At 37.4% G+C, this 269,919-nt stretch overlaps 14 protein-coding genes, 2 long non-coding RNA genes, 2 other non-coding genes and 1 pseudogene across 31 annotated transcripts; 8 read left to right on the top strand and 11 right to left on the bottom strand.

Moving 5' to 3' along the window:
- Positions 1 to 14,443: 14,443 nt before the first annotated feature.
- On the top strand, positions 14,444 to 21,146 carry LOC113116165 (metalloreductase STEAP4-like). Its single transcript, XM_026284117.1, has 5 exons — positions 14,444 to 14,740; positions 15,208 to 15,662; positions 17,364 to 17,891; positions 18,828 to 18,992; positions 19,302 to 21,146. The coding sequence occupies exons 2-5, from the start codon at positions 15,210 to 15,212 to the stop codon at positions 19,575 to 19,577; spliced, it is 1,422 nt and encodes a 473-aa protein (XP_026139902.1). The 5' UTR covers positions 14,444 to 14,740; positions 15,208 to 15,209; the 3' UTR covers positions 19,578 to 21,146.
- Positions 21,147 to 42,764: 21,618 nt separating this feature from the next.
- Positions 42,765 to 53,016, top strand: LOC113116164 (FAST kinase domain-containing protein 4-like). 4 transcript variants are annotated; one of them, XM_026284114.1, is made up of 12 exons: positions 42,765 to 42,844; positions 43,386 to 43,807; positions 43,890 to 44,071; positions 44,999 to 45,143; positions 45,283 to 45,457; positions 45,554 to 45,711; positions 45,818 to 45,928; positions 46,019 to 46,163; positions 47,419 to 47,661; positions 47,809 to 47,920; positions 48,004 to 48,118; positions 51,731 to 53,016. In XM_026284114.1, the coding sequence occupies exons 2-12, from the start codon at positions 43,403 to 43,405 to the stop codon at positions 51,830 to 51,832; spliced, it is 1,893 nt and encodes a 630-aa protein (XP_026139899.1). In that variant the 5' UTR covers positions 42,765 to 42,844; positions 43,386 to 43,402; the 3' UTR covers positions 51,833 to 53,016. The 4 variants fall into 4 exon arrangements, with proteins under 4 accessions (XP_026139899.1, XP_026139897.1, XP_026139901.1 ...); XM_026284112.1 differs by having other exon boundaries at positions 43,335 to 43,807; XM_026284116.1 differs by lacking the exon at positions 51,731 to 53,016 and adding an exon at positions 48,241 to 49,814 and having other exon boundaries at positions 43,335 to 43,807.
- An 892-nt stretch (positions 53,017 to 53,908) lies between these two features.
- Positions 53,909 to 69,530, top strand: LOC113116159 (uncharacterized). Of its 4 annotated transcripts, none has more exons than XM_026284102.1 (10): positions 53,909 to 54,149; positions 57,207 to 57,321; positions 61,545 to 66,293; positions 66,397 to 66,642; positions 66,743 to 66,831; positions 67,286 to 67,357; positions 67,452 to 67,598; positions 67,760 to 67,891; positions 68,124 to 68,246; positions 69,254 to 69,530. In XM_026284102.1, the coding sequence occupies exons 2-10, from the start codon at positions 57,237 to 57,239 to the stop codon at positions 69,266 to 69,268; spliced, it is 5,658 nt and encodes a 1,885-aa protein (XP_026139887.1). In that variant the 5' UTR covers positions 53,909 to 54,149; positions 57,207 to 57,236; the 3' UTR covers positions 69,269 to 69,530. The 4 variants fall into 4 exon arrangements, with proteins under 4 accessions (XP_026139887.1, XP_026139888.1, XP_026139889.1 ...); XM_026284103.1 differs by lacking the exon at positions 53,909 to 54,149 and adding an exon at positions 54,703 to 54,838; XM_026284104.1 differs by lacking the exon at positions 53,909 to 54,149 and having other exon boundaries at positions 56,921 to 57,321; positions 66,746 to 66,831.
- Positions 69,531 to 69,683: 153 nt separating this feature from the next.
- On the bottom strand, positions 69,684 to 88,150 carry LOC113116162 (Golgi-associated plant pathogenesis-related protein 1-like). 2 transcript variants are annotated; one of them, XM_026284111.1, is made up of 6 exons: positions 88,012 to 88,150; positions 74,962 to 75,232; positions 74,048 to 74,156; positions 73,808 to 73,911; positions 73,314 to 73,391; positions 69,684 to 70,410 (listed from the first exon to the last, which is right to left on the bottom strand). In XM_026284111.1, exons 2-6 carry the CDS (start codon positions 74,972 to 74,974, stop codon positions 70,250 to 70,252), a joined length of 465 nt encoding a protein of 154 aa, XP_026139896.1. In that variant the 5' UTR covers positions 74,975 to 75,232; positions 88,012 to 88,150; the 3' UTR covers positions 69,684 to 70,249. The 2 variants fall into 2 exon arrangements, with proteins under 2 accessions (XP_026139896.1, XP_026139895.1); XM_026284110.1 differs by lacking the exon at positions 88,012 to 88,150 and having other exon boundaries at positions 74,962 to 75,310.
- On the bottom strand, positions 75,781 to 84,032 carry LOC113116160 (uncharacterized). 3 transcript variants are annotated; one of them, XM_026284108.1, is made up of 3 exons: positions 84,014 to 84,032; positions 83,034 to 83,168; positions 75,781 to 77,769 (listed from the first exon to the last, which is right to left on the bottom strand). In XM_026284108.1, exon 3 carries the CDS (start codon positions 77,765 to 77,767, stop codon positions 76,826 to 76,828), a length of 942 nt encoding a protein of 313 aa, XP_026139893.1. In that variant the 5' UTR covers positions 77,768 to 77,769; positions 83,034 to 83,168; positions 84,014 to 84,032; the 3' UTR covers positions 75,781 to 76,825. The 3 variants fall into 3 exon arrangements, with proteins under 3 accessions (XP_026139893.1, XP_026139891.1, XP_026139892.1); XM_026284106.1 differs by lacking the exon at positions 84,014 to 84,032 and having other exon boundaries at positions 83,034 to 84,007; XM_026284107.1 differs by lacking the exons at positions 83,034 to 83,168; positions 84,014 to 84,032 and adding an exon at positions 78,258 to 80,730.
- LOC113116161 (Golgi-associated plant pathogenesis-related protein 1-like) lies at positions 84,952 to 88,030 on the bottom strand. Its single transcript, XM_026284109.1, has 5 exons — positions 87,784 to 88,030; positions 86,888 to 86,996; positions 86,663 to 86,766; positions 86,177 to 86,254; positions 84,952 to 85,272 (listed from the first exon to the last, which is right to left on the bottom strand). Exons 1-5 carry the CDS (start codon positions 87,794 to 87,796, stop codon positions 85,112 to 85,114), a joined length of 465 nt encoding a protein of 154 aa, XP_026139894.1. The 5' UTR covers positions 87,797 to 88,030; the 3' UTR covers positions 84,952 to 85,111.
- A 436-nt stretch (positions 88,151 to 88,586) lies between the features above and the next one.
- Positions 88,587 to 93,368, bottom strand: LOC113116158 (uncharacterized). The gene is made up of 2 exons (XM_026284099.1): positions 93,114 to 93,368; positions 88,587 to 91,339 (listed from the first exon to the last, which is right to left on the bottom strand). The coding sequence occupies exon 2, from the start codon at positions 91,330 to 91,332 to the stop codon at positions 90,397 to 90,399; it is 936 nt and encodes a 311-aa protein (XP_026139884.1). The 5' UTR covers positions 91,333 to 91,339; positions 93,114 to 93,368; the 3' UTR covers positions 88,587 to 90,396.
- A 7,502-nt stretch (positions 93,369 to 100,870) lies between these two features.
- trnat-ugu (transfer RNA threonine (anticodon UGU)) lies at positions 100,871 to 100,943 on the top strand. The gene has a single exon. It is a non-coding gene; the product is annotated as a tRNA-Thr (tRNA).
- A 1,621-nt stretch (positions 100,944 to 102,564) lies between these two features.
- On the top strand, positions 102,565 to 102,637 carry trnat-ugu (transfer RNA threonine (anticodon UGU)). Its single transcript has one exon. It is a non-coding gene; the product is annotated as a tRNA-Thr (tRNA).
- A 654-nt stretch (positions 102,638 to 103,291) lies between these two features.
- tmem67 (transmembrane protein 67) lies at positions 103,292 to 111,237 on the bottom strand. The gene is made up of 28 exons (XM_026284093.1): positions 111,015 to 111,237; positions 110,629 to 110,717; positions 110,438 to 110,528; positions 110,215 to 110,314; positions 110,052 to 110,121; positions 109,861 to 109,932; positions 109,701 to 109,763; positions 109,436 to 109,590; positions 108,636 to 108,744; positions 108,470 to 108,556; positions 107,897 to 107,962; positions 107,651 to 107,807; positions 107,440 to 107,563; positions 107,250 to 107,355; positions 107,028 to 107,084; positions 106,856 to 106,954; positions 106,683 to 106,781; positions 106,135 to 106,221; positions 105,926 to 106,025; positions 105,659 to 105,798; positions 105,066 to 105,206; positions 104,890 to 104,970; positions 104,620 to 104,736; positions 104,393 to 104,509; positions 103,966 to 104,070; positions 103,770 to 103,872; positions 103,543 to 103,685; positions 103,292 to 103,452 (listed from the first exon to the last, which is right to left on the bottom strand). Exons 1-28 carry the CDS (start codon positions 111,205 to 111,207, stop codon positions 103,372 to 103,374), a joined length of 2,952 nt encoding a protein of 983 aa, XP_026139878.1. The 5' UTR covers positions 111,208 to 111,237; the 3' UTR covers positions 103,292 to 103,371.
- An 87-nt stretch (positions 111,238 to 111,324) lies between these two features.
- On the top strand, positions 111,325 to 114,015 carry LOC113116155 (RNA-binding protein 12B-like). Of its 2 annotated transcripts, none has more exons than XM_026284096.1 (2): positions 111,325 to 111,440; positions 111,623 to 114,015. In XM_026284096.1, the coding sequence occupies exon 2, from the start codon at positions 111,653 to 111,655 to the stop codon at positions 113,207 to 113,209; it is 1,557 nt and encodes a 518-aa protein (XP_026139881.1). In that variant the 5' UTR covers positions 111,325 to 111,440; positions 111,623 to 111,652; the 3' UTR covers positions 113,210 to 114,015. The 2 variants fall into 2 exon arrangements, with proteins under 2 accessions (XP_026139881.1, XP_026139882.1); XM_026284097.1 differs by having other exon boundaries at positions 111,348 to 111,440; positions 111,681 to 114,015.
- A 531-nt stretch (positions 114,016 to 114,546) lies between these two features.
- si:ch211-197h24.6 (uncharacterized) lies at positions 114,547 to 124,266 on the bottom strand. The gene is made up of 12 exons (XM_026284098.1): positions 124,112 to 124,266; positions 123,771 to 123,819; positions 120,428 to 120,458; positions 119,535 to 119,615; positions 118,965 to 119,104; positions 118,727 to 118,852; positions 118,592 to 118,637; positions 116,943 to 117,017; positions 116,432 to 116,826; positions 116,221 to 116,325; positions 115,479 to 115,563; positions 114,547 to 114,885 (listed from the first exon to the last, which is right to left on the bottom strand). Exons 2-12 carry the CDS (start codon positions 123,816 to 123,818, stop codon positions 114,863 to 114,865), a joined length of 1,155 nt encoding a protein of 384 aa, XP_026139883.1. The 5' UTR covers position 123,819; positions 124,112 to 124,266; the 3' UTR covers positions 114,547 to 114,862.
- A 182-nt stretch (positions 124,267 to 124,448) lies between these two features.
- tex10 (testis expressed 10) lies at positions 124,449 to 144,423 on the top strand. 2 transcript variants are annotated; one of them, XM_026284094.1, is made up of 16 exons: positions 124,449 to 124,675; positions 125,010 to 125,219; positions 125,442 to 125,950; positions 126,039 to 126,248; positions 126,688 to 126,934; positions 127,020 to 127,132; positions 128,379 to 128,638; positions 128,733 to 128,871; positions 129,382 to 129,551; positions 130,736 to 130,913; positions 137,259 to 137,347; positions 137,450 to 137,583; positions 142,210 to 142,290; positions 142,390 to 142,559; positions 143,831 to 144,041; positions 144,204 to 144,423. In XM_026284094.1, the coding sequence occupies exons 2-16, from the start codon at positions 125,037 to 125,039 to the stop codon at positions 144,312 to 144,314; spliced, it is 2,805 nt and encodes a 934-aa protein (XP_026139879.1). In that variant the 5' UTR covers positions 124,449 to 124,675; positions 125,010 to 125,036; the 3' UTR covers positions 144,315 to 144,423. The 2 variants fall into 2 exon arrangements, with proteins under 2 accessions (XP_026139879.1, XP_026139880.1); XM_026284095.1 differs by lacking the exon at positions 124,449 to 124,675 and adding an exon at positions 124,737 to 124,835.
- Positions 144,424 to 147,159: 2,736 nt separating this feature from the next.
- LOC113116152 (uncharacterized) lies at positions 147,160 to 149,822 on the bottom strand. The gene is made up of 3 exons (XR_003293982.1): positions 149,109 to 149,822; positions 148,257 to 148,336; positions 147,160 to 148,129 (listed from the first exon to the last, which is right to left on the bottom strand). It is a non-coding gene; the product is annotated as an uncharacterized LOC113116152 (long non-coding RNA).
- A 1,023-nt stretch (positions 149,823 to 150,845) lies between these two features.
- Positions 150,846 to 157,503, bottom strand: LOC113116773 (inversin-like; annotated as a pseudogene).
- Positions 157,504 to 160,278: 2,775 nt separating this feature from the next.
- LOC113116151 (uncharacterized) lies at positions 160,279 to 170,044 on the bottom strand. The gene is made up of 4 exons (XR_003293981.1): positions 169,911 to 170,044; positions 168,734 to 168,842; positions 160,894 to 161,065; positions 160,279 to 160,703 (listed from the first exon to the last, which is right to left on the bottom strand). It is a non-coding gene; the product is annotated as an uncharacterized LOC113116151 (long non-coding RNA).
- A 186-nt stretch (positions 170,045 to 170,230) lies between these two features.
- On the top strand, positions 170,231 to 184,479 carry LOC113116150 (endoplasmic reticulum resident protein 44-like). The gene is made up of 11 exons (XM_026284092.1): positions 170,231 to 170,385; positions 174,946 to 175,018; positions 175,176 to 175,215; positions 175,857 to 175,972; positions 177,669 to 177,853; positions 177,989 to 178,104; positions 178,721 to 178,895; positions 179,432 to 179,543; positions 181,667 to 181,808; positions 182,424 to 182,526; positions 184,218 to 184,479. Exons 1-11 carry the CDS (start codon positions 170,329 to 170,331, stop codon positions 184,314 to 184,316), a joined length of 1,218 nt encoding a protein of 405 aa, XP_026139877.1. The 5' UTR covers positions 170,231 to 170,328; the 3' UTR covers positions 184,317 to 184,479.
- Positions 184,480 to 190,745: 6,266 nt separating this feature from the next.
- Positions 190,746 to 201,557, bottom strand: stx17 (syntaxin 17). The gene is made up of 8 exons (XM_026284091.1): positions 201,426 to 201,557; positions 199,400 to 199,590; positions 199,012 to 199,077; positions 197,109 to 197,325; positions 196,891 to 197,000; positions 196,752 to 196,802; positions 192,920 to 193,006; positions 190,746 to 191,444 (listed from the first exon to the last, which is right to left on the bottom strand). The coding sequence occupies exons 2-8, from the start codon at positions 199,523 to 199,525 to the stop codon at positions 191,208 to 191,210; spliced, it is 894 nt and encodes a 297-aa protein (XP_026139876.1). The 5' UTR covers positions 199,526 to 199,590; positions 201,426 to 201,557; the 3' UTR covers positions 190,746 to 191,207.
- Positions 201,558 to 206,003: 4,446 nt separating this feature from the next.
- Positions 206,004 to 229,305, bottom strand: LOC113116148 (probable nuclear hormone receptor HR38). 3 transcript variants are annotated; one of them, XM_026284087.1, is made up of 9 exons: positions 228,908 to 229,304; positions 226,018 to 226,170; positions 225,036 to 225,117; positions 221,413 to 222,254; positions 216,008 to 216,137; positions 215,033 to 215,196; positions 214,648 to 214,844; positions 210,547 to 210,725; positions 206,004 to 207,830 (listed from the first exon to the last, which is right to left on the bottom strand). In XM_026284087.1, the coding sequence occupies exons 3-9, from the start codon at positions 225,097 to 225,099 to the stop codon at positions 207,559 to 207,561; spliced, it is 1,848 nt and encodes a 615-aa protein (XP_026139872.1). In that variant the 5' UTR covers positions 225,100 to 225,117; positions 226,018 to 226,170; positions 228,908 to 229,304; the 3' UTR covers positions 206,004 to 207,558. The 3 variants fall into 3 exon arrangements, with proteins under 3 accessions (XP_026139872.1, XP_026139874.1, XP_026139873.1); XM_026284089.1 differs by lacking the exon at positions 228,908 to 229,304 and adding an exon at positions 227,006 to 227,027; XM_026284088.1 differs by lacking the exon at positions 225,036 to 225,117 and having other exon boundaries at positions 228,908 to 229,305.
- Between the last annotated feature and the right edge of the window lie 40,614 nt (positions 229,306 to 269,919).

The raw sequence follows: 269,919 nt of genomic DNA, 5'->3' as shown, positions 1-269,919 counted from the left end.
ATGGCCCTCAGTATTCCAGGGGCGCTGTAGGCCCCTGTGCCACGCCCGTGTATTCAGTCTCTGCCCGGCCCTAATGGCCGCAGGTTCCAATGTGTGTGCCTTTTCAAGACTTTTTAAGCATGTTTAAGGCCCAAAAGCCCCCGATAACCTTGAAAAAGAATAATAATAATAAAATATAGCTGCAAGCAGCGATGTCGGGCTCAAGCCATCAGTGCAACGCCACCCTGGTGGCATCGGGAAAACTGTGCCCAGCGGGCATAAGCATTTACAGTAACCCTCTGACAATCAAGTTTTAAGGGATGTGGCAGTTAAAGGGTTAATCCGACCAATCTAGACTTTGAAATCACATACACAGAACAATATATATAACTTTAGTAACACTTTATTTTAAAATGTATAAAAAATGTATAAGGTGTGCATTGTAGCTGACACCTATATGAACACATTACAATTGTTTTGTGACTACAAGTCTTTCTCCTCAAATGCTATTGAGTGGTCGCGAACGCGGATGGGAGAATGGCGCATATTTGTTTTGTTTTTTTTTGAGCAACTGGTGCCCCCTCTGGGAGTTGGGTTGCTCTACGAAGACTGCATACTCTGCATATAGGGAGCGGCGGTACTATCTGGAAGATATATTCCTCAAACCATCGTACAAGTGAAGGTGATGTAGTCCTTCCAAGAATCGCTCAAAACCTTTTCAAGTGTACAGTTTCCTTTTATTGCATCTTGAAATAAATATTTTCTGAATTCTGAATCAAACTGGGTTGTGTTTATTGATTTATTTTATAAGACAACTGAAACTTTAATCTCCTTTGTAATATATGTGCTTTTAAACCAAGAACAATGTAATTAGAGATGTATTCCTGCTTAATAATGACTATTATTAAGGGAAAAGGCTTTATAATCATGAACTATTTACTAATGCTTAGCTAATGAGTGCAGTTATTATAAAGTGTTACCAATGCATTTACTAATGTTAACAAATTAGACATTATTATACAGTGTTACCAAACCCTTTAATAATTATTAGTGTTTTGTAATGATTTTAATGACCTATAAGCATTTGTGAAATAGTTTTGCTTGCATTGCAGCTTAATCTGTCAGTTGAAGAGTTTTACTGTTACATCCATGAGATTAATAAATGTCATGTCATGTCACAGGTTGTCATAGGTCAGTATCAAATGAGTTTGAAATTATAATTTGCAGCACAAATAAGGCTTCTTAGGATGTTTTTAAATCCCAAAAACTGTCAGAAAAGGATAAGGCCTAAGAGATTTCTTAACCTGTAATGAAAGGAAAAAAACACCACCATTAGCAACAACAAAAACAATAACAATTTAAAATATAGATTTTTTTCCTGATTATTAAAGGAATGATTAGGTCTCTCTCTCTCTCTCTCTCTCTCTCTCTCTCTGCCAGACAGCCCCTCCCTACAATCCACACACACTGTCAGTCACCAAAGATTCACAGTCACCAACCCCCTCACACTCACACTCCCCCTCCCTCTCCCCCTCCCTTTCCTCACACAGACGGAGTGGCCAGAGTGAGATCATGTCAGTTGAGAAGTCTGACAGTTTTTTCTTTTCTTTTATCCATACAGTGTTGTAAAGTCATGAAACTATGCATATTTCCTCATAATGATTTGATCTCTGTATGAAAACATGCCTTGAAGTGTTTGGAAGCTGCAATTTAGACATACAATACAATTAATGTTTCCCTTCTTACTGTCATTTCAAAAAATCACCACGTCAAAACCGTTCAAGCTAACCAAAATCCGTTCGCAATTTAAGTTCCTCGATGTTGTTTCTTCATGTAGTCAAAGTTTGGTGTGTATAGTGTACTTCCCATGTGAGGAGTATGCATTAATTCACAACTGTAAAATCTCAAAAATACACATTCAAATCAAAATAGCTGACTTCCTGTTGATCGTAGCTTATGACTGTGAATTAGAAAGTTGTCCGTCTTGATAAGAACAATTTAAGTACCGAGTTTGGTGTCTGTAGCTAAAACTAAATAAAATGCATTATTATTATTATTAGCTGTACACTTGCTAAACATTTTTAAATATAAACTTATGCAATTGTGTGTGTGTATATATATATATATATATATATATATATATATATATATATATATATATAAATTCAAGTGTACAGTTTTCTTTTATTGCATCTTGAAATAAATATTTATGAGTTCTGTGTTTGTTTATTTTATTTATTTTATTTTTTATTTTACATTTTTTTAGGGAGATTACAGCCTTTAATCTCCTCAAAATAAATGTGCATATAAACCATGAACAATTTAATTATAGCTGTATTTATAAAATGCTTACTAAAATATTAATTTTGGGAGAAGGCTATATAAAGCATGAACTGACTATTTACTAATGCTTAGCTAAGAATTGCAGCTATTATGAAGTGTTACCAATGCATTTACTAATGTTAACAATTGAGACATTATTTTAAAGTGTTACCAAATCCTTAAATAATTTAAAAGTGTTTTGTTATGATTTCATTAACCTATAAGCATTTGTGAAATAGTTCTGCTTGCATTAAAGCTTAGTCTTCATCTTTGAGCTGAACAGTTTTACTGTTACATCCTTGAGATTATGTAAATTCAAATAAATGTCATGTCACAGGGTGACAGAGGTCAGTATCAAATGAGTTTGAAATTATTATTTGCAGCACAAATAAGGTTTTTTAGGATTTTTTTTAATCCCTGAAACTGTCAGAAAAGGATAAGGCCTAAGATATTTCTTAAGATGTAATGATAACAGCACAATTAGCAACAACAACAAAAAAATAACTATTTAAAATACAGTTTTTTTTCTGGTGATTAAAGAGATGTTTAAGTCTCTCTCTCTCTCTCTCTCTCTCTCTCTGTCTGTCTGCCACTCAGCTCACACCCCTCCCCCACTCACACTCACACACACACACAGAGTCAGCACACAGAGTGACAGAGTGAGATCAGATGTCTGACAGTTTTTTAATTTTCTTTTAATCATACAGTGCTGTAAAGTCATGAAACTATGCATATTTCCTCAGAATCACTGGTTTTCTAAATTAAAAATGTTTTTTAAAGGTTTGGAAGCTGCAATTTAAAAATACAAGACGATTAATGTTTCACTTTTTACTTTCATTTCAAAAAATCACCACGACAAAACCGTTCAAGCTAACCAAAATCTGTTCGCAATTTAAGTTCCTCGATGTTTTTTCTTCATGTAGACAACGTTTGGTGTGTATAGTGTACTTCCCCTGTGAGGAGTATTCATTAATTCACAACTGTAAAATCTCAAAAATACACATTCAAATCAAAATAGCCGACTTCCTGTTGATCGTAGCTGATGACTGTGAATTAGAAAGTTGTCCGTCTTGAAAAGAACAATTTATGTACCAAGTTTGGTGTCTGTAGCTAAAACTAACCCCCCCACTTTTGACAAAAGGTGGCGCTATAGAGTGCCTCCTTCACGCCCTTTTAAAAGCTTTTGCCATTGTCTAGCTATCACTAATACTGATATGTGTTTTGAGTTTCATGTAAATCTGAGCTTGTTGTCTGCCTCAAACTCACCATAACAGAACATTCAAGTTTGACACGTTGCCATGGCAACACTATATCAGATATCAATATCCCCACAACAGATTTACATCGGCCGTGTTTTGTCATTATTCTGATGAAGTTTTAAGTAAATAGAGTAAAATTAAGATGCTGAATTCAAAGCATTTGGAAAATGACACACTTCCTGCTGCCAGTTGGTGGCGCTATAACGTTGACTCTTAATAGCCACATATATACAATCGGTATCATACAACGAACAAACCCATGAAGTTTGATCAAATTCAGGAAATGTATGTGGATGTTATTAGACATTTCCTGTTTCTCATTTCTCGCCATAAGTTCCATGCCTCGCCACGGGCAAACCGTTCGAGATATCAAAAATCCCCTCGCAATTTTTCATCCTCAATGTCTTGAGATCATGTTCACCGAGTTTCGTGGCGAACGGGTTGAAAACCTCAGAGGAGTATTTCAAATTCCAGAGCATGCTTTTTTTAAACAGCCCTGAATAGCTGACTTCCTGTTGGGCGGAGCCTATGACATAAAGTGTGAAAGTTGTTCGGCTCAAGGAGATCTATAAGTGTACCGAGTTTGATATAAATACATGCAAGTGTGTGTGAGCTATGGTTCAAGAATTCTGACTGTCTTCCAGGGGGCGCTGTAGAGCCCCTGTGCCACGCCCGGGTCCCAGCCTCTGCGGCGTCCTGATGGCCGCAGATTCCAATGTGTGTGCCAATTTTCAAGAGTTTTTGAGCATGTTAAGGCCCCCAAAACACCCCGGAAGGTTTAATAAAAAATAAAAATAATAATAACAAGAATAATCCTTAGAAGAACAATAGGGCTCTTCGCCCCTTCGGGCTTGAGCCCTAAATATAGCTGCAAGCAGCGATGTCGGGCTCAAGCCACCAATGCCATCGCCACCCCGGTGGCATCAGGTAAACTGTGCCCAGCGGGCACATGCATTCACAATATCCCTCTGGCAGTGAGGTTTTAAAGGATATGGCAGTTAAAGGGTTAATCCGAATAATCTAGAGTTTAAAATCACATTCACAGAACAATATATATGTATAACTTTAGTAACACTTTACAATAAGATTCCATTCATAAACATTATGTTAACATGAACAATATTTATATAGCATTCATTCACGTCAGTTAATATTCCAAACTTAAACATTAAAACATTGTTTTATTGTGATTTTTTTCCAAGCACATTTTACCAATTCCTAACCATATCAATCTTAATAACTACCATTATTTTTTTATTTAATCATTTATGAGTGCTATACAATAGTCCAGGAAAGCTGGAAGAGAAAAACAGGTCAAGAAGAACTGACAAAAAGAATTGCAAAATAATTAGGAAATAATGTGAAGATTAATTTTTAGTCAATTCTGCAAGACAGACTTTCAGGAAAGGAGGTGGAATAAAAATGAGCTCTTAAATCTTAATCCTGGATTCTGGAAGATATACTCCTCAAACCATCGAACAAGAGGAGGTGGTGCTGTTCCTTCACGAGTCACTCTAATCTGTTCAGAAAGCCTATATATAAAGTCTTAATATATAGTATTTCACAATACTTCATGGTATTCTAATTAAATCATTTTTTGTAATCTTAGATCTCTCATAACCTGACACATTGTAATTCTGAGACTCCAGGAAAGTGGCAGTTCTGTAAAATGTTGGCGCTGGAGACTAAATGCTCCCTGATAGTTTCACACCTAATTCACTTAACACACACACACACACACACATTACCCACAGTGACAGTGGGACTGAGTGACATCAGATGTATGATAGTTTTTTAATTTTCTATCATCCATATAGTGTTGTATAGTCATGAAACTATTGTCATGAGACCAGTCATTCTGAGGAAATATGCCTCAGAATGACTTGTCTTTTATGTGTACATTTTTTTTTAAGTGTTTAGAAGCTGCACTTTAAAAAAATAAAAATACATTTACTGGTTCCTTTTTTACTATTATTTAAAAAAATCACCACGACAAAACCCTTCAAGCTATCCAAAATTCATTCACACCTGTTCTGTAAGATTAATTCTTTAAACAGTGGTAAAAGAGGATGTGGGGCTGAACCTTCAAGAGTCACTCAAAACGTATCTGTCCATAAAGCCTATAAAGAATTATTCTTAATATACAGTTCACAATACTTCAGCTTGTTATTCTAATTAAGTGAGGGTCATTTTATCAGTAAAATACATAAAATACATATTATTTTATTTGAAAGATTTCTATAAATTATTTAAATCATACTCGTTTCTCCAATAATTATTTAAAAGTAATCCTATAGCTCCCTCAGGTGGCCATTATAGGTACTAAGAATTGCAAGCTTGATTTATAAGTTATGATAGTTTAAATTTTATGCTGGCTCTTGAAAATGATAAAGCTATGAAACTTACTGTGCTTCCTTCAAATGAGGACTTCTACTTATATAAAAAATTATGAAGAGTTAGAATGAAAAATTGTAAAGATATAGTAAAATAACTATTGTATTTTTTTTATGTTACTTTAATAAATCTCTGTGGCAACACCATTTAAGCTATCCTAAACCCATTCACAATTTAACATCTCAGTATTTTGGCATAATGTTGAAAAAGGAGTATGGAGTAGTATGAGGAGGAGTATGAATTCATTTACAGGCTGATTTTATCATAAATCCACAATAAAATTTCTGAGTTCTGTATCAATCTGTGTTGTTGTTTGTTTATTTTTATCTTTTATTTTTCATAGGAAGATAACTTACTCTCCTTTTTAATAAATGTGCTTATAAACCAAGGACAAGCTATTTATAGCTGTATTTATAAACTGCTTACTACTGACTATTGATATTGGGACAAGGCTTTATAAAGCATGAACTGACTATTTACTAATGAGTGCAGTTATTATAAAGTGTTATCAATGCATTTGCTAATGTTAACAAATTAGACATTATTTTACAGTGTTATCAAATCCTTAAATGACTCATAAGCATTTGTGAAAGTTCTGCTTGCATTACAGCTTAGTATTGATCTGTGAGCTGAACAGATTTACTGTTACATCTATGAGATTATGTAAATTCAAATAAATATAATGTCACAGGATGTCATAGGTCAGTATCAAATGAGTTTGAAATTATTATTTGCAGCACAAATAAGGTTTTTTTAGGATTTTTAAAAATCCCTAAAACTGTCAGAAAAAGGTTAAGGCCTAAGCTATTTCTATGTGAGTGGCTAAATTTATTTTTGTTTTTATAATTGTAATACACAAACTATGAAATTATACAAAATGTATAAAAAGGTAAATAAATAAATACGCACACATTAAAAAAGCAGCCAAGTCGAATGAGTTTCCTTTTTTATATAGATTAAAATTGAAGACAGAAGCAAGTGGTAAATGTGGTCACTTTAATATTCAAATCCAGTAGATCCAGTTTATGTTCACGTGGCTGTTTTCGTTTATAGTCGCCAAGCTATTATGTGTTTTGAAATAATCTTGTCCGTGATGTGTTCGTTCTTACGACGAAAGGCAGAATCCTGCAGCTCGAGAGATATATGTTATTCTGCCAGTCGCGCTTTCAAATAGTCTTGCACACTTAAACTGGTCACAAACACCTGCATTTACCTCTTGTTGTGTTACAGTGGGTTTATTGTGTGCATTTGTGGTAATATTTTATTTAAAAAAGCTCTTAAACAAGAATAAATTCGTTTGTTTTGAGCTCGACACTGTACGCGCTGATCGGAGGCGGTGATTTCAGATAGGCAGCCACAAATATTTCATTTTCACACAAACAGTTCAAAAACATCTTAATTTAGCTCTTGGTGTGTTCTAATTGGTTGATAGTGTGATATCGCTGTAATAATTTATTTTTAAAAGCTTTAAAACAGGAATAAATTCGTTTTCTCTGAGCTCTTTACTCCAGACGCTTGTGATCACAGCGGTGATTCATCTCTCCTATTTCTCACGTATCTCTGGCCAGAAATAATTTATCCATGAGCCCTGAACCGGTAATAATCAGATATGTTGGTTTAGCTTGTCAGTGTGAATTAAATCTAAGTATTTATTTGTATTTTTAACGGATTTAAAAGTGAAAGTAAAAGTTCGGGAATTGAACCTGTAGGGGCGCTATTTCTCTCAGACAATGGAAGTCTAAGCACACACACTCAAACAGAGGGACAGAGTGAGATGAGATGTCTGACAGTTTTTTAATTTTCTGTTATCCATACAGTGTTGTAAAGTCGTGAAACTATGCATATTTCCTCAGAATGACTTTTTCATCTGTATGAAAAAATTCTTTGACGTGTTTGGAAGCTGCAATTTAAAAATACAATAATGATTCCCTTTGTAAGGTCATTTAAAAAAATCACCACGGCAAAACCATTCAAGCTATCCAAAATCCATTCACAATTTAAGTTCCTATCAGAAATGTATACTGATGTGTGTTCAGAGTTTTGTGAAATTCTAAGTATGTTATTTGCCTCAAAATCACCTGAGAAGTATTCCAGTTTGACATGTTGCCACGCCAACAATTTTTTAGATATCAATATCCCCCTTGCAGATTTATATCGGCTGTGTTTTAACATTATTCTGATGAAGTTTGAAGCAAATCGAGTAATAATAAGATGCTGAATTCAAATCATTTTGAAAATGACACACTTCCTTCTGCCAGTTGGTGGCGCTATAACTTTGACTCCTAATAGTCACATATATGCGATCGACATCATACAACGAATAATCTGATGAAGTTTGATTAAAATCAGGAAATGTATGTGGACGGTATTAGACACTTCCTGTTTCTCATTTCTCGCCATAATTTCAACGCCTCGCCACGAGCAAACCGTTCGAGATATCAAAAATCCCCTGGCAATTTTTCATCCCCAGTGTCTTGAGATCATGTTGACCAAGTTTGGCGGCAATCGAGAAAAAAACCTATGACAAGTATTTCAAATTCCAGAGCATGCGCTTTTTACATAACTCTAAATAGCTGACTTCCTGTTGGGTGGAGCCTATGACATGCAATACGAAAGTTGTTCGGCACGATGAGATCTATATGGTGTACTGAGTTTCATATGAATATGTGCAAGTATGTGTGAGCTATACATCAACATTTCTGACTGTGTTCCAGGGGGCGCCGTAGAGCCCCTGTGCCACGCCCGGGTCCCAGCCTCTGCGGGCTCCTAAAGGCCACAGATTCCAAAGTGTGCGCAAATTTTCAAGAGTTTTTGAGTATGTTAAGGACCCCAAAAGCCCCCACAACTTTGACGAAAAATTTGAATACTAAACCCTAAATAGCCAACTTCCTGTTGGGCGGAGCCTATGATATGCAATACAAAAGTTGTTTGGATTGATGAGATTTATATGTGTACCGAGTTTCATTCGTCTACGAGCAAGAATGTATGATATATGGCCCTCCATATTCCAGGGGGCGCTGTAGAGCCCCTGTGCCACGCCCGTGTATCAGTCTCTGCCCGGCCCTAATGGCCGCAGGTTCCAATCTGTGTGCCAATTTTCAAGACTTTTTAAGCACGTTAAGGGCCCCAAAAGCCCCCGAGACGTTGGAAAATAATAATAATAATAATAATAATAATAAAAAATAATCCTAAGGAAAACAATAGGCCTCTCGCCCTTTGGGCTTGAGCCCTAATAAATAATAATAATAATAATAACAAATAATCCTAAGGAAAACAATAGGGCTCTCGCCCTCCAGGCTTGAGCCCTAAATAATAATAATAATAAATTAAAGCTGCAAGCAGCGATGATCGGGCCCTCGCACCCGGGCTCACCGCCAGCAAGCGGCTTTAGTAAAAAAAGCGAACGGCGAGAAATATGCATTTAAAGTCGTAAATATAAGTGGAATATGTCAAAGTCATTTATATGTGCCAATCTTCTTTTTCCCAGCAGGTGGCGCTATCATTATAATGGAATATTTTCCTTCAGATGTGTTCAGGCCAAGACTCTTATCAAACATTTGAAGTTTGGGGAAGATCGAATATTTTATGCCTGAGTTACAACAACTTCTCTTCCTATGGCGAGACATCAATTTTGTCATGGCGCCATGGACACGACCCTTAACAAAAACTCAAGATAGACTGACCACGAAAAAGACATTAATGTCAAAAAATTTCTAGGAGTAGTTTGTCGCAGTGTAAAATATGACACTTCCTGTTGCCAATAGGGGGCACTATATATCTTTGTTGTTCTGTCCTTTCATCTGCTCACTGCATTTGTTAACTATGTCTTACAAGTGGTTTTTAAAAGTAAAAATTACTTCAATTTCAGTCTCTTTCAATATAAGTGTTTATATAAATGTTAATTAAAGCTTAGTTAAAATATTTTAATACATTATTAATAATATTTTTTTTATTACATTTTTATTTTAAAATTAGTTTATGTACTGTGAAAAAACATAAATAATAATATTTTTAATGATAGGAATAACTAACATAAAAAAGATTAATAAATTATCTGAAAAATAGATTGTTCATTGTTAGTTCATGTTAGTTAATGCATTAACTAATGTAAACCAAAGAGAGCTTATTCGCACTTTTCATGATCTATAACCATTTTTAAAAATACTTTTATTGATCTATAAACATTTCTGAAATTATTATATAAAACTATATTACCAGTAAAATTCATTAGCTTTTAAAAAAACATATTGTTTTACTTTGAAAGATTTTTATAAATGATTTAAATGCTTTATAGACGTTTCTAAAACAATTATTTAAAAGTAATCCTATAGCTCCATCTGGTGGTGGCCATGATAGGTATTACACACTGCAAGTTTGGTGTTGCTATCTGAACCAGTCCGAATGAAGCGTTCCTAAATGGAGCAGGAGAACAGGACAGACTGTGCATATACCTATGCAAGGCCAGGTTCACAAGCTCTATCTGTAATGCATATTTTTTTCAGAGCCCATGTTAATGGATCAGAGCATTCACACTGCACATGGTAAAAGATGTGAACAGAAAAGGTTAGAAGTAGAAAGGTGTGAAAAGAATGAATATCTAGCGCATGAGCATAGAGAGAGTTGTGAGTGCACAGGACACAGTTTGAGCAGAGGAAACGAGTTTTAAGTGCGCGCACGCTCTCCGAGCAAAAGCAGCATGTATCAGAGGACGCGTTTTTTGTCAAAGTAAAGGAAATGTGCATGCAAGCGGAGAGATTCATGCTCGCACATTATTTTAATGTGTTTTTGCGTAACAATAACATGCTCTCGCTACTGCGTCTGCACCACATACACATACTGTATACACTCTTCAAACAGTGAACCTGTATAATCTATAACAAATCTATTTCAACACCTGAAGCATCGCTACAATGAGCTCAATGACCAATGCATGACAAGAAGACATGCCTAAAAATTCAGCACTCCTGAATATGAGTATTTCACTTCCAGCCTTCGAGGACAATTATATATATCATTCATAAATCATGAAATACCAGATCTATAGTATTTATTAAGATTGATGTGATTTGAAATTGGTAAAATGTACTTGGAAAAAAATGTCATCAGAATATCAACGTGTCTTATTATTATGTACTTTGTGAAAAAGCATTTTTAACAATTTTATTGATCTATAAGCATTTGTAAAATATGTTTGCCTGCATTACAGCTTAGTCTTTATCTGTGAGCTGAACTGTTTTACTGTTAAATCAGCAAGATTACAAATTGTACTAGGTTTTTTTCGTCCCTAAAAATGATAGAAAATGATAGAGAGATTTCTTAAGCTGTAATGATGAAAAAAATCAACAACACACAATTACAGTTTTTTTTCTGGTGATTAAAGAGATGTTAACTCTCTCTCTCTCTCCCTATCTCTCTCTCTCTCTGTCAGGCAGGTCCTCAAGCACCCCCCCCCCCCTTTCCCTCACACAGAGACAATGCCAGAGAGTGAGATCAGATGTCTGACAGTTTTATAATTTTATTTTAATCTTACAGTGTTGTAAAGTTGTGAAACTATGCATATTTCCTCAGAATCGCATGTTCTCTAAATGAAAAATGGTTTTGAAATGTTTGGAAGCTGCAATTTAAAAATACCAGACAATTAATGTTTCCCTTTTTACTGTTATTTCAAAAAATCACCACGGCAAAACCGTTCAAGCTATCCAAAATCCATTCGCAATTTAAGTTCCTCAATGTTTTTTCAACATGTAGACAAAGTTTGGTGTGTATAGTGCACTTCCCCTGTGAGGAGTATGCATTAATTCACAGCCGAATTTGCCAAAAATACATATTCAAATCAAAATAGCTGACTTCCTGTTGGTCGTAGCTTATGACTGTGAATTAGAAAATTGTCCGTCTTGATAAGAACAATTTATGTACCAAGTTTGGTGTCTGTAGCTAAAACTAACCCCCCCACTTTTGACAAAAGGTGGCGCTATAGAGTGCCTCTATCACGTCCTTTTAAAAGCTTATGCCATTGTCTAGATATCATTAATACGGATATGTGTTCTGAGTTTAATGTAAATCTGAGCTTGTTGTCTGCCTCAAAATCACCATAACAGAATATTCAAGTTTGACACGTTGCCATGGCAACACTATATTAGATATCAGTATACCCACAACAGATTTACATCAGCTGTATTTTGTCATTATTCTGATGAAGTTTGAAGCAAATCGAGTAAAAATAAGACGCTGAATTAAAAGAATTTTGAAAATGACACACTTCCTGCTGCCAGTTGGTGGCGCTGTAACTTTGACACCTTATAGTTACATATATGCGAGTAACATATTACAATAAACAAACCGATGAAGTTTGATGAAACTCAGGAAATGTACGCAGATGTTATTAGGCACTTCCTGTTTCAAATTTTGTGCCCTAATTTCAACGCCTCACCACGGGCGAACCGTTCGAGATATCAAAAATCCCCTCGCAATTTTTCATCCTCAATGTCTTGAGATCATGTTCACCAAGTTTTGTGGCGAACGGGTGGAAAACCTCAGAGGAGTATTTCAAATTCCAGAGCATGCTTTTTTTAAACAGCCTTGAATAGCTGACTTCCTGTTGGGCGGAGCCTATGACATAGAGTGTGAAAGTTGTTCGGCTCAGTGAGATCTATAAGTGTACTGAATTTCATATAAATACATGTAAGTATGTGTGAGCTATGGTTCAGGATTTTCTAACGGTGTTCCAGGGGGCGCTGTAGAGCTCCTATGCCACGCCCGGGTTCCAGTCTCTGCGGCGACCTGATGGCCGCAGGTTCCAATGTGTATGCCAATTTTCAAGAGTTTTTGAGTATGTTAAGGCCCCCAAAAACCCCCGGAAGGTTAAAAAAAAATAAAAATAATAAGAATAATCCTTAGGGGAACAATAGGGCCCTGCGCCCATTGGCTCGGGCCCTAAAAATAATCCTAAGGAAAACAATAGGCCTCTCGCCCTTTGGGCTTGAGCCCTAATAATCCTTAGAAGAACAATAGGGCTCTTCGCCCCTTCGGGCTTGAGCCCTAATAAAAAACAAAGCAGATACAAGAGGGTCCTCGCACCTCGGTGCTCGGGCCCTAATAATTTAAAAATACGTAATTAAATAAGCCATCAATGGAAGCAAATAGGGGCCAATTTCTGGAAGACTTAACAGCAGAAATGTGAACCTGAATGAAAAGCACTCACCTTAATTCTTCTATTAAAACCTGTAAGGTAAGTTGCAAATCATTCTTTTTAAATGTACAATGATTTTTGGGTTCTAGGTGTTCCTAAAGGCAGTAAAATTGCATATGGCTTCATACAGAAAAGCAGAGAAGTTATTTTCCCCAGTTTAACATAAAATACTTTGAGTGAGTATTTTACTTTTTATAGACTAGCCTTATTTATTTGTAAATATTTTTTTTACTTTTTAAAGGAAAAACAAATAGTGGTTATCAACATTATTCCACTACCATTTTAGATTGCACTTGTACTGAATGTGGAATTTTCCTTTAAAACCACAACCGTTCCGTGCCATCCATTCATAAATATCTGTACATCTGTGACATTTTAAGACACCAATCCCACGCATACCTGTACCATGTGTGCTTCTTTAGATCTGGGTCAGCGTTTCATTCAAAACAACCTTTAGAAAACAATCATCTGGATTACATTTCTGATGCTTGCGTAGCATACCACACACACTCCTATTCAGGAGAGGCAAGCTGAAGGTGGCCCAGACTGCAGGTAAGCACATGCAGTTATAATTATAAATTACAAAGAAGTCTCTCAGCTCTAAGCCAGTACAGGAGTAATGATGAGATACAGTATGTGATGTATTGCTGGAGTCATGCTGTGACTGTGCCCCTTAAGTCTTAACCCTGGTAAGGTAGTCTTAATGTGGATACACATGAGGAACCTGCTGATCTATTAACGTCATCATAAATAATCTTCATGTGATTATTGCTGCTAGATGACACATCTGTGGGTTTCGCAGATGGGTGGAGGTGTGCAGCAGATCACGCATGCTGTGATAACTGTATTCAATGTATTTTTCACAATTCTGGGAGGAATAAATGTCACACAAACAAGTTTTTTTATGAAGTGTATGAAGTAAAAAAGCTCACTCTGTTTATGGAAAGTCTTCCGGATGAATTTACAAACAACAAACAAAATGTATTTTTCCTTTTTGATTTATAGCAGAACATGGTTTGTCAGACCGTTGCAGTTATTCCACTATTGCGCAACTTACTTCCAGGCAGGCCTTGGCCTCAAAACACACAGGAGGTAAATCCAAGCAAACATTATGTGCCTTTCAACAGACACACAAACAGAGAGAGTTACAGTTACTCTGGAATTTCCACACTGGACTTTATCCATTACAAAAACAACCTCTCTCTCTTTTCCCAAATCTAAACCCCCACTGAGCTGCGGGCAGGTCACATGCTCATAAAAAAAAAAAAATTGCCTCTCTGTCACACACGTGCTTATAAACAGACCCTTACAGGCAAGAAACAGCCTCAGTCTCACAAAGAAACGCCAGTGGGTAAAAGGGAAATTGCAGAAGAACTAAAGAAGAAGAGCAAAAGCTGGTTTTGATGATACACCACACTGCCAAACAGCTTTTGGGGATATGACGATAGTTATTGGCACAGGCGATTCAGAACTGATGTAGTAAAATCACACTCTTAGACAGTGATTTCAACAGTCAGGATCTGACTCTACAAGAGGTCGGTGGATTTTTCAGAGACTTGCACAAATTCCTGAATATTTATTTCTCGCATCTGTATTGGTGAGTATTTGTTGATTCATTCTGAGCTCATTTCATTTCATTTCATTTAAAATCATTTAATAGAATTTGCTAATCCTTTTCTTCAAGGTGTTTTGGGATTATTTAGGTTTTAGTTTTTTTACTTTAGGTTATGATGTATGATGTATATTTTTCATTATATCAGCCTATGTACTTTTGAAGTAGAAAAATAAACCATAAATTAAACGGTGCACCCAAATGTGCTATGTGCAGACCATAATTACATTTAATTACATCGCCTGTGGTGGCCAAGAAAAAAAAAAAACAGAAAACAAGCATTTAAATCACTCAAGCAGAAATATAATCATCTACAGCCACAGCACTTGTACCAAATCTGAAATTAAAAATCTAAATGGTGTTCTTTTAGTACACTATGTAATAGCAATTACTTGTGTTTTTAACTGAACTTTTAGTTTCTTTATATTGTGTGGTGTCTCTTATTTTTTTAGAAATGAATTCAGACTCGGTTGCAATGACAGATCTCAGTGGAAAGATGTATAAACCGGAGACAGTGTGCATCTTTGGAACAGGTGATTTTGGACGCTCACTGGGGCTCCGTTTGCTCCAGTCAGGTTACAGTGTTGTATATGGATCCCGGGATCCTAAAAACTCTCTGTTGCTGCCTAAGGGGTCAAAGGTCATGACTCATGCAGTAGCGGCATGTGATGCACATGTGGTATTCGTGGCTGTGCAGAGGGAGCACTATGGATTTTTGAGCTCCCTGGCTTCAGATCTTGAAGGAAAGGTGCTGGTAGATGTCAGCAATAATCTCAAGAGGGGTCTTTACCCAGAATCCAATGCAGAATACCTGAGCAGGCTGGTTCCAAGGGCGATGGTAGTTAAAGCCTTCAACACTATCTCTGCCTGGGCACTGCAGTCTGGAGGACTAGATGCCAACAGACAGGTAAAACACACACATACACATAAACACAATTCAGTCAGGTGGACAGAATAAAACATAAAAATAAATGTAAACAAGCTAATAAATGTAATCTTTTTTTATGATTCCACAAATTCACAAAGATAAAGATTTTGTTCAGACGAAGCAATCAAAGAACTGTAAAATGAGTGAGCGAAAATAATTAAGACCAAATTTCTCATGCATCAGTCTCCAAATTTTATACAATGCTGTTAATAATTTAAGCAACGAGGTACAAAGCACAGAGAAGCTGTTTGAACAGAGTTGTTTCAAATTTTAAACAAACTATCACACAAAACAGCCTTGAATGGAGGTGTTTGTATGAGTGTGTCATTATAGTATGAACAAAAAGACAAATCAGACATGAGAAATGGCATACCGCTGCACTTCATATTGTACTTCAGTTCTACTGCGAGGCAGCTGGATGACATATATCAATCAACAAAAAAATTACAGCTTCTCTCCAAAGTACAAACGTGCCATTAATGCATGTATAACGCATGTCTGTGTCCATGTCATAATGTTCATTGTTCGTGAAATGAGTCTCCCTCTTAGCGATAGAGTCTTTTTGTAGGAAAGCCATATTTACATCAGCAGGTGGTGGTTGAGAAACTGGCCAGATGGAATCTGAGCTCTGGCAAACTATTATTATCGCTGTGTTAGTGCGTTTGTTCTCTGACACCTGTTTGTGTGTTTCTCAATAAAAATGAATAGTCACGCCCGGCCAAGCAGTCTATTTGTTATTATTTCTCATTTTGATTATAATTTTTTTTGTTCTTTTTTCCAAAGGCCAACTGTGACAACATATTGTATTGTTCAGGCTCACGCTGCACATTGCTGTGAACTAAATTTAATTCCCAGAGGATATTTCACTGCTGTCTGATACTATTAAAGAAGCATTATGTTTCAAAAGGTTGTATAGGTCAACAGAATGGCAACTACAAAAACAATCAAACCACTTGAAAATAATTTGCTGCCTGAGTTGTTTTTGTGGTAACACTTTACAATAAGGTTCTCTTTGTTAACATTACTTAATGCATTAGGTTTAATGAACTATCAATGAACATTTTGAACCACATTTATAACTATTTAGAATGTGTATAAATACTATTGTTCATTGTTAATTCACAATACATCAATGTCAGTTTAATTAAATGAATCCTAGAAATTAATTAATATTTGTCGCAATTAGCATTATCCTAGATTAAATATGCACTACATACAAGAGTTTCTGACTATGACGTAACAAAGTTCCATTACAAAAAAAAAATTTAAAAAAATCGATGATCGAAACTGCTCCTACCCCATTATCTGTGACAAGCCTACAATAATGTTTTTGTGCAGTCGGGTCAGATTTGCAGACCAAAGTTCTGTAGCAGTGCACCTAGTTGTGACTTTAATGTTGATTTCTAAATATAGTCTACTACTACTTATTCTTAATTCATACTCGATAACAATAAATTATCTAATATTAATGTATGCAACTGCTAACTAAAATAATTGATACTTTAACTTTAAATAACAACTTTTCATGCTGTAGAAGTAATGTTCATCATTATTTCATGTTAATGCCATTACATTAACTACCATCAACATTTTTGTAAATAGCAGATTTAAAATGTAGGCCTACACAAAATATGACACAGTTTTCGATGACACTGTTTTTTTTTTTCTTCATTTGTTTAGGTGCTTCTCTGTGGAGACCATGCCGATGCTAAACAGCAAGTGGTGGACATTGCTCAAAGTCTTGGTTTCACTGCACTGGACAGAGGCTCCCTCCGAGCCGCGGCTGAGTTAGAAGATCTGCCCTTGCAGCTCTTCCCTCTCTGGAGACTTCCTCTCAACATCGCCATTTGTTTAACAGCTTTCATATTCTTCTATGTACTCACAAGGGATGTTATCTATGAGCGTGTTACCAACGGTAAAGACAACGCTTTTCGCATTATGATCTCGCTGGCCAACAAGGTCTTTCCCATCGTCTCTCTGGTGATGCTGTCCCTCTGTTACCTGCCGGGTACATTGGCTGGATTTCTGCAACTTTATAACGGCACTAAATACCGTCGCTTCCCTGATTGGTTGGATCGCTGGATGCTGTGTAGGAAGCAGCTGGGTCTGTTAGCACTGGCCTTCGGTTTTCTACATGTTCTCTACACTTTAGTTATACCTATCAGGTATTATGTACGCTACAGGACAAATGCCTACGTTATTTCACTGGTAAGTAGAATATTTTAAGAACACTATTTTAAGATGGGCAGCTTTTTAAAATCAATATGAAGTCAAAATTAACTTTCCAGAAATCAAAACAAACATCTTTCCCTATTTATGTTATAGGCCTACACAGGGTATTATTGGTATTCCTGTGAAAATTGCTTTATTCTTTCCTTTTTTGGGGGGCGATCATGATGGGGTAGCTTACAAATCTTTTAGGTAGGAGAGTGTTTTTTTTTTTCAACAGTGTTTCTTAGAAATCCCTTACTGCACCTTGATTCCCCAAATTTCTAAAAATATAATGCTCTTAATCCAATCCTGGCTGACCTCAAGACGTATATGGAACGCCCACTTTTTAAGATCCAACAAATTCACAAGTTCATCAAAATAAGTCCCCGTCTTAATTTATTTCTTGTTTAAGATCCTGTTTCACTAATAAATAATGTGATATTACTAAAGTAAATTGAGTTGCAAATGTTATTTGATGACTTTACAAATTCTAGTAAACTACAGGTAACAGCTATAAAAAAAAAAAAAACTGTGACACACACACAAAGTAACAAAGTCATTTATGTGTGTCATGGGGAAGTTGTGGCCTAGTGGTTAGAAAGTTTGACTCCTAACCCTAGGAGGGTTCGAATCTCGGGCTGGCAATATCACGACTTAGGTGCCCTTGAGTAAGACATCGAACCCCCTACTACTCCCTGGGTGCCGCAGCATAAATGGCTGCCCACTGCTCTGGGTGTGTGTTCACTGTGTGTGTGTGTGTGTGTGTGTATGTTTTCACTGCTGTGTGTGTGCACTTTGGATGGGTTAAATTCAGTTTAATTCATGGGTTATGGGTCACCATACTTGGCTGAATGTCACTTGACATCACAAAACTTGGACACTGACCTAGAGATAAATCTGAGGAACTAACTCATGTTTTGTTTTGTTTTTCAGGTAAAAGATAATAAAACCTATGAGTTTGACAACACGATGTCCTGGCGTTGTGACTCTTACTATTCCATGGGAATTCTTGGGTTTGGGCTGTTTGTCCTGCTAGGAATTACATCCCTTCCATCTGTGAGCAACTCCCTAAACTGGAGGGAGTTCCGTTTTGTACAGGTATTACATTGTCAGTCTGTGGAAATGCATAAATTTGAGTGTCACTGAAGATTATTTTACTAATAAGTTTAGAAAGCGTAACACAATATAAACAATGCTGTTGGTTTTTTTGTCTAGACTGAGAGCTGAAGTCATGTCACCTTTATTTATATAGCGCTTACAGTATCAAAATAGGAAAATAGTATGTCAATAGTGGGCACTGAAAACACAGTATTGATCAGAACAAATGTATCCAGAATGTTTTTAAAATGACAATGTTGAATTCTTCACACATTGACAATGATTGATAAAATAATTTTTCTTTCACAGTCCAAACTGGGCTACATCACCCTGCTGCTGTGTACCGCTCACACATTTCTGTATGGCTGGAACAAATTTCTGAGACCTGCGTCATATAGGTGGTGGATGCCTCCAGCATACATGTTGTCTCTGGTGGTCCCTTGTGTGGTTCTGATTCTAAAGCTAATCCTGATCACTCCATGCATAGACCGCAGTGTCACCCGTATCCGTCAAGGCTGGGAGAGGCAGGGCAAAACTTCAGCAAATGGCAGAGACACAAAGACAAACTATCCACTCATAGCGTAGCCATCTTTTAACGGTATGAAAACGGTGTGTTGGACTTGCCCTGAACTCTTCTGCTGAAAATTAGTTTAAAATGTTACAAGGAAAAAGTGCAGAGAACTACCACTTAATTGAGCAACTGACTTGAGACTCGATTTCTATACTTATATTTTGACTGTCCCATACTGTTCAGTGACTTTTTTTCTACAGGTTACAGTGTTACACCAGTAGGTGATGACATAGCAGTTGAACCAGTCTCATTAAATCAACAATCTGTTAAAACACTTCTTCATTTTGGAACAAAAAAAGTAATCCTCTTTATGAACAAGTCATTGCAGTCACTAAACTGATTCATTCAAAACACATTTACTGAACAACGCACAATTCTGCTTTGGTTTTGTCTGGATTTGATCTTGCTGGCAGAGACTTAGACTTTAGTCTTGACCTGGACTTGTGACAGAGACTTGAGAACATCTCTGCTCAAGTGTATGGAAGCCCTGTTGAGAGTTAGAGAGAGTTTGATTTCTCAGTACTCCTCACAACTGCTGAGCGGCAGTTTCAAATTACAGTAAACCAACCGTGGGAAATTCTTTGGAGCTTATCCTCAAACTCACACTGGTCATTACATCTCACATGATCTCACATTACTCTATAACCTACCAATTGCATTTAAGGCCTCTTTACACTTGGGGCATACTCACAAATGCATATATATGTCTTGACCATATATATATTAATAGTGGATCAAAACATAGCCGATCCTTATCATCTGTGTTCATGTTGGAATTCGTCTATACCCTTTAAAGAATACAAAGGCAGAAATGGTGGGGCTTTTATTAGAGGACACTTTTCTGTATTGTATAAAGCACTTGTCTTTTTTATTACCTGCTTCCTCTGGGCTATTTCCTCTCAAGAGCCTCCCAGCGGTCTTTTCCCTTTAGATATTATCGATCCAAAACTGAGCAGCAACTTACTTCTTGATCTGTCTCTAGATCTAGGCTTTCCTGTCTGCGGGAAAGCTCATCTTTCTCTCTCTTGTGAAGTATAAAGGAGCTGTCAATCACATCAGCATTCACCTTCACTGGTGGATGGCCCTTTCTGTACAGTGCTTTTATGAAGAATTGCAAGCTGCAAAGAGTGTAGCTTAGACCAAAATAGCCTGGCTCATTTTGTGACAAATATAACTGAAAATCTGTAGGCGCACCTTTGAAGAAAAGTAATAACTTCACTTATTCTGAGCACAACAGCACAACCAACTCTGAATCTGTTTATCAATGAATATTGGATATTCACTGATTTTGATTTTATTTTTGTATTATGTATATCAAATAAAAACGTAAATGCATAGCATTTCTTACATTTACACTTGCATTAATAAAAAAAAAAAATGATTTATATGCATGGATGTTTGAAAGGATGGTTTCTGATTTTATTTTTGTATTATGTATATCAAATAAAAACTTAAATGCATAGCATTCTGACATTTACACTTGCATTAATAAAAAAAATAATTATGATTTATATGCATGGATGTTTGAAAGGACCATCACCGGCATGAAAAATCATTCTGAAAATAAATTTCAAGTAAGATTTGATTGTATCTGTTTAGACAAATTGAGGAATACTTTATTGGTTTTGTTGATTGCTAGTACAATTTTTTACATTTTATATGTTAGATTTAATAAATACGATTAAATCTATTCTCTCTCTCTTTCTTTCTCTCTATAAACACACACACACACACACACACACACACACACACACACATATATATATATGTATATATATATATATATATATATATATATATATATATATATATATATATATATATATATATATATATATATATATATATATATAATAAACAAAGCTGAACATTATTATTCATAAATAATTCATGCAAATGTAAATATATAAACTTAGTAAAAAAATGAATGTGTGTGGGTGTGTCTGTGTACACACACACACACACACACACACACATATATACATATTCACTTAAATGACACTGAATATCTGTATCTATACTCTGACATTTTAAACAGATTAAGAGTTGAATTATTAATGAAATTCTATTATCCATCTTAAATCTCAGTTTAATAATTTAAGCTAAATCATTAACCCGCCGTTAAGGACTTTATCAGATACCTTGGTTATTGACCTTGAAGGATAACCATAAACAATTAAGACCAATGACAATTTTGGAGCAATTTAAATAAATGATATTTCCTGTATGTGGTCCACACAAGTTACAGTTATCTTGTGTTGTAATACTGTGTTTTGCATCATAGACAAAATTATTATGACTCACATACATGACAGCATTACTAATGAGATGGCAGGACAGACTTTTAATAAGAGAGATCATAATGTGATATGAGATATAATTTCTGTTTTTAGCATGAATGACATCAAAGATGAGCAGGTAAAAGAAGAGAGAAGTCAAGCCTATGGCAATGTCGAGATGACGTCTCCAGAGTGTGAAAAGTTACACAGGCACGTCTGCCATAAGTGGTCATAAGAAGCTTGCCTTAACCAAAACACAATATTCATCACCAGTTTGGTCTCCACAGATCAACCTCCATGATGAAACTTTAAAACATTATAATTTAGCATAAAGCACAGTTTGAGCTCACTTAAACTCTGTGCTTTCACAGGAAACAATAGCCTTTTTGAATTATTTAGGCTTGAGGAAAAAAGCAAACGAGTGTCTCTGAATGAAACTGTGTGCCTTTTGGGACTGCGATCAAACAATCAGTGACACACACCAAGCACAGTTGTTGTGGCCTAACCACAGACATCTCTCAGGTGAAACAAAGTCTCGTCATAGAGGGGAATGATGAAAGGCTGTTTGGGTTACAACTCAAAAGCGTGTGTCAAAAATTCTGTGAGCGTCTGTGTTTGTCTCTATAGCCTGTGTATATTTCCTCCAACAAAAATTCAGCTCTACTCTTGCGGAATGAAGCTGGCCCCATTTCATAGACACTTTAAAAGCAACTAGAAAACAGCATCCTTCCTCCTCTTCCCCCACACACACACATCTCACTATATTGCACACACACATGCCCATGTAACTCCATCACAGTGTAATCTATTCTGGATTCCATACAGACCTGCCTCTGTTTCAAGAGATGGTTTTCAAAAATTCTACCTCCCAAATTCTCTTCCTCTCAAGCTCTCTACAGACCCGCTGCAAGTCAAAATATTGCCTCTCTATGTTGCTGAAAATATGGTAGTTTGCTTTGACAATCATGTAAAACCAGATTGTAATGTAAATCTAAAGTTAGATTTTCCTCCATCTCTATTTCAAAAAGATGTAAAAGGAAATTCACAGAACAAAGGCATTATTAGACAATATAGCCTCTCAGCAAATTGAATTAAACTGGCAGAAACAGAAAACCATTTTCTTGGCTAAATGATCACAGAACTGGCAGCAAAGATCAGAAGTATCTGTAGCACATCAGGTGGGATGACATGACTCTTTCTTCAGCTGCTTTTAATATCACCAGTGTCTCCTGAAGAGTGAATAATGGCATGCTGCTGATTATGTAATCGACCCGATCTGGTCCAAAAATATCTTAAAGAAATAGTTCACTTAAAAATGAAAATAAGCTGAAAATATATTCATCCTCAGGCCATCCAAAATGTAAATGAGCCTGTTTCTTCATTGGAACTGATTTGGAGAAATTTAGCATTACATGCCTGCTCACCAGCAGATCCTCCATAATGGGTACCGTTAGAATGAAAGTTCAAACAGCTGATAAAAACAGCGCAATAACGCACAAGTAATCCACACGACTCCAGTCCATCAGTTAAAGTCTTGTGCAGAAAAAAGCTGTGTGTTTGTAAGAAAGAAGTCCATAACGTATTTTAACTTTAACCATTGCTTTCGAAAAAATACCAGTTAAATACCCCCCCCCCCAAACAAAATACCATATTCATTAACAATACTAAATTATAAAATTATACTAAATACTAAAAATACTATAGTACTAAAAATAATAATAAAATTCCATCCCTGTTGTCCTCTAATTTTAACATCCACTAACATCCTTGCTTTGAACAGTTTAGCTGTTGTTCGCATGTATATTGTGCTTGATCTGTGCATATTTCTCTTCTGATTCAGATAAGATGACTTTTACTGAAAGCAATCTTATGAACAGAGGACTTGTGTTTTAGCTGGAACCAGTTGTAACCTAAAATCGAGCATTGTGTTAGTTCAGTCAGGCCACGGACTAGACCACGACCAGCTGAAGCGGTCAGCTGTCAAATAGCTCCAATCACTACCATTCTCTTATTAGACACGGGACAAATATACGTGGCACTACTGCTTGGTAAGTATGCTCAAATGGCTCGCAACCCTCCCTCCCCATTATAAGCATGAGCATAAAACTGTGCATCTTCTGGTTGTCATCTCTTCGTTTTAGATCACTAAGGCTTTCAAGCCCCGGTTGGCATGGACCTCACTGCTGAAAGACACTCATCCTCCTAACCAAGCTACAGGATAGACGTCCCACTGCCACATCCACATGATTACCACTGTTTGCTTTAAAAGACATTATTAAGTGTCTTAATTGTCATTTATTTCCAAGCTGATGGTTCTGGAGGGTTGATGTTTAAGCTCCTGTATGTCCAATTAATTTGGGAGCAAGAACCCCCATAAGGAACCATACCGCCAAAGAAAAATTGTGTTCAATAAACTCAAATAACTTACCAAAGTGGTCCTGTCTTTAATGACCTTAAAACAATTGTTCTGACAAAACTGAAAATTCTGAAATCATCAACCATGTTGTTCTAAACCTGTATGACTTTCTTTGGATTGTGGAACATATATTATTTGAACATCTCAGTATTATTTTTATATTATTAATTTTTTAGTCCAAACAGTCAGTCAGCATTATCACGGCTGCAGGCTGTTCAAAATGCTGCAGCCAGGATGCTGACTGGCACGCAAACGGGAGCACATTACTCCAATTCTTTTCTCTCTTAGTTGGCTGCCGGTACACTTCCAAATTGAGTACAAAATTTTAGTGATGGTTTTTAAATCTCTAAATGGGTTGGCACCCATTTACCTCAGAGACCTTTTAAAGTTTCATACTTCTACGAGATCCCTTAGGTCCTCAAACCAGCTGCTCCTACTTGTACCTAGGTCCCGATTAAAGCTTAGAGGGGACCGGGCTTTTTCGGTTATTGGTCCCAAACTTTGGAATGCATTACCTCAAAAGATTAGGGTGGTAAATTCTTTGTCCGTTTTTAAAAAGGAGTCAAAATCTTATCTGTTGTCAAAAGCTTTTTCTACTACTTGATGACTGTATTAATCATATATCTAAATTTTTTAAATTGTATTTGATTTATTTTGGAATTGTTTTGTACAGCACCTTGGGCAGCAGTGTTGCTTTAATTTGTGTGCTTTATAAATAAATAAACATAACAAATAAACATAACAGTGGAACTCCAAGACGAAGTCACCAGAACAGTTTGGTTTAAGATATCTTCTATTATGTTCCAAGGAAGAAAGTCATACAGATTTGGAATGGCATGGGGGTGAGTAAATTTTCACTAATCACTTAAGCTGTTGACTGATTTTTTTATTTTATTTTTTTTCATCTTAAATTGCCATAAACTAGCTAAGACCAGCAAACCATCTAAGAAGTGTCTGTTGTGTTCAGGAGAGTTATATAAAAAATTGCTTTGGTAGCGTTAAGCGGTGCCTGATTATATACCTATTATTAACTATGGCTTATAATATCACAGTACATGCTTGGAAAATGCAATGAGGCGTGAGTCATTGTGCATTTGTCCACTGACTTGTGTTTACTGTGTTACTGTGTTGATATATGTTGATGTAATTTTACCTCTATGCCTGTTCCAAGTTGCAGGTCACTCCCACTCAGGTATGAATCAACCCACTAAATAAGTCTCAGATTTCTCCATTCATATTCATATTCATATTCATAATCAAATACCTCATTCTGTGTAGCCACTAACATTTTTTGCATTATTCTCACTTCTTCCCTTAAGTAAACAGAGTACATAAAGTGTGATATTAATAAGGCCCACCACTGACCTAAGAAAAATTTGTGTCCACTGCAGTTCTGACTAGCTTTTACATGTGCACTCTAGACTCTGTCTACAGGGGCATTACATCCTGGCATAGCAGCTGCTCTGCAGAGGGTGTTGAAACTGCTCAAAGGATCATGGGCACACGGCTCTCAGCAATCCAAGACATCCATTCTAAATGCTGTCTCAGGAAAGCTGAATGCATTAAGAAGGACTTCAGTCAGCCAGCACCAACACTTTTCTGCTTTCTCCTTTCTGCCTTCTGGAAAGCGAGTCAGGTCCATCAGCAGATGCACATCAAAATAAAAGAACAGCTTACATCCCAATCCCATGCTGCACGCTCTTGCACGGGACACATGCACTATGGACCCATCACATGTTCACACTGCAATAGGACTTAATTACTGTCAGTCACTGTACTCATTTTACCTCTTGTTTTATACTCTTCCTCATACTGTCTATTACTATACTGCTGCAAATCAGTCTTGGCAGATCTCTTTAGAAAAATAAGCGACCATCATCATAATGGCAAAGCAGACATATTTTATTTTGCTACAAGGGCCAAGCAAGCTCAAATGGATGACTGTATTTTAGAAATTAGCCCAAAACAAAATCCATTTTGGCCTAGATTTCTATGCCTATAATTTATGCAAGAGAAGAGAAAAGGCAGAAGTACCTGTATTTATTTCAGTAATGGAAAGGCTGAATTTTAACAGCCATTACTCCAGTCTTTAATGTCACGTCCATCAGAAAACATTCTGATTTAGATCCCTTTACTGCATTTATTTGAAAAAAAAATTAGTAGCTAAAAAAAATGTTTTTCTATGTGTTTTCTCTCTCTCTCTCTCTCTGTGTGTGTGTGTGTGTGAACTCCTTTATTCAAAAGGAATATTGCTCAAACTTGTGCATTTAATGCGATTTGGGTGTCAATAAAGCAATAAAGCAACACTTTTTTGCAAATTTCTAAATTTTAAAGTCAGCTAAGGTTTATGTAGATAATATGTAATGAAAAAATCTAAACAGAAGCATTTTCTTCAGGACTGTACTTCCACTGTAGAATATAAGTGCATTATATAGATTGCCCTTTTATGCGCCTCTAGATGGTTTCCTAAAAGGGGCATAATTCACTGATCTCGAGAGTCAGACATCCTTTATTATTTGAGGAACAAGCTGGATCCTGCTGTTGTGTAGAATGTCATAAATATACAAAAAGGCAAAGAAAATGTATAATACAATATGTTCTGTATTATTTCACATTTAATTTGCAGATATCTCTGATTTGTGTATAGAACCTAAAGATTGACAGCCTTTGAATGTAAGGCATAACATCAAGTTTGATAGCCTTGCGGAATGCTATAATGCATGTAGTTTCTACAGTAACACTTTGTATCATTAGTTCATGATCTCCCATCAGTTCTGACATTAGACTGATTATACAAACCTGCCCTTTCCATCATTAAAAAGCTTCAGAGGTCAACGACCAAACAAGACACTTCTGAAAGAACAGAAAGCAAAGAAAACATGATTATTATGTTTTGTTTTGGCAAGAAGCACATGTAATTCACTTAATGGAAATATCAAAGATAAAGACAACAGAATGTAAACACTGGAACTAATGGCCAAAATCTTGGATTTTTTTCCTGACAACATGTTTCATTGAGCTAAAAAAGAGTGGCAAAGCGGGGAAAACTGTATCTATAGCACTTCTTAATTTCTTGATTCTTAAAACCTTAATGTTTCATCTATCACAAATGCTAGAATAAAGTTCTTATCATGGCCTTGATCAGCATTCAAGTAAATTATTATATGATGTATGATGTGTGTGATGTTAGCTTTTGAAGAAAAACTTGAATAAGCCTAGTTAGATAGCAGTCAGTTTTGAACAATTGAAATTAAATTGACTGATTTTAAAGAAAACAAGCTTTCATACTTTGGCACTGTGTTAATGATATCGGCTATTTCCTATTTGACTGACATCAGAATGAGCAGTAACACCTTAGACTACAATTATATTGTTAAATGAATACCTACACAAGAACAAATGACTATTCTAACAACATCCTTCTGAAGAAATTACTAATTATTTTCATCAGTATCTTACAGTGAATTCACGGTAACCCACTAGTAATGGTTTAAGTGTTACCAAATCTAGCCAAATTCATTAGTAGCCAGAACATTACAATACCTCAGAAGATTACAATGATTTCAGTTACTATATGAATTTCACTTTAGAATACTGATCCAAAAATTGAGTACTTCATGAAGAAGTATGTAGAACCACCACCTGAATAATTACTATCCAATACTTCACAAAACCCTCAAAAGTTTACAATGGTTTTAGTCAGTAGGCTACTAGTAGAGAAATATAATTTTATTGAATTTCTGATCCAAATAATTAGTAATTCCTTCAAGAATTTGGTCATTCTTGAGTCAGTACTAGTGGGCTACAACGACATTCACATTAGAATTAATTATACATTATGCATTACTCATATTAATATATAGTTCTTAGTAGTTCTTGTGGAAGTATGTAAAAAAAAGTAGTTACTGATTAGCTAACAGGCTAAGCACTATTGCTTACTAATTCATTAATCAGAGTTTCTTCTTAGTTACTAGAAATTACTAAAGTGCTAATGTTGCGTTACTCGTGTTCTTGTTAATTCACAGTATTCAAAAGTGTTGCCAAATGAGAGCAAAAAAATAAAAATTATAGCAAAAAAAAAAAAAAAAAAAAAAAGCCTACAGCAAAGGATTTAACTGAATTTGACTCTATAGTCACATAGCTGTGCTAAACCAAAGAGGAAAAAAGGGAGTTCTCCACCATTTTCTTGTCCTGATCTAGTTGATTAGATCGCAGCCAGAGTGGAGACGGGAGTATTTCCTGTGGCCGGGTCAAGAGCTGCACGCCTCCGCGCGCACTCGCCAGAGCGCGCGCCCGACAACATCACAGAGATTCTATCCCCAGCGATCCCGTGTTACCACGGCAACACGACACCTAACCCTCATTACCGTATCTTCATATTTAATAGAGCCTCTTTTCCGCCTTTTCGCTCGGAAACAAAACTCCCGATGAATTATTAAGCATTAATTTATAATATATAGGAGCAAGTGCGCGAGTCGCTATATGACAGTTTTTCATAGGAGACATGCGGTGGCTTCACCCTATCATCACTCTGATCGCTCTAATGGTCCAGAGCCCATCGCAGTTACTGGAGTGGCCCTTTACAAAATCTAACTGAAGGTGAAGTTATTGGTTTTGTGCCAAGACAAGTGTGTTAGACAATGTGAAAGAGAGGTTATGAAAGGACAAGTGTGTGTGCTTTATCTATCCATCTATCTATGGTTGTATTGTTCTCTTGTTCTTTCCTCTATAGACAGAATGATGGCTAGAATGATAACAATATATAGAACAACAGATAAAACGATAGATAGATAGCAGGTATCAAAGCTTTTACCAGCTGTTATGTGGCCGCACGGCTACACACCATCATGTAAATCGAGTTAGCCGGAAAGAGGAAACTCATCTTTTCTCCCCATTTAACCTGCAATCATTAGAGGTGATATTCACCTCAGATTCTCTCATTTTGGATGTACTACTTTTTATCCTTCAGTTTGATACGTTACATTAGAACTCACAGATGAGATCATACAGGCTATGCATGTGTCAGATGTATCTTTCCTGAATGCTGCGAAGAGATCTGAAGTGCTAGACAGATGTGAAAGGTTCCTGACCGAGCACAGTATCATAAGAGTACGCCCTGGAAATGCAAAAATGAATAAAGGTTGTACATTGTCCTTTAAAGCAGAGATTCCTAGATATCTTGTCAGCCACATTCATTAGACCTTAAATATGTAATTAATGTACACTAATAAAATAGAGTTGTGAATAAAACTACTGTATAAGGCATACTGTAAAATGTCATGTTATATTCCAGTGTTAATAGCTTTTCTTTTAAATAATTTGTGAAATTTACTTAAAGTTGGGTCAGTCAAAAAAATGTCCTGAGATTTTAAATTAATATTTCAATAACATAATTAATTTTCATGTTCACGGTCCTCTGGTGTCAATGGTCATGCTCATGGGTAATTAATATTTCTTCATGTGTAGTTAGCATTTAAGCTAGCATTTCATTTTTATATTTTCTTTGATTTAACCTCTTGAAACCAGGCAAAAAGTTTTAGGGAATTTTTCATTTTTTTTCATGTCATTACATTGTTTACATTACATTACTCTAGTTTAGATTTATATACAAATTATAATAATCAAAAAGACATGAAAGAACATGCATAGGCAAAAACAATTGATTATAATTTTTATTTTTAATTTCTTTTTACAAAACATTGTATAAAGATAATTCAAAACTATGATATAACAGAATGATTTGATAGACCATTTTTCTTTAAACAAAATGTGTGTAAAATGTCCATATACAGGTTTTCTCATTATATATAATGTATCTACAGTATAAACTAAATCTAATTTTCATATTAATGTGTTTTTGGGGCAACATGTAATGAAAAATAGAAGAAGAAGAATGGGAGTAATAACTGACAAGATTTTCATAATAACATAATATTTCATAGGAATACTTAAATATAATTTCTTTCATATATTTATTTGTTGTGTCTCCCAAAATGCGTAATAACCATGCTTTTATTCCCGGTGTCCTCATATGAGGACATGTATGAATTAAATCAACATTCTGTTTCATAACAGAAAGTTGTGTTTTGATTCGAAACGCCATATCATTTTGCTGAGATGTTGATTTATGACACACAGTTTAAAAAATATGTCAGATTTAAATGATTATTACAAAATATTATCATATTTCCATAGATTGTCACTACATTAATATCAGACATATTTGAAGACCAATGAGGAGTGGTCATGGTGAAACATTATACATTTGGTATCTCTGTACAGGACATCCAGACTTAAACCTGTGGCATGTACAGTCTCAGAGATATTTACTAAAGTATAATGTCCTCATACGAGGATGCAGGGTCTCAAGATTAATTATAAGCTTTATCAAACTAACAAAAAAAACATAAACAGGTCAAAGTAAGGTCACATGGGTTTTGCTACAAAAGCACAGAGACATTATTAAATGCACACTCTGTAGCCGAGACTTTTGCTACTTTTGCTAATTGCTACCTTAAATGGTCCCACTTTATATTAGGTGGCCTTAACTACTATGTATTCACATAAAAAATAAGTACAATGTACTTATTGTGTTCATATTGTATTGTAAAACACTTTTGCTGCTATTGAGGTGGGATGGGGTAAGGTTAAGGAGAGGGCTGGAGGTATGGGTAAGTTTAAGGGTGGGTTAAGGTGTAAAGTATGGGTCAACAGTGTAATTATGTAATTACAGAAATTAAATTGTGTATGTAATTACGTGTAGTTTTTAAAAAATATATAAGTACAATGTAAAAACATGTATGTACACAATAAGTAAATTGTACTAAATCATTAATTAAAATATAAGTACATAGTAGTTAAGGCCACTTAATATAAAGTGAGTCCCTGTAAAATTATGTATATTTACAGCAGTTTCTGATTTTTGTTTCACACTGCACACAAGCAATGCTGCAGCATAAAGCAGTTTTCATTGTGCTTTCACATTCCAACTGCTTACATTAATTCAGTTTATTGAATAAATGTCATTATTTAAAACTTTCACTGATAAATGTAATAAAAAGGCACGGCTCACAGGCCTCAGGAGGTCAGGAAAGCATGTTCTCCTCATATACATACACCAACAAACTACTATGTCTGTTGCTTTTTTAGTGCTGACCCCCAGCATCTGAGAGACATTTCATCCATTACAACCCGGGGGTCTAGGTAGAGAGCCCTTTGATCACACACTGACCTGCGAGTCAGCAAAAGCTTTTCCCTCACTCTGCCTCATGGACACACAGCACAGCACGTGTTGTCTGACTGTCGGTTATTAGAGGTGAAAGTCAAACCCCAGCAGCATGGACTCTCACATCTGTGGCAATCAGAGGATCCTGACAGAATGTTTGTTTATGTAACATTAGAGAGTGATCTGAAAGACTAAAGTAACAAACAAAGAAGATAGCCTTTTATCAAAGGGGGTCAAAAAAAACATAAACATTTCGAAAGTCCGAAAATTGACCTTTAGGTTTTGAATTAGCGCTGGTTAGCGCATTTAAACAGCCTCTTCTAAAACTCTGAAATTGCCTTATTTTCAAAATAAGCATTAAAATAGATAACACACCAATGATCTGAAATTAAGGGGCAAATATTCTAAATTATATATTTTACTAAATGCCTACTGGAATTCACAAAATAATAAATACATGCATAAAAATTAAAAAACAAGCTTTATTACATTTGCACAGGGCAAATAATTTAAAACATGCAAAAATTGTCATTTTATAGTCAAGTAATATAATTTATTGAAATACTTGGTGTTATAATTACATTTCTGTTCTTTTTAATTTCTGAAAGATCAAGGGTCGTGTTGTTTACCATATTTTCCGAATGACCCAAAGGCTGATTAGGCATTTTAGCAGGGTTGAACTAGTGAACATTGCCCAGATGGTCAAGAGCCTCGAGCCTGTGTGTGTGTGAAGCAATTTAATAAGGGAAATGACATGTTTTAGATATATTTTTTAATGAGGAGAGGAAACATGGATCAACTTGGCATTGTCCTTTCCCTTGACAGTTTGTCTTTTCTCTTATGAAAATCAGCTTGGATGCTTTTGCATGTGTGGGTGAGCGTGTGTTCTTAGCAGCTTGTCCAAAGGTTCTTACTGCCTTCTTTCCAATTTCATTCAGTGCTCAATATTTTTAGTCTTGCAACATGCTTGTATCTATGCCATCTTTTCTAGAGAAGAACTTAGCTGTCCTTCATGTGTATGATTTAATTTTTCTTTCTTTTCAGATTATCAGTCATCAGCTCTGGGTTACAGATGTCGCTCAGGCTTTTGGAATATTTTCTCCATGCCTTATAACTCTCTCACTCTCTCTCTCTCACCCTCCCACGGTCTCTCTCTTTCATTTGAAGAGCAGGCCTTATCCATTTCAGACATCTTATTTTCTCAAGGGAAGGACATTGTCCTCTGCCCCATACCTAACCAAACTCATGTCTGTCTCTTATCAGTTACCTTTCTTTTACCCCCGGTTATCACAATGCATCACCACCCCCATGTTTGCTCTTCTCGTTCTTTTTCAAAAAAATAAAAAAGATGTAATTTTCCATGGATACAGAACAGATAACACCCAGCAAGACGTTGTCTGTAAAACTGAAAGAGTTTTTTAAGTTTGTCTGCATGAGCAGAAGCTAAACATGACACAGATTGAATGGCTGTTGAGCATGTGGGGTCATTTGTGTCTTTGTGCGGTTCAATTGTTTCTTGTTGCAGGGTCGAGCTCAATCTCTCTTTGCAGTCACTTTCATCATGTCTTCCTGCGCACTGCTTTAAAGGAACATTGTGTGATCTCACAGTGTTTACTGCCTTAAAAAACATCAATCCACACATTCCTACTTCATAACACTGCTGTGTTGTTGAACCATTGAAATTAATCATTATTTTTTTTCTATCATTTTTTAAATAATGTGAAATTTATTTCATTTATTGCTCATGATTCTGCAGAGAACAACTCATGATTTTGCTATCAAACTACTTGTTTGTATATTAAAGCTGTTAAGTACAGTCTTGTACCTTTGTCTTTTGACATATTTTCAAATACATTTATGTTTCAAATCAATATTTGTAATGCTTTGAAAAATAGTTAGAGAAATACTTTCAATAGCTAAGGCTTAAAAAGTGGCACTGTTGAGTCTTCACTTCCAGAATATAAACTTCCTGATAATTTACTCACTCCCACATCATCCAAGTCAAAAAGAAATTAAGGTTTTTGAGGAAGACTTTCCAAGATTTTTCTCTGTATAGTGGACTTCAGTGGTTGCTAATGGGTTGAAGGATCAAATTGCAGTTTCAAAGGGCTCTACACAATCCCAGCCGAGGAATAAGAGTCTCATCTAGCAATACATTTGGTCATTTTGTTGAAACAAAATAGAAATTAGAAAATGAGATGGAGTTTGGGACTACTTCTGCCTGTCACGCATGACCTTTCCAATGTAGTTCTGTAATGTTTGAAGTCATGGAACTGCATTGGATAGCTAGCAAAACCAGCATTTGTGTTTAAAAAGTATAAATTATTATAATTATTTTTAGAAAATGACAGATCATTTCGCTAGATAAAAATCTTATTCCTCAACTGGAATCTGTAGAGCCCTTTGAATCTGCAATTTGGACCTTCAACCTATTGATCGCCATTGAAGTCTACTTTATAGAGAAAAATCCTGGAATGTGTTTCTTAAAAACCTTAATTTCTTTACAACTGAAGGAAAGAAAGACATGAACATCTTGGATGACATGGGGGTGAGAAAATAATCAGGATTTTTTTCTGGAATTGAACTAATCATTTAATTACACAATGCTCCTGTTTTTACGATTTCTCATCTCAGTCATCAATTGTAGTGAAAATTATCTCAGAGGTGTTCAGTTTTAACTTTATTATAATTTTCTTGCAATTTTCACCTTGTATGTTATAAAGGACTGTTTTTTTTTTTACAAGTCATATAATTTTACTTCAAATCAATATTTAATGCACAAGTATATATTTCTTTGGTGAGTAGTCATATAATTAGAGATATAATGTAGGCCTACATGTTGTTTCGTGAAAACGCCACCCCTAGGCGATAACGACCAGCTGACTGTACATTACTCCTTACATTGTTCACTAGTTCAGTGCTCATTATTCCATGCTTTGTCCTACACATTTCCTCCAGCTATCATGAGGGAGCTCTGCAAGAACAACTCTCTGTATCTTTCAAATTAGACATTGTTGATCACAGGTCATTTCATTCTCTCATACACAAGACCGCCGACAGCCAAAAGAGCAAAGGAATTCGGCTGCGAAAGACTTGTCTGAAAAAGTTAAGAGGGAGTGAAATCATGTGCATGACATTCACACAGACAGGGAGTCTCACATTTAGAGGTCATGCTCCTCGCCATGTCCCCCTGGTCCCTCTTCCTCTCAGACTTATTTTATTTCAAATAGTTCTATCCTTCACTTTTTCAAGGAATGGAGTTGAAGGTCACGTCTCTAAGGGCTTAAGCCCGTTTGAAAGAGGACGTGTATGATGTTTGTGGGTGAGGGTGTGTGCGCAGACGTGTGTGTCTCACACTCAGTAATCACACCTCTGTGGTGTAATCCGTGTTCTTTAGGCAGCACTACAAAACAGATTTACCAGATTTATACAACCATCCTCATGTGTACGAATGAAAAGTTTACAAAGAGGTCATACACACTTCTAACGTCCAAAAGCTGGCATTGAGCAAGGTCACTTGTGCCCGAAAACACATGTGCTGTTTCTGCAGGTTTTATTTAGAATTGTTTTGTTCATTTCTTGCCATGTGCAAAAGCTATTCACAGTGTGGTTATTGTCATGCTAAGGTCACAAAATGGATTCCTACTCCACTTAAAGTGGATTCCGCTTTTAAAATTCTAAAGTGTTTTGGTTCTGGCCAACTGAGGATGTGAAAAATCCACAAAAATGCACAACTTGTTCATCCAGAAGCCTTTTCTTCAATATAAGACCATTATTGACATGGTGAAATCTAAAAGGGTTAACGCCAACTGTAAACAGAACAATTCACTGATTCAAAACAAGCAGATAAATCACATAATTTCCTATAACTGAAGCTACGCTGTGAGCAACGGTGTTGTCAGACATGTCTCTAAAAATAAATCCAATACATAAAACCACAGAGGTTAGTGTTTCACTGAAGAGGGTTATTATCAGAGGAACAAACTAAATTTACATCACAATAACATTTTGTGTGACTTCAGATGACTTGAAGATTGATGCACCATACTGAAGCTTTATTTGATTGTTCTAAAAACCTGTGACTTGACATCCAAAGTGTAATTTGCACAAGAATCACATGATTAAATTTATTATTTTATAGAAACTTGCTTATGAAATAACAGACTGGGGCAGAGAACATATTGTATTCATGATTTTGTTTCTTTCCTTTCATTCATTTTCATAACTTAGAAAGTGACTTTTATTTCTGTAAAACTAAATAAAATCAAGAGTTCCTGAAGAATCCGAATACTAAATTAATGGGACACGGTATTTTGTTAAGTGCAATCAATTTGCTTTTCCCAAAGCAGAAAATACACTGTTTTAAAAAGCCATAGTCCTTTTCCTAACAGAAACTATGTTTCGTCATCACTAGAATAAATTGCAAGTTGTCTGGACTATTTTTATGATGTTTATGTCCTTTTTGAAGCTTAAACTCCTCAATCCTTATTCACTGTAAATAAAATAGCGACCAGAGCGATTCTTCAAAACGTCTTCTTTTGTGTTTCCCAAAAAAAGAATAGTTTGAACTTTTGAGTAAATGATGATGAAATCTTAATTTCTCTGAGGACTAAGCCTTTAAAGAATCACTGGCTTGAACACCAGAATAATGTCTTTGGCAACTGCCATGAATACTTTCAATAATGTGAGAAAAGCAGCAGACATGGGTAAAACATGCACATGGCTCTCCGTTTCAAAAATCCTGTTATTAGCATCTTGACATAATAGCAGGACATATACATAGTGTGAACATGTTTCTAAACTCATTTTTATAGAATGGCATAGCGAAGTGTTTGGCATGCAGAACTGATATCTTCCTGTCTGCATCCTCGCCAAACAGGTCACAAAGAGCAATGCAGTTGGAGAACAGAAAAATAAGGCTGTGATGAAAGAAAAATAAAAGATAAACAAAACCAACAAACTTTTGAGCCAACGGCGACACACACTTCAGATGGGCTCTCAGAGCCATCATCATTTTGTAATGGAACTTGCAAACACCAGGCAGAGAAAGACAGGAACAGCAGCCTTACAGTTAGAGAGGTGGTGATACAACAATACAACAGGGAGAGTGAGTGAAAAAGATAGAGGAGGTAGAAGAAGATGAAAAGAATGGGGTCTGATTCGCTTCAGTGGAGATGTATACATTGCTTTCACGTTGCCCAAGAAAATCAATCTGGGGGTGTGAGAGTGTGTTTGGTCACCATACCTGAAAGGAAAATGCAAGACACAAAATAATACAGAGTATGTGCACACATAAGATGAAATGCTCTTGGTACACATTGAAGAAAGTGACCAAAATAAAAAACACATCACTAGAAGGTACTATATAATATATGTGTGTGTGTGTGTGTGTGTGTGTGTGTGTGTGAGAGAGAGAGAGAGAGAGAGAGTATGTGTGCATTTTAGCTCGAAGCAGTTTAAAATTAATTTGTTTATCACACAGCTTTTCACTTCAAAAAACATGAACTGATCGACTGAGTCTTGTGGATTACTTGTGGATTATTGTGATGTTTTTAATCAGTTGTTTGGACTCTCATTCTGACAGAACCCATTTATTGCAGAAGACCTGCTACATTTCTCAAAATCTGTCCCAATGTAGAAACAAACAACATCTTGGATGACCTGAGGATGAGTAATTTACTTATTTATTTTTTTTCACATTATATATTTTCACCTTTCCCAAAAGTATTGTTAACTAACTACTGTCTCAAGTCTCATTTAACTCTGTTGGTAACCCCGGAGCAATACAACATTTCCTAGAGGTGTTGGACTGTATCAGCTTTTACAGAACATTTACATTTCATGCATTTGGCAGACACTCTTAAGGTGCATTCAGGCTATAATTTTTTTTTATCAGTATATGTGTTCCCTGGGAATTGAACCCAAAACCTTTTGCGCTATTAACGCAATGCCCCACCATTAAGCCACAGGAACAGCTTTTGGAATGACACTCAGCCAATCAAATGTTTAAAGAAATATATGTCCTCATATTGCCACAGTTCCCAGGTAAATCAGTCTACAAATTGCTTACTTAAGCCCAATTTGGATGGAATTAGTTTTACAAGTGTAGACCGTGTAACATAATTTAACCACAGGACGTCTGTGATGTTAATGGCCAATTCACACGGCATAAGAAATCTCAGCAAAACTAAATGGGGGGAATAACTCGATTTAGGTACTGCCACCACATCCATGTCATCATGTGCCACACAGAACCATTAATAAATGAAATTAATTAAATGATTGCATTCTGATTGATAATTGTCATTTAACTAAAGCCAAAAGGAGCTTTGTGCCTCTAACAAGCACTTTCAGCATTCTTTTTCATCTGCATGCGATGCATCATCATATGTGGAAACACTTTAGGTTTCTTACAGACTTGTTAGAACGCAACTATATGCTTTTCCAAGGAAAATTGTGGAAAACTACATTTAAACAGAAAATGATGAAATATTGACATATATATGTACAGCTGATTTGCACAGGATGAGCATTACCTGAGGTATTTTTTTATAAAAGGTAAATGTCACTGTAATCTTTACTGACATTAGCCATACTCACACAGGATTAGTATTACCTGGTAGAGGTGGGCAGATCGATACTAATATCGATAATATCGATACCAACGTTGGTATCGGTATTGATCGATACCAACGGGAAAATATCGATACTTAAGTTTCAGTTTCTCTCGTTTTGCGACCTGGCCGTGTTTGTCAAAATGCTGCTACTGTCACAGAGCAGAGCAAGCTCTCAAGAGTGCTGTTCGTGCTCGACACTGCTCTCCTCCCCCTCTCCTGTGTTGTACCGTCACGTGACTCACCACTAGCGCTACCACCAGCAGTCAGGCGCGCGCACCGCTCAGCCGCGCATTTCTAACAGCAGTCAGTCAGAGGCGGAGAGAAAGAGGAGCGTTGTACGGCTGTATTTTCAGGCCGATCTACCCTTTTTGTGTTAGCTGTGAAAGTGATACTAGTTTCTATATTTAAACTACACATAGATGTGCACCAGACTTAATTATTTTTATTATTTATTATTTTATCAATAGCTGATTCTCCAAGAGCAATGGATATTACAAGGCGCCTATCAGAAATGAGTGTGAAGGACCTGCAGCCTCTTTCCATAGTGGAAGATGTCGGCTTCAGGAATTTTGTACAAGGAGAATTTGTTTTACATAGTGAAGTAAAACTTTGTGACTTTGTTTTAGAAAAAGAAGTGCACTAAAGAGGAGAAACATTTTTTTTATTAACATGCTACTTGAAAAGAGAATTTGTTTTTACATTTTTTTTTTATATTTGTGAAGTAATAATTTTGTAACTTTGTTGATTTAAATAAAACAGAAGTAACCAAAAGTTGTTTCTGAACAAAAGCTTTTGTAGTACTGGTTAATAACCCAAAATGCAAATCACAAAAACAATTAAAAGTCATGAAAATTCATTTAGATTTAGGTTGAAGACGCATCCACCTTAATTATTAAAAAGTATTGGTATTGGTATCGGTATCGGCGATACTGGCCCTGTATTTACTTGGTATTGGATCGATACCAAATCTAGCGGTATCGCACACCTCTATTACCTGGTGACCTCCAGTCATTTGTAATGATTGCGAAGGTTGTCTGTGATCTTAATCCCGTACGAATCGTCCATGTCCGTAATTTGTAAAGTAAAAATCCCCCCGCAAATGACCTACCATATTTCACCGAACACAGAGTCCTGTGGTAATATTAGTCCCACGAGAATAGGCATCTCTCTGATTTGGCCAGCATTTGCTGCTTCGTATATCATTTATCGAGGTTTTGTTTCCTGTGCGCCTTTTTATCCATCTTTGTGACGAATGGAGCTGCATTGAAGTATATATATTCAGATATGTGATCCTGTCCGAATATGGCTTTATAATTGTTTTTACATATAATGGTGGAGACACTTCACCTTTATATATGTCCTAATTAATATCAAATTTCCCAGTGTTGTTGGATTGTATCAGCTTTTGGAACAACACTCAGCCAATCAATTTCACAGACCAGAACTAGCTGCAGTATAATAGTGTTCACAGAACACTTAGGAAAAATTTATTAATTAGAACTTGCTCTTATATGCACAATGTTTTCATCATTAGAAGAGACATCATTTCATTTAAGACATGAGATGCATAGCTCTTTTATTATTTTACTGACAGTGTTCTTTAAGGCTTTTCACAGATTTACCCTCAGATAAACCAGGACATCAGACTCCCTTCGGAATGAACCCAGCTCAGTCTAGTTACACAGATCCCCGACTAGATTTCTGAAATATACATTTGCAATAGAAATAAAATATGATGTCTGTACTAAGAGACCTCTAAAATAAGCTCCTTAGAGGGGGCCAGAGCTCTCAGCTTATCACTGTTAAACTATCATGAGTGCGATTGACAGATACTTAACTTCACTTAACCCGGCCCACTAACTACCCCTCTGCTCTGTTTAAGAGGCATTCAAATGCACCTCAGTTTTACAAGAAGATTGGATTGAGTTTTAAAGGTTGGTTTCTTCAAAAGGCATAAAACCTTACACAAATCTATCTTAAAGGCTTATGGAAGCCATCTCAAAGCACCTTGAGATACATACTGAAAGTGTATGCAAATTGACCAGACTTACCACAAAGCATGTCAAATTTCTGATGTGTGCATTAAAGACTGTAAAACGGGCTGCACATACTGATGTAAATCACACCATTAACCCGATGACTATATAGGCTGTGGAGAACTGATGGAATGGAGCGTAAATCACCAGATATAGGTTCAATCAGTGACTGTAACTCTCCGTTCTTCTCTTTGTGTCTCACTTTCGCTCTCTCTTTCCAAAGTGCCCCTTGAAAGAGGTATTTAATGGAACTGCTTCACATTGCACTGCCTCTAAAAGTTTATCCTTTCCATTCACCTCCGGTTGAGCTGCCTCATTACTGAAAAATGTTTCACTTGCCCTTTTCTATCTCTTAAACTCAATAAAAAAAATAACAGCCTTGTACGAGATTGAACCATTTGCCTTCTCCCCTGCCTGGCATGTGATCTTTAAGGAGAAAAATGGCTAAATGTACTTCTTTTTCATTAAAACATGGCTGTCTTTACAAAAAAAACCTGTGTAAAACAGTTTCCAGACCTGAGCTTCCTTGAGATGCTACTAAATCCTGGCATGTAGTATTACATTACTTTTCCAAAGGACAATATACAAACAAATGACCAAAATCCAGAGTCCTTTTCTGTTGACTATGCAACAACCAATCAAAAATTATATGATATAAATTCAATATAATATTTTATATAATTATATTATATTATCCTAAAGTGTTATAACATTTAAGCATGTCACTCTTCTTTTACTACAGTGCCATTTTAAAAGACTTTTCACAATATAGTACAATACTTGAAAAGAGTCTGCACACTCGACCAAAAACCACATGCGAGATAAAAGATTGCAGAAAAAAAATAAGGCAACAAGGTAAACCTTTCAGTCACATGTTGACCTTTTTCAATGCCAAACACATTATATTACTGCAATATCCTGAAAATAATCAGCCAAACTACAAAATAAATTAAACATGCAAGTACTTCCAGAAATTCGTAGTACCTTTTTCTGAATGAAGAGAATTTTCTATTTTCTTCTCGAGCATTATGTTTTGCTATCTTGACTGCTGCAGCACCCCTTTATAGACAGCTTAGGATGATTTAGACAAAATCATCCTCTAAAAAATGTTGCAAGATGTTCATTTTGTTTGCTGCTTTCATGCTATTACTGAACCCAGAATATAACCCTATTGTGCATGTGTGTGCTCCCATTAATAATACCACTGGAGTGGTTAATGAAGGATTTGGTATTCAATTCAAATTCAATCAGTGTGTTGTGATTGGCCAAATACCTGAAGCGTAAGAGGGAAATTTTGCTCCCTTTACCATCCTATGATGCCGTCCCATGGCACGACGAGACAAAAACAATAAAACCCATTACAAAAAATTGGGTTGCTCTATTCTGGAACAGTGTTGTACATACAACTTAACCACTGATTTTTAGTTGTGTCCTTTTTTTGGAAGGCCAAACAAAGTAGTTTCACTTTCACAATGAACCACACAATGTCACCTCAACATGGTGGCTGTGGTAATAATTCTACAGCTAGAATCAAATTTACCATTCTTTCTTTGCAGGAAAATTTGGTCATGCAAATCTTCCCACATAGTGAAATAGACATAACGTAGTCTTAACTTTTATAAAGAATATCTCTTTGAGTTTGAGACTTTAGTCTTTGCAACTTTAGGGATCTTACTTGCAATGGCATCGCATAACCCCTTAAATGAATTAGTCAATGTTGCCATCTGCTGGTCGTCTTGAGGAATAAGTTTTTCTCAACCGTCTCCAATTGTTCTCTCGTTTGCAAGATTGCAAAAATCAATCAATATAAACAAACATAATGGTCAGTTAATGAATTATTTCAAAAGATTTTGTGTATCTGAATGAAAACCATGGGGTTATTATAACCTGTAAACCTATATTACCTCAAACTCACATGGCAACAGTTTACTCATTAATTTTAATGAGATTAAGGTTATCTTCTAAAAACTATAACATATTTAAACCATAGTACCTTAACTTAGGTTTGAATCTGCAGGATCTGAAAGGTAAGTATGAGGTATAAGAGAAATCTTCTCCTTGTGTGTGGCATCTTAAAACATGTATGTTCATACACAGGCCAGCTCAAGAACAACTTATGCAATTTTATATTATTTGAAATAATTAAAAGAGCAGTTTCATGTTTATCCTTGTAGCCTACTGTAAAACTGGTTGAGTTTTACAGTATAATAAATAATAAATAATGCAATACATTTTAGAGAAAGTAATTAATAATCTACTTACCCTGTTGAAGATGTAATTAGTTAATAATGAATTACTTTTTTACAGTAACTTATCCAACACAATCATTAAGAATTAACTGAAATGATCAAACAGACCAATAAATGTATTTGACTGTACATATAATGTTTTAATTTCAGATTAATAAAATTGGTATTACTTTTGATTTATTTATTTAAACCTGTGAATTTGTGGTTTGACTTGCTAAAATGAATATAAGATGAATAGGGTAAAATTTCGTGACTTTCATATATATATGTATATAATATGCAAAGGAATCGTACACCATTCAGGCTCAGTTTTTCTTTGTAACGTGTAGGCATACTGACCAATCACAATGCGCTGTCTAAATCACATGTTACCGGTTCACTGACGCAAAACCTCAGCGACTCCTACCGATCGTTCCATGTGAATGTCGTCGCAGCTGTTATAAAAGCTCATTTGACAAGGTAAGAAAGCAATGTTTGCTTTACCTGTGGTTACAGAGCAGCCCCGTTCAGTTTCGCTAGAACATGTTTATTGAACTGTATTAGTGTTTGGCGTGGACAGTTTCGTAAGACTATTGCGGCGCTTGCCCAAATCGGCAAGGTCAGAATAGACGTTAGCCCATGACAGACAGCGAGATAATTTAGACACTTGACAGATCTTTATATGATGGTTAGATTCAGATTCACTCGGAGAGTGTTGAAGCCCAATACTCTTCCCTTTTTTTTTCTGTTTCTTTTTTCTTTTTTTTCTTTTTTTGTATTAGCAACTAGTAAAATACTAGTAAAAATACTAGTAAAATAATTTAAGTTAAAGAATGCTATTTGCTAAAAAAAAAAAAAAAAACACCACCATATAAATTAACATCAGTATTTGACTGGTGCTGTTTTTATATAAGTTGGGTTCATTTTCTCACAACTGAGATTTTTCTCATCTGTCCGTTTTATTTCTTAGGTGCTTGGGTGAGATGTGGGTGCAAATGCTTTGACTGGTTGTTGAATACAGGAAGTGCCCTTTTCAAAATGACCACCAGGCTGCTGTGCAGATGGGCGCGATTATATCCTCGCTGCCCTCAGACTGCCACAGCCTCAGCCAAACTACAGACCTCCACAGTCCACCAGACAGAGCCAGTGTGCCTGATGTCCCTGTCTTGGACCCGACCTTCTGCTAGGCACCTCTATCAGGGCAATGAACTGGCTAAGATGGAGGAGACGGCATTTCCGTATGACCAAACGCAACTAGTCCGACTTGTTGAAAAGGCATCCACCCCAGAGGAAGTGCTTAAGTTGTGGGAAGAACAAGGCAGATCTGCCAGCGATGCTGCCAGGTGTCTGGTCCAGCTGAACCTGCGGGTCATGGAGAAGGGTGGTGAAGGAATCCTGCAGGATCCACGCTGCGAGAGCATGCTGGAGACTGTACAATCTCAGGTAACCAAGATTGAATGGGAAGTCCACTCATCAATGACATCGAGACTGTAGAAGATTATATTTTTTTGTTGTTCTCTCACAGGTGACCTCGGTGTGGAATGGATCTCTGGTGGGTCTTCTGCGTGCTCTCACTATGTTGGGTCTCCCTTCTGATGCCCCTCTACTCCGCTCCATCCAGAATGAAGTGCTCTGGAGGATCCGGCGCCTCACATACCGTCACCTGGCCTACCTGGTGGACTGGGTAGCCTTTCAGCGAAGACGAGGGTGGGATTCACATGCTTTACAGCTTGATTCCTAACTATAGGAATTATTATCACATGATAATTTAAAATGTAATATTTTAGGGATGACTAGTAGTCAGTGAGATTATAAACTAGTTGATTATATTGGTTGACGTATTTTTATATATATATATATATATATATATATATATATATATATATATATATATATATATATATACATACATACATACATACATATATACATATATATATATATATATATATATATATATATACATACATACATATATACATACATACATATATACATATGTTTATGTATATATGTGTATATATATGTGTATGTATATATGTATATATATGTATATATGTATGTATGTGTATTTGTATTTTATATTTTTATTAGCTGTAAGTTTTAATATACATGCAGACAGGCTAATAATTTCTTTTGTGCTAAGGCGTTTGCATTAATTGGTCTGGTGGATATGAATCTGACTAATTGTATAGAACTTCCTTAATACTGACTAGTCGTTTATATATCTGATCAACTAGCTGAATTTTTTTTTTCTTGTCCCCATTATACTTTTTTTTTTGTTCTATTAAATAATTATATTAAATGATACAATTACTTTTTAAAAGGTTGGGCTCTGTGAGATATATTTTGCAGAAATTAACACTTATGGTGTCAGGATATGTTAAATTGATAAAAAGTGAGAGTAAAGAATTTTATATTTAAATAATTTTCATTTTTCTTTCTATTCCCTAAGAATCTTAAAAAATAGGGATCATGGTTTAACAAAAGTATTGAGCAGCACAACATTTGTAACATTGATAACAATATGAAATGTTTCTTGAACCAATATGAAAGGTTTCTTAAGTTCTTGATGCTGTTGGTCCAGTAAGTAGCTGATCTGTTCTCACAATGTTGTTGTTTGTGTTGTGAAAGGTATGAAAATGAAGCGCTTACCACAGCCCTGCTGAAACAACTAGAGCTGCGCTGGACAGAGCTGTGTGACAGTCGTACCGTCAGCATTCTCATGGGCCGCGCTTCGCTTTTCAACCCCTCTCTCATGGACAAACTGGAGGACAAAGTGAGTGCACACACACAAAAACACCTTTAGCTAACTAGCCAACCTAATATATTTGAACACACTTTTGTAATCTTATTTTGTTGTATTAAACTTGTGTAACTTGATTGTCAAACACTGAACTGTATCTTATACTTTCTAGGCTCTGGAGATGGCAGAGAGCTTCAGCGCAGAGGATATCCGGAGAGTGGCATTTGCACTGGCCTCTCAAAACAGACGGGCCGTTCCTTTGTTACGTGCTCTCTCATACCACCTGAACCAGAAACCCTCTTCTGAACTGAAAACACCATTGCTGCTTGACATTGCATACGTGTATGGTCAGTGAGATTTTACAGCTTACACAGCTTTTTGTCTAGACTTGTATAAATGACTGTAAAAGTGTAATCGTGTTCTCATTTTTCTCTAAATAAAAGGTAAGCTGAATTTTCATCAGACACAAGTGCTCCAGAGAATTGCGGCAGAGCTATTGCCTAGGTTATCAGAACTGAGTTCCCTCGACGTAACCCGCTGTGCCAAGTCTCTAGCCTTTCTCAAGTGGCTGCACTTGCCTCTATTTGAAGGTTTTGCTCAGGTTGGATGCATTTCTTATCAAATTCAAACCATCAAGTAAATGAAACTTTCTTTGAAGGCAGCCTTATATTTAGTTTGATTATTATTTTCCCCTCTCTGTTTTTCAGCACTATGTGAATAATAGTAAAAACTACAGCACTCTGCAGGTGTGTAATCTCCTCATATCTTTCGCCAAACTCAACTTCCAACTTGGTAAAGGAGAGGAGTTTTACCAAAAGGTAACCAAAAAGAGTACTATATAGATGTATAGATATTTATGTATTTATATTGATATGCATGTATGTAAAGTGTTTTTTGTGTGGCTATAGGTACACAGAGCTTTGCAAGGTTCCTTTCAGAATTTAGAGCCTTTCCTGAAGACAGACGTGGTCTGGTCGCTGTGTGTGCTGAACCAGGCCAGTCCTGATTATATCTCCTCTGTTACGAAGTATGACTTTCATAAGAAACTTACAGGTGCGTAGGAATGAATGTGCTAAAAATATTCAGAATAGGCTGTACCCTCCATTTTGGGACCGCTACTGAACTCACATTTCTCATGTTGCACAGTGATTAATATCATTTGCTGTTCTCATCAGAAACACATGGTGGCAGTATAGCTTCATTTTCTTGTACAGCGGGTAAAAGAAGTATGTCGATAACAGCTCAAGTAATCCATATTTACAAAGAAAACAAAACAAATGAATTCAGAAAATAAGTTCGTGACACAATAACGACAGGGAAAAAGTATTGAACATGCTTACTGAAATTTATATAATACTTTGTACAAAAACCTGTGTTAATGACAACTTCAAGAAACATTCTGTATGGAGAAACTAGTCGCATGCATTGCTCAGGTGCTCAGGATTTTAGCCCATTCTTCCACACAAACACAAACGGTCTTTAAGGTTCTGTGGGCCTCAACTCTGATCTTTAGTTCTTTCCATAGATTTTCTATTGGAATCAAGACAGGTGAACTTAAAAAATATGTTATGGTGATGTGATCAGTACCTACTACATCTGTCTTTTTTTTCATGATAGGATATTCGAACATACACTGCCCTTCTACTTCTAATAATTCTGTTTCTTTGGACTTTCTATTCATCAAATTATCCTAAAAAATGTACTATTGTTTCCATAAAAATATTAAGCAGCACAACGGTTTTTAACCTTATTTAAAAAATAAATAAATAAAATCCATTTCTTCAGCATTACTGCACATCAACATACTGTATTAGAATGATTTCTAAAGTATCATGTGACACTGAAGACCGGAATGGCTGCTAAAAAATGTGATTTGACATCAGAGGAACAAATACAATTTTCCAATGTACAAAAATATTATTTATGCAATATTGTCGTTTTTACAATGTCAATAAAATTATAATAAATGCAGATTTGGCAAGCGCAAGTAATTTCTTAAAAAAAAAATATTAAGAACTTCCCAACCTCAAACCTTTAAATGGTTTTCTATGTATTTTTTTTAAATCATTCACCTCAAAATAAAAAATATATTTACTATGATATAAATTATGATTTAATTATACACTTTCATGTCTATTTAAACTTGTATGCTGATATTTGTTTTCATGGAACACAAACACAAATCTCCCATTCACTTCTTTTCATACAAGGACAGTTCATACTATTGAACAAGGCTGTCAATCTGTGCACTATAGTCAGTCTGCAGTCAAATTTTATCATGATAAAGTTTTTCTGTTCTGTCCAACAGGTGGCATTGTGGATCGGACTGAGAGCTATCGACTGAAATTGCTGCATATCTCTTCCTTTGCTCAGTTGGAGCCTCTAGGTATCACTATTGAATCTCCAGCTGTGCTGCTGCTAGCTCCCCAGGGCAAAGCAGAGGTCAGCACCCCTCTGCAAAGCAGCCTACACTCAGCCCTTCAGAGCCTGACCAACAGCCGGACACAGGCTCTCCGCACTGCTGTCAAAACCATATACGGCTGGACAATAGGTGAGTAGAAAACTAGAAAACTAGAGCGATGCGAGTTATGTACTTTGTACTTTCAAGGTAACAGAGGTCATAGATCTGATTCATGAATCCTTAAATTGTAATTTTAATCCTGTTAATTTGTGAATCTATTGATTGTTGTCACCACAGATGGAGAAATTGTAGTAGATTCAGAAAATAAACCTATTGATTTGGAGAACCTGAAAGCCCCTCATTTACCTGGGGGTGGTGGACGTGATGCCTTACCTGCAGGGGCTCGACGGTTAGTGTTAATGTGAAAGCCTTGTCCTAAGCTCACATACAGAGATGATTTCTAAATATGTTAATGTGGTTTGTCCATTTCAGAATAGCATTTGTGGCTTGGGAGTTTCCTAACTTTTGCCTCAGGAGCAAGGATCTTCTGGGCCGCTTTGCCATGCAGAAACGCCACCTGCAGCTGGCTGGCTTTATAGTGGTGGAGGTGAGACACAGTGAAGTACAAGGATAGGATATGAAGCTAAAAACATTTATCACGATAGAATGTTCCATATCATTTGCTATCGATAATTATTGAAAAATGGGTTTTGATTGGTTGGTCATTAGGGCTGGGCGATATGACGATATTCTCGTATATCTACGATGTCTCGGAAGTATTGCGATGTCCACAGTTCGGAAACGGAGGATTATCGACATTATTGGAAGAAAATGACAAATGATAAACCTACATTGAAAAAGTATTTTACATAGCCCCATATTCAGCATAAAGGTTTTTTTGCATGCAAGAATTAAATAATTTAGTAGGAAGGTTGGGAATCGAAAAGCTATTCCACATTCAGAAATCAGATGCGTAAGATCAGGAATCAAATGACTTGTTTTTAAATTAAATTACATTTCGATTCTGCTTCTTGATTCCTGTATATGCATTTATTGTGATTTCAAAATATTCAACCGCAAGAAGATGAATTACACCTCACTTCTGCCCTCGCAGGCAGTTTTCTGTGATCCGCACGTACACACACAAACACAGCACATGCACAGAAGCTGTCTCTTATAAATGCAATCACTGGACTGAGCTCAATTTATTGCATTCTTACACATTTGAATGGACAAATAAACAGAATTATATCAAAATATTCCATAAATACAATTGGTTATGTCTTAAGAACCTAAAGAGTTCAGAAAGAAAACAAGGGTATATCTGATCTGTGCATCAGCTGGTGCTCATGTTTTTACTCTTAATTGTGATTCCAGTGTCCATCTTTCCTCTGTGTTTTTATCTGTTTATCTGTAGTGTTCTCATTTAATTAAGCTCCGTTGACACAAAAAACGATAACTATGTTAGTGTCCACACAAATTCCTGTTAACTTTATTAGAAGTATGCACTGCAGTTTGTCATTTGCTGCTTTAACTGTTTAATCTTTGATGTACATTCTAGATGGCTTTTATTGCTTTTGATCATAAACTGGAAAAAAGCAGTCCGAACTTGATTCCAACAATAGTGTTCCTCTTTGTCTTGATTATACAGTATTTGTGGTGATGACCTCTCTCTATTCTCATAGAATTAGAAGAATTATTGTAACATTAATCATTATCGTTGCTTGCTGCAATAAAGCCCTTTAGAACGAGTATTAAAACTTTATAGTTATCTTGTAAATAAGTTTTAATGAAGTGCAAGCTCAGCAGTGTTTACTGCACAAAAGTAAGCCAATTTTATAAGCATCATTTAATTAGGGATAAGTTACATGGGCATTAGGGGTTAGAGTGTTAGTATCAGCTATACATAATTTACTGATGCTCTTCCAACTCACAATAGCACTTCTTATTTGATGTACTCTCCTTTTTATAATGCCGATGTAATTAGCCTGATTAGCTCTATTCCTATTGTCATGGCTATTACATGGCAGGCAGTCTCCCCTGGCTTTGGGTTATTAATAGCGGTGGTAAAGACAGAACTGTGGAAAAGGTCTCCGGCTCTGTCTGCAGCATGTAGGCCAATCCTGTTAGCCCTCTGCATCCTGGGGTACAGATAGATCGAGTTGGCTGGACTCGTCTTGACTTCCAACTGGGCACAGGCCTGATATAATGCTCTTGCCATTTGATGCGCTTGCTGACAACAGCCATTTCCATATGCCAAAGTTCATGACACCTCTCCGTTTTCTTTTTTCCTGAGATTGATTTTTGCATCACATCTGCAAAATTTTACTGGTAAAAAGCTATATTGTCAATTATGTTGTTATTTATATACATATACAGTATTGTTCAAAATAATAGCAGTACAATGTGACTAACCAGAATAATCAAGGTTTTTCGTATATTTTTTTATTGCTACGTGGCAAACAAGTTACCAGTAGGTTCAGTAGATTCTCAGAAAACAAATGAGACCCAGCATTCATGATATGCACGCTCTTAAGGCTGTGCAATTGGGCAATTAGTTGAATTAGTTGAAAGGGGTGTGTTCAAAAAAATAGCAGTGTGGCATTCAATCACTGAGGTCATCAATTTTGTGAAGAAACAGGTGTGAATCAGGTGGCCCCTATTTAAGGATGAAGCCAACACTTGTTGAACATGCATTTGAAAGCTGAGGAAAATGGGTCGTTCAAGACATTGGTCAGAAGAACAGCGTACTTTGATTAAAAAGTTGATTAGAGAGGGGAAAACCTATAAAGAGGTGCAAAAAATGATAGGCTGTTCAGCTAAAATGATCTCCAATGCCTTAAAATGGAGAGCAAAACCAGAGAGACGTGGAAGAAAACGGAAGACAACCATCAAAATGGATAGAAGAATAACCAGAATGGCAAAGGCTCAGCCAATGATCACCTCCAGGATGATCAAAGACAGTCTGGAGTTACCTGTAAGTACTGTGACAGTTAGAAGACGTCTGTGTGAAGCTAATCTATTTTCAAGAATCCCCTGCAAAGTCCCTCTGTTAAAAAAAAGGCATGTGCAGATGAGGTTACAATTTGCCAAAGAACACATCAACTGGCCTAAAGAGAAATGGAGGAACATTTTGTGGACTGATGAGAGTAAAATTGTTCTTTTTGGGTCCAAGGGCCACAGGCAGTTTGTGAGACGACCCCCAAACTCTGAATTCAAGCCACAGTACACAGTGAAGACAGTGAAGCATGGAGGTGCAAGCATCATGATATGGGCATGTTTCTCCTACTATGGTGTTGGGCCTATTTATCGCATACCAGGGATCATGGATCAGTTTGCATATGTTAAAATACTTGAAGAGGTCATGTTGCCCTATGCTGAAGAGGACATGCCCTTGAAATGGTTGTTTCAACAAGACAATGACCCAAAACACACTAGTAAACGGGCAAAGTCTTGGTTCCAAACCAACAAAATTAATGTTATGGAGTGGCCAGCCCAATAATCCAATTGAGAACTTGTGGGGTGATATCAAAAATGCTGTTTCTGAAGCAAAACCAAGAAATGTGAATGAATTGTGGAATGTTGTTAAAGAATCATGGAGTGGAATAACAGCTGAGAGGTGCCACAAGTTGGTTGACTCCATGCCACACAGATGTCCAGCAGTTTTAAAAAACTGTGGTCATACAACTAAATATTAGTTTAGTGATTCACAGGATTGCTAAATCCCAGAAAAAAAAAAAATGTTTGTACAAAATAGTTTTGAGTTTGTACAGTCAAAGGTAGACACTGCTATTTTTTTGAACACACCCCTTTCAACTAATTGCCCAATTGCACAGCCTTAAGAGCGTGCATATCATGAATGCTGGGTCTTGTTTGTTTTCTGACAATCTACTGAACCTACTGGTAACTTGTTTGCCACGTAGCAATAAAAAATATACTAAAAACCTTGATTATTCTGGTTAGTCACATTGTACTGCTATTATTTTGAACAATACTGTATATATAATAGAGAGAGAGAAAGAGCCCAGTTAAACATATGTCACTTTTAAACCAAGCAGTTAGCCAATGCAATGAATCAACAGTTATGACCAATTTGAAATCTTTCACCCTCTGATTCTTTATTGAAATGACTCATGAAAATTCAACCACAGTTGACCACACCTTCACTCTCAAGCATACTGATGTGTCACAAACTCACACCTTACGTTTTCCCCTGCAGGTGCCGTACTTTGAATGGCTGGAGCTGAAGTCTGACTGGCAGAAAGTGGCTTACTTGAAAGACAAATTAGGGAAGGCAGTGGCTGAGGACATGGCTAAATGAGCCATCAAGCCTGTCAATAACTTGAAGTGCTTTTGACACTGGCTGCTCATAGACATTAACAGCCTCAGACAATAACATGACTTAAAGGTGAGGAAATTACAGAGATATTGAGTACTGCATATACATGCGCACACAACAAAAAGATAGTTGCAGCATCCTCAATTCCCATGATCCACCCGAACATCAGAGTGGAAATCAAATGCATCTGGGAGCTGTGATCAATCTCTGCAGGAACAGAAAGCAGAGCCTCCAGAAATCAGCAGATGCTCGGAAGCAACAGAGTCATGTATCCGCTGCCTTCCCAAAAAAGAAACTCTGAGCCAAAGAGCTAAGCGAATGTTGAGAAATTAAAGCGTGAGTGATCTGAAGGGCACAAGCAGTGTTCACCACATGGGAAAACAACTAAATTGTCAGACCTTTGTGTTAATCGTCCATGTCCTCACAAACAACTGGATGTTCACACGCTCTACTTTCACTTATAATAAATACATGCACCTTCTGTTTTTGATGCAGTTGCCTAGACAACACATGGGGCTTTCCTTGTTGCCAAGGAGACTGGAGATATTTATGGCAAAAGGGATTGGGAGTTCAGTACTTAAAAGATTTCTTTACACTTAGAAAGCACTACTCTACTGGTGTTATGTCATTAAAGAAGTAAAATAACTACTTGCCTACTCACCTGATATCTGTATATTTGCTAATATACTTGTGTTCCTGTAGCTCAATTGGTAGAGCATTGACCTATCAAGCGCAAGGTTGGGGGTTCAATTCCTCGGGAACACATGATAGGTAAAAATGTATAGCCTGAATGCACTGTAAGTCGCTTTGGATAAAAGCGTCTGATAAAGCGCCTGATATACTTGTGATTTAATTAAAAATATGTAAAACAAGGCTGTATGTAAGAATACATATTGGATTTGAATAAATATTTCTTTTAAATATTTATTTTGGAAAGGTTGTCGTTGCATTCTGGTATGTTTAGATCTAGTTGCAGAACTGTTATTTGCTGTCAGGTAAGGCTGAAGTGCATACTCTCATCAGTCTTCATGGAGAACTGACATTCCTGTTGAAATCTTGAAAGATTTTGTGCAGAAAAAATTGATTTTTTTCCATTTAAGACTTTCACCTCCATGTTTCCAATGACTTTTCAATAAAATTGCATCTTGTATTTTCATCAAAAAGCATATGGTGACTCATGGTTGTATTTTTGAGAATGTGGTTTGCTAATGTTGGCTGTCGGTCTGCAGTCATGCTGTGATGTACTATATCTTAAAATATTTTGTGTAATGAGCACAGAAGTCTGATGAAATGTGTTCTGAATTTATTTTTCTATCTGTTACTATGATTTAAGACTTCATAGACACTGATATGTATCAGAATCTAATAAACGTCTTTAATAATGACCTGTCTGATATAAATTGACAATAAATATTTGGGTGTATCTGACCTTAGCTCAAATATGCAATCTATTTTAATTTTAAAACAGTAACACTTTAAATCACTCAAAAATTGAAGTCACATACCCTCAAGTTCATAGAAGGGTACGTTAAACACGAGTGTAGCTCACTTTTCTTTCACCTTGTTCCAATTTTGTTTTAATAATAGGCTAGCTATTAATTTATAATTTGGAACCTAATGAAACGTTGCTTTGATAATCTGTGGTCTATATTTGCCTTAAAAAAATAATTATCACTTGACTTGTATAACATAATGACATCTTAAAGTGTGGTTGAGTTTCCAAATATTTTTGGGACCATATGACCTAAAAAAAAAAACTAACTTTAGCTCTTCTGTGGTCAGATTACCAACCAACACAACAGTTAAATAAACAAAGTGTTAAAATTTAGTAAATTACATTTTAGACCCAAATTATTGAAATTATTGGCAATTTTGTCGGTTTTGCTTCACCAGCGAAAACGTTTCCGATCAACTGAGGTCTCCTAGTAACACGTGGACTGTTCCAGAATAAACTAATCGTTTTAGTAGTGCCTCCCTCATTAATTAACGGTCGCTTCTTGCCACCCACTGGCGTCACGATGTAATCACCACCAATCAGACAACAACTCGTCAAAAAAACGCGCTAAAACACAAACAATCAGAATGATACAAACAGTGAAGTTTAAGCGCTGTGAACTGAACACATTCGAGCACTTAACTGTTGTATAATATAGACATTGTTAAAAACAATGCCCAATAATTTGTCATCTATTGAAAACTATAATGGTTGACAATCAAACACAAAGTTCACAGTTTATTTACTTGACGAGAATTTCCCAGGATTGTGCCCGACCTCGGCCCTTTCATTCAAAAGCACCTGGTAAGTTTTTTTTCTAAATGCTCGCTGTGCTAAACTTTACCATCCCCTGCTGGAAAAATTATTAAGGGAAGGTTATTTTAATGCCATACACTGCAAAAAGTGCCTTCAAAGTTCTTCAGCTCCATGGCTTCATGAAGAAACTTTAAGATAAATGGAACCTTTCCTTTTTTTACAGGACATTTCTTTATAGTGGGAAAAAATGGTTCTTTGTATAATTAAAATATTCCACGCAATTACAAATTTTTTATTTTTTTATTTTTAAGAACTGTTCACTGAAAGGTTCTTTGGGGAATCATGCATCATGGCATTAATGCCACTGCAATCAGTTATAAGAAAAATTCTGGTTTAAAATAATTAGCTTGTTATCAAATTGTTTATAAATTTGTTTGTTTTGCATTATATGACATTAATGAGCTCAGCTCCTGTCATGTTATAAAAACAATCATCTATATTATAGATGATTGTTTTTGTTTTTTTTCGTAAGGGGTTTCACTGCATGTTTGTTTAGCCAGGCAGTGACTTCAGTGCAAGAGGAAACAAGTTTTTATTTTAGTCCTTCTAGTCTTCCTTACCTTGAAGGGCAGGTCGACCCCAGCTCGGGTTAGCTCAGTCAGACTGAGTTATGCAGGGGCCCTTGAAGAGCCTTGAAGAACGAATGAGAGCTGACCTCTCTGCAGGCTACACAGAAGGTGACGAGTAGTTATTCTTCCTTATTCGATCCACACATCTCTCCTTCTGTTTATTTATTTATCTATTATGATAGAAAGCCCTCTCCTGTCTCTTTTTATTGGGTCATCTGAATTTAGCACACATTTCAAATGTTTTATTGAGTCTGGTGTCGAAAAACTTGACAGGCCTGCATAAAAACTGTTATAGCAGCAAAAGCAGAACGAACCCCCTATAAATGCACAAGGTTTTTACAGTAAAGCACATATCAATATACTTTTCATGTAGTTTCTGGGCATTTCTGAGTAAACCGATCCATTATTTTACCACGAAAACCAATGACTTTATCACTTTTTATGAGTGTTCCAGTCATCCAGTTCCCTAAAATTCCAGAGATAGAGCCGAATGTTTGAAACAGAAAGTGAGAGGCAGAAAGAAAAAAAAAAACCCAGGAAAGTCCCTAGGTCTTGCCAGTGCTGGAACCTGCTGAATATTGGATTCTCTTTCTAAAGCATCCATGAGTTCTCCCCCACAGTTGCCGTGGAAACATAGCCCTGTTCCCTGTAGTTAAATTTACTGCAGTAAACACTTTCATGAAGCACAGTTACATTGATTTTTAAAGATGTTGTTTTTATCTCATTGATTTGAAACAACATTATCATTGAAAGAGTATTTCTACTGTATTGTCATTTCAAAATACTTCAAAACTGTTTTATAAATTGCATTATGATTTTAACACATTACGTAGCACAATGCATTTTAGTTAGAGTATCTCACTTGTCACAACCAAACAAACATTTCTGCATGATGGTAATACCGTAGAAGTGCTACCCGGGGAGTGACTATGTGTTGTATAGAGAAGAGGGAAGTGGAGAACAAGATTTTATTTTTTGTCTGCAGTATGGCTATCATTTTAACGCTTCTTGCTTAAATAATATAACACCCAACACTGGTTTGCTAGTCTTAAAGTTGGCAATAAAATGGAAATTGCATTACTTTCATTTGTATTTACTTTCTTATTGTGAAATGAAGTGAAATGTCTTCTAGAACAAGAAAACATGAAGAGACCGATGTGATTGTGTCCATAAAGAGTTGACTCGATCATTGTAATTTGCTAACTGCTGTAAATGTAAATGTAAAAAAATTTGTGATATGCATGGATAATTTATTTAAAAAATCCTAATATTTACTGCACTAATCTTTAAAGGGGCTTATTTTCCACAAGTTCTTTAGGGTTTTAATGAAACATCTGTAACATAGTTTGGTTAAAGTTTCTCAATGGTAGTGTAAAACAACACAGTTCTTACCCTGTCAAAAATAGCTCTGTCTACAGCACACTGTTTTATTGCGTTCCGCTTTAAATGCAAATGAGCTCTGCTCACCCCGCTCATCTCTTCATCACAAAACTCGCTAACTAGCACATTATTAGGAAAAGGCAATTTGCAAAGATTCATTAAAAAAACCTTACACACTTCTGGAGGTGAAGCTGGATCACGAACGCTTATCGCGAACACAGATGCATTTTTAGGTAGATCGGGGGCGCATTCAGAAACTTCAGAAACTGTATCTAGAATATATCTAGAATCTCGTCAAAAAAGTAATCCACTGTGTTGTCAGTAACTCAGATGTTGGGAGTAAACGAAAACTGCTATGTTTTATTAAGCACTATATAATAATCCATTATATTCTAAATTCAAATTATTTGTATGTACTCAATAGTAACTGATATCTGGTGGAGAGTCGATTTCGTAAGGACCCAAACTTTCCCAAAACACCAACTTCAACAGGTCTCCCAAACTGTTTTGATGGTTTTAGAGTTTTATTTTTTTGTTTTTTGTTTTTACATTAACACCAGCTTAGCCAGACAGGGAGATCATCTTAAACCAGCTAAAACCAACACATTTATGCTGGTTTAAACATTTTTATTTCAGCATGGCTATCAGATTATATTTTAATGTTTCAGTCCACAGCATCTCTGCTGTGTTTTGTATTATTATCCCCCAGCCTCCAAGAGATACAGAAATCTGCTGACACCATTGTCCAAGACCCACTTGCCGAAGGGAGAGCAGGAGGGAAGTAGAGAGAGATGGAGAGGGAGAGGGAGAGGGAGATCGAGGTTATGAGGCAGCACAGAAGTGAGGAAGGGAGAGGAGAGCAACAGAAAGTCTGATTGGGGTGGGCTCTGTCGTAATCAGAGAGAATACTGCAGCTCACGCACAGATTTCCCATGCTGTTAACGGACGTGGCTCTGTAACCCTTCTCTCTCTCTTTCTCACATGCACGCTGACATAAATGCACACGCAGTGAACACGGATCTGTATCTCTGCACTGAGGAGACAACATCCTTTACTCGTTTTCTCAGTCCTCAGTTTACTGGCTCCTATCTTTTAGGCAGTGCGTCAGAGGCTGTGCCACACAAATATGCCTGGTGAGACTGCACATCGGAGCGGCCCCACGCAGGGCCTTCTGGACTCTGGAGACCCACAATCAGAGCTGCCAGGACCAGGTAAGCAAACACACACCTCACAGCATGCTATGTAAGATGCATAAGTGGAAGTACACAAAGGATGCTTAGCTCAAAGCATGTGTCTAATATAATTGTCTGCTAGGACAGTTAGCCAGAAATCAGCAACATATCCAGCCGCACCCAGAAACATCATCTAGCAGAGTCCTAAAAGAGCATTGTCTGCACTAAGTGGTTGTAGTACAAACACCCACACAACCACACACTCCTCCTCTCTGCCTGCAATTACAACAGCATGACACAGCATCACTCTCAGGACCCCAAGTTACAGCATCAGTTGGAATCAAGGATGTTAAGGACAAGTGCATAGGTGTCCATAACATGCCTGCATGAAATGACATTGATCTAAGATGTTACTTTAGAATAAGATGGAATAGAATAAGATATGACATCTGTATGTTATATGAAAAATAAGAAACAACATTGGCAGAAATGACAGAGCATATGTTTATATTTGAACTACATTTAACAGAGCTTGATTAGTAGCTTTAACACAAACAGTTTTTGTCTTGTGCTAATGGTAGGTGGTTAAATTCTGGGCACTGAGTTGATTGTCTTGATGCAGTGAATGCTTATCAAACTGTCTGCCGGCACATTTGGGACTCTTAGGCTTATCACCTTTAAATTTGATTAATTAGCAAAAAATGATCCAAAACAAAATCTGCAAAATGGCGTGAAATTTTCCATTAAGCATATAGGCTCATGTGTATGTTTGAAAGAGCAGAAAGATTGCCCTAAAAAAAGACAACCCTCATGTGTGACAGTTTCTCGGTGCTATCTTTAGATGAATGAACTAATAAGAAAGGAGACCTGGGACCTAGTGCTCCTAAAATTTGTAGTCGTCTCAGTCAACTCTGCCTCTGAATCTGATATGTGTTTAATTGGGCATCACAAAACACAATGGCATGATAAGACAATAACGTTTGTGTTTAGTGGTGATGGTATTGAATTGCATTGTGTAATATGATTGTATCTTTTGCAGGCCCACCTGGCGATGATGCAGTTTTATGTATAATTTCTATTGTCAGCATTAAAATATATCTCTGAAAATAATAAGTGCATAAGCTAAAATACAATCCACACACATTTGTTACAAAAATAAGGGCTCTCCATTTCCAAATGATCTCTTTATTCCAATTTCGTTGTTATTGAACTGCTGTTGTTGTAAAGGCACTGTGAAAGTACCAGAGATGTTCTTTAATTGAATAATGTGTTGGCACTGTAGAGCTAGATAAGCTGGGTGAATGTTGATCTGGTTTTCATGGCCTGCTTCTATTCAGTCCCTCTCAATTACATCACACACACACACACACACACACACACACACACACACCAAGGAATCAGATAGGTCAGACATTAGATGATCAGACAGTTGGGGTTAATTTGTTTGTGCTGAAGGCTTCTCTGTAAAGCATGTGTATTAACAAGGCCAGTTCCATACATACTGTAACCCACTGTGACTTTCTCAGAATAATATATTTGAAACATGAAAGTTTTCAGCTATGAAAGTATTATCAAAGCTTTATTTGTTGACAAGTTCCATATTGCAGCGGGCACAAGAGACCTACCATTGGGGAATGTATTTGTAAAATAACAGGGATGTTTCATCATTTAGATTCACTTGTCTCTAGGGACAAAGCATTGTTCAGTCAGCCACTACTTCAGAAAGTCTCATTAGCATTTGTTTTAAATCTAAACAATCTTTCTTCACCTCAATAATTTTTGTCAGTGAACAGAATTTGATGTTTGATGTCTGTTGAAATCAGTGGAAAAGGAAAGATTTTGTAGAATGCCCCTCTTGCATCAGACTATCCTCTGGACTTGCTGTATTACACAAGTATGTAAGCATACGGCATTTGAAACGGTATTCAGAATTGAGATGATGTCTATTCACTTTCATTATTCCAGTTCATGTTTAAGAGTAAAATCACATGTTTTCGATTTTGGATCCAAAGAGATGAACTCTAACACCACCTGCTCATCCTACCTGGCTAACAGCAAGAGCGAAGGGCAATCAAGAATAAGTCAGACACGCATACACAAACTAAGTCCATCTGCTGTTTTATTTGAGGAAGTGCCTTGAGCAGGTGTAACTTGGAGTAGGACAAAGTGTGCAAAACTTGCACACACACGTACAAACAAAAACACACTTCTGCCTTTCCCTCTAGTGATTTTGCACTGCAAATTACGTATTGTGGCAACAAAGGGCCCTCTCACATGTGAACACACACACAGTGATGGCTTTGTATACAGCTCCAAAACAGTGCTGCCTTGTGCAGAAAACAGAAGGCGTGACGTTATCTTTTTGAAGCATGACTAAGCAGAACAATTAGCCTATAGTCGCTCTCTCTCACACACACAAACAAATACTGTCAAGTATGCACACACACACACACACAATTTAGCCCAAATGGTTTGGGATGATGATTGTGATGTGTACACAATGACACACACTATTATGGCACAATAAGATGGATCTGCCATCTAGTGACGTTTTTAGGACACAGAAGGAGAGACAAGTGGGAGTGAATAAGATTGTGATACAGAGAAGGAAATTTAGAGAGAGTGATACATATGTTGAGAAGGCCAAAGGATACAATGGATAAAATGAGAAAGGAAAAACTCAGAGAGGCAAAATCAATTTAAAGTAGTGTATTTAAAACAAGAACTGTGTGTTTGTGTGTGTGTGTGTGTGTGTACAAGCAAGCCTACATTAATTCAGATTATTTAGAACCGCAACTTTGCCTTTTAGTGTTGCTGATGTTTTCAAGTGCTCAGGTTAATCTGCTTGCATGCCAAGTCTTTGATGTTGCAAGGACACACTTAAATCTTTATATCCCAGCAACAAATCAGTGGTGTATAAAAAATAAAAAAATACCTTATGTGCACAGTGTTTTGTGTGGAACACACTGTTAAACAGATAAGCTGAAAAATACAACATGTTAATGGTGATGTAGCATTGTGAAACAAGAAGAGATTGTGATGATAATCCACATCGAGTCCATTGGAAGGTTATTGTGATCCTAGGAGAATTAGAGAGATTGATGTGAGAATGGGGAAATAATCTAATAACTCCATTTTGCCATAGACTAACCTGTCAGATAATGAGTGCAGTGGGTGAAGAGCTGACAGGAACTACTCTGTACACATTTAAATGCACTGAATGTCATGTGAATGTCATGCATCTGTTGAGTGTAATGAGGTACATGGCTGGTACCGCCTGTTTCATAACTGCTATGAGAGTTGCCCTTCAACAATGAAGTGTTAGGTATTTTAAAATAAATAGTTTCCTTAATTCTGAGTACATGTACCCACACATACACTCCATCCTTTTCATGTAAATACATTGAGTGTGCATGGTGTTAGAAATCCAGAGAGGAAAAAATAGATTTCTGCTGACACTGCTGTTTATTTTGCTCTCTTTAAAATCCATGCTGTCACGCAGTTTGCCGCAAAGGCAAAAAAGAGCTGTGTTTCTCAGAGACGTCCAATTACTCGCCGGGCATTAAAATGCTTCCCACGGGGCTGACCATTCAGGCCTCATCACACCCCCACCAAAAACCCTCACTCCTTCTGAAGACAAGAACAATAGTTAAACCGTGATATCTTTAAGTTTGATCAGGACTTGTGGAATTTTATGAAATACTTGTGAAAAGTTCATGTAGAAACACTTGTACAAAAAGGCTATGGTATCACAGCTTGCATAAGTATGTTTTGGCATGTAATGTTATCCCACCCTAAACCGTATAATACACTTCTTTTGGATAGTGCTGCTAGTCGTAGTATCCTATGAAATTGAAATTCATTAATTTCGCTGGATTTATTGCATACAGTTCATTTTAAAACCCTTAAAATGAATCTGCAGTTCAGATGACAATTTTCCAATGCTGTATTGAATATTTCATACAGTGACATTTAAGTTGCAATACTATTCATGTTCGGGGCAAGGCAGATGGATAAAAAGAGATCAGCTTTGGTGATTCAGATTGAAGTTTGCTGTCATTTCAGAATTCTTTTTCAAAAATGATTTTTATAATATACTATATTGTCAAGATGTTTCTGATCTCTGTAAAAAAAAATTGGCAAATACATTTTCATGCAGAAATGTGTAACCTCAATAATAAATCTATAAAATATATATATATATATATATATACATATATATGGGACAAAATTAGATCATTCTTTTTATTTTAATCTTTCAGATCCGTCTGGTCAAACATCCAGCTCTTCAGCCTCAACTCCAACAGACAGTGCCTCCAGTCCTTCTCCCAGCAGCCCTCCAAAACTCTCCCCACTATGTACTCTTTTTGGACCCCGCCTGGTAATGGCCAAACCAACCACTTATCCTCGCCCACAGCCTGAGGGTGCAAGTTTTGAATTAGAAGGGCATTCTGGAAATATTGGCCGACCAACAGGGCGGTTTGGTAGAGCCTGCAGACGAGGTCCTATGAAAATGGAACGGATCAAAGTCCTAACTGGATCAGAAATCGAAAGTGACTTTCAAGAGCCAGAGACCATGGACTCAAGGGTGGTAATGGGGCAAGAGGCATTGCTGAGAAATATGGAGACACAAAGTGGAGTGCTGCTAGGAAAGCAGATAGGTCAAGAAACAACTAATTCAGGACACCAGCCCTCAGAGCCTTCCATGAAATGTCATATTGGGGTAGATGAAAACACAAAACTAGACACTGGTCAGGAGAGTTCTACTGTAGATCAGGTTAAGAGTTTGACTTCAGTTCCAGAACAAGAGAAATGCATGGGTCAGATACCTGAATATCAAGTCCTAGAGTCCAAAGTGAGAGATGCTGAGTTGACAGACAGCAGTACTCTTTTCCCAGACAATGAGGGAGAGCCAGTGTCTATATCTCAGGGTGAAGTGCCTTCCTTATCATTTTCAGAACCTCCCTATGTTGTTGACCCACAGCGCATTGGTGTCCTTCCGGGACTGGATCCTGATCGCTACTATACAGCCCCTTCCACCCCCATTAAGATGGCTTACTGTTCACATCTCAAACAACAATGGCGCCCAGGGAGCCCGAGCCAAAGTCCAGGTTCCCCAACTGATGAGTCTGATCTGTGCTCCCCTCCTACCTCTCCCTCTGGTTCCTACATGACTGCTGAGGGAGGCAGCTGGACTTCATACACCTCCAGCACCTCCCATTCATGCTCTCCAAACTTAACAGCTGAGGCAGAGTTGCAAGAAGCTCCTGCTTGCTATGTGGGTTCCCTCTCAGAGATTGGCGACGAGGTTGGAGATGATCGAATTGGTAACGAGAGGGATGCTTGTCTGGGTAAACCTGATTTGCCAGAGTTGCTGGAAGATGTGCCCTGTGAAGTGGATATACTAACAAGGGACACCTGTATTCCTCATTGGGTGACAGAACATGATTCCACACAAGACAGCAACAGCAGCAGGAGAAGAACAGACTGCCACGAGGACACAAAGGTATCTGAGGGCTCTCTGAGGCCAAGTGATTTCCAGAGAGCCCCTGATGCAACTGAAGCTTTTAGTGATTCACAACAAAGTATTGAAATTGATTTCAATGCCTGTTTCTTAGAGCCATCTGTGAACCTGGATCACTCCCTAACACCAGACAATAATGCAACTGGAGCACTGGATACAAAGAGCAAAACCCCTGTCTCCCACTCTCCAGAGACTGTAGACATAAAAAGTAATAGTCTATATCTCGAGATAGGTTCCTCTGCACCTCTGTGCCATGGCTATTCTAGAGAGGATGAGCTTGAGAGTGATGCGATGATTCCTGCTTCAATGTTGCCATTCCATGGAAGCCTGATATTCCAGGCAGATTCCATGGATATAACCCTGTTCCCCACTGATAATGAGCAGGGGGATGACGTGGATGCATATGCTGCTGGGGAGGAGGAAGCCGATGTAGATGAGTATGATGATGAGGATGAGTGTGATGATGATGTAGATAATGACAAGGCAGAGCAACAAGAGGCAGCTTCGAGGGTTGGGAAGGAAGTGGAAGACCCAAATGAAGATAACACATCTACATCTTTCCTAAATTCCCTTTCAGAGAACTCAATAAACGAGGTTGTAGATGAGTCCTTTGCTTATCAGGATGATACTGAAGATTCAATTGATTCCACGTCTTATAACGGGGATGAAAATGACCATCTGTACTGCACAGAGAAGCATGCTGAACTCTCCCAACAGTTCCCTGGGCCAGATGAACCTGTGCAGTCAGTAAGCCATGTTAAGCCCGAATTTTTTGGCAGTGAGAGGGAAACAGCGATATCCTCAAGATCATCTGAGCTTCCACATGTAGAACTGCAAGGAAATCTGGCAGACTGCAATGTTCATGGGGAAAGTGTAACCACACAACAAATTTCAGAAACAAATTTGCTGAAGGGTGAGCTTTCAAAAGAATCTACAGAGATCAAAACAACTGATGAGGAAGGCAAACAGAGTACAGATCCCTCAAAAGTCAAGGTAACTTCAAAAAAAGGACAGCAAATTGCCACAGGTGATCCAACATTATCTGTTAATCAAGACAAAGTAGAACAAAATAATAGTCCCGTTGAATCCTGTGTGGCAGGTGCTACAGCTTCTGACATGTGCTTCGAGACTAATGTAGATGATAGCCAGGAATTAGATCAGAAAAATGCAAATAGTATGGAGCTGGACATATCATTGCAGTTATCAGAAACTGCAACCAATGACCTTAATAAAGGAGTCCCCCAACTAACATACCTGGATGACTGCAGCCCCACAAACATTCCAGTTTGTGCCTATCCTGAACTGTGTGAGGTGCCAGATAACTTAACATCAACAGATGTTTTACCATTTGAACGTTCCATGAATCAAGATAATCTGACAGAGAATCAACCTGGCAATGATGATGTAAACCATAGCTCTCAAAATATGTCCTGCTCCACATACAGCAGACTTGTCATTTCACCAAAGAAAGAGAACTCTGAGAGCAGTATGACAGAAAGGGGACTTTACCCTGACAGCTGGACACCAAGGGATCCCCTGTCTTTAGGTGAATGCTGTGACTTTGAGGCTGAAAATCTGCTCATGTGTGAGATAGCTAGATCAGTGCACAGTAAAGGTTTGCCAGTCGCTCATAACATTGCCACTGGAGAAGACAACATGGGTGATGATGAGGACAACAACCGATATTGTGACCTCCAAGAGAAAATGGCAGACATTGATGTTGGTGTGGTTGAGTCAAACATTGCCAGCTGGAGATCAATTGAAGATCTTTCAGAGGCAGGAGGGGGTGAGGATGATGCAAATAACCTTCAAAATCCAGAGAGCAATCCAATTATACATTGCAGCTCTGATAAGTGTCTGGTGCAATCGTGGAATGATCCAGAAAAAACATTCACGCCCTTAATCCTGAGTGATCCATCAGACCTAACATTGAATATGCTTTCAGATGATGGGAAAGATGGGAAAGATCAAACTCCAAATACAGACTTCAACATTCCAGAGGATTTATCTTCAGACACATTAAGGATAGAAAGTGATGAAATAACTTCTGAACAGTCTCAGGATCTGGAATCTTGTCAAGAACCTGATAATGTCATGTTAATAGCAACCTCCCCAGAACAAACTGATTTGAGTGAATCTTCTACAAAAACAGTAATTTCTAACCAATCAGATAATCTTAGTCCAGTTTTAAATGAGGGTAATTCAAATTCTCAACAGATTACCTTAACAAACACTGACTCTGGCTCGGAAAACAAGCTCACATTCAACTTGCAAGGAGGATCGTTTGGCACCTTCACATTCAGAAAGAAACCAACTGATTTAAAGATTGTTGACTCCTCAAAATTAACAATTATCCAACAGATTTCTGTCTCACATAAAGAGACAAATCCCTATGATGGGTCTTCAAATGAGGTTGTGGGGAAGAAAGTAATTCAGCTAAGAGAACACATCAAAAATGAAACGATAACCGATGAAGCTAAAACCACTGATACACAACTTCTGGAACAAGAGACTACAACTGACGTTCAGGATCAGGAGATAGATCAATCAGACTCACATGAGAAGGGAAACAAGGGATTGAAAACTGGTCAAAATAGAGAAGAACAAGATATTACAGAGAATGTTTCGTTTCTGGAGCAGAACAAAAATCTTGATGATGATGATTCACACAAATCAGGAATTTCTCAAGCTGACAGTGATGAGGAAACACCAAAAACAGCACAGATTGCTAATTCAAGTCATGCCAGAAAACCAAAGGTAATTGATGCCCTTAAAACCAAAATTGCAGATTTAGCCTCAATGGACGATGAAGAAATCCAGTTCCAAGGAAAGGAAATGGAGACTACAGGTAATCAAGCTCCGAGTTTTGATAGATTTTCAGTGAGAGAGGAATTTGGTGAAACTCAGCAGAAAGAGGATGTCTCTATAACGGAGAACCGTGAACTTGATCAAACAACAGAACAATCAATTTTTAACTCCCCTGACCCTAACTATATTGATCCAAAAGAGTCTGTTCGTACAGAGCCAGTGGTTGTATCTCAGACAACAGACCTTACAAGGCCAGATAGGCATAAAGAACTTCCATACAGTTCTTTGAGCAGAGAAAGTTTGATAGAAAGCACAAGAGACATCAATGACAATCACCAAGGGGGCAGTTCATCATGTATACAACAAAACAGGGTTTCTCCAACATGTTCATCCACCATTGTCCAGGAGGAAGATCTCTCTACCCCCATTCAGGAGTCACAGCCCATTCATGACATCTCCCAAACATCTGCTGCCTTCTCACATACAGCTCCAGACAACAAACCCAACCAAGCTGACTATCAAAGTCCCTGTCGGACTCCTGGAATAACCAGTTTGAAATCAGCAGCATGGGAAACAGTGGAACAAACACCAACTTTGGTTCCTATTCAAGACATGTGCGATCATGAAAGTGAGAGAACAGCCATGACAACAAAATCATGTAGAAATGAGAATCCTCCAGGTAAACTTTAGATTGTTTCCTTAGTTTTTGAGTTAGTTTCATCCGAGGAATCATTAGTATTTAACTGTAGACATGTCATGTGTTTTTTTTTTTTCTTGAATAGTATGGAAGGGACACCAAACAGAACAGTCCCAATCATCAACATCCACTGGACAATCAGACAGTAACCATGCCCAAAGAACACTGAAAAAGTCAGATGAAAGAGAGATGCTACCCTGCTTAAGTCCAAGACCAGACTCCCTCATAAAAACAAAGCAAGCTGAGCGACAGAGCATAGAGCGAGGCGTGTGCCCAATCAGCTACAGATCAAAAGGCAGAGAGGACTTGGATCTCCCCTTCAAAAACAATAGTATGTTCATCATCTGTTTTAGCCATAAGGCATCAGCATCTTTCCAAGTACCTTCTTTATGGTCTCTAGCAAAGCAATTTTAGTGTTTATTTTCCTCTAGTAGGTTCAGGTAATGAAACCGACAGTGATGGCTCAATACCTGAGCTAGAGGAACCCAGTGGGACATTGCTGAGACCCTCAAATCCACAGGTGGGCTGTATATTCATGAGTGATCTTGAGTGAATTGAATAAAACTCAAAATTATGTCAAACTATCCCAATTGCATATCTTACAAATAACTACAAGTTGGCATAGCAGTAGTGCATGTTAACATACTAATGCTAATCTGTAGTAACCTTTGCCGTGTAAAGTATGAGTAAAGCAACTTGCACATAACAAAACACTAAATTTCTTATCTTGATTTAAAACACACACACACTTAAGGGTAACTGGACAGCTATAAAATTAAGTAAACCGAACTAGCAGCAATTAATTACTTGAGTGCAGCAGAGCATAAGTTGGAAGCATCAACAAAGATATACTTTCATGCATCATTGCTAAAAAAATCTATATATTTTTAAACTTTTAAGTCTAGTTGGGTCTACTGTATGAACAATATTAGGTCCTACAATGGTCTCTTTTTCCTTCATATCTTTTTTCATAGCTCTCACACTCTCCTGCTGATGAGTCAATGAGCAGAGCCAAACAGAGTCGAAGTGAGAAAAAAGCACGAAAGGTAGGAATGCAAAAGCGGTTTTAAGACTCCCTGTATTGTGCAAAAAGTCCCTGACCTACTCTCTCTTCCTCCATGTGGCTGTTATCATTACAAGGCGATGTCAAAGCTCGGGCTGAAACAGATCCACGGAGTGACACGCATCACCATTCGGAAGTCCAAGAATATTCTCTTCGTTATTACACGTCCAGATGTGTTCAAAAGTCCTGCCTCGGATATTTACATAGTCTTTGGAGAGGCCAAAGTTAGTATTTTCTCATAATTTTGTTTCTTATAGCATATGCAAAGATACCTTACAAAATCTGGCTACAGTGGCAAAGATTTCCAATTGCAAGATGGATATTTAACTATTTATATCTGTTCATTGATCTTCATCTGTGCTTTCTGTCCGTCTCTTCTTCTCAGATTGAAGACCTGTCACAACAAGTACACAAGGCAGCAGCAGAGAAATTTAAGGTTCCTCTTGACCCCTCACCTCTGCCATCAGACATCACACCAAGCCTGACAATAAAAGAAGAGAGCGAGGAAGAAGAGGAGGTATAAATCTTTCATTTCCTCCATTTAAAGGATAGTTCACCCAAAAAATTTACATTCTGTCATATTTTACTCCGCTTCATCTCATTCCAAACCTTTATGTCTTTCTTGGTTCTGTGATGAAATCAGTAAATAATGACACCATTTTTGGATGGCCATTTCTTTTTAGAAATATGCTTGAATTAATAAAGCAGTTAAATTAAGATGAACCATATTCTCTTTGTCTGTTTGTAAGCTGGATGAGGGTGGGCTGGAGCAGAGAGATATCGAATTGGTGATGGCACAGGCCAATGTGTCTCGAGCTAAAGCAGTCCGTGCACTGCGCCACAACAAGAATGACATTGTTAATGCCATTATGGTGAGTGATTCAGCATTTGTACATTCAGTCTAATGCCTAATTTTACTCTAGATTCCCTCCAATTAAACCTCACATAGACCTTTTATTGTTCCTTAATAAAGTAAACAAACTAACCCAAACCTTATTTTTGGCATTGTTAACTGTGAAAATAATGTACTGTATTATTATTAAAGGGGTCATCGGATGCGACTTGCACTTTTACAATCTGTTTGAACTGAAATGTGTGTTGTCAGTAAATGTACACAACCACCCTAAAAGGATAAGGATCCACAGAGAGTTTTTTTTTTTTTTAAATATCATTAAATAATATCCACTTTCTCAAATCGAGCCAATCTCAGATGGTTTGGGTTCTCCCATGATAGTTTAATTGACAGTGGCATTTAAGCACAGACTGGACTGGTGTTTTACCTTAGACCCACCCTGAGCTGCCATCAGTATTCCATAGTTTACTGCCAACATTTGAGCCGCTGAAGACGCTGTGGATTACATTAGTTTATGAAGGGAATGCGCCCCGATCTACCTAAATGAGTCTATGTTTGCACAAATAATTCATGATCCAGCTTCCCCTCCAGTGAGTGAGTGTAAAGTTTTTTTTTTTTTAAATTAATCTTTGCAAATAATAACAATAATGTGCTAGTTAGCGATTTTTGCGGCTAAAACTTACCTTCTCTCAGAGCTGCAGAGTGAGCAGAGCTAATTAGCATTTAAAGTGGAACACAAAAAAACGTGTGCTGAAGACAGAGCACTATCATTGAGACATTTTAACCAAACTATGTTACAGACTTTTTATTAAGACCTTAAAGAATCATATCAGCTTAGTGAAAATTGGCATCCAATGACACCTTTAAGTGATTGCTATTAAAACAAGTTTTGTTTTGGAGGTGTTACCGTATTACTGTTGGTAAGGCCATTTTCAGTCATTTAGTTCCTGTAAACAGTGATGGCTCACAAATATAAGCAAACCCTTTGATTGCTACTTATATTCCATCTTTTGTGTCTATTCTCAGGAGCTGACCATGTAAAAGAGGAAAAGACTTCTTCCCCGCCCCCTTGCGTGTTTTCTTCCCTAAGTAATGCTGCTATATTGCGCTGCCCAAACTCCTGCTGAAATAAATAAATTACAATGAGTTGTTCATTTCCCAACACTATTTATGAATCATATAAAGGCACCTTACAAACAAAAATGTATCGTTATACATTTAAGACAAATTTTAATATTGCCTTAAAGGCTCAAATGGTAAATCAGAGGATTGTAGAAATAAATGCTTATGTCCTTAAAGCTGATGGCTTGAATCTGACCTGAAGTTTTTTTTTCTTTTTTTTCTGGGGTATATGTATATTTATCTTGCAAGCATAAATAGTGCACATGGCACTAAAATTCCACTTAAATCAAAGATAATATTTTCTCAATTTTGAATGCAATCATGACATCTGATAGAATATTTGTAAATTTAATCCATATCAATATACTGTACACAAAGAGGACCAAAGTAATATTGGTGAATGATCAGTCTATGATACAAAAGGGATGAACATTACCAAAACTTTTTTCTGCAATATGTCATGTGAAGGTCACACACACTTCACATTCAGCATGAAGAATGCAACCAAAAGAAATATTCACATTCGATTTTAGTGCAATGGAGGTATGTGATTATATCAGTGTTTACTTTAATCATAAAAATAATTTCTAATACTGCTTTGTTAACCTCACCCATAAGCTAACAGGCACAAAATGACCACAAGAAAAGCATAGCTTTATGGAAAGTATAACTAGCATTAGCTTCAACATTTAGTTTACAGAAAGCCTCTTTATATTCAAGTTAATGAAAGCCTAAAAATTTAAAGACAAGCTCTTTATTAAAGTAAGGCTTGTTCATTAAGGCCAACAATTCCTGTGTTTGGTCCTCCAGGTAAAAGTCTCTCTGATTTCAGCTGTTCCCCATCCCGTTTCAGTTCCCCCCTCCCTACCTCCGTTCTCATTGTGTCCAGCTACATTTGGATCAGTTTTTGGGGGGCAGGACATTGGCCTGGAAGTGGCCCTGATTGGTAATGTTGCCGGCGGGGAAATAACGTGCCACTACAAAAGTAGAACCATCGGAGGCCACAGCTTTACCAACACCAAGTTTCTTCGAGCTTTTCCACACCATTGCAGTGAAGTGACCTAGAACAAAACAATGATTCTTTCATTAATTGGTGTGTATTGCAGCGATATGTGGTTGTCACAAAGTGTTTATGCTTGTTAGACTCACATAAACCCATTTGGTGCTTGTGTTTGAGCTCAGTTAAATATTTATATGCAAGAGACAGAGTGGAAACATTTGGGTAGAATAAGAAAATCAAGTACATTTAAATGCCTTTGGCAAATGCTTATCCAAAGCTAATTACTGGTGATTTCATCACTTTGTGTTTACCCCCTGGGAATCAAACCCACAGTTTTGATGTTGACAACACCATATGCTACCAATAGAGTTACAGGAACACCCGTTCCTAAATTCCCAATCACATATTTAAAGGTTTAGTCAAGTATAGATGTTATCCACAATCTATATAATCAGCCACTTCAGAAGATTTTGGATCAGCTGCTGTAGAATTGTGACTAGTGAAAAGTGTTCTGCCCTCTTGAGGTGGTGGCTAGTATTACTTATTTCCTGCAGCTGATGACAAAAAAAAAAAATAATAATAATAAAATAAATATATATATTCAAATATATATATATAATTGAAGAATATTGTATTACACATGTCTGTATGTGTCTTATATTTGGTTATAAAACGGATTATGACTATAAAAACTGCACAAGCTGTCAAGCTGACATCATACACAGGTGCATCTCAATATATTAGATTGTCGTGGAAAAGTTCATTAATTGCAGGAATTCAACTCAAACTACTTCAGTCTGTGTGCATTAAATTTATTTAATACTTAATATTTAATACATAAGTTTCATAATTTAAGTCTTTGGTTATTTTAATTGTGGTGATTTTGCTCACATTTAACAAAAACTCACCCATCTCAACAAATTAGAATATGGTGACATGCCATTTACTTAATCAACTCAAAACACATGCAAAGGTTTCCTGAAACTTCAAAATGGTCTCTTAGTTTGGTAAACTAGACTACACATTCATGGGGAAGACTGCTGATCTGACAGTTGTCCAGAAGACAATCATTGACACCCTTCAAACATTCATTGCCAAAGAAGCTGGCTGTTCACAGAGTGCTGTATCCAAGCATGTTAACAGAAAGTTGAGTGGAAGGAAAAAGTGTTAAAGAAAAAGATGCAGAACCAACCGAGAGAACCGCAGCCTTATGAGGACTGTCAAGCAAAATTGATTCAAGAATTTGAGTGAACTTCACAAGGAATGAACTGAGGCTTGGGTCAAGGCATCAAGAGCCACCACACACAGACGTGTCAAGGAATTTGCTGAACCATATACACAATGGCAGAGGTGTCTTACATGGGCTAAGGAGAAGAAGAACTGGACTGTTGCCCAGTGGTCCAAAGTCATCTTTTCAGATGAGAGCAAGTTTTGTATTTCACTTGGAAACCAAGTTCCTAGAGTTTGGAGGAAGGGTGGAGAATCTCATAGCACAAGCTGCTTGAAGTCCAATGTTTAGTTTCCACAGTCTGTTTTGATTTGGGGTGCAATGTCATCTGCTAGTGTTGGTCTATTGTGTTTTTTGAAAAGTCACTGCACCCGTATACCAAGAAATTTTGGACCACTTCATGCTTCCTTCTGCTGACCAGCTTTTTGAAGATGCAGATTTCATTTTCCAGCAGGATTTGTCACCTGCCAATACTGCCAAGAGCACCAAAATAAAGGTTAAGTGATCATGGTGTTGATGTGCTTGACTGGCCAGCAAACTAACCAGACCTGAACCCCAGAGAGAATCTATGGAGTATTGTCAAGAGGAAAATGAGAAACAAGACTAAATATGCAGATGAGCTGAAGGCCACGGTCAAACAAATCCGGGCTTCTATACCACCTCAGCAGTGCCACAAACTGATCACCTCCATGCCACGTCGAATTGAGGAAGTAATTAAAGCAAAAGGAGCCCCTACCAAGTATTGAGTACATGTACAGTAAATTAACATACTTTCCGGAAGGCCAAAAATTCACTAAATTTTCTTATGAAGTATTTTAATTTGTTGAGATTGAATTGATGGGTTTTTGTTAAATGTGAGCCAAAATCATCACAAAGAAAATAACCAAAGACTTAAACTACTTCAGTCTGTGTGCATTGAATCTATTTAATACACAAGTTTCAAAATTTTTGTTGAATTACTGAAATAAATGAAATTTTCCATGACATTCTAATTTATTGAGCTCCTGTAAGGAACTTTTCTACAGAGCCCCGCACATAACTTTTCAAGAAAAAATAAATTGTGTGCACAATTTAGTAATTCGTTCTCTCGATTTATAAATCGGATACACGATTTAGCGAACCGAGGGAACGAATTAGTAAATCGTGCAGACTATTTATAAATCGAAGGAACAAAATAGCAAATTGTGCACACGATTTAGCCTAATTGTTTTCCTGAATGTCATGTACAGGGCTCCGTACTTTTCAGATTTTAAAGATTACAAATACATTTTTCTGAGGATTAACAAGCATGCATTAATTGCCTAGTATGTGTGCTAATAGGGTACATTTTTATTTCATGTGTAGACTTAAAAAAATAATAATAATTGCCATCCACTCTACTTTCCTGAAGCACTGCAAACCATTAAGATTTACATTTTGTTTTTCTGAGTACTGAGCAAAGTTGTTAATAAATGAATTTGTATTTTTTCTCTGCTAAAAAGAACATCCTAAACCAGGCGAATCTGGTTTTCAGGTTTAAGTTGCTCTTGTTTCTGGTCATTTGACTGATTTTAGGGAGGTTTTGGGCAGTTTAACCATTCAGGCTGTTATGGAACGTAAGTGAATGAAGTACAAAATCTAGCATCCCCACACATAAAGACCTTAAGGTGCTGGTTCAGGTGTGCTTGATCAGAACTGGAAGTAAACTTTGTAGGTAAGTAAATCTCAAGGAGCGTCACTGCTGTATATACTCTTACCAGTTGCAGAGGAGAATCCTGGCTGGTTGAAGTTGTACTGGTTCACTTCATTATACCAGCGATCCGACACATCTTTACCTGTCAGCACACAAACATGCAGAGATTCTCATGTGAAATGGAATTAAGTTGAAATAATAAATTAGTAATAATTATTATTAATGAATTCAAATAATACTAAATTCCTTATTCTGTAGAATGTTTGTAATCTGGTTGTTTTAAATTATAATATTATAGTAAATCCTACTGGAGATTGAAGCTTACAACTTGAAGCTTTACATGCCACACTATACATTTAGTGACACTTTACAAATGACTCCAGACTGGTCAGACATTACGATCCACACATTACGATTTACGTACTAATCAACTTACGACTGAACATGGAGATAGTCAATTCATTATTCCTAGTTGTTGCAAAAAGAAGAGGTTGAGAGTCTGTACTGCTACATGTAAATGTTTCAGATGGACATTTTTAAACCGAAGAAGATTCATACCAGTTTGATCATAAGATGCCCATGCTAAATTTTCTCCACAGTTTCCTCTACTAGACTCAACACTGTGCTTCAGGATTCTGGTGCTTGCGAGGCTCTCAGCATATCTACAAGACACTGAAGAGCATTAAACTGTGGTAAAGATGAAAGCAATGTCAAAGATAAGAAATTAACAGCAAATCGTAGCGCAAGCTTATAAAAAAAAAAAAAAAAAAAAAAAAAAAAAAAAAAAAGGGATCTCACCGTGCTGCTTCATTGCTCAGTTTACTGCAGAGTTTTAAAGGTGGGGCTTGATGTTTTCTCCTGTACTCATTATGAGTCTTCAGTACCTCTTCACAAAAAAGCCTGGAGGCTGCAATATCAACAGTGAATCAATAGAGATAAGGAAGTACCGCAGTTTTTTCATAGTTTGCTAAACTCAAACATATGGTCAAAAATATTTATTACTCAAGGCTAGTACTCATTTGACAAACAGAGTTGTCCAAACCAGGGCCCTTGATGTCCCTTCATTTTGCTCGTCATACCATTTGAGTCAGTGTGTGTGTGTGTGTGTTTGGGGGGAGGGTAGGGTGAAAAACAAGCCTTGGAGCATAACTTAATTTCAAGCCAATTTATCTATTTATTTATTTTTCTGCATTGAAATGTAGATAATATAGGTGAATTTGACTTATTTTAACATACTGTAGTTGGATTCACACACACCATAATGCAACATTTACACAGCCCTCGTTCTGGTTTTTGGAACTTTGTGTTAAGAATTTCTTTTTTTTTTTTTTTACGTAACGCATTTCCGTAGGCCTATATTTCTGCTAACAACATTTCAAAATGTATTTCTGCTAAGAATAAAAACAATAATTACATGTAACGTTAAAGACCTGTGCTATTGGACAATGGGCAAATATTGTCAAACAGCTGTGCTTGCCACTATTGCTGAGTCATAAATCCAACTACATGCTATCACTCAAACAAAGCATGGATTGAGTAGCTAACAATCCCCAGCACATACATACAACGTGATAAAGCTGGCATATACTCAACCTGCACTGACAAAACATTCAACAGCAGAGGATGGCAGTGACAGACTGAAGAAAATCTATATTTGACAACATCACAAATGCTAAGTGAGACAGGGATTTAGAAGTGGATTGTGCACTTACCTGACTTCCCCATGGTAAGAAGACTCTTTTAAGTGAAGTATTTCCCTCACTGTCAGTCCCTGGCAGCTGTTACAATGCTTCACTCTTCTTCCCCACCTGTTTCTCTCTCTTCTCTCTCGCTCCTGTGTTTTTCCAGTAAACCAAGTAGCATCTAGCTTTTCATCCTCTGGAAGCCACACACTAAAACATCTTACAAATTAGCTTCATTTGAGTCTATTTTAGCATTACCTACAGTGCATGCTCTCTTCTTTCTGTTTGGTCTTCACCACACCTCCTTCACTTTCTTTCTCTCACACTTTGTACAGGGCAAAGGAGACTCTCCAGTCAGGACTGTGATGATGACATCATCTGTATGAGCCAAGTGGCCTTATATGGTGTTGGCATTGCTGCTTTCAGCTGGAAGCAGTGAGCTGAAACCACTTACTTGAGTTAAACTAAATGCAAACTGATAGCATGAAATATGCCAAACAAGATTTTAAAATATTGTAACCAAGCCCTGAATGAAAAGGTTGGATTATTACCTGAAATAAAGATTAAAAACTCAAATCCTGATTTTTTTTTTATAAAGAAAAAAAAAAGGATATTGTTAGTCATATAGTAAATCAGTTTAGATAAAAAAAAAGATACAATTATACAAAAATTGTGTTTTTATCTGTTATGACCTTGATGCAGTTGCTTAATGCATTTATGTTGCTACCATTATCGATAAAGGAACATACAATTAAAAAAGGATTATTTAATTTTAATTATTAAAAATAATGTGAGTGTGGATATATGAATCTTCCTTTCCTATCAGATGAAGACTAGGAAGCCAACTACTGTGGTATAGTCATATTTATTGGTTTAGCAATACACCAACTTCACATTAAGTGATTAACATCACTCATCAATGTCAAAGTTAATCATTTAAAACCCTTAGTGCAAAAAGACATTAGATTTAAGTAAATTAGATTAAACTCTTTCATTTAAGAAACATAATAAACATTAAAAAACATGCTTAAAAGAAAAACAATTACAGTTAAAAATCAAAGCAATAATAAGGAAAGAAAATATAAGCAAGGTTTAAGTAAAAATGTGACTGCAAAATAACCAGCCTGACAACATAGACCTCTGGTGGAGAGAATTAAAAGTGCATCTTTTAAAATTGTTTGTACAAAATATGTTTGGTGTAGATACAATGTGAACATACATGTAAAACGGAAAAGTTAATTATATTTTAAAAGCTTATTGAACCATTATCTGCATGAATGCTTAGTTGGGTTTCATTCTTCACTTAATTGTGTCTATCAGTGCAAAGGCGCATTAATAATCCCTCAAACATCAGCCTCAGAATATGTTGATTATGTTATAGCCAGGTTTACACTGGGTATGAAATATAAAAAACTATAAATGCCTCAAAGTGACTGAAAAAAGCAATGAAAAATGTGTTGCTTTGTAAGTAAGGCTTTGTATTTTTAATGACAGCTGTGAATTTATGGTGTTTAATGAAGGCAACTGGTGTAAATTATGTAACTAGCATGCATAGAATCATTAATTTCTTTGCAATTCCTTGAGAATGTAATATCTACAGATTGCACAATTACGGCTGCAAGATGTCTGTTAAAGATCTCTTGATCTGAAAAAGAACTGCTGTCTACAAACGACGGACAGACGTCTTTCAGATGTCAGTTTCACGTACATTCTAAATCATACACAAAGACATCTAATTTACGTCCACTTGACATCTGATAGGAAACGTCCAATATTGCAGATGACCAAACACTCTAAAAGAATATATCTTGCAGATGTAAATGCAGACGTCAAATAGATGTCTCCATGGTATATGTGCTATGTACATGATGTATGTGCTATCAGTAGTTTCAGTCTAGCCAAATTCGGCCTTAATATCAACTAATTTACGTTTAGCCTCGTTTAAACTCAATGGAGTCTCCGGAGGTCTCAGAAGACATGGAGGAGACACTTCACATGCATTCACCCTTTTTAACAGTCTGTTCCGATCCACGTTCAACACCCACCCCGGTTCCATGTGGAAAGCTACACACACATGATCCCAGACGTAGTATTCATCTTTGTGATGAGGTCTCACATCAATTCCTCCATCATAGCGCTTCACTTCAAGCCTTTTATTATAGATATCAGAGGGGGCTTGACATCGCCACCACATGGCCCCCTTACGGTACCCACACACACCATCACTCTGACTTGGAAGTCGCATTAAATCATCGTAAAGGTTTACATGCCGAGGATGCACTACAACTGTATATTGAATCTCTTGTTTGAAAAGCACAGTCTCATACACACGCAGAACTGGACTTTGGTCACCACAAAACTGCTTGCTGTAGTGCCAGAGAAGCTCCTTCAGTGAAAAAGTGAAGCAAAAGTTTCCATAGGAAGATTTCTCCTGGAATGCCTTTGAGCTGGTGAAGTGCTCAAGGACGGGTGGCTGGTTGTAAATTTGGGCAGAACTTCGATGAGGGAATAAAGACGTGAGGAAGCGCTCCTCAGCTGAGTATATGTCATCAGGTGTGACTGCTAAACTCCACCAGAGGAAATGGGGCTGATCATTATCTACCAGGTGCGGTGGCTGTCTGAAACCTGAATCGAGAAAAATAGCCCTAAGACCACTTTCTCCAGTGACATGAGACACTTTCTGAATACAGAACTCCACAGATTCAGGATAAGCAGGGATATTGTTCTTATACAGGTATCCATGCTGTAACTCCATTTCTTTTAGGTCTGACAGACTCAGATGCTGTCGCTTAAAAGTCGTCCGCTCACAGTCACGTGCATTTCGACTCATGTTCATTTCTGAAACCAAATAAGATGATAATTAACTTTCCATCTATTTTAAAAGATCAAAGTATTTGAAATTAAAAATAACCATCTCGAACAAGCTTGCAATTTATAAGGATGACAATATTTCATTTCTTGTGTCTCTTCCTCATTTCGTTAGTCTCTAGACCGAAACAAAGTCGCTACTTGGCTCTTACAGTGAAAAAATAAAAAAATAAAAAAAAAGAACAAGAAAAAAATTGTTAACATGAAATGCTTTCAGAGGGTAACGTTACAAAAATATTGCTTTGCGTTTTCGCTTCTGAGAGATTTCAGTAATTTCACCTACTGTTTGCTAGAATCATAACAAGATGGCTTTTAGTTTCGTTTCAACAGCCTGTAATTTACGACTTTGCCGCCAAATTATAAAAAACAAAAATGTTCATTCGTGCCAAAACAATGTAGCTTAATAACGACAATACAGCTATAAAATACTAGATTCATAATTTAATTGTCAATTTTACCTTATGAAAGAGGCGTTTTAATCCGCTCAATAAACTCTCTGCATTAAAATGATCAGCAGCTTCCACTCGCCTCTGATTCAAAGTAAAGAAGCACGTCACAGTTACGTCACTTGCAGCTGCGCGCGCATTGTGGTGTCAGAAAAACACTGGTAGTGGAGGGAAAAGGGTGAAATCCATGGAATAAGATAAATGTGCCTTTAGATGTCAGAATCGGAATACAAATAATTTTTATATAATAATGTTGCCAAAGATGCAATTTTAAGAAACGCAGACGTTTAAACTAACATATGGATGAAACCTGCTATAATTTCCCTTGTTTAAAGTCTCCATGAAGTCTAAATTAAAGTTTTTTTGGGGTGTTAGCATCAATGTGTTAGTTAAGGTTATCTATAAGGCAGTGTGCTCCAAAACAGTGACAAAATTTACATTTAGAAGAACATGTAAGAATTCAAAGGTTGCGGTTCATCTCTTCTGCCAAAATGGCTCAACAAATTTTTCCACGTCACATCATACTTCATCTACTCATCAAGTCTTTTAACCAATCATTGGATCTCTAGAATCCAAAGCGTCCGCCTCCTGCACTAGAACTATAAACCAGTGATCCTTAAATCTGGCTCACAAGATCCACTTTCCTGCAGAGTTTAGCTCTAACCCTAATCAAGCACACCTGAGTTTTCAGTGTCTTTAGGATAATTCGAAAAATCACAGGTAGGTTTGCAGTGCGAGAAACTTGCATTCAAGTCTTCGCTGAGGAGCTGAGCTATGTGACCAGTGAAACAACGATGTGGCACGGGGACGTAACGTCTCCATTCCCTCCTTCAGGGAACGAGGGTTACATATGTAACCTAGACATTCCCTTTCAGTCGGTCATGTTCGACATTAGGTCAGAAAGAGACTGACGAATGGGGCCTGTCTTCCAGTGAACTGTAAAAGTGATAGCACCCTTTTGTGAGGCCTGCACGAGTGAGGGCCTATACCAGACACAGAAGACACTGGGTAGCATGTTCCAGCTGGACGTATGTTAGCAGACTGTCTGCTCGTAGGAGGACTTCCAAGGGCAGATACCAACCGCGTGGGGGTGATACACATGAATCTCTGAGGTACCCAGCCCGCAGGGTGGACTGTTTCAATGACAGACATGTTAAAGTGGCTTGCCAAGGGAAAGACACATCCTACCAAGAGACTTACTGTGGAAAAATAGACGTGAGATGGCCCAAAAAGGGGAAATCGCAACACATGGAGACACCTAGTACAAAACAGGGGCTGACCAATAGCAGTTTGTTTTACTTGCTATTTATAGCAAACCATACTACAGATACTTTGTCAGATTTAAGTTGAACCACGGTCCCAGCGCATACCGAACCGTGTGGGGTGAACCGTGCCACCCCTACTATTCAGTGGGAAAACCTCTGCTTGGAGACATCCTTTCCCTTCTGCTGGCCTCTGTAACAAACAAAGAGTTGGTTTGAGGTCCTGAAGTACTGAGTTCTGTCTACATAGGTCCGGAGGGCACATACTGGACAGAGCAGCACCAGGGCTGGGTCTGCCTCCTCCGGGGGCAGCACTTGCAAGTTCACCACATGAACTCTAAAAGGAGTGGTGGGAACTTTGGGCACATATCCAGGCCGTGGTCTCAAGATAACGTGAGAGTTGGCCGACCCGAATTCCAGACACGATACGTCAACTGAATATGCCTGCAGCAGGTCCCCAACCCTTTTAACCGAAGCCAAAGCGGTCAAGAGCGCAGTCTTTAATGCTAAAACTTCAGTTCTACTGAGAGAAAGGGTTCGAAGAGAGCCCTTTGCAGTGCAGATAGAACCATTGCGATGTCCCAAGAAGGAAGTTGATGAGGGCGAGGCGGATTAAGCCTCCTGGCCCCTCTCAGGAATCTGATGACCAGATCATGCTTCCCAAGAAACTTACAACAACTTAATCAACAGGGTCATGGTGAGATGAAACGGCGGCCATATAGACCTTCGGGGTGGAAGGAGAGAGCCTTTGTTCCAACCCTTACTGAAGAAAGTAAAAAGCATTGACTCTTCCGGGCATCTCCGAGGGTCTTCACGACATAACAAAAACCAAGCGACAAAGAGGTTCCACTTCAAAGCACAGGCATGTCTGTGCAAGAAGACTCACTGGGGAAATGCATACTTGCAAAGGCCCAGCGACCAGCTGTGCAACAGTGTGTCCATGCCAAGGGTGCGGAGACTGTTTAAATTGGGGAGAAAAACAACTGACAGTGGGAATTCTGTGGAGAGGCAAATAGGTATTATTACTATCATTACTAAACGTTAACTGAGCCAGTGGATTTGAAACTTGTGTATGTTTGGGTCTGGTGAATGAATTTAATACACTTGTTCCCTACTGTTCACGAAATGAAAGTTGAACTCACAGCTACATAATGTATTTTTATCTTACCAATTATGTAAGCGTACAAATTACTCATTTCTCGAAAATGTTTGTATTACATGTATTTTTTTTAAAGGGGGGGTGAAATGCTCGTTTTCACTCAATATCCTGTTAATCTTGAGTACCTATAGAGTAGTACTGCATCCTTCATAACTCCAAAAAGTCTTTAGTTTTATTATATTCATAAGAGAAAGATAGTCTGTACCGATTTTCCCCGGAAAAACACGACCGCCTGGAGGCATGACGTGTGGGCGGAGCTAAAGAATCACGAGCGCCAGTAGGCTTTTGCGTTGAGAGCGTTTGGAAGCTGTGACTTTACCTTGAGGAAAAAACCATCATCCAAAACAAACCATGGCTAACAGTCAGATTCAGCCATTTAATGATCAGATCCCGAGGCTGAAACTGAACGAGAGCAGCAGCAGCAACGACTCGCTCCGAGCGGGGCTCGAACCCGGGTCTCTGATGGGAGGCGGACGCACTAACAAGGAGGCAGAGATATTTTAAGCAGTTTTACTCACCGCATGCGGTTCCAACACACAATCGTGACCCTTTTTCGTTGGGATTGCATCATCCTTAAGAAATAAACGATACACAAATCCGTCGTCAAACTGGGCCTTGTTTGTAAAACAAGCATCTTCGAAATGCAGGGAACAAACACTTGCACAACTCCGTTGATGCTCTGTAAAAATAAACTCCATCCACTGGTCCCATAATGCTGTTTTTTCTTTGCTAATCTGTGCAGGGTTGTCTTGCCCTGGCAACCAAAAACACACTCCTTTTGTGACATTTCGCGACGCTCTTCCTCTGATCAGTGATTGTCTGTGCTCAGCCTCTCTCTGCTCTGCTATACCGGAGCGCGCGCTCTTCCGTCAGATGCGCCCTTAGGACCCATATAAGGAAATTCCGCTCCAAAACTTGTGACAAACCGGAAGGAGTATTTTTGGAACAGAAATACTCCTTCAAACGTACAACTTAATTTTTGAAACTTTGTCCATGTTTAGCATGGGAATCCAACTCTTTAACAGTGTAAAAAACTCAGTATGCATGAAATAGCATTTCTACCTTGTGAGACATGGGCTGCGATTTATCTTAAGTTTCCATTTCTCAATTGTGCACATACATCAGTTTGTTTCATCATTATTTTCACAACATATTTTATTATTTTACACAATTAACTAAATACATGACTAATTTTAATATCTGTTTTATCTGATAATTAATGCAAAAGAACAACAATATACCTGCGCTGCTCCGATAATGATTTATGTCAGTCAGATCTTTCACAAAACAAATAAACATTGATAAAAACACATGAATGCAAACAGCGATCTTTCAATTAATGCAAACCTACCATAATTACATTGTTTAATTGTACAGTTACAGTTATAAATTGTGTTATCAAATAAAATTAATAAAACATGTTTTATCAGAAATCTCTGTGCGTCTTGTTTGACAGTCAGAAATCTTGATCTTACATAACAGTCAGAACAAAATCAGCTCTTCGAAAATGTAAAGTATTGCATATTTGAGTGGGTTGTGTTTGAAACAAGAAATTCCTGTGGACTGATTAACCTGACGTCAACGCTGATCCGCATAATGAACAGAAAAATAAAGCAATCTCCGTGTTGTATCTTGATGAATTTCCACACAAGTAGTACGGAAAAATGTAGGGAAGATGTTTCCCCATGTCTTTGATATACCACTATCCGCTGATAAATTCAAAAATCATTGGTTATATACATCTAGCCAAGTTTCGTATGCAAGTTTCCCTTATAGTAAATGCAAGCGTTGCAAGACCGGAAGTAAGTATGCACACACTCGCATCGCTGAAGCTCACCGGCGCCATCTTGTGCACCGAGCCCATTGAGCCTGCCTGGGATGTGGTCGGCACAAAGCAACATCAGATGTTTCTGACTCCACAAGAGGAGATGGCAAGCAAGTTGCGACATGTGACGGGAGCGTAGACCACCCTGACAGTTTATGTACGTGTTACCAGTACAGTGCTCTCTCCCCCTTTAATACCAAGACTTAGGTGCCATTGAGCAAAGCACCGAACCCCCAACTGCTGCCCGGACGCCGCAGCATAAATGGCTGCCCACTGCTCCAGGTGTGTGTTCACGGTGTGTGTGTGTTCACTGCTGTGTGTGTGCACTTTGGATAGGTTAAAAGCAGAGCACGAATTCTGAGTATGGGTCACCATACTTGGCCGTATGTCCCGTCACTTTCACTTTTTCAGTAAGTGCTTGCAACCCGAGTGGTATGACCAGGCAATATCCCCCAAGAGCCTCTGAAATAGTTTCAATGGAACCACCCTCTTGAATGTAACATCTTGGAGTATGTGAAAGAGTGTTTGGATGAGCCACTCACCTTAGTACGAGAGACCGCTGAACGCTCGCATCCAGTAACAGTGTGTCATCCATCTGCATCATCACACCTGCAGGAGGCTCATCCATTGCTTGTGATCATCCATCATGTGAAATGTCGCAACAGACTGAATGCATCCTGAAATGACAAACATATTCAGCATATGCAGACCTTGACGTCTGACTCTGACAATCTGACAATGTTCATAGCTTTTAGAGTTTTACATGATTTACGATCAAATTTAGAACTAGAAAATTATCTGAAAGACGATGCCAGGAATGGATATGTAGCTGCTGCTGCTGTGGTTTTATATTCTATAGCAATTTTGCACAGTTTAGTTCCAATGCTACTCTTAACACATCTCTCCAAGCTGTTAAGAATTATGGACAAGTGTGCAAGCACCTTCCAAAAAGGCAGACTGAGCACCATTGTTCTAGATTATAGCATATTTAATCTTTTTAGTTCATAGATTTGTGCATATTATGTCTAAACGTTTACTTTTAAGTGCAAATCACTTATATAATATCATGCCAAGCACCTCACGATTTACAAACCCTGCTTTACTTAAAGGGTTAGTTCACCCAAAACAGCGCCGCCGCTCCCACCATGCGCATCACGCACTGTGCGTAGGGCACCAAGTGCTGAGGGGGCACCAAAAATAGCCTAATGATTTTTTTTTTTTAAATGCCGGTTTTATTTCATTAGCCTATAGAAATATTAGCCACATTTTAGCCATGTATATGTAACAAAAAAGGGGGAACAAGAAAGCTATTTAATAATTGCTCTAGTCTAGTCTAGAAAGTCCCACCGTGCCGGATGGTCTGTTCCGGATGGTCCGTTCTGGTTGTTCGCGTGGAGGAACGTTTTTTTTTTTCCTCTCGGGGTCGGGGTGGGGGGCATCATAAAGGAATTATGCTTAGGGCACCAAAATGGCTAGCAGCGGCACTGACCCAAAAATTAAAATTATGTCATTAATGACTCACCCTCATGTCGTTCCAAACCCGTAAGACCTCCGTTCATCTTTGGAACACAGTTTAAGATATTTTAGATTTAGTCCGAGAGCTTTCTGTACCTCCATTGAAAATGTATGTAAGGTATACTGTCCGTGTACAGAAAGGTAATAAAAACATCATCAAATTAGTCCATGTGACATCAGAGGGTCAGTCAGTTTTTTTTTTTCAGAATTTGTTGAAGCATCAAAAATACAGTTTGGTCCAAAATAACAAAAATTCCGACTTTATTCAGCATTGTCTTCTCTTCAGAGTCCGTTGTGAGCACGTTCACAACACCGCAGTGTAGTGATGTCCGGTTCGCGAACAAATCATTCGATTTATCCGGTTCTTCTTGAACCAGTTCACCAAATCGAACGGAATCATTTGAAACGGTTCGTATCTCCAATAAACATTAATCCACAAATAACTTAAGCTTTTCACTTTTTTTTAACATGACTGACACTCCCTCAGATAACGAATGAAAGATTGACTCGTTATGGGATGAAATTAGACTCAAAATGATTAATAGATTGATGTAGTACATTGATATTTTTGCGTACATCTATTAATTATTTTGGGTCTAATTTCATCCCATAATTAGATATCCTCCCTAGCCTTCAAGGTTACATCTAACAACTGTACTTTTAAACACATGGTAATAGACAAAAACGCATTCTACTGTATCATATCTCCAAGACTCCAGCCCTCTGCCCCTAGTGCACTGGAGGTATGGGATTATATTGGTGTTTGCTTTATTCATAAAAAATTATTTATAATACCGTTTTGTTGACATCACCCATGCACAAACAGGCACACTATCACCACAATGAAAGTATAGCTTAATGGAAAGTATAACTAGCATTAGGTTCAACATTTAGTTTACTGAAAGCCTCTTTATATTCAAGATTAAAAAAAAAAGCCTAAAAATGTAAAGACAGAAGCTCTTTATTCAAGTAAGGTTTGTTTATTAAGGCCAACAAATCCTGTGTTTGGTCCTCCAGGTAAAAGTCTCTCTTATTTCAGCTGTTCCCCATCCTATTTCAGTTCCCCTCCCTACCTTCGTTCTCATTGTGTCCAGCTACATTTGGATCAGTTTTTGGGGGGCAGGACATTGGCCTGGAAGTGGCCCTGATTGGTAATGTTGCCAGAAGGGAAATAACGTGCCACTACAAAAGTAGAACCATCGGAGGCCACAGCTTTACCAACACCAAGTTTCTTCGAGCTTTTCCACACCATTGCAGTGAAGTGACCTAGAACAAAACAATGATTCTTTCATTAAACGGTGTGTATTGCAGCGATGAGTGATTGTCACAAGGTGGTTGACTCACATAAACCATTTGGTGCTTGTGTTAGAGCTCAGTTAAATATTTATATGCTGAGAGATTGAAACTTTTGAGTGGAATAAGAAACTCAAGTTCAATTTATGCTTTTGGCGAATGCTTTTCCAAAGCTAGTTACCTATGAAAGCTTACAAATTATACTGAAGAATATTGTATTACACTGTTCTGGACCAAACTTATCTGCTGTATGGGTTTATATTATATTTGGTTATAAAACAAGGGTTATGAATATAAAAACAGTGCTCAAGCTGACATAATCATAATGAACTTTTCAGATTTTAGAGATTACAAAAGACAAAAAAAAAAAAAAAAAAAAAATGTCTTCTGAGGATTAACATGCATGCGTGCATTAATTGACTAGTATGTGTCCTAATAGGGTAAATTTTGAATTCATGTGTTGACAAAAAAACAAAAAACAAAAAAAAGGCCATCCACTACATTCCTGAGGCACTGCAACCCATTAAGATTTAGACTTCCATTTTGTTTTTCTGAGTACTGAGCCAAGAAGTTAATAAATTATGTTTCCATTCTTTCTCTGGTAAAAAAAAAAAAAAAACACAATATCTTAAACCAGGCAAATCTGGGTTTCAGGTTTTCGTTGCTCTGGTTTCTGGTCATTTGACTGATTTTAGGGAGGTTTTGGGCAGTTTAACCATTCAGGCTGTTATGGAACGTAAGTGAATGAAGTACAAAATCTAGCATCCCCACACATAAAGACTTTAAGGTGCTGGTTCAGGTGTGCTTGATCAGAACTGGAAGTAAACTTTGCAGGTAAGTAAATCTCAAGGAGCGTCACTGCTGTAAATACTCTTACCAGTTGCAGAGGAGAATCCTGGCTGGTTGAAGTTGTACTGGTTCACTTCATTATACCAGCGATCCGACACATCTTTACCTGTCACCACACAAACATGCAGAGATTCTCATGTGAAATGGAATTATGAAGTACAAATAAGTTAATTATTAATTATTATTATTAATCCATTCAAATAATCCCAAATTACTTCCTCCGTAGAATGTGTATTTATCATCTAGTTGTTTAATTACAATATTATAGTAAATCCATCTGGAGATTCCAGGGTACAACTTTCAAGCTTTACATGCCACAGTATACATTTAGTTTTAGTAACACTCTACAAATGACTCCAGACTGGCCAGACATTACGATTTACGTAGTAATCCACTTTAGACTGAACATGGAGATTCGTTAGTCCCAGTTGTTGCAAAAAGAAGAGGTTGAGCGTCTGTACTGCTACATGTAAATGTTTCAGATGGACATTTTTAAACCGAAGAAGATTCATACCAGTTTGATCATAAGATGCCCATGCTAAATTTTCTCCACAGTTTCCTCTACTAGACTCAACACTGTGCTTCAGGATTCTGGTGCTTGCGAGGCTCTCAGCATATCTACAAGACACTGAAGAGCATTAAACTGTGGTAAAGATGAAAGCAATGTCAAAGATAAGAAATTAACAGCAAATCGTAGCGCAAGCTTATAAAAAAAATAAATAAAAAAAAAAGATCTCACCGTGCTGCTTCACTGCTCAGTTTACTGCAGAGTTTTAAAGGTGGGGCTTGATGTTTTCTCCTGTACTGATTATGAGTCTTCAGTACCTCTTCACAAAAAAGCCTGGAGGCTGCAATATCAACAGTGAATCAATATTAAATGTTTAGAAAGTACTGCAATTTTTTCATACCCTTTGCTAAACTCAAACATACGGTCGAAAATATTTATTACTCAAGGCTAGTACTGGTTTGACAAACATAGATGTCCAAACAAGGGTCCTTGATGTCCCTTTATTTGGCTTGGCAAGTGTGTGTGTGTGTGTTTGGGAGGAGGCTGAAAGGAGGGTGAAAAACAAGCCTTGGAACATAACTTTATTTCAAGCCAATTTATTTAATTATCTGCATTGAAATGTAGGTGAATTTTATTATTTTATTTTAACATACTGTAGTTAGATGCACACACAGTAATGCAACATTTACACAGCCCTCGGTCTGATTTTTGGAACTTTGTGTTAGAATAAAATGTTAAAATATTAAATTATATTTAATTGTTTTTAGAAGTCAATAATTTATCTAAAATATGGTTTAATCCTTTTGATAATTCATCTATTTTTGATAAGACTGAACAATAAAAACCTGTGCTCTTGGACAATGGACAAATATTGTCAAACAGCTGTGCTTGCCACTATTGCCGAGTCATAAATCCAACTACATGCTATCACCCAAACAAAGCAAGGATTGAGTAGCTAACAATCCCCAGCACATACATACAACGTGATAAAGCTGGCATATACTCAACCTGCACTGACAAAACATTCAACAGCAGAGGATGGCAGTGACAGACTGAAGAAAATCTATATTTGACAACATCACAAATGCTAAGTGAGACAGGGATTTAGAAGTGGATTGTGCACTTACCTGACTTCCCCATGGTAAGAAGACTCCTCTAAGTGAAGTATTTCCCTCACTGTCAGTCCCTGGCAGCTGTTACAATGCTTCACTCTCTTCTTTTTTGCTCCTGTGTTTTTCCAGTAAACCAAGTAGCATCTAGCTTTTCATCCTCTGGAAGCCACACACTAAAACATCTTATAAACAAGCTTCAGTTGAGTCTATTTTAGCATTACTTCACCACAGTCTTCACCACACCTCCTTCACTTTCTTTCTCTCACACTTTGTACAGGGCAAAGGAGACTCTCCAGTCAGGACTGTGATGATGACATCATCTGTATGAGCCAAGTGGCCTTATATGGTGTTGGCATTGCTGCTTTCAGCTGGAAGCAGTGAGCTGAAACCACTTACTTGAGTTAAACGAAACGCAAACCGATAGCATGAAATATGCCAAACAAGATTTTAAAATATTGTAACCAAGCCCTGAATGAAAAGGTTAGATTTATTACCTGAAATTAAGATTATAAACTTAAATCCTGATTTTCTTTTCTAAATTTTAATTTTTATTTTTAAGGGCTGTTAGTCCTATAATAAATCAGATTGTATTAGATAAAAACAGATAAAATCCTACACAAAATATGGTTTGTTTTTATCTGTTATGACAGTGATTTTTTATTAACAGTGTGCCACTGACCTTTATAATGTTTTTTATCATTATCACTATTTAAAGGAACACGCAACTGAAAAAGGTTTGGATATTTTTTACAAAATAATGTGGGTGTGGATATATGAATCTTGCTTATCTATCAGATGAAGACTAGGAAGCCAACTGCTGTGGTATAGTCATATTTATTGGTTTAGCAAAAGACCAACTTGATATTACATAACATCAATGTACTTACGATCAATGTTAAATTTAGACCAGATTCAAACAACGAAAAGACATTTTAGTGCAATTAGACATTAGATTGAAGTATATTAGGCTAAAATATGACATTTCTAAAAAAAAATAATAATAATAAACAAAAAAAGATACCTAAAAGAAAAACAATTACAGTTCAAAATCAAAGTAATAATAATGACAGAAAATATCAGCAAGGTTTTAGAAAAAATGTGTTAAAGCGATTTAACCAGCTAGCCAACATAGAGGGTGGACAAAATTAGAAGTACAAAAGAAAAAAAAGAAAAAAAATTGTTTGTACAAAATAACTCAATAAATGGTAGAGGTTGTAAATACAATGTGTACATATATGTAAAACATATATATATTATTAAAAGTTTATATAATTATCTGGGCATCTACATTAATGCTAAAATTAATGCTAGTTCATCCAAAAATTAATTATTAATTATTCACCCTCTTGTTGTTCCAAACCCACAAGACATTCATTCATCATCAGAACACAAATCAAGATACTTTTGATCATTTTTGATTAAATCCAAGAGCTTGTTGACCCCGCAGAGATAGCAACACAACTGAAATGTTCTCAAGGTCCAGAAACGTAGTAAGGACATTGGTAATTTTTTTATTAAACAATTTCCTCTAATCCAAGTCATGGTTCATAATATTATAAAATTAAGGTTGAACCAGTGATGTCACAAGGACTGTTTTATTGATGTTTTTACTCTGTTTTGGGTCTGGGAACATTTCAGTTGCGTTGCTGTCTCTGCAGGGTCAGAAAGGGGTCAGTTAAAATACCTTAATTTGTGTTCCGAAGATGAACAAAGGTAAGTATGAGTAATTAATTACAGAATTTTCATTTCAACAGAGAATATAATTATACGATTATGAAATCAAATAAATTGTTTCGATAATGACAGCTGTTTGCGTACCTTCTCAGTGAACTATGGCTCTGTGTAGTAAATGCTGCTCCATCTGCAAGCACGTGAAAACACTACATTTAATAACATATTTTTACTCCAAACTCACTTTATAATGGCAGCCCAGTATTTAAAATAAATCATTCTGTGAGATGATGTGACTTCTTACACAGAATAAGGCAGGTAACATGTTTCATAGTTTCTAAGGCATGATAAAGGCTATGTCGATTAGCCTTGCATTAAAGATATACTTTATTATAATGAAAATTATAATAAGAAGAACTCAGATAAACCATATACTGCCATAGTTGTGTGTCCTATGGCCTTCGGATGGAGAATTACTGCTGATCACAGAACCGTGCTTCACTAAAAGTTACGCATGACAATCACAGCTTCTGTCTAAACGCGATTGCACAATTTCATTATGATTTATCGTGCAGCCCTAATGAACTATCCTTTTAATAATGCTGATCAGTGCAAAGGCACATTAATAATTAATCAAACAATCCAAAAACAGCAGGCTGCAACCAGATAGTTAGAATAACTGTTGCATAGGTTTATCACCCTAAGAGTTTACTTGTAATGTTGTAGCAAAGTTTACAATATATATGAAATATACAAATCTATATATATCTGAACAGTTTAAACACTGATTGAAAAATATGGCACTGAAAAATTTGCTGTTTTGTAAGTAAGGCTTTGTATGTAAGCTGTTTAATCAAGGCAAGTGGTGTACACGATCTATCTAGCAAGCATAGCATAATTTTTGTTTGCTATTCCTTGTGAATGTAGGCTAATATCTATATGGTTTGTGGTTTTAGCCTAGCCCATTTCGGCCTTAAGATCAGCTAGTACACACTCAGCCTCGTTTAAACTCAATGGAGTCTCCGGGGGTCTCAGAAGACACGGCTGAGACACTTCACACGCATTTACCCTTTTTAACAGTCTGTTCCGGTCCACGTTCAACACCCACCCCGGTTCCATGTGGAAAGCTACACACACATGATCCCAGACGTAGTATTCTTCTTTGTGGGGGCTCACATTAACGCTACACTTCAGCTTGTTCACCTTAAGTTTCAGCTTGTAGGTTTCAGAGGGGGCTTGACAGCGCCACCACAAAGCCCCATCATGGTACCCACACACACCGTCCTCCTGATTGGGCAGTCGAGGATAACTGTCATAAAGATCTATGTCACGAGGATGCACTACAACATTATAGAGAATCTCTCGTCGGTAGAGCACAGTCTCATACATACGCAGAACTGGACTTTTGTTACCACAGAACTGCTCACCATAGAGCCAGAGTAGCTCTTTAAGTGAAAAGATGAAGCGGAAGTTTCCATAGGAAGATTTTTCCTGGAATGCCTTTGAGCTGGTGAAGTGCTCAAGGACGGGTGGCTGGTTGCGAATTTGGGCAGAACTTCGATGAGGGAATAAAGATGTGAGGAAACGCTCCTCAGCTGAGTATATGTCATCAGGTGTGACTGCTAAATCCCACCAGAGGAAATGGGGCTGATCATTAGCGGCCAGGTCTGCTGGCTGTCTGAACCCTGAATCGAGAAAAATAGCCCTAAGACCACTTTCTCCAGTGACATGAGACACTTTCTGAACACAGAACTCCACAGATTCAGGATAAGCAGGGATATTGTTCTTATACAGGTATCCATGCTGTAACTCCATTTCTTTTAGGTCCGACAGACTCAGATGCTGTCCCTCAAAGTATGTCTCTGTAACATTTCGGTTATTTCTGCGTTTCATTTTCTTTCTGAAACAGAGAAAAGGATGAGGGTTAGCTTATTATCTGTTTTGCAAGGACACTCAGCATTTTCCTCTTGCAAACCACCAGGGATAGGGAGTAACAGGATACATGTAATGGCATTGCGTAATCAGGATACAAAACTAGTTACAGTTACATAAAAAAACTAAGTATTCAGATAACAGCTACATTTTGTAAAAAGTAGAAATACCATCAGGATAACATTTGTTTCATTTAAGATTAAACAAATTAGTATTTGACATAACGCTAAATTTATTGCGTCTGGTTCTGTTAAAGCTGCAGTCGGTAACTTTTGACGCTCTAGCGGTTAATAAACAGAACTGCTTGCGTCTTGCGGAATAACATCGTAGCCGGAACTACTTCCCTCTGTTTATGTCTATGAAGAATCACAAAGGTACTGGGTTACTCCGCCGCGGTACCCCCGAAGCAATCTAAAATAGTCCGAATATAAACACTTATTATAGGTGCACCCTAGTGATTCAGGACAAGCTAAAAACACGGTTTGGAAAATTATTCATGGTGTACTCGCTTATTATATACATTTTTCTACAGTTTGAACACAAACAAAGTTACAGACCGCAGCTCTGATTGGTTGTTTCTTAACGGGAGCGATGTATTTCTGCAAATGGCAATAGGACCACTGGGAGGAGCCAGAGGAGCTTGATTTTTTCACAGATTATCTGTCTCATATTCTGCTGTCAGGACATAATGACAGGTTTAACAAATATGTAAAAAAAATATATTATTACAAAAGTTACCTACTGCAGCTTTAATTATTATCCTCAAACGGGGATGACTGCTAAACTGTATATTCACTAGATGTCTTCATAGCCTTTTATTTAAATATATATACGGGCTGTAATATCTAGACGGTGAAAATAAGACACTATTTTTAATAGTTTCACAATGCTTTTTTAATCATTTTAATTTTAAAGTCATAATAAAATAAAAGTAGTTTGATATTGCTTTTTTCAACTTAATTTGATTTGAGGTAATCCAAAAGATTACATTACTTTTATATTTTGGTACTTGGATCAGTTACTGAATACTTTTTTAATGAAGTAATTTGTAAATGCAATGGAATACATTTTATAAATACTGATAGCAGCTCTAACTAAACAGCTCACTAGTAGGCTATAGTTTTATTTGGCTTTCCAGCAAAATCTAAAATATAATCCACTATCAAAAACTTAGCTTTGCAGGTTTAGTCAGATGGTCTGACAGTCTCTGCTTTTGAACGTTATTTAGAAGAAAAACGTACACGTGTACAGTACATTCAAAATGAGGAAATAAAACTTTTTTTTCTATGTGCAACGGTTTACCTTTAGAAAATGCTGCCTTCAAACTTCGAACAGAAATAGATACCCCCGAATACAGGAATCGAAGCAGTTTTTGTATTCGAATGTGCCTTGATGCCTTCATGCCTCATTTATATGTTTGACAAACAATTCGAGTTCATTAAAATCAATAAAAACAAACGAGTAGATTATTAGCAGTTGCACAAATATGGCATCATCTGTCATTGTCAACATTACGTGAATTATTTTTCACCCTAAATACACTTTTGAGGGACTGTATGTTTTACAATGATTTAGAACATTTTAAGTTTCGATTTTATACCGTTTACTTGATATTTAAAATGACGACATAACTTTTCACATTATAAAACGATCGTTCAAAGTCGTGCATGAATAATAAATAACATACATTATTAATATGTGAATATAAAACTAAATCCCCCCCGTAAAAACAAATATGTTACCTGCTACCAGAGAGACGCTATTATCGGATTGTAGGCCTACTTCTGCCACCGAAGAAACACTGAACGAAAGCTAGGGGTTTTTTTCTCTTTTTTTTCTCTCTTCTTTTTTTTCCACCCCGTTCCCCGCCTCTTTTTTCAGAAACAGACAACAGCAGACACTAAAGCTCAAACTGATCAAAATCTTCCAAATAAAGTGGCTCAAAGTTTTTAAAACCAAATATCTATAGGCAGTTTGGACAATAATGTTCCACCTCAGCAAATCGGTGCCTAGACGTTAGGAACTCTTTCATATGCTTGTGAACTGTGTGAACATCTTTAATAACTTCCCTAGGTGAAAACGACTAGAAAGCAACTGCTCTCTCATTACTGTGAAAAAATACACGGCCATTTAGACAACAGCCCTACATGTTTCTCACAACATGTAATTTGTTACAAATTTTATGTTACATTATTTAGTCATATTAAACGCCTCTAGGATAATTGACCAGACAAATGTTATATACAATGTATATAGATTTGCATCCCCACAGTAAAATAAGGGTGGGACTTCAGTTCATGCAGACTTAAAGGCAAGATGAGCAAGGTACAGGCCGCAGGATGAAATGACTGAGGGGGCATGTGAAATTGTTAAGGGGGCTTAACTTTATTACACCATCAAAATGCCAAATGATGGCTGTCATGTTCATCAGCTGTACTCTCAATCACACTTTCAGTGTCCTTTTTGTGGTCTGAAATACGTTGCATATACTTTCTTATGTCCATTTTTGAATATTAATGATAATTCACATTTTAGCTGAAACTTAATTGCTGATTTTTTTTTATTTTTTTTTTTTTGAATTGCTGATAATATCACACGTTCATATATTTGCTCGACGGACACCGAATGGCGCGGGGTTGGATAAAACCACCCCTTGCTTTAAATTTAAACAACTGTATTTTCCATATGTGCCTTAATACCCACATCAGGAAATCACACAGTCAACAAAAGATAAGCCAGCGTCATTTATTATTAATAAATAACCCTTTCACACTTAAGTTTAAAATATTCTAACTGACTCCCGAGAGTAAAATTTTTCAAGGCGACAGTTATTTTAGAACGTTCCCCCTTAATGTTTCCATGGCAACGCGTCATATTTGTCACGTGAAACACCGCAGTCACAATAATAACACTGTATAACAGATGTAGGCTATCCTTCATTTCGTTTTTCCTTTTTTATTCGAAATATTCACAAACTTTCTTACCATGTCATCAACTATCTTATATTCCGATTCTCAAATATGTGTAAGTGAGTGTGTTTGGTCGTTTAAAAATCTTTATAACAATAGAGTAAACTTTATAGTTAGCATTCTTCCACTGTGTTTATCTGATATGAAAAACACACGTCGTCAAATTATATTTGAATATATTGTTTTTGCTGCTTTCACAGACTCCAAATGTAGCCTATTGTTTTACCAGTGCTTATGTGTAGCCTATTTAAATGTCTGAAATCTAAAATAAACATTATGAGGTTGAAAACACTGCATAGTTGTGATATATGACAGCGTTGAGCTCGTCCGTATCTGGCTCAGCGCCAACCAACGCGAAAGACGTTTGAATCTGGCAGTAATGTCACGAGTCACAACACTGAACATTCTAAATCCCATGGGGATAAGGTTAAATTATTATTTAACTCAAAAGGTTGGCCATTTATTTTTAACCATGGATACAAAAATGAAACAGAGGGGGCACAAGTCAGATCTGAGGGGGCATTGCCCCCTTTTGCCCCCTCGTGGCGCCGGGCCTGGCCAGGTATGTAAGAGTCAGCATTTCCAAAGGTTTGATCTTCTTGTAAGGAAATTTGGACCTCTCCTCAGAGATTTCAGCAACGACCTCGCTGGCGTCAGTCTGGATCCTATAACAAAAGATAGAGAGAATGGGAGATAGAAGAGAAACACACACACGCAAACTCCTGGAGTTGCTATTATAGGTCTTTTTCCCAAAACAGTTGAGATGAGGTGAACTTTCACACAGAAGTCTGAACAATATTACTTATATACAATATTAAAGTTTTAACAAACAGACAATGTGGCATGTGAGACTAACTGTAAAGAAAGAGACTAGAGACAGGCCTACCTGAGCTATGTGACCTTCAGCACTTAGATCACCAGACATCATGACAGTTAACATGAAAATATGTGCCTCCTACGGTCATACGGTCAGTATGTACATGCATAGATATGTCACTTCTAGTAGTGATAAGAAAATTAAAAATACACTCATTAAATCAATTTACACACTCTAAATTTACTTTTCTAAATAAAAAAAAGGAAACATACTCATTTTAAAAAGGCCGTGACACTGAATTTAATGCAGTGTAAAAGAATAGAGACTATTCAGCATAATACATATAATTGAAAGAGAAATAAAAGCATTTAACATAAATAAAGAAAGCAAAGTAAATCATGCTACATTCCCACTATTATAACCGCTAGTCTTCATTAACCAATGTTGTGGAGCAAGCAATGGTCTCCTCAAAGTCAACAAATAAAACTCAGAAAAAGGGAATTCTAGAGGGAAATGTAAATAAGACTATATTAAACACAGCAATAAAGCCGAGATGACGGCCACTGCATCTGAATCTTCTGTCTGCCCGCACACTCGTTTTATACCTTTATCTCTATACCTTATTTGGTAGTTCCGGTTTTTAATTGGCATTGCCTGCCAAGTTTGCCACCCCTTATCACTATATTTTTCTTAATGGTGGAATTCGGCCAAATCAACAATTAAAAAATCTCTCCCTGTTGGTTGGCTATGGTCACATGAGACATTCTGTCTGTTTAACTACTATTAGCATTTGGAAATCACCCAAAGTTCACAGGGTTATTTTAGTTTACAGGTGCATTTCAGAGGTTAGTTTAGTTCACAGATACAACTTAGTGGAATATTACCAGGACCTCGTGGGAGGTCTTTTATATGTCCAGTCCTGTTCAACACTAGTACTGCCCTATGGGAGGGCCTTTATACATCTGACCCTCTTCATGACATCCAGTATTTGGGAATAACTCAGCATATTGATCAGTATATTGCTTTCTTTCATAGTTATGCATATTATTGTAAGTAAGATAATACCGTATTGAGTAAATAACATAGAATAACACATTTGTATAGAGTAATACCAAAGAATAGCACAATACCAACAGTCTACAAAATGTGCCATGGTTCAAGGTTACCCAAATGTTATCAAATCCAAATGCAGTGTGTTGTTGGATTCTTTGTGCTTTGGAAACATCCCAAGGTGCTCCATGCCTGTGCTTTTGGGAGTGAGGTCAACAGATTCAGTTGTAGCAAAGTAAAACTGATAAAGGACCATAAATTCTGCCTTTACCTTATTATCAAATGCAAAGCCATAATTAATGTAAAACCAATCTTTTCTTTATTAATGCAGCATGGACAATTACATTCTCTGAATAGTAAACAGTCAGGGAAAAAACAAATATTTCCCCCCACATACCTTTCATACTTCTACATATGTGATTACAAAAAATTTCTGGTCATTTTGTCACTTTTAGTACCTAAACGTGCCGGCTGGAAGTAATGGATACTCTGGGATATTTTCTCTAAAGCCTGATAGCATCAAACTCATACTTAACAAACTCTTCAGTGTTACGTTTTGGCTGAGCTCCCTCACAGAGCCTGAGACTCTTATTCAGAATTTCTTTGTTGAATTGGACAATTTCTCCATGTGGAACATGGAATGCCACTCCGATGTTATCCCACATATACTCTTCTGTCTTTTACATGTATCCGAATGGCTTTCCTGTTACGAGACAGCCTGAAACAGTGTGTTTTAGTCATTGCCTGTGGACGCCAGATAATGATTTTTTCATGGAACCCACACACTGCATCCTAGGTATCCTCGAGCAGGGGAAACTTAGAGAACGAGGCGAATGAATCACAATAAAATACATCACTTCCAGCTTGTAGACAACAGTCTCAAAAATGTGAATGTTGGGCTTCTGGCCTGCACAGAACTGCTGTTTGTAACTTCTTAACAACTCATGGATTGACATGCTGAAATGGAAGTTCCACATGCGAGAGGATGACAAAAAGGCAGGGGAAGTGGTGAACTTGTACTGGAAAGGTTTTTTTGTATCAGTGTGTTGGTCATCCAGGTATCACTTCTCAGCTTTAGTAATATCACCGCTGGAAATGTCTGGGCTCCACCATTATGGAATTACATTTGTTTCAATAATAATGAACAAAACTTTATAAAACTGAATGTAACTTTTTCAGAAACTATCAAAAATGTGCCATTACAAAAGAAGAAAAAAAACAATGAAAACGAAAAAAATGAACTCAGTCGCACAAATTTAACAGGCTCTTCAAATATGCTTCATTCTTTGTTAATGTTTTTCAAAGATTCGTTTTCGCTAATCGTGGATTCTGAATTCATTGCCACAGATTTCGCTTACCTTTCGCAGTTTTTTGTTTGGTTTTTTGACACAAACCTCTCATGGGGACTGGCTTAATAGTGATCTACTCTGATTGGATAGTGAGCTTTTTATCAGGTGCTCTCTGAGATTATTTTATTTTAAAGAGAGATTATTTTATTTTTATTGTTTTATTTTTCTTACATGTATATTGTAAGGAGGATTTAGGCCGTGTAGATTCCATAAGCGGGTCTTTATTAAATGGTCTGCTGAAAAAATCCAAATGGTAATCACAACTCGTAGTCAGGTCACAGGCTTTGGTCAAAATACAGGCGAAACAGTCCAATGGCAAACAAATCCAAAACAGTAATCCAAAAACGTGAGTCAAAAAGGCAAAAGCAATGGTCATAACAATAATCAGCAAAGGAGACATGAAAAACGCTTAGTAAGGCAGTGAACTGGCAATACTTCGCAATGTGGCATAGCAAACACATGGCTTAAATACAGGGTGACAGGAAATGACAAGACAGGAACTGATGTGGCAGGAACAGGAAGTGGCAGAGTTCAGAATTCAGGTGAAGGCTCCCTCTGGTGGACGGGAGCCTGATCAAACGTTACAGATATGAACCTCTATCTTATACTTTAATAGGCATACTTTAATAATTGGGCCAAGAAATCCTAATTAATGTATGTAGGGAGTATTGAAACTATGATTGAGTTATATACAAACCCATTACAAAAAAGTTTTGTACGCTGTACAAATTGTGAATAAAAACAGAATGCAATGATGTGGAAGTTTAAAATTTCAATATTTTAATCAGAATACAACATAAATGACATATCAAATGTTTAAACTGAGAAGATGTATCATTTTAAGGTAAAAATAAGTTGATTTTAAATTTCATGGTATCAACGCATCTAAAAATAATTGGGATAAGGTCATGTTTACCACTGTGTGGCATCCCCTGTTCTTTTTATAACAGTCTGAAAACGCCTGCGCTTCTGGATCATGTTTAGATATGGCTTCGTTTTTGACCTATAGAGTTTTAGACGGCAGTGGCGAATGGCACAGAGGATTGTGTTCACCGACAATGTTTACTGTAAGTATTCCTTAGCCCATGTTGTGATTTCCATTACAGTAGCATTCCTGTATGTGATGCAGTGCTTTCTAAGGGCTCGAAGATCTCGGGCATCCAGTATGGTTTTCCGGCCTTGACCCTTACACACAGAGATTCTCTGAATCTTAGGATGATATTATGCACTGTAGATGATGATAACTTCAAACTCTTTGCAATTTTTCTCTGAGAAACTCTTTCTGATATTGCTCCACTATTTTTCGCCACAACATTGGGGGAATTGGTGATCCTCTGCCCATCTTGACTTCTGAGAGACACTGCCACTCTGAGAGGCTCTACTGATAATAATATTTAAAAGTTTATGAGATTTGTAAATTATTCCATTCCTTTTTTTAAATCACAATTCATACAGTGTCCCAACTTTTTTGGAATCGGGTTTGTATATATTACATTTGTAGAAGTAGTCTTATGAGAGCCAGAAACACTATGAAGGCTGTAAGGGCCTGAGAGCCATAAGTTGCAAACTATCATTTATTAAACTTTACTGTTGGACAGTCCTGGGGAATGAAAGTTTTTTTTTTTTTTTTTAGATTTTTAAAAGACTGACTGACAGTATGTTAACAGCTGCTAACAAAAAATGTTAGAAGGAGAATCGGGAATGGAGCAATTCAGCTTTAAAGACATGTGACGCAGTCTCTGTGTTTAGTGAAGGGTAGCTTTAGGTGCAGGGTAGTTCAGTGGTTAGAGCACTGGTCTCGTAAACCAGGGGTTGTGATTTCGATCCTCGTCTGAATGAAGCTTTAAAGACATTTTAAGCAAGACTGAATCTAAAAATTGGGAGGAATTTGAAGACAAATATGACTTTAAATACAGTACAATAGTTGAAAATATGGAAAAGACAATCATACAGGAGACAGGCACTATGAAGCAATATGACAACACTTATCTGTAAGATTATATGTGTTTTAAATTGTGTACTCATGCACTATTCTATACCATTTTGTGGTATAAATAGTGTAACTGTTTAAAAAAACAAAAACAAAAACAATCCAAACTGAAACTTACCAAAAAAAAAAAAAAAAAAACTATGTGTAGAATAATGGACACTTCATGAATTCTGTCGCAGCTAGGGTTAGCCCAAACAGTCAATTCTGTTTGTGTCTGTAAAGGGGTTTACTAATTTGTCCATACAATTAAAACAACAAAGGGACAGTGTTCCTCAGAAAGGATCTCCATGTATCTACTGTTTGTAACATTTGTTTTCAGACTTAAAGGTCTGTCCCATAGACAGAACTTTGTGTTATGATTATTTGAAGGCTGACACGCTAACAGTCTATTCTGTGGAACTTTGCTACACACACACAAAAAACCTTTGGTCAAGCTTTCTTATTTTGTTTATTAGAAGATATTGAAAACACTGGTGATACAGTGCGGACCAGGCAGAAGGACAATAATGATGCATGTCAGAGATAGATCAAATTCATATAAGGAATAACAAATGACTCTCATACTGGTGACCAAAACTGAGAACCCGCACGACCCTGGTGTCCGGTTGGCAGATATACGTCTTAGGAGAAGTATGTTGCATGTGACCTTTAATCACTAGTCATCTAAATAACTTTCAGAGAGATGCTTTACCAACTTTATGTACATCTGTTAAGAGTTTAATTGTTTTTCCGTAAACTGACCAATCAGAATCCATTTCACCTATGTATTGACGTAATCAGTGACCTCTGTTAGAGTATAATTACTGGTGTTTCTGATGTGTAAAGGAAGCATCCTACGAACTCCATTGTAAGTATTGTAGACTGTTCTGTTAATGAAACTGCAAACTATTTTCTTCAGTATATTTTGCTTCAATCAAGTACATCTCTGACTCCTGTTCTTCATTCAACACCTGGTCCTTGGGTTTTAACTGTAGATACTCATAGAATAGTTTCTATGAACTGCAAATTTCAGGTTTTTGATAATACATAATAGGGTATATATAAAATACATAATATATGGTAGGCCTGAGAAGCTTTGCTAGTCATCACATGCAATCACCTGTTTGTCATCTTTAAACAAGGTCAAATGTAATTGAAAATTATGAAGGTAGTGAATCTTCAAACAAAACAGACACAAAAACCAATACTGGTTGAAACCAAGCAATCGTGATTGTTTGATAGTGTAAACAAAAGAAACTCTACAGACACAGACAGACAGACACACCCCTCAAAGAGAAACACAGTACCTTTTAAATAGTAACCAGGAGACTTGCAGAACAGGTGAGGCTCCATAGCTCAGTGGTTAGAGCACTGGTCTTGTAAACCAGGGGTCGCGAGTTCGATCCTCGCTGGGGCCTGATTAATACTGATAAGACACTTTTTAACCCTTCTATCAGAAGTGTTTAAAGACCAGACATAAGTGATTGTCCATAGTCCAGAAGGCAATCACAAAGCGGGTAAGTTGCAGAAGGTCATTATTGAACAGGATGGCTGTTCACAGAGTGCTGTATCAAAGTATATTCAAATGCAAAGTTGACTGGAAGGAAAAAATTTGGTAAGGCACACAAGCAACAGGGATCACCACAAGCTTGAGAATACTGGGAGAGATTCACAGGGAGTGGTTTGAAGCTGGAGTCAGTGCATCAAGAATCATATGCTCAGATGTCTTCAGGAAAAGGGCTACCGAGCCACTTCTGAAACAAAAACAATGTCAGAAGAATCTTACCTGAGCTAAGGAGAAAAAGAACTGGACTGTTGCTCAGTGGTCCAAATTCCTCTTTTCAGATCAAAGTAAATTTTTTATTTCATTTGGAAATCAAGGTCTGGAGTCTAGAGGAAGCCTGGAGAGGCACAGAATCCAATCGGGTTTAAGTCCAGCGTGAAGTTTCTGAAGTCAGCGATGATTTGGGGAGCTGTGATGTCTGCTGGTGTTGGTCCATTGCCAAGACAAGCTTTATGGAGATGCTGATTTACTTTTCCATCGGGACTTCCAAGTGGTTTGCTGACCATGATATTACTGTGTTTTATTGGCCAGCCAACATGCCTGAGCTGAACCCCATTTGGAATCTATGAGATATTTTCAAGAGAAAGATGAGAAACAGTCGATCCAACAATAAAGACGATCTGAAGGCTCAATAGTGCTTTAGCAATGCCACAGGCTGATCGCTTCCATGCCCACCTCACTGATGCTGGAGTTTGTGCTGAAAGAGCCCTGACCAAGTATTCAGTGCATAAATTATCATATTTTAAAGAACTTGAGCCTTTCTGTTACAAATCCCCTTTTTTATAAGCTGTAAGTTCTAATCATCAAAATAAAAAAAACATTTTTAAATGTTGTACGTTACATGTAATGAATACTAGAATATACAGTTACAAAAATATTAACTTTTTCACACAGTATTCTACTTTTTTGAGCTGCACCTGTAGATCTGATTATTGTTCAACACTACAAAAGACACCAAGGTCTTCAGACTATATGCAGAACTTCACCCTACATGTGAATGTAAACAAGTGCTGCAAATTTCTGATCTGATATTTCAAGCACTTTACAGAATATAAGCAACAATGTTTGGGATAAATGTTGTATCATTGCATTGATTTACATCTGCGTATCTACTCTTATTAGGAAACATTAGGTAAAATCTAATATAAGGTAAAGGCACATTATTAATTAAAACTTTCACTTCTTAAATATCCAATTAGTTTGAAAATGAATATAAAAAAACATAGGCATACAGGAAAAAAGCCACATCTGTTGTAATTTTTTTCATAATCTGTATAGCACGATTATAACATACTATTGGATAAACAATGAAGTTATGCAGACAGAAGAATGTCATTTGTGTCACATGAATCACATGTTTGTCATTCCTCCAAATTTCAAACAATCTAAGCTACAGGGAAATGTTGGACACACCCTTTGAAGGGTTTTTCATATGTACTTTCATATGGTAATGAGGATGGTTTCTGAACAGGTGAGACTCCATAGCTCAGTGGTTAGAGCACTGGTCTTGTAAACCAGGGGTCGCGAGTTCAATCCTCGCTGGGGCCTACCAAACACTTTTGAGAAGTAATCAAAAAAAGTTTACAGATATAGATGACTAGTGGTAAAACAGAAGATAACTGAACAAGTCAGTTATGAACGGTAGACGGTAATGTTTTCTCTTGGTTCTTAATGAATGAGACTTATAGTCCAGTGATACTTATATATGTTTTTTTCCTCATCATGACGTATTTTTGGACAGATGCGACTTATACTCAGGTGCGACTTATAGTCCGAAAAATACAGTAGAAATAAGGACAACACAAGACCAGGTGAGACTCCATAGCTTAGAGCACTCGTCTTGTAAATAAGCGATCGTGAGTTTGATCCTCACTGAGGCCTGAGAATTACTTTTGTAGTAGTATCAAAAACATTTGCAGACATGCGTGACTTCCAAGAAATCCACGTATTCAGAACTGACAAGAAGCACTTATGAGCCATCATTTGTGTGCAATTAAGAACTTCTAAAAAAAAACTGAAGCAAACTATATTATGCCTATACGCAGAATCAAATTTACTCAGGAAATACATTATAAAAACCAAGAAAAGATTTAATTGTTCAAAAATATTTCAATATCAAACCATTTATACATCAAATCCTGAACTGTCTTGGCATAGAAAGTACAAAAACCCTGCACAAATAATACTTTTATACAAAAACAATACAAAAATCTGAAGGCTGCCATAGATTAAATCAGAAACACCATTAAGACAACAGAAAGCAGATAGATTAAGCAGATAAACTAGATGAGAAATCGTTGGTCAACCAGAGTTTTGCTTGCTAGGTTCCTGCGGCCCATTCCATTTCGGATTAATCTGAAGACCTGAAGTAGAGCACATTAAAACTTTATCTTAAACATCAACTCTAGAGCGTTGAATTAAACCAGTCCATTTACATATTCATATATACTAACCAGCTGCTGGAGGTATGTTAACACAGCTGCGAGAATGAAGTTCTGACTGCCCAGATCCACCACACAGAAAAATAGGGTGTCAAAGACCAACAGCACAGCCTCATTACCATAAAAGAGGACATCAGCGAATGAGTGAGAATCATCTGAGAGAAAATAAACAAAAAAACTCTATCAATCAATCACTCAAAACACTAATGATTTGAGAAGATTTGCAGAGCGTTTTTTACCGTTATAGAAGATGCTTTTATCCAGTGGCTCTATAAACTCCATACCGATGAGTCTCTCAAATAGCAGCTTATCTTTCACTATGTAATCCATCTCACGATGTGCCTGAGAAAACAACAGAATGAGCAAATTAAAACACAAACCAACCATAGTAAACTACTTGAAAAATCACAAGAATCAATTAAATGAAATTCTCACATGATCAAGGACAGAGCCCAGGAATCGGTTCATAGTATGGTAAGCTTTTGTGCTCTGCTCACATGGATTGGCTGAAGCATCCACCAATCTTGAAGGCCCGCTTCTCTGTAGAGATAGAGACATTTTTAGCCACCTTTACCAAGAGTGATTTGTGTGGGAGATCACTTTGCTATACCTTGGGGAAAAAATTGTCTTTAGAAGTAAGCAAAATGTGACAAAAACAGGGTTCACAGCCAAAGGAAAAAAAAAAGATACATTAAAACAAGTAAACTGTACCTAAAAATGGGAAAAGTTTTCTTGAAATGTAAAAAAAAATTCTTAATATAAAATATTCTTTTTTGTTATTTGCTTTGATTAAAACCATGAAAGTCTATGGTATGTCCTCTTTTAGATAAGTAAATATAAGTGTCTATGTTTGTGATTATACCCTGTTGATTGGCTCGATTATCCGGTCATAATGTGCTCGTAGGCGGTTGGTTATTGAAATCTGAAATGTCTGAGTGTCTGAGTTTGGCAAAAGTCCCCTCTGGCCACACAGATTCTCCTAAAATGCATAAAAATAAAATTAGTTCTCCATTTAAACTTCTCCAGTTTAAAACTCCATTTAAACTCCATTTAAACTATTATTAAATGGAAGACTCAAATTCATCGTACCGCCTCCCTCTTCAGGTTTGTATTCATTTCATCCATGTTAGTGTCAGCATGACCATGAACAGAACGTCCATGAATGTAGTAGCCGAAACACCGATGAGACAGCAGAAGCATGGAGATCTACCAGACACATACACGTACATACAAAAGAAGAAAAGACAAAATCAAGCAACATTAAAGCCTTAAATGCAGTATATTATGGTCTAATATTGTATACTTATTGTCTATGGATTATAGTCTATTTGCAAAGAGGATTTCTAACCTAATACTTACATTGCTAATTGAGCACAGATCCACAAACTGACGAATCTTGTCTTCAACAAAGCGTTCATGGAATATTGTGAAGTATATCATCTAAGGCAATATGACACAAAATGGGACATGTGAAACCGCATTGGTGACACAAACAAATAGACAGGCTGCCTGTATTTAAGTATACATGTTCTCACCTGTATTAAGCCAATGCAGAGCCACATTGCAGAAGCCACACCGTAGCGGAGTATGAGGCTGTATGGTGGTTTGTATGCCTCAGGAGACCGACGCAGGTCGGATGAGGGGTCTCTTAAAGCCAAATTTGAGAAGCCCACCACCTTGCAAGCACAATATTCGACATTAAAAAAAGACGTGTTCGTGTGGACAGGGCCTCAGATATTTGGCTACGAAAACATTTTTTTTTTTTTTTTTTTTTTTTTTTTTTTTTTTTTTATGTATATCACACTGAAGTCATGCCTTTAAAGCCGTATCAGTTTAAACTACTGATATACAGTTTTCTGAGCCCACACATCCGAAGCTTGAGCACAGAAAGCGAATGTCAATTGGCATGCGAGTACTAAACTAAGTTCTTACAAAAAACAATTACTGGGTTGTTTTTTAGGTTTTCTGATTATAGCCATTAAACTGGACAAAGTCAGGTTGTCACCTGTAATACAGTCCTTAACGCGATAGTATGCTCTTCAAATGGCTCTTTAAGTATTTTGGAAATAGGTTTTGAGGCAAACTGTAGATGTTTTGGAACAGAGCTGTAGTGTGTTGCTGGCCTCACCTCCAGAAAGAAAAGCACAGCAATGACCTGAAATGTGGGGTTGATCTTGCGAATGGTCTGAATCTCATTCCACTCATTGGCCACAAAATATGTTCTCCAGATACTGACAGGAGATGCTTGACTTTTTGCTTCACCAGAACCTGAGCACATTACAACATAATTATAGAATATATTTGTGTTATTAAAAAATGGATTAAAAGTGTAGCGTTTGTATCGGTATAATGGAACATGCATTTGAGAAGCACATTAGAGAAACACTGTAATTACCCTCCACATGCTTACTGGCTTTACCACGAGGTCTTTCCCAGTCTATGAAGAAAATATCCACAGACAGCTGAACAAAGAGCTTATGAAGAAATTGTACAGTCTGTAACAGAAAATAAAGTTGGGTTAACATGAGAAGAAAGGGAAAAGACAGACATATACTTAAATAAGCATCATGTAGCATATAAGCTAATATTCATATTTGTACTCACCTTCAAAGCAAAGGCACAGCCAACATAAACAACAAAGCGCTCCTCCTGAGCTGGTAATGGCAGCAACACAGACACAAATAGCTGGGCCTGGAGATATACAAAAAAGGCTTTTCTTTATAGGTCTGAACTTCTGTTTTAATGCATGTTCACATTGGCAAATGAATAAGAATCATGTTTTTGTTCACATGGCCAGAGCTACTGCTATTATACAAAACTATGACTTGATTGCACACAATCAGAGTATAAACAGTTTGATAACATGTAAATACTGTTTGACTTCTTTTCTGTAACAAGTGGGTGTCTCATTTGACAGAACAGTTGGAAGAAATTCACAGAAAACACAGATACTAAGCTGATGTCTGATAAGTGGGTGAGACTACATTTAACAACAGAGAAAAGTGATAGACTTGCCTCCACTGTCTGGAAAATATTAAGAGGAAAAGCAAAATAAAGAAAAAGGAGAAAAGGCAAAAGAAAGACTCATGTGAGGCTAAATCATATTAATAATAGACTGGAAACTGCCACTCACAGACATGATTAATGCAAACCTTAAAGAATATGAGCCAGTAGAGGCCGCTTCCAACCGTGATGATGAAGAAAACATTTGCCAGGTCACCAGCATAGAACACCAGAAACTTCATAAGGGTCTGAAACAGAAATCACATTATTATGCATCTGGGTCGTGAATTGTTAATAATCAGCTCTGAATATTAGCTCTCACCTGTAGGTCAATGAGAGGAGATGCGATTCTTCTTTTCCAGCTTGCGGTCTTTAATAAAGAGTGGACAACAGCCACCCCACCCAGCACACCAAGAGCAATCTGGATATGAATCCACATATGAATAAGATTAACAAAAGAAAACAGAAAATTGATTTTCGTTGTTCATACTCACATCAGTTTTGATCCGAGCTTCTTCCTGGTCCATCGTATACTCAAGAGAGAATGACACCTGTAGATATGTACATAAAAACCTAAATGAAGCTGTTTGGCTGATCACATAAACAATTTAAAATTTGCTAAGTATGTCACATTATTACATTTACACTGCATCAAGTAATCTATCTGTCAATTTTTTGATTTTGATTACATGCATTAAAATATGCTGGAGACATACTGTAACAGTCTGTGTGGAGGGGTCAGTGACAGGTATATCCGAGTAAGTCACAGTCATCAGAGGGGGGTACACCTGTCCCTTCTGTGTATTCGGCACCAGCTGAAATCTGTTCAGTGCAGGACATCAAGCTTAGTGTGATGTGATCTCCCACTATGTGTGTTTTATGTGTTTGTGAGTGTAGAGTACTTACCCGATCTTTATGTTAGAGGCCACACGTATGACCCCAGGTGAAGAACTCAAAGAGTTTTGCCTTCCACTCAACGTGTCCACTAGCATAAGCCTCCGGGTCAGTAACCAGTTATTCATGTTTGATCCTGACACAAGAGAAATCAGCATGGTGATAAAGCGGCAAGGCCATGATATGGAAGTGTTTGATCAGAAAGTGGGTTTGTACGTTTTACCCTCATTAGTGAACTGCCCGTTAAACTGTTGCTTGGTATTTAGGAGAGGTACTGCAAGAAGATGCTTGTCCTCCTGTGGCTTCTGAATGACCAGGAACACATCATAGAACACAGGCTCTGGATACCCATTCAGAAGCTCTGACACAGAGAGAACACACTAAGAAAAGACAAAAACTTTTATATATATCGACATATTCACCTGAAAAAAAAATTATTGCTATATATGGAACACATAGTCAGACTCACACTCTGCTTGTAGGCTGTCCCAAACGTGAAAGCAGACTGTTGTCTGGTAGGGGTGTCTGGACAGAGCTATAATGGATTAAATTAAGAATATTTGCACATTAGTAAAATTTTTACTAATTCTAAAAAAAAAAAAAAAAAAAAAAAAAACCTTAATAGAAAAAATTAAAATCTTACATTTTTTAGGAACATCACTGTATGACGGTAAGGTAAAGACTTGCCAATCAACTCAATGAAAAACACCTCAAATAAAGTTTGATAATATATATATATATATATATATATATATATATATATATACATTTTTTAGATAATATATAAAATAATAAAATAGTTGAGAAAAAAAAAATTATTAAGAAGAATTTGTATTAGCGACAGTAGCATAGTGTGTGTCAACATATAACGCTGTTCAAATCCCGGCTCGAAGACCTTTCCTAATCCTACACCCTTTTCTCTCTCCCACTTGGCTTCCTGTCTAATCTACACTATCCTATCTTAATAAAGGTAAAATGGCAAAAATAAATCTTGAAAACATAATTTTTGACAACAGAAGAGAAAATGATCATGCCTGCCTACCTGGAGGTTTCCTCCACCGATGCCCTCCCATCTCAGAAACTCCCCACGCACCGAGTAAACAGCAGCCCGCAGCTCGATGTTAGAGTTCTGAAATTGAGAGGAATGTTTGTAAAAAATTATTACATGTACACTTATTCTTACAAGATTAAATTTCTGAAGTGTTTACCTTTTGTGCCCCTTTAAAGCTGAATCCAACAGGAAGTGGCTCACTCTGTAGAATCCGTGATGCCAACCCAAGCTGGTCTCCATAGTAGAGCCAAGGCAGGTTTGCCCTCCTAGAGTCACAAACGAGAGTGAGAGTCACAAATACAAGTAAACTGGATACTTCTGGCAATTACATATCTTGCATCACAAGAAAGATGCATCATGAGAAAGAAGTATTTTCAGAGCTGCTGATAATGGAAGTCATGTGACAGGGGTTGCCTGTAGATCATGTACTTTTTAATCCTATGCTAAGTGTAATGGTTATATAAAGACATATGTTTATGTGAAGCATTGATAGTGATGATTGCGTTGCTTTTTTTATAGGCAGGTGGGATGTGCTTCCCTTCAAACGGTCTACCCACGTGTCATCTGTTAACCTGAAATATGTATTGAAATAAAAATCCAGAGAGTAACATATAGAGAGATAATAAGAGGCTTGTTTGCCACAATTAAAATAAAATGTCTTGATGTATGAAATATAACTGTGGATGACAGCTAGAGACGAAAAAAAAAAATAAACTCACAGAATGATACATAAACAAAGCATTGAGAGACCCAAGTTTTCAGATGTATAGCTGGACATTTGGGATTTGTTGGTGGCCAGTAAAATCTAATTTTGACACCAGGAACTACAGGTTTGAGAGACTTATTTCTCAAGAGAGAAAAAATAGAATGTGCCACAACACACTGAGTTAATTATATGAATTGAAGTTGCTCAATTGTAAACAGTAAAGTGCTATATAGTAACCGTATGTGCATTACCAGTAGGAGATGTCCTGGCTGCTGCCCTGAGCAGCTGTTGTTCTGTAGACTGTGTTGTAGAGGCCACAGGCATCATTGTTTATGGTGCTAAAGGAGTGCATGTTCATCACACACATGTTGCCCAAAGACTGACATGCTGTCCGGTTGGAGAACAACTACAGATCAAAATGAGCAGAACTTATATATTTTCCAAAGCAAAGCCAGACATGTAAAAATGTAAAAAAAAAAAAAAAAAAAACACTTGTGCATGTGTGTAGAAATTTACCAAACAGGCAGCTGCTGAAGAATACATGAAGTTTGAAAACCATGCCGATACGACAGAGCTGGCCTGTGTAACACAAATAAATCACACTTTAAAGCAACAAACCTCAGCACGCTAACAGAAGTACACAAACACAACTCATGAGGTTAACTTTGAATCTTACCAGTTGGCTAAAGATGACATTTGGGACAACTGATGTAGGTAGACTGTTTGAAGGGAAGCACATCCCACCTGCCTGTAAACAGAGCAAAGCAATCATACCTATCAATGCATCACATAAACTTATGCATATACTACCAGTCAAAAGTTTGGAATAAACATTTGACCCCCAATGAAAATGTTTGAGATTCTCACCTGTACGTTTGAACTACCGCAAACACAAGACTGAGATGAGTTGATGAAGGAGTCCTCGCATCTTACACACCTAAGAATACATGACCAAATAAAATGAATCACTTTATGCAACATGAAGGTCAAAATGAAAATCTGGTGGCACTGATAGAAACAGGGGAGTTACCTGTTGCCCGTTCTATCTGGGGCAGAAAAAGCGGGCTCTGTTGCATTACATGCTTCACATCGTGATTCAGTTAATGGATTCCCATTCCCATCTCTCTCCACTGACCAATACAGACATGCCATAAAATCATAAACAATTCTGTGAGTGCTTATTTCAGAGAAAAAAAAACAGCCTATGTTTGAATCATATTTATTTATGTGCAACTGAAATGAAAAGCACTTACCGAGCACACTTCCCTTAGGACACTGACACTTGCCATTCTCCCCTACCCTTCCAGAACAATGGATACAGCCATACCCATCCTGGGTGACCACCTATGAATGAAAGTAATCATATAAATGTATGAAAGTACAAGTTCCCTAAATTACTAATAATACAAGATCTTAAATTTGTAATTTAAATTTAATACAAAACCTGATTGGCTTCAGGACACTGCTGGCACGTGATGGACGCCCCATTGCTGACCAGCACCCTGAAACCTGTCTGACACTCACATGCCAGTCCTATATAACAGAAATACACATAAACATACAAGCTGGTTTACAGTTAAGTGTATTATAAAAGTTCCGTGATTATAATTATATTCATTTGAAATATTTATTTGTTTACTTTGGTGCTATGAGCAGCGGCAAATGCAGAATTCTGCGCGCATGCAATTTACCCACTCTTAAAATAACGTTACTCACTCTAGGTTACATTAGCAATAATATATGAGCAAATGATTGCTGTTTATTGTACAACGTCTATCGTCAACAGGTTAGTTGGTCAAAACAAAGGAAACTAATCTGTGCTAAGCGTACCTGATTTGCTGCTCACTTGATTCGGCCCGCATTTTACACAAGACAAGCTAGAAATATCAAAATAACTGTCCACACCACAATCCGAAGGCTGCTGAAAAGATATAGAGAACTGCTGGCAGGAAAAAACGTTTAGTTTGAACAGGAATATGATGGAACAACTACACACAAATGCTCTCAGCGTCCTCGTCGCCATGGTGCAGATGACGCGTGAATGACGTACCGGTTCCTGTTCCAGCTCAGAGGCGTGCAGCGTGCGCGCGCTCGTAAAAGTATTTGAGAGGAAGTTGCGTTTTCCCGCCGGACACGCGAGCTGTGTTGTTCAGGAGGTTACCGCGTGGTTTCTCTGACCAAAAAAAAAAAAAAAACAAAAGTCGTGTGGAACCGTTTAGATTGAGGTATTATTTTCAGAGAGAAAAAAAACGAACGGTAAGTAAGGCTCCGAAGACGCATTGATATCGAATGTTTAACTAGAAGTGGATTTCCTGAGGTGTTTTTTCTCATCTTTGAAAGTTTTAAACAAAGGGGAGAAAACACTGGTTTCTACAGTGGATTTTTTTGTTAGATTATAGAAACTGGTCTCAAAAGTTTGCTTTTTTCCTTTTAAACAGATCCCATTGGTTTGTAAGAAGAATCTGACCATGACAATAGTTGTTCTGCGTTTGCAAGGTTTAAACACAGAGGCGGGATCTGAAGACATCCGAAGATTTTTCCATGGCTTGCACATACCTGAGGGTGGTGTTCATATTATCGGTGGCAAGATGGGTGAAGCTTTTATCATTTTTAATTCAGAGAGAGAAGGCCAACTAGCCATGCGATACTCCGGAAAACTCCTCAGAGGCTCTTCTGTTTCATTACATATTAGCAGTCTGGCTGAACTCAAGAGAAAAATGGAGTCACGATTAAAGAAACCAAAGTCCACAGCAGTGGAGACTAAAACAGTGCCATCATCCCCACCTGACAACAATAGAGGTCTTTTGCTTAGTCTAATGACTGCCATTCAAGGACTGCATTCAAATGAAAAAGTGGATCAAGGCCAAGTGCCTGAAAATTTCAACCAAAATGTTCCAGAAAATGATAAATGGTCCTCAACAGACAACCAAACAATTAAGGATGCGCCACATAGTCTAACTCATGACATGGCACCTAAGGAGCAAAAAAGCAGTGGAGAAAACCTCAATTCCTATAAGCCAGGCTATCTTCGACTTTATGGATTTCCTGACTCCGTTTCCAAAGAAGAGATCTACCAGTTCCTACTGGGACTTCCAGTGTTGGAAGTCATCACAAAAGTTAGACTGTCACTGGGTTGGTGTTGTCTTGTGAAGCTGGCGAGTTTCACAGATGCTGAGGAGGGGCTGAAATACAGCCATAGGAAATTCAAAGAATACCATGTTGAGGTCAGACTTGCCCATGAAAAGATGTGGACCGATGCTGTGGAGCAGTCCAAAAATTTCATGCAAAACATCAAACCTCACACTTTCTCAGAGCGAAGGGAAGTTAACACGGAAAGAAATGCAATCAGAGGTTTCTCAACCAAAAGAAGTGCAGAGGAGTCACTCTCTCGTGGACCTCCAAAAAAATACAGCAGAAACTTTACATCCCCTCAAACAGAACTTTGTGTTATTGTCAATAATCTTTCAAAGAATATAACCAAGACCGAGATCAAGGATATTTTTGGCTGTCATGCAATCCCAAACTACAGAATAAAGCATTTATTGAATAAGTGGAGAGAGCGGACAAGCACTGCATTTATTACCTTTGAGCATGCAGAAGACTATGCCTCAGCTCTTAACATGAATGGCACAAATGTTGGCTTAAAGGACATTGAAGTGTCAGCCATTACTAAAGAAGAAATGCTTGCTATACTCCGCAAAAACAGATGTGCTAATGTCTGGAGGCCACCACTTCATGGAAATCCTCATTCAGACATGTCATGTGTATATGCACGCAATTTTCCTGCAGATGTAAGAAAAGTAGAGGTGAGAGACTTTTTCAGGCGCTTTAACGTCTGTGAAGATGCAATCATATTGCTTGTGGACAGCCAGGGAAGTGGTGTCGGGGAAGCCATCGTGCAGTTTGAATGTGAGGACATCGCCAAACAGGCCCAGAGTTTCCATGGGAAGTATTTCATGGGAGCAAAAATTCTACTCACTTGTATCACACATCAACAGAGGGAGAAGATACTTGGTACATTGTGAATGACTGGAGAATTGGAATGTTCTCAGCACTTTGAAACAACAGCAGTAGTGTAAACTCCTGGTGTAAAACGTAAAGGACGACAACTAAATCATTTGAAGATCCAGTGTAAGCTTTATCATTAGCTCTGTGAGCTGTATATAAAAGCAATATTATAGGTTCAACAATTGAAGATGCCCATTAAGGATTTTGAGTACCACATGAAAGGAGTGTACCAAAAAAAAAAAACTCTTTTGTACAGTAGTTGCCAAACTACAGTAGTCAACATTTGAAGTGGATCAAAGTTGTCCTAATACAAAAACAGGTATTGTTTTGGATTTAGGACAACTTGATGAAATGTTTTGATCCACTTCAAATGTTGACCAGTGTATTCAGGTCTGCTACAAGTGAATAAATAATACTGGTTTACTTTCACATTTAAAGTGCAAACTGAATTAAATTTTGCACTTCTTTCCTTGGTTGTAGCTGCTGAACATACAGCTTACTGGCTTCCATTAAAAACAGATACATCACATATCTTGTATTGCATATTAATATTTAGTTATTTCGGTTTAACAGTATATATTTTAACAGAAGGAATAGGTTATAAACTTTTTTTTTTCCCTTTGGACTAATTGATTCAGTATTTGATCTGACATTTGCATATGCAGTCCTGTTTGTAAAAAAAAATAAATAAATAAATAAAATAAAATAAAACAACCATTTTTAGTTATGTCTTGATGACCAGATAGATTTGCTTTTCATTTGACATGTATATTTGATGATATATTGTAATTAAACTTAATAGAAATTTGATATGCAATATCAACTCAGTTTCAGTCTCCAATTTTTATGTCGGAAAAAAATTAAAGTTTGCTTTCCAAGATGCAGATCAAGAACTGATTATGAAATTTGTATAAGTCAACAGCAGCACACAATTCCTTATAATGAATACCGAGAGCAGTCAAAATGGAGACAGGATAACCATGCAATACTGTCATTGGACATTGGTGCAGGTGGTACTGCACTACATCATGTGGACAATTTGTTGGGAGTGGCCTACACAATTATTCAAGTTAAACCCAAAGTAAAAAAATAGAGCATGCTTCTTTTCATAAATATCATATCAGTATACCTGTGCCTACCCTCATTTCCAAGTGTAAGCAATAAGGATATAAGAAGATCATTGGAGAGCCATTGAAGAGCCTAAATTGTACCGGAGAACACAGAACTTTATAAGACAATACAGGCGCAAAAACTGATGAAGATGCAGTATTCAAACTATGGGACAACCTGATTGAAGTGAGGATATCTGAAGGATATAGAAACTTTTTCCGCAAATCATACAAAAGAAACAAGGTTCTGTAAGGAACTATGAATTTATTTTAGACATCATGGCAACAGACCTTTAGAAACAAGCAGTCACATTGTTTGAGGATCTTACTGACTTCACTTAAAGACGGTTTAATAACTCACTAAAACTGTGTTGCTACAAACCGGTTTCTTTCATCAAAAGAGAAAGGAAAAAAAGGTAACATTTAAAATAACTCTACTCATGTATACACTGTAAAAACAAAGCGGCTTAAAAGTCAAGAAAAAAAATTTGGTCATGAAGAGTCAAAAAACGGGCAAAGCAGGTTGCATCCAAGTCTTGGCTTCATCCATCAGATCAATGTTTAGTTGTAGAATCTCGATGGACCTGTCAAGGTAGAGCAGTCATGTGAAACCAAACTTTATGCATTATGCCAAATAGTTGAAATTATATTAATTTTGCATATTTCTGCTTATGTTACCAGCCTCTATACTTGTCTCTATAAAAAGAACTGTGCCCCCGCAAAAAAAAAAAGAAAAAAAGAAGTGTATTCATTTCTTACTGTGAGTTAGAATCATTGCATAAGCAAAGTCAAAATGAACCAATCCTGTTCTTATGCTGCCATTATGTTTTGGAGAGTGTATGCATTAAAAAAATCCATGGAAACGTGTGTTGCCCACAGATATAATAAGGCAATACCAAATGTTCCAAATGGCAGTTAGATATGCTAAGATTTTAATAAGGTATGGGTGGCATAACCAAACTATGAGTATAGGAGTCATATTACAGTAAAGGTCATGATATTGGAAATACCACACAAAAAGTCTTTTATATTTATTCATGTAATGAGGCCTATTTTTGGTGTTCCAGCAAAGCAAATACTTTAACTTTACCAATGAGAGGTACTTATTTTATCTGGAACTCAGACTTAAAACTAGCAATAGTAAAGTCTGACAAAAATAAAAAATGGTGTGCAATACCTGGCATGCCGCCAGAGAATCTGTCATTTGAGTTGTGTGAAAGACTTGAGTAATTCATTGGGGGCAGAGGCTTCACACTGGGCACCTGAAAAAAAATAAAAAATAAATTCAAAACTAAAACATGGCAGAAAAAATAGGGTTAATTTCACTTATATGGACACACTGCTAAAACTGTGGTGTGATCATGTTCTATACAGCATGTTCTTTTGCCACTCATTTTCAGAAAGATTATATATATTTATAGAACCTTATTTTTTAGAAGTAACCCTGTGAAATTGGTTTGAGATCACTGAAGCCTTTAATGAAAACTTTGTCATTCTTTACAAAGGAAATCAAGCATATAAAACAGTAGCCACATCCTGTGTTTGCAGAAAACAACATTTCCTTGACTCCTTATGGTTTACACTCAATAAAAATGTACTTCAGAATAAATCACCCAAGCTGGAAACTAAAATAGTTTTTTAAATTTGCACACTAGAAGTACTGACTAAATGGTTTTGTGTCTTTTAATGAACCTTATACACAAGTGCAGTCATCCATTTAAAAAAAAAAAAAAAAACACTGCTTTCTGGAACAACTGATATTCTGCAGTGACTTATTTTCATATACTGACCAGGATTGTGTGTCATTAAGAATTCATTTTATTTAAATAACCTTAAATTTGATGAGCTAATAAAAATTATTAAGAAATGCATTTGGATAAAAATGATAATAAATGTAGAGCATAAATGAGAGCCTTCACCGATGAAATACTTCTGAGGCGATACTCCATCAGAACATCTGTGAGCTTCTGTGTGACCTTCAAGACAATCTGAGCATCGTCCTCGTTTTCAATACGGAAAGAGTCCTAATATTAAACCAGAAACACAAACACGTTAATAACCCCAAATGGCTACTAATGTAAATACATGAAGTGCTTCAACAAGTACTGTATATCTTAAAGAGAACAGTACCAGATATTTGAGCAGTGTTGCCGGTAGGCTATTGTTCTCCGGGCCTTTAGGGCCAGGCCCCATCAATCTGTCGCCGCTGCTGTTCATGGGCATGTCATCAGGGAAAGGTCTGCCCCTGCCCTCATTACGCGGGCCAGGCCCAAAGTCATCTGGGCCCATGCGCATGGGTCCTTCATCGGGGAAATGCTGCATGTCATCCATTTCCATCATCCCCCTGTCTGGTCCAGGCATGCCATTACCATAGCGACCTGGGCTAGTGAAGTCTCCCATATCAGGATAACCTCTCCTCATGGAGGGTTCATCCATACCCCCACGCCTGCCAGGGGGGAAATCAGGCATCATGCCACCCCGTGGTGGGAAATTCCCCATGTACCTTGGACCTCCATAAGGACCACCTGAGGATGTGAAGAAAGAAAGAAGAAGAAGAAAAAAAAAAGTAACAGTACACAACATTCCAAATCAAAGTTAGACAATTCACTTCTATTAAAACAAACACTGGTTAGACACTAACCTGGTTTTAACCCTCTTGGAGGTGGCCCAAGAAGACCAGCAGTTCCTGCAAATGCTGGATTGGGCTGTGCAGACTCTGAAACAAAAAAAAACATCAGGTTAGGTATCTTGCTGCCTAGGGTTAAGTGATATGGCGGGAAAATATTTTTAACCATTGACTGATTCAGGATTTATTTTTTACATTTAACTAGTCAACTAAATGTAACTAGATGGTTAATTTTGTCGTGTTTTAGTTAAAGTTCTACAAGGGCAGCCCACATGAAGTGATCAACATGGTGTAAACATAAAACAAATGACCCATTAAATATCTTAATGCATGAAATATGAAAAATCTATGAAAAAAGCTAATATTGTACAAACTTGTCTGAAATATCCCCTATACATTCAGAAATAACCAAACTTTCCAGTTGCTAAGAGGGAAGTGATACTGCGATTGTGCTAGAAGAGTTCAGAACAGATGTGATCGCTTCTTAAATTAGACAAGGAGCAAAAACCAGGGTAGATACAAACAAGAAATTAAATGACTGTTGTAAAATCTGTTTATAACTACGGATTAAATTCTGTGCTTGAACACAGACTTCCTGCTTGACTATAAGTCCTCTGTGGACACAAAACATCCAAAAGTGGCTTTAATAATTCACATTTTCAGTTGTGTGTATATTTGGATTACCGTTTAAAACCAGTTTTCAGCTTTAATAGTAGACATTTTGTTAGAAATGTTTTATGATAAAGCCACTGAGAAGAGGTATTAGCAAAATTTGTGATATCTTTATCCTAGTCCTTTGAGGTTTAACAGCAAGATCAATTCTTGTCTTTTCAGTCTCCAAAAACAAGTCCTCTTGAAAATCTAAATTGACTTTCTTGTACCATTTAAGATTTTATGTCCTTAAATTTGATACAACTAAATTTATGACTTTTTAAGGACCTGTGAAAACCCTGTCTAGACTGGATAAATATGCAATACTAATAAAACCTTTATCTACTTCATACCAGGGGATATGATTAGCAAAGATGACCACAAAACAAAGACTTCTTGCTAATTCAATGCACTCTTTTGACATTTACAGTACATGTATGTGACGCGTAAGGGTCAGTCAATAATGCGGTTATACCAGAGTAGGGATTTAGCAACCATATTTGCTTCATAAGATGTCTTGTAGACTATTTTTATTAATCAAAATCTGAAAAGTATAATAATGTGAATATAGCCATATTTGTAATCTACTATTATGATCATGTTGTTTCTGTATGTAAGGAGGCCTACAAAAGAGAGTATTGTGCCTAATCAAATTATTCTGCTATGAATGTGTACGAGCAAGCCTGCAGGAAAGTAATCAAGTTATTCTACAATTCTGATCATATGTTTCCTTTGTTTAGGGAGGACTGCAGGAGAGTAAAATGTGTACACTGGATGGGGGTAGAAGGACTGTGTATGAAATATACTGAACACGCCTTGAGGAAAAACTATAAAGAGTGTGCAGACACAAATTTCTGCAGAATTTCTCAACTTCATTGTCTCTGATAATAAAGTCTATCTTCTGGCATCAAAACCTCAAGACTTCGAGAGGGATTTGATTTCTCACATAAGCTACCACAGTCTTTCCAAGTGAAACAATATTTATTGAGATGACAAGTTGACAACTGACTTACTCATGGTCTGAAACACCATAACCTCAAATGGCTCCTTTAGCACAGTCTAAAGACAAAAAAACAAACAAAAACAAGAATGTATGATGAAAAAGTCCTAGCGTGAGATCTTTAGAGCACATCGGGATTAAGTCTTACCTTAATTTGACCTCTTCCCTCAGCTTTCTCCACTTCAGCAGCAGCAGCTTTAACAGCTTTCCTGATGGCTGGATCTTTAAGTGCATCCTCTTCCTCATGGGGAACCTTGTCTTTGTGGTTCTGCTTCTGTATTCCAAAAAACACACACAACACATAAGGAGGCTGTGTACTGCATCCGATGCATGGACAGAGATAATCTGTGATATCCATGTAGATAAAAAGCGACTGAAGATCATACCATGTATTTGAAGCCATGTTTCCAGCCGGAGATGTGAGCAGCCATTTCATTCTGCAGCCGCTGAACTTTACACAGCTTACACTGGTAATGGGGAGGAACCGACTTAGATGGGCTTCGATACTCCCATATGTACTGCAGGCCTATCAACACAAAGCCCATGTATTCAAACATAAGATTAGTCACTCAGTTTAAAAGTTTCAAATACAATCTATACAAATACATAAATATGCAGTTAGCTATAAGTTGCTAACAAAAATCAGTCAAGTATATTAAAGCTATCGGAGGGAGAAAAACTATTATAATATCATACACTTTAAAACATTACAAAAACTAAAATTAAGTGGGATAACAGTTTAAGTGTTCTGTGTGTTTTCGTCACATATAATTTAAAATTGGATAAAATATAGAGATCATTCGTATTTATCTAAACCTTTATTTTGGACATTTGTGAACATTGTTCAATTCAATTAAAGTCATGATTAAAATTATTTCATTAGCAATAGGGTAAAAATAAAAGCCGATTAGCCTCCATTTATATAATTGTGTAACAAAATATTCATCATTACTCACCAATAACAGCATCGGTGACTGACTTGAGCCGTTTGTTCAGACAGGGTATAGTCTGGATGGATCCATTCTTGGAAGTGAAGACTGATGAAACACACATGAATCAGTAAAATCAAAACATGGACACTGACAAGCATTGTGAACCTGGACTTAAAGCACAAAAGACAGTGTTTCCACACTACTGTAACCGTACCAAGTGGTTACTGTATCCAAAAAACAAAACTAGCTGAGTGCTTAAAGCACCCATTCATTAGTTACTCCCAGGCCTACATAGAGGCAATTCACACTTGATGGAAAACTGTGGTCAGACAAGTGAGCCACAACTCTCTGCGATTAAACGCTGAACAACATACAAACTCAACAGATTTGAATAAAGACTTTGTAAAACCTGCTGTGGCGCCAGCTGTTTTCCCATCCACAACCCCAGTACGATGACAAAAGCACAACGGTTGAGACGTCAGCTGATCACACTGCAGCAGTGTAAGGGTTCTAATTGAAGCTTAAATGCATGCCCTGCGCAAGGCACCACAATCAAAACGCCCACTCAATCAGAAGACACTAAGCAGGCATACAAGGATTAAAGGTGGGATACCCAACCTCCGAGTGGCACGTGGCACTTGACCTGACATTAAAGCACATGGCAAGACCAGGTCTTGCTTTTTCTAATGTTGCTCGAAGGAGCTCAATGTTGATGTTTCTAATGTTGTTCAGCACACCGCAGTTCAAATAGTGCAAAGCATTGGTCTGAAAAAGGTGCTAGTTTGAGAGCTGTGCTCATGTGTTGTGTTCAGGGTTAAACACCAAAGCTCTGAAACACCCAGAAGTGGCACATGGCAATAACCAAGGCCAGGCACAGCTGAGGGGCAGAACTGAAGTGTTCTGAGGGCGGCACTTACCTATGTCACCACTGAAGAGCTGCTGCTTTTTCTGTCACAGAAGACAAATAAAATCATTGGTGGGGGAGAGAAATAGAGAGGAATTAGAGAGATACAATAGCACTTGAGGTGAAGAGCAGAGTCCGCTCTACTCCTCCTCCTCTCCCGCTTAAAATCTCCTCTCCACTTCAAAAGTAGAGGGTGAAAGTCCTTAGACGGGAGGACACAAAGTGTCACTTCGCCACACACTGTTATGCTAGAAAAACCAATCATGCTCGATTTATCTCCTGAGAATGGAGCTCTATAAGTGATATTTTTCAGGATTCTGTCATAAATAGAAAGTTAAAATACCACTCTTTATTTTGAAAGTTATAAATATCTCCACCACTTTTGATTAATTTTATGCATCCTTGATTAATAAAACCATTAATTTATTTTAATAAATAAGCAATACAAGGTCTGCAATGAATGTGTAAGGACCAATTAACTATTTTCCTCAGTTAATACTACATACGTTACTCTCATTTTCCATATAATAATTATAGTTTCAGATTGCACATGATACTGCAAATACTCTTAACCCTCAAACACATCAAGGGTAGAGATTAATACCATTTTAGTATTAATCTTTTAGAGACTAACTATAAGGCATGAGAAATGTCATAAAATCAGCAAAATGCAGGTTTCCCACACTTCTCCAACACTATGCCAACTATCATTGGTCACAGTGTGATCACCCCTTTATCGGCTCATTTTGCTAGAAAATCTATATCCTAACGGATGACTGATGAAGCTGACTAAAGTATGCAAAAAATGGGGGATTCTTTTTAATCAAATCTATAGCCCCTCAGACAGACAGTTTGCAGCACTCTCAACCTGAGCTTCACGGCATAACAGAGTTATGGGTGATACAGATACGTGGGTGAAATCATTCAACCACTAGCTACTTCCAAACAATTACAATCACTTTTAGGTAGAGTACAAATGACCAAATTTCATTATAAGCAATATAGCACTGGAACGAAGGCACAGTGTACTACCTAGTTGGACCAAACGCTTGCATATGCTGAATTTAAAAATGTCAGTTTCATTATTGAAATGAGACAAAGTGATTAGAAATAAAGTTGCAATGAAACAGAATTTGTAACATATCTTTTCTTACATGTTGTGTGACATCTGTCCTACATGTCACGAGAAAGAATTGTGTCGTTTCTCCAGCAAATTAGTTATATTTTATTAAAGGGGTCATATGATGTGATTAAGTTTTCCTTTCTCTTTGGAGTGTTACATGCGGTTCGTGAATGGATAAGATCTCTAAAGTCGCAAAGACTAAAGACTCAAATCCAAAGAGATATTCTTTATAAATGTTAAGAATCGTCAAAGCCCCCCTAAAATGCCACATTCTAACACTCCCACACATGTCTACAGGTGCGTTTGACTTCATGCAGCGCTGTGCAAACCGATCTGACTTGAAGCAGTGTCTTCGGTTAGAAGTCTTGTCTGACTTTAGACGGCGCCGACACCACATGACTGTCACGTGTAGCATCAAAGGCTGACTCAGCCTCCGCAGTTTCTCCAGAGGGACTGCAGGGGCGCTGATGACTATACCGCCGTTTCACGATTGGCCAGATTCACCACATGACAATGATCACGTGCGTTTCGGGTTATTTGAACCTTTTCAGTTCCAATAATGGCCTCAAATCTGTGTTTTTAGAAAGGTAAAAGCTTTTTTAGTGTAGTCGCACTAGTTAAATAGTTGTAGTCGCAGCATATAAAAAATGTTTTTAACAAGCATTTAAATCACTTCTGTGATGAGGTATGCAAACAAGCGGCTGCTCTCGTTCACCACCGTCTGTAGCCATGCTTCAGGTCGAACACACCTTATGTTACGACCGAGCGAGTCAAGACTCCCCTTGTTAAAATGCCCAACTTTACAGCAGAAAAAAAATGTTTACTGCCTGGTTCAAAAAAATATTTTGGTCTATATAGCTAATTGTTCCCTTCATGACAACTGTGAGGGGGTGATTTTTTTTTTTATAATTCATCAGTTTAAATTATATTAAGCCTTAAAGTTCTGCATAATTAAGGGTGTGGCTACTTGAGTGACAGGTGTATTGCCGCTGCTGACACCGCCGTCGCGCTAGGTGGGCGTGACTTCAGCAACAAGATCCTGCCTTTTTGTCCATTTTCAATTGTCTGGGAGAGTCGCAAGGTGGTGCGCTGCCAAGATGGCGACGGCCAGCTCTGCACACTTTAAGCTTCAAAAAAACTCTTCAGGAGTCTACGGGTGACGTCACGGACACTACATCCATGTTTTTTTTTAGAGTCTATGGTTACGACGTGGGAAGATTTGCATAATGGCGCCCAAATGTTCACGCAAAGAAAGAATTTAGAACTTAATTGTTGCAGCCACCGACATGTTGTGAAGATTTGTGTTTTGTTGCGAAACGAAAGTACTTTGTTTGGCCTTCCAAAAGAGGACACAACTAGAAATCAGTGTTTTAGTTGTATGTACAACACTGTTCCAGAACAGTCCAACCCAAAACTTCAGATGTGTGCAGTGCATTTTATGGAGAACCGTTTCCTGATCCTGGGGGAGAAGACTACAATTCCAGCTGTTTTGACTTTTTTTTTTTTTTTAACAAAGAGTGTGTTTTGAGCAGTGGGCTTGTTAGTAATTTCTCATATCACAAATGCAGACATGGTTTTAAGTTTAAGCAGAAAAAAAAAAACTGTATAAATCTTTATAATCAGTAATTACGTCCCCAAATTATGCAACATACGCCTAGTATATAATGGGTCGATAAATGTTTTTATCTCGACGCACCAGGCATGACAGGAAAAAAGGGGGGGGGGGGACATTTCCCTCACATGCTTGAGGCATTCGTCCAATCACAACGCACTGGATAGCTGGACGGGTTTCAGAAAGGCGTCATTCATAAAGCAGAAACAATAATTTACAGTATGTGGAAAATTATTTGTTTCTGGAAACTTAATCCGGATAAACATTATACCAAATATTTAAAAAGTTATTTTTAGCAACATATGACACCTTTAAATGAAAGGGTGTAATTTTTATTATAAAACAAAATGAATTTTAATTCAAGTGTAATAGTTAAAAACATGCATGGATGCATGTTTGCAATGAAATCGAATCACATGCATTTACAAATTTGAATGGGTACGTTTTTCCAGATTGTTATTTTAAACACCAATCAACTAATAGACATTTTTATGGCCCATCAACGGCCTGAGTGTCCACTGTTTTAGAACTACTGCAGGTCTGCAAATGCTCTACATCCAGATGGTAAGGTAGGGATGGGGTAGCTCTGATATTTTGTGATGTGACGCTATTAGGGCTCACCTTTCCACCGGCCCTGCCCTTCCTATTAGGATTTGGGTGAGCTTCCATGCTGTAAAAGACAACACATATTAGAATATTTTAATGATTGCTGGAATTAAAACATATTTAAAGGTAGAATAGGAGAAACTTGTTCGTAACTAATATACACAATTTCGGCTGTAAGAGAAAGTAAATGATGGCGACTGTGGCTCGTAACAAAGATCACGCGCTTTCGTCCTTCATCGTGCACAGCCAACGCATTTAAACTCGCTTTAAAATTAAGCGCGGTTTTTCTGTTCAATACAATGTAGTTATTTAAAGCTTTGTTAAATTATTTATCTGTTTGCTTTTGTTTTACTTACCTTGTGTTTAGCAAAGGCTTGTTTGGTTTTGAAAATAGAAATGCGACAAGGAACTGGGCCGAAATAATATAGTAAAGACCCCAGTCCGCTTCCGCCTATTTCCGGATGAATAAATAAAAGTCCTTTGTATAGTTTTGTACGTATACTAATTAATTTATTTTAATGATTTACTCATAAAGTAAATTATATTCAATCATTGCTGTCGTTAATATCTTCAACTATTACATAAGTATGAAATTGTTGGAGTGTTTAACACTCATAAGTAAAGAGAACTGAAATGGAACCACAACCAAAACCTTTATTCTGAAGCGAGCTTTATTCGACCACCGACAAAGACTGCCTTACAATCTTGATTTGTGACTAATTTGCAGTATCTATATATATATATTTAAATTCAAATAAAATATATCATAAGTGCTTAGATATCTGTATTTATTTAGCAAACACTGAAATAAAAATTCTGCTGTGTTAAATTTAATCAGGCATCTGTTTAGCCGGAGTATTTTCTCAACCGAGGTTGATGGACCCCTAATGGCTCAACAGCAGCACGAGTGATTATCTTTGGTCAGTGAAATAAGTGAAACTTTAGTCTTAGTGTTATTGTGGTATTTGTTTTTAAGATCAGTAAATAAGTAAATTATGTACAATGGGGTTAATCGCTGATAATTATGGCTGCATACAGTTACGCTTATGCATACGTTATCAAACGTGCGCGCGCGCATGTGTATGTTTGTATGTTCTTTGTGAATTTCACATTTTCTTGCTTCTATTTTTTATATCTATTTTATTTTCTGAATAGCTTAACTAAAGAATTCTTACGATGTTTATTTATTTTAAAATGTACATTTTAATATAACAATGTGAAAGCCATATTACTGTTGCTTTTTTCCCCTTCCAGTTATTTTTTTTCTCTAACGATTGAAGAATGAAAACGAAAAAGCAAAAAAGGCAAGGCGATTTCCAGAAAATTCAGCTAAAGATTGGCAAAAAGAAGCCAAAAGCAGACAATGCAACAAACGTCAACTTCAGATCAAAAGCTATCCATTTGCCAGAGCAGCTAAAGCATGCGGATTCAGGGCCAACAAAGCACAGACAGCATGACATTAAGGTACATAAAACACACAATGTCACACTTTCCACTGATCTTTGTCTCTCAGTGGATTATTATAGGGTGTAAAATTACATCAATATGAATCAATGCATCAATTAAACAAATAAGACGGTGTGGTACATCAATGCAACATAATATTGTAAAGATGCACATTTATTTTGACCATCTGCATTGACAGTTGCACAACTGGAGTAACTGGAACTCTTTTCACTCTCTCAGGATCTGTTATCCAAGCTACACCACATCAACAGTAACACAAAGCAGGGAGCTCTGGTGGGTTTGCGGGAGTTGCTGTCAGCTCAGCCTACTCTGATTGAGCTGCATGCATCAGCGGTGCTCTCTGAGGTGGCAGCCCTCTTCACCGATAAAGACGGCTCTGTGCGAGCAGCTGCAGTGCGTCTGCTGCGTTTCATCGCTCAGTGCATCTCCGCCGAACGTGTAGCTCCCTTCTTCCCTCTGCTCAGCGCTCACCTCACCTGTGCCATGACTCACATCTCAGAAGCAATCCAGGAAGATGCTCTCCGGGTCCTGGATGTGCTGCTGGAGCACTATCCTGGACTACTTTCTCAGAAGCATACGGTTCTTCTGACAAATTTTCTAGAGCTTATCTCCCAGAAGCGAAAAGTAGGAACAGGGCAGGATAAATCCGGGAAAGGGGCCTTTGCTCTGACTATCAGCACGAATCGTTCTGTGACAGCACAACAATGGAGACTCACTGTGCTGCTCAGGTGATGCATTGCCAAAAAAATCAAATAGAATTCAGTCCGTTCTTTCTGTGTCGTTCGGTAGTTTATCATTTATGAATAATTTGTTCAGGTTGGGGAGTTTTCTGCAGGCAGTTGTTGAGGAAAGACCTCTGGAGGAAGGTGTGACCAGCCTGATTGGCCTTGGGATGTGGGCTGGAGAGAAAGGCCCGGTGACATCTGTGGATGTGAGTTGGGAGGAGCATGTCTTTGGCAAGGGCAGGATCCAAGTGTTTGAAAATTCTGGAGCCGTTCCCACCCCACATTCCACTTATCGGCTGAGGTATGGTTTGTTACAGTAAATGATTGCAGACTCATTTCTCTTTCCATTATCAATATGTCCTCCATATAGACAGACTTAATACAGACTTAACACCCAGAGAGTAATGGTGAGATTTAGGGAGTGGCACACAGACAAGCATTAAGTTTAAGAAAATTGTTTTACATAGTCAATATTTTTTATGTGTATTCACTATAATGTAAGGTTTGTTGTACAGTAAAATGGCCCATTGCAAAGTATTTTTTTAATGTTAAATTTAAATAATAAATTAAAAGGAATAAGGGTTAAACACTTTCTCTTTATTAAAATTCCTTATAGCTAAAGTTTTGAGCAGTATTGTACTTTTTTAGTACCATTATTTTGGTGAGACTTTGTACTCTTTTCAGTTGGATCAAAAGACAGAAAGGTCATGTGTTCAGTATACAGCTCTGGTTATGTGCAGGCCGGACTCTAAGGCAGGGGCTGGAATGAGTAAGGAGCTCTGCTCGGCTGAGACGGTGCAGGGCTTTGCAGGAACCCTGGTGCCTCTGATGCTGGAGATCTGGGTGGAGGCGGCAGGTGGAGATCGTGTGCAGACAGACAGCGGCCACCTGCTCTCAGCAGAGGCCATGGCTCTTATGTTCCAGATCCTCACCATACTGCAGTTACTGAGAAGACTTACCCCACAGAGAGATCAACAGGACATACTGGTACATGCACTTAAAATGTTAGTTATATAGCCATATAAACCACACATAAATATCACATAAACCCTGTTTCTGCTGCACCCTGCAGGACGCCTGGTTCCGGAATTCATACCTGACAGATTTCAAACACCACTTCATGAAGAACTTCCCCTATGGCCTGCTGGAGGTGGCAAGACACAAGAAGAAAGCTGATGGAAAGAGGTGACCAAAAAGTCCACATGTTTTGTTAATGGAAACCGAAACGTGTTGTGGTGTATGTAAATGAATGAACCACATTTCAGAAGTTTCAAGAATTGTATGTACTTGAATATTAATTTACATTTTTATAGATGTATTTTAGCATTTTAAATTCAGTTTATGTATTTTATTTAAAGCATGTCACATGTTATAAACAAAACAACAAATACCCCCCTCGATACCCATATCTCTCATATATAAGTAAAAAAATAAAATTATATTTATAAAATAAAAGATGCAGACTTTTACTGAAAGCAAGGATCATATGTTAATTACTACTACTAATATTAATTAAAATCATTTAAATCCTTCAGCCCTCTTGGAAGCTTTCTAATGCAAAAGCGACTGAGAACTACTGATCTATAAAGGGGTGTTACATGCTAGCCTTTTCTTTGTCTGGGGTAATGGCATAGCAATAACACATTTTGGAGAGAGAGGAAGAGCACAGGAACTTATCTCCAGCCCCAGCAACAGACATCCAGAATCAATAAGCTGAAACATATTTATTGATTCAAAAGAAAAAGATGAAGGGGAAAACATAAGATTCAGGGGGGGCAAAGGCCAACACAGCAACAAACAGTTTCTAACTTGGTCATAATCCTAATTTACCTATACATAAACCAAAAGAAAACGAACAACAGAAGAACTTGACTACACATAACCAGGAGAAATGCAATTTCAAACAAATAGGCACCCACCTCCCTACAGGTTTCCTTTAAAGAAAATCTTAAATTCACAATAGCACCTGGAGCAAGTGAAAATTTTGGTACCGTGACAACACTAACGTCTTGTATAAATTTTTCTGAAAAATCCTGTCATATGCACACAAACTTGACAGTCGCCACTTATAAGCTACTACTAAATATTGTAGAAACGTAATTTTCTGTTAAGTTGCTTTGCAATGATTTGTATCGTAAAATGCGCTATACAAATACACTTGAATTGAATTGAAAAGAAGTCCATGCAGCAGGTTATAATCTGCAACCCTCTCAGCTTGTTGTGAGGCAATGCTGGTTTAATATGCTGGCTTTCTCCTGGCTGCATCCAATCAGTGGAGCTGAGGTGAATGGGCAGCAAATCAGCAACCGGTGAACCCAATAACCTCCATGAGAATGGTAGCAGCAGACATGGGGACAAAACCAGAACACACCACAAAGCAAAACTACATCTCAGGACAAAAGGGGTAATTATCTCTCTAATTTGTCTTCAGGATTAGGCAGCAGGTAGCATCTGGAACGGTTGCTGGCGGCAATGTGGAACCGTTGGCCCTAAATGTGACATTGTGCCAAGTTATGGTGACACTCAGTCTTAGGGGCCAGGATCACGTAGAAGCCGAAGATGCTGACTGGCTCGGACCAATCAGAGGGTTTATTAGGGAGACATTGTCCAGTGGGAGCAAGCTGAGCTCAAAGCACCTGGCAGCCTTACTGGAGGTGGTGTGGAGGATGATTGTCACCCAGCGCAGCCGCGGTGAGGCCCCTTTTCCTTTTGTTTTGTTTTTAAATAGAGGTCTGCTGAATTTAAAATGTTCGTGTGTGTGTGTGTGTGTGCGTGTTTTTTTCAGTGGTGACAGACGATCTCCTGCAGGCTGTGTTTGTGCAGTACCAGCAGAGGAACCTGGCTGTGAGCGTCCGCACTTTGCTGCTGCGCTTTTTCAGTCAGCTCTACATTCAGGAGCATCAGAACCACCCTCATATTGCCCGGTAGGTACCCACCAACTATTTTTTGCCTGGCCCTGATCCCTCTCGTTTTTTAACAACAGTGTTTTCTGGAAAGACATTTAGAATGTTTTCTATTTTAGATGTGATTTTCACAGAAATATAAAGTAGCACTACCGTTTTCAATATTGATAAAAAACAAGAAATGATTCTTGGGCACTGAATCATATTAGAATGATTTCTGAAAGATCATGTGACACTGGATTAATGACAAAAGAAAATTTAGTTGAGGCATCATAGGAAAAAATGTAATTTAAAAAAAGTATTGAAATCGAAAACAGGTATTTTAAATTGTGATAATATTTCACAATATTGCTGTTTTTGTTTCACAATATTAATGTTTATGTATTCTTCTGGTTTAGTCCGTAATTATTTTCCATATGTCCAGGTTTGTTTGTGGAAGGAATTGTAGTTAAGTGAATTGACCATTTTTATTTGAGTCTAGAAATGCACGTTATGACAATGTGAGGAGTCTGAAGTCCCCCTCTCTTTCAGGAGCAGGATTCTGGCGCGTTGGCTGGCGTCACTGCCGGTGCAGTTGGTTCAGCTCGGCAGCAGGAATCCTCAGCTCTCAGCACAACTGCTGGAGACGATCCATCCTGCTGCTGCCAGGGCCAATAGAGACCTTCTGCAGAGTCTCCAGAAAAATGCCTGCAGTATTTATGGTAAGAATATATACTGACAAACAACTGCCTAACATCCTCTCTCAATACGATAACGCATGTGTGCTCGAGAGAGTCTTGTGTAAGAGAGTGGGCGGTAGTCAGGGCGAGCATTAGAGCGGTGGCGTCTCCGGTTCTGAGTTTGATATCAGCTCTCTGTAGTTTCGTGTTTTGGGAGCACAGCGCTCTCTTTGTGTGTGTTAGCACTCATGACATCAGTGCCGTGCGTCAGCAGCTAATAATGTCTATCTATCTGTGATCACTGACAGGACAAACTCTTTCTCTCTTGCTTTTTTCTCCCTCTCTTTCTCACAGACATTCATTCCCTCATGGTTGAGCTTTAGCAGATATATTAATCTGGCACTAGGGGGAGCTCTTTCCTTTCTCAAGTTTCACATTCAGAATGAAAACCGTAATTCCTCAAATAAAAGCCGGGGCCTTTATTTACCTGAACTGCAGAAGGTAACAGGCTTTTTTTTTTAAGCAGGCTTTTATTAGAGGCAGGCCTTTATTTCTAATTCCCTCTGTTTGATAAGTAATTGTTTTAAATAACCTATTTTAAAGAAAAGCGATAGCGTTCCAGTGGACAAAGATCATAACATTAGCACAGAATCAGTTCAGAATCAATCACCAAAAGCATCAGTTCGTTTCAGACGCGCTGTGTGTCAGTCTGCTTCACGCTGAATCACACATGCGCAGTATCATCAGCTCCTCTGTTCTCGAACCCAGACGCGACCGACAGAAATGGTTTTCGGTTCAGTGTACTGGTGATCCGAAAACCAACACAACAGGTTCTTGACTCGAGAACGAGAAGCGCTCCGGCAGTGGCCGTGTATGTTCGTTATCTAGCTTTGCTGCACAAATTTTCCCCCGGCCTTTATTTGTCCGTGTTGACCACGCCCCCGGCCACTATAAGAGGACCAGCGTTTATTTGACTACTGGTTTTTATTTTAGGAATTATGCTATTTTTAAAATAGAGCTGTGGAACCCCAATTATAATTCACCATGGGCCAGGAATTTAAAAAAAAATTGTAATTTGATTTTATTTAATTTAAAAAAAAAAGTGGTTAGGATTGTTTGTAGACAATTTATGTTGTAAAATTTTTCCAAGCTGAGCAGATCTATTAGATTAAGATTTCTCTGTTTATGTTTATCTGTGTGATACATATGCATGTCTCACTTTGTAGATCCACAGGAGGGCTGTGTGGTGGTGTTGCCTGTGGAGTCCCAGAAGAAGCTGGTTCAGATTCTCCATTTCCTGCCAATGTTTCCCGCAGAGCTTCTGGCATGTCTCAGTCAGGTCTGCAACACTGGGAGAGTGTCGGCTAGCCTGGCCACCATGCTAATACGCACCATACACCTGAGGTATGAGGGTTATGACATCACTTTGCACTAATGCAGTCCTAAAGTCTGCTTCCAGTGTTCCGCTCTGGGGCATCAGAGATCCAGTTTCCCATGGGCTACAGGGCATGGATGTAAAAAAGTCAGGGGAAAAAAAAGATCCATGTGTGGTATTGTTACAATACATTAACCTTTTTTTTTTTTTTTTTTTAATTGCTGTTAAGCTGTTTCACTGTTTAGGGCAGCAATGTTCAAAGGCAGCCTCCTAATCAAAAAGGTATCTTGGAAATGATGAGACATATATTGGAAAAATTGAAAAATAATGTGCATTAGACTGGTAATGCATGTGCAGCTCTGTCCCTGGAGAGGAGTCTGTCTGCATCTGACTGATATGTTTAAAATGTGACTCTGTTTTCTACGACTGCCGAGAGGAGACAGCAGTCTCAGAGTTTTCACTGATAATAGAATCAAACAATTTAACCTATCAGAGACAGCCAAGCGCTGTGCGGCACGATCAGAGAATGGCCAATTCTCCCACTTAACTCTGATTTGCCGTGACCACTAGTCATTAACCGTAATTGGCCATAATGTGGTGGAACAGAGCCACGAGTCACTGCGCAGTGAGGCCGAGGTCATAGTGCAGTAAGTTTAGAATATCTCAAGTTATTGCTGACTTTAGTATGTTTAAATTAACACTTAGCCATTTAGCCGATGCTTTTATCCAAAGCGACTTTACAAATGAGCACAATGGAAGAAATCAAAATAAACAAAAGAGCAATGACATGTAAGTGCTATGACAAGTCTCAGATAGAACATATACATAAAGACAGAATACCAAATACATATAGAACCAAATTTATAGACAGAATTAAAGATTGAATTAAAGAATTGGATTAGGATAGAGAGTGCTAGAGTTAGAGGGTCAAATAAAGATGGAAGAGATGTGTTTTAACCGATTCTTAAAGATGGCTAAGGACTGAGCTGCTCTGGTTGAGTTGGGCAGGTCATTTTTAAAGGGTTAGTTCAGCTAAATATTAAAATTATGTCATTAATAACTTAGCCTCATGTTGTTCCAAACCCGTAAGACCTCCGTTCATCTTCAGAACACAGTTTAAGATATTTTAGATTTAATCCGAGAGCTCTCAGTCCCTCCATTGAAGCTGTGTGTACGGTATACTGTCCATGTCCAGAAAGGTAAGAAAAACATCATCAAGTAGTCCATGTGACATCAGAGGGTCAGTTAGAATTTTTTGAAGCATCGAAAATACATTTTGGTACAAAAATAGCAAAAACTATGGACTTTATTCAGCATTGTCTTCTCTTCCGTGTCTGTTGTGAGAGAGTTCAAAACAAAGTAGTTTGTAATATGCGGTTCGCGAAGAACCGTCAAGAACCGTTTCTGTCAGACGCGTCCGATTCGAGAACCAAGGAGCTGATGATACTGCGCATGTGTGATTCAGTGTGAAGCAGACCGACACACAGAGCATCTGAACCGAACTGATTCTTTTGTGATTGATTCTGAACTGATTCTGTGCTAGTGTTATGAGCTCGGGTAAACCGAAGGCTTGAATCAAGGGAAATCATCGCCAATGACACCATTACGTCGAGCGTAAAAGAACCGGTATAGGTTAAGTTAGTGTGAAAGTGATTTTGTCCCTCTTTGGAATGGCACCACAACGTCTAGGGAGCACATAATTCTGAAGTAGTCAATTTAGGTAAACTGGTGCAAAGCCAGTGGTCTTATAGGCAAACATCATTACCTTGAATTTTATGGAAGCAGCTATTGATAGCCAGTGCAGTATGCATTTACAAAAAGTTAACCTTTTTTATTTAGATATTGTTGTCTCAGCAATGTTGTTATTGTTAACTCAAACTATAAAGCTTGAATAAAAAACTAAACATTAAAAACAAATTCAAAACGCTGTCTTGGACACTAACTGAAATACAATTAGTTAAAGCACTGAAATTTGTAAAACATAGATTGAAATAAAAAATGAAAGCTAAATAAAATATAAAATTCTAATGACAAAAGAAATAACAAAATGACTAAAACTTAAACTAAAATGAAAATATAAAAATAAAAGCTAATACAAGAAATCGATAAATACCATTAAAGAATATAAAAAATACTAAAATAACACTCATCACACATACAAAATTCATGTCAATATAAAAGCTCTGAATTTATAATGATAAAAAGGACATTTTTATAATTTCATATGTACATATTACAAAAAAAAGTGTCACAAGAAGATAGGTATGATAAGCATCCAAGTTGGAATATTAGTGGTGGGCTGTTAACGTGCTGCATTAACGGTAGACTCTTATCGGGCGATAAAAAAAAATATCGCCGTTAATCAATTCTCAGAGTTGGGTTGAGAGCTGGGTCTATACTAGGCGAGCTATGATGACTTTCATCTTGATATTTTAGCGCTGATGTATACCTAGCCGAATTGCACTGTAGGGGGCGAGAACGAGTCTTCGAACCTGTGTGTATGCCGCGTGAATGCTGGAATCTGTTAACATGGGTGCGTAAAAAAATACGAAACGCATACGCACTGCAGACGGATTATGTGTGAAACAGGCGTAAGGTTGTTTGCACCATGTGCAATGTGGAATTAGTTCACAGCTTTCCCAAGCACTTTGTGATGCATTTTGGAAACAGGAGATGAGCCCCTGGTCTAAGGCACCACATGTCTTGAGAAACCTGTTCTAAAAGACTTACTTTTAGTCATTATTTTATTTGAGTAGCACACACTCTCAATGCCTCCGAATTATTCAATGCCTCCGCAGAATTCAAATGAGCCATTTTAATCTAGATTAATCTAGATTAATTCCAAGATTACAGTGAGATTAATCTAGATTTAAAAAAAATAATCTATGCCCACCTATAATAAATATATATATATATATATACACACATAGACATAGAGTGGGTACGAAAAGTATTCAGACCCCCTTATATTTTTCGCTCTTTGCTATATAGCAACCAATTGCTAAAATCATTTAAGTTAATTTTTTTCCTCATAAATGTACACACAGCACCCCATATTGACAGAAAAATACAGAATTGTTGACATTTTTGCAGATTTATTACAAAACGAAAAACTAAAATATCACATGGTCCTAAGTATTCAGAGGCAGACCCTTTGCTGTGACACTGATATATTTAACTCGGGTAATGTCCATTTCTTCTGATCATCATTGAGATGGTTCTACACCTTCATTTGAGTCCAGCTGTGTTTGATTATACTGATTGGACTTGATTAGGAAAGCCACACACCTGTCTATATAAGACCTTACAGCACACAGTGCATGTCGGAGCAAATGAGAATCATGAGATCAAAGGAACTGCCTGAAGAGCTCAGAGACAGAACTGTGACACGGCACAGATCTGGCCAAGGTTACAAAAAAAATTTCTGCTGCACTCAAGGTTCCTAAGAGCACAGTGGTCTCCATAATCCTTAAATGGAAGATGTTTGTGACGACCAGAACCCTTCCTAGAGCTGGCCGTCCGGCCAAACTGAGCTAACGGTAGAAGAGCCTTGCTGAGAGAGGTAAAGAAGAACCCAAAGATCACTGTGGCTGAGCTCCACAGATGCAGTCGGGAGAAAGTTGTAGAAAGTCAACCATCACTGCACTCCTTAACCAGTTGGGGCTTTATGGCAGAGTGGAAGCCTCTCCTCAGTGCAAGACACATGAAAGCCGGCATGGAATTTGCTAAAAAAAACACCTGAAGGATTCTCTGGTCTGATGAGACCAAAACCAACTTTTGGCCTTAATTCTAAGCGGTATGTGTGGAGACAACCAGTAATATAACAGTAAAAAATTTAAAGGGGTTTGAATACTTTCTGTACCTACTGTATATACGGGTAATCAACATATTTTTAATTTTTCATGGATGATTGACAGAATATTCTTTTGTGAGTTCCACTGCATGCTGAGGGCCTTAGGGTATGTGCCTGTGTGTGTCTTTGTGACATGCTGTGTCCCCATTGCTTTTCTTATAGTCACTAGCCTAAAGCCACTCTTATATTTGTGGTTTTCCCTCAAATCCTAAAGGGAGCAATGTTTGAGAACACACTGAGTGTGTGACTTTGAGTCCCAGAGTGACGTGTGTGAGTGTACCTTGACGCATACACTTCCTTTCCTCTGGTCTCTCTGTTCATAAAAACAAGACTTGGCTTAATGTGTTCAAACACCTGCAGAGGGCAGTATTACTCTTTAGACGAGACATGGAGTGATTATTAGGTTTCCTGCTCAGAGTCCCACCAAAATTCCAAAACAGACGCTATGGCGAGTGAATTCACACTTGCTGCGCTTTTGAAAAAGTCTGGCCCCGTGACGGGATTCCTGCACGATATGTGAAGCATCACTTAAGACCGCTTCGGTTCATGGCAGAACTGTGTGTGACATGCCATTAAGACTAAGAGAGCCAATCCTCAGAACAACATGAACCGAACATTCTGTCCTTCACAAGAATTTAGCTTTGATCACACCAGCGAAACTCTTGAAGAGTTGGAATAGTGGCCGTCAGATTCTGAAAGTGTTGCTAAACTTAGATAAGAATGGCTAATAGTATGGCGATTGTGTGTGTGTGGTTGACACACAGAAAGACACAATGAACAGTAGAATTGTGCATCTTTCCGTATGTGTGTGTGTGTGTGTTTCAGTCTGGCTTATTTTTACTAATGGGTTGATGGGAAATGAGCCAATCAGTAAGTATTAAGGAAGTCCGGCACATGTTCATTCCACAATCACAAGAGAAATCAAATCAAAACAAGTAAAAGATCAGATGTTCATTCACTTTATTGGCCTCGAGACTGATCCACATCTATAAGGGAGAATCATAAGACTGCGTGGATTGTCCTTGAATAGCTTTAACACAGGCACAAACACACACACACACACACACACACACATACTGGTTCTCTCTGATTTCCTTCTCAGAAAAGCATGAGTATAAAATGATCAATTCTGACAATATCTTGTCATCAAATTCCCACTGAAGCCTCGAACACGCATCTAGAAGCACAGCAACACATGGAGCCTGTGATGGACTGACCTGAAGTTTTGGCTGTGACCTCTTGGTTCTCCTGCACTCTGTGTTTGTTCACAGCAATTATCTGGTTCATATGCAGGCTTTAACTGTTAGGAACCAGCTGAGAAAATGTCTACAAATGCTGCTTCTACTTCATTTGGCAGGATTTCATAGATTAAAGGCAAATTATTTTGATGTTAAAACAATTTTTCTATCTCCATTTTATGCGAAGAAACAGTTTATATTTAATAGCTGTTAATAGTTTGTTTTCCTTGTGGAAACATTCACTTTTTTTCTTTCTTTTTTTCCTCTGCCTTGTTCTGTGCTGCTAAATTATGTACTTAAAATGTATTAATTATATGAATATAGAAATGTATTTTTACATAAAAAAACATATTTTATGCATTTAAATAAACATAATTGTTCAAAGATTGTGTTTAAAAAAAAAAGACATCTCTTATGCTCACCAAAGCTGCATTTATTTGATAAAAAATGCAGAAAAATACAGTAATTGTTTTTTATTTGAATATAATGCAATTTTTGTAATTTATATATTTGCCTGTGATGGCAAAATTGAATTTTCAACAGAATTGATCCTTCAGAAATCATTCTAAAATGATAATTTGCTGCCCAAGACATACTACTACTTATTAATGACAATAGCTGTACTTATTAAAACCGTGATGCATTTTTTTAAAGGTGTTTGTTTAAAGAATAAAAAGTTCAAAACAACATCTTTTTTTAATATAAATACGAATCTTTTGTAACAATGTCGACACTTTTACTGCCACTTTTGGTCAATTTAATGCATCAGAATAAACGTTTTTTTTATATATATAAAAAAAGCTGAATATAATAGAGTTTTTGCACCAATATTAATATTTTAAATAAATAGTGGATATTTAAAATCAGTTTAGTCAAAAAAAATCATCCTTAAAAAATAAATGTGTGTGAGTTTATGAAAAGCATATAGCACTGGGTTGAAGTGTTGTTTGATTCAATAGGTGGAGTTTTAAGGAGTTTAAGGTGGTGTTACTGTGCAAAAAAACGCTCTGCACGTTCATCTTAAGGAACAGTAAGTGTTGTCTGTCATGTTGTAAGGATGACCTCAGTGTATCCTTAATACCGTGAGTGTTCTCATTCGCTGAAGGTGAGCCTGTTTGTGGAGGGAGGTTGATTTCAAAGGAAATGAAGGAGCTCAGATGGCCAGTATTTTTAGACTGACATTCTCACCACACGCACACATTCGAGTACAGTGTGAGATGTGTAACGGGAGAGCGGATCAGTGCCGGACCACTGCACAGTAATGCATATGTGCTTCCCCGCAGGTCTCCTCTGAGTGGCTGGTCGAGCAGTTCACAGGATGTGCCGGTGAAGGATGTAGATTACCTCAGTTTCTTTTTCACCACACTAACAGGTGCACACACACACTCACACACACATCAAATTCAATGATATATAAGTACTTTCAGCGTACTTGATATTGATAAATCAGTATTCCCATGATCCTGTCCTTCAGGTTTCTCCTCTGAGATGCTGCGGGCCCTGCAGGACACAGATGAAGACAGCCTGTTGCCTTCCTCCACACTCTCGCCTCTCAGCGTATTCGCCACCACCCTGGAGCAGTTCCTTCACCATTGGGATGTAGTGGAGGTGATTTTCTCTCTCTCTTTTATCTGCCAGTCTTTTACACCACCTTCAGTCGCTCCAACAACTTGTGTTATGTCAGTTGTTCTGCGGTCAATCGCTGGCATATGTTTCTAATCCTGTTGTCATTTGCTCTGTGCCCTGTTAGCGTCTCTGTCTCGCATCTGCTCTGTCTGGCTTGTGTCAATCATTTGGATGCTTTAGTGCCAGTCTGTCTGCTGTTGGTTAGATGCACTTGCATTCCACAGTATTTTCACCTTGCACAAAAAATTATTTTTTTTGCATTGAATAAACAAAGAATTTTTCTGTCACAGTTAATCACATATATTAAGGTTTCCTGAGAAAAGACCCCAAATACTGAATAAAATGAAGAAATATAATTCAAAGACATCACGGTATTGTAAAATAGTGTAAGACGAGCTTTTTAGGCATTAAATAGTCGCAAATACCAGTAATTTGTTCAGCATAATCGTTTTGTTGTTTTTTTTTCGTCTGAAAAGGAAACTCCTACAAATACATATTCAATAAGGTCAGATGCAAAAATAACTGTCCAGGGTTTTTTTCAGTGCCAATTCTTCACTGCGCGTCTTTAGTAAATCCTGACAGGACTATTTGAATGTTGTTCCAAACCCATAAGATCTTTCTTCTTCAGAAAACAAATTAAGGTATTTTTGATGAAATCCGTGAGCTTTCATAGACAGCAATGCAACTACCACGTTCAAGGCCAAGGAAGGTAGTAAGGACATTGTTAAAATAGTCCACGTGGTATAAGTGGTTCATCCGTAATTTTATGAACTAATAACGATAATAATAAAATAATAATAATGCAGTTTTCCTGTGCTGACTAGAAAAAAAAATTCCCACCTTTTTTGTGAACCCCCCCCCCCCCCCCCACAACAACAAAATGAGAAATTTCTTGTGTATGCACTAAGATTTTCTTTTGTGCAATTGAAATTCCTGTTTTTTCTGCACATAAATAATAAAAAACAAACAGTGTTGTTGCACATCATGTAAAAAAAATATATATCAGTCATGCTGTTCACCTTCATCACACCAGTCGTGTTTCATGCCAATCGGGTGTAATTTTTAACTTCTCCCAAGAAGCAGGTATTCACTTGATTCAGTGCAGGACCACTTGGGTTGTTATTCAACACACAAGTGTGTTTTAGTTTCCCCCCGGAGACGGCAAGTTCGGTTTATCACATCACACCGGTGTAGGTGACTAGGTGTCTCCATATTTCAATAAGGGCTGGTTATCAGAGCGCTCTTGGCTAAAGCAAATGCTAATGCCAGCCAGAGGACACCATCACCGCCTGACATTTTACACGGAAATTAAAACCCAACAAAACCACACCCTGAGGCCAGGGGCTGACTCTCACTAACCCCCCTCCCTTTACTACACTCACCCAGATAATTCCTCTATGCAATTTTCTCTGGACTTTCATTTTTTGTGTCCAAGTCAATCAGCCAGTAAAGGTGTAGAGGAACGGCTGGCATCACTGTTGATACGGTAATGAGGAGTGAGGGGGAGATAATGCCAGCAGGTGAGGCTGATGGAGAATAATGGGCCTTAATGAGGAAAAAAGCCTGTTTCCCTCCTCACGTACACACGCGCACAGGAAACACTTTCTCTCAACTTAATCACTTAACTTGTGCTTAATTAGAAATTATATTTAACAACTAAAGAAATGGCTGTACAAAAACACATTTAGCACTTTGGCTAATTAAAACTTTTGGTACACATTTATTGCACTTTCAACCTTGAAAAGAAAATGGAGATATTAAGTAATATTGAAAACTATTCATTGAATTTTTTATATATACATGAGTAAAATTTTGTTACAATAATTGCATATTTATATGTAGAGAGCAAGAGAAAGAGAAGAGAATAAAGGGTTAGTTCACCCCGAGAATGAAAATTTGTCCATCTTCTTCTTACCCTTGAAGCATTCTAGGTGTTTTTGACTTTCTTCTTTCAGAATAATCCAGTCGGAGTTATATTAAAAATTGTCCTTGCTCCTCCAAGCCTTTCAGTGGGGGTAGGCGGGTGTTGGGGTTGTCAACAGTTCAGCAGACGTGAAATAAAGTGCGCACATCTGTAATAAAACGACTCCGGGTGGTGAATAAAGGCCCTCTGTAGCGAATTCATGCGTTTCTGTAAGATAAATATCCAGACTTCAAATGTGCTGACTGTGGGGAACCGGAAGACGTGCAGCCAGATGTTGTAGTTCGTCAGCGCTGTGTGGTTAGTGGCAAGTGCGGAGCGAAAACAAAACAAAATACTGGTCACGAATTAGAAGCACAAAACGAGGATTTGTAAAGAAAAATGTCGGAGGATTTTGAAATAAGCCAAGAGGAAACTTCCGCCTGCATTTCTTCCGCCAAAATAATGTTTTTTGAACATTAAAGCATGTCAACATATTCTGTTACACTAAATACACAAAATAATGATCTTTAAAAAAGCATCATTTAACCTCTTTAATATATAATCTAATGTAATAAATAATTCATATATAATTGTGTATAAGTACTTTTACCCTACTTTCTCTGTGTGTGTGTGTATGTATAACAATTATATATATATATATATATATATATAATCATTATTAATATCAAAATGTTTACATTGTCAGAATATGTTCTAAAGTAAATAAGAACAATTGCATTTTTAGTATGCATATTTTAAGAAATTTTTAGCACCTTTTTAAATTACAGCTCTGCTGAGAAATCCTAATGTGCTAAAACATTAAAATGTGTCCTAATCCTATTGGGATTTCACATCACACTCCTAAAGAAAATTTTCACCTACTGTTTCTCAGATATATACCTTGGCAATTAGCATCAAATTAAGTTTGAGTGGTGTGTGTGTGAGTGAGAGAGAGCGAGAACGCATGGCTGCTGGGGGTCCATTCCTTTATTGCCAATCAGGCGTCTCTAATCTAAAGCATGTGTAATGTGTTCTTAACACTGTTAGCCTGATTAATGTCTGATAATAACCTGCTCTGAATGACATTCAGCTCCGCCTTCATCTGTTTAATCTAATCTGCTCTAATGCTATTAGCACTATTAGATTTTTCTCACACACACTTATTTATTGTTTGTGCTCATAAAATATCAGTTCAGAGAGTGGCAGGGCATCGCTAATCTGTCCAGTGTCAGCTTCCATTACGACAGTCCAGCCTTAGCAGTGAGGTACAACCCTTTGAGCCTGTCACTGTATATGAGTGTGTGTGTGGGGGGCTATAGGATTCTTTGTTCTCTGCTGACTTCTCTTTTGTTTGGGACCAGGGATTTATTTTTGACTCACCTAAACCGTGCGTGTGTCAGAAGTTAAGACGTTGTGATGTATAATTCAAAGGTTCTTTGTAGAATGAGATAGGAAAGTCTCATCTCTTATCAGCTTTCAGTCTGTAAAATGACTCCTCTCTGGAGACTACTTATGTTCCTAAAATCTGTTTAGTCCTTTTGCCTAACCTTTGGCTTGAATTTTTTATTTTTATATATATAAATGTTTGGTTCAATGCAGAAATTAATTTCAGATTATTTTGTAGATGTAAATGGGCATGAGGAATGACAAATTACTGTTTATAACCTGTATTTACTGTATTTTTCGGACTATAAGTCGCACCTGAGTATAAGTCGCATCAGTTCAAAAATGAAGTCGCATCAGTTCATGATGAAGAAAAAAAGTATATATGTCGCACTGGACTATAAGTCGCATTCATTTAGAACCAAGAGAAAACATTACCGGCTACAGCCGCGAGAGGGCGCTCTATGCTGCTTAGTGTAGACTACAGGAGCACTGAGCAGCATATAGCGCCCTCTCGCGGCTGTAGCCGGTAATGTTTTCTATTGGTTCATGTCTTGGTTCATGTCAAATTATTTTGATAAATAAGTCACACCTGACTTTAAGTGGCAGGACCAACCAAACTAGGAAAAAAAGTGCGACTTATAGTTCATTAATTTAGAACCAAGCACCAAGAGAAAACATTACCGTCTACAGCCGCGAGAGGGCGCTCTATGCTGCTCAGTGGTAGACTACAGGAGCACTGAGCAGCATAGAGCGCCCTCTGGTGGCTACAGATGGTAATGTTTTCTCTTGGTCCATTTCTCTTGGTCCATGTCAAATTAATTTTGATAAGTCGCACCTGACTATAAGTCGCAGGACCAGCCAATCTATGAAAAAAAGTGTGACTTATAGTCCAGAAAATACGGTAATGCCCATATGTTCCATCCATCCATCATCTATCTACAAATTTATAATTCTATGGCTAATTACAAATTTATTTCTAATGGAATATGAATTTTTATATTTTCATATAATTCCAGAAGAAATTAATAATATCTGTTTATAATCAAGATATTTTTTTTACTAAAACATGCTTTATTATTTCACATTTCTATTTATAATGACGGAATGTTTTCAAATTGATTCTAATTTCTTGTTTTTATTTTGAACAAAATGTATACTCTAATATGATTTCATATTTGATAATGTGTATATATAATATTATATATTTTTAAACTTAAATTTGTAACAAATGTGAAATTGCCATGAAAAACATGCCAAGAGAAAAACACTTTTTGGAATATTGCAGTCATTATCATAAACAATTTATTTTGTGTTTGTAGGAGGTGTGCCACTGCCTGGACACTATAGGATCTCGTGCACAGTGTTTTGATGTGATACAGAACGCCATCATTAAGAATCTGGTGAGTGAACGTGTGTTTTTCTGTTGAATGTTTTTTTCATAAGAGTGGGCAGTGGAGCCAGACACTGTTTGCGGTGACACTCTTGTCATCTCTTTGTAGTGTGGACTCGTGGTGGTGCCAGACTGTGTTTGTGCAGCAGTTTTAAGGTGTGTTCCCCGGTTACTGGATGTCAACTTCCTGCCCAGCGACACACTCCTCCACTTCCTGTCTGACTGTTGCTTGAGCATGCTCAGTCTTCTGCTACAACTGGAGCAGAGCGCCCGCAAGAGGTGTGCTCACAAACACACACACCTACACACTCACTAATATTTGCATAGAGTAACATTTATACACCACAAAGAAAGACCGCATGATAATACAGCAAAGAGAAGTTCGAAACAAGACTGGGGGAAAGTCCAAAAAGGGCATTCTCATGAAGAAAGAAAATTAAAGAATTTTATAATAAAGTTAATAGTTTTGATGCACATAGAAAAAAATTGTGTCAGGAAACTATTAATTCAGCCAAATTATTATTTTTTTTTCATCAGCACTTAGGCCACTTTTTCAAAATTCTTGACTGACTTTCAGCTTGGAACAGCGGTAAATTTCACGCCAAAAATGCACAAAAACTACCAAAACATTTCACACATGATTCAAAAGAAGTAATTCTTCCATGACAACCAACAAACTCACTCCCACCCTTAAACACAATAACATGCAATGTTTTCTCCTGTTAATTTACATAAAAATAAAAAACAAGAATACCACCTCAACTGTTTAGAATTCACTGCAGTATATGTTACATGGCCCATGTTTGCATTCCAGTACAAAATTCTTACCATGTTTCCCCTTTTGTGTAGATAGTAATGAAACCGAAGGACTAACATGTAGTTGTTCAGCTAACTCTGAAAGTGTAAAGTATTACATTTTTTAAATTTGAAATACATATTCCAATATGATATTGCTGTATATAATGAAATGTAGCAAATTGCTGTCTTATACAGTATTTTTTAGTGTCAAGAGTTAAAAAAAAAAAAAAAAAAAAAAAAGGTAAATATGTGCAGATCGGCCTGTCGGTACATAGAGGTCTCTGTCTGGGCTGTGTATGTCGAATATGAAAAGGATTCATGTAATTTGAAAGATGTACTCATTAAATCTATTCCGTGCAAAAGCAACGGAAAATGATCCACAGTTGTGTACATATCACATTCCCAATAATTACTATTTCATGGCCATGACAAAACGAAATGAACCGACCATGTCCTCTCACAGGCACCGTAGTGCTCACGCTGTGAAGAGTTTTGAAAAAGTGATCAAAGAATTGAGAAATGGTGAAAAGTTGTTTCTGTAATATGAGAGAAGTGTGTTAATTACAATTATTTTAAATAAGATATTTATGTAACTAATTATTAATTGTATTTATTAGTTAACAAGTTATATTAATGAATTACATTTTGTCACCTTATTTCACGTAGCATAGCACATAGTCTTGGTTACAATCTGGGCTTGTGGTTAAAGAAATGGGTGATCTAGAAGTTCTGTTTGTCCGTCTCACCATCAGGGATGCCATGTGGGAGGCATGTTTTGCTGCGTTGAGCACCGTACCGAGGCTGCTGCGATTGGTCTTGCAGTCTTTACGTGTGTGTGACCTTTGTGAGGAGGAGCTCCCCGTGTTGGCACAGATCTTGTCATTACTTCTTCAGCATACTCAACTGCGCAACCACATGATGGCCAACGCCAGTCTACTGCAACATATCATACAGGACTTAACGGTACAAGCACACAGACGGCTCCTCGACAAACGAATATGCTTATGACTATCCATTCCAGCTTTGCTTTAACAAATGACACTAGCATTAACCTTTATAATAATTAGTCTTTTGGAATTGAGCTCCCGATACTGTTTTGACTGTTTGACTGCTTGTGTTTTACAGCATTTCTATAGTGGAGAGACTCGAGAGCAGTGGCTGACTGACCTGTTGTACTGCTACAGAGTCACACTGTCGGGTCACCGGGCCAACATGGGCATGAGGGACATCTATTAATCGCTGACCATTAGTGTTCATTGCTACGATTTCTTTTTTGTTCTTTCTTTTCCTGAGTCCAGTTTTTTTGTACAAAATTATGACAATAAACCACGTGATAATGAGTTGATTTACGCTCTTTCATGGTTTGCTTTTTTATATATATAAATTTTTTTATTTTTTTTTCTCACAAAAACACTTATTAATACAGATATGGGGAGGGATTTTTTTTTTTTAATATCCATTGTTTTTGTCTGGTAATCAACAGAGAAGTAGGCGGTGTGAAATAATGTGGCATTTACTCAAAGCAACTGGAACAGTCATCTGCTGTTTCAAAGTTAGGTTTTTTGACACTACTGTATAAAAGTTTGGGATCAGTAAAATTCTTTTAATGAAATTAATACTTTTATTCAGCAAGGATGCAGTAAATTGATCAACAGTGACAGTAAAGACATTTGTAATTATAAAAAATATATATATTTAAAATAGATTTTGTTATTTGAACTTTCTATTTATCAAAAAATCCCAGTTTTACGGTTACAGTTTCCACTGATAATAATAAGAAATGTTTCTTGAGCACCAGATCTGCATATAAGAATGATTTCTGAAGATCACATAACACTGTTTGACAATTCAGTTTTGCAATTACAGGAACATTTTACATTTTTAAAACACATTTAAATATAAAGTTATTTTAAATCTTAATAATATTTCAGTTTTTTTTTTTTTTACTAGTTTTTACTGTATTTTTGTTCAAGTTTTTGTTGCAGCCTTTGTGAGAATAAGAGTTTCAAAAACTAGTTAGATCTTACCGACCCCAATCTTTTGAATGTTAACGTATGTTTCACCAGTTTTAAAATATGATCACTCTTTCAGAAAAGAAGACAAAGTCTGTGAAGTAACGTGACGTGCAACTCTGACTGCAAAATATTTCCCATTTAAAATACAAACACGGGTACCTTCACTTTTACAAAACAATATATTTAAAAAAATAATACATTAATAATAATAAAAAGTGTACACTGATTTATAATGATGAATAAAATCAATCATAATCCAACCCACTCAATAAACCGTATAAGAATACAATATCAAGATCTGTGACAATATCAGAAATAGGCTGAAAACTGCCATGTGACGTCTTTACTGTAGCGCATTAACGCAGTGGTCTCCCATGCAGGTGGTCTTGTTATGTAAGTCCCTTATGACAGGTATATGACCTGTTGTTGACAGAATGAAAGGTTATCTAATACATTTGTTGTGTTTGTGGTTTTAACCTCTAACCTCTGCAAAAATCAAGGTGATACTGCAGATTTAATATTTAAACTTGATACGGACCAAGTGAGTTAACTGTATTTTATGCAATAGTTTAAGTGCATCATCCCCAAAGATTGAATTACTAGAAATCCAAGCGTGTTTGTGTCTCGGTTCTTAGTTCTGTACTGTCCGCTTTGACTGCCAGCAGCGGATGGTTGTAGATGGTAAGAGTATTGCTTCGCCTGACTTGAACAATCAACCAGGCTCACACACTCGACGGCGCTCACTAGGGATGAAACACACACACTCACAAGATGTTGCATGCAACATGAACACAAGCAGTGATTATGAACTCAAGCACTCACACTGTTTGTTTGTTTTAAGTGACAGATCCAGCAGCGCTTTACTTTGACTCTGGGCAAAGACTGGCCACTTTTGAAAGGGGGCCACCTAGACCAAAAAAAAACGGAAGCTTATTGGTTTGGACATAGTCATATGCACATTTTTTACTTGAATGGGTCAATATCTTTGCGTTAACGTCACGGCTGATACCACAGTTGTTAGAATAACAAGATACAGACAGTTTGGTATCAAACGTGCAGGTGTGTGTTAGCGTGCGTCCATCTGGCAGGGCGAGGGGAGGGTAGGTCAGCGCGTGTGAGCGAGAGGAGACAGCTCGACATTCCATCTGACAGCAATGAACTTTTCAAACCATCGGGATTGTCAGGGTGGAGCGGGGAGGGGAACAAGTGTCCGTGTGTGTACGTGTGTGTTTGAGAAGGAAAGCGTCTCTGGCCTGCTCAGCCATCATCACCTGTTCATGTCTGCTGAAGGTCAGTCGCGTTAACTGGGTCGAAACTCCTCCTTATCAAACGATATAAAAGGGGGAGGGGTGATAGTGTGTGTCTGCGTTGGAACGTCACATAAATACATAACACCTCTCTGTAATAATCTTATTAGTGATGCTTGTCCTGCTTTGTATCTGGCTGCTTATGCTACTGACACGAATCAAAAACTTAGATCATGTGGATAGATAAGGAAAGGTATCCTATAACTTTTATTAGTGATCAGACATATAATTTATTTATGATAAATGAATATATTTTGCATCAGATATTTAAAAAAAAATATATAAAATATACAATACTGTTTAAAAGTCTGGGATTGGTCAAATTAGATTAGATTAGATGTTAATGTTTTTGAAAGAAGTCTATTATGTTCACCAAGGCTGCATATATTTGATTTAAAAGACCATAAAAAAGGAAGTCATACTTTGAACTATTACAATTAAAAATAATTATCGTAATTTTTCACTTGATTTTATGCTGTTTCATATTTTTCTGAAAACATTTTTTTTAAACTAGAGCTCCCAGGTAACTGTATAAATGCACTTCCTGCCACGTTTGAAACATTTTACACATCCTTTCCCTTAGTTGTCAGTTATAATCATCACAATTAAAAGAAATAAACATTTGAAATATATCAGTCTGTGTGTAATGAATTAACATAATATACAAGTTTCAAAATTTGAATGGAATTAGTGAAATAAATCAACTTTTTATGATATTCTAATTATATGACCAGCACCTGTGTATATACAGGCACTGGACTAAAAATACATCTATCAGTCCTTGCTTCCAAAATTAATTCAGTGGGTCATCTTGTCAATGCTATAAATTAATTACAGCAATAAAATACAATTTCATCATGAACAAGAACATGAACAATATCACATTAGACCACAGAAATTTCCCTTACATTCAACTTCCAAAAGTACATTCATCTTTGCCATGTTACATTAATTTAGATGACTAGTGCTATGTGCTCCTGCATTAACAAAAACTTAAATGGCATTAATAAAAATACGAACACTGACAAGCTATGCAATATCGCGTTCGAATGCGATTCATCTAATGAACGCGATATAGCGCAACTTGTCAGTGATCTACGGCTCTGTGTATTAATTGTTGCTCCATTTAAAAGCACATGATGGAGATTTACCCTTACTATTAATCACAGAACCGGCTTTCTTGATCAATCTCATGCGATTTATTGTGCAACCCTTGTTTGTTGATCAAAAACTACAAAGTAGATGAGGAAAACTAAGATGCAGAGTGAATTCAAAGCGCTGCCAATAGCTGTCTACAGTGCGTGGAATGGTGTGCTGTGATTGGTTGAGCGGATATATGGCATTCTGCAAACAAGGGAGACTGGCGTTTGTCATGTTTTGGAAAAAGAGGGAGAAAATATTACCTAATAAATCTGTGAATATCGCATTTTGAGTAAAATTTAAAATTGACTTTTCAATATCCACCAGAAAAAATACTGATTTTTAAATTACAAAAATACTGATTTCTAAATTACAAAAATACTGATTTAAATTACAAAATACTGATTTTTAAAAACAAACTACATTCCATGTGGAAGGAGCTGGAACGTCAGAAGTGTTATGGTGGGTGTGGTCATGAGAGGTAGGCCACTCCCATAACAGTTGAATCAACGGGCCTGTAACTTCAGCAGACTCTACCCCTTTCCCACTCTTGCACAGTACCTTAGGAAGACGACCCTGAATACAAGACCTGAATGAAAAAAAAACAAGTTACGCTTTCACGTGCACCAACAAAAGTAGCAACAGCTTATTAAACATATAAAAAAAGCAAACCACATTAATGTTCACAAAGAAGGACTTCAAGAATGTGCATATACCTTATTATTTGTGTTCTGAATCCCATTATTTTAGTAAAGCCATCAAAAGAAAGTGCTCTCATGGGCCTCCATTACACTCCCTACACACACAAATAAATAACAGGCAAATTCTGGTGACCTGCCCTCAGAGGTGTTGATGTGCTGGTGGGCAAAAAGCCATGCCACAACTCAAATAAGGAACATGTGGGCAACATATGAGCAGACACTGATGGAATCTGCAGACGTTTTTGCATTTTCTGTTCTAATTTGGAGGAAAAATGAATTTAAAAGGTAAATGTGTTTTTATTAATGTTGGAAAATCTGCTATAATTTGCTGCCCATTTATTTCTAAATAAATACATTTGAATACATTTTTCAGAATGTAAAATGAATGAAGCCTCAGAGTGATATGAGAGACAGAAGAGACAGTAGTTAATTTTATATGCAGTCAAGTAATCTAGTTGATGGCTCAATTGGACAGAAAAGCCTTCATTTAAACACCTTAATTGATCAGAGGTGTTGCTCAAAAGCATCGTTAGCTAACTATGGTCATTAGTTCCACTTTACTCCATTGGTAATGACGAAACTTGCGCCAAAAGTTGCTTTTGAGAAACGCATCCCAGACAGAACTTGATCTGAATGAAATTTTGATTTAAAGGATATAGGGAAATCCAACATTTGGGTTCCAGAAATAAAAATAATAATAATTCATTTTCTCCACTGTGATTTTTTTTAACAGTAACTTAACTGTTTTGAGCTCCGAGGTTGTTACTCAATGGGCTTTTTAAATACTTGAAACCAATGCTGTAAAAAAAATGGGCAGGCATTAATGAATTCTGAAGTGGAAGGAGAAAAAAAGACAGACACCATTACCTCCTCCATGATCTCTGTATGGCAACAGCCTCCTGGTTTTTGCTATTGATGCTTTCTCTCTTCTTTTCTATCTCTGTCAACTTGTTTTTTTCTTGTTCTGACCATCCATCTCTCTTTATCTCTTTCCATCCCCATACATTTCTGTTTCTCTCTGCCAGTCTATTTATTCCCCTCATTCCTTGATCTGTTATTCTTATCTCTGTGCATCTCTCTTTCCGCCCGTCTCTCTTTTTGTCGTGTGACAAAGTTGCAGTTGGAGATGCCAGATGGCTCATCATTAGGTTAATTTGAGGTTTTTAGACTCGGCTAAATAATTAAACTTTCATCTTTTTGTTCTGACTATTGGTTGGTACAATAATTCCAGGTCAATATCTGAGTTCACCAGGGCAGCATTTGTGAAGGACACTTGATAAATATCCCTCCATGTTTTGAGCACCTAGCAAGAAACAAAAAAAAGAAAGAGTAGATGGATAGATTTTGGGCAGAATAACACTGATAAAGGACAGAAGGTTAGAGTGACGGACTACGCAAACAAGTTTAACGGCAATTAAATGAATGTATGTTGAAGTATTTAAGCAGACCCTGGAAAAGAGAGAACATATTCTAAGCTGCGTATGTGTGTATTTATGCATCCTCAGAGCTGACAGACTCTAAATGTCAAGCTATTGAGCAGCTGAACGTTGCCCAATTAACAGAAAAGGAGGGAGGATTCTCTCATTCCTTCTCTCTCTCTATCATCTCATCTATTTCCATTATTGACAGCAAGAAATTGATGCTCATATTCCTCAGCAAGGTAGGAAGGTAGATAGATGAGCTGCTCCTGAGCAAACACACATAATTAAACAACAGGTATTATATTCATGCAAACATTCAGTGTGAGCTCTGCAGATCAGCCTCGCCACCTCAGTCAGCACTGGATTGTGGGTAAGAGAATATTTGTAACCCACCATTTATCTAATCTCTTTCTCTTCAAGGAAGAGCGTGTGGGTCTTACTTTGCGTTATACTAGCGGATAGTTGTTTGTGCCTCATGAGGAGCTTCTTGCATTCTCTGAAAAACCGTTGCACCTTGTAGCCCTTGTAAAGAGCCTGAATGGACAAAGCAGCGATGTCCTGGATGGCGGCGATGGACAGAGCTCCATTCTCCAATAGAAACTGGGTTAATTCCTGATGCTCTCCCAGCAGGGCATTGTCTAGAGGAGTGTACCTAAACACAATGATTATAGTCAGAACTTGACTATATGTTTTGATGCTAAGGTCCCGAAATATTTGATTATAATATATATGTTAAATGTTTCATTCAACAATTGTAAGATTTATTTATTTTTTTAAAGTCTCTAATGGTCACTAAGATTGCATTTACTAGAAGTAATATATTACTACAGTTGTGAAATAACAGTTTTCTATTTTAGTGTATTTTAAAGTGTCATTTATTCCGATGATGGCAAAGCTGAACTTATTAGCAGCCATTATTTCCATTTTCAGTCTCACATGAACCTTCAGAATTAATTCTAATGGGCTGATTCGGTGCTCAAGAAACATTCATCATTATTATCAGTTTTGAACCTCAAACTGCTTAAAGGGGTCATATGATGCGATTACAAGTTTTCCTTTTTTTTTTTTTTTTTTGGAGTGTAGCAAGCTCTATGCATGGTTTTATGTTTACGTGGCAATGCAACGTGTAAAAATACAGTATAAGTCATTATAATTCATAATTATGTCCCCACTGGATGCAACAAACATTTGTAATGAGTTTTATTGTTTTTGTCTTGTAGTTTTCTGACTGAGACATGCATCACAGTAATATGGCAATGGGCATAACATTTCCATCACACACTTGAGGCATTATTCCAATCACAAAGCACTGGATAGCTGGCCAATCAGAGCACACCTCGCTTTTCAGACCGATGAGCTCTGTAAGAAACAACGCATTTCAGAAAGGTGGGGCATAGAGGAGCTTGTATCAAATTCCTCCAACATTTTTTTTTACAAATCCTTGTTTTGTGCTTCTAATTCGAGACCGGTATTTTGTTTTGCTGTCTCTGCTCCACACTTCTGCATTCCTAACTAATCACTGGGGAATGCGCAACGCGTATGTCCTACGTCATCAGCCAAGAACGGCTTTCACTTACAACAGTTTAGTGGAAGTGAGAGAAAAGTGTTTGTAACGTTTTAAATATGGATATTTTTCTTTCAAAAACACATTGATTTGCTACAGGAGACCTTTATTCACCTAACCCAAAAGGCATAAAAGAAAAGAAAAGGATGTGACATGTGGCCAAGTATGGTGTCCCATTCTTGGAATTTGTGCTCTGCATTTAACCCATCCAAGCAATTCAGTGGACACATGCCCTGAGAGCGCCACACACACACACACACACACAAAAGACCACATAAAGTCAGTGACCAAACCGTCAACTTTAGTTATGGCTGCATGGAGGTACATACATAGGATATGGCTTGTAAATTGCTTGATTGAACAGAAAATGCAATTATCACTGATCTGAGCTAAATCTAACCAGTTTAGGCAAGGAATGGATAATTGTGTTCAAAATGATTGCCTGTGTGTATGTGTGTGTGATTGTGTAACTCTCTCACACACCTATCCCTCCATATTTGTCAGTCATGTTTATGTCAAGTCCTTTTTCAATTCCAGCATAATTTTGATGACATCTTCACTACCCTTCCCTCCAGCCCACATGAATGCTTTCCGTCTCTTCGGATTGGGCTTATCTTGCAAAGAGTGGTGTTAGTAATGCTGCGACTATGTCCTTAACAGAGACAGAACATAATAAATATACAAAACCCCTAGAATAACAAATTAAAAAAAAAAAAAACAATCTATACATCTATCCATAGGCACATCGGAAAAAACTAGAATATCATTAAAACGTAAAAAAATATATATATATTTTTTTTTTACCTATTTCAAAAAGTTTAACTTTCATATATTCTATATTCATTTCGTTAAGTAAAACATTTCAAACGTTTTTTTTGTTTTAATTTTTTTATGAGTTGAGCTTAGAGCTCATGAAAAAAAATCCAATATCTAAAAATATTTGAATATTTCCTAAGATCAATATAAAAATAAAAAAAGGATTTGCAAAAGTTCTTTCAAGAACGTTTATTTATGCACTCAATACTTGGTGAGGGCTGCTTCAACACAAACTCCAGCATCAGCGAGGTGTGGCATGGAAGCGATCAGCCTGTGAAAAAAGAAAATCAGCATGTCCATAAAACTTGTCTGCAGATGAAAACAAAGTGCTTCAAAATCTCCTGGTAAATGGCTGCATTGACTTTGAACTAGATAAAACTAAACAAAATAAATTAAAACATTTAAAGCACTTTCAAGGACTTATATTTGTTTTAAGTACTTTCCAGGCTTTGAATCCATGTGTCTGATATTCAAGAACTTTCAAGAAGCGTGGGAACCCTGTATTCAGAGAGTTAAATGACTCTGATTAAGCTGATTGGCTCAAGCTGCATATGCAGCCAATGAGCTTACTGCCTTGCATTTATATGGCTAGCTAGCATTCAAATGAGATTCCTGCAGTGCACATTCAGAGTTTCTCTAAAACTCTCCACCTTCCCCAGCTCCAACTGTATAGATCTGCTACAGGTTATTTTATATGCTATTTTTGCAGCAGCAATATGTCTTAAATACTCATGGCAACGTATCGCTGTATGCATTAGCAACAGCAAGTTCATTTACTTGCCTGCAGCAGCAGCAAAAATCTACTACAGCAATAGCCAACAGCAGCAGCAGGGGCAGGGGCAGGGGCTCAAGTGGAAAAAATGTCACTTCTCATTTTTATTTAAATGTTGTTGTTGTTGTTGTTTTTTCTAAACAAAACATTAAATACAGTATATCGGGGTGTGGATATAGACAAAAAATATATATCTCAATATCTCAACAATAATTAGACCATATTTTGCTGTGTGTGTTATTGTGCTTAATCTTAAGGACTACCGTGGACAGCTGACTCCTAAATGTTTTGATATTTTTCATATTCTGTGTGGTGATCAGTTCACAGCAGTGATAGAAGTTAATCTTTTCCAATAAGTTTAAATAGATTTTTACCTTTTATGGGCATTTTTGGCTTTATAGAGCCATTATTTTTCTAAAATTGTGCACAATCTTTTCAGTCAAATTCTTAAATTTAATCATTCAATTAGAATAAGAGATTTGGGCTGTTACCAAGCAAATGAAATCAGTTTTGACAAAATGAATCTTTGCAATTCAAAGAAAAAACAGAAGCTGTATTAAAAGTGGCATTTAGATGCATTTACACACTGTTTAATGCAGGACATGAATTCATTTAGCCTGCATGAATGAATACTGTTTTGATATTCTAAACATAAAACGTTGAATACTGAGATCTGAAAAAAAAATTTTTTAATGAGATGTTTTAAATGTAAAAAATTTAAGCCACAAGTAGGTGGCAGCAAGTCACGGTTAATAAGTGAGTAATTGCGACCTAACCGAATTATTTAAACGTTTGATCCATTTAGAAACAAAACGGCATCATGTTGCTCAGAGAAGCAAATTGGACTTATATTTGTTGGCAAAATAGAGCAAAACAATAGTCAATAGTCATGTAAAAATTCAATATCATATTTGTAATTATGCTGCTGTTTGGTTTGGAAAAAACGTCAGTCTTCGCATGATACTGATGAACTATATGAAATTACATAAATATATACATTTCTGCCCCATATCTTGAATTGTGATCATTCTAAATGCCTTTTAATAAACTGAATCATGCAGTGAAAAAATGTAAATTTGTCTAACTTAGACTTCTAACTTATCTGAATAAACAAATAAATGAAGATGTGTATAAATAAATAAATCAACTACAAAATAATCCCAATCCTCTGGTTTATTCATATTTTTATGTATATAAATAAATCAATATCAATAAATTAAATGAATGAAAATCAAATCAATAATTCAATGAATGATCAACATCTTTTGATGATCCTGGATCAACATTTTTGTCCAAAAATATAGACTTAGCCCAATCCCTGCCCCTAAACCTAACCCTACCCATAATTTATTCCTAAAATCAGTGGGATATGATAGCTGATTAACAAGGGTGTAGAAGAACCTAACCCTGATTGTAAGCCTAAAACTGATATTTTCTGAAAAGTTACATCTCGATTCTGATTGGTTGATTAGAATGTTGTTCCGGATCAACAAGGATGTTGATCCAGGAACATGTTGTGCTTGGTAAAGTCAGGTTCACCAGTGCAGAGGTGTTGCTCCCTGACTGTCTGACGGGATCATCCCAGACTTGTTCCTCTCCAACAGAAGGTGTACAATCTTTGCACGACCTACACAGTCACAAACAAACCAGTGTTAGCACCTGTTAGCAAATTATTTCAATAAAAAATAAGTCCTTTAAGCAGTGCAGCCCTCGTATGATGTCAGCACTTCAACCACCGCCTCATTCCCATCAACCACTGCAAAGTGGAGAGGGTTGTGTCCCTCTGCCACTTCAGCAGGGACTCGGTTGGAGCAGCTTCCTGCAAAATACAGAAGCTACTGTAATTGTATTATTTGTATGTGTGAGGAGAATCACCAGGATACAGCGTACTGTATGTGTAGTATTGGAGTATTTGTTGTGTCTGGGATCCCAATATCTGAATCGTGCTTGATCAGGAGCCTAACATGCTCGGGGTGATTGTAGAAGGAGCTCCAGTGCAGCGCTGTCTGCTGCAGAACAAACAACATTCAATTTCAAAGATTACATTTCCAGTTTTACTGTTTACTCGTGTTACACCGTGGCTACAAAGCTGCTTCATGGCCTTCAAGGAAATTGGGGCTTTAAATGATCACAGCTAGTGGGCTGTCAATGAACTGCAATCAAGAAAATAACATTATAGAGCTTTCCCAAGAGCACAAATAAAGAAGTCCTTCGCTCTTCATCATATCGCATCAAACTAGTCAGCCAGCTTCCTCTGGGCTTAGAGTGTCAAGATCTTCTTATCCAATACCACCAGGCCTAGGCCAAGAACATTTATTTCTGTGCTGATTTTAGGTAAAATGTGTTTAGCACAGCTGGTGGTACTCCACTCTTTTTAGGTGCTGAAATAAAAACGTTAAATACTCAATAGACCACAGGATGAACAAGTTATATGTATATTTAACTGAATATGAAGACTGATGGGAAGCGCACTTTTCCAGAATGTCATAATTGCCACTAGAAATCTCTGAACTGTTTACCATTTAAATAATATTTCAACAATACACTACAACTTTAAGTCATTTTTTTTGTAAGTGTACATGTAAATTAATTTTAACTTTAAATTTAAACCATTTCCAGTTTGATTTCAAATGCAAAAACTACACACAGGCCCCTTCTCTCTCTCTTTATCAATAACTCAGGTTTCCCCAGCCCCAAAACACCCAAACAGCCAATGTGGAGAGTGAAGACTGAAGACGCACTAGATGAGCTATTTTCTGCATCTGGCCACAGAACAAGCCTCATCACGAGAAATCACGATTCTGCTTATCAAATTATTACAAAACCAACAGACTGATGAAGGCCTGCAAACAAAACTCCCTTATGTGACTCAATGGAAGCACTGATACAACCACAGTGCGCGCACACACACACGCACACACACACACTCATGTTAGCGTAATCACAACCATACACACACACAGAATAATGATTTAAAACAGGAGCCTTAATAACCCTAGTAGCTTTGAGCAGTTTGTCTGTGGAATGAGATTTTAAATGACGGCGTATCTAAAGAGTTGCTGTATGTGCGTAGATCATCGGAAAGTAAACTGGGGTGAATGTTTACAGTAATTGGAACCAAAGTGAATAAAGCTGCATGCGGTCTGGTAATCTGGAGCAGTTGATAGCAGTGTTTCCCAGGAAAGCACGGGCCCACATACAGTACGCATCTCTCCAAACTCTTCTTTTGCTCTATGGTGACCAGCACATATCAACTTCTCTAGTCTAAAGCTTCAGTGTTTACTAATGCTAACTATAGCTGTTACTATTACTGGTATTAAACTGAACTTTCCAGCTTCTGTTTCATTTTGACTTTAAATCTTACGATGTGACGTATATCTCACTATTACAACATTATTTCTAATTTATTTATATCTAATTAATGTGTTTCTATTTTTAGGATCAAAAATGACGAAGACATTTAGAATGTTAGAAAAAATTCATAGGTAAAATAAAACCTGTAATTTTGAATGTCCTCAAAAAAAAAAAAAAAGTATCTTGGCTTCCACAAAAATATTAAGTGTCAGTTGTAACACTGATGATAAGATTAAATGTATCTTGACCATATTTCTGAAGGATCATGTGACACTGAAGACAGGAGTAATGGCTGATGAAAATTCAGAATTGCCATCAAAGAAATAAATGATATTTGAAAACATATTAACAAAGGTAAAATTTACTTTATATTGAAAATATAACATATATTAAGTATTTCACAATATTACAATTTTATTTGTATTTTTGATCAAATAAATGGAGCTATAAATGTTGACTTTGTTGCAAGTGTTATTTCTAGTAACTGCAACTTTAAATCTCACAATTTATATATTTACTTTATCAAAAAATGTAATAATTATTACTTTATTTCTTACAAATGTGACTTTTTCTTGTAACAGCAACTTTAGTTTCATTATTGTGAATATATTTCTAATTTTAACGATCTGCTTTATGTTTTTACCCTGAGGTGGAAACAGGCTTCCATGCATTTTGTCTTTATTGTGAAATTGGGTTGGTTTGTATTCTCTCTGCGATTGGTGGAAGACGTCTTTGGCATGCAGCGAGTGAGTGGTTGTCACTTCACACACACACATAAGGTTAACATTGCGATGAGATCCTGAGCCTCGTAGGCGCCTGGCAAGCTCTCGCAGCAGCTCTGAGAAAATATCTTTTATTAGACAATTTAAACAGAGCTCATATCCTCCAGAGAAACATCAGAGGGTGCAGAGCTCCCCTGCTGCTTTATGGCATATATACGACCACAAACACACACGCACACATACACACACCACCTAACCTCGCGTTCACCCCAATCCCCACCCGATCCAGCTATAGACGAGCCGCTAATTGTGTGAGAGCGTGTGTAGTTTGTGTTTGGTACCTTATTCCTGTCCTGTGTGTCCACCTCACCAGGTGCCATGTGCTAGAGGAGCAGAGACAGAGGTTTGGACCTCGAGTGTCGGGTTGCCAGGTGTAATGGGGTCATTTCTTCCAGATCCTTTAACCGCCAATCAGTGTGGTGTGATAGTAAGAGTTTCATGAAGCGCACATTGCCCTGAAAAAACATAATCAACAACTTTTAACTTTAATTAGACAGTTGTCTGTTTGTAAGGATTGGAGGATCACAGACTAATAGATCACAGTCCCAAGCATGAATAACAATCCATTTACCCTGAATTTTTATGCACTATTTCACTATAATTCAGTCAGAACTGTGGCCAAGTCATTAGGGCAGCTGTGAAGACTGGTTGAAACCAGTAACACTTCCGTTCTCCAGCCTATTTGACCGATCCATTAAAAGAACCGGCTCATAAGAGTCATTCATTCATGAATCGGACAACATTGAAAATTTAAGTCTGGCTTCAGTCAAGGCTCAAAAGTGTCTAAAACTATCATTTCAGTTTGGTTAGCTTTACTCCAGTGGAAAATCTGACACATATGCTCCATATGCATTCTCATATCAGGGATACCATAACATAATATGCAAAGGCAGCTATTTATAAGTTAATTTCCCCAAAAATGTGACTGTGAAGACTGGAGTAATGGCTCCTGAAAATTCAGCTTTGCCATCAAAAAAAAAAAAAAAAAAAAAACAAAAAAAAAAAAACAAAAAAAAAAAAAAAAAAAATATATATATATATATATATATATATATATATATATATATATATATATATATATATATATATATATATATATATATATATATATATATACATTTTTTTTTAACCCCATGTCGTTCCAAACCCGTAAAAGCTTTGTTGGTCTTCGGAAGCAATATAAGATACATGTTCTGTATGCAGGCAGCTTACACTCTTCTGTGTCAGTCGTGCCACATGGATGCAGCGTTTTCTTTTAAATCAAAGCATAAATTCAAGTAGAAAACATATCCTTGTGTTGTGACTGATACAGAAGAGCGTACACTGCTTGTGTTCAGCTCCTAATCTCCAAAATCGTGCTACGGTGATGTGGAGAGACGAATTGTTGAAAAAAGTCATGATTTTCGCTTCATAATGTTACGGTTGAACCACTGATGGCAGATGGATCATTCTGACAATGTCTTTCATACTTTTCTGGACCTTGACAGTGCAATTTACTTGACAGTCTATGGGACAGTCACAAGCCTCCCGGTTTTCATCCAAAATTTCTTAATTTGTGTTCCGAAGACGAACAAAGCTTTTATGGATTTGGAACAACATGGGGGTATGTGATTAATGACTAATGACAACATTTTCATTTTGGGGTGGAATATCCTTTTAAGTTGCACAAACATTAAAGAGCCACACAGATGGGAAATCAAAAATTACCTGTATTACAGTGTATGATGTAGCTGTCCATCAGTGTAAACAATGTGCAAATTAAACCAAAAAGTACACGATTTATAAAGTTATTGGCTTCTAAAGTAAGGAGTCGACTCTGAATCGCTGAAACGAGTCGTTATAGATTTCAAATCTTTTGCCCATCTCTATGTACGTCACTAAGAACACTTTGCATAATAATCTCCGCCTACCGTCTTGGGAGAAACAGAACTCTGACCTGCCCCATCCCCCACACAGACGCTCTGGTTGGTGTGATAGCATCATGTCGAGGAGACAGTGTGTTTTTAATTGTAAAGGCAAGTTTGTTTTATATTCACTGCCAAAGAATGAAGATCAGAAGAACCAATGGCTAAAATTCATTTTTACCACAATACCAGAGCAGTACAACAAATCCCTTTTGTTCGGTTCACAACATTTCACTGATGACTGCTTTTCTAATCTCGGTGAGTACAAGGTGGGATTTTCAAAGCGTTTGGCCATAAAAGAGGGTTGATTACCAACTTTATTTAGACCAACAAGCATCTCAGAATCACAACGTGAAGTATGATTATGAAGTTATGTGTGCTGTCTGCAGCCTTTCTCTGCACTGATCTTCATTTACAAACACGTCATTAAAATGAAGTGTAACAAGTGCTGCTAACAGATATTCTGTGATTAAGTAACCCTTATGAAAACAACACGATGTCCATTTTTCACGTCTCCCTTCATTATATCTAATGTGACCACGCCCCCGAGTTGAATGCGCTATTCAGATTCAAACTGAAGCGCGCGGTTTGAATACACCCACACAGAAGAAAAAGCAGCGTGACTGTTCAAGTTTTTTATTTTACTGTTTGCTTCGCGATGAGAGGAATAAGACATAATTCACCACAAAAAGATGGTAACGCATTGTTTACCATGACGTTGCGTGCGGAACAACCAATCAAATCTGACTATGTTAGTTGACCAATCAGAACACAGTATGCTACCGAAAGGTGGGGTTTAGGGAAACGGAATCGTTTGACCAGCCTCGCGCGAACCGTTTGGGGATCTCTGAGAATTGAGGTAATTTTAAAATGATATTTTGACAAAATGACAATGTTTTTTTTAACTTTGGATGGATTTAAACCTAATGTACAGGACTTATAAACAGTGATAGGAAGCTTAGAATTTTCATCTTACTGGCTCTTTAAATTATGGTATTCCAAATAGGAGTAGGTTTTCTTCCATAGAAAAAAAATGACAGATTTCACATTTAAAGCTTATAGTTTCACATTTTCCACAAGAAATATAAAAATGGAGAGTAAATCTAACTGAATTGAAATTATAAGTTTTAGTTGTATTTTTGATCAAAAACATTACTATTGTGAAATATTATTACTATTTAAAAATAGCTTTAAACCTTGCCCCTATCTTAAATTCAGTTTCAACCTTGCATTCAGATCTACCTCAATCCGACCAACAGCTGATGGATAGAGCCAAGTCCCCACCCTACTATTTTTCTTTATCAAAAACCTGTTTAACTTGGATGTTCAAAAAAAATAATAATCTGGCACTACTTGCCAATAGACTGACCAGTTATCTCAGATGTTATTTCATCTGCATTTTACTAAAATGACAAAGCATTCAAAGCCAGCAAAATAATACAAACAAATGATGAAAGAAGTACTTTGTGTCCCCCAGGGATGTTAAACTTGGGCCACAGTTTGGGTTAGAGACAGCTGTTTATCAATCTAAAGGGTCTGAATGTGTCTGAGAGCGAATGACCCTCCCCTCTCATCAAGTATCCTCACAGGCATCCTTAGCTCCCGTGTAAAACATTCCAGGGAGAGCCCTCATATGTGTGTGTGTGTGTTTCAGGGTACTCAGTCTCTATTCCCAGCCCAATTAGAGTGTTAATCCCTGAGCTACAGCTCTTATTGATCTAGATGTCAGAGTGTTACCCATCAATCCCGTCCCTCCCTGTCTTCCTCTCCTCACACTCTTCTTCTTCCTTCTCCACTCTACTCTCCATTCCAATCCTCTTCTCTTGTCTCATTCCAACTGTCCAGTTTACTAAATCAAAATAACATAACACATACCAGCGCTCTCATGTTCAGATTATTGGCAGATATGTGTCAACATCACAAACACTAGAGGGCAGTAAACCCTAACGACACCAAGCCTTTATAAGTTTCTATCAGAATCAGGGTCAACTCAGAGACAGACGGCTGTGTGTGTGTGTGTGTGTGTGTGTGCTTGTCACCTTCTGTGCAGTGCGATCCTCTGACTGCGGTCAGTCTTGTTGAGGCTGCGCCGGCCTTATGCAGCACCTCTGTATAGTCCAAGCTGTCAAGCCAGCTGTTGTGTGGCCAGCACACAATACATCAGAGGAGTACGGCCAAACTGATCCTCACTGTCCCGCAGATGAGACTCTGCTGCGGACATAAAAAAAAACCACACATACATAAAACAGTCAACCATAAACCTCTCTTTAATGTAAAAAGAAGTGTTGGTGAGTGATATATCAAATATTCATGGTACATTTATGATGTTTTTCTGCGACGGTGTAAAACTAAGCAACAATGCAATGATTTGAATGTTTTTTTGTGTGTGTGGTTAAGTTTAATAATAACACTACCCAGGTGATGTTCTGCATCTTTAAGGATTTGTGCAATTCCCAGACAGTGTACAATTTGCTATTCCATAAGGCACTGGAGTTCAATTCCAAAATATGATAATTGTCAGCTGAATAGGATCTTTTATAGGTTTTTTTTTTATGTATTTTTTAAAATTGCTAAATGGTACTTTTTGGTACCAAAATAAATGATCTACATGGTTGTAGTTAGTACATCATAGGTCGAAAACATACAGGTCTGAGGACACTACAACATGGCAGATGTAACATGTCAGACAATATATTTATATTCAAGAATGGCCAGTCTTCTTATTCAGTAAGAATTCAGCACATTCTTTAAAAGTAAATTAATTAATTCTGTTAATTAATAAAAAATATTTTGAACATACTTTGCAACATTGACTGGTTGAATGAAATACAATCCTTTCAGCGTGAACGTACATATTAAATATCAAAAGGATGAAAAATATGTTTACATAGACTACCATTCAAAAGTCTGGGGTCAGTTTTTTGTTGGATTTTTGTTTTTGCAGAAACACTTCCTGATATATATGCCATAATCATACTAATATTATCGAGCACTGATATATGTGGTACATGTGATCAGTCTCTGTAAGGTGTTTTTGTCTCCATTCACAGAGGCCACATGCACCTGAGATGGATCCTGGGAAATCAGCATCGCCTGGTGCACCCACACACACACACACACACACACACACACACACACAAACATGTTTGTATGTGTGGTTTACAGGGAATCTGTACAGATGGTATTTTCTTTCCCTAAACCTACTCCTCACAGATAACTTTTTCAGATACATTTTAGATTTTCAGAAAAACAGTATGTTTTTGAGCCATTTGTTTTACGAGCACACAAGGAGTATCCTCATAAATACTTATGTCATCATTATACACATATGTGTATTTCCTTATAAACCATAAAACCCTGTACACACACACCAGCAGGCATGCAATGTGCTCACTCAGAGGCCAAACATCACGTTTACAGGCCTCCAAACTAAACTCACTCTTTCTGAAATGAGCTTTGAATGGTGACCAAACCAACCATTACTTACACTCGCAGTGGTTCAGCCGGAATGCTGGGTAATCCTTAGACAGGAAGTAGCAGGGAGGGGGCAAATCCCCCAGTGGGACACACCCTGCCCAGCTCATCTCTTATTCATGCTCATCAATATTGCAAGAGATTAAAAAAAAAAAAATCAATTACATAAACAAATCCACAATAAATGTGTGTGAAGCATGTTTATGACCACAGAAATGACTTTTTCAGTGAGTGCCATAACCCATTCATGCAATTGCCTTTTTCTTTGCCATTCTTTCCCGTCACACACACACAGAACTAATTAGCCGCTCTGTTCTCACGCACCTCATGAGAGGGTAATTGGGGTTAGTTAATGCAGACTCATAAAACTACTAAGAGTTACAACTACTTCAGTAGCATGTGTGTGTGCGTGTTTGTGTGTGTATGTTCTGATTAAAGCTTTTAAATGCTCTCCGATACACTATAATTCAGCTTTATATGACTCCACGTAGTTTAATGAAGGAATCAGACATCACAAAAAAAAAAAACAGCACACACAGTCTGCTTTTGGAATCACAATGTGGAAAAAAGACAGCAGGGGGATGGATGCCTTTGAGAAAGGTGCACGTGTGAGGGAAGAGCTCTATCTGTACGTGTACTTTCAAGTGCGTTTGTGTCTGATAGAGTGTTTGTGTGTGTGTGTGTGTGTGTATGTGATCGCGTGGGAAGTCATTTTCCGTGAGAGAAGGTTTTTATGGAGGCTTCGCTCATATCGACCACAAGCTTTCCTCAATTTCCTCCAGACTAGTACGCACACATACATGCAAACACACACACTGGGGCTTAATAACAAAAATGCCTGGCATACAAATCAAACGACTTTCTCTCAAATGCGAAATACAATTCAGACTTGGTAAAAAAAAAAAAAAAAAAAAGGAGCTGGTAATTTTCAACATCTTAGTGTGGTTTTAAATCAATTGAAAAAAATTAAGAGAGGAAATCAAATATAAATTTTAGTGTCATTATACTGATCATTTGAATAGTGCATACTTATTTTTGACTAATTTATTTCAGGAACTTTGCTATTGTAGATTATTAATGTGCAAATCAGCTCTACCTAATGATTCAATTATATAACTAATAATAATGAAAAAAAAAATACAGCATCTGTCATATCTTACAGAAATACTCAAGTGAAAATTATTTGTATAGCTGTTCAATTAAAAAAAGTTTCAGACAGACAAAGTGAACAAATACGTGTTATAGAGATGCAAAATAACACTGATTTAGACTTTCACATTTTTCCATTGAAACATATTAAGGATTTGTGCAATGTGCACAAAAACGAGAGCACTTCATCTTAAATGTGTGTGTGTATGTGTGTGTGTGTGGGTAAGCATCCAGCTTGTCTAGCCCAGCCAAATGACTCCCCACCAGCATCTTATTGAACAACCAGCTGATTCAGGATTTAGGGAGAAGGAGATACAGAGAAGAAAAAAGAAAGAATAATGAAGAACAAACCATAGGGTCAGAAGGTGAGCTGTGTGCACATTTGTCATTGCAGATCTGTATGATTCACATCATCCTCTCGCTTTCCAAAAACAGCTTTTTTTTTCTTTCAAATCTCTTCTAAGTATCTCACTGAGAGACATCGGTCCTTTCATCTGATGCCCAGAGGGCAAATCCTCCATACTTTCTCCAAGGAGAAAGGACTCCATGCTGTGGATGCATGCAAGCATCCCTGTGGATGCCATCCATAGTGTGTCTTGACTGACATGATCACCTTGTGTCTCATTAGCCGTGGTCTCCCATAATGCAGAGCGACAAATGAGCCCCTCTGGTGAAGGAGGTGTGGCTTCCAATGGACAATGTAATGCAATTAGGTAGCTCCAAAGGTGTTAGTCACAAAAAAAAAAAACATTCGTGCTATTAAATAATACAAACTGTCTAATGTGTGACATCGAAGACATATAATACATTGTGCGATACAGGACAATAAATGGTCAAAAGCTGTCAGTGCATTAAAGGGGTCATATGACGCTAAAGAACATTATTTAATATATTTGGTGTAATGAAATGTGTTTATGCGGTTTAAGAAAAAAAAAAAAACATATTGTATACTGAACATTATTGTTTCTTCTCTATCCCCCTGCTTCTGAAACACGTAGATTTTTACAAGGCTCACAGGTCTGAAAAGCGATGTGTGCTCTGATTGGCCAGCTCTCCAGTGCGTTGTGATTGGCCAAATACCTCAAGCATGTGACGGAAATGTTATGCCCCTTAACAGACTTTAATGCATGTCCAGCTGGAGCGACGAGACATAAACATAAAACCTATTATAAACTTGATATAGACGTTATTAATCATGTCCTCTTTTGGAAGCCCAAATATAGTAGTTTCGCTTTCTCAAAGAAACAGCATCACAAACCGCGGCCTTGAATGAGCGGAGGCCAGCTTGAGTGAGCAGACGTGTGCTGGCTTGAGAACAGAGTGATTCTACGAAGGGCTTGCGTCAACCACATGTGACGACCCTGGGCTGGACTTCGTTCATGGTGAAAACTGATCCAGCAATCCACAGATCAAAACAAAACCAAAAAAAAAAAAAAAAAAAAACATAAAAAAAAATGGTATCAACAGTTTAGATTTTATAGACTTAAATGTTCATAGCCCCGGAACTGTATGACTTAGGCTACGTGGAACTAGACTCTCGAGACGAGATTTATGAAAGATAAAATATATACTAAATATATACACAATTGTGATTGAGAGAATAAGAAGCTGACGTCGGATTTCTTCAAGTGGTCGCATTAACCATGTTTACTATGGTAACGTTAATGCCTAGCTTGCATAGTCCTTTGCATATTTCTGTCTTGTATGCTGATTATAATCCACATCGGATCAAGTTATTTCCAACACTTGCTGCTGACTGGAAGTTAGTTTAGAGCTCATCTTATTTTAAAAAGTATTTAATGCTAGTGTTATAGCAGTTTATGAAATTATCCGTGGCGCTGATGCTCTCCAGATGTGGAGAAACTCCACCTTTGTTCATAACCACTCCTCTAACCCCAGCTGGCCCGCTTTGGCCCAAGGTTTTTGTCGGGCCAAAAATCCCAAGCTGTTAGCACCGAGGAAGCACCGACAAGGCACGATCAAGCCCCGGAAGTGACAGTGGAAACGCGACCGGCCCTGGCACGAACAAGCACGCCTGCTTTTGAACCGACAGTGGAAAGGCGGCTAATGAGCTGATGGGAGGCAAATGCTATGCTGCCTATTTGACATGATAATTTGTACTAAACTTTTAGTTCAGGGACAACTCAAAGAAAATGCCCTTAGTCTGTTTTCATGAAGGTATGGCATTAGCCACTGATAAACGGAGGCTGGTGCTGGCTCTCTCAGGACAGCAGCAACTTGAACTGATCCGAAGACTGAGAGACGGCACTGTCTGAGTCCCTGAAGCACACTTGGGCCGGGTTGCTCTGATAGGTCTCTTTGGGCCAGCCTCATAGTGAGGGGGGAGTATAATGGCAGACCCTTTGTGACATCTCTAATGAGGCAGCCTAGAGAAAGATATCTCTTTTCCACCCTCCCATTCTTCCTCTCTCGCTCCCCCTTCTCTGTATCTCCGTTCCTTGCTTTCTCTCTTCACCATCTACTCACATAAATACACACGCAAAGACACACGGCCCCCCAGGCTATCCCCTCTCCTCCCTACAGCGACTAATTGGGCCAAATCTGTGATCTAATTAAACGTCCAATTAGTAGGAGAGGGGCCATTTAGCCGCTGGCTACACCGCTGTGTGCGGGAAATAATGTGATTGAAAAACAAACAGAAAATCAATGAGAGAGAGCAAGAGAGGGGGGGAAGAGACGAGAGAGAGACAGCGGAAATGAAAAAGATGAAACAAGATTTGAATCAGTTGGGTGTTTATAAGGTTAGAAAGCAATGACCGACACATACTGCGGTCCTTCATGTAGATGTGTGTATCTGAGTGCTGTGTCCCTCAGCGATGACCCCTTGAACACATGCTAATTACATTATTTGCAAAACACACACGTTAACTGCGTTATTCTATCCGTGCAGTCAGTAAGTACATTATTCTATTAACATGCTCAAAGAACCATAAAAATCAGCACATCATCAATTATTAATAGCTCACTTAACCCTGGAGAGAGCCAAGCCTCCCTCAGAAACATTCACTTACCCTTCACTTCATTAAATATTAATCTAAGGGTCACATTCAACATGGAGGCCACTGAACAGATTGTTCTCATTCATACTGTACATGTTGAAGGGAAAGGCCCAGAAGGGTCAGACTAAAGTGGCTAGAGTCAGATGTCACCACCACTCAGGTCAGTGTCTATTCTATTCTATTTTATTTTATTCTATTCTATTCACAAGTGTAATTTGATAAAGTTTGATATGTATCTTAAAAATATGCTTATATAATATTTTTATATTATATAAATATAAAAAATGTGTATATACTGTAAATATACATTTATATGAACTTTTAATATATTTATTTACAATATGTGTGTGTATATATATATACAGTGCCGGTAAAGCTTTTTGCCTCCTTGTAGTTTTTTTTTTTTTTTTTTTTTTTGCATATTTGACACACTTAAAGATTCAGATCATCCAACAAATTTTAATATTACACGAAGATGAATCAAGTTAACATTATATTTTAGAAAGCGGAGATAAATTTCACTAGCCACACTCAGGCCTGATTACTGCCAGACCTGTTGAATCTAGAAATCACTTAAATACAACCTGTCTGACAAAGTGAAGCATGCTTAAAGAGCAACACATCATGCTGCGACCTAAAGAAATTCAGGAACAGATGAGAAACAAAATAGTTGACATGTATCAGTCTGGAAAGAGTTATAAAACCATTTCTAAGGCTTTGTGACTCCAGCGTAACACACTTAGTTCCATTATCCACAAATTGAGAAAACAGTGGTGAACCTTCCCAGGAGTTGCCGGCCTACCAAAATTACTCCAAGAGTGCAACGACAACTCATCCAGGAGGTCATAAAAGAACCCAGAACAACATCTAAAGAACTGTAGGCCTCACTTACCTCAATTAAGGTCAGTGTTCATGATTCAACAATTAGAAAGAGACCGTGCAAAAATGGCATCCATGGGAGAGTTCCAAGGGAAAAGCCATTGCTGACCAAAAAGGTCACGAAGTCTTGTCTCACATTTGCCAAAGAATATCTTGATTATCCCCAAGACTTTTGGGCAAATATTCTGTGGACTGATGAAACAAACGTGTAACTTTTCAGAAGATGCGTGTCCCGTTACATTTGGCAAAAAAACCAACACAGCATTTAATAAAAAGTACATCAAACTAACAGTCAAACGCGTGGTGGTGGTAGTGTGATGGTCTGGGGCTGCTTTGCAGCTTCAGGACCTGAATGACTTGTCATAATTGATGGAACCATGAATTCTTCACTTGATCAGAAAATCCAGAATTGTGACCTACAGCTCAAGCACACTTGGGTAATGCAGGAGGACAATGATCCTAAACACACCAGCAAGTTCATCTCTGAATGGCTCAAGAAAAACAAAAGTAAGGTTTTGGAGTGGCCAAGTCAAAGTCCAGGCTTAAATCCGATTGAGAAGCTGTGGCATGACCTTAAACAGTCCATTCATGCTAGAAAACCCTCAAATGGCTGAATTAAAACAATTCTGCAAAGAAGAGTTGGCAAAAATTCCTCCACAGTGATGTGAAAGACTCATTGCCAGTTATCATAAACACTTGATTGCAGTTGTTGCAGCAAGATTCGATTTAGGTGGCAATTTCTTTTTTACATAGTACCAGGTATTTTTGGACCGCTTTTTTCCCTTAATAAATGAAATCATTATTTGAAAATGCATTTTGTACTTTGTGTAATACTAAAAATAGTTTGGTGGGAATCACTCAAGTGTTACATGCTAAAAGAAAAAATGTCTGGAGGGGGCAAAAACTTTTTCACACCTCTGTATAATAATATACATGTGTCACGCACGTATAAGTATGAGCATATCTATATATAATAACTTATGTGAGAACAGTATCTGATTTAGAATGACAATACCCAAATTACAAATTATAGCTGATAAGTGAAATTTGCCAAAAGCTGAAATCTTCTGGTTCTGGTATACCTATTTATTAACAGCTTTTTACATTCATGTTTTAATGTGTGAAATAAATCTCGTTAATGTGACAAATACAGAACTTTTTTTAGCTTTGAAATCTCTACAGGCAATAATGTTTCCATTATGCAATCTTCTACTCTCAGCAAAGTTTTTTTTTAATTAAAATAAAAAATAATGTCAATAATTATGACAACAAAATTCAAGTACACTTTTAAAAATCTTAATACAATACTCCTAATCTCTTCTAAATCTCAGGACAGTTCTCGGTTTCTGACTCTTACCATGAAGTCCTGGAGGCAGGGGAGGCCACACCAGATGTTACCCAGCTAAGTGAAGCCTTGCTGGGCTTGGCGTAGCTGCAGATCCCCCTGGCAGGTCTGATCTAGTGTTCTGCAGGAGAGAGAGCGGATCACTCACACACAGAGCACAAACCACCTGCTTTGACCTACTGTGCCAGACATTACCAGTGCTCCATGCCAAGGTCGACTTATAGGAGTGTGCTGACATAAAATAGACAAACAGCACTGAAGCGTTCTAAGAAACCGTAAAAATGCAAGAAACAAAAGCCCATGTTGACATTTGAGATCTTATTTTTTAACAACTTACAGTGGAACGCTATATGATATACGATAAAATAAACAGAAATTGTATGTGACAATTTATTTTTATAAAAAATGATGAACATATTTGAAATATATGCTGTAAATAACTAAAAACATAATTAAAATTTAATGGAAGTTCTCTGCTGCGTGTCATTTAAATATAAAGTTTATCTCACATATTTCCATTAAAATCATCTAGATATCATCATATAAAGAGGCACAAATTAGTCAGTTATTGACAGAAAGTAACACTATGATACTTAATCTGGATAATAAACTCAAATATTTACATTTTGGGAGAAATTAATGGCATTTGTTTTAGTTCATATTGATATGTCAAACCTAAGCCAATCTGAGCTCAATTCAACTCATTGTAGAGATCCTTTTCCAAACACTAAATGAGACACATTACTGGGTCTTCTCAGGGTCTCATTTGGGATTTTTCTTTCATTTGCATATATAAAACTACCAGAATCAGAATACAAAAATGAGAAACCATTTTCCAGCATTTTATCACCTTATATACCTTTTTCAAAATAATGTACACTGCCTAAGCAACTGTGTTGAGTTTGTTTATTTAGGTTGTAGCCTATGTGGTGGGTTTGGATTGTTAGATAAATCACTAAAACAAAGCAAAGTATATGAATCAGCTGCGGAAATCACTGGCATATCCATGAACACTGTCTCCAAGCTGCAAATAATTAAACAATTAAAAAAAATGCAAACATGAATGACTGTGTCAGTGATTCATGCAATAAATAATGTATAACTTTGAAAGTATTTACATGTAGCTTGATTGCTAAACACAATATAAAAAATCCCCGTTATACAGTTGGCAAACGATGATGCAACTTACCACATTCATTCCATCTCTGACTTTAAAAATCATTAACTTTTCCAACTTTCCCCTGCGGTATTTTCATCCTTTTTGTAATTTCATCCCAGCTCTTGGTCAATGATACTCCTAAATATCTTGACACCGCAAACACATCTGGGGCCCGTTTGTAAAGAAAACTACAAATACCATAGGCCACATTCTCACCATACGGCCTTTAAAGGGGTTTGTAGTTTTTTAAGAAAGAACACTTTGTTGATTGAACGAATACCGTAACATTGTAAAACTACATTTCCCACAATTCCAGAAAACCCGGAATCACAGTTCCCGTAGTCCTGGCGTATGTACTGCTTGTTTCCTGCAGCAGAGGAGAAGGAGGTGGTATCGAGAGACTGGCAAGATCCAACAACATCGCAACCTCAACCAACACCACTATACAATGAAATTATCATCAATAATACCCGTTCCCGAACTGCACTACTTCACCCTCTTGCTGGTATGTGGCTGAGTAATCCCGCGCGTTTTCAGTAACACACTTCTCCAGTTTTACTTGCAATTGCTAGCTCATATAACGCTAGCTATTTGAAGGGTTTGATTGACTTGGATGTGATGCTCTTGATTCACATCGATAATTTAACGGGTTATTATAATAAGGTCTCCAGATCTGATAGAACTGGCGGCTTTAACTATGTCACTTCTGAATATGTCAATAGGTTTAATGGCCTGTGATGAATGTTGGTTAGCTGAAGAAAGTGCTGGCTAATGTGGCTAACCAGCTATTAGAGTCACCGGGCTTGTAGTCATGATGCAGCTTGCAAGTATGACGTTTTGATAGTTTATAGTCTGTTGGCCGACTATTCCCTTATTTAATGTACAGCCACACTCTCACAGAAACCTGCCAACTTATATGAATCATTTAGAGTGTTTGCAAGCAAACCAAGAGTCATTCAATCATACAACCTTTATTTAAAGCAGTGTTGAAAGGGCCAGGAGACTTTTGTTCTATAGTGTAGATAATGACGCAAATAAAATAGTTTTTGATGAATAAGAAGGCACGCAAGTTTGAGAACCTGCACGGGTTTTAAGTGATAAATGTCATATGATGGAATGAACACGTTTGAGGTGCTAACGAGTATCTTACTCCTATTCATAGTTGTGAAGTTCCATAGACAGCGTTTAATGTGAGCCTATTCAATACGGAAAGTCCTTTAACAAATTAATGAAGGACTAGAAGTCGGGTTTACAATTGTAACGATATAATTTTCAGGTGTCAACAGTGTATGTATAGTCCTAAAGTAAAGAGTGGGATAATTTGGGCTTCATTTCATGCGACTTTGCAGTGAAGAAACCGGTTGGTGAACAGCTCTGTTGTGGCCTAATCCTATTGGCTGTCAACCCGGAAGTGACCCGCGCTGCTCAGAGCAGGACAGCATGATGTGAAAACCACAGCAGCAGTAACTTTGCTGCCTGTGTCGTACATTTAAACAAGCTTTTAATTTTTCTTTGATTGTATTTTAGCAGGACTATTATATTGGTTCATGGTCATAAATGTTTTGACATTTGGTATTGTTTTCATTTGTGAAAGTAATATCAGTCACCTCAGAACAGAGGTAGTTAGTTTAAGATTAACCTCTGAGAGCTTCTGTCTGTCTTTTATTAATCATTTCAATAGCATGAGTTAAAATGTTTGTAATCACAGCTCATTTGATGTCACAGTGTGTTATAGTTCATTCTTCACTTTCTGATATTGTTTCAAAGCAACTTCATGATAGCAGGAAATAAATAAACCCACTTTTGCCTGATACAGGTGAAAAACAATGTGAAGTATTACTGATTTATGATTTCAACCCATTTTAATAAATGTTATCACAACTCATTCTCGCACATCTCCACTAGCTACATAACACTAATTTCATGACATATTTAAAGTAGGGAGCGACAGATAATTTCTTCAATATTTTGACATACACTCAAGTGTTACAGTCTCTCAAAAAGAAAATATCCATAACATGCATTTAGAAAATAAATAGGGTGATGAATTTTCATTTCATGCCATCTTTAAATAAAAGTAATTTTTGCTCCGCAGCAATCAAAATGTTTACGTTGGTGAACCATAAAAACGTATATAAAAGTAAAGGCCCATTCGCATCAAGGACAATAACTATAACTATATCATTTTAATTCTGTAAGAATTGTAAAGTCCAAACCACAGTGGGGACAATAGTATGGATCATCGTCAGGGCAATTTTAAATAAACTGTTTTAAAATGCTCAAGCAGTTAAAGCAGCAGATGAACTCGAGTGAGCTTTTATAATATACTGAATTGTATTAAATTTTCGTTGAGTTTTATTGGTGTGGACACTAATGTAGCTGTCATTCTTTGTGCGAATGGACCTTAATTCTTGCAACAACTCTGTGCTTGCAGCATTACCTATGAACTGAGACTGCAGCATTTGAAAAATACTCAGGAACTAGACTCTAAAATATGTTAATTTAGTTGTAGAACCTGCTGATCAAACCTGTTTGTCTGAATAGAACCTTCCCATATTAGAGCTGGGAAACTCTTTGTGATGAATCTCATTAAGAAATGGATATGCGTGTGTCCAATTTAAACACGCCATATGTTGGGTCTAACTGTGATTTTGTACTTTGCGATTGAGATAAGTTGAGATCAGCCCATGCGGAGCCGTGAGTGTTTGTTTTGTTTCTGTGGCTGTGTTGTGACAGTTGGAGACTTGAGTTGTCTGAAAGATTAGCCAGAGAATTTAGACAGTGTTGTTTAGCAGATGCCAGTTTTGAGTAGGATTACATATGCCTCAGTGTGTGTGTGTGTTTGATATTATGTCACTTCACTTATTTAGTAATGAGCGTTTTTTTTTCTTTCCTTTTCTTTCTATAATAGTTTCAGTAGTCCATCATGGAACACTCCACTTTTTTTAAATAGGCTCATTCTCCAGCTCCCCTTGAGTTAAACAGTTGAGTTTTACAGTTTTTGAATCCATTCAGCCGATCTCCGGGTCTGGCGGTAGCACTTTTAGTTTAGTTTAGCATAGATAATTGAATCTGATTAGACCTTTAGCATCTCGCTCAAAAATGACTAAAGAGTTGCAATATTTGTCCTATTTAAAACTTGACTCTTCTGTAGTTACATCGTGTACGAAGACTGACAGAAAATGAAAAGTTGCAATTTTCTAGGCCAATATGGCTAAGAAAAATATCGAAACTCTTTGGTCATTTTTGAGCTAATGGTCTAATCAGATTCAATTATCTATGCTAAGCTAAGCTAAAAGTGCTACCGCCAGACCGGGGATAAGATGAATGGATTCAAAAACGGTAAAACTCAACTGTTTAGCTCCAGGGGAGCTGGAAAATGAGCCTATTTTCAAAAAAAGTGGAGTGTTCCTTTAAGACAGCTAAGTGTGAGGAGCTCTGCATCATATAATTTGCAGTCAGTCTTGCCGTTCACAGTGTACTTGTCAAGTTATTCTGTCTCACAGTGTTTATTTAAGGAGGGGTAAAGATGTGCGTAGTATAGCATTATACCTGTCTTCAGGCTATCTTTGATAAAGTGAGTCAAACAGGATGTAGTGAAATGTAGCAAGCAACAGCAGACTCATGCACCAGTCAGCTTCTTTAACACGTGGCATTATCAAACCCATTTATCTCGCATATTAGATAGCCACGTTACTTAGCTTCAATGAACTTTGGTAGTGATATGATCATTTCAGAGTAATAACACAAAATAAAATGCTAGATTATTTATACCACCTTGAATCACCCAGACTAATATCGTCACATGGCTAAAGAAAATGGCGAAAGTCCAAACTACATTTTGTTTTTTCGTGTTACAGAAAGGCTAGTCTGTGACAATTATGGAAAATTTTCTGCAATTAAATTAATTGTGTGTTTTGCTCATGTCATATGTGTGTAGATGTGACTAAAATGCTCTAAATATTAAAGTACATTATTTAGTAGTAGTATTATTACAAAAATATGGTAATCATATTAATTTAGTTTAAAAATGATGTGTATTGCACATATATCAGACAGACCAATGATATTTCATGGCTATGCCTGTATATATTTTAATTTTATTTTATTGTTCTGTATTTTATCAAAATTCCCTTGTTTGAGTAGTAGTATGTGATTGGAATTTAAAGTTCACACTGATCACAGTTAGATAAGATTATGGGAGTTTATCAGTTCTCACTGTTACTAATAGTGAGGTTTAGATGTACTTTCTCATTATAGGGGGCTTTTGGGAAAACATTTAGATATAGAAAACGATTTGTTTAAAAAAGTCATCTTAGGTGAAACATCTCTTGTTGAAAAGAGACTTAGGACTAATTCTTATAGCTACTAGTCATTAGACTTTAATCATTAATCCAGTGGTAAATCAATAAGAATCAAAATGATAGATTATTAAATATAAGCTCGACTGTCACAATGGTTTCAAGCATGATGATAATGATGATTTAATATAATATATTGTGGATTCAATAGAAGTTAGCAATAGAGTAGCACACTTAATATGAGCTTTACAAACTGCTACACTGTAGTCAGATGGAACAGGTCAGCAAAGATTCACTGTTCCACAGGTGCATATTTGTTTATTTACTTTTTATTTAAAAAAAAAAGTTTTATTTGTAAGAACCCTGAAAGGGTGAGAGCTTAATGCTCTGTGATTTGTGTTCTCCATATTTCAATATACAAGCAATATTTCAAATGCCACACAAAGTTCTGCAAATGTAAAATAGTTATGGTAATAATTTTAGTCGATGTTGTTAAATGATGCATGAGTCTCAACAGATGTTTAACAGAGCATTTGTATTCCATAATTAAATCGCTTACATCACTAGTAATTCAGCTTATTCCATTAATTTCTTAACTGAAGGCTTGTCTAGTTTTAATTTTCGACTCTGCGTTAAAGCAGGTGTTTTGTATAAGATTATAGTTTATAAATATGACTGTCCAAAATGGTATATCAGTGTTACTGACATGCATGCATACATACAAACGGTTCATTTACCAAATGAAGCACCTCTGTTGTCGGCAGGTAACGGGTCTGTATACTCCAGGACGAGGAGAGATCACCAGTCTGGATACTGGAAACATCGATGACATCCTCAGTGAGTAACTTCTTACCTTGTTTATTTGTGTGTTTGAAGGCTGTTTCATCAGTAGTTTCAATCAGACCGTTACTGCACCTGTGGGTGTACGTTATCTAATGCTGCTTTGTCATTGTAGTAGATCAAATGAAATTAAACCACACGTTTCTCTCCACAGACAATGCAGGGGTGGCTCTAGTCAACTTCTATGCAGACTGGTGAGTGTTCCAGATGTGTGTTGGTTAGAAAGGCTCATGAGCGTTGTGTGCAGGTTCCCCGTATGGGTAGATCACAAGAATAATTAACTAAGTTGACTTGTCCTGGGGATGATGATGTAACAAAACGTTTTTTGATGGTGATGTTATTAGGGTTAATACCCAATACTGATATATCACAATCCAATACACTCACCATACTCCAGTGTTAAAAAAATACAGTGGTAGGGGTTATTTCTTTGGATTATTACTTCTAGGACATATAATAAACAGCTAGCAAAAAGTACTGTTCATTAACCAAAATATAAATTTTCCTGATTCTTCTTATCTAACAATTTAGTTTTTTTTAGCTATGTATGCTTCTAATCAGTTCCTGACTACATATTTATGTATTGTATTGTAATAAGTAATGTATTTTATTTTTAATGTGTTAATGATAAATTTAATAAACATTGAAGTTCAAATGCTCTTTATATGTGGATCATTGTTTATATGTGGAAAAAAAGCTTTAATAAAAATTTTCTAAACCTTCATTTTGGGGTGAACTATTCACAATACATAGTTGCATTTTTGTATTGCTACATATTGCGACACAATATCTTTTTACACCCCTAGCTCATTTTATCTGTGTGTATCTTCTGCAGGTGTCGTTTCAGTCAGATGCTCCACCCCATCTTTGAGGAGGCGTCCAATATAGCGCGGGAGGAATTTCCAGACACTACACAGGTGGTGTTTGCCCGGGTGGACTGTGACCAGCACTGTGAGTTTATACACACACACACACATTGGTTTAGCCTTTGAGATAAAGCAAATTAAACAGAATTATTGATGTCTTGTAAAGTGTTTGATGGTTTAATGACAAAACTGCATCTTCTGTGAAGTCAAGGCGGCTCAAAGATACCCCACAGTGTGGGTGTGTGTGTGTGTGTGTGTGAGCGAGAGACTGATTCCAGCCGATCGGCTTTGGAGTATTTACCCCCGACATCAGTTGACTTTCATGTCTCGGCCCCTCCCCCTTTCTTTCTTTTTTCTCTACTTTCTTTAGTTCTTTCCCATTTTATGGTTCTGTACTCTGACTGGGGTCCATCTTTCTCTTTAAAATGAGACTACCCATGACCTCTGACCTTTTGATCTTTCCCTCTCATAACCCTAAAAAACTAAATATTCATGGATTGACCCATATTTTGTTCTCCAAAGCGCAAATGATCTCCAAGCTTTTTTTTTTCTACATTTGGGTCCTAAAACTCACCTTTCTATGTATTAGAAAGCAAAGAGAAATAAGTGTGACCGGGAAAAGACATGTCGCCTCATTCTGTTGGGTTTTTATTGATTTAAAAACACCTTTGGATATTCAATCTAACTTTAACATGCACTACCATTCAGAAGCTTGGGGTCAGTAAGATTTTTTTTTTAAGAGATGTTAATACTTATATTAGTCAGTGATGAAATAGAAATGACAAAAGTCTTTTTCACATAAATGCTGTTCTTCTATTCATCAAACAATCCTAACACCACAGTTTCCACTAAACTATTTATCCGTTTCCCACACTGATAATAATAAGAAATGTTTCTTGAACAGCAAATCAGCATATTAGTATGATTTCTGAAAGATTCTTCGACACTGAAGACTGGAGTAATGACTCATCACAGGAATCAATTACATTTTAAAATGCATCATAATAGAAAGCCATTATCTTAAAACAATATTTTACAATATTACTTGTTCTAATGTATTTATGGTCAAATAAATGATGCAGACTAGTGAGCATAAGAATGTTCTTTAAAGGGTAAGTTCATCCAAAAATGAAAATTAGCCCATAAATTACTCACCCTCAAGTCATCCTAGGTGTATATGACTTTCTTCTTTCAGACAAATCCAGTCGGAGTTATATTTATATTAAATATTGTCTTTGATCTTTCAAGCTGTTTCATGGCACTCAGCAGGTGTTACATGCATCAGTCCAAAAGAAGTTAAATAAAAAGCGCAATCCATAATGTATAAAATACATAAGTGTCTCACATGCCTCCGGGGCCTGAACAAAGGCCTTCTTCAGGGAATCGATGCATTTTTGTAAGAAAAATGTCCTGTAATAATCACTTTATATTTATATTTTTCTTACAAAAACACATAGATTCGCTACAGGAGGTCTTTTTTCACCCCCTGGAGCCATGTGAGACTTTTTTTTTTTTTTAATGGATTGGGGCTTTTTATTTTACTTTTTTTGGACTGATGCATGTAACACCCACTGAGTGGCATTAAACAGCCTGAAAGATCACAGACAATTTGTTTTATATACCTCGAGGGGAAAATCATTTATGGGCTAGTTTTCATTTTTGTGTGAAATAACCCTTTAATTAACTTATACAAATCTTACCAACCTCAAACTCTAAATGGTAGTTTAGCTGAAATAAAAGAGTAAGAGTTTTTGAGTATTTTAATTTTTTTCCATTGATAGCTGATATAGCCCAGCGCTACAGGATAAGCAAATACCCCACACTGAAGATGTTCAGGAATGGGATGATGATGAAGCGAGAATACAGAGGTCAAAGGTCAGTGACCGCCATCGCTGATTTCATCCGCCAGCAGAAAGTGGATCCAATCAAAGCGATAGAAAATCTGGAAGAACTCAGCACTATAGATGTGAGTGTTTCACAATCACAATGCTAAACAGTTTAATTTCTGTAGTACTTTTAAAATGTCTACCCAAAGTGCTTTTTAGGTTCAGTGACTAAGAATGATTGCTGTGTCATCTCAATGTCCTTCCTTCCCTTTCAGAGGACTAGACGCACCATCATTGGTTACTTTGAAAAAAGGGACTCTGACAATTACCATACTTATGAGAAAGTGGCCAACATCCTGAGAGATGACTGTGTTTTCCTGGCAGCGTTTGGGTAAGGGAAGAACTTAAGATACTTGAAGTCAGCATGACGTGTGATAATTCACAGAACCTGTTATCTAAACGCATGTTACTGGTTTTATTACATGCATGGGTGAATTGTTCATGTTTTTATTTTGATCAATTTGTCATAATTCGACCTTCCATTGAAATGACACTGGAAGTCCCAGTCTCTTTGGCCTTAAAAGGGGTATAAACATATAGGTTTAAAATGTTGAGTATAGTTTGTGAATAAATAATGACAGAATTCTCAGTTTGGGTGAACTGTTTCTACAAGGCGAGACACTCCAGGCAGTACTGATAAGTTTTGAGATTTCTCTTAAAGACTAGTGGAAAGAAAGCATCCAAAATACACCTTTAAGTGTTTATTTTAGTACACTTTTACTATTTGTGTCTGTAGGTTTTCATTATAATTATTTTTTTTTTCTCTGCACTGAGATTTATGCAAATGAATGCATATTCTATTAGATAATGCATTGTTTGGATATTTAAACATAGCATTAGAGAAAACATGATATAAAAGTTATCTTAATGGACTGTGAATAATCAACTTGAATCTTGATTATCTCAATTTTACCAAATTTTTCTATTCCTATATTTTTTTTTTACAGGGAAGTTTCTAAGCCTGAGCGGTTCAGTGGTGATAATATTATTTATAGGCCAATGGGAGAGAATGCTCCTGACATGGTCTACATGGGTGCACTCACAAATTTTGACCTCAGCTATGCCTGGACGCAAGACAAGTGTGTGCCGTTAGTCCGAGAAATCACATTTGAAAATGGAGAGGTATGCATTCTTTTCTCAAAATATATTTTGTGTGTGTGTGCGTGTATAAGAAGTAGCGCATGTACTTTTTGTCCACATTTGTTATTTGTGTACATCTAAAAGTCGAACAACGAAATCATCATTTGCATAAGAAAAGTCCCCTCCCCCTCAGTGTACTTTTCCCACACTCAAGCACATCTGACTGTGTACGTTTCAAGTGTGTTTGTGTTTTAAAGTCGTCCGCATGCCATGTCCTTTAGTGGGTGTGGGTTTTTTCTTTGATTTACTTGACCGCATGTTTTGAATATCTTCGGTCTCTGTTGCTTGGTGATAGGGCAGGTTCTCCACAATCTGCTCCACTGACCCACCTCTGCCTAACTGCACTTCACCCAAACATCCTACACACTCTCAAAACTCACTAGACTGCATTTCTTTCTGGTCCACAAATCAGAGCAATGTTCCATCAGTGCTAACGCATTGTATAACAGAAATGGGACTTTTTACTGTCTGTACCGCCTTGCTTAAGAATTAGAATTTGTTTTTGTGTGTGTGTAAAGGAACTGACGGAGGAGGGCATCCCGTTCCTGATCCTCTTCCATCAGAAGGATGACACAGACAGTCTGGAGAAATTTCAGCAAGAAGTGGCTCGCCAGCTTATCAGTGAAAAGGGTATGCATAAAGATCAGAAAGGGTCATGGTCGGGTCAATATTTAATCATTGTGATAAAAGCCACTCATAGAACTCGCACTTTTACATGTATTTACTCTGGCTATGGAGTCATGTACTGTAGGTTTCCTCTTACTGGCTTATACCATCAGCATTGCTTTTCAAGACATTAGGGGCTTTTGCACTGGAGGAACCTTTTCATAGTTCCTAGAACTATTGGGCGGAAGTACCCGCTTTTTGGTATGTTCACTCCGCAGGAACTAGGAAAGTATTTATTTCTAGGAACTCTTTTTTTATTACTTGAGAGTAGGGTCTGAAACCGTTCTATAGGAACTACCAGAGAAGTAATAGACGCTGATCGGCCAAACGCATATGAAACACCCCAGCATTTTAACAAATATTTACTCCACAACATGGAAAACAGCGATAATGACATTTAGCTACCTGTTGTCTGCTCTTTTCTCAGCCTCGATGATATGTAACACTGCAAGTTGTCATAGGAGGTTTCAGATTTTCATGCTCTTTCAATCGTGTCAATTTAGCATTTACATTCCATCTTCATTACCACAACAAAAAACACTCCAATCACAGCGCCCTCCATTCACCAGTTGACTCGAACCCTCAACCTTTGAGTTAAAAGTCTGACTCTCTAATGCAACCAGGAAAATGGCCAGAGGAGGAAATTGGTTCTCTAGGAACGACCCTGCTGACTATACAATACCAGAGTACACAATACTTTTGGGAGAGGAAGTCCTGAAATATAGGGGTTTTCGGAACTTTTTAAATATTAATAATGGTTTCTGAGCAACTGTTATACGCGACATAACCACAGTATGTTGAGAAGCATGATGTAAGCTTGTTGTTAAAGTGACAGAGAAGCATTTAGGACCAACACTTTCACAGTGCAACATTGTTTACATCATGTGAACACTCTTTTGATAGTTGACCGGTAGTGATGGTTTATAGTTTAAAAACACATCCTTTTATTCCACTACAGGAAACATGGTTTTATCACATATGTATTACCGCTGTGTTTGTTTTGTGTGTTTTTAAGGCATCAGCTTCAGAGGTCATGTACTTTATATTTTTAGAAATATAGTAATGGATTATACAAATATTTGTGCTCAGCTGAAGAAAGAGTCATGTAGATCTGGGATGGTATGACCTATATCCTTTTAAAGGGTTAGTTCACCCAATAATGAAAATAACTCACCCTCAAGTTGTTCCAACCCCATAAGAACTTTGTTCATTGTCAGAAAACAAATAGAGGTATTTTTGAGGAAATTCGGAAGCTTTCTGACCCTGCATAGACAGCAAGGGGACTAGCACATTCAAGGCCAAGAAAGGTAGTAAGGACATTGTTAAAATAGTCCATGTGACATCAGTGGTTAAACCTAAATTTTATAAATCTGCGAGAATACTTTTTGTGCGCAAAAAAAAAACAAAAATAAGTAAAAATAATAAGTATTTGTGTAGCTTCATAAAATTATGGTTGAACCACTGACGTCACATGGACCGTTTTACCAAATGTCCTTACTACGTTTCTGGCCCTTGAACGTGCTAGTCACGTTGTTGTCTATGGAAGGCCAGAAAACTCTCGGATTTCATAAAAAATATATATATTTGTGTACCGAAGATGAACAAAGGTCTTGTGGGATTGGATCGACATGAGGGTAATCCATTTTCAGACAGAATTTTTTTTTTTGGGTGAACTAACGCTTTAAGATTGACTAATAAATTTATCGTAATTTATTATTAAATCAATGAATGAACCCACCAACTACCGTATTTTCCGGACTATTTTCATAGTTTGGCTGGTCCTGCGACATATAATCAGGTGCGACTTATTTATCAAAATTTATTTGACATGACCCAAGAGAAATGAACCAATAGAAAACATTACCATCTCTTGCGGCTGTAGATGGTAATTTTATCTCTTGGTGTTTGGTTCTGAATAAATGCGATTTATAGTCCAGTGAGACTTATAGTCTGAAAAATACGGTAGTCGGTTTTGAATTTTTAAAAAAAAAAATTCATCCCTGATGCAAATACAGTTTTGATGGCCAAAAATGATGTGTAGACACAGTCTGTATGTACAACACATCTAAATTTACCTTTTCTCTCAGGTTCTATCAATTTTCTTCATGCCGATTGCGAGAAGTTCCGGCACCCTCTGCTGCACATTCAGAAGACCCCCGCCGACTGCCCTGTAATTGCCATCGATAGTTTCCGCCACATGTATGTCTTCCCAGAATTCAGCGACATCGCGTAAGTATTAGACTTGTCCATGTGTATTTATTGCAGTGATTCCTTGAGCCTCCTCTCTGCAGGTTATCTCTTGTTCCAGACACCTACCAATTAAACAACGATTGGAGACTCGGCCCACAGCAACACACACTGAAAGAGTGATAGAGAATGGGCTTTGGGCTTCATCCCTCAGCCAGATATGCCAATTAATTTAGCAACACTTGACTGATAGCTGTAATGTGTGTGAACATAGTAGCTTAGTTTTCATAGGTTTATAACTATGTTATTACTAATTTATTGCAGCATCATAATTATTTATGACACCCCGAGGCTGTACATGACAGAAAGCATCATAATTCAGCGCATGCCTTATTTTATTAAGCACTCTGTATATCCTATTATCCAATAAGGGCCTTATCAGCCTGCCTCTCGTCAGTCTTTGATACAGCTGATTGTCCAGGGGGTCTGTAGCGTCTGGGGCAGGACAGATGATGTGATTATCTTGTTAAAATGCTGTGGTTTTGGAGACTGTCGGCTTTCTTAGGGTCTTATCTATTCACTTGTTAAAGCAATGATGCTGCTCATGTTGTTGTTTGTTTTTTGGACGGTTTTATGATGCCTTGTGTGTATGAACAGGGTTCCAGGAAAGCTGAGGCAGTTTGTATTGGACCTGCACTCAGGAAAGTTGCACCGAGAGTTCCATCACGGTCCAGACCCCACAGACAGCACTCCAGGACAGGTCAGAGTTCACCACAGCTTCTGCGCGGGATTGCTTTTCTATTTTTAAGAGTGATTTGAGATGGACCTGTCAATATAATCTGGATTTATATAATATATATACACACACACCTTAATTTTTCCAGTTTAACAGCATTAAAAATATTTAACACCGTTAACACGGGGCGGGGCAAGGGTTGGGCACCCCACTCACAACTAATACTTCTGTCTCTTTCTTTTTTCTTTTATTTAGTTTATTTAGCATAATGTCTTTATGCAGTCAGATGAGATATTTTCTGGACATATGTCAGCAAAAACACATTTTCCTGTTCTGTCGGCTACAATACTGTGCTGGTAACATGATCTTTATTTGCGTTCACAAATGCAGCGGCATGCTGTAAATCATTTCATATTAAAGCACAGTTATATCTATAAGGTTGCGAGAAAACAATGTCTGTCAGATCTGTGTCACGTTTAGCAGTGGCAGATAAGAAATAGCAGCCCAAAAAAATAATAATAAATAACCCAGCTGCTGTGATGTCTGTTGATCAAAGAACAAAACAACTTTAATGCTAGATGAGATTAAACGCAAAAAAAATTGTCAATTGACCGCGCTTATAAATTTTTTTGTTTATTTATCATTTTGATGTTTTTGTTTATTATTTAATACTAATTCAGTTTAAATTCCTTTTTATGCACACATTTTAAGCTTTTTAAGACCCTTCTGCCACTCATACATTAATGAACACTTACTTTATATTGCATTAATCTTCCTAACAAGGAGATTTTTTTTTTTAAAGAAAGTCCAAATAAGTTGACACGCTTTCGACAAACACAATGCAACTGATGACCTGTTGAGTATAAGTGAACAAGTCTCTCAGATCACCAAGTAACGAAAACAGTAATATTGTCGAATATTTTAACACGTCATAATAACTATTGAGTATTATAGTGTTGAGTCCAGTTTTAGGATTCTTCAATAAATAGAGAGTTCAAAAGAACAACATTTATGTAGAATAGAAAATATTTGTAAAATGTAAAGTAATTTACCATCACTTTAGATCAATTTAATGCATCCTTGCTAAATAAAAGCATTTATTTGAGCATCTTTGAGCTATGGAAAGGCACTATATAAATAAACTTATTATAGTTATTAATATAAAAATATTACTGACCCCAATTTTTTGAATGGCAATGTGCAAAACTACACCTTAAATTAGTATCAATGCTTGTAATTTCACATGCCATTATTAACAAATTACAGATATAATTTGTAATTTGCACATAACAGTGCGTCATTATACAAGGTTAGTTCAATCAGCTTCTGTTTGGCCTGTATATATCGAGATGACATTTTGCTCAAATCAGTGTTGTCCACTTTTCAGCTGATTAAAGTACCCCATTATGACAGGCACTTTACTCAGGTCGTGAGTTCAGAACTCTTCCTGATCGAAAACTCTGAAAACGTGTTCATCTAGACTAATTAATGCAGGCATACATTAATTAAGAATATGACTGAATGAAATGCACGTGCTGACATTTGAATGTAGATGCAGCAGAATGAACCTGGTGGCCTTGGTGCAGAGCAAGCTGCTGACAGGAACACATCAGTCTAGCGCTGGTTCTCGAAATAATGACTGTGTAAACAGTCACTTTGCAGATGCAGGTGATCTGTGGTTATTTATTCACCTGTTTATGTGTGTATTCCTGCAGGAGGAGAATATAGAGGTGGCCAGTAATCCCCCAGAGAGTTCCTTTCAGAAATTGGCCCCCAGTGAGTCGCGCTACACCATCCTCAGGGACGAGCTGTGATGTCACCACCACATCGAGAACCAACCCAGAACCCAGCAGTCAGCTGGTGCCTTCCTGGCCCTGCTGCTGCCTGCATGATGTCTATTTTCATAATTTTTATTTTAGATAAAAAAAAAAGTGAGAAGGTGAACCCCTGTGCTTTTTTGGGGTGGGGAATGAAGAGGAGCGTTTTTACTTTTGTTTTTGGAGCTTGTAAATATGTTTGTGCTCTGTGGGTCTTGTCTAAATTAAAAATATGAATTTTTGTTTTCTTTTCTTTTTTTTTTGCCCTATGTTTTTGTCTCCCCAAGTCCCTGATTTGTAAGAAAAAAAATTGCTACATTGGTGGTCCTCTTTGTTGGAAAGCAAATTGAGTTTATTATGGATCTTAGGTGCGAGCAAGTGGAATCATGGGGGGAAAACAAACCTGCAGTCCAGTCTGTGGTGTTTCACTCCAGTCCTCAACAGAGCGTGCCCTGTGTGTGTGTGTGTGTGTGCGCGCACATGTATGTTACATGTGCTTATTAGTCTGTTTTCATGTACTGTACCGTTCCAGACTTGTTTAAATTCACGCTCGCTAAGATCCAGACTTGCTAGTGTCATATCATCCCAAACCACCAGGGGGAGTGGTCAGGGGCGGGGTTATGTGGGGGGGTCGGGTTTAAAGGGGTGGGGATTATTTGTAAATCTGTCATCACGGAGGGGACAATGAAACCAAAAAAAGAAGAGTAAATTAAAAACAAAATTTTACAAGATTCTGTGCTGTCTGTGTCTCATTAAACGTTTCACTTATTTTTACTTTTGCAGTTAGGCAACGTTAGGTTAATACACATTACTTTTGTACATTAAAAGATATTGCATAAAATTGTAAAATAAGTCATTTTAAGCAATTTTTAAAAGATAATCAAAATCATATCAAGTAAACAAGGTTCTTCCTGTTACTCTAAATAAAATGAGTATCATCTCACAGACAGGGACAGTCCACCGAAAAAAGTATATTGTCACCGTTATGCTGTTTTCATCTGTGCAACAAAGGTATTTTGAGGAATGATGGTAAACATTTTGTGGGGAAGTCATGGCCTAGTGGTTAGAGAGTTTGACTCTTAACCCTAAGGTTGTGGGTTTGAGTCTCGGGCTGACAATACCATGAATGAACTGCTCCCCGGGCGCTGCAGGATAAATGGCTGCCCATTGCTCTGGGTGTGTGCACTTTGGATGGGTTAAATGCAGAGCATGAATTCTGAGTATGGGTCACCATTAGGGATGCACCAATACCTACAGACACTTTTATTTTTGGTACTTGCCGATAAAGATATTTTTATTGCATTTGTACTTTTTTTTTTTAAATATTGGGTACAGAAACCAAAAGAGTATCTATAATGTTAGCTGGTTAACTTAATTTATTACAGATAACAGATACAGTCAAACCAAAATTTATTCAGACATCTACAACATTTCACATTATCACAGTTTAGAAGATGTAATAAAATATGACAAGAACTCCAAGTTAAACTGTCAGAAAAAAATTCTCTTGATGTTAGATAACTTTGAGAGAAAGGTATGTGATGGATTACAATCAACCAAAAATTATTCAGACAGCTGTTATGACCATATTTACACAACTATCAATGCTTAGTCGAGCAACCCTTAGCCTTAATGACTGTAGTCTCTTAGGCATGCTGTCATCCAGCTTCATGCAAACCTGAACTTCATTTTTTTTTTTTTCCCAAACTTGGTCTAAATAATTTTTGGTCCCAAATGTGTATCAGTTTTACTGGTAGTCCACTGAAGAATTTTTCGGGCATAATTTGTTACAGGTTTTTTTTTCTATCCTCACATAAATGAACTACAGTGCCCTGCACCCACAAGTAAAAAAAATATATCTGGTCTCTGAATAATTTGTGGTTTGACTATATCCTTCAGTTATTTTCACACTTAATTATGTCCATTAAAATGTATTTTACAAGGTTTATTTATTTTGTTCTATGGTTCATCATCTGTAATTTAATAGCATTAGAGCTGCTCCATTGCAGCGACTTGGTGCTGTAATAATGGAGGGTACCACTCGTTATAAATCTCCTGGGATATTTTTCACAAATAGAAGTCACTTTTTTGAAACGTGCTGCAATTTATATTACAAAGCCACTCACATAATACACAAACACTCAAGCAACAAAACACAAGAGGGACAGTAGTACAGTACTGCCAGTACATTACACACAGGCTGCTAAGGTTTAACCAGAAAGTCATGTGTGCCTAAGGTTGAAAATAAATTATACTTAAAAATGAATGCGTTCTCTCTCTCTCTCTACCTCCCTACTGTTAAGTAACTTGTGCATTGTTTTACTTGTTTTTGACGTATCCGACCGAACTACAAACTTCCCAGAGATGAAATGTATATCAACTCAACAAGCTCGCGCATCTCTGCCGCTTCGCGCTCAATCCACTCAGCGTGCTTTATCAGCTCACGCATATGAGCTATAAAGGTAGACAACCTTAATCATCTAATAACTCTATCCTGCTGTCTAATGTTGGTGTTTCTTTGTCTGAATATGGCACTTATCACATGCTGTGTGGTATCAGGACATTTTTACGAGTACGAGTAGGAGCTCAGTATCGGCCAATACCGATACCAGTATCGGTATATCTCTAGTCAGCATACTTGGCTGTATGTCACTTCACTATCACTATGCACTAACAAACAGCGTCAGTTCCCACTGATTTCTGTTTGTCTGTACATTGGAAGTCAATAGAAAGATTTTGCATTTCAATCCAAATGTCCTGTATTAATGATCTAATGTTGGAGATCAATGTCACAAAGACAAAATATTGCTTTGTGAGCACTTTATACTCCATCTGCACACCAACATTGGGCTACCCCTCCAACTGTTTGCAGATGACTAAACTAAAAAAAAGAAAAAAAAAGATAGCTTGTAGCTTTAAGATAACATCAAGAAAGTGAGCCTAAGGTTGCACAAAGGATATAATTGCTCAAAAAGGCCTGATTTTATCAGTTATGTTTTCTTAAAATTTGTCAATTGTCATTTGATCCTACGAAGAAATGAAACTACGTATGTCCCAAAGTCAACAGGTGGTGTAAACAGACACTACTGTAAAACCAATACATTGAGACAGCTGCAGCTTGGCACTTGGGCGGTATCCTTAAAGGTACATCTTTATACCTCATCAACCCCTTAAGGGGCCATATTAGTGCCTTACTGTACCTGCGACAGGATGAAAGAACAATTTACTTTTTTGCACCAACATCTGCTACTTTAATCATAAGCAACTACATTGAAGCTGCATTTCAAACTATATTTGAAGAATTATTGCCATACATAAGTGGCTTCTTTGACAAATAAAGTGATTACATTTCTTGGATGAAATTACTGAAAATGACCCACAGTCCAAGAGTGTTTTTACTGTTAATTAAAATTATTAATATTACTTTTGGTAGTTGAAATAAAGCCGAAATTAAATCAAATATAAATATAGATGAAAAACAAAAAAAAACAAAAATAAAGTCAATCTAAATTAGAAATGAACTGAAATAAATTTACAATTACAGTAAGTACTAAAATCATTAGAATATTTAGTAAAATGTTCATTAAATAAATGAAAATGTCAATAGGACAAAAATAAAATACTAAAAGTAAAAAACTGAAACTGAAAATATAAAATACACCTAAAAATATGAAGAAACTGATGACTATAAAAGTATATAAGTAGTACTAAAGACTGCTGTCCATGTAAAAAGCAGTAAATTCAGTTTTCAGTGACCACAGCAACCAATACTAGCTTAGATTTTTGTGAAATATTATATAATTTAAGTGACAGTTCACCCAAAAATGAAAATTCTTTCATAAATTCACTTACTTTCTTCTGTGAAACATACAATACAAAATTCAAAATATATACATCTCAGCATTTTTTGATCCACTGTTATTTGTTTTGATCGAAGGACAAAAAGAGTTGAAAGTATTGTCTTTTGTGTTCGACACATAGTAAGTCATACAGGGTTGAGTACATATGACAGAATTTTAATTTTTGGTTGAACCATCCTTTTAAAATGTTATCTAACTGAATAAACTGCTCAGTAGTTTGCCTCTAAATGTTATATATATTTAGTTTAATGTTTAAAGTACTTTTTTTAATAAGAACAGACTAATATTTAGGCCACATGTTAGTAATAACAAGTGTGGGGGAAACAACTTTTTAATATGGAGAATACTTAAATGACAGTGTACAAACTCTTGGAAATGTCTTTGTACAATATTTGTATGAAATATTTACAACTATTTCTAACTATAAACTTTTAGGGAAGCTGATCTAAAGTGACTACGCTTTCCCTTCCTCCATCCTTATCTTCAGACATCAACGACGACTTTTAGCTCTTTAGCTACGTCTTTATAGTAAAATGGAAATGCTCTGAAGTGGGTGTTTAATGGAGACACAACAAAAAGGGTCTCTGATGTCATGAAACATCTTCCCGCCCACAGCAGGAACCCATGACATCACGACACCTATGGAGATTACATCACAGAGCACCACAAATGGCTAGCTATATTTTCCATTTGAGCACACAGAATATGGAAAGTGCAACGTGTCTGCCACTCGGCTGTGTGCAGGTCAGTCTGTAAGTCCTGGGACTTTCCCTGCGCGAGCAGCACAGCCGAACACATGCAGAGCTCAGCACTCGGGCTATCTCGCTCGTGCATCACACACAGAGTGGCTTGCATGTGCTCTTGGAGACGTTCACTCGCCCCATCGTAGGGGAAGTCCAGTGTGTTGTGTTATGAGGAAGGCGTGGGGGCCAGTGTGCGTCTCAGACCCAGCTCCGTGTTTGTGAGGGGATGCCCCTGCTCACCCCGAAAAACAACGAGTGAGACCCGGGGGCAGCAGAAGTCAGGACAAAAACAAGCAGATTTTGAGAAGTTGGTTTTTAAGTAACTGCCACTGAATCCTTTGATAAAGCGTATGTTGTGGTTCCTACAGAACATTTTGTGTAAATCAGAATTGCAAAAGGACCAAGAACAAGTGTTTGATAACAGACCATTTTTATTTGTATTGATTATGGAGAAACTAAAATAAGGGGTGGATAAACCATAAAAGGCTATTGTTCTTTTCTGCTGACCCTTTGGGGACCGTAATCAAATAACATTTAAATGTTGTTTGTGCTGAAGGAGGTCTCACAGCACATTGATTTCAGTATTAGATTTGCCTCTCTGAGGCTTGTGTTATCAAAGCCTTACAGGGAAACCTCACCCAAATCTATCAGCCACCCCAGCGGAACATAGAAAGACACATGAAATACACGAGCAGCCTGGGTAAACCCAAGAATGTTTTATCTAAACCTGAGCATTGTTTTTCAGAAACATCTTGATCGGATGTGTTAACTGCTAGGAAAAACAAAAGATCATAAGAAATCATACATGAAACATTGGTTTTTCTACAATTACAGCTATTTCCCAAGAAACTGTTTCTCTTAAAATAATTTAACTTATCTTGTATATGTACATTTATAAACCTTAAGCTGTAAGTATTGCCATAATGATCTATTCTGTTTATATATATATATATATATATATATATATATATATATATATATATATATATATATATGTTTATATATATATATATATATATATATATATATGCAGTCGAATGTAAACTTTATACACATACAGATATATAGATATAAATAGATGTATATATATCTATTAGTGCTGTCAAACGATTAATCACGATAAATCACATCCAAAATAAAAGGTTTATGCTCACTAATATATTTGTGTACTGTATATATTATGTATATATAAATATTCACACATGCATGTATATTTTCAAGAAAAACATGTTACGTTCAAATATTAAGTATATATATATATATATATATATATATATATATATATATATATATATATATATATATATATATGACATAATTTATATAAATATAAATACATACATGTAAATACATGAATTTTTTGAAAATATATGCTGTGTGTGTGTCTTTATATATACTATAATAAAAAACACACATATTATGTAAACAAAAACGTTTATTTTGGATGCAATTAATCTTGATTAATCATTTGACAGCACAAATATATATGCATAATATTGAAACAATCCTTCAATTTGTATATCAATTATCCATTACAATGGCTTATTAAGTGTTATTGAAATGGTATTTATATTCAGCAGCCTAAGTCATTATTAGATATCCGAAATGTTAAATTTATCAAAGTTATGGCAAAACAAACATTCACAGAATATAGAAACTATATCATAATTTGAACTGCAGAATTTGTCATTGATGATGTTTATTCATAATGTGCCGAGTTTCTCACTACTGTGCACTGCCTCCATTCTTATATCTGTGATACATATAAACCTTATAAAGTATTTTACATAGAATAAATGTTTCAGTTAAAATACCACTTAGGGTCATTTTAAGTGTTTATCATGAAATTCTGCAAGAATTCTACAGTTTTACCACAACACCACCTACATAACTGTAGTAAACAAGACCATTTCACATACTGCAAATCCTCAGTATGCATAACAAATCTCACGGTTATATAGTTCATACAACGATCATCTATAATCGTTAACCACCTCTAACACCTACAGTCACATTGCTGCTACAAAGGTCAATCAGCTGTTTGGCAGCACATCAGATGATGGAATAAGGCCTTGTTTGCTTTGGCATAGAAATGAATGATGAATTAAGGCAAAAGGAAAATTAGCTGGTCCACTTGTGCATGTTTGCACTGCGTGTAGGAGTTGTTCTGCAGTTGTGGTTGTTTTATGTACGTTGAGCGTCTGGTGTTTATTTCAGAACGCGCGTGGGTCGACAACCCCGCCGTCTCGTGGCCTCCTCTACAAAAACAAATGTGCTCAAGTGTGTCACTGAGTGTCGTTCTTACTGTTGTTGTTGCTCTTAAGCTGTTGTAGCTGCAGGTCGATTCTTTCTTTCTTCTTTCGTTGGATCAGGTTGCCCCCGGCGAAACCAAGCAGTCCACCCCCCACAGCAGCGGCGACCCCTGCCACTTTAAATCCTGCTAAGAGTCCCAGCGGCCCCCCTAGCACTCCCCCCACCAATGCACCTGCCACGGGCAAAACCGCCATCTTTGAACGGGCCGCCTGCAGAGAAAAGGCACATACACATACATATAATCACTATACATACAGACAGACAGACAGACAGACAGACTTTTTAAATGTATACATTTAATTATTATTTATTTACTATTTGTTCCTCATTATTTCAGGACAATTATCCTCCTGACATTTTTGACTTAATGCCTAAAAAAAAAAGTTAACTCTAAAAAAGCAAAAAACAACAACATGCTCATTATTTCAAGTCATTGTATCTGTGTGCATTCTGTATGTATTTTTGAGTAAATTAATAAAAATGAGCCATGTCACTGACCCACGTGCAGTGTGCATGAAGGCTTCAAACAGGTGAGAAATGAATCATTTAGGTGGCATCAATGTCTCAAAACACTGTTTGAAGTAACACACTTTTCATGTGCTTTTTTTCTGATAACCAAACAATTATAAAAGTCTTTTATGTCCGGTTTCCAGCCAAACAGAAAAATATGCAGTCGTATGTAAACACACACACAATATTAACAGAGATCTAAAAAATAAAATATAAAAAAAAAAGCCATGATGAAATTAGACGTTTGGGGATCAAACCAGACCTGGTAAATTAATTTGATATCAGGTAAAAAGAAAAACTCCCTTAGCCAGATAATTCTTTAATTAGCACAACAACACAAGCCCCCCGGCACGCACACACACAATTTAATTTCAGTGAAGATATGTAAACTTTAAAGGCAGGGTTGACCATCAAATGCCACCTTTCACCCTTTCTCATGCTCTCGTTCTCTGTCATCTAATCATCTTCACAAGGCAGGGTTAACCGAACAGTTAATTATGTGTGGAGAGAGAGATAGAAGAAGTAACTCATGTTATTCAGATATGCCTGAGCCAGCACTTTAAGGACTGACTTTGTGTGAGTGTGTGTGTGCGTGTGTCAGAATATCTATGTCTTCAGCAGTGTGTGTGTGTGTGTGTGTGTGTTGACCCCCCCACCGTCCTTTTCAGCAGTCACAGAGGTGGGTCCACTTTCTACACAGGCATCAGACAAAATGCTCAATAGAACTGCATTAACTCCAAAAAAGAGAAACATTTCAATTGAGACTCGATCAATGAAACACATACAAACCCTTGTTCGCACACAAACACACACAGTACATGCCTCCATGTTTCACCCTTCCCTTGCTTTCTCTGTCAAAAGTTGGCGTGAGTATGTGTATCGAACCCCCAGCAGGAACTCAAATGCTGTTTATAGACTCTCTTTTACACTCTTTAGACTTCCATGCGCCCGAGCACACATCGACTCCCTGCGAGGGGCCAACCAACACACATCGATCCCTCTCTACTCCATGCCTTCCGCCACCATTGCCACCCCTCTCTCTTCTCTCTCCCTCTTAATTGTGGTTTCCTTGTGCTTTGAATTGGATCAATGGGCTGATGGCTGGGTAGGCCGAGTGAAGCAAGGGGGTAGAGTGGAATCGATCCCCTAGCAGGAGTGTCCTCTCTCCCCTTACCTTCCCTAGGCTCTGGGTCCCCTCCTCCACATTAGCGGCTGCTATGCTAACATTAGCCTCAATGCTGTCAATCTTCTCCTGCTGGGCCTAAGACAGAAAGACACAAGTTACAGACATACACATACACACAAACTCCATAATACTCCAAACAAGATATAGCAGTATGTTTATATAGGATATAGGTGTTTTTGTAGATGGTCACCAGGATTGCACACATCTCAGGAGGGATTTTTGTCCACTCCTCTTTACAGATTCTATCTAAATACTTAAGGTTTCTTGGCTGTCATTTGGTAACTCGGGGTTTCAGCTCCCTCTGCAGATCTTCTATATGATTGGGGTCTGGAGATTGGCTAGGCCACTCATGACCTTAATGTGCTTCTTCTTGAGTCACTCCTTTGTTGCCTTGGCAGTATGTTTTGGGTTATTGTAATCCTTGAATTCTTATCCATGACCCATCTTCAGTGTTCTGGCTGAGGGATGGAGGTTGAATGCCAAAGAGCTCAATTTTGGTCTCATCTGACCACAGCACTTTCTTTCAAGCCTTCTTTGAATCATTTAGACGTTTTTGGAAAACTTTAAACAGGCCTGTACATGTGCCTTCTTGAGCAGGGGCACTGCAGGATTTCAGTTCATTGCGGCATAGTGTGCTGCTAATGTTTTCTTGGAGACTGTGATCCCAACTTCCTTAAGACCATTAACAAGCTCCTCACGTGTAGTTCGGGGCTGATCCCTCACCTTTCTCATGATCATCCTTACCCCATGAGGCAAGGACTTGCACAGAGCTCCAGACTGAGTATTGATGGTTGTTTTGTATTTCTTCCATTTCCGAATAATCGCACCAACAGTTGTCTCCTTCTCACCAAACTTCTTGCTGATGGTCTTGTAGCCCATTCAAGCCTTGTGCAGATCTACAATCTTGTCTCTGACATCCTTTGACAGCTCTATATATTAGTGCTCTCAAATCAATTAATTGCAATTAATCGCATCCAAAATCAGTTTGATTTGACAATGTATGTGTACTGTGTACATTTATATGTAAATATTAATACACACACACATATATACACACACGCACACACACACACACACACAGATATATATATATATATATATATATATATATATATATATATATATATATATATATATATACACTCACGCACACACACACACACATATATATATATATACACACACACACACACACACATACATATATATCTCAAGTTATGAATTTTATGATTTATATTATATATATAAATAATATTAATATATATTACATATATTTCTTAAATATATATGTGTGAAAACTTCTATTGTGGATGTGATTAATCACAATTAATCGATTTTACAGCATATATCTATATCTATATCTATATATATTAGAACAAATATCCCAAGTAGTTTATTAAAAAAAAATTACATTTTGTATTTAGATTTTATACAAGTGTGTATATTCTAAATTCCTACATAAATTCTTCATGTATAATTAAGAATGTACAATAATTAGAAAAATGCTGTTTAAAATGGTTTTATATGGCTATATGTGACAATCATTTAAAAAAAAAAACAATCTAAATCCTATCCCACTGAATATAAAAACACCTCATAAATAGTAAAAAGCAGGCAAAGACCTGCTCAGTAATCTTGATTGTGGATAGCTGGGGGTTTGAGTGCTGGGGCAGAAGGGTGAATGGGAGGGGGCTGGTTGTCGGGGGTAACTGGGTGGTCTGTCGGAAGCTTATGAAATATTCAAAGAGTGGCAGCTGTCTCTCTGTCTAAATCAGTGTGAGCTCTAAGTAATCACTATACACACGTGCACACATAAATACACACACACACAATAGAGACGGCTGGAAAAATCTTCTGTAACTCTCCAGCACAGAGTTGCATGAGTAGATGCCCTGTGTAGCATGTGTGAAAAGAAATCTGTATTTGCATTGCTTTCTGCAACTCACGGTGACTGTATATTTAGTGTTCCTCTTCCACTTCATTTTGAAATAATTTGTGTGTATGTAAATGTGTCTCGAGTGTGCTTTCTCAGGGCTCAACAATAAGGATGGCCCGTCGGCCCAGGGCCAGTATGAAAGAGTTTCAGGTCAGTTGATAAACTGTCTCTATCTGACCAATGCTCCACTGCCACTAAATCTAACATGTTTATCCTGTATATGTGTTTTCATGTCTTGCAGACTTAAACATTTGGTTTTCTGACGTGCATTGTTGCAGAAAATGTTGTGGAGTTAAATGTCACCAAATGTTAAGTAACATAGATTAGCTCTTGCTGAAATTTCAAGATTGAACTGTCAGAATCATAAAAGCATTCAGCAAAGTTATAAAAGTATAAAAGACAGACAGACAATCAGATAGACAGACAGACAGTCAGATATATAGATAGATATATGATTGACATACAGACAGACAGACAGATACATAGATAATCAAAAGTGGAGTATGATAAGCCAAAACACTCATCACTAATCAAAATCCTATAAGCACTTATTTATTAGTCATCTGCACACACCTTACCACCTAACCCTGTAAACAGACTATTTTAAGACACTCACTAATGACTGGGTACGAAAGCTATTGATGGCTTTCTTTTTCTCTGCCTCCCTCCCCTCAGGAGTAGACGATAATCAGCACCGTCTGCTCACAAGCTGTATGGATGCTCAAGAGAACACACAGTCACACACGCAGACCTCCTGGGGTCATCTTTGGCTCAGTGTTAACGGAATAAACTATACTGTGGGTGTCCTCTACAGAGAGGCAAGCGCTAATAAGGCTGGCTATCATCATATTATAGTTACCACCATCCAGATCCCATCATCGTTTCCCAAGAGTGTGAAGTGATTACTGACAGTCACGATCAACTGTTACTGATATCAAGCTTTTGTTTTACAGCCCTGAATAAGCTAAAAGGATCTTGTAGATACATATGAAGCAGAACGACAGGAAATATACTCAAAATATTATTATTAAAAGAGGCATTTTTGAAGCATTTTCCCCTTAGGTTCACTATTAGTCCAGGGCAGGGTTTGGACCAAAATTATCTCATTGTAAGGAACATAAAACTTTTAAAAGTACTGCAGTACATTGTTACATACCTATCCATAACCTATATAGTATAATCTAGTTGCCCATGATATGTTCCGAACAGAGATAGTTCACTAAAAATGAACTCATTTACTCACTCTCACGTCATTGCAAACTGGTAAGATTTTCTTTCCCATTTAAATGAAATTTCATCCTCATTGACAAAAAAAATTAAAAGTGAAGTCAATGGGAAAGTAAGTTCATTTGGTCATGAACATTCTTCAAAATATCTTCTTTTGTGTTCTGCTGAAAAAGAAAGGCATTCAGATTTGGAATAACATGAGGGTGAGTAACGATGACTGAACTTACATTTTTGGGTGAACAATCATTTTGAGAGTGTGAGAGAGAGACACATGATCTCTCCTCTCTTCCACCAGTTTTCCAACTGCACATTGTTCTAATAATGGCTGCTATATGGCATGGATTCTCATTAATCCTCATTGGTTAGCACATGGCTGACAGATTGTCACCAATCTCTTCATGTCTTCTCAATCACACACACACACACACACACACACACACACACACACACACACACTGCTGGGATCAATACCACCTTGTTGGCTCTCAGGAGACAAAGCAATTTGTCTGACAGCTCTGCCAAACCTAAGGGTTTTGGTCACCACCTTTTATCAAAACACATACCACACATCCTGTCTCTCACGGTCCCCCCTTCTTTCTTTGAAAAAAAAAAAACAAAAAATAAAGAATGAATCGTTTCCATAGCTGTGATACTTACATGAACAAGAGTGGAGAACTCGTTTACTAAACCATTTAACTCCAGTAGGTCCTAAATAAACATAGCACAACAGTCACACACAGTGATAGGCTTTGTATTCAAATATATTTCTGTGTCTGTAAGTGTTTGTGTGTATTACCTCAGCTAAAGAGTCCCAGGACTCAGCTGCGTTCTGTTCCGGAGAGATTTCAGGCAGTAGCAGCTGTGTTTGAGTGACAGGGGAACCGGGCAAACCTGTATCACCGTCACCTAACCCATCACATGAAAGTGAAAATGCTTGAAAAAATATATAACAATAAAAACACATCTTGAATAACTTCTTACAACACAGTCACAGACACAATCAGAAACATATACTGTGCAATGTCTCTGAGGCAGTGCTGATAGTTTTGTGAGTGCTGATAGTTGGCGCATCCGGCCTATTGATTGCATCCGAGTGAATCCGGAGGAACTCCTGAATGCCAGCGGAGGCTCGATCTCTGATTGGCTGAACAAGTTTCTCCAGAGCTTCGGCATCAGCACTGCGGACCCGCCCACACAACTTCTCCATCTCTCGCAGGTTCGATCGCAACTGCTGCAAAGAGGAAAAGTGAAACTCTGTGATAACAGGATCCAAGGTTTCATTCAAAAACCTTTAAATAGTATTTTCCATCTATACAAATCTGACTTGTTCAAGAACACAAAAAAGTATATTAAAATGGAACATATAACATTTTCAATGATTGTCACAGCTAAACATCTTAGTCCCTAGGCTCCAACCCAGTACTGTCAAATTTTTTAACCTAAAACACAAAAATATTTCCGTTTTTTTTCTCTCCATGGGAGTACAATCAGATTCTCAGATATCCACATACATATTTCATGCATTGCCAACATCTCATTAAGTTCCCAGTCCAAATTTTGTGTTTGTGTGAGTTTGCAGAAAAAGTTTAAAAACCAGTGATTTCTTATACACTCTTCCATGAACTTTACAGTTTTTTCAAGTTTTATTATTATTAATACTTAACTCCCACTGAGTATTTTTATTGTCTTCATAATGTTCAACAAATAAATAATTGTTACTATAAAATCCAGGGAATAAATCATTACAGAAACACCAATGATCTTTCTCAAGACTTCATTTATTTAAGGTCTTTATTTTAATTTAATTTAAGATTTAATTATTTTATTTTATTAATATCTCTTTGGATTTGAGACTTTAGTCTTGTCAACTTTACAGGTCTTCTTTATATACCTAGCTCCAAAGAGAAGGGAAAAATTTTAATCGCATCATATGACCCTTTTAAGTTATGCAAAAAAAAGAACTGGTGCTTTGTCAGAGCCCGTCGATTCCCATTGGCTAACATCTGGAAGCAAACATCTAGCAGGAATTACAGATCAATTCATATATATTGAACACAGGGGTCAAAGCTAACCGTTCCACTCAACTGCCCTCAGTTAACACTCTGAATAATCATACTCGGGATCATCCCTCCTAACCAATTCACATACACACAGAACACTAAAAATATCACCAACGTATGTAGCTTTCTTTATAATACAAGTTGGGGACACTAAGAAGCTCAAAAAGACAGACAAAATAAATCTCAATCTGGGTCAGACCAACCCCACATCAAAACTTCTTCTATAGGTGTGTGATGAGAGCAATCTTCGGGTTTTGCCTCTCTTGCTCTCTCTCTCTTTCTTTCCCCGGGGAGCTACTTTAACAATGTCTGTCTTGTTTCTGTCTATTGTCAGTCATCCACATCTCACTGACACAGAAACACTTGCAGGCTCTCGCACACTCTCTGCAGTGGTGGACACAGGAAAGCTCTCTTGCATCTCTGGGGGGACCAGACCTGGGTGCTAAGGTCACACACACAGTCATGGCACATAACACACTCCAAGGACTACCCCATAAGAGACCCGGACAGACTCTCAGAGACATTAACACACAGGTTACATGCTTGTCTGGCCATTAGGTAGAGAAAAGACATCACACGTACACCATCCTGTACCCCAAGAGACCTGAGTCAAACATTACTTATATAAATATATATATATATAAAATGGAAATCAAACTCTCAATGATACATTTCAGTATTCTTTGATTAACAGGAAGTTCAATATAAAAGGCATTTATTTGAAATGGAAATCTTTTATAACATCATAAATGTCTTTACTCTCACTTTTGATCAACTGCATGCATCCTTGCTAAATAATAGTGTCATAGTTATCATTGTCAATCATCATAATTTCTTATTTTACAATTTTGTTGTACCTGGACAGTGCGGCTGGAGTTGATGTGCTCTTGATGCAGTTTGTCCCACTGACCATTTCTCTGAAACTGCAACAAGGAAGCTTTGTCAATTTCACCGCTTTAACAGTTAGTACATTTAATAAAATCTCCTCATGATCACAGCCTGATAATTCACAATCCTCTAGGTTTCCATGGCTATGCATGATCCCCCAAACCCTATTATCCTATTATTTGTTCCTCAAGCAGGCAAACTGGGAGAGATTTCAGATACACCATGAGCTATTCAGCACTCGACTCCCTATGGTGACCACACACACAGACACATGGCTCTCTCTGTTGACCATATGCTGAGTTCTGGGTGTGATGTGCTGGGCTTTTGCTGTCACTCTTCATGTGTGTGTGTTTGTACCTTTTCTATGTTGTGTTGGTGCTGGTGCAGTCTCTCTAGGTCAGTGGGAATGGCCACTTTAATGAATTTCTGAATGGGGGGCTCCAGACGCCGAAGTGGAAGCTTTCGAGCCTCCTCCGCCATCATGACCGTCTCTTATGACCTCTCTTATAAGGTCACAGGCTTAACAAATTCACACATACTCAGATTTCCTATAAAAAAAACAGTGACAATATGACAGTTAAAACATAGATGAAAATATATACAGTGGGGATCGAAAGTTTGGGCACCCCTTGCAGAATCTGTGAAAATATGAGTAATTTTCAAAAAATAAGAGAGATCATACTAAATGCATGTTATTTTTTATAAGATATTGTACATGAAATATTTTAACATTTATTCCACAAGACAAAAAAATGCTGAAATTATTAAAATAACCCCACTCAAAAGTTTGGGAACCCTTGGTTCTTAATACTGTGTGCTGTTACCTGATGATCCACGACTGTCTTTCTGTTTTGTGATGGTTGTGCATGAGTCCCTTGTTTGTTCTGAACAGTTAAACTGAGCAGCGTTCTTCAGAAAAATCTTTAAGGTCCTGCAGATTCTTCAGTTTTCCAGCATCTTTGCATATTTGAACCCTTTCAAGCAGTGACTTTATGAGTTTGAGATGCATCTTATCACACTGAGGACATTTGAGGGATTCAAACACAACTATTTAAAAAGATTCAAACATTCACTGATGCTCCAGAAGGAAACAAGATGCATTAAGAGCTGGGGGGTGAAAACTTTTGGAATTTGAAGATCAAGGTAAATTGTACTTAATTTGTGTACCGGGAAACATACAAGTATCTTCTGTTGCTTACGAAGGGCAGAACTAAATGGAAAAAAATTATATTTCAACAAAATAAGACAAATTTGGCCATCTTCATTGTGTTCAAAAGTTTTCACCCCCCAGCTCTTAATGCATCTTGTTTCCTTCTGGAGCATCAGTGAATGTTTGAATCTTTTTTAATAGTTGTGTTGGAGTGCCTCAGTTGTCCTTAGTGTGAAAAGATTTATCTCAAAATCATAAAGTCACTGCTAGAAAGGGTTCAAATATGCAAAGATGCTGGAAAACTGAAGAATCTGCAGGACTTTAAAGATTTTTCTGAAGAACGCTGCTCAGTTTAACTGTTCAGAACAAACAAGGGACTCATGCGCAACCATCACAAAACAGAAACACAGTCGTGGATCATCAGGTGACCACACACATTACTAAGAACCAAGGGTTCCCAAACTTTTGAGTGGGGTTATTTTAATAATTTCAGCATTTTTTTTGTCTTGTGGAATAAATGTTAATATCTTTTATGCACAATATCTTACTCAGGACAGTACTAAATAAAAAATAACATGCATTTAGTATGATCTCTCTTATTTTTTGAAAATTACTCATATTTTCACAGATTCTGCAAGGGGTGCCCAAACTTTCGATCCCCACTTTAAATATTAAAAATGTGTGTGAAAATATTATTAAATATGATACAGTTTAAAGTTGAGTGGGTGGGTAGTTTTCCCTTTGAGAAAGTAAAAAAGTACTGGTTAGTATCATGGTACAATAGCATCGATACAGTAGTAACAGATGGTAATAATATGGTATTTTGATATAGGCCAATATAGGTACTGAATGCATAATTTTGTACCATGGTATTTACATTATACTGTGAGATACTTCAAAGAATATAGTCCAGCATCACTAGTACTATGTTATTATATGTGTAGAAAACATGGTAAAACCAAAGATACTAAAGTGCAAGTGTCACATGCCAGCTTTATTACAGATGAGACTGTTACACTGTTAGCTGACAAATCAGGACTGTGTGTTCACATTCTCATATACAAAATTATACTTTTAATAAGCCATAACAATAAAATTCCTCGGGCAATCAGATGTGTATGAGTTTAGCTAACGTTAGCCTGCTACCCTCCCTAAACGTAGACTTAATTCAGCTCTGTGATTGTAAACCACATTTACTGAAACTGCCTTTTTTCAGTTTCAGTCTTTCCTTACCTGTCGAGAAAACGGTAAACAGCGAAACCCTGCCGTCGGTGATTTTAGTCGCTGTCACTAACTTTGTGTTTGTGAACAGTAGTTTCGATTTGTGTTGTGTGTAACTACAAAATGTGTCCGTCTATGGCTCTAAGCGGAACTAAAGCTGTTTTAAAAGAGTGAACGTGCTGGACAACTTTATCATCCAGGGGATAAAACACTTTGATAACAAACGATGTTTAGTTACGAAAAAAGCTAATTGTTGCATTGGCTATTATATAAAATAGCAAAGATTAATACTTAAACTATATACTATTTAATGTTCACATTCGCAGTTGAAATGTTATTTACAATACTTATGAATTGTTTCACAATTGCACTATTTAAATAGTGTATAGAGAAAGAGAGATAAACTTATATAAATATATGTGGCATTTCTCTGTTTTCCCATTTCACAACAATGATTAAATCAAGTGTACACATATATTTCAGATCATTAAAATGCCTATATTCTTCTTACCTGTTGTCAGAGATGTGGAGTGTCTTTCTCACCTACTACCCTTTCTGTTTCTAAGCTACCAAAAAAAAAAAAAAAAACGTCCTACAAATCATTATGTTCAATGAGTTGTGTAAAAACGACAGCATACATAACTGTTGCCATATCCAAAGAAAGTCTAAAACAAATTTGTCATGAGGTTTGAATGATGATGTTATCAGAAAGTGATTAAATAATAATAACAGAATTGCATCACAGACTTTTAAGAATGATAAGCGTTCTGTTTATGTAAATATATGAGGACTTTGAATGTGTTGGGTATAATTAAGGTTCAGATACACCACAAACACCTGCTCTTCCCTCAGCGCCCCAATGATCAGTGTTTCCGGCTTTAGGGAACACCGACGGATTAACCACATGTGAGCACTGAGATCCAACCAAAGCCCACTGTGTGCTCCCTCTCTCTCTCCCTCCCTTTCTCTCTATCTAGGTATCTTTATCTCTGTATCTCCCAAAGGCTTCTTGTAAAGCTCTGGCTCTTTAGGTTTACTTTCCAGCCACACGCATACACAAACAGAAATACATGAGAGTTTAACCACCATTTTAGTTAATAAAGAAACTACAAAAGAAATCACCCACACAACCAACCAACCAGCGTGAAAAGCCACACTGACAAGAAGTTTCATAAGCCTCTTTTACAGGTACAAACCACCATATCTACATGACTGATAATCACGCCTCTGCTCCTCAATTGACCGATCACTATCACAATCAAATAAATGAAGAAAAAGAAACAAAGGAAAAGTCTATTCCTTATTTTTGCTATTTTTTCTATGTATTTTATTTTACATATATTACAAATGGATTTTTTTTTTTAATCTTACATCCAAGCCGGCATGATTTCTAAAAGATCGTATGACACAAAGAACGCTACTGTTAGCATTCAGTGCTTCAAAAACAGGAATAAAGTATTTAAAATATATTGAAATAGACAACAGTTCTTTTGAATTGTAATCATTATTCACAATAGTATTACTGTTTTACTGTATTTTTGATCAAATAAATGCAACCTTGATCCGCATGAGATAATTTGTTTCAATAACATGCCACCAAAAAATCTTAGCGACACAAAATTGTCTTAAAAATCAACAAGACACTGATTGAGCAAGAGACATAAAAAAGAGAGCGTGAGATACATAAAAACAGACAGAAAGAGTAGGAGGATGGAAAAACTGAAAGTGTTTGTGGTAGAATCTTAAAGGGCTTTGGAGGGGAGAATTTGAACCCAACAAACTTGCATGCTGCAATACGTTCATCCAATCAGTCTCAACTTCCGACATGAAGCATAGCTCTCCATCTCTCCAGACTGTCCCTCTTCTACTGCCCTCACCCATCCAGACCGAGGGAGAGTCCCACTGTAGTGCGGTAATACCACGTGTCTGTGAAGGGACCAAACTTCATCATATCACCAACATCTTACCTTCAACCCCATCACCCAAAGGTAAAACCTAAAAGGCCAGACCACATTATTCAATGAGATTAGAATCTGGAATACCCCCTCCACAGATCAAACAGGCCAGTGCAGCCTACACCCGTGCTTCATACCAAAACAATATCAGACTAAAACTAAAATAAGACAGAGACACTGTTTAAAAAATATTCAAAATTCTTACCTTTTCTAAAGAAAATGCAATTGTGTTTTCTTGTGGCAGAAAGTACTACGGTTTGTGCTGTGCATAGTGCATCTGAGCGTTTTCAGCATGTTGCTATGATTGTTTTTGTGTTCTGGGTTGTTGCTAACTCATAGCCAAAGGAGGTTCATTCCAAAGTCAAAGTGATGTTCTGCAACTTAGATATAGTTCAGGTTGTTCTTTCATCATAAGTCTATTTGATCTTTCACCCACTTTACTAGTACACATATTTTCAAAAAGCTGTGCAAACTAAGGTCAAATTCAAGTTTCAGCTCAAACAGTACAGGATGAGGTATGTAAATATGTGTGATGAGGGTTTTGCTTTCTTTAGAAACCAACACTGAATAATTAATTAGGGGACATATTATAAATAATGATGGATAATGATATTGTGGTAAATTGCCTTTAGATTTTAAATGAAATTTGAGTTGCCTTTAAATTTGAATGAATTTGGAACACATTTATATAGTTTGAAAAGATGTTTAAGCTACCAAACATTAAATATTTCTATCTTTCACTTTGACCAGCAATAAATTTAATGCAAACTCATACCTAAATTTAGGCTGGATTACAGATCAATATTAAGATTGGGTTTAGGGGTCATTTTAGAGTTTTGTCAAGTGTTTGATTATGTTTGTTATCTTGTTCAAATTGTAATTGTATATAAAAGTAAAAACTTTTTTATTTTATGTTTTTATGAATAGTTCTGAATCATAGCTAATGCAAATGTGCACTTTACTATTATTTATGATTAGCATGTGTGTGTGTGAGCACCAGTCTTGTTCTCTCGCTAAAGCTTTGTTTCCAGTCCACACAGTTTGAGTCCAGCCCTGCTGAACCCCTCAACACACTCGCTAACAGCCAATCAATATATCATGAGCTGCACAAACACACCACACCATACTTACAGGGAAATGAGGTGTGTGCTGTGTGTGTGTGTGTGTGTGTGTGCCCCTCCCCTGCAGCTCTAATACAGGGTTTTAATGAAGACTCCAGGGGGGTTGGCTACCTGTCACTCCGAATCGATCTGCCCTCCCCCAGACTGACAGCTTCACCAACCTACCATCCACCTGTCTAAGTGTGTGTGCCTCTAAGTCTAAGTGTTTATAACATCCTCTGAAAGCTTAATATAAGAAAAGGACACATAAAAGTCTATAAAAAAGATACTGAATATATATATATACACACACACACATATATATGTTATTTTAGAATCATTAAGAAACAGTTTTTTGTTTTGTTAGTTTTTTTTCATTTAGAATCTGTATATATATATATATATATATATATATATATATATATATATATATATATATATATACATTTTTTTCATTTTTAGTAGTTTTTAGATTTTTTTATGTCTATATATTCTCATTTCAGTTTTAGTTTCAGTTATTTTAGCATATACAGTTAAATGTAATTCAAATGTGAAATGTTGCCTTGGCAAATAGCTAAAATAAAAAGTTTTTTTATATTTCATTTTATTTCAGTTAATGTTTATTTATTAATTTCAAGAAATGAAAACAAAAAAAACAAAAAAATAACTAAATTTAACTAAAATTATCCTGATACACACACACACACACGCACGCACGCACACGTTTGTTTTTGTGAAAAGTGGGGACATCCCATAGGCGTAATGGTTTTTATAGTGTACAAACTGTATATTCTATTGCCCTTCACCAACCCAACACCTAACCCTAACCCTCACAGGAAACTTTGTGCATTTTTCCTTTCTCAAAAAAACTCATTCTGTATGGTTTATAAGCGTTTGAAAAAAGGGGACATGGGTTATGTCCTCATAAGTCACCCTCTCCTTGTAATACCTGTGTTATACCCATTTCATTATACAGAGTAATATTAACACAGACACACACACACACACATGGAGAGTCCCCGTGAACCACATTTAAGTATGTGTGTGTCTAGGTACGTTCACGTATGCCCATGCATGGTGAGCTTTGCTTTCGACAATCACAGACAAATTAGAAGAGTGATGGAGGAAGACAGAGAAAGAGCAGCTGTGTCAGTGTGCATGTGTGCGAGTGTGCATCTGCACCGAAATGTCACAGCGTGGATCGATAGGGCTTAACTAGGACCACAGAATTGATGTGGTAAGAATCCCCCCAAAATGATATGAATCTGTCCCTCAGCTCAATCCCATACCCGAAGCTCATTGCAGTGAGGACCCTGGCCAGAATGCCCCCCCCCCCACACACACACACACATTCACATATAAGGGTACATGATGGTATTATGCTTTAAAGACACCTGGCACGTCGACACTTTTTGAACTTCACAAAGGGGGAGTCCCTCGGCCTCATCCTGAGTTGCGACAACAAACACAGGTTTCAAGAGAAAAACATTTCTGATACTTTTACACAGAGGTGAACAGAAAAACGACACTTCCACTCAAATAATCAGGTTTTTTTTATGATTTCAAAGTGCTGAACAGAGCCTCCAGTGAACCAAAGAGAAAAAAAAAACTAAACAAACCAAAAGAGACATTGAAAAACATGTTTTTTTTTCTTTTTTCATGTTTCTTCTCCAAAAAACAATGCACAACTTGTACCACAAGATTTGAAAAAGCTATCAGATAAAAACACTTCAAAATATTAGTTTTGTATTGTGTGTATATATATATATATATATTTATATAATTTGTACTTTCTCATCTGTTCAAACTGCTGCCGTATGATAAAGTAAGCGAGAACGCCCAGTCAGTAAGTGTGTTCAAGCCCTTGTGGAGCCGGCAGTCTTTGCAAAATAAATACAAGCAGAGGCGAGAAGGAGAAAACCATGCATATAATCCGTTTTTACTTTTTGTACATATAAAAGACATCTTTTGCAACAATGTCCTCCATATTAATAAATGGCATAGACAGTATAAACATACAAAAATGAGCATGAACGCGGAATGTTTCATTCCTTCCATCCTCTCTCTGCACCTGCGTCTCACCTGCCTTCTCTTAACCTCCTGTTTTCTTAAGTGCTCAAAGCCCAATTCTACTCTTTTTAGTCTGTTACCCTACCACTAAAATCCCTTGTTTTTAATTAATAATAATAATAATAATAATAAAAACTACAGTAATTTCAAGTCTGTAGAACTTCGTCATTAAAAGTTAGTGCGCAGACTGGGCTAAATCAGATCAATTTAAACCGTTGCCTTAAAAGGCAAGTCTTAGTATTAAAATAATTTAGAGTTTGAAATAGGACTGGAACAAACACACACACTCTCTCTCGTTCTCGACTCTCTATCTTCGTTTACAATAGCACTTAGTAAATTGCACTTGTTTGCAGGTTTCTGGGGTGTGATCAACTGTGATTCTGGACATTATTAATGCACTCTGTCGTTCTGTCTGTGTGGCGAAAGCCTCCCTCAGAGACACTCCTACGTGTTTTCACACACACATCCACTTCGTTTCTGCCAACGACTGCCATAATCTGGCATCTGAAGCTGGCGTTTTGGATCCATGAAATTTGTGTGAAAGGACAGTTTGCGTGCACTTTGTGTGTTTGTGAGTGTATGTTTGTGATGAACACAACTGCTGTCACTGAGGTGGATTGTGGTGGAACTTTTGGACCGCCTACAGAGGAGCCGTTAAGTGTGCGTACTCACACACACGCACACACATACACACATTCTCGCACGGTTATACTTCTCCTGACTTGGCGCGCTGAGCTATAGGCATGGCGCTCGTTCCCAGGGGGCGTTACGTCAGATTCGCTCAAACCCCGCCTCGTATCTACACTATCAGGCGCAGAGCAGAGATTAAAAGCGCTTATATGATTGGTTTCTCCTCAGACATGTTTGTTTCCTGTGAGGATTTGGGGACTCATGGGAAATCGAGTTCAGTGTCACTGTAAGCTACTGGCTCTGTCCATCCCAGGGTGAGTTTACAGCCGCTGTGGGCGTGTCTGAGTGTGCTCGTGGGCGTGTCAGTGGTGTGCAAAAGGGGCGTGGTCATCAATAGGGCAAGGTGTCCAGAAACCTATCGATGAGCGGTGGGGGTGGGACCAGGTCCTCAAGCTTCAGGTAGAAGATTCTCTGTAAGCCTTGCGTACGCTGAGTTCGCAGCTCTGCCCTCAAGCCCAGCACAGCCCCCACTGGGGATGGGGCCTTGCCAGTTGAAGCCACGCCTCCTGCGCTGACTGAGCTCAGGTGATCTCGCAGGCAGCAGATTAGTTTGGATTGCAGTTCCTCCACTTTTTTAGGCTCCTTTAGACCGGGACATTGTTCTAAAAAGAGAGGAAAGAGTCTGAGTGCTTTTGTTAAAGCTAAATATTGGTTAAAATGTCACTACAACTGTACATCTCGCACCACTGAAACATACCCATACACACATCACTTTAACAGTAGCAATATCTGCAGTTGGGTTTGGGAAACAAGAATCACTTTTTATTTACGACCAGTTCCATTTAAAAAAAAGAAGAAGAAAAAAGAAAGAATCCAAATCGTTACATTTTAATGATTTACTAAACAGGGCAAATTATTGTAAAAGCGCCAATGGGAGGGGAAAATTCTGATGGTGAATTACTGACAAAGTGCACATTAAAGAACACAGACAGAAGATCTCATTTCCATAACGACCAACGCAATCTACCAAGAGCAGTGGAAAATACCGCCTGCTTTAAGACATGCTTTTTTGGGGCTTTAATAATGCCACAAATACCAGCTGATTTTTGTAAATTTCTTAGTGTGATTCATTTAAATACTCTCCTGCCATAATTTAACTAAAAGGGAAACTCCTACAAATGCAAATTCAATAAGGTGAGTCACAAATATAATTGTCTCCATGTGTTTTTAGCACTAATTTCCCACTGTATGTCCTGACAATAGTTTTTTAACACCAAATGAGGGTTTGCGCTGACACAAGGTGATAGTAAATCTGGCCCATAGAGTGCCCCAAATATTAATTATATATGATAATATTAAATAAATATGAATATAATATATACTACATTATATAATTATGTTTAATAATAATAATAGATATTACTGAATACTTTTTTCCTGATGATTCTCATCCTCAGTCAGCAGTCTAGTGTGTCTTTGTATTACACTTCAAACCACTCTATGTGTGTGTAAGTGCCCACAGTATGGTAGAACAGCCATGGATGTGGAAGTGCAAAGGGATGCTGGCTTGCTTTGGATATATCTGTGTGTGTGTTCCAAATCTATGTGTCTAGAGCAGCTCCATTGTCACTGCATTCAGGCTACGTCCTCTCTCACTCTCTCTGTTTTTTTTCCCCCTTGGTCTCTCTGTGTCTCTCCCTCTCTCCTGGGGGATGATCGATGGCGCTCTTTCACCGCAGACACTTTTAGAGGGTCGATAGACTGAGTGGAGGAGTGGAGAGAGAGAGAGAGAGAGAGAGAGAGAGAGCTAGAAAGAAAAGAGAGGTAGGGACCCGAGCTCTACTGAGTAGCACTCAATTCCTCTACAGAGTTAAGTGCTGCTCCATGGGGGCTACCAAACACACACACAAATGCACACACATCTACACACAACACTGTAGATTGTGGCTGAAAAAAAGAGAGGTAAAGATTGGGTGACTGAGTAAATTGATTGACAGCTGTATCTCTCTGTTTTCATTGATGCTCTCTTTAAAGTTAGCATGAGATTAAAACCTATTCTGTTCCTGTCTTGATCTTTTAAATATTTTTACCCTGTATCAGCATGTTTCTATTCACAATGGAAAATTTGAAAATCACAAAAAAAAAAAAAAAAAAAAAATATATATATATATATATATATATATATATATATATATATATATAAATAATAATAATATATTAATAAAAATAATAAATAATTTTTTTTTGCAAATAAAGCAACATAAAAAAAGATTATTCTTCTCTGTTCAAATTATTCACATGGCTTGTTGAATTAAATTTATGCAAAAATCTGAATATTGAAACAGCTTTTATCCAATGTGAATTTTTTTTCTATAAGTGTAAGTTCCATGACTTGTTGAATTTGATTTACACAAAAATATCTGAATATGGTCAGCACTGATAGACTCATGAACAAACAGCGCCGTTGCACTACGGGTGTCCCGAGTTCGAATCCCAACTTGAGAACCCTTTCTGATCCCGCCCCCCTCTTTCTCTTTCACTTCGCTTCCTGTCAGCTCTGATCTGTCTTATCATAATAAAGGCAAAGAATGGCAAAATAAATAAATAAATAATAATAATAAAAAAAATCAGAATTTTTGCAAATAAAGCAGTTTCCATCCATGCTGTATTTTCTTCTACATGTGAATGTTTCAGTCTCATGACATTTGAGGACTTTATTTTAAATTCATCTATAAATGTATTCAATAATTATTAAACTTATAGCTGGCGTAAAATATTTTTAATACACATTTTTTTACATTTGATCAGCATCTCTATGCTTCCACCCAGCATTACTTTAGGCAATATTCCAAAATACTTTGATATAAACCCAGCTGTCTTTATTCTTCTAATGCTTGCCAGAATGTGCCCGTGTTTCTGTGTGTGTGGCGCAAAGTGTGTTTGTCTGTATATAGGTCGACCTGCTGTTTAGCCTCTGTGTTAATAATGCATGGTAAGACTCGAGCACCTGCTGACCCAAAGACACACACACTGTCCTACTTTGTCAACCAATAATCAACTATCTCCACCTGCACTCAAAGAGGAGATGCACACAAACCTCACACCCTCTCTGTGTCTCTGCTGTGTGTGTGTGTGTGTGTGTGTGTGTGTGTGTGTGTGTGTGTGTGTGTGTGTGTGATTAATGGGGATTATTTCTGCTGTCCAGGTAAACCTAATCTCTGTCAGCACCTGCCCCACACCTGTGATCACTGTGACGACTGCTAGCAGTGGGACAAAAGGGGTGTACATACACAAATACAAGAACAACAACAAGAAAAGACAAGTGTGTGAAATGCATAGAAAGGGATTTGAGAGCATTTTTCACAGGTTGCATGTTACCTGTGAGCAGCACTAGGGCACACAAGCAGGAGAACGCAGGCATGTCGAGGTTGAGACTCTGCAGGTGAGAGCTGAAGTCTCGGATGGAGTCCAGCCACTCGCCGAAGCCGCGCAGGCACTGCTGCCGGTGGAGGACCAGGCCTGTGCAAAACACGAACTTCTCATCCGTCAGCAAAGACCTGAGAAAAAGAGAGGGAGAAGAGGTCTAGATGAAGAACTGTTGTTATTTATACTGCTTCAAGGTGCCGTTTGAAGCCACGGGTTCAGTCGCAGCCTTTCATCTTTTAATTAATCGTCGTTCTTCTCGTTCCCTTCAGAACAGGTACCCGTTTCAATTTAGCAAGCCTCTAATTCTGTACGCAGCCACACATGCTATCAGAAAGCACATACAGTCGCTGCTGTGACACACACACACACACACGCTGATTATCACCTCTCTCTGATTCATGTGATGACAATCTGCCCTTGGATTGGCTGCCGAATCTGTGTTTAAGGCATACTGCACGGAAACAATTACCATAGAGACAAATGAAAGCCAGTACAGGGAAGAGCACATCAAAGATAGGAATGGACCTAATTATGCCAAGCTTTCCCAATTAAAGCTTTTAAAACATTCCTGAGATTATACTCTTTCTTTCTCGCTCTCTCTCTCTTGCTCTCTCTCTCTCAGCTCTGTCCTTTAAGGGTTGGAGGGTTCTCGATCAAAACTGTGTAAAGTTGTATCTTCATGCATTCTCACGACAGTCGTTTGTGTGTAATTGCAGCGAAACACCCAAACACTCGCTCTTCACTCATCCATCTTCTCAAACCACTCCTCTTCTCTCTCTTTTGGTGTGTCTGCAGCCCTTCGTTCTCAACGCTGCAATTTAGGAAGAAAAACTTCCTCTCGTTTTTCCCGTAGAGTGCTGGCTTCTGCTGTGTGAACTGTTCTTCATTAGTCTGCCGTGAATACACACACTCGTATAGACGAGGAGGAATGGAAAGGAGATGAAGGGAAAAAACGGCATGGAGGAATATTCGAGAGTCATCTTCTGAGCTGTTTTTGAAGCCCAGAGGGGTAAATAATCAAAAAGTGAGCTTCATTAATGCGGTCTAACGGTTTTACGCCACTACATAAGAATGCATATATACTGAATCCACAAACACGGTGCTGGTGATGTTATATTGGAAAGTGAGCATCCTTTTGTCCTGTTCATTCCATGAGAGCACTTGAAGTGAACACTCTGAAGGGCACAGGGCTTTTGTACGTGGGCGTATGGAACACCCTACATGAAGACGTTTACACGATTGTTATTTTATGCTAAGATCATGTTTATGCAAACAACTAATAGAGGAAAAGTTCACGCTAAATGTATTTTTAACTAATTTATTCATTGTTTGTTTATGTATATTTATCGATAGGAATATACGTTTTTGACCATTTGAGGATGAGTAAATGCTAGAAATATATATATAAAACTGTTTTCAACATTAATAAAAATTTTTGAAGGATCGTGTGACACTGAAGAATGGAGTAATGGCTTCTGACGATTCAGCTTTGCCATCAAAGATATAAATTAAATTTTTAAATATATAATAAAATGGAAAAATTTAATTGTAACAATATTTCACAATACTCTACTGTATTTTAGAATTTTATTTTAAATGCAGCCTTGGTGAGCATAAGACTGAAACATGTAGCTCTAGTGAACATGAGAGAAGTGAGGGTTTGATTTCATGTTTTAAAATGCATCATGAGGACGCACCAACCAGCATCACATGATCATAAATGGTGAAATTACATCTTTGCATATATCGTTCACTAACAGCCATGTGGAAGGGCCCTTCATGACGGGTTCAAAAATGCTGTTTCCAATCAGTCCATTATCTACCGCTGCCATAGAGAAGCAGGGAAAACAGGAAAAGAGTGAACACAGAACGAGTGAAAGCTCCTCATTATTACAGAGCAAAATTAACAACAGCACCCTTGAGGAGGGAAACGCACACATTCCTTTTAAATTTGCGTCAGAGTGAGTCGGTCTCTTTGCGTCCATTCATTCATTAACCTCAGTGCGGCCCCATGGGGTAGGAATATGTGCATGTGTGAGCCACATCAGATACCATTCTCTGGTGTGTTTGGGTGGTGTAGAGTCTATTTTCAAAACATGTGAGAACTGTGAATGTTTGTGAGCGGAAAATGTGCAAGTTTGCCCGTATTGTGAAGTCTCCACACATTCTGAGCGCGCATCTTGTGAGTTTTCGAGTGTCCGTGACGTAAGCCCGGATGAATCCCCCACTTAAATGAGTCAGAACCCAAGTCTGCAGCTCCCTACTGAGGCTGTGACGCCACCACCCACTGCCCTCCCTCCCCGCACCTGCTCCTACACCATCAGAGAGGGAGAGAGAAACACAGAAGGAGCACCAGAGCTAGTTAAACAGGGAGCAGCTGAGCTGAGACAAAAATCACTTCCTGTTAAAGCAACATCTGAATGTCACTGAGTCACTGAGACACATCCACACACGCACACTTCTACTTAAAGTCAAGAAACAAAAGGTTACTTCTAGTCTGGATGCAAACTGTTCCGGCCTTCATGAGTAAAACAGAAATGCAACATGGTATGGTGAATGTAATATAAGTGATCATCAAAATTGTTCATGAGATGTTTCTGCCACACATAAAGTCTTGGGAGAGGGAGGTGGTAAGGCCGGGCTGTTAACCAATAAACTTAAATAAGTGAATTCCACAGGATCTTCCACACAGTGTCCATAGTAACCTTACAGTGCTGAGTAGAGAGCAAGAACACACACTTATGCTCACACACACACACACTCGTTGCATAGGAATTCACAATGTAACTAGCAGCGGCTGCAGCATATTACACAAAATAAATCATGACTCTGCTTGTGAATGACTTTTTCCACAGTCATAATGATACTTTACACCTCATACTAATTTTTAAACCAGAACGAAAATCCTAAGAGATGTATGAGACATCACTAATAGCAAGTAATAGAAAAATCTGACAGTTGCTATGAGATATTAAAAGTGTAAAGTCAGAGTGTAATTGCTATAACTAGCGTTTCCTCCCACAGCTGTAGCCATTCAGATGAGAGATGAAAACATTTAATTAGGATATTATTACAGACTCTGTTCCTTGTATTGTGTTTCATACAGGGACTTTGATATATTAATGATATATTGATGTAAATATTTTATTAAATAACATTGTGATGTACATTTTGATGCACTGTTTGGTACTTTAGTAGCAAGAAAAGATTAGAGCTGAGTTGGATTTATTCCTGTGAATCACTTCAAACTGTTTGTTTCAACAAATTGATTCATAACCCTGATTCAGTGATTCACTTGTATCATCAGAAATGTTCAATGAAGTCTCCATGTGGCAGTTTTACATATTAAAATGTTTAAATATTAAATGTCTAATAAAATTTCTAATAAAATTAGAATGACACTGAATATCATTCTTTCTTGTGTTCATTTAGCAAAAAATTGTGAAGACATTTTTGACTAGATTTCTGTTGCATTTTACATCTTACATTTAACTTTTTAAAATCTTGGTTCTTGGCTACAGTGATTGCTCTTTTGATAAAAAAATATATATTTTGGGAAAATACATTTAATAATAAATAAAATAAATATCGGGAACAATTATATCGCTGTTCTTCATAGATTATATAATACATTATACATTGTGAATCTACTTGGCTAAAGTACCTGGCTGAAAAAATTGCCTTTTAAGCAATTTTATGTAAATGCATAAATATTGAGATATACTGTATACAGCATATAATTAAAAACCTACGAATGTAAGATTTTTAATTGATTTTATTTTGCTATAATGCCCAATACTATTCCTCGGGACCCACATTTTGCATGTCTCCCTTATCTAAAACACTAATATGAGTTCATGGAGCTTTTTCCTAATGAGCCGATGATCTGAATTAGGTGTGTAAAATAGGGAGACATGCAAAAATGAAGAACACTGGGTCCCCAGCAACAAGTTTGGAAACCACTGTTTTAGTGTATGCTTAAGATGGTGTACATTTCAATGTTTTCAGTGCCCTAAAGTCTGCGATGTGAGATCTGTGTGTGCCTGTATGTACCTGTTGGCGAGGCGAAGCACGAAAAGCTCAAGGAAGGCAGAGTCAATGAGCAGGTTCTGGTCATCATGGTGAAGCTCAGAGAATCCAGGCAGCCGTTCCGCCCAGCAGTGTGTCACCTCCATGGAGCCAGTTAGCACTCTGTAAAACATCTGGATCTGCTGAGACTCAGATAGACCCACTGGCTCCACAGCACTGAACTACAGGAACAGAAAGAGGAGTATGCCACACAAATCAATAAAATTAAATAAATGTGAATGGTTATATTGTTGTTTTGAAGTTAAACTATGTTTTCTGTTTTGTAATTTAATAACTTATGTATCAAATGGTCAAATAAAGATTTCTGCTAGTTTGACAAAATTCATAAAGGATCTCTCCTCTTAGATACCTGACTGTAGTCTAGTTCTCGTGGTGTGGACTGGGAATAGGCCCTCACTACTGCATTCAGCAGGCTGAGGGGAGGTGATGGGGGTGAGGGCTCTGGCTGCATGGGACTCTTTGGTTTAGACGGCAAGCGACCTCTCCTCCCCTTCAGGTTATCTGTGCGCACCACTGTGTCAAACACAAAAACAAACATATTTTAGTCAAAACACATCTAAATATTATTATAGACTAATATTATTCAGACCATATTCCACACATGCAAAATAGTGACATTGTATTTGAACACCTGATGTGTTGACAAATTATATTTCATATTAATTATACTAATCCTTAGGAATTCAAAAGCATTTTGCATGTTTGTTTAGTAATTTTAAATAAAAGTTTCAGAAGTTTCTATGCCACTCAATACCGCTGGACTGGCCAGTAGGGGGCAGCTCAAATCTGAATGACTGCAGGTCTCAGAAGGAATGGGTGAGTGAAGGTGAGACATAATAAGAAGAATGTATATCGGTCCCAATCTCCGGCCAAGATGGATAAGATGATCAGAAGTGTGATCTTTTTAAATCACATGGTATTCATGCTTAAATTCTACAAGAATTAAATGTCCCCATGAGCACATGTGCCTGTGACTGTACTGTGTGTTGTGTTATTACCGGTTCTGAAGCTGCTGATAGGCTGTGATTACAGAGACGAAGTGCTGCCAGTAAACACCTTTATTATAGTTTAATTCATGCATTCACTCTAACCAACCAAAACCAGCTACGCGCCAAATCTGAATTAATCCACGGCGCTTCTTGAGCGTAGTGTGTGCATCTGCGGGTTTTAAGTCATTAAGATGAAGAGTGTCTATCTCCTTTGCATCATTCCCTAACCAGAGGTCCAGCCGAGGTCATATGCACCAGGGCCTATTGTGTGATAATTGGTTTGAGTGGCTTGGCCAGACATATTATAGGTGTGTGTGTATGTGTGTGTTAGATACCTTCTTTCACCATGCCTACACTGAGACACTTCTGGAAGCGGCAGTACTGGCAGCGGTTTCTTCTCCTTTTGTCCACAGGGCAGTTTTTACTGGCCAAACACACGTACTTCGCATTCTTCTGCACCGTCCTCTGCAGCCACCGACAATCAACAGAGAAAAGGGAAAGAGAAGAAAAACAATAAGCTAACAGGTCTAAACATTTTATTTATTTAATTTGATCCCATCTTTGGCTAAGAATTAAAAAGGGAGCTTGCAGGTCAGATTTTAATTACAATGTGAAAAAGCTCCGGCTCCATCAGGATAATTAGATAAAATTAATTTCCCAACATGCCTTGCCTGCAGGAGGGACAATTTTATTAGCGCAAGCTACTGACAATGAAGATCAGTGCAAAGCGTGCTGAGGCCTCTCCCGCAAGACATCCCGCGCCGCGTGATAAAATTGTTTGTGAAACTCGCGGGTCAGCTCACGGCACCTCAGGGTTTTGGTGCCTCCTCAATACCCCCCCACCCTTCTCCTCGGCTGGATATGCGCGATTATTACTGACCTTATTAAAAATGAAATAAAACGATCTGCGAGTACTCGCAACATTAAAAATGTAGAAAAGAGGGAAAAGACAATGCTAAGTTTCAGACATGAAGTGCACGTGCTAACGGTAAGTCAAAATATTAACCACTTGCCTGAGACCGGTAAGTTCTGTGATTAAGGTATTATCCAAAACAACCATAAACAATGCTTTAACAAGCTACAACTGCGGTCAGTTTAATAGCAACTAAAACCTACATCAACAGTGTTGGTTTAATTGTGCAATTATTTAATTAGGAAAGCTGCCAGTTGTTAAAATGAATAAAAAATCAAATAAAACAATCATAGTTGTGATAGTGATAGCATGATAATAATTGGTATGGCTTTATCATTATCTTTCATACATATTTTTTAAGTTTGTTGCTGCCTTTGTATGTCAAGTGGCTAACCGCTAATGAATAATGTTATTCTAAATGTTAAACTAAAAAAACTGTTGGTTTGTATTAAAACACTTTCAATAAAACTATAAAGAAAAAAAAAATCATAATACACACACAGCTGTTTCCAACAGGTGAAAATAAAAATCAGCCAAACCACCTGCGTTTTCCATGAATCTGGAATTTTACCATCAAGTGAAGTGAAAACACCCACCCACACACATGCTATCCATATGATTTGCACGGTTTCTCATATTTCACTTAAATTGAACATAAAACTACCACAGCAGCCACGGTAGAGTGGACTAATCTCCCAGTGGGCGCACAAATGCACTTGTTAGCTAGGGGAGTCTACTCCGTTACAGCTACATCCACACTGATTCAGTATGACTTGATTAAAATACAACCTGTAGAGCGCATCATCTTGAAAGCACCCTGGGCTTAGTTGGAAAAAAACACACCCACCTCGCCATTTCCCCCTGCACCAAATGCACAAGTTATCTGAGTGCAACCGTTCTATAGGCTACTTTATAGCCGGTTCAGACTGTGACAGATTCTGTCTGTTGGCCACAGTCTTTGTACAGTCCACAAAACAGAGGTTTTATTGCTGTAGGAGACATCTCGTGATGTTTATAAAATAAGATATACAGCTTTACATATGATGGCCATTAAGTGACTGAAACAGTTTCTGTCTATGTGTATGTATGTGCATGTATATTTGTATTTATTCATGCTCTAAACGATGTCACAGTACAAAACTGTCACGGTAACAACACAACAGTTTCCTGACTTTTCTTAAAACTAAAAAGGACAAAGTTTATTTTGTAACTTTTATGAGTATGCCTATCAATTTCTGTCCACAAACAAATGGCAAATAGCCTGAAAATCAAACACTACTTTCTTAAAAATAAAGGTTTCATGTGGATGTTTACAGCAATGCCATAGAAGAGCCATTTAAGGTGAAGAACATTTTAATAATCAGAAGAACCCTTTTACACTATAAATAATCTTCTATTCATTTAAAAGGTTCCATGGATGTTAAAGGGTTTTCATTGATGCCAGTAAAGAAACTTTATTTTTAAGAGTGTATGACAAAAACTAAAACCTACTATTATTGTCTAACATACAAACATACTAAATTCTCTCATGCAAGCACACAAACATCCAAATGCACACACACAGAGTTGCGGTTCAGTGCACAGTAGGGTCCGTAGGGTCGGTAAAAACAAGCAGTTGTGGATTCATGACATGTAACATGTGCTAATGGCCCTGTCACACATTAAAACCCCTTAGGGAACCTATATCCCCCTCTCCTCGTCCTCTCCTCCCCTAATCAGAGACGATCAGACTATCTTCTCTTGCCCTGTCCTCTGGGTGTGTAATTAGACGTGTGTGTATGGCTGTTCAATAGAAGAGGTGGAACTGGGTCACCATTAATTGGTTAAGTGTGTGTGTGTCTGTGTGTATTGCGCACTTAGGATGTATTATAAGACAACTATGTCTGTTAATGAAGCACATTTTAGTGTGTTTATTATTCAACACTCTGTAAATGCCATAATGCGGGCACAAAAGCAAATTTATCTTTGTTGCAACTGATTTAATCAAAGTAAGCTAAAAGAAAGTGCTGGAGAGGAGTTTGAATTCAGTTAGGAGCTGTTAAACTATTATTCCAGTGGAGTGGGTCGAATGTGGAGGTTTTGTGAATGAGCGAGCCTGTCTTGACCCTCCATTAGGTAAATATTCTGAATAAATATTCTCACTCTGAGCATGTTATGAGTCACAGAGCAAATTATAAACCAAATAAATGGTGTGAAAATAAGCGGTATGAGCGAATGAGCAAGACAGAGAGAATAGATTTTGTGTGCTGAAATTGGCCAGTAATTTACTATTTTTCATTGTGAAACAGTACAACGCTTTGTATTCAGATGTAAAACAGAACCATAAGTGAAATGATTTAGTGCCTGTTAATGAACAGAAAACCAAAGCCGGAGGGAGAATTTTTGGTGGATATATGCATGCACACTCCATTAAAAATGTATTTTAAAAACAAATGCACTAAGAATCAATGTGCATAAATATTACAATAAAACCTATTCTATAAAAACATTTATTAGAAATTTTAGAGTGTCAGCCGTCTGACAAAGGATATACACTGCCACACAATACACCAGCTTGCATTAAAATTCACCTGCTAATATTTATATTGTGAGTTAATGAGTTGCCCGAGATAATTAAATGGTGAGTGTGTTTTGTGAGTTGGGGTGAGTACGAGTGTGTGTCTGCATAAAAATAAGTATGCTGATCGTCTAAGACTTGCCAGTGTGCATATGTCATTGTTTGTGGATGTCATTTGTGTGTGTGCATGTGTGCCAGCGTTGCAGTAATGGCTACAAAGCCTCAGGCTTACCAACCCCTGCTTTTATTAATTACTAAATAAAAACTAATTGTGAAACTAATTGAAAAGAGGCATAATTTATTTCTGCACTAGACCACAGGCCATTTCCAATTATTTCAGCTCTGCCACTCTTCCCTTTCATTGTCAGTCTTTCAGCACAGTCTCTGTATATTTGAAGTCTTCTTGCTGTCTCTGTAATATTAACCAGAGTACATGTATGCATTCCAAGATGTAAAATAAATGCCATATATATGTTAAATTCATTGTAAGTGTTAAATTACATCTTTATATGCTACAGACTATCCTCAGTCTGTGTGTGTGTTTGTGTGTGTGCGCTCGTTTCTGGCCACAGCTCCAAGCTGCTGTATTTTAAGTGCGCGCCGCTGTCACACCTCTCACTGGTCACCGAGGGAAACGACCCTCACAGACGCCGTGGCAACCGCCGCTCAGACGGTTTGTGAGAGCTCTCAAAGACGCACACACACATTCCCACTCAGTACACACAAGCCAATACTTTCATGAAAAGGCTGAGCAAACCTGTCATGGTTGCACCTCTGAAACTGAAACTAAACATTCTTTCAGTTTTTGAGCACAAATAATTTTCTGTACAGCCTCAAATGGTTATACTGACTGTATCCCAACCCCCTCTTCAACAGAACAACTAAAACACACACAGCTCACTGAAGAATTGCTATTCACACGGTGGGCTTTAACCTTGGTTCAAACGCCCGTGGAGTGCGTTACAATGGTTGGTTAACCCTGAGCCTCACACTCAGAGAATGAGGTGCGATCGGTGTAGAGCAGCATGAGGCTCTTCAGCCAAGAGCTCCTTTCAATCCAAGAACAAAACTAATGACCACTAATGAATACACAATTAACAAACACTACCCTGGCCACACTGCTACATAAGAGACAAAAAAAAAAAAAAAACACTGAACGACACACTGTACAATAAAGCGCAATATACAATAAAGCACAAATACAATCCTCTTACACTCCATTTAATGACAGACACACTCAGATACACAAAAAGACATGCTATTCAGATTAAGCACACACTGAAGAACACATATCAATCAACACAAACTGCAAACTCCCACGTCAGCTTCTATAATAGTACAATCATTTGCAGCAGTATGAATAAATGTAAAGCATTAAGGGAAATCCAAATGAGAGCCTACCTCCAGCAAGCACTTCCAGTCAGTTTTAATTAACCTCAGCTTGTTTAGCTCTATCAATAGTTCAGTATATTGTGCTGTGTTTTAAAGAGATAGTTCAACCAAAGAAGATATTGTGAAAGAAGATACTGGGAAACACTTTTTGTTCATACAGTGAAAGTCAATGAGTTCTAAAACAGGCCGACTGGGGACTTCAATAAATGTCTAAAGTTGTTGCAGGATGACTTAAAAGTATTTAAATCAATAAATTATTATGTATATATTAAAATAATCTATGTCTAATAAAAATCAGATGAAATATGGATGCAACCTAAACATCAGTTTCAAAAAAGAATCTTGATTAAACTAAAGTAATTTATCAATACTTTCAATTGCCGTTGATAAGATTGAAAACAAGCAGCTTTGTCATAATTACAGCAGAAATATAGCTAAAACAATTTCAGACTCACAATAAACAATAACTAAACGTTAGTGTATTGACTATCTTTTTTTTTCTTTTTTTATATCTTATTTTGTGATCCACAGTAGACATTCACCAGTTTGTGACAACGTGATGAGAATATTATTATAATTTATTTTATTTTTTTTGGCGAACTGCTTCTTTAATGGCCCAAGTACATGTGCGTCAGTTAGTGTGCAGTGGAATCTTATAGTTTAAGATATTAAGTAAAAATTCCTTGTGTAAGATCCTCTTATTTACATCAAACAGAACTTCTTGTATGATTATTTAAGTGAAAGGTGTGTGTCAGTAAGGGTTATTATGCATTTGCAATGGCACACTCATGTAAATAGAACTGGGGTGCGTCTGTATTCGATCTGATAGAGAGTTATTATAAGAAAGTGAAGGTGCTGCTGGGATGTTGAATTCTTACCTTAAAGAAGCCTTTGCAGCCCTCACATGTGCGCACACCATAGTGCTGACAGGCTGCATTGTCTCCACATACAGCACAGGTACCCTCTCCGGAGCTGGTCCGACTGGGTGGCGATGGCAGACTTTCTCCCAGAAGTTGGGGGCATGGGCCCATGCCCAAAGAGCGGAACGCTATGCCTCCCTGCTTACCCATGTTCAGGGGGTACATGTGGGAGTGTGTATGGGAGTGCACATGTGAGTGTGTGTGCGTGTCCAGGCTGGGTGGCACATGTGAAGACGAAGAGGATGAGGAAGGAGAGCGTTCGGGGCGCAGCGGAAGGCCGATGGCACTGTCGTAGCCGCTGGTGGATGGTGGGACCGTCTGCTCGTAGAAATGAGGGAAGCGAGGGCTCTTCAATGGGCCTTCAATCAGGCAGGGCTGGGGCACAGGGGGAAGACTGTGTTCATCCCACAAGAAAGAGCTGCTGGGTGGGCCAGTGTGATGCGGTGTGGGGGGCGTCGAAGGGGGCGACTGCTTAAAGTACATGGAGCTCCCAGCTATTGCATCGTCAGTTGGTGCCATGGGTGGGTAGGACTCCTCCTCCTTCTTGATGATAGGGCGTTGAGGAGGGAGTTGATACAGACAGGAGGGTTTCGGCTCAAAGCCGCCCTCCACGAACACATTAAAACTGGGTAGGGAAGTGGTGGCAGCCGCCGCCGAGATCTCCCCCCCACCAAGCTCACACTTTGAGTAGTCTGTCGCCATGAGGTCAGCACTGTAGTCACCATGGTAACCAAAGGACTGGGCGGAGTAGCTGGACCCATGAGGTGCAGGGCCGTACTGGGCCTGAACGCAGGGCATGTCTATAGAGATGGGGAGAAAAAAAACAAGAGAGACTTATCATATTGCCATTTGGCTGAATTTTGCCTTCAGGTGTACAGAGGATGTGATGTCAACCATGGCATTTCAGTACTTTTTTGTTAGTACCTAGTTAGTAGATAAACCATTCACCTGGAAACATGGGTTAGGCCGTGAGCTGGTGGGCACACATGCAAAAAAAATAATAAAAACATAAAAATTGCAGGCCTTGTTCCTGGTTTGGATTCTCAAATCTGAATTAAAGCAAATTCTGTCATAATTTAGGCCTACTCAAAGTTATTTTAGTGCATAGTTTGTTAACATACAATGAAAGTGAGTGAGGCTGACATCTCCACTGAAGAAAGAAATTCCAATAAGAGAGTAAATGATGACAGAATGATAATGATTTAACAGTTTTAGTTTTCTTTCTGGATTTGAATTCCATGCCACTCTTCTAAGCAAACACCATCCAACCAGTCTAGCACACATACCTACACTTGACTCACAAATCAATTCTTTGATTATCCATCATCAGTTCTTATTTACTAATTATAAATATGCATGTAAACATACACAGAGAAAAATGAGTTTAGTCACTTATATTCAAAACATAACACCTAAAAGTTTTATCCAAAACGTTTTTTCTTTTCATAAATGTTCATGATGGTTTTAATTTATTGTGCAACATGCACCTGTTGAAATAAATGTTTTTATCGTATTAAAAAAATAACACAAGGAACTCCCTTGTTATTCGTAGTAGTCTGTATCTTGAGCCAGCTCTACGCTCCAGGAAAACAATATTGCCAGCGCGCACTCCAAGAGTTATATAACCTACAACAGTGCGTCTTGACACAGCTGTTTAAGTGCATCTGTGCAGAGCTACCTGTGCCCGTGAGGAGATGTGTGTGCGTGTCCTTTGTTTGCTTATTATCCCTAGGTGGGGAAGTGTACACAGACCCGACGTCGGATTGACGCTGTGGTTTGGTGTGGTCGTAATCCTTGTGCCTCCAACACGTCATGTATGTTTAGTAAAATCAAGAGGCTTATCAATTACGAACGCCTCTTTAGATGTGATGACTCGGACGTGCTCGCGCGTTCCGTTTCTTACGCACATCGCTGGCTATGTATAAACACATATTGTGTTGTACCGTATCACGGATAACATTAAATTTAATGTCATTAGACATTTCTATCACAGCAGTGGATTCAAAGCATAATGCACATGAGCAGATAGCACAATTTATTTATTTATTTTTTTCACAATTCAACTTCCCTTTCTGAATTAAGTTTTTGGTTTATTTTATTTAAAACAACAATAAACATCCTTGTTGTCCAGCTTACTTTATTAACTTTAGTCATAAGTTCATACGTATATTTTCTCCATGTAGCCTAATTTAAAATTTGTATGAACCTGTAAATCAAACTGGGCATCAAGAGAAATTAGGCTAAACCTTTACAGTAAAATAAAATAAAAAATAATAAAAAAAATATATATATATATAGTACGCATTTCAGTGTACTAATTTCAAACAACTTTCAGGAGTGTAAAAGTAAAATGAATTTCTGTTACATATTTCAGCTGGGCTGTTCTCGCGCGACTCAATTAGTGTTTTTGCGCCCCTAGCGCATATAGCTAGACATAAACTATATTTAAGACGTTTTAATCAAGAATGATTTTTATGACATATTTTAAATGTGTAAATCTATAAACCTAAAATAAAACTGAGAAATATCGCCGGTAGTTACTTATGTTTTGTCCATGTAACGTTATACCGTTCACAACAGACAGTAATCGAGCAGCTGTTGCTATGGTCACCTCCTCAAGCACAAGCGTATACGTTGGGTGAACTCTGATTAACTTGTAATCTAATATTCTAACTTGTAGATACTGTTTGAAAGCATATTTGGTGAAGCCTATATAAAAACAATCTTTAGGCTAGTTTATTTGGCAAGTAACTTTATTTTGGACAATTTCTTGGCCTAAAATTCCTATAATTCGCACCTTGATGGAGGAGAGTTTTACGTCAAAGTGAGTGAGTGGGTGGCATAAGGTGCGACCCCTTCATCGTCATGGGTTCTGACGAAGGAATGAATGGTTTGAGGTCAAACTGTCCCGTGCTGGATGGAGCAAAAGTAAGTCAAACTTTCTCCGACATCTTACACCACACAAACACATATCTCCCTATTATGTGCGCTTGAGGCATAGGTTACTTTTTTTTCTTTTTTCCAGGCTTTTGGTTTTTTATAAACTAGATTATGTCATTCTAAATTTAAACTTGCAATATTTTTAAACGATTTATTTTTTTTAGCCAGCGATATAAACACAGATATGTTGATAAACTTGCTTTTGTGTAGTTTTTGAATCTGAAGGCACCACAAAATATGGCATTTATCCAATCAAAGTATTGGTGTCTTTTTGACACACTTGAAGCTCATTTTATGACAAGACAAATCCTTATAGAAAAAAGCAGGACTTGACTTTCTTTGTGACTTCGTATCTCTCGTGTGGTTTGTTTGTGCACGTGCAAACCCCAGTGCACGTCGTTTTTCTACCTCAGCTCCACATTTCACCATGACACGGATAATAAAAATGAAAACGCAGCCGACCTAACGTAAAAATTATTAAAAAGGTCTAGACCACATAAAGTCATACTGAAACGATGCTTTACAGCTCTAGTGTGCGTGTGTGCGCGTGCATGCGTGCGTGCACCAGACAGAGAGAGCCTCACACAAACACACACTCAGGCTTATAGAAAGCGCTTTAAAGGGATGAAACAGTTGCTAACCTCGAGGTGTGCATTTTAGATGGACAAAATGCAGCTGTTCCAATAACTGTGATCGCTTGTTCATTGTCAGAGTGCCATAGATCTAACAAACAAACAAAAAAATAAACGACATAAAAAAATAAATAGATGCACATGACACGCTAACCAGTATGAATTTGCTCTTGAAACTAACAAGCATCAGTGGAACACAGGAGGCACAAACATTTGCGCAAACTTTCACTTTCCAAACACTAATAAGACAACAAAGACAATGTATTCTAACAGCAGCACACGAGGTTGCCCTGACCATGAAAAAGAAAGTAGCCTGTTATGATTTGGTAGGATGCAAATATAAAATGAAAGAGCTATAATATAGATTGCGCTCGTTCCAATTGGAACACAAATACATGCTTTTTCTGCCATATAAATGCCAAACCACCATCTGCGAGACTCATGTTTTAAACAGAATTAAATGCAATTTGCTGAGGAGTGTTGTACAGAGAATCGACAATGCCTGTTAAAACTCCAGTTATTATTCCGGTTATTTGCTTTTATTCCCGGGACAATTACAAACTCAAACAAAACTCTCGGGTAAAAAAGAAACATTTTAGTTCAAACTAGGCTACACCTATCAAAACTTTAGCCACGAGTAAACTGTTGCTTTAATTATACAAACCAAAAACTGTGTTTTATTATCATTTGAACAGGTACAAAATTGACAACATGTCAATGATATTTCCTGAAATTTCCAAGTTTCCAAAGTCAGACAAATTAAAATTATATAGCTAGCTAACAGCAAAGGTCCACCGGCATATGGCAATCAAAAAAGCAACAAACATGTATTATCTTATTACCAATCGGTTTGCATTTACATTAGGTGTTCTTAAAACTACAAAATGATTATGACTTAATATAAAAGGTTTAAATATGCAATAATACACATAAAGCATGTGTCTAAAAGCTCTTCAGAGTCAAGAGACATTTTTTTAGAGACCTGTGGTACCTGATTGGCCTTTTGCTCGCTGAATCGTGGTCGGTTTCTCGGGTGGAAGCAGCACGCGTCTGGGGTTCGGGGCTGCTTCAGCACACGCGGCGGGTGAGGTATCCGGTAACCGGGACTCAGACCTGGGCTGCAGGCGCTCTTCCGAACCGGTGTCTGGAATCGGGAGCACAGAATGATTTAGTTCACAACGACATAAATTCACACACACACACACACACACAAAACAGGAAACTCGCAAAATAATATACGTAATCAGGATTTTCTGGTAGTGTAAATAATTCAGGTTAAACATATTTCAAGCTATTTTTGTAGGTAAACTAATAAACAAGAGGATTCAGGCTCCACTAAATAAAAAACTAGGATTTTTATATATAAAATCTAACCCTTTCAACATGTGCATGCAAATAGTGGATGCATAAGGTCAGACAAATTCGTTCACTTGTATTTTGTATTTCTTAAGTCAGAAAACAGCACTAAAAATAAGGACATGTTTAGAATAGCCCATGTTAGATGTTAAATAGCCTACTATTCACAAATAATGAAATATTTCTTGGACAAAAAAGTTTGTGATACTTTTTTCTTTTTTACAGGAATAATAAAATACGACTTTGACAACGATACAAACTGCAGCCTTTGGAAACAAACCAGCATTAATCAAAAAGGAAACCCCAAGCAGAAACAGCATAACATCTGACAAGATTGTCTATTATCACACCTGATGGAAAAGCAAATAACAAGTGAAGAAGTGCATTAAAGTCTACAGGTAATATTAATTCTTTAAGCACAAAAAATAACTCTCACGCATGTCTACAATTACAATGTATAACGGAATAATTCGTTTTCCCTTCTGTTCCTGTATTCAAGCATGGTGTTAGAACAGTTTTGGAAGTTTAGTAAAATATATTGCCTTACAGTTTTTTTTGGTTACGTGAGCTCATAAAAATGACAATCTCAGTGACGTTCGGACAATATTCATCTGGGCACTCACCGAAGTCCGACTATCCCCGTCTTCGGTCAAATAAACCCAAGCGCGCCACCGAGGAGTTTTTAATAGCGACTAGCGCCCCCTCCCTGACAGAGGCGCGCTCACACAAAGCCAACCCTCGACAACACTAGGTATTGAGCACTGTCTTTATCGACCCTCAAACTACCAGAAACAAATCCAGGACATTCATGGTCTGGATATATATAGACTACATACACGAATGTATGATTTAATTGGCAGCTTTAATGTGGACACCGAAACACAGGCCAGCAAAAAGATAATTTTGAGGTGCCACATAATTATGTTTCTTTTTCTTTCTTTTCTTTTCTTTTTTTTTTTGCTTCACACACTTGCTGTGACGAAGAGACAGCGTTCTATAAATTGTATTATGTTCAGCCGTTTGTCTTTTTGAGGTAATGTGTGGTTTTCCAGAGCGTGTTTCGGTGTGTACGCATGGAGCCGCCGGTCCGCTTGTGCCCCGGTAACCTAGAGAACCGCGAGAGAGCACTGAAGCACGCGCTCTGTAGAGGCGCTCCGTCCTGCGTTCAATAAGGGCGCGAGATAGAGCCTTTCCAGCAAACACACAAAGAAAGGGAGAGAGTGGAGATAAAGGGATGGAAAAATACAAGTACAGTAAATTAGCTTGGAGAACGGGATTTGACACCCGACGGGGACAGAGACCTGAGGGAAAGAGACAGCCTATGTACTCACTGACCCGATCTCGCGTGCACTGTAATGAAACTTATAACAGCTCACTTGGACGGTTGCCCTGATCAATAAACTGCCGTATCATACACCTATTAAAAGCGGTTCTGTCACCACTGTCACTATTGACACGGCTACTTACTTCCAAAGAATAGGCTGCTCTTTTACAAACCTTTACTTTGCCATTGACGCTCATAAAGGTGTGCAGGTCAATAATCAGCATGTGCTTTGATTCTTGCAAACTTCAAATTCACACCAAACCATAGCCACGTGAAAGCAAATACTTTTAAAGTTGCTTATAAGTGTATTGGTGTCACTTTATTATCAAGAATGTAAACACCATCCAGTTACTCACAGTATATGCTACACAATCACGTTGTATATAAACTCAGTACTGGTGTTCGTTTAGAAATTAAAGTTTTCTGAATGCAGGGAAACACTTGCTTCACTGACTCTATACATCCTAATGACATTTAGCTCCTCATAAGAACACTTGCCAGAACAAGAGTGAGAAAGTGGTAAATATGAAAATAAAATGTAATGTAAGTTAACTGTGACGACATCGTGACAATTTGTGTACATTTATATTAGATTACTGTGCAAATGTGTATTTTAAAGTGTATGCTCGCCTGCGGTCCTTCCGAGGCTTCAAGACAGAATGAATGAAGCCCTGAAACGTGGCAAAATCAATATTGATGTGATTATAGACGAAATAACTGAAAGTATTCTTAACGCAGATACTGCAACAGACGAATAAACAAACATTCGCACAATATTAATCACGCTTTTGAGAAACGCGGAGCGCGCGACACTCATTCCGTCTACGAGGAGCATCTCACGAGACTCTCTACCGGCGCCGCGCAAGCTCACACCGGGGTGAGAAAGAGGCATCCCATTTCCATGACAACATGACAGAATATTATACGTTTCGCAAATTAAATTCGGATTCAGTCCATCCATCTACAAAGACGTCGCACACAACACAGCTCAATTGTCTTTACGCGGTGGGGAACGAACATTCAACAGGTCCGGACCATAAGTTCTTTATAATATAATGAATGGAAATATATGAATGGAGAACGAAGAGAAACGACACAAATGAGACAAAGCATGTTGTCAGTATCTGTAGGCTACATTTCATTTTGCAAACTATAAGCTGTTTCTATAAAGCGTAGTTATTAAATTAAAATGTCCACTTACTTGATTTCTGTTGAGGTTCCGTCTTTACATATGTTTGTAAAGCCCTAATAATTCCTTGTGCATATCCAACAGAAAAGTGTGAAAACGGAAAAAAGTAGTTGAATGGTAGTTGGTTTCAAAGTCGTAAAAGTTGATGGTTTTTCATTAAAAAGATATTATTTTACTTATTTTCCTCTTAGCTAAGAAGAAAAAAGTACTCCGTGGTTCTGTCAGCTCCACTATAAGAGTGTCGGCGTTAGTAACGGAGAGGATGCGCTGAGTCTAAGTTGCAATGTGCCTTTGTTTATGTGGCGCGCTGAACGAGAGAAAGTCTAATAGCACATTTATCTATCCCTGCTTTCTACATAGCAAGCCTGGAATGCGTGACGTCAATGTGACGCCATGGGAGAGGTGACGTCGAGCACTGTAGCTCCCCGGCCTCGCTGGTACAGTATACACATAAGCCGTGCAGTCCATGCCAGGAGAGCGAGAGAGAGAGAGAGAGAGAGCTGGGAGCACGGTTGATCTTCGGTTTCTTTGCCAGAAATTGTGTGAAATCCCGCGGTAGGCCAAGTGTTATGTCTTCGACTACTTGCTGGAGGAAAATTTGGCTATAAATGTTATTGGTGTTAGGATTATTCCAGGGCTAATGTAACTATTCTAAATAGTTTTATTTTATAAGTAGGTGCCAAATATAATGTAACTGATAAGTGCATAACACACATGAGTTTTTTCACTATATTATAAACCTATTTAGTGGTTATAAACGTTTATTAAAACGTTTAAGGTTACCACACACGTTATGGATGTGAGTGTGCGCTTATGAAGGTTTATGAAAGCTTACATTGAAAAGGAGAAAAACATTTGGTGTTTTCCAAATGACAGTCAAATAAAAATTATAAGGCTGCGGAGTTGGGTGTATGTGAATCATCAATGTGCTTCCGCCGTGCATACTAAACAAATTATTAAATGGAGCTCGCGTACCCCATTGTACAAAAAAGATCAACAATAGCCAATCACAAGACGCGTAATTTCTTGGCCACGTTCTAATTCTGGCCAATGATCAGCTCCCGGAGGCGGGGTGAGGGCTTGACGCACTGAGGCGCGTGATTGACGCAAGCGATGTTACTAAATTTAGCAGCGGGCGGCCCGGCGGTGTGAGATAGCAGATCCTTCATTCATTGCGCCGGGGCGGGTCCGTTTATTTTAGACATTTGATTGTGTTCCAGCCAATCCAAATATAGTCGTAGACAGGTATTTTTAGCGGAAGCGTGTCCCCGTTACCTCTTACCAGGGAACAACCTTATGATATCCCCATACTGTAATGGGAGAAACTAGAGAACCGGTAACGTTAGCATCTGGTAATTTCGCCCGTTGGCTCCGAGTGAAGCTTTTTTCGCAGGTTTCTCCATTTTAACAGTGTTGTTTAACTCGCTTGGCTCTCCGGAAAAGGAGGATAGTATTAAGTGCGGACGTCCCCAGGACACTAAACAGGTTTCGGTTGTTGTGCTAAATGTTGTTGTAGATCGAGTGCGAAGTAAAAGCAACCGTTTGAACCAGAGTTTAGTTACTTTGCCGACAACATATCGCTAAGAATCTCGATACAACAGACAGCAGTAACAGACGGTAGTTACAGGTAATTATGTCTTCCACAGCTCATGAAAAGCTGTTGCAAAGTTGTGATTAATTCTGAACTTGGGCAGCACATGCATCAGTGTCCACATCTGAAAGTAAAGCATATAATATGCATATAAATGCCTCGATAAATATTCTAACATTTTGGAAAGAGCTTGTGAGTTTGCTTGTGATGCGTTTGCCAAAAATACAAACGTAAATTATGTTTATATTTTGTTCATTTATCATCTGCAAGAAGTCCAGTGGTACATCAGGTGGTCTGTAGTTGTGGGGAACATGTTCCGCGGCGCGAGACCTTGGGGCTAGGCATGGAAACGGTGCACGCGCGGAGGGAAACTCGCTCTTAGCTCTGCTGCTTTGCCGTCACGGGGAATCCCCTCTCCGTGACCTTCCCCCGCCTCTTTAGACGCTTAAGGAGGGAAAGGGTAAACCGGGTCAAGTGATATTAGCCTCGTTTGTGACTAGACAGGTTGTGCTTGGAGTGGTTAGAGGCAAGAGGTTAAATATTACTTGACACACGTTTTAAAGAACCAAAAACCGACTGATTATGGGTCTAAAATATACAGAAAGGTTAAAACTGAGTGAAAAAGACAGGAAGAAAATTAAACAAACCTTGTGTGTTATTTTTGGGGAAAGACCTATACAATTTGGAAATATCAGGTGATTTTAAGTTTCCAGGCCCAGAAAAAGTAATGGAAATTTATTAAAATAAACAATAAAATTAATAATAAAAAAAAAATCATATCCTTTAACTATGACTGGAAAGGTCATGGAAATGTCATGAAAATGAATTGGTTAAACGTGCGGGGATGTTCTGTCTTGAGAAGGCACACTTCTCAGACATTTACTTTCCCCCTACACGTTGTTCTCTAGAAACACAAAAAAAAGTGGCTCCCCGCTGAAACTAGTAGGCCCTCATGATAACATAGTGACTTTATACTTTTTTTTTTTTTTGGAGACCCTTACACTAACCAAAACATAATATGTTTATCACAACAGAGAAATTCATGCTTTTTGTTCATTCTGAAATCAAAGTGATCACACCTTCTCATTCCTATCCATCTGCTAAAGGATAACTAATTTATTTATAAGGTTACATATTCAATACAGCTGGAATAGTGGACTGAACCATCCCTTCCCCCCCCCCCCCAAAAAAAAAAGTAGAAATTATTTTTTTAACTAAAATTTGAATTAGGAGAAGTACTATTTATAAATATTATCTTTATTATTTAACAAAAAATCAATATATATATATATATATATATATATATATATATATATATATATATATATATATATATATATATATATATATATGAAGGTCTTGAACTTTGGTCTTTACGTTGGAAAGGCAGTGAATTTCTATAAACTCCCACGTTTTCCAACAGTGACTGTATAATGGATACGTCCATGATTGACAGATATCCAAATTGCTTTTACAGCACTGACTCATGACTCAAAAGGGATGATCTGCCGTCTCCCTAGGCCGAGGTGAATGCAGTGATAGTCACATAATAACTACAGTCATTTAAGATAATCTTATATTAGCACAGTCCAGTAGTGAAGGCTCAATTATATCTTACCTTAAATCACACCGTGACTGTCATTTTATAGTATATGTATTAAACCATGTGTATCAGAGATTGACAAGCTGAAAGGTCATGTGTGGTAAGAACTGTTTGTTAGTTTTTCTTGTGTTTGTGAGTGGGTGTTTGTACTTATGTATGTTGACACACAAACGATGACCTGGACGTGAGAGAAATTGTCAAAGACAGTTTTGCACATTTCTCTCGCTCTCTCTCTCTCTCTCTTTGGGAAATGTGAGTCATTCTTCAAAATCATCTTAACTATAGTAGCAGAAAAGGGCAGTTTCAAGAAAAGGATATAAATGTCATTTTACTTCTATGAACCCATATACATTCATATGTTGGTAGAAGAAAAAATAGTGGGGAAGAAATATTCATTGGGGGGAAAAAAGTTTGAATAAATGCATTTGCAGATTCTTTCCAAATTTGTTAGATGATACTCATGTGAATAAGTAGGGAGGAAAGAAGGCCCACTTTCAAACCTGTTTAATGCACTTGATTTTAAGACTGTAATAATTGCTATATTGATGTACATATGTAAACTAGAGCTTACAGCATTTATTAATTGCTGTAATTGTTTTTTTACACATAGCTTACAATAGTTTCACATTTTTCTTTAGACTTTTCAAAATGGTGAGCACATGTGCTTTTACTAAACGCACAGGAAATGTTGCTTTCCAAAATGTTGCTTTCAAGCATGCACCTCATTGTATCACGATCATGAATGTGCAACAGAAGAGCAATGAGATCAGGTGAAGATTTTTGATAAATACTACAATATATTTTGCTTTGTTTCTCATCATACTCAAATATTCAGGCCAAGTCACAATATACATTTTTGTGACAGTTTTGCATCCTTTTTTAAATCTATAAGGTGGTTACCATTCCCTGCGGATATATGGACAAGCACAAGCATCACAGTGAGTAGACAGTAAATAAATTATACTTTTTTTTTTTTGGTCATCTAAATCCTTTAATGGTGTACGTTAGAATGCTTTAAATGCTCTTTTACTCAATTTTTTAAGGATTTGGCAATTTTGGTATTTTCTGCAGCATAATATTTGGAACATGCTGAATTAAGCTTTTTTTTTTTTTGGTAGGGCTGGTTTGGTATATTAACATTACCCCCCGGTTTCATAGACAAGGCTTAAGCCTAGTCCCAGACTAAAATGTAAGTCTTGAGCTGTTTTAACTGAAAGAAATGTGCACTGACTGATCTTAAAATATATCAGTGCCTTTGTTTTGTCTCAAGATGCACACCAGTAATGTTTTCTCTAAATTGCATTTATAAAAATTATTTAAATTTCCTCATTGAACTATGGCCTAATCCTGATTTAGTTTAAGCCCTGAATGTGTAACCCAACATTGGGTCAAATATGGACTAACCCAACTTTTGAGTTGGAAGAATTAATGTAAAAACTTAACCCAACAGCTGGGTATTTGACCCAAAAGTTGAGATGAAACAACCCAGTATTTTTAAATAATGTGTTGGCTCAAAAACAAAACAAAAAAAGTATTGCTACTGTTTGCATCAATCTTTCTGAGCTATGACAACTTCTAATGAAATTGTGTTCAACCAACAAACTAAGTTAAGTTATAAGCACCTAATTTATAGCGTAAAGCCAAATGTTTAAGTCAACTGCACAATAAATGAATAAATAAAGGTATTGTTTACCTGGAACCAATTAATCTTACCTTTTCAGTTAAAATCAATAGCTAGCATAGCACATACTAAATGTAAATTATTTAGCTAAGAAGTAAGATATTTATTGTCAGTGGCATTATAGCACAGCCATAGAGTCGATGTGTGTCACCAGATCTGTTCCAAATAATGTTTCCTACTTAAAAGTTTTACTCAAATCAATAAAGCAATTGCAACCATGCATTATTTAAGTTCTCAGGTACCCAAAATAAGTTTTTAGAGTGACAGGTATGAACTTCAAAATATAAAGGCACCAAAAAACTATCTTGTAATGTCATCGTATTTGTTTTGTTTACAGTTAATATTTAGCAACCACACCTGTCAGTTTTTAACCGTAAATTGTAAGATTTTCACAGTGCATGACGCTTGTGGGTGTATGCGTGCATCTCTTCCTCTTACCACTCCTCAGTATGCGAGTTGACCCACTGTGTGGGGTGTCAGAACAATTGAACAGGAATTCAGACTGAGAGTTTAGCAGGTGTTCAGAGGTGAAATATGCAGACTGCTTTTGTTTTTAGCATGCCATTGTGACAGTGAGATGAATCAATGAAGAACTGAAACTCCTGATCAGTACTGATCAGATGTATTAGTACAGTGTCACTGTGTTGAGATTCATGTTGCAAATATTCGATAGAAAGCAAATATTTCTACATTTTATGCATTTAGCTGACAATTTTATCCAAAGCGGCTTACAGTGTATTCAGGCTATAATTATGATTTTTTTTTACCAGTATGTGTTCCCTGGGAATTGAACCCATGACCTTTTGCGCTGCTAACACAATGATCTATCAAAAAATCACTACAAAAAACAATAATAAAAAATGAATGAATGAGGCTTTCCCAGTGAGTAAGCAATGGAGAGTTGATTTGCTATTTTAAAGGCTTTGCAGCATATTGTACTTTGCATGTGAGCATATTAAGGGATACCCATGTATTAAACCTCTCGGAATACCTGCTTTGTTGTTTTTGTATGCGTGGTTGTGTTGATCTTTTCAGAGGACTAGACTAGACTAGACAAGGCATGCAAGAGAGAGAGAGAGTGCAGAGAAAAAGACACATTCTTTCTCTTAAGATAATAACTCATTGCAGTATGTCATCATCACCTTTTAGGGGAACTCACACAGAGAAACAGATTACTTCTTGATGCATGTTGCAAGGTTTAGTTTTAAATGTCAGTGCGTTGGTGTTCTTCACCTTTATTAATGGGGTTTGACTTTCATTTAAACTCTATGATTAATCACATGACATCTACTGTAGTTTATGGATTGTGGATGGAGAAAATATTTCTTAGTTCTTGCAGCTGAAACGGAAAAAATAATTTAGGGCCTCTTTTTTTAACAGCAATTTCATTTGGACATGTTTGACTTTTTTGTGATTTTAGAGCAAAATTTCTTCAAAACATGAGAATTTGTGTCACTGGATCACAAAACTAGTCAAAAGGGTAATTTTCTTTTAGACAAGAAGCTCAGTCTTTGCCAGTTGTCCAAATAAAGTTTGTAGCAATGCATATTACTAATAAAAAATTAAGTTTTGATATATTTATGGTAGGAAATTAAAAAATATCTTCATGGAACATGAGCGTTACTTAATATCCAAATGATTTTTGGCATAAAAGAAAAATCAATAATCTTGACCCATACAGTGTATTTTTGGCTATTGTCTCAAATATACCCATGCGACTTATGACTGGTTTTGTGCCTCAGGGTCACATCTGACTTTAAACCTTTTACTTTAAACCTTTTTGATAAGAATGTGAGATTAAAAAAAAACAAATTACGGTAATTATTTTTTATCTTCAGTATTTTCAAATTATTCAGTAACTGAATGATCTTTATGTGTGTGATTTGGAATTATGAAGTGAGAAAAAACTGAAACTGTTATATTTATAAATGTTTTAAAATGAAAATACCCTAGTACTCCTGCCTAACATTTTGATCAAAAAATTATCTGCGTTTGCTTGGCGTCAAAATAGATTTATAAAATTATAATTAGTACTCTAAATTTTGATTGCAAAAGTTGAAACTGTAAATTAAAGTGCAAATAAATGTAACTTTTTATCAAAGAGAGGTTGCCATTGTTTTGCTTTTTTGTTTGTTTTTGAAAACTCCATTTGATTCAGTCAGTGGCAAAGGACACCCCTTTCTCATTGTAGAATCACATTGACATTTGACCTTTTGTGGCTTTCGTGACTTAACCTGAATTATTTTAGGCCCTAAGAGTTTTTTTTGTGTAGCTTGCACTCCTCTTCTCAAGATGCGATCCGTTTCTGTAATCAGGGATGCAAAATTAAACCGATAATGTCAATGTTTGGAGTAGAAAACATTCCGACACCCACATTTTCACCTTTGTGAATGTAAGGATACACAAGGTACTCGAGGTCCATGAAATCAAGTGGAAAAGTTGTCTCATGTCTGCTGACCTTCCGTCATAGTCGTGAATCAGCGTAGCGGCATCTTGACCTTTAAATCTGGGGTCACTCGCAGTGATACATTTACACTTACAAATGGCATATTACTCACCGTTTTGGTATATTCATCAAGAAAGTTGTGAGAAGAGTTTGATGATTATGAAATACGTTCTCACACATTCAAACGTGTGGGTTTTGAAGGTCTACCTGTCACTGGCATTGTGAATTTCCCAGCAACAGGTGTAGGAAAACTGCCTCCTGAATTTTTCCAATTCAAATTCCAGAATATGGGCCGGCAGTGTACGTCATATTCCGTCATATTCCGGTCATATTCACTCTTTCTTGTCGAGTTTCATGCTAAACCTGTGCCACACCCTCTTTCTGACACACCACGATGCTAAGCTATGTGAATGTGTGGGAAGTTGTAATTAAGGCATTGCTTGCATAACCTTTGCCTGTTTTATGCAACTTCATTCAGAGGATTTCTGATAGGGTCGAAAAATTACAAAATTATCTTCAGTAACCTTGTTCCAGACAACTGCATTCTAAACAAATGTCTGTGCTTGCCTGAAGGCCTGAGAAACTGTAGAAGATGTAATTTAGATACTGTTTTCATTCTGTTAAACCCACACACAAACTTGCAGATGTTGTGATATACTAGTGCACGAGTAAACAGCAAATACTTTCATCCGTTTAGTTTATCAAATGACTCAGAGGGTCAAGCTCATGTTCAGACAGGGATTCCCCAAACCCTTTAACACAAACTCATTGAAAGACACTGGATATACAACATAAGATGTCATTCTTAAAATGTTTTTCATGTACAATGATGTACATAAAGCAGTCTATTATAAACTAGATCAAGGCTAACATATATAGGCTTACAGTATGATTTCTTAGCCAGGTCAGAAAATATATTCAATGTTAATACATTTGGTGGTGAACTTCGGTTGAATCAAAGCTAGTTTAAATTTTTTAATTATTGAATGCATATTCAATTGTTTGTTCTTTTGGGCGTACCTCATGTTCCAGGATTTTGAATTTAGAATTATGAGTCATATCAGCTTCTTATATAAGCGGAAATGTCAGTTAGATATAATTTGACATTAGTAGAAAGGGGGTGATTACGTGACCTTTAAGCTTTTGAAACAGTCTGACAGTGATTTTTCGCTCAAGCTTTACATTAAAGAACGGTTAAGTGTACATTTGTACATAGTGTGTATAGATATATGAGAGTAATAAAATAAAATGAGAAACTCAGTAATATTCTGAACCTCATTCTTGTGTTTTTCCACTGGGCTTTTCTTCAAGAATATTTAAATTCTTAAATGATGTTTAAAAGGTTTACAGACAACTTTAGACCATTAGATTATTCCTTGGTGTCTGTAATTGGATTCATGTTTATTTTTTACTGTGATTATTGTCTTTGACATGAATTGAATTTAATAATGTATTATCTTTTAATTAATATTTATATAAGAAATGTTTTAAAAACATTATTAAAGGAATATATTAACAAAAACAATAGACATAAAATAACTAGAATTTATGACTCTGCAATACACAAAGTATTAAACGCTCAGGTTTGATTATTTAATTGCTTGTTAATACAATGTGTATGTTAATAATGTATAGGTTTAATGATAAAGAGTTTGTGTATGAGATAATTCATGTCTAATGATGTTTTCCCATGTTAGCATGTCCACTAATGGTGGCGACATGGCTACAAAGCAGGTCTGTTTTCATGTAATATATCTTATGGTCGCATTCATAGGCCTGTTGAGTGAATGTATGGGGGTGTATGTGTGTTTGTTCTAAGAGGATATGATTCAGATGTGCTGGTCGAGAGTAGAAAGGGGATGGTCTTATCTAAATGTTTGGACAGAGACGTTTTTGTATAATGAATAATTGCATTAAGCATCACACTGCCATGTCGGTTCCTCCTCACCATGCTTGCATTCACTAATAAACCACATTACAGCAAAACCTGCAACTTTGTCCTGATTTCACTGGGCCAATAGAAGTAGGTCAGCACTAGTTGAATACACCTAGCATACTGCTTTGCATGTTTAATGAATTGATGGCACCTAAAATTGAACTGCAGTTTTATCAAATAGGCATAGTGGACTGGAAACATCACAATCCGGCTTTGATGTGACAGTCGGTAGTTTGTGTCTACATACAAAACTGACAACTTAACGTCAGAGATGGGTTTTGTGGGAAGAAGCACACACGCAAACACACTATACTTCTTCTGTCTTGTGACTGCTGGAGGTTTTGGGAACCAATAGGCTCTTTATTTAGTGTTTCTGTGTGAAGAAGGAAGGGCATTAACTTATCGCTGTCTTTATCTCCGATGCACAGAGAATACTATGTATTAACAAACACTTCCAAACATAAACCTCTTTCATATTTATGTAGAGTTCAGAGAGGACAAAAAAATGTAATATGCTATGTGATGTTTCCTGGGTTTAGTGATACGATGGGTTCTTCAGTGCCGGATCAGTGGAGAGCTGGACGGCCGCCAAGTTTGCAGTACAGTGGTTACAGTGTGAATCAAAATGAACTTCACTCTAGAGAGAGAGGGACTTCCCCATTTGACTCCATTACAACAGTGAATGTTCATTCAAAGCACTTAGGTAAGTGCTACATGTGAGATGAGGCCAACTACAGGTTGTGTAATGAAAAATGGTGTTCAAATAGTAGCGCTAATGACATCAAAATCCTGCATTAGATTCTCATGAAACACTAAAATGTACACGTTCAATTCAAAGTTGGTCACTTTTAATGCAATTCTCAATTGTATAAAGCAAAAGCATAATTATATCATATGAAATCTATTGCGAACAAGCACTAAAAAAATGCTGTGCTAAACACAACCCAGCACTGGGTAAAATATGGACAAATCCATATTTTACCTAGGACTGGGTTTTATTTAACCCAGCATTTTTAGAGTGTGAGACCTGGCTTAAGTCAAGACTTCATCCCATTCTTCCTTTGCTTTTCTATCAAATGTTCACTATCCTCAATAAATAATAATAAAAGAACTTGCAACTAAAATGTATTAGAAGAGTAATGACACATTAACAGCTTGTGGTTTGACAAAAAATGGGACATGTTGTTGAAAGATTTCAGATCTTTTGCATTTTCTTCACCTTTTGTGTTCCCTGCTAAAAACACAACATTCTTGCGAGCACAAAACCTTTAATATACTGTTTTTCTCTTTGTTCTTTTTTTCCCACAAAGGCACACAACTTAGGGGTTAAATGTGTTAATTGAAAATGAAAGAAATTGGAATGTATTTTTATTACATTTTTTAATTTATTGGAACTAATCAGAATTTCTTTGAGCTTATGGAGAGGCATCCGCTGTGTACTGACCCCAGAAAGCTAATCAAAATGTGATCATATTACCCCATGTAAAAAGTGCTATACAAATAAACTTGAATTGAATTGAATTGAAAAATGTATGGCTGGAATTTATCGGCTGCTCATGTACAATAGGTAAACACTAAATGGGAATGGGAAATATCTATTGTTGGCACACTTCTAGTTATAGCCAGGCTGACATAGGTGTTTAGTCCTAGAGGGTGTTTTTAGGCCGGACTAGGGTCAAACTCATCTCTTATTGCCTGAGATTCAGCAGCCTGTAGCCTGATTGGCTAAAAGGACAATTCACATCACCTGTCTTGTGGTCTGCCCATAGACACGTGCCTGTGGTGGTGTTTTATAGAGAATTTAAACTATAACTATACAGCTGTAAAAAAACAACTTATCTTCTGTTTAGTCATCGTGATTGGTTTGACTATATTTACTCTTCTTAATTTCTTTTTGAAGTCTTTTAAGTATAACTCTTACACGCTCATACATACAAACACAACATGGGTGCTCTGACACACACACACACACACACACACAAAGGAAGTTTGAAACAATGGGGCTTTTGTCTGCAATTTGGCTCCAGTGGTTTAGAACATGGTATAAGAGAGCTAAGAGCTGCTCTATCTCGCATGAGCACCTTTATCAACACTCCTTCACTTTCACTCCATTCTTACTCTTTTTTTTTTTTTCTTCTTGTATTTCCCTTCAGACTTAATCTGATTTTCATTGACTGAAATGTATGGTCTTCTATAGAACTGCCAAAAACAGTCAATCTGCACTCTATGACTTTTAATTCATACATTGTTTTTTTCTTTCTAATGCCTTTCATCTTTATCCATGCTGAATATCTTAAACTACAGATAATCTGGAAAAAAAAGGGGTTTTGTTAATTTAAGGATTAATTAAAATTTAGTTCCTTCAGTAATATGAACAAAGTAGTACCTGCAGACTGTTTTGTTCATGTAGACACTGTTGGCCGGTGGCTGGGGTCAGGGTCATGTTTGATTGGCGGCTGATGAATGAATTCAACACAGTGGGCCAGCCGAGTGTGCAAGCCCATGGGTGGTTTAAGTTACAGGTGTAGTAGAGTTGCATGCTGGGTTAAATGGTCACCGAAAATCTGTATCTTCACAGAGTGGTTGGTTGCATAGCTAATGGGTAGACGGAGGGTACGGAATACAAAATCTAAATGAGAGATGGCTTTAAAATGTGACCACATATATGTGTATGTCAATGGAACAGCAACAGTAGATTGTTCTCTTTTATTTTCCAAGTGGAGTACTGGTCATGGAAGTTTCTAAATGGAGGAGAGTCTAAAAGAAGCCAGAAATATCCAGTTACATGCTCTCTCTCTTTCTCACATATGCTCTCAGTGCTTCTGAAAGGTTAAAAAAGGGTGAAGAAACGAGACACATAGATTATTGTCATTCTAGATCAATGCAGCACTGAAAGTAATATGTTACCAGAAAAGAAAAAAAGAAGTGTAATAAATCAACCATTTTAATTCATTAGGAAGGAGCTGCTAACCAGGTGAATTCCACTAACCTGAATCTCTAGCATGCACTGGAAAATTCAAACGAGGTTTTGAGCGTGCTATGGTCCAACTGCCAAACTCCACGCAACCACATATCTGTTCATCTGCTCAGAAGTCCTATTTTTCTTCAATTATACAAAGCATAAAAATACTTAATATCTCACAATGTGACTAATATTGCAATGATATCGAATTTGTAATAACTTTAAATCTCAAGTGACTTTATTTCTTACAATTATGACGTTATATCTTATTTTACAAATTTTACCACAGTTGGACTTTGATGTTTGTCAAACTGTGACTTATCTCACAGTTGTGACTTTATTTCTCATAAATGCAACTTGAGGTCTGATTTCATAAATGTGACTCCCCCAATCACTACTCTATCACAGTGTCATAATTGAGACTTGATTTGTTACTCTATTCTTTATTATAATCGCTTTATTGTTTCTTTTTAATTATAATATTATATCACAATTGTGGCTTCTTTATTATTCATAATTGTAACTTTTATTTCTTTAAATGTGACTTTTAGAGTTGCCTCTTTATATCTTGTGATTGTGTAAAAGGGGATACATTGTGACTTTATTTCTTACTTTAAACTTTCTCTACTTTTTCTCTACTCTACTCTGAGATGGAAACAGGATTCCATAAATAGCTATTGAATATAAATTTGTCAGTAACTATATTTGTTTGCCTGTTTACATTCAGTATCCAGGTCAAATGGCCAGAGGCGTACTATGATTATTTCACTCACACCACAACCTACGTAACAGCCCTATCTGTACTATTAACGGAAACAATATTCAAATCACTCAGGTAATACTATGAATGTCCATCAGCCCTCAGGTCATAGCAACCATATCATTGCTAATGAGTTCCTTTACCACTGGAATGGTATTTCATTCAAACCTCATATTCAAATGTGTTCTGCGTAGACTGTCACAGGGGGATGAGGTCATCTCCAACTTACAGCATAACTAGCTATCACCAACCATGATGGATCAGGCTCTCAGGATCAGTGGCTACTCAATGTTTATATTCTGACCAACATAGTCATGCTCTGTTCCTTCCCCAGCGATTACATTTTAGGGACTTAATGTTTGTTACAAGTTGAATAAATGGAGCGGGTCTGTTTATATTCGCTGGAGAGCAGCAGTGGAGTGAGAGAGAGAGAGAGAGGTTGGAGGGCTTGGTATTTAGGAGTTGTTTCACCAATTGAAAATGTGAGGAATGTATTAAGGGTTCTTTCCTTTTAGAACTTACTATGCCGCTAGAAATAAACTATTACCCTCTCATCATTGACTTTCAATCCCGCTTAGATGTTCACAGAGGAAGTTGTGTACCTGGTTATGTTCAGAATGAAATTCTAGCTTACTTCTGGCCTTTCCTCAACATTTTGGTGATGTAATGCCACACAGACTGTTGGGTAAAAGCTGTGTGAAAGTGTGCACGGCTGAAAAGGGGATGCTGGTGAGCACCCTTCCAAAACCTTAAATGACTAATGGGAAGGCCTTCACACTTGTGGACTTCACAGATTCCAATTCTGCATATCAATTCGGATTCTTACTGAATCCTAAAAAACAATGAATTCAAACATTTAGATATCAAACTTTTATTCTTTTTGCAAAACACAAAGAAGTTTTGCCTATGGTTTTAACTAAAATTCCACAGCAAAAACAACGAGACTAACTAATATACAGTGCCATGAAAAGCCTTTGCCCCTTTCCTGTTTTCATATTTGTCACAAGTAAAAGATTCAGAACATCAAATAAATTTTAATATTACACTTAGGTAATGCAAGTAAATACAAATACAAAATACAAAAGTTTTTAAATGATGATTTCATTTATTAAGGGTAAAAGGCTATCCAAACCTTCCTGGCCCAACATGAAAAATGTATTGTGTTTAAATCATGAAAGAACTGTGATTAACCACGTTATTTTAGAAAGCGGAGTTAAATTTCACTAGCCACACTCAGGCCTGATTACTGCCAGACCTGTTGAATCAAGAAATCACTTAAATACAACCTGTCTGACAAAGTGAAGCATGCTTAAAGAGCAACACAACATGCTGCGATCTAAAGAAATTCAGGAACAGATGAGAAACAAAATAGTTGACATGTATCATTCTGGAAAGAGTTATAAAACCATTTCTAAGGCTTTGGGACTCCAGCGAACCACACTTAGAGCCATAATACACAAATTGAGAAAACAGTGGTGAACCTTCCCAGGAGTTGCCGGCCTACCAAAATTACTCCAAGAGTGCAACGACAACTCATCCAGGAGGTCATAAAAGAACCCAGAACAACATCTAAAGAACTGTAGGCCTCACTTACCTCAATTAAGGTCAGTGTTCATGATTCAACAATTAGAAAGAGACCGCGCAAAAACAGCTTCCATGGGAGAGTTCCCAGGGAAAAGCCATTGCTGACTAAAAAGGTCACGAAGTCTTGTCTTGTCTCAAGTATATGATTATCCCCAAGACTTTTATATTTTGTGGACTGATGAGACAAAAGTTGAACTTTTCAGAAGGTTTGTGTCCTATTCAGTGTTGGGTATAGTTACTTTGGAAAGTAGTTAGTTAGGTTACAACGTTACCATCAATTAAAAGTAATCAGTTATGATACAGCGTTACCTATTCATAAAAGTAACGCGTTAGAGTACTCATGCGTTACCAAAAATTAAAAGCAGTTTGCAGCGCCTCACACATGACACACGACAGACACAGCCCCCGGCCCCTTTAAATGCACCTAGAAGTCGTGACTCCCGACAATGAATAACGTCAGTCATCCGACTAAATTAACACTGCAGAATAACAATAACAGGATAGCTAGTCAGCAATCGGCTATTCCACATGGCGTTTTATTTATTTAGTATCACAGAACATATTATTAATCAAAATTCGCACCTAACGTTACCCAGCCCGGTTAGCCTAGGCTACTGTACATTATGAGCACCACAAGATAACTCCTGATTTTTCTTTAACTTTAAATAATGCAGTTATCAAAGTACAAGTATGCTTACTTGTAAACACAACCTTAAACAGGCTTGCAGATTTAAATCCATTTAGAAATGATGAACAACCAGCCAGCCAATGATCTAACAGAAATTAACAGCTGCCTGTCAAACAAAAATGATAACAAACCGAATTAAATTCTTCACTGCCACACAGGCAAATGACAAATCGCTTAATAGCCGAACTAATTATTATTAAAGTGTCACTCACAGTCACAAGCCTAAATTCGCTTTAACACAGTCCTCTTACATTTGCTCTTCAAAGTAGTGATTAAAACGTAGCGTTAAATTTGAGGTAGAATTTTTGGCGGTCGACAGAAGCTTTTCACCAAAGCAAAGTGTGCATTTTACCGTTATGTTCTTTTCTTTTTCGTTGACAAATTGAAAATAATGTGCGTACTTCCATAAACCAAACGCTGTCCTCTCTGCTATCTTGCCGGGAGTTCGGGAAAAAAAAAAGCCCCCCACACACACACACACAGGGTCAGGCGCAGGGCACAGACGCATCACAGCCATTGACTTTACGATCACAGAGCTTCGGCTCCGCTGATACATCCGCAGGTGGCACAGTAGACCTAGGCCTACTGTCTGACAAAAAGCAGGCTGCAGTCGGGGTTTTCCTTTCCTTAAAATAACGGATTACTTTTTTTTAAAAAAATAACGAAGTTACTGATTACTTACGCACGAAACTAACGCGTTAAGTTACAAATTTCAGGAAAAAAGTAATTAGAGTACTCTAACGCGTTACTTTGTAACGCGTTACCCACAACACTGGTCCTATTACATCTGGCATGAAAAAACACAGCATTTCATAAAAAGAACATCATACTAACAATTGATGGAACCATGAATTCTGCACTTGATCAGAAAATCCTGAAGGAGAACGTCTGGCCATCAGTTTGTGACCTCAAGCTCAAGCACACTTGGGTTATGCAGCAGGACAATGATCCCAAACACACCAGCAAGTTCATCTCTGAATGGCTCAAGAAAAACAAAAGTAAGGTTTTGGAGTGGCCAAGTCAAGTCCAGGCTTAAATCCGATTGAGATGCTATGGCATGACCTTAAAGAGTCCATTCATGCTCAAAAACCCTCCAATGTGGCTGAATTAAAACAATTCTGGAAAGAAGAGTTGGCCAAAAATCCTCCACAGCGATGTGAAAGACTCATTGCCAGTTATCACAAATGCTTGATTGCAGTTGTTGCTGCAAAGTGTGGCACAACACGTTATTAGTTTTAGGGGCAATTACTTTTTCACATAGGGCCAGGCAGGTTTAGATAGCTTTTTTTTTGCCCTTAATAAATGAAATCATTATTTCAAAACTGCCTATATAATATAAAAATTTGTTTGATCTGAATCTTTAAGTGTGACAAATATGCAAAAAAAAAACAATGAAACCTTTTCACGCCACTGTACATTTCAAACATTAATTAAGACAATTAAATTGTCTGTAATAAAATAAGAACAAATAAACTAGCAATAGCAAAAATAAAATGTACAGAAATCGAAGTTAAATTTAATCAAATGTTTAATTATTATTAAAGTTAAGTTGACTTCCATAGTAGGGAAAGAAATACTATAAATGTCAATGGGGACCATCAACTGTTTGATTACCAGCATTCATCAAAATATCTTCCTTTATATTCAGCATAAGAAAGAAACTTTACTATATAGGTTTGGAATGAAATTAGTTTTTTTGGGTGAACTATTCCCTTAATGGTTAAGGCCAAACAAACTCAAGCCCAAGGCTCAGCTCAAGGTCTGAGCTCAACACCCCCAACCTCATCCGCTATTAAAATCACATTGAAATCAATAAGTGGAGCTGGAATGCGTGTGATCGAATCCAGGTTTTTTTTGTTTTTTGTTTTTTTTTTTTAAATAGAACAGGCTCTTGATACCCAACCCTAGTCATGACTTTACATTTAAGTTGAGTATTCCCTTTCCTGGATCCCCATAAGCCAGCTCAGTTCAGCTTTGTTAACTGGTCAAGTTTTCCACTGGTCAACTCACAGCTGTTATTACAGGTGAAACTATTACAATTTCATATCTGTGAAACTGGAAATGCATGATTACATTGTGGGATACAGCAGGCCTTTGTATTTTGCAAATGTAGTAGTCTGAGTATTTCATGTATTAAAAAAACTACTGTCTCACAAGAAAGCATGGAAAGAATTAATTTGCACGCCTGTGGACGACTGAATTCAATTAGGTATAAAAGAATATGAGCAATCAAGCACTTGCTTTTCTTTTTGATTTTCTCACTGTTTTCACACCATTTGAATCATCTTCATATTTACAGTTTTTTTCAGCCAGCTTTGGCAGGTTTCATGTAACTGTTGGGTGGATAATGCTTAAGTTGGATCTCTCTCTCTCTCTCTCTCTCTCTCTCTCTGTTGCTGTGATGCAATCTCCCTCGCTCAAGTCTGTCTTTCTCTTTCACTCATTATTCACCATGAACTATCATCGCCATGACAACTCAGGCCTTCAACAGCCTGGTTCCGTACCAAACACGCAATGGTCTCCTACGCACGGCTGCCCAAAACGCATCTTTGTGTGTTTGCGAGCGCGGATGTTTGCGTGCGTGCATATGTGTGTATGTTGGTAAAACACAAGGGCTGTTAGAGAAACAGTCTAATTACAGAGCTGTGATTTATGCAATAGCATGGGCTTGTTTACAGAGTGCTGCCCTGTTTAAATTTGTCACAATACTAGTATGTCTATTTTTCATCCTCATTTACATACGTGCATAATGACTTGTTTTCTAAATTTATCATGTTTCTGGATTTAAATAGTTTTAAAGATGTCATCCAAGGAATAATTTTGACTGCATGACTGTCTGTCTGGTAGGTTATGCTGTTTGTAATGTCCGAGTCTGTTCCATAATAATAACTGACAATTAGAACATTTATTTTCTGAATCAAGATTTTTAGCAAGTGCTTTCTAATGCCAGTTATAGATGTCCTTTTATGGAAGTCACACGTAGCCTACCTCAGTCTGGTTGACCGCCTGACCAACCTCTTTCCAGCCTCCCATGTGACCAGTGTATACCTGTAGAAAGAGGAAGTGGCTGGTCATGAGTCTCTGGTGACACACCCACGCACCTGCAGGTTACCTACGCATTTTCACTCTCTGTCACAAGTTACAATGGAACTGAAATATCTCTGTTTCACTCAAACACAGACACTGTCTGGAGAGTTGCATCACAAACAATGACAAGCACATGGTCTGTTGATGTCAAGTGTGTGTGTGTGTGTGTGTGTGTTTGAACTATTGCTTAAAACGGGTTTCTTTTTTTAAGGTGTCCTTGTTCCACGTTACTATAGTTAATATTATAATATAATAATAAATTAAGCATAATTGAATGCAAGAAATCCTAAGCCAAATCCTAACCCTAACCAAATTGTAAGTATGTGTAGTTAATTAATATTACTTATATGTATAATTACACTGTAACAAGGACACCTTAAAATAAAGTGTAACCAGTAACCAAATTTCACATTTAATTAAATGGTTCACTGTTCTATGTACTTCATTGTGAAAAGATATATAATTTTTTAGTTAAGAGATAAAATATTACATATGTTATTTTATATATGTGTGTGTGTGTGTATATATATATATATATATATATATATATATATATATATATATATACACACACACACACACACACACACACATAAATTGAAGTTTGATTAGAAAACATAACATACCTTGGGATGTGACAAGCTATTTAAAACTATTTTAAACATTTGCATCATTAGTAATAGATGGATTTTTTGATGACATGATATTGATAGACTGCATGGAATATGGAATGTTTGTACTTGCATATAAAAAAAAACCATATTTCCATACCATGTGACCACCTAAAATTAACCAGTGAAGGTAAGAGGTAAATAAAAAAGCATGACCTACTTAAAATTAATTGTTTCAGGACCTAAGATACACACTTCCCCTCATACATGTGACTCCAAAAACTTGATTCTGATATAGAAAAAAAAGTCAATGGATGCGTTATGTGTCAACTTGCCAAGAATAAATGCCTTTAGTTCCCCTGTCACAAAAATAAACGTAGAACTGAATATAGACCAAAGAAACAATACTCCATCTGACACAAATTGTGAATCTCTCACACACACTCAAACACACATAAATGCAGTCTTTTGTGATGTGCAGCCCATCATGGATGCAGCTGTCATGCTGTAATTTTCTAAGTGTTTGTGTGAAATATGGAAAGTTGTTTGTTGCAATGGTGAAATTCGTGGGTGGAGAGAAAGGCAGCTGGTGACTCCAGTGTACAACTGCCAAATGTGTATGTGTGTATGAGCGTGTGTGAGGGGGTGGGTTGCGCACAATGGAAAGTGAACTCTGTCCACGTGACGTTTTTGTGGTATTTCCTACATTCACCAACCAAGGAACTGCAACCAGCGATGACGAGAGAACCGTTAACATCCTCATCTCTCTACTTTTCTCTTTCTCTCTAGTTTTCTATTCTCACTCCTTTCCCTTTCAGGGCATATGTTGCTCTTTTTCTGCTCTGCGGTTTAAGGTCACATGACTCGGTGATGACGGACCATGTATGGGCGGAGACAGAACTGCTTTTTATGAATGAAATGTGTTGTCTATGCTGACTGAGCTATTTTTGTGCACAGGTATATATTTATATGTATGTGTGTGTGTGTGTGTGTGTGTGTGTGTGTGTGGAAGAGTGCATTAACGTGTACGTGTGTGCTGAACCAAAACGTTTCCTTCTCATTTTTCCTCTCTGCTGATTCATACTGTGAATAACAGCTCTCTGTGTTAACTTTTAACACATTCATCGACACCACACACTCTCTCTCAAATGCGGTGACGGTGTTTAGATACAGACTTCTAAATTTGTTTGTGAAGGTGTTTACTCATTGAGTCTATGTGTGTGATAAGGCTGCATCCTGTTTCCAATGGGGGCTTGTGTAACAAGGCGCCGCGTTCCTAGTGACGTGCGTTTGTGTGTGTGGCAGTAAGAGGATATATACTTGTCTTTGTAGATCTGTGAGAAAACCACAGACAGATCTGCATCTACCCTGAAATATTTCACTTTCTCCTCTCACACACACTTGACTGTGCAAATTCACAGGAAAACTCATTCAGAATCAGGAGGCCACGCAATTCAGGATCTGCTTGAAACAGCATAAATCTCATTTTTCGTAAATTTTTATTTGCTCAATACAGAATTACAGTGTAATCATAAACGTTTGAGTCTGCACAGTTAAGGTCTTTTACGCAATTTCACACATTCTGTCCATCCGACTTTGGTTGGCAATAATTTGACGCACACAAAAATAAGTCTGCATGTTTAGTATGATGAATTAACATGAAAATATTTTCATATGTTTTTTATATGTTTTGTCATCTGAATTAGATAAGGCTGGCTATTGAAGAGCAAACTCTTGATTTTATTAAATTAAGTTCTGGCTATGTTTAAGTTCAATGTCCATTATGCTTACCTATGAAAATTGTATCAAACTTTATATTATAGCTGTATATTTTATGTTTAAGATCAGTATGATTTTTATTTTTTAATGAATCATTTTATTCAGCAAGGAAACGTTACATTTATAAGTGACAGTAAAGTTATTTATAATGTTATAGCAATGATTGTTAAGAGACTTGGTCAGTGGATCATCTACCATTACTATGCATTTAGGAAAGCTTCCAACAACATACAAATTCTGTCATGTTATTGGATGTGTAAATGGCAAGTCCTAATATTCAGCCTGGCATATATGTGCATGGGCAATGAAAATGATTAATGTTTAATCTATTTGTCACAAAGAATATTCCAGTACAGCACTATCACACTTTACATTCAAGCATGCTCAAAGATATACAATCCCAAAGAGATTCAAAATCACAGACACATAAGTCTCAGTTATGTTGGTTTCAGATCTAGACCTCTGATTTATTTAGCAAAACATTTGAATCCACCTAAATGATTTGGCAAGAACCCAAAAACTGGGTTCTATGCAGAATAGTTTGTGAGTGCATTTATATAAGCACTAGCTATAGAAGAAAGGAGGACTGCTCTGTTCTTTTTGTTCCTCATGTCTTTTGTTCCAGTGGAAAGACACTCATCGTCAGAATTATGACTCACAATTTCACAAAGCCCCGCTGAATGAAGTCAGCGAGACCCTATTGACAAATGCACACACACTCAAAAAAAAAATACATGTTTATGCTAATTAAGAAAAGTGCAGCAGATGCTGTGGAAATTGTCCAGGTTGCTTATTTGTTGTCATGGAGGCCAGTTTATGTCTTTCATGTATACAGATGATGAAAACTAGCAGCACACAACTCACATTCTCCACTCCTTAAACAGCCTTGTTCCATTGTGCATTGAAATGGTCCAATGTAAGGTAAATGTTTCAGGGTGCGGCGACACAAAGCTGGGGAGTAAAGCTGCAAGTCGGGCTTGTACAGAACAGTCTTGCAGTCTACAGAGTGCATTCTTTTCTGACCTTTTCCCAAATGCCAGACAGAACAGATAAGAAATGCTCTGAGAATGTTATAGCGGAAGTGACGCAGGTGCAAATTAAATTCATTTTTAGTCTGGGTATTATTATTTTGTGAAGTCGTAGTGCATGCTGGAGCTGAAGAACAGAAGGCTGTACCTGTACTAAGCAGCTTTTGAAAGGGGTTAAATACAGATGACTCTTTTCTTCTGACCGCTTAAGGTCGCAATGAGATGAAAGCAGAGACAGTTTTTTTTCACTGTTGTGACATAAATTCAAATGTACCAGATTATCAAAAATCAAAAAAAAATTAGTGCATAGATTTGGCTCTGTGTATCAGTTATTGATTTTAAGATGGGCGTCACGACCGACTAGAGAAGTGGGGGTTTAAGACTAAGTTTTGACATTTTGTTTAACATTTTGGGAAGTCGTGGCCTAATGGTTAGAGGGTTGGACTCCCAATCGAAGGGTTGTGGGTTCTAGTCTCGGGCGGAATTGTGGGTGGGGGGAGTGCATGTACAGCTCTCTCTCCACCTTCAATATCACGACTTAGGTGCCCTTGAGCAAGGCATCGAACCCCCAACTGCTCCCTGGGCGCCGCAGCATAAATGGCTGCCCACTGCTCCAGGTGTGTGCTCACAGTGTGTGTGTGTGTTCACTGCTCTGTGTGTGTGCATTTCGGATGGGTTAAATTCAGAGCACAAATTCTGAGTATGGGTCACCATACTTGGCTGAATGTCACTTCACTTTTTTTTTTAGTTTTTTCTCTAACTAATTTTTTTTTTTTCAATAATTTGTTTCATAGGATACCAAGCACGATATGAATAAAAATATATATTGCTAATTACTATACATTGCATCACAAATTTAAGTTAAGCATAGGAGAAAAGTTTACTTCTACATAAATAATAATAAGATTAGAATAATAATAAAGATATCAGTGCTTTAAATATGTCAGGGCAGTTGCATTTCTGAGAGTTTTTTTTTTTATGTGAATGATTTAGTACAAAATGTATCAGTGCAAATGCCCTCATCTTGGGTCAGTCCGGTAGCATTTATCCTTCAGTGCTTCTTTTCGTTGTTGAAATCCAGATCTTTCTGCTTCCGCCTTTATAAATGTCAATGAAAGTTATGGATTTTATTCACAGTTCCCTTGATGATAGCAATCTGATCTAGTAGACTGCACACACACACACACACACACACACACACACACACACATACTCACACTGGGAGCACACTGATCCCAGCCACTGCACAACTTACAAAGTCACGCTGTGACAGCAGCAAGTTTGACATGAGCGCAAATGAAAAATGAGAGATATTGAAAAGAAGTATAGAGACAGAAACACAGAGATCAAATGAAAAGTTTATTGGCTCTAGTATTCAAGGGAGTGTGAGCGTCAGCATTGTCTTCATACCTCCTGTGGGTATATCTTGGGGAAAGAAAGAACGAGAGAGCACAGGAGATGAAAAAAAGCAAGAGTGAGACAGCACTCTGGGATGATTTTATTTCTAGTGAGCTGTGTTCTGATTTCTTGCCCAAAGACAATTGAGCGTTTGCTGACGTTTCAGTCCTAAAACAACAGCGTGACCAATCCTTGGTGGCCTGCGGATTCTTACGCAAAACTTCTCAGAATGCTGTATGTACATGCGTGCGTGTGTTTCCGTTTGTAGCAGCACAAGGAGACAAAGAGACCCATTAAGGCCCAGTGTGACTGATGTATTATTTCAGATATAGTCAGAGTTCACACAGCAGACGTTCAACAGAGTTTGGTAACTGCAGCCACGCTGTGGGAAAAAAAGGAATGTTCTGTAACCCGGTTTATGTAAAATATGTCAGGTCAGGGGAGGTTACACGCTGATTACACAAACACCACTTTTGACATCTTTTATCAGAATGTTTGACAGTATTTACACACAAGAAATAAGGAATTGTGCCTACTGAAATCTCATAGTGAATGTGTGTGTGTTTGCGCATGTGACAGGTGAACTGCTGATGGAATTCTTGGTAGGCAGGAGGAATAAAGAGGAGGTAATCCTGTCAACATGGAGTGACGAAATGGGGGACACATTGTGTCTTCTGACGTGGAGTCTGGATTAGGATTATACAGAGCTGAATTTACTCACCTTCTCACTGATGAGGGAATTCCATCCAGGATTATGGCGCACATCATTTACACACACATGCTACTACACTATACCACACGAAAAACAAAACAAAACAAAAACATTTTCTGGGTCTCATTCACTAATTGTACTTTTGCAACAATTTGTGTGTGAAATCTACTAACAAATATTCAAGGTTCATCAGTAAACTTCTTACTAAATTAATTTAAAAATGACAAAAAACCTGTGGGAACAACTCGATATGATGCAATTTGAAAAAGTATATCATGTGTTATGCAAAATAACTAACTTTGTGTAGGTGGTCACTCATTAAAAACAAACATTTATTTAGTGAAAATGAGTGCATAAATACAAATAATTCCCAAAATTATTAGATCGCATTTAAGATTAGCATTTGAACTTAGAAATAGATAAACATTCTTTAAAAAGATGCAGTTTGTTGAGAACAATATATAGAAGGACATATCTTAAATTGTATTGCATCGAGTTTTTATAGCTTCATAAAATTATGGTTGAACCACTGATGTCACATGGACTATTTTAACAATGTCCTTTCTACCTTTCTCGGCCAGGTCAGGTCAGGGTCAAGAAAGCTCTCACATTTCATCGAAAATATCTTAATTTGTGTTCAAAAGATGTATGAAGGATCTATGAAGGTCTTACGGGTTTGGAATGACATGAGGATGAGTAATTAATAAAATAATTTTCAGTTTTCTGTGAACTATCATTATAAGTCTAAATATAAAATTTTGTGAGATTCATGCTTAAAACAAGAAACCAAACGAACATGGTTTAGTATTTAGTGCGCTAATAGCTTCGTTTGTTTGTAATCTTATTTCACTCACAAACCACATATGCCTATATTTATCATTTAATTTCAGTTTATCAACCACAGCCATGAAAGTGTGTCAATCTGAGTGAGCTCTAGATATGCACAAGCACACATGCAAACACACTGATGGTGATTTTGTTAGGTCAGGCTACCCCATTAAGCCTATTAGCCATCCTCAGAAGCGCACTCATCCCTTCTCATAGCTATTTGTGGCTCGGTCCAATACACTAAGTTAGGGAAAAGCCATGAGGCAGCAGGAGCGGGGGAAGCCACGGCCGGAAACGTTTAACTAGCTTAGCCAGGACTGCCCTAAGAGCCTTGATCCTCGCATACGTCACACCAAGACACGTCAACTCGTAAGACCATCTTAAGAGTCTTTCCCCATACGCACGTTTCAGTTTAAACGCGGACACGTTGTAGGAAGGGATTTGAGACCAGAAAGACAGTATGGAAAAAAAAGAGAGCAAACTTAGAGGGCAAATGCTGAGGAAGGAGTTGGATAGATGCCAGTAAACCTGTTCAGAGCTTCTGGTTGTGTGAAGAGACTTGGCTAATATTGTTGTTAGCATATAGCTAATAGAAATATAGAAGTCTGGGATCACATTGAAAACCTGGCATTCAAAAGCTAATTTAAATGTGACAATTAGAAATTTTGAAAAATATTCAGTGTAAGGTAAATTTTTAAGATTATGTTTATTTCTATGTCAATAACAAAAATCTCTCATCCTGAGCATTTTTTAAATTTCAGAATTTAAAGGGGTCATATGATGTTGCTAAAAAGATTATGTTGTATATTTGGTGTAATGCAATGTGTTTTAAGGTTAAAAATTCTCTGCCTTTCTGCAACGAGTAGATTTTTACAAAGCTCATCGTTCAGAAAATCAAGGTGTGCTCTGATTGGCCAGCTATCCAGTGTGTTGTGATTGGCTGAATGCCTCAATCATGTGATGGAAATGTTAGTCCCCTTAACCCTCTGGGGACGGATTGGGCGGTACCGCCCAAAATGGCATACTTTTACAAATGTGTAGTTATCTCAAAAACTATTAATGCTAGAGAGATGCGGGTTTTTTTGCCGTCTTCCTCAGATTCCGCTGAAAACAGCGGTGTCCAGTTTATATATTAAACACTTCCCTTATTGCGCAATACCACTGCGTAAACAGGCCAATGAAAACGATTGTGCTAGGCAGATTCAACACGCAACAGCCAATGGAAAAATCACAGCTGGGAGGAGTCTTTTTTTAACCCAATCAGAGGAAGGTTATGTCTTCTAGCGATTCAGAGGACTCTGTAGCTCTGCTGTAGCCTTGTAAAAGCTGGCTGGACTAAAGTAAAATACATGTAATCAATAAGCGTTCAGAGAATCAGCATCAGGGTGGAGAAAGCAGAACGCGATCGGAGTGTTACAGAGAGCGATCGGAGTATTAGCGAGCACAAAGAGCTAAATTCGAGCGATCGGAGAATCAGCATCACGTGGAGAAAGCAGAAAGTGATCGGAGTGTTAGCGAGCACAAAGAGATAAATTCGAGAGATACAGCATTATTACAGAATTGTTTTATCAAAATGGCAAGCAGTAAAAGATTTACGGCAGAACAAGCTCTGGAACAATTACTGGAAAGGCCTGGAGAGGCCTTGCTTTGCTCACTGGCATGCCTAGGACTGTTTTTAAAAAAAGTTAATTATTTAATTGTTCTTTACACATTTGATTAAACAATAACACATTTCTGTCAAGCAAAGAGTTTGAAAAAATATATTTTTCTTTGTTCAAAAACTGTTCTATATTGTGTGTTTTTCAGTAATAAATGACAAAAATTTAATTTTCGTTTTTGAAATTCTCTAGTTTATTGTAAAATTTTTCACTCATACTTCCTTTATATAAACATATTGCATGCATGCTTATGGTAGCTTAGGGTCTTCTGAATCCATAGATACCAAACACAGGGTGTTTCATCTCCTTTACATATGATTTATAAGCCCAAATATAAAAATAGAGAAAACAGACCAAAAAGGGCTTAGTCCCAAAAATAAAAAAAAACGCCTAGGACTGTTTGTAAATAAAGTTAATTATTTAATTGATCTTTACACATTTGATTGAACATTAACCCATTTCTGTCAAGCAAAGAGTTTGAAAAATATATTTTTGGGTCAAAAACTTTTAACTATTGTTGTGTGAGGTAGGATTTTCAGTAATAAATAACAAAAATCTCATTATCGTCTTTGAAATTCTCTAGTTTATTGTACAATTTTTCACTCATACTTCCTTTATAGACATATTGCATGCATGCTTATGGTAGCTTAGGGTCTTCTGAATCCATTGATACCAAATACATGGTGGTCCATCCTCATTACATATGGTTTATAAGCCAAAATGTAAAAATAGAGAAAATGGACCAAAAAGGGCTTAGTCCCCTAAGGGTTAACATACTGTGATGCCGTCTTCCGGCACGACGAGACAATACCAATAAAACCCATTATAAACTATGCATTTGTTGCATCCAGTGGGGACATAATTACTGATTATAATGACTAAACTTTCATTTAATGCATTGCGTTGCTTATCGCACTGCGTAAACATAAACCATACCTTCTTTTGGAAGGCCAAACAAAGTAGTTTCACTTTCACAATGAAACACACAGTGTCTCCACAACATGGCAGTGGCAGCAGCAATAGCAAGACTAAAAGTTACACCTTCTTTCTTTGCATGAGTGTTTGGGCAGCGTTATGCACATTGTGACGTAGACACGTGGGGGTGTGTTAGAATTAGCCATTTTAGGAGGGCATGGTTGACTCTTTTATAAAGAGTATCTCTTTGGATTTGAGACTTTAGTCTTTGCAACATTACAGATCTTCTTTATGCACCGAGATCTCGTAACACTCCAAAGAGAAAGTAAACATTTTAGTTGCATCATATGACCCCTTTAAAAAATTATTCAAATATACATTTATATATTACCATTCCAAAAATTGGGGTTTGTATGGTGAAGGATTACCTCAGCAACGATGCATTTAATTGATCAAACATAACAGTAAAGACATCTCTAATTCTAAAATATTTATTTTTCAAATAAATCCAATGCAGTGCTAACGCAATGCTCTACTACTGAGCCACAGGATCATATTTAACAGGAATATTTTTTACAGGAACACATTAAGATAACTACTTTTCAACAGTACTGTATATTATTTAATGTCTCTTGACCCTTTGAATCATTTTTTCATTTATTTATATTTTGTATTTTTTGGCATTTCATAGACAGTCAGCTAACAAACAGGAAATTAAAAGAAGGGTTAGAATTAGAAGGATTGACAAGCTGAATTTTGACTGCTTTACATAACCACCATCACTCAAAATGTCGGAGCGTGTGTAGCAACTGAGCAATGGAAATAAAATAATGCAAGCAGGACTTAAACTTGTCTCTCATGAACACAGTGGCACTTCACATGCTTTGAGGAAATGCACTACCCACAGCACCATGACTGACACTTTTTGTCTTGTTTGTGGATCAAGCTTTGTCTGCAGTGTGGGAACTAAATATCCCTACAAGAACAGTAAAACCTGAATACACCAATAGTCTTTAGAAGAAAAACAACTTAATTAACAACTTAAAAAAGACTTACCAAATTATGCCTTAATTAAAATATAAAAATGCAGAAATCTTAGTTTTAGGGGCATATGTTGAGCTTATTATTCCTTATTATTCTTCAAATAAGCAATAGTAAAAAATAATAATGTAATGTTTTAGTTAATTTAGTTAAGTAGCTTTTCGTTAGATAAATCAAATCAAATCTTTTTTTAATTCTGCATTTAAACATGAGTGTGTGTGTGTGGACGTACAAGTGCTCTACATTGCCATTGACTCACGCATGTCTGTATGTATGTGATAAGCCACAGCGGCGCTGGGTTTAAGGTTAGGGGCCCCTGTAGCAGAGCAGTGCAGCTGGGAAGGGGCCCGTGGCTCTGGGTACTTCTCCTAGTCTGACTCAGAGCTCTAATAGAGTGGCTCTGTGTCCTTGCCATCTCTGCTTGTAATCTCATTAGACCAGCCCAGCAGCACATAAATTAATAAGACACACTTCTTACCTCTCTCCCTCCTCCACAATCTTCAGACCGTTCAGCTTTTTTTTTTTTTATCAGACATACATTTCAAAATGACTTTCTGTGTGGATTATAGTTATTTCAGTCCAGTGTGAGGTAATAGAACTTTTGTAATGACACGTATTTCATTATTATTAGCATTACGTGATTAAAAAAAGGGAGAAAAAAGTGTTTATCATCTAGTGTGCAACAGATAATGGAAAGCTTGAAGATGGAAATATTGAAGTTGTTTGTTTGAATTTTATAATAATAAAATCCCCCATATGTTTCTCTCTCAGTCGGTCTCTCTCTGTCCCTTAGGACACTGTATGAGGTGATCGGTTCTGACAGGCTCACAGTCTGAAGTGGGGGAGGAGAGCAGAGTAGGGGTCCGATGGTGATTTACCGATCCAAGTGGCACGTTCCCCCTTAGGGAAATGCCCCCCTCACTTGGCATACACACACACACACAAACACACACAGAGAGAGTTGTCTCTATCGCTCTTTCCAATAATGACTGTCTCACACAGTCAGCCCACCCAGCTTCATTGTATAACATCCTGAGACCTTTAAGAAAGCACATTTGAGGGTTTCGTTGTGACTGTGTAAGTGTTTGGAATATGCCAGTGTTAGGTCTGTTCAGTAGTGACAGACATTGAAAATATCACACTCCAAACAGGTCATTTTGCTTAATGTCAATGATCCTCATCATGTGTGTTTCTGTTTGTGTGTACGCATTTGTGATTATGTGTAAGCAAACATCCCGATATAGAAATAGCTGTTCCGTTTTACTTTCCCATTTGTTTATTTTTCCCTTTGTTCCAGACTGCTTGGCATTTATGATCCATTTCTCTTCAAAATTTAGGATGTGGACAAAGGACCCCAAAGAGAAGAATGGAATAAGATGGGCTGGTCAGCCATGTCTTACCTTTCAAAAAAAAATTCTTCTTTTTTTACAATTAGGATTTAATTAATATAATGCCCTTAAACAATTTTTTTTCACCAAATTTGCTAGAAATAGAACTAGAACTCTATTTATGTCCCCTGCCTAAAGTCTTTAACTTTTCTTCCACAATAAATTCTATTTAATTTAGCAATTTTATTGCACGGGTTATTATTTAAAAAGCATTGAAACTGTATTTTCCCTTTTATTTTATATAATCGAATTTAAATGACTGCTAGCTAACTTGTTTAACCAAGTCAGGTTTGTCCAACAAAAGAAAGAAAAGGTTTTAATGTATAAAACATTTTTAAGTTGTCAGCTGTCCATTACTTAAAGGGATAGTTCACCCAAAAATTATGAACTGATGAACTGTTCATAAGAATTTGGTAAGTTTATGTATTGCACGCTAATGTACAACTGGACACATGTATACATACCTTGCTCAAGGTCAACAGCCCTGAGTCAGCAGAATTAGTCAGACATTAAAAGATGAGTAAAACTCGTTTAAATAATCAGTACATCATCTGGATTAATCCAACATAGCCATATGCCCTTGCCAACACTCTCATTATAACGCTGCTGGGAGCCAGAGAATTTGCACATTTGTGTATGTGTGTGAGTGTGTGTTTGTGTTTAAATGTATGTACGTGGGGTTTTGATTATTCTGTGTGTTTGAAATATGTTTGTTTAAAAAAGGTTTGTTTGTATTTCTACATCTGTGCCAGTATATGATTGAGGTATAAGACAGTGTGCACTGCTTCGCAAAGTGTGTGTGTGTGTGTGTGTGTGTGTGTGTGTGTGTGTGTGTGTGTGTGTATGTGCGCGCGTGCTGTGATGTGGCTGTAATGAGATTATATTTAGTTGGCAGGAAGAGCACAGTGCCAACGGGTCAAACAAGATGATCGGACAGACAACTTCTGGGAGTCTTTAAGGGCCAATTACACACATAAACACTCATAAACAAACTTAAAGAGAGGCAGCGTTCATTTTGTCAGTAGCTGTTCTAGCAGTCAGCAACTTGAAATGTTAAATAGTTTTTGATATTATAACTTGGTAATTTTACATTTTTATTTATAACTATAATCTTTGATAATATCAATCAGTTTCAGATCAATAAAAACATTTTAACAGTAAACTATTAATATTAGTTTTGTTCACAGTTACAATATTTATTGACAGGTTTGGATGTCCATACAACATTTTACTGAAGCGCACTGAAAAATGTTACTAATATAACTTCTGCAAGTTCCTGTTTGCAGCGAAGAAACATCCAATACCTTTAAATGGTAATCTTTCACATTGTTCTTTAGAAGCAACACCCATATCAATTACAAAACCAGTTTCCTTGATTCTTTCATTGTTTGAGCTTTTGAGGATTATACCTCATATAAATGTAACCGACATAGATGATAGAGACAAACAACGAGAGAGGGAGAGAGACAAAGCACAGCCTGATGACTGGAATGCATGGACTTCTGACAGCTGCACGACTGTCTATGTACCTTGTGTTACATGTGTGCGTGTGTGTCCCTGCAGCAGTTCATCTCCTTGAAGCCTAGGGGTTTTCTCCTGCTTTCACTCATGTCTACACACACACCTGTGTTCGGTGGGCCATCAATAGTTCGTAGTAACTGCTTTGACTGACAGTATAATCAAAAAATCTCAAGTTATATTGCCTCTCTGAGCCAATATGGCTGTTAATGAACCAAAACACACCAGAGACACCAGCCCTCAAGCTCAATATCACTGCTGTAGTCATAATGGAACTTATATTCAAGTTTTAAGTATGTGCATAGATCTTAACGATACTTTATATGGGATACAGTTTCAGCTCATGTGTTTGAAGTGTTTTGCCTTTAGTCCATTTTTAGAAAGCCATGAGATGAGTTTTTTTCTCACTATTTCTACGCATACAGTCATTCTGCACTGAAACATAAAATGTGTGCTGTCTTATGTCTCCTGTGTTGGCGTGTGGTTTCCTTCCGTTAGTGTGCGTTCTGATTAATATGTGAGATATATGAACAATCTGAAGCAGAATTCAGCTGGGAGGTTGGCTGGATGTAGTAGGCCTGCAGTATACCACCTGATTCCAATATTTGCACTAGGCTGGTAAAGTGTGTCATGATGGACTAATGTTGGTTTGACAAAGCCTTGTCAAAAGGTTGATAGTAGTTTGAACTTTTAAAGAACTTTACATTTTGCTGGTTATAACGGTACATAATACAGTTAGATATATAGGAAGATCATCAGGTATAGTCTGATAGATAGAGAGAGAGATTGAAAGATAGATAGACTGATGGATGGATGGATAGATAAGTGAATGGAAAGAGAGGGATGGATGGATGGATGGAGAGATAGATAGATTTAGTTTGCTGCTATTTTGTGTGTGTTTGATGTTTGCTTGCTATAAAAGTTTGAAGCTTGGAGTAAAAGCTCTGTTTAAAGCACTCTTTTGATGTCATGTGGCTTTAGCTGAATTTCCATGTCTAATGATACAGTGCATGAACACCCTGTTTTGGCTGACGGAAACAAACCACTAATGCCCATATGAGGGAGAGCAGCAGGAGTTTCCATCAGCCTGACTAATATCAGTGAGAGAGTTCCTAATCTTAATGATATGAGAAGGCTGTGGTCATTTTATTGTGTGTTGTGTAACAGGTTTAATCTGGTGTGACTCTCACTCCTCAGGCATGTTCAGACGCCTCGCTTACAGCAAACTTCAGAAGGAACGGCTTTTACCTCATACACATCAGTGCTGGGATCTTTATCATTGTGCATTCACTCCCCATACCATACTAGGTCTGCTTGACTAGGAGAACCAGAGCAGCAGTGTCTGTCTGGCTGTGTGGGAGTTGTCCCATAATTGTGAGTGCAGAGGGGATTCCTGCTGTAGTACTTTTCAGATTCTTGGCGAAGCCTTTCTGATTCTTCAGTGCTTCACGTGATGCTGATGCTGTAACCATTCCCGCTGATGCTTTCTGAAATGGGAAGCGTTCAACAATATGTGAGGAATTTTGAGTATGTAACATACCAGGTGGAGAATGGAGAGATTGTGGTGAAGTATTAAGGACATAGGAGGTTCTTTCTGATAAGGAGCAGCAAACAGAGTAGTCTGAATTCCACAGGAAGATTTACACTGGCAGTAAGAGACCTTTTTTCTGGCCTCCCAGTACTGAATCCACATATCCTTGTGTTGCTGCTACTCTGAGTGAACTGTGCTGGCTGAACGATAACATATTTGTATCTAGTTCAAAAAGCTTGTGCACATGCATACGCAAGTACTTGCACACAAACACCTAAAACAATCTGTCTCTGTCTGTCTCTGTCTGTCTCTTTATCTACAGTTAGGTCCATATATATTTTTAGTCACTGACACAATTTTATAATAATAAAAAAATCAAATGTGTAGGTCACTGTCCATTTGTATTATGAAGCGCCGCCCAATCAGCTTTGCTGTATTTGACTGAATCTGGGCAGACAGTATATTCCTGTACACTTCAGAATTCATCCGGCTGCTTCTGTCCTTTGTCACGTCATCACTAAACACAGTCACCCAGTGCCACTGAAAGCCATGCCCACTCATGCCATCACACCGCTCCACCATGTTTCACAGATAATGTTGTTTGCTTTGGATCACGAGCTGTTCCAAGCCTTCTCCACATACTTTTGTCTTCCCATCATTCTGGTACAGGTTGATCTTAATCTCAGCCATCCAAAGAATGTTTTTCCAGAAGTGGTCTGGCTTTTTTTTATGTTTTGGCAAAATCTAATCTGGCCTTGTTTGCACCTTGTGGTGAACCTGTATTTGCTTTTGTGAAGTCTTCTCTTGATTGTAGTCCTCCTGGAGAGTGTTCTTCTTTTGGCTGGATATTGTAAACGGGTTTTTCTTTGCAATGGAGAGGATCCTCCGATCATCCATCACTGTTGTCCTCCGTGGATGTCCCAGCATTTTTATGTAGCTGAGTTCAACAGTGCGTTCTTCATTTCTCAGAATGTACCAAAAAGTAGATTTGGGCACTCCTAATGTTCCTGCTATCTCTCTGATGGAGTTGTTTTGTTTTGACAAATTGCTTGATCCTTTGACAGCATGATGTGGGTTCACAGCAACAGCTTCCAAATGCAAACGGACCCCTTAGAATCAACTCCAGACTTTTTACCTGCTTAGTTGATGTAGAAATGAAGGAATAGCCCACATCTGTCCGTGAAACAGCTTTTGAGTCAGTTGTCCAATTACTTATAGTCCCTTGTAAAAATTGCATATTATAGAGCTTTAATTATTTAACCTTTCCTCCAATTTTGGTGAGAATACCCTCAAATTAAGGATCAGAGCGTGCACTTTAAGCCCATACTCATTATATAACTGTAACTTGAATATGTTTTGGTCAGCAGTTAAAATAATACAAATAAAATTTACAAGAGGTGGATGGAGGAAGGATGCAAAGCAATTAATATGTTGATGTAAACGTGGGTTATTTACTTCAGTTTCTTTTGTGTGACCCGCTTACACAGGCGTGGTGCTTTAGTCTGTATGTAGTGAAAGAGAAAAATAGAATATGTTTGTGCTGAGATGATGCCTCACAGACCCAACCCATAATGAGGGCATGTTTAGGGCATAAACTCAAGGCCAAACCACACTCAAAAACACTTCATGTAGGGCAGGTAAGCTTTCATGTGTGTCAGAAAATTACTATGAAGCATATATCAATCTACTGAGCAGTTAAGATGGCAACTGAACGTCACATTAGTGAAAAAAGACCATAAAACAAATGTCAGTTTGGTATTATGTATTTGTTCTTAAGGTACAGAGGTACAGAAATTTTATATTCAGGTCATTTTGACTTATGACCTAAGCTTTCACATAAAAAGCAAGGAAAAAAAAAACACTTTCCATTGACAGCGTCTCAGTTGTTATACAACTTACAAACTTACAGGTCGATGCCAGAGAGTCTAAGAGCATCATCTCCATATAATACACTGTAACCATACCCCTGTGTTACGTGTGTGTGTGCCTGTGAGACATTAATAGCTCGCCTGCTGATATATCTGGCTCTCTTTCCATCACACTCTGTCATTGCACCATCTGATTCCTCTTTGGGTTGGGAGGAGGGGCAGGGTGTAGTGTAGTAAGATCCCCTACCCCACCCAAGCTCATCCAGCCAGCTGACAAATTCTACTGTTGCATCCTGGTGTGTGTGTGTGTACTTTGGCAAGAGGGATCCCTTGTGACTGTTTCCTGAGTCCAGTACTCACAGAATGTGCCAAGGGTTTGCCCTGCCTCGGGGGTATGAGGTGACCCCATAACATCTCTCACTGACACACACACAGACATAAAGGCAGCAGCTTTAAATTACCAAGCACACTCTCATCCTCGTCTTTCTGTTAAACTTACACACTTTTTTAAAGTGAAGGAAGAATTTATACATTGGAATTATTTGATAAATCATCCTTTCAGCGTAACAAATAAACAGACATATTTAAAGCTTTAAATGTATAAAAGTTTCATTAAATGTAACAAAATAATACATTCATGCAACTGGCCATTTGTGTATGCGTTAGTAAAGTGATTTTTAAATGCAAAATAAATATGCACTGTGAAATATATAAAAATGCCATTTAAATGATATATACATAATAATATTTATTACATTTTTTATTACAAGTTCATAAGCAATTGATTTGCCTTAACTCTGACAAAAAGTAAAGACAAAAAAGTTTTAAAATAAAACAGCTATGCAATAATAAATTCTAAACTGAGTATTCCTACATTTTATTTAACTTTTGGGCATTTGTTTAAAAATAAAAACATGGAACGTCAAAAGAAAGAATGGTACATTCATAATCGCTGCACGCTTGAAAGAACAAGGTAGTGTTGGGTTAAAAGTTATCTGCTAGTTTTACGTTTCATAATCTTCCCCAAAATCTCCATTATAAAATGCCCTCCTCTTTCTTCTTGTAAATCCGAAGGAAAAGCCGAATCATATTTAACCTTTACAGCTGTATGAGAGCTGCATGTTTACATGGACGTATATTGAATTTGCATGGGTGTCTGAGTTGCACAATATGACACAAGTGTTACGTCATGAGGTGCTTGTTTTTGTGGACTCTTGCTCCTGCCCGGGCCATTGCTTGTGGATGTTTTTCACATCCAAGTTCATGGTGAGTTCAGCTCCCAAGAGAGGTGTGTGAGTGTGTCTGTATGCGTCTGAGTTTGTAAGAGGGGTCTCTATTCCCCCAGACGTTGGTGAAACGTATCACTAACACTGGTATAACGCTAGCCAAACTCTTTCCTGGGTTTTATTTTTAACTCCACCGTTGAGACAAAGAGTCCAGTCAGTACTGCCTCTGAGAACCAGGCCACAGGAGCCCGACCAAGTCTGGCTGCGTCACACGCTCCCGGTGTGTGTGCGTGTGAGTGTGTGTCCCGCGCAAACGGGCCAGAGCGGAGGAGTGGAAAGAGGCCTGGCGTGGAGTCATCGCTGTGGTGAGAGCATCAGGGGCAGTGGGCCATCGCGATGATGTCATAAGAGGAGGAAGTGGTTTGAGTTGTGTGATATAAGAGGGGGGAAGTGCTTGCCAAACACAAACAGAAGACTATGCAACATTGCACAAATGCACAATTAAATTTTTTGCACCACAAACCTTTCAGTGTCCTTTAAAGAAACTTGCATACATTTAATTACATTGCCCAACACGAAGATCCAAAACACACATATATACAGGCCTCTTGTTTGCCGAGACCCATAATCCCCTCTGGTAGCCAATTCCCCCTGCCAACTACGCCCTCGCTCTTTCTTTCCTTTCCTTTCTTTAATTTTTTCCCTCTTTTTCACTTTTTTTCCACCTCATAGTGACGCACTCCTCACATAATGAAACTGTTAAACAAGGGACAGGCTCTCTCTCTTTCAGGGTGAGTAAAACGATGCTGCTCTGTGTTTGTGGCTGGCTGCATTCAGAGGAAGGCTATTTTTAGGCTTGGTGGAGCTATTTGGAGGCGCTACTTGTGTCATCAGCACCATGCCACGCGCTTGCCATCAGATGGGCAGTATTTTTACACTGGGAGAGAACACTTGAGCACACTCACAAACTCCAAAACTCATGTTCGGGCTTCGATATGAACATGCATGTGCAAACCAACAAGTACATCGGCACCTGAGCCGGGGAGGGGGGAGTGTGACCCGTGTCTGCCCCGCTTACATGGAAGTAAGCTGTTTTCTGTGAATGTGCAAGACTTTTGATTCATCAGCTGCTATAAGTAAATAACAAGAATAACAATGTGCAGTAAATGGTAGGTTTGCACTACAAACAAGTGTGTTGATGATTAAATTAAAGGAGAACAAATACCAGTTTTCAATATTAAGTAATATAATGGACTGTTTTCAGGTAAACAAAACTAGAAGTGTATGACACCAGAGGCCTAACACATTAAATATGTTTAAAAAAAAATGTTTCCTCCTACATTTGGAATAAGGTGGATAAAGATTGGATGAACATCTTTAACATGAACATCTTTTTTTCACAACAGTCTAATCTGTGATTGTTCTACTCTTATTATTTCTTGAATTTCTACACAGTATCTCTTCCTTCCTTTGCCTTGGACACTTGAGCTTGAAGATTCATAAATTTGGAGGTATTGCTTAAAATTGCTATATTGTAGTTTATACAATCATAAGTTAAAAATTCATAATTAATAAAAAAAACTATATATATTATATATTACCATTATTATATATAAAAATAAATTCTATAATACATACATTATACTTATTGTAATTAATTAATAATTAATTTGTTTTATACATTTACATTTATTCATTTTGTAGATGATTTTATCCAAAGAAAATTAATTTTTTAATAAATGCATATGTATAACATATATAAAAAAGAATTTACCCCAGTGTTTTTTATTTATTTATTATTATTATTAAAATCTGTAACCCAGAACAAAACTGGTCTTGAAGCAGATAATTATTAATTAAGTATTGTATGTTACTATGGCAATAAAAACCCCTGTTTGTGATACTGAAGAACTAGCGCTTGCAAACTACTCCTAAATGTGTAAAAGTCTGTGTGTGTCTGGGTCTGTGTGTATCATGTAACAGGATACGTCTGTATTACAGGGGTCATGTGGTACAGGAGACAGCCAAACATGAAAAGTACATTTGAGAGGATTTGTTAAGACAGAGAATCTTAGATTCTGATCTATTATAGATGAGGACATTACCAGAGCAATATCCAAAACCATACAACTCTCTAAGACTATCACCTCTTTTCTCTCTCTCTCACACACAGTTATAAGTACTGTAAAGGCCCAGGGAAGCACAGCAGTAGCACAATGTGTAGATTTTGAGGATTGGAACTAGAGCTTCCTGCTTCAGTCACACTTATGCTGCTATAAAAAAAAATATTATAACTTTGGGATGGGCAATTTGATATCTATATCTAAGGCCCAAAACATATTGTACTCAAATATGAAAACAAACACTTCAGCCAAGCTGAATTTCATGCATCGTATTTCAAAATGCTAATCAGTAATTCATAATACAGCACAAATGTGTTTTATATTTTAAACTTTGCACAATGCAAAATACATTGTCTTTAAGGTATGCATTTAATTAGTTCAAGCGTTCACTAGGACTCAAACCCATGACATTACTGTTGCTAGCACCCTTCTTTACTGTACTAGACAAGCAGTTTATCTACTGTCACTTCTTTCTTTCAGACCAACAACTGTCACGGTGGAGCAACAGTTTGAGAAGAATCTTGCTGAACAAGTTAGTTAAGCTATTGATAGCTAGCTTTGACTTGAATAATTACACATCCGGTTTATGGTCACAGACATCAAACAAGACAGACTAGAACAATTTAGAAACAATTCAGATTTTGGCCAGAAACAGACTTTACACTGCTCTGCAAATGCAAATCATCTTAAAATTAGCATTTGCAGACCAGTGTAATGTCTGTTTCTGGCCAAAATCTAAATTGTTTCTGGTGTCCACTGTTCATCAAATGAAAAAATTTTTTAACACTGAGTCATTCACAAGCATGAATGAATGAAAATATTTTTTTAATACTGAGTCATTCACAAGCTTTCTTGATTGGTGAAATATTATATATATATAAAAAAAAATTATTAGGATAGTATATGTTATGTTCATTGACATAGGCCTAAGGATCTATCTGTCAGCGCCATAGCCCTGTGAGCAGTGTGCCGACATATCACATTGTTGCGCTGCGGGCGTCCCGAGTTTACATTTACATTACCTCATTTAGCAAACGCTTTTATCCAAAGGGACTTACAAAGTAGAAGCAATCGGACCAAGAGAGAGCAACAATATACATGTGCTGTGACAAGTCTCAGTTAGTCTACAGTACACATAGCAAGGTGGTTTTTTATATTTATAAATAAACTAGACCTAATAGAATAGAATAGAATAGAATAGAATAGAATAGAATAGAATAGAATAGAATAGGTCAGTGCTAGTATAAATTAGTCAGGTGATAGCGAAATTTTTTTTATTTGGCTGTTTTTTGAAAATGGCCAAAGACTCAGCTGGACCATTTGGTCTTTTTTTTTTTTACAGTGTAACTAGCTATGCAGGTCCAAAAATAACTAATTCTAAATTGATTTCCCCAAAAATGTAAAAGCAGTGTCTAACCATATCTTTCAGCATCCTGACCAATTTGTGATAGTGGTGCAAAAATTACACCCTTTTTTAATACGTTTTGAAGTCAGTGCACATTTATATTCAGGCCTACAGAATCACATACACATTTCTTAAAATCCTTTGGTCAAATGCAAGCAGCCCATGTAAATGTGAGGTGTTTTGGGGGTTTGGAATAGGTTTTATGGCTTTCATGCAGACTGAGATCATTTGTAATAGCTGTCAAGAGAAATGCAGAAAGCCAAAAAAATAACAATGAGAAAACTCCTGGGCCAAGGAGACTTCCTGTTGTCAGATGGACAGCCGCCCAGACTGTGGTCTACAGGGCGTCACTGCAGCAGCCTAGTGAACGTGTGCTGTATTTGATCCTGTTGCTGTGATGTTGTGATGACGTGCTCCCTTCTGGTCTGAAGGAGGGTGTTGACGGGATAAAATGAAGTCAGAAGAGAGAGCTGAAGGCAGATGCACGTCAGAAAACGTTATTATTTAGCTGCCTTCTCAGCACAGTCTACGTGCTGTGGTAAGCATTTGTGTATGTTGTGCGTACATGTCTGTTTGACTCTGGGACAATCTGATTTTTCCCATTTGTCTCACGGGGGCCGGGACAGCTGCTGTAGGCGGAGCTTGTTGACCAGTACAGCTGTGACCTCCCAGCTCAGCGTCGTCTCTCTGACAAAGACGCAAACAGACATACACATACTCACACTGTGGAGTTTCTGGCGGCGAGTTACTGCATTCCATCTGTCCCTGGTGTGCAGTGGTCAAGATTCGTCTGGGTTAAGGGTCATGTGTCTGTGGAGGTGTGGTCAGCCTTGAACGCTGCTCCGATGTCATTCGGGCTGGACCGTGTAGCATGGATGACATAATGACGTGTACAACCTGCGCTGCAGACCAACGCAACTCTCAGAAGTGGTGCGTTATGGGATGCTATGTAAATAAGACGATTATGTAACGCACATCATATTTCACATCATTTTTTTGCTCTCTCCCACAACTAGAAAGCCACACAGTTATTTTCCGAGAACTGTATGATGAGAAAGTTGGAACTTTCAAGCATGTTCTTGTTGAGAGATGTTTTAATATGAATATTCTTTGCTTTAAAAATTTGCATGAAATGAAAATGTATTCTAGAATCTATTATATTTAATGCATGTTATAGATTAACAATTTATCCATGTTTTTTTTTTCTCTACAGCTTTGATACTTTGTTGAAAGACAATAGATGTTGCTACTTGTTTCATCGCAACTTTAAGAACTAATGACTTACTACAATAAAATATTGCTATTAGCAAAAAAAAAAAAAAAAACCTGCCAAGTTTGTTCTGTACACTGTACATCTTTTGATTTTTTTTAGATATAAACATTATTGTTTCCAATCTTTTAACTTCTTAAAATGAGTCTTCATTTTAAATTAACTTAAAATTAGCAGCAGAAGATGCAGTTAAATTAATATCAGTTCATTTATTATGCAAAAACAGAAATGAATGATAAACAATTGTATAACTGTACAATTGTGTACTGTTCCTCTTTTTAATTTAAAGCTGGAGTTCAACTTCACTTTGCAGTATTAGTAGGTAAAACTTTTTTACGTAGTGTGGAGAAATGTTTTCAAAGGATTATTTTCTAATAAAATCAAGAA

Source organism: Carassius auratus, chromosome 16, assembly GCF_003368295.1.
Source record: "Carassius auratus strain Wakin chromosome 16, ASM336829v1, whole genome shotgun sequence".
In the NCBI taxonomy this organism is placed as follows: domain Eukaryota; kingdom Metazoa; phylum Chordata; class Actinopteri; order Cypriniformes; family Cyprinidae; genus Carassius; species Carassius auratus.
The sequence above is the reverse complement of the archived record's forward strand: the minus strand, read 5'-3'. Positions and strand labels throughout refer to the sequence as shown.

Excerpts from the sequence above, each read along its gene's own strand:
- LOC113116162 (XM_026284111.1), bottom strand. Across the intron at positions 73,392-73,807 it reads GGCATCTTATGATCAAACTG|GTAAAGATGTGTCGGATCGC; the intron begins GTATGAATCTTC and ends GTGTGCTGACAG. Across the intron at positions 70,411-73,313 it reads AGGATTCTCCTCTGCAACTG|GTCACTTCACTGCAATGGTG; the intron begins GTAAGAGTATAT and ends GTTTTGTTCTAG.
- tmem67 (XM_026284093.1), bottom strand. The coding sequence starts at position 111,207 with ATGGCGACGAGGACGCTGAGAGCATTTGTGTGTAGTTGTTCCATCATA. Across the intron at positions 109,764-109,860 it reads ATGTCATCTTTAGCCAACTG|GCCAGCTCTGTCGTATCGGC; the intron begins GTAAGATTCAAA and ends TGTGTTACACAG. Across the intron at positions 106,222-106,682 it reads ACTGGCTCATATTCTTTAAG|GCCCAGCTATTTGTGTCTGT; the intron begins GTTTGCATTAAT and ends GTATATCTCCAG.
- LOC113116159 (XM_026284102.1), top strand. The coding sequence starts at position 57,237 with ATGCCTGGTGAGACTGCACATCGGAGCGGCCCCACGCAGGGCCTTCTG. Across the intron at positions 66,294-66,396 it reads TAGAAATGAGAATCCTCCAG|TATGGAAGGGACACCAAACA; the intron begins GTAAACTTTAGA and ends TTTCTTGAATAG. Across the intron at positions 67,892-68,123 it reads AGAGCGAGGAAGAAGAGGAG|CTGGATGAGGGTGGGCTGGA; the intron begins GTATAAATCTTT and ends TCTGTTTGTAAG.
- LOC113116150 (XM_026284092.1), top strand. The coding sequence starts at position 170,329 with ATGAAATTATCATCAATAATACCCGTTCCCGAACTGCACTACTTCACC. Across the intron at positions 175,973-177,668 it reads GGTGGACTGTGACCAGCACT|CTGATATAGCCCAGCGCTAC; the intron begins GTGAGTTTATAC and ends TTCCATTGATAG. Across the intron at positions 179,544-181,666 it reads CCAGCTTATCAGTGAAAAGG|GTTCTATCAATTTTCTTCAT; the intron begins GTATGCATAAAG and ends CTTTTCTCTCAG.
- si:ch211-197h24.6 (XM_026284098.1), bottom strand. The coding sequence starts at position 123,818 with ATGGAAGCTCACCCAAATCCTAATAGGAAGGGCAGGGCCGGTGGAAAG. Across the intron at positions 118,638-118,726 it reads AGGGAAGAGGTCAAATTAAG|ACTGTGCTAAAGGAGCCATT; the intron begins GTAAGACTTAAT and ends TTTTGTCTTTAG. Across the intron at positions 115,564-116,220 it reads GCCTCAGAAGTATTTCATCG|GTGCCCAGTGTGAAGCCTCT; the intron begins GTGAAGGCTCTC and ends ATTTTTTTTCAG.
- LOC113116165 (XM_026284117.1), top strand. The coding sequence starts at position 15,210 with ATGAATTCAGACTCGGTTGCAATGACAGATCTCAGTGGAAAGATGTAT. Across the intron at positions 15,663-17,363 it reads GACTAGATGCCAACAGACAG|GTGCTTCTCTGTGGAGACCA; the intron begins GTAAAACACACA and ends TCATTTGTTTAG. Across the intron at positions 17,892-18,827 it reads ATGCCTACGTTATTTCACTG|GTAAAAGATAATAAAACCTA; the intron begins GTAAGTAGAATA and ends TTTGTTTTTCAG.
- tex10 (XM_026284094.1), top strand. The coding sequence starts at position 125,037 with ATGAAAACGAAAAAGCAAAAAAGGCAAGGCGATTTCCAGAAAATTCAG. Across the intron at positions 126,249-126,687 it reads CATTCCACTTATCGGCTGAG|GCCGGACTCTAAGGCAGGGG; the intron begins GTATGGTTTGTT and ends GGTTATGTGCAG. Across the intron at positions 130,914-137,258 it reads ATACGCACCATACACCTGAG|GTCTCCTCTGAGTGGCTGGT; the intron begins GTATGAGGGTTA and ends GCTTCCCCGCAG.
- LOC113116164 (XM_026284114.1), top strand. The coding sequence starts at position 43,403 with ATGACCACCAGGCTGCTGTGCAGATGGGCGCGATTATATCCTCGCTGC. Across the intron at positions 44,072-44,998 it reads GCCTTTCAGCGAAGACGAGG|GTATGAAAATGAAGCGCTTA; the intron begins GTGGGATTCACA and ends GTGTTGTGAAAG. Across the intron at positions 45,929-46,018 it reads GAGAGGAGTTTTACCAAAAG|GTACACAGAGCTTTGCAAGG; the intron begins GTAACCAAAAAG and ends GTGTGGCTATAG.
- LOC113116160 (XM_026284108.1), bottom strand. The coding sequence starts at position 77,767 with ATGAACATGAGTCGAAATGCACGTGACTGTGAGCGGACGACTTTTAAG.
- stx17 (XM_026284091.1), bottom strand. The coding sequence starts at position 199,525 with ATGATGGCGGAGGAGGCTCGAAAGCTTCCACTTCGGCGTCTGGAGCCC. Across the intron at positions 199,078-199,399 it reads ACCAACACAACATAGAAAAG|TTTCAGAGAAATGGTCAGTG; the intron begins GTACAAACACAC and ends TCCTTGTTGCAG. Across the intron at positions 193,007-196,751 it reads AGTTCTCCACTCTTGTTCAT|GCCCAGCAGGAGAAGATTGA; the intron begins GTAAGTATCACA and ends TTTCTGTCTTAG.
- LOC113116158 (XM_026284099.1), bottom strand. The coding sequence starts at position 91,332 with ATGAAACGCAGAAATAACCGAAATGTTACAGAGACATACTTTGAGGGA.
- LOC113116161 (XM_026284109.1), bottom strand. Across the intron at positions 86,767-86,887 it reads CTGAGCAGTGAAGCAGCACG|ATATGCTGAGAGCCTCGCAA; the intron begins GTGAGATCTTTT and ends AGTGTCTTGTAG. Across the intron at positions 85,273-86,176 it reads AGGATTCTCCTCTGCAACTG|GTCACTTCACTGCAATGGTG; the intron begins GTAAGAGTATTT and ends GTTTTGTTCTAG.
- LOC113116148 (XM_026284087.1), bottom strand. The coding sequence starts at position 225,099 with ATGAACAAGCGATCACAGTTATTGGAACAGCTGCATTTTGTCCATCTA. Across the intron at positions 210,726-214,647 it reads GTGCTTCGCCTCGCCAACAG|GTCTTTGCTGACGGATGAGA; the intron begins GTACATACAGGC and ends TCTTTTTCTCAG. Across the intron at positions 207,831-210,546 it reads TGCCCTAGTGCTGCTCACAG|AACAATGTCCCGGTCTAAAG; the intron begins GTAACATGCAAC and ends CTCTCTTTTTAG.
- LOC113116155 (XM_026284096.1), top strand. The coding sequence starts at position 111,653 with ATGACAATAGTTGTTCTGCGTTTGCAAGGTTTAAACACAGAGGCGGGA.